The sequence below is a fragment of the Rhamphochromis sp. 'chilingali' genome (assembly GCF_963969265.1).
Source record: "Rhamphochromis sp. 'chilingali' genome assembly, chromosome: 10".
Classification (NCBI taxonomy): Eukaryota; Metazoa; Chordata; class Actinopteri; order Cichliformes; family Cichlidae; genus Rhamphochromis; species Rhamphochromis sp. 'chilingali'.
Window position 1 is genome coordinate 19,723,412 of NC_137937.1, and position 232,457 is coordinate 19,955,868.

Genomic DNA, 232,457 nt, shown 5'->3' on the forward strand with positions numbered 1-232,457 from the left:
AGTGTCTGGAACCATGAACGAGTAAACTTATTTGCACAATGATGTCAAATAAAACAAACTGCTCTGCTTCAGGCTGCACATGCTGTTTTTCCATCTCACTACCACCAACAAACTGAGTGCATTAAACCTGCGTCTGGAGCACAGCGAGTGTGTCTGTGAGGTCAATCCCATAAAAGTGCACCAGCAGGTGCCTGCTACAGTACATCACACAGAATTACACATTCAGTCATACACAAACACGGATGAGTGGATACATCCAGATGTCTGGCTGTAGGGCTCATGGATTGTAAGAGCTACTTGCTCCCTTAAATCATCCTTTAGGGAGAATTGTTATTATTTTTTGCTTCCTTGAGAGTAGGATTATTCAGATCAAATAAGGTGTAAGGCACAATTTACCAGATATATACCATTTAGAAAACCCAGACATATGACAGATGAATCTAATAGCTGCAGCTTCTCCGTTTGATTTAGATGATACACTGTTATGCTGTTTCTGCCAGGGGGAGGTCTGGTGAGGACTTTACTACAAGCTCTGTGACTGGCTGGCCTCTGGGTGACCTGGAGCTGCTGTGAGTCTAGAGATTCTGAGGAGAGCTACACGTGAAATGGCACAATGTTCAATGTTACAGTAACATGTTTGGATTGGTGGGCATTTTTATGCTTAAGGGAGAAAAAAGTGGGGCAAGAGCCTGCACGCCATTGTTGTGGGGAAAGTGTGTGATTGTGAAAATTGGCTGCTTGTGTGACAAATGTATTCAGAGCTGTTCCACAATGCCACAATGCTTCAAGGTGAAAATGCTCATTTGTACTAGAGATGGACCGATCCGATATTACGTATCGGTATCGGTCCGATACTGACCTAAATTACTGGATCGGATATCGGAGAAAAATTAAAAATGTAATCCGATCCATTAAATATCACGAAAGCACCTCACAAAACTTGCAACACGCCGTAACTCACCTCAGAACGTTAGCACGTCGGCGCAGTATGCATCACGTGATAGAGCGGCTGTGGCATGCGGGACCTGTGGGTGGTCTGGATAGCATGTGGAGCTTCGCTAGCAACCCCGCATTTCATCTCCGACAAAGTTATCCCCGAGAGAAGTAAAGCAAGTGTGTAAGTCCATCTCTGAATGTTTGTAAAGCATTCCTACGTTAAGCTTAACAAGCGACTGCCTCTTCTTGCTGCTACTTCAATCATGAAACTGCTTAACGATCAGCTGATCGGCTTTTCTGTGCGAGCCTGTCTCTCTTGTTTGCTTTTGGCCCACTTTGCACCAGAAAGAGGAAACCAGCGGCTGAACAACAGAAGCACGTTTAAGCTTGATCAGCTGTTGTTAGAATTTATTTATTATTACTTTCTACTCGAGGATCTTTTTCTACGTAGCTGACGCTGGTAACTGTGCAGGGGCGGATCTAGCAAAGTTTAGCCAGGGGGGCCGATAGGGCATGAACAGGGAAAAGGGGGCACAAAGACATACTTTTCTTTCTTATTCTCCTAAGAAGTAGAGACTCAAAAACAGCCATGTCCAAGACAAATGCACAGTTTGGGTGAAAATACATCAGGTGACCACTGTGTGTAGGTTTCACAAAAATACTCTCAGACAGGGATCGACATCAAAATTTCCCATCTATTCGATATTAATTGTGTTTCTTCATAAACTGCTACTAGTAAGAGTAAATGATACAATTAGGACCTAATTGAGGAAAATGAAATTGCCCAAAGCTGGCAGCAGTTCTTATGAATCGTGGACAGATGCTTCGCCATCACAGTGAGTCAAACTGAGCCAAACAGCACCTTGACTTGGCATTATTTCATATACCAGGTCATAGACATAAACGTGACATAATTGGGTGTACATTGGGTGTACCTGTTTACTGGTGGTAAACCTGTAAATAACTCTGTGTTTTATTGTTGCATGCAAAAATTTTACGCAGATATGTGTAATATAATGTAGCACTCTAAAGTCAACTCAAGCATAATACAGTTTGCTGGCAGGGTTTTTGAAACAAAGGCACAATGAATGCTCTCGCCAGCAGTGCCATAAATGGATAAACAGACGAAAATCCCAGATGCAAAGAAACTTAGATTTCAGATTTAAAAACAAAAAAACATCAGCACAACACAGTTGAGAGCACATTTTATTGATCTCCAGGAAGAACACTGCAAAAAGCAACTCAGCAAGGATCACTACACAAAACACTGAGGGCCACTTTCAGGCTCATGTATGCCTTTGATAGCCGTGCTACTGATAGCACTACTACAGAGGACAGTGCGGCTAAGTACTGAAACTACATGACTGTAAATAACAGCTATTCTGACAGACCTGAAAAATAACTACCAATGAATACTGTTCATCCATGCATGCATGTGCGTAAACATTCGTAGAATCAGTTCATTCATGCAGGCAGTGAAGGCAGTGAGCTGCTCTCCCCTGGGAGAGGCATAGCTGCTTCCTGCAGCCTTCAGTCATATTTTAATGCCAAGCCTGAAATTTGGGCTCCTCTTGTTCCCCCAACACATAGAGAGAAAGTTTGAAAGCTGTCTGAAATTGAAATAAAACCGTGCAGGATGCAATGGTTTGCAATGTATTTTATTTTGCTGTACATTACTGCAGAAAAATTGCACGCACTGCATATCAGCAGCGGTGACCTCACACATATCTCTGCCTCATTTCTAGTCTCCTCATTTCTCTTCTTCCCCATTTCTTTATTCAGAAAAACATGTTTCTTCCACATAAAAGCTCACATCTCGCCTCCTGTAAAAGCTGGTTATTTTTCCTCTCCGTAGCATCTTTTTTTGTCTCGGCCTTCCTTTTGTCCCTTATCACTCTGCTCAGCCTGTCGCTTTTTCTTCCCCTTTAATATCACCCCTCTACTCTCCACTCTGCACCCCTTTCCTTCGCCTTCACATATTTTCACATTTTCTCATTTTCACTCAGTAATGTCACGCTGTCCTGTAGCAAAAGTCTTTGTGTAAATGTGTGGATGTGTGTGACAGACAGAGGGAGAGGGGGAAAAAGTAAACTGTGATCAGCACAGATGGACGGACACCTGCTCTGTAATGGTGTTTTGCTCCCTCTGTCACTTTCATGCCCACACACACATACAGCTACTTCAGAGAGGCAAAGCTGGGCACAACATGAAGGGACATCCTCCTCCTCCCATGGTGCAAAGAGGCAGAGTGACTGATGGGAAAGGAAGGAATGGGATTCAGATAAAAGAACAATATGGACCCATCGATGCAGGTCCAAAGGGAGAGGGGGAGAAGAGAGAGATGGACAAACGTGGACAGACAGGGAGTATTTGGCAGATTTGGCAAGTGAAACTAGCCGTGATAAATCCACAAGACTGGGCTTATCTGTGTTCACTTGTGTGTTTCCCTGTGGTGCGTGTTGTCCTGTATGGCTAAGGGAGCAGATCTGTCCAGCTACAGGCCAGACAGTGATATATATCACAGCGCTTACATGTCAGCGCCTGAGACTGGACCTGATTCCTGTGATGTTGTTTTTGATTTCGAACATTTATTAGTCCAAGATAAGATTGCAAGTGTCAGACTTCAAATTAAGCTATGAATGAATACTCAAACTATCTAATTTTTAGTATTTCAGGCAGAAAAAAAAATCCAATAGACAGAACTTGCAGTCGGACACACAGCTGACTCCCTCTCTTTCATTCAAACACACATCCAAGTTTGATTACCTGTGCTCTACCAATACAGTAGTCTTCAGTCACAAGTTATTTCTTTATATTTTGCTTAGAGTTTTTAAAATAGAGAATGGAGTCACAATCTACCAAAATATGGCAAATATGAGCTGATCCCACACTGCTTCAATAATGTCGAGGTCTGGGCTCTCTGGAGGCCAATCCATGATTTATGGTGTTCAGTTGTATGTTTTTCTATTCAGCTATGCTCTTATTGCATTTGCATTGTGTTTGTTGAGCTGAAAAAAAGAAACCATTGGCAGTCAGATGCTGGGTTGTAAAAAGTTGATTTCTTAGAAAAGTGTAAACAGAAAACACTTATCCAATGAGCTTATGGTCTCCATTGCTAAGTCTTCTTCAAACAGCACAATCATTTTATATTATAAATTATGGTCCCGTATAATGAAAAAAATGCATGATAAAGCGTGTATGCATTAGGGAATGTCTACCTTTTGATTGACAAGTTGCAACCTTACAAGAACACATTGTCCTTTGTTTCTCAGTCAGGTCTACCCCTCAAATGTTATTGTTGTTGTTATTGTTTAAAAAAAACAAGACAGCAGTGATTAGATTTGCTGTATTCAAGGCTTTACAGCAGTTATCACAGTAGCTATCTCCAATTTTTATACTGTGTATTATTCTCATTTAACAAATAAGATATAATGTATTAATTAGTCAGATTTAGGGGTGTTGATAATCAGATTTTATTACTGATGGGTTGAGTCAGACATCCTGTTTTTATGCTAAGCTGAGCTAACCATCTGTTAGTTTTAAATATGATAATCCTATAAAACTCTACAAGAAAACTATTATACGTTTCCCAAAACATTAAACTATTGCTTGAATGCTTTATGAATGACGCATACAGTTCATCAAGTGCATCTATTCTGCATGTTAATGCAAATGTCTAATCAGCCAATCACATGGCAGCAGCTCAGCGCATTCCGGCATGTACACAATAAAGATGAGCTGCTGAAGTTCAAACGAGCATAAGAAGAAGGCGGATAGGTGATTTAAACTATTTCTAACGTGGCATGGATAGATGCATTTCTTTCTGTACCACACAACCATCTCTACAGTCTGAAAAGGAGAGAATATCTAATGAGAATCACTGCCCTGATTGAAAACGTCTTAAAGTCAGAGGCGAGTAGCCAGACTGTTATGAGCCAATAGGAAGGTAACAGTAAGTCAAATAACCAACAAAGGTATGCAGAAGAGCATCTCTGAATGTGCAACACATTGAACCTTGAAGTAGATGGGCTATAGCAACAGATGACCACACTGACCAAACTGAGGCGACATTTCATGCGGGGCTCACCATAATTAGACAATTGAAGAATGCAAAAACATGACCTGGTCTGAGTCTCAATTTTAGCTGCAAAATTCAGATGGTAGAGTCGGAATTTGTCTTAAACAACATGAAAATATAGATTTGTCCTGTTTTTTTATATACAGTTCAGGCTGCTGCTGGTTATCTAATGGTATGGAAAATATTTTCTTGGTACACTTTGGGCCACTTAGTACTAGTTGAGCATAGTTTAAACACAAAAGTCTGAGTATTCCATCTGTTCATTCATTTATGACCATGGCAGCTTCAGTAGGATAACACACTATATCCCAAAGCTCAGATCAACTCAAACTGATTTATTAAACATGACAATGACTTTACTGTTCTCATATGCCCTCCACAGTCACCAGATCTCAGTCCCATAGAGCTCCTTTAGGATGTGGTGGAACGGAAGATTATCATCATGGAAGTGCAACTGACAAAGCTGCAGCGACTGTGTGATGCTATCATGTCAGCATGGACCAAACTCTATGAGGAACATTTCCAACACCTCACTGAATTAAAGCAGTTCTGAGAGCAAAACTGTGTCTAAGCCAGTACTACAGGGAGTGCAGAATTATTAGGCAAATGAGTATTTTGTCCACATCATCCTCTTCATGCATGTTGTCTTACTCCAAGCTGTATAGGCTCAAAAGCCTACTACCAATTAAGCATATTAGGTGATGTGCATCTCTGTAATGAGAAGGGGTGTGGTCTAATGACACCAACACCCTATATCAGGTGTGCATAATTATTAGGCAACGTCCTTTCCTTTGGCAAAATGGGTCAAAAGAAGGACTTGACAGGCTCAGAAAAGTCAAAAATAGTGAGATATCTTGCAGAGGGATGCAGCAGTCTCAAAATTGCAAAGCTTCTGAAGCGTGATCATCGAACAATCAAGCGTTTCATTCAAAATAGTCAACAGGGTCGCAAGAAGCGTGTGGAAAAACCAAGGCGCAAAATAACTGCCCATGAACTGAGAAAAGTCAAGCGTGCAGCTGCCAAGATGCCACTTGCCACCAGTTTGGCCATATTTCAGAGCTGCAACATCACTGGAGTGCCCAAAAGCACAAGGTGTGCAATACTCAGAGACATGGCCAAGGTAAGAAAGGCTGAAAGACGACCACCACTGAACAAGACACACAAGCTGAAACGTCAAGACTGGGCCAAGAAATATCTCAAGACTGGTTTTTCTAAGGTTTTATGGACTGATGAAATGAGAGTGAGTCTTGATGGGCCAGATGGATGGGCCCGTGGCTGGATTGGTAAAGGGCAGAGAGCTCCAGTCCGACTCAGACGCCAGCAAGGTGGAGGTGGAGTACTGGTTTGGGCTGGTATCATCAAAGATGAGCTTGTGGGGCCTTTTCGGGTTGAGGATGGAGTCAAGCTCAACTCCCAGTCCTACTGCCAGTTTCTGGAAGACACCTTCTTCAAGCAGTGGTACAGGAAGAAGTCTGCATCCTTCAAGAAAAACATGATTTTCATGCAGGACAATGCTCCATCACACGCGTCCAAGTACTCCACAGCGTGGCTGGCAAGAAAGGGTATAAAAGAAGAAAAACTAATGACATGGCCTCCTTGTTCACCTGATCTGAACCCCATTGAGAACCTGTGGTCCATCATCAAATGTGAGATTTACAAGGAGGGAAAACAGTACACCTCTCTGAACAGTGTCTGGGAGGCTGTGGTTGCTGCTGCACGCAATGTTGATGGTGAACAGATCAAAACACTGACAGAATCCATGGATGGCAGGCTTTTGAGTGTCCTTGCAAAGAAAGGTGGCTATATTGGTCGCTGATTTGTTTTTGTTTTGTTTTTGAATGTCAGAAATATATATATTTGTGAATGTGGAGATGTTATATTGGTTTCACTGGTAAAAATAAATGATTGAAATGGGTATATATTTGTTTTTTGTTAAGTTGCCTAATAATTATGCACAGTAATAGTCACCTGCACACACAGATATCCCCCTAAAATAGCTAAAACTAAAAACAAACTAAAAACTACTTCCAAAAACATTCAGCTTTGATATTAATGAGTTTTTTGGGTTCATTGAGAACATGGTTGTTGTTCAATAATAAAATTATTCCTCAAAAATACAACTTGCCTAATAATTCTGCACTCCCTGTAGTAAGTTATAGCTAATTATCTGGCCAGTGAATGTATGACAGACTCCATACCTCAGCTGCTGTACTGTCAGATCTATAAGCAGTTTTTACATGAACATATAGCATGCTATAGCTTAGTGCACTTGAAAGTAGATATTTGAAATAAAACATTAAATAATTACAGTTTGCATTTACTTCAAGTGAAGGAAAAAACATGTTTCGGTGCAAAGTTAAAATTGGATTAGGTGTGGTGAATTTTCAAACAATACTTTAGTTCTCAGTTGTGAGGGGCAGTGCAGCCCAGCAGGCAAATACGCACTAAAACCCATTACCAGTAGTTCAAATGAGGTCCCTGACACCATGCATGTCAATGAAGAGAGGCAGTGTGTGAAAACACAGACATGCACACACACACTGTCCCAGCACACTCAGACAAGGACGCGAACACTCTCACTGACAAAAAATCAGGCAACTCTCAAAAATACCCATAATTACGCATGCACTTCACTATCTCGTTTTATTCACTTTTGAGCAGATTCACTATAACATAGCCCACAGGTGTCATTAACATTTCAAACGTGAAAAATTATGCAAACACCCTGCCACGCTGTGGGGGCAAGCAGCTCTGCTCATTTAACACACTCCTCCAGCCGCTCAGACGGAACCCTTTTCTCATCTGTCAATGTTCCACAAAAACAAACATCTTGTCAACATCGTGCACTCTCGCATTTACATTAACACACAAGCAGACATCAGGGGTGGCAAGACAGACAAAAAAATAGCACAACCACTGCTTCTAGGGAAAGCCAATTTCAGGAAACAACACACACATATCAACATCTCACACATGAAAGATGGTATCAATGAACATTTTCTGCTCCCATCATCTTTTCTGACCCTATTGGATAGACTGTCCAATCTTGTGCCCAGCAAAACCAATCTGCTCTTATTCTTGTGCTTGGATGAACTGACCGTAGAGTGTGTCTCCATGTGTTTGTGTATGTGTTCATGTGTGTTTTTGTGTGTGTGTCCATCAAACCCAGTGGAGGTCTATGTGTAGGCCTTCAGAATATGAGGTAATCAATCACATCATATGGCCTTAGATTAGAGCCACATCGATCTGGTCTCAGCGCTGACAAACAGCCTGACCTAGAATACGTCCACCTGGACAGGGCACACACACACACACACGCACACAGCGTCTCTTTTTTCACAGCATTTCTAGACCTCCACACAGCACCTCCTCCCAGGGGTAGAAGGTACCACATGCACACATACCAAGAATATTTAGTGTGAACCGCAGTCTCGCACAGTACAGTCCCTGTGCAGTAAACATCGAAGGTGGGATGATTTTCCCCGTGGGTGGCTGTTCATTTGTATGCCCCTTTCACTGTCCATCACCTCCACTGCCCCTGTCCAGGAAAGCAAATACTCGCTGTCACATTTTGATGTTCACATCATAATTTTCAGCAGACCTGGAAATGTCAAACATATTTCTACCTGTGTGACTGTGTCTTCTCTCAGGTAAATGTGCTTGTTTTATTTACTAATGCTGTGTATCATCCCAATCAATGGCCAGTGTTTTGATGAAGGTCCTTGCCTGGAGGGATTGACCAACTGGAAAAGGCTTTGAGATGTGCAGTGCTCACAGAATTGCTAAATCTGAGCTCATGTCTGTGTGTTTGTGTGTGAGTGCTGTGTGAATGTTGTGCTTAACAAGTAATCATTAGCACTAGATACCCAGTGAAGGTGTGAGAGCGTTTTTTTAAGCTCTCTAGATGCTTACCCTGTAGTGCAGATTCCAGAAAATCAAAGCGGTGTGTGTGTGTGTGTGTGTGTGTGTGTGTGTGTGTGTGTGTGTGTGTGTGTGTGAGAGAGAGAGAGAGAGAGAGAGAGAGAGAGAGAGAGAGAGAGAGAGAGAGAGAGAGAGAGAGAGGTCTTCCAGCATCCCCCTGCAGGGCACAGACAGAAAAGGGGGCTGAAGGTTGTCCAGCACCTGTTTTACAGTCTAAGGCAGTCAGCAAACAGTACAGTTAATTTTAATATTTGATTCAATCACTGCATTCTAAGTTAGTAACAAACCGCTTTGCGAAGGTTTTAGAGGTTTTCATAACGGGATTTTTCAAATGCATCTGAAATTTAATACAAATTTGATGCAAGAGCTGTTTTAAAATTATAAATGAGTTGTTTTTCTGTTTGTTTTGGGCTTTAACCACCAAGTGAAAGTCAGTTACAATGCATAAAGTAGCCGACTAATATTCACAGTGAACTTGAAACACCAGCACAGAATGTGAGAAGAGTTCATGAAATCAATGGTTTCAGCTTATTTTGTTTCTTTCTCCAGGATAGGTAGAAAATAGACTGAGCGAAAAACACTTTAACAGTTTATATCTTATTTGTTCACAAATCATCTCGGTAATGCCAGTTCAAGTTGTTTTTGCATTTTGGTTTTGTATGGATTAAACAAATAAAACACAGCTGGTCAATTAATCGAATCATGGCAGTCAAGAGGATCTTCTTTTGGGACATATAATATCACTTCTCAGCTTGCGAAGAAGCCCATTAAGAGATAGATACTATAGTTCTGATCACTTCAATACACAGCTCAAGTTTTAATAAACTGGTACTCTATTCCACTCTGGAATTGCCCTCGGTGAGAGGCAAGGACCAGACATGAGTATATCTGAGGGAACCAGTTTACTGTCTGTATGTTAGCATCTTCCTCAGGTGATGGAAGACTTGTTTCTATACACTTATGAATCAGGGAACAAGTCACGACTTTTGTTTCGAATTGCTGAAGATCAGTTGTAGTAATATCAAGTCCCTGGTTTGGGTGCTGGAAGCTGCCCCAGCTGGAGACTCCACTGGAGAACATGAACCTACTGGGAGGAACAGTCTGCCCCAAATGAACCTAAGCAGTGCAGTGTTATTGGACTTATGTGCTAATCAAATTGTCCATAAAGAACACCATGTTCGAGCAAAAGGGTGTTTACTCTAGGCCAAAGGCTGGTAATTGACTTTGTAATCATATAATTAGATTTGCAGGCATATTTTGTGGACAAAGCTGGATCAGGTGTCAGGGGAGGATACATGACAGGCCTGGTGTTTCAAAAAGGATAGCAGGATTTCAAAAAGTCCATGTTCTGCATCTGTATTGCTGTGACAGCTGCACAGAGCTATGACTGTAACATTGCTGTAACCTCTAAACCAAATAATGGACACCAGAAAGGAAGGGAGGCCATATCGCTGAAGAAGGAGTCCTGTCAAGCTTGGCTAATTGCATTTAAAAAGCAAGTGACCTTATGTGTTCACGCTATATGTCAAGCTAACGATCTACTAATTGGTTAGCTACACGAAAGGCTGGCATCACACTTAAGCACTCCTCTCTGTTAGAAAGTGAATACTAATATTTCAGAAAAAGTTTAATCATTCCTTAACGAGTAATCCAAGTGTTATTGTTCCCATGATGCGCCAAGCATTTCTTCTTCACTCACTTATTTTTGGACACCACTTTACATTCAGTCATTAGTTATTATTTATCTCTGGCTCTCTTATGTCCTGTAGATGTCACGCTGCGTGCGGTAGATGGCTGCCCTCCCTGAGCCTGGGTCTGATTGAAGTTTCTTCTTGTTAAAAGGGAGTTTTTCCTTCCCACTGTCACCAGGTGCCTCCTTAAAGGGGGCCGTGTGACTGTCAAGGTTTTCTTTGAATTATTGTACAGTTTACAGTTTACTTACAATATAAAATACCTGAAGGGGACTGTCGTTGTAACTAGGCTCTATATAAATAAAACTGAATTGAATTGTTTCAATTTACCCAAATTGCTCTTTTCACAATTTAATTAGCCAGCTCATATGAAGTTATTTCTATTTTTACTTTCACACAGGAGCCTGGAGGCCGTTATATCACTTATATGCCCTGGTGAGCAACAGCTGATACAAGACCTACAGAGATAAACAAGTGACCAATGCAGTTCTTCTGGAGGCGGAAGGAATGACCAATGAGAGAGCAGGAGTGATTGGAGTTGATTTACGTTCCTGACATCTTTAACCAAATTACCCAGCATCCCTTGCGCTGTGATTACTGTAATGCAGTCAGTGCTTGTGTGTAAAATGTGCATTTCTGTGTGTGTGTGTGTGTGTGTGTGTGTGTGTGTGTGTGTGTGTGTGTGTGTGTGTGTGTGTGTGTGTTAATTCACTACTCACAGGGCAGCAGCTCTTGCAGAACAGGGAGATGGATTTGGACAGAACAAGCAACATTTGAGACTAACAGACAAGAAAAAAATAAGTGTTTTGGGGATGAATTTGTCTGATTTCTACTGTCTCTGGCAGATATCAGACATGCAGAGGAGGCCCAGACAACATGTTTAAGGTTTTATGTGGTAATGTCATTGATTGCATGCCAAGGCTCCGGTTAGGAGTTCCAGCACTTCTTTGAATTTACGACAATGTAAAAATCTAGTGTTTACACTTCTCAGCAGTGAAAGCTAATATCACACAAGATGCATTCTCTTTAACAATCTGAACTTGAGTATATATTGATTTATGCTAGAAAAATACAATGAAACTATGCTGGCTCGTGTGTGAAAACTGAAGCCGTGGCCTCACAATTTTGAAATAAACTGGATGCAGTCTGTTGACAGTCAGAGGTACATCCCATGTTGTCCATAATAACGTAACATGCATGGTTATGACTCTCTTCTCCAGTTTCTTTACAGCTAAAAGGCTCATCTCACAGACGGCCTGCATGATCCATCACTTCAGTTCATCCTTTGCTCTTTGTGCTCCCCTCTTAAAGACAGATAGTGGGAGACCATCTCATTTCACGCTTGATGGAGTTAATGCTATAAAACTTGACACACAGTTACACTCACATGTGCATACATTCAAACAGACAGACACGTGTGCCCAAGAACACACCAATACGATGTAGCTGCAACCTCAGTCGCAGTTGTTCAGATCCTGATGTTCCCTCAGCATGGCAGCTTTCCTGTTCCAGTCACTCACAGCCATTTTTAGCCTCTAGATGATATGTCTGTACATATATTTGTGTGTGTGAGCACAAATTTGCATCTGTGCTGTGACTGATGCAGGACCAATCCCTCACTGATCCCATTACAAGAGTCTGCCACGCAAGGGTTGCAAGTGTGTGAGTGATGGGGAAAATCAGCTCAGAAATGCTGTTAGTTAGCAGCATTCTCGATCACTGTGGCATGTTATTATCTGGCAAAAGCCTATGTGACATCACTCATGCTTACACACAAACACACATGTGTGCCTGTCCGCACATAAAAACATGCACATCTACAGTCAAACAGAAACAGATTTGTCTTGATATTTTTGTATATACTCTCCAGTCACCAAATCCTCTCTTTTCATGTGTTGGGAAAACCACCTTTTAGTTTTATGGTCAAGACTTAGATTAATTGACTGCCACCGCTCACTTACCTCTCTATTATATATGAATAGGTAGATCTCCAAGTTTTAATATAGCTGTCAATTTCAGAAGCTCTCAGAGGGAGCAAAATGCAAACATAAAACTCTTTTTTTAATGACACAATCTCCATTTTTCAATATTAGGAAGGTTTAGTCTGCTTTCACAGCTAAAACAGAAGAGCTGAACGTTTAAAGGAAATTGTGTTTTGCACTGCAAGCATAGTGATAGCTGTAAATGAATGAAACAGAGAATATGACTGCATTTTTTGTGCACCAGAGGGACAAATAATAAGTTATTATGGACCTTGAATCAAGGAGATATAGCCAGGATGGGAAAAGAAAGCTGTCACGGCTCTGTCCAAAAGCTGTACTCATTTGTTTAATCAACATGATCATATGTGTTTATAAAGGGAGTTACAAACTGGGACCGTTTCTTGGCCAGCCCCAGTGGCTTTTTAGCATCTCCACTGTTAGGCTGGTAGTCTTGGCAAAGACATGTGCCAGCATGTAAGTCCCAGTAAAACTGACTGAAGCTTACTTGTTGAAACTCTATAATCAGTGAAATAAAATTTTAATCTCCAAAATGGTCATTATCATTTTGGGAGACTGAACATGTGTCACAGAGGCTCAAAAATGATCTCCTAGTTGTTGGTAATGTAAACAAAGATTCTTCCAGAACTTAGATTATAGAGACTGATCTAATTAGTCAGCAACCAAACAAGGCATTTGTATAAATTTACACAATTATAACATTTAACAACAATAAAACAGGGGCCTAAATGCTGAGTGTGATTCTAAACAACTATATCTAAACTTAAAACTAAAAAGCAGAGGAAGAATCCTGAGTTTTAATAGTTGTTAGTTTGGTATATATATATATATATATATATATATATATATATATATATATATATATATATATATATATATATATATATATATATATATATATATATATATATATATATATACACACATCTTGCCTGATGAGGTATTTATGGACATGTTTATTGAGACTCTAGATGTCTAGAAGTATGTAAGCCAACTGTTTTCCTACAGTTTTTATTGTAAAACCTGAACTGATTCTCCTAAATGTTACTTCTGACATATGCCCTCCATGCACTAATAATTCAAACTAAGACTAAAACGAATAAAACTAAACTAAAGACATTTTCAAACAATAAAAACTAAAGTGAAACAAGAAAATTCACACAGGAAACCAAGTGAAGCTGAACTGACTTGAAAACAAAAAGTCAAAATGAAACCAAAGTAAAAACCATTGGAAAACTGGAAAATACAAAATTATAACAACTGGTGTGGCACTGTGTCTGAACTGTACTCCCAGCTTGTTACTCTGCAAACCTGACCTCCCAGTATCTTATTTTTCTTGTGCAGATTCAAGAGAGATTGGAGCCCTGCTTCACCAGACAGCTCCGACAGAGAGACACTTAAATGAGACGTAGAGACATCCACTCACATAAAGTGCAAACACAGAATCAGAATCAGAAAGGGGTTTATTGCCAAATGTTGAGCAGGTTTACAACATTAGGAAATTGCTGCGGTGCTTCAGTGCAAACATAGTGTCATAAATAGCACTTAAATAGACATGAAAAAATAAAAGTAGGGATAAGAATTAAAAGTGCTACGTAGAAAGATATGTGCATGAGCTATACATGAGATATATACATGAGAATAAGAATTAAGAGTGCTACGTAGAAAGATATATACATGAGTGCAGGTGGTGATCAGTGCCAAACATGGAATGATGCAGTGACACAGCGTAGGGTCATGTGTTAGTGGTGGGAACAGTCATATGGTTATTGTTCATGAGTCCAACAGCAGAGGGGAAGAAACTGTTCTTATGGCGAGAGGTTCTGGTGCGAATGGATCGGAGCCTCCTGCCTGAGGGGAGCAGGTCAAACAGACTGTGTCCAGGGTGAGAAGGGTCAGCTGAGATCCGAGCTGCACGCCGCAATGTCCTGGAGGTGTACAGGTCCTGCAGAGATGGGAGTCTGCAGCCAATCACCTTCTCAGCAGAGCGCACAACACGCTGCAGTCTCTGTTTGTCCCTGATAGTGGCTCCAGCGTACCACACGGTGATGGAGGAGGTGAGGATGGACTCGATGATTGCAGTGTAGAACTGCATCATCGTCCGTGTTGGCAGGTTGAATTTCTTCAGCTGCCTCAGGAAGTACATCCTCTGCTGGGCTTTCTTGATGACGGAGGTGATGGTGGGCTCCCACTTCAGGTCCTGGGTGATGGTGGTACCCAGGAAGCGGAATGAGTCCACAGAGGTGATGGGGGTGTCAGTCAGGATGATGGGGGGGAGTGGGGCTGTGTGCTTCCTGAAGTCCACAATAATCTCCACTGTCTTCTGGGCATTCAGCACCAGGTTGTTGTGGCTGCACCAGGACACCAGACGTTCAACCTCCCTCCTGTAGGCAGACTCATCCCCGTCAGAGATGAGCCCAATAACGGTGGTGTCATCTGCAAACTTGATTAGCTTGACAGACTGGTGGGTGGAGGTGCAGCAGTTGGTGTACAGGGAGAAGAGCAGAGGAGAAAGAACACAGCCCTGAGGGGAGCCGGTGCTGATGGTCCGGGAGTCCGAGACATTCTTTCCCAGCCTCAAATGCTGCTTCCTGTCCGTCAGGAAGTCAGTGATCCACCGGCAGATGGGATCAGGCACATTCATCTGGGAAAGCTTGTCTCGGAGATGGTCTGGAAGGATGGTGTTGAAGGCAGAGCTGAAGTCCACAAACAGGATCCTGGCGTAGGTTCCTGGGGAGTCCAGATGCTGCAGGATGAAGTGTAGGGCCATGTTGATGGCATCGTCTACAGACCTGTTGGCTCTATATGCAAACTGCAGGGGGTCCAGGAGGGGGGCCGTGAGGGTCTTGAGATGGGAGAGAACTAGGCGCTCAAAAGACTTCATGACCACAGATATCAGAGCCACGGGTCTGTAGTCATTTAGTCCAGTGATCCTAGGTTTCTTGGGGACAGGGATTATGGTGGAGGACTTGAAGCAGGCAGGCACATGACATGCCTGCAGTGAGGAGTTGAAAATGCCAGAAAACACTGGGGCCAGCTCGTTTGCACAGTGTCTGAGGGTGGCAGGAGACACGCTGTCTGGGCCGGGAGCTTTCCGAGCATTCAGGTTCTTAAACTGCTTCCTCACATCTGCTTCATGAATATGAAGAGTTGTGGTGGGAGGAGGTGGTGTGAAATCCTCTTTTGTGTGGGGTGAGGAGGGGGGTGTTGTAGGTGAACAGTTTGAAGGTGGTGATGGCTCTATGGAGGGGGGAGAGGTGGAGGAATTAGTGTCTAAAGTGCCTCTATTGTTGGGGCCGTTGGAGGTGTGAAGGCTGCCTGATGGCTCGTCAAAACGGCAGTAGAAGTCGTTAAGGGTGTTGGCCAAGAGCAAGTCGTCAGTGGAGTGGGGGGTTTTAGGCTTGTAGTTTGTGATATTCCTAAAACCTTTCCACACAGAGGCCGAGTCATTCTCTGAGATCTGCTGCTGCATCTTCTCAGAGTGCTGATGTTTAGCAATGTCCACTTCTTTAGTGAACCTGTACTTGGCCTCTCTGTAGCAGTCCCTGTCTCCGCTTCTGAACGCCTTTCTCTTTTCCAGCCACAGCTTTTTGAGTTTAGGAGTAAACCAGGGTTTGTCATTGTTATAACTCACCCTGGTGCGTGATGGCACAATGCTGTCCTCACAGAAGTGATAACAGTGATAACAATGTAATAATTTTATACATATATTACGCAGGAGGTATCTTTATAGTGGATGGCTACATATTATGCTTTATGTGCATTTTAACAGTAGAAGAAAAACACATGCAGTTTGCACAAAAGAAATCATAAAGTTTCAGATATAAAAGCTGTGAGGTGTGAAATTAACTTATCACTTGTTTGACTGTGTATGAGGGTGATAAAGGCTCCCTGCACGTCTAAATTGTAAAGTGTTTATAGAGCTGATGTTTTAGGAAGACATAAAACATATGGAGGTTTTCTGTCAGCCTTTCATGGGTCTATGTGTCTGTGTGTATCTCCAGACTAGATTATGTTTCCCCTCCACATATTTTTCCTCAGGCCCTTCATTTGCTGGATGCTTGTACCAGCACCTGAGAGCAGATTATTGTTTAAGAGACTGGCAGCAAAAAGGCAAAGAAAGTGGATCTGCTCTCCTCTAATCTAATCAAATTTGATGTTTCTAAACACACAGCAGCTGGCTAAAGGCACAGTGATGATAACCCAGGGACAAAGCCCACGCTTGTTGTTGGAGACTTACCTAAGCTTCTCCAATTCCTGCCTCAATTTAGCGTTCCCTCCCTGAAGCTTAGAGCTGGAAAACAATTTATCGGCCTCTGTGTGTGTGTGTGTGTGTGTGTGTGTGTGTGTGTGTGTGTGTGTGTGTGTGTGTGTGTGTGTGTGTGTGTGTGTGTGTGTGTGTGTGTGTGTGTGTGTGTGTGTGTGAGTGTGGTGGTGGTGGTAGGTAGCAGGGATCCTCTGCGGGATGATGGAGATAAGTCTGTCATGATCCCATGTTTACTCTGTAGAAACACAACAAGGAAACGTAAAACTACTACAAACACCACAAAGACATCAACCCTTTAAATATACACCTCTTTAATAGGAACAATGGGGTCTTCATTGCATAACTCCAACAGGGTGCTCTAAACAATGTCCAACAATTCTGGTTCATGTTGACATGATATTTTTCATCAATAAGACGTTTTCTCCCAGATTACCACTTCCTAGATATTTTTCTCTTTTTCAGGTCATTCTCTGTAATCTCTAGAGATGGTCATGTGGGGAAAAGCTCAGAAGATCAGCACTTTCTTACTTAAACATTCAAACCAGCCTGTCTGTTGCCAACAACTTAAATCACCTTTCTTTCGCATTCTGGTGCTCAGTTTGATCTTGAGTATGCATCATGATCACGCCTATATGCCTAAGCACACTGAGTTCCTGCCATGTGATTGGCTAATGTGATGTAATATTTATGTTATCATTTAGCATTCAACAGTTGAACAGATGTACCCAAAAGAGTGGCCAGTGATGCATTTAATTTTGGCCCACGTGGTCAAATATGTACAGAAATGAACTAATAACATTTGCAATAAGGTTTGCAGCTAGTTTAGTTGTCTCTGTAGTCTGTGCTTATCCTTAAATCTATGGTAGGTATGCTCTCACTTTTAAGTTCTCATACATTATTAAAACTCCATCAGTAATTTCTTTCTTTATGTACATGCTAGGGGTGGGGGTTCATAGCTTTGATAGACTACGTGTACTTCATTTCACTTCAGTCAGTACTCCAAAGGTCCTTTCATCATTTTGACCTATCCAACTTTAACTTTCATCTTACGCTAACGAGGGGCTCATTAATTTAATATCAAAGGAAGCTGGTTCACTGCAGATCCACTGACAATAAACCAGCTCTGTATACACGGAAAAAAAGATCAGTTGAACACATTTCAAACAATACATTTGAATTCCACTTTGCACAACAAAACACGTTACCTGGAGGTGATCCAGTATTTAAAACACTTTAATGTATTAAATTCTATACTCCCAACATTGGAAAGAAGGAGAAAAAAGGAGATGGCCAGGGGGGTGGAATGGGGCTAGAATTGAAAAATGAGCTGCTTTGTGTTGAAACATAGTAAAATGTTCCCTCACCACATCTGGAAAGAAGACACTATCTCACTGTTTCCGCGTGTGTGTGTGTGTGTGTGTGTGTGTGTGTGTGTGTGTGTGCGTGCGTGCGTGCGTGCGTGCGTGTGTGTGTGTGTGTGTGCTCAGGTGTGCATGCAAGAATGGCTGTTTCACTACATTCCAGTTAATTCCACATTCAGGCGGGGCCACACTCTCCCGCTGTGCTCCCAGTCTGCATGGACGGACACACTACTGACCACATTGTCTGGACTTGTGTATAACTGTCAAGTCTGTCTGCTATTGGCTGCTTAACCAGCTCTTTTTTCTTTTCTTTTTTACCAAGAACATATGCAACAAGACTTTAGGTTTGCCACAACTGAGAGCCAAACAAGCAATCTGTAAGTTTTATTAATGATACAACACATTCAGCCTCTCCATCAATCAAATTTCTACCTATTGCAGCACCAGAATATGAAGAGAATTCCCTCGCGAAATTGAGTTATAGGATGGTATGATGATCTAATCTAAAACAGAGATGGTCTATGATTATCCAGTGAACTTAGAGAGTTGTCATGTGCTTTAGTTTGATTCCAGAAAGGGAAAAAAAGAGAGCAAAGTACGAAAAGCAGGTAACAAGAATCCAAACATTTTTGGAAAATGTCAGGATTATAAAGGAGCATTCATCATCATTGTTCAAGACAATTAAAATGATATCAGCATTATCTATGAGCTTAACTAAGAAAATTTCACCAAAATAGCAATGTTAAATTACCCGTCGTTTCTCTCCTTAAATGGAAGGTCTGCCTTTTTTTTCCAGACACAGTGTGTTTATAACTCAAGACAGAGTCGATACACAGACACGTTTGAGACAAAGGACAGCAGCTCAGAATCTTCAGAGCGCCCTGTGTCACAGTGCCATCTAGCTGAAACATGAAAAACTGCAATGTATTAATTGATAGCACAGTCTGTTTTTATACAGTGAGATTTAAATATCATTAAACTGAACCTTTAAAATGGACTGTTTGTATAAATTATGGAAGATGCTAAAAAAGCAACATTTTTTGGAATCATTAAGTCAAAATTTCAGGTTATTCAAAATATCAATTTAACAATTTGAAATATCATTTTTTTTTCTCATTGGCCCGCAGAGACGAAATAATAACTTCCCTCAAATGCCTTAAAACAAAAGTAACAAGCCCATTTTGGAACTGTAAGGAGTAAAAGCACAAAGTTGACAGAAAAATGACTAAAGTAAAGTACAGCTACCTGAAAATTCTACTTTAGCACAATAATGAAGTATTTGTACATTGCTTCCAACCTCTGCCTAGTGGTGGCTCAGATTTGCAGTATCAGTTTCCTAATGACAATATCTCCACTCAGATTAAAAAAAAAACCCTCAGCCGGAAATGGCAGTGGTAACCCTGCACACCAAGGATGCTCCTGGCAATTAATTTTTTAGTCGGCTACACAAGGGGGGGAAACAAGTAGACTAATCAACTAGTTTAAAACTAAGAAACACACAAAAAAGAGAGATCCTCCAAGAGAAAGAACAGGAGAACATACAGGGAGTGCAGAATTATTAGGCAAATGAGTATTTTGTCCACATCATCCTCTTCATGCATGTTGTCTTACTCCAAGCTGTATAGGCTCGAAAGCCTACTACCAACTAAGCATATTAGGTGATGTGCATCTCTGTAATGAGAAGGGGTGTGGTCTAATTACATCAACACCCTATATCAGGTGTGCATAATTATTAGGCAACATCCTTGCCTTTGGCAAAATGGGTCAAAAGAAGGACTTGACAGGCTCAGAAAAGTCAAAAATAGTGAGATATCTTGCAGAGGGATGCAGCAGTCTCAAAATTGCAAAGCTTCTGAAGTGTGATCATCGAACAATCAAGCGTTTCATTCAAAATAGTCAACAGGGTTGCAAGAAGCGTGTGGAAAAACCAAGGTGCAAAATAACTGCCCATGAACTGAGAAAAGTCAAGCGTGCAGCTGCCAAGATGCCACTTGCCACCAGTTTGGTCATATTTCAGGGCTGCAACATCACTGGAGTGCCCAAAAGCACAAGGTGTGCAATACTCAGAGACATGGCCAAGGTAAGAAAGGCTGAAAGACGACCACCACTGAACAAGACACACAAGCTGAAACGTCAAGACTGGGCCAAGAAATATCTCAAGACTGGTTTTTCTAAGGTTTTATGGACTGATGAAATGAGAGTGAGTCTTGATGGGCCAGATGGATGGGCCCGTGGCTGGATTGGTAAAGGGCAGAGAGCTCCAGTCCGAATCAGACACCAGCAAGGTTGAGGATGGAGTCAAGCTCAACTCCCAGTCCTACTGCCAGTTTCTGGAAGACACCTTCTTCAAGCAGTGGTACAGGAAGAAGTCTGCATCCTTCAAGAAAAACATGATTTTCATGCAGGACAATGCTCCATCACACGCGTCCAAGTACTCCACAGCGTGGCTGGCAAGAAAGGGTATAAAAGAAGAAAAACTAATGACATGGCCTCCTTGTTCACCTGATCTGAACCCCATTAAGAACCTGTGGTCCATCATCAAATGTGAGATTTACAAGGAGGGAAAACAGTACACCTCTCTGAACAGTGTCTGGGAGGCTGTGGTTGCTGCTGCACGCAATGTTGATGGTGAACAGATCAAAACACTGACAGAATCCATGGATGGCAGGCTTTTGAGTGTCCTTGCAAAGAAAGGTGGCTATATTGGTCGCTGATTTGTTTTGTTTTTGAATGTCAGAAATGTATATTTGTGAATGTGGAGATGTTATATTGGTTTCACTGGTAAAAATAAATAATTGAAATGGGTATATATTTGTTTTTTGTTAAGTTGCCTAATAATTATGCACAGTAATAGTCACCTGCACACACAGATATCCCCCTAAGATAGCTAAAACTAAAAACTACTTCCAAAAACGTTCAGCTTTGATATTAATGAGCTTTTTGGGTTCATTGAGAACATGGTTGTTGTTCAATAATAACATTATTCCTCAAAAATACAACTTGCCTAATAATTCTGCACTGCCTGTAGAACCAAGAGACATGCAGTGCAAACTCCAAGGCATGCAGGAAAAATACAGAGCGCTGCAGATGAAGCACAATAAAACAACAGTTGCTTCAAGAGAAGAAGCAACTGGACATAAAATAGAAAGAAATGAACTGCAAGCTTGAAGACATGGAGGAAAAATTCAGAGTGCTGCAAATGAGGCTCGATAAAACACTGCACAGAAATAAAGAGTTTCTTCATGAGAAAGAACAGCAGGACATAAAAGAGGAAGAAATGGATTGCAAACTTGAAGACATGGAGGAAAAATACAAAATGCTCCAAACAACTCTTAATGAAACACTGCTCCAAAATCAAGAGTTGCTTCAAGAGAAGAAGCAACAGGACATACAACAGAAAGAAGAAACACTTATTCTCCAGAGGAAAAATTAAAAACTCCAAAAATATTATAATGAAATGAAGTACAAAGCAACTGAACTGGAAGGAGAAAAGAAAAAACTGGAAAAACAATGCTCAGAGATGCAGAGTAGCATCAATGAAATGCTGAGAAAAAACACAGAACTTGAGGAACTTTCTAACAACTTGAAGTACAAATACACTGAAATCCAGGCGCAAAAGCAACAATAACAGAAAACACATGAAGACCTGCAGTGTACACTTCAAGAAATCCAGAAGAGAAACCAGCACTTAGAAGACATGCACAAGAAAGTAGAACAGATAAATACAGATATAAACAAGGCAAAGCTAATAGAGGAGGCAACATTTAAAGAACTGAAAGACAAGCTTGAAGAAAAACAAGCACAATTAGAAGACGTGGAGAAAAGTTGCAAGAACCTTGCAACCTCCCCCCAACTTTCAATTTCCTCCATCATCTCCTAATCCTCTGTTCCCTTTTGAGAACACAGGGTTGGGAGATGGGGGGGAACAATAAACACAATGGGCCACATTTTACATGTGTCAGATCAATGTCTTCATTCAACAATAGCTGCATGTGTGTTTGTGTGTGTGCATAATATACATGCTTAACTTGTTGGATCCAAATCCCAGAAGGAATTACATAAAACAAGAAGACAATTTAGAGACAAACTTACCAGCAAGCTGAACTCCAGCCTTCCGGTCTTGGTTAATGTAAGTAATTCAGTGATAATCCAGACTCAGGCTTCCATTTAACAAAAGACAAAAACTATTATGAACTACATAATATTGTTCACAGTTTGTGAACAAACTATCTTTTTGTTTATATAATGATGATGAGTTTCTATAGTGTTTGGATTTACAGGAAAGCTTTAGAACAAATGGTCAAAACATGATATAATTGTAAATGCATAGGTGCTATTATTAAGGAAGCACATTCATGTACCCTTTGCTAAAGTGGTTCTGTGCGTGTTATCATATGTGTTGCCAGAGAGGTTCCTGCACCTTGAAACATCTTTTTCTAGAGCTTTCTGTCAGTCTTACTGTGTAGTTCTATACTCAACTTTCCCAAAGAGGCTCCAGTGTGTGGGAGAGCAGGATGAGTAATGTGTCTGTGTACCTAACCTGCTGTAGGGCATTCAAAAACCTGCCAGTAAATCTCTGTTCAACACTTTCTCCCACACACACACCTGACCTTCAGATTTCACAGGGTTGACACAGTGTTTCCTGCAGTTCAGCTTTTACAGATATTTCTTACTTTTTTCAATAAAATGCGCTATGCTTTATTGTTCCTGAGCAAAACCTGTCTCTTATTCACAGCAGTGAGCTATCATGACAGCAGGACTCCATACCACTCAACATTCAAACCTACTGCCATATTTTTATTCTATACTCTTTTACAAAACATTTATCTGGCCTTTTCATCAGGTGAGAAAAAGGTTTGGGTGATATTGGACCGATCGTTGATAGAGTGAGTTGTCTACCAATTGGAAGGTCAGTGATTTGAGCCCTGAGTCATCTACTTGTCTACCAAGGCATCCTCAGATAAAATACTGAATCCTGATTTACCCCTGAAGCATCAACCACAGCATGACTGTGTGTGTGTTAGAAAGTGCTTAGGCGTAGATAAAAGGGGCGTGTGTGTGTGTGTGTGTGTTTGGGTGAATGTTGAGGAAACCACTTTGCATGCTTAACTGTGTAGAAAGGCTCTATGAAAGTACCAGTCCGTTTACCAGAGTTGAATAATAGGGAAAACACAAGTGTTACTAACAGAGATGGGCAGTAGCGCGTTGCTGTAATCCGATTACTTTTTTCAATTAACGAGCAAAGTAAGGGATTACTATAGCAAAAAAGGTAATTAGATTACTGTTACTTTCCCGTGAGCACGCTGCGTTACTGCGTTACTAAAACCGTGATTTTTTTGCTAGAGTGTCTCATGACAATGACGAGCGAGTGCTACGTTCGTGGCATCAGCTGTGTGCAGATCAACAATGGATAATATATCAAGTGTGGGAGAGAGTATGAGCGTGCAGCATTTAAAGTGTGGAAGTATTGACCTTACTTTGAGTTTGATTCTGGAAAAAGTGACAAAAACATTAGCGTCTGCTGTTCGAAGAAAACTTCTTTTTACAGCGAAAAATAAACCCCTAAACTTCCGCACAAGCACTGAGTACGCTGCCATGGGAATGTGAAATTCACAGAGAAACTCACGGATTCTTCCACTGACATGACGGCTGCGACACACCTGCACCAGGGCAAACCTCCGCCTGCCCCACTCCTACTAAACAGGTGAAAATAGAGCAACAGGACTGCTGATTCTTTGATTTTGTTTATTTTCTGGTGTGTTTTACTTGCATCTATTTGAAAGAGTGAGTGTAAACACAAAAAACTATTTTATTTTATGTGCTGGAATGTGCAGAAAATAGGTTTAAATGTTAAACAAATTTCTTCCAGTCAGAGAATGTTGCATATAATTTAATTTTTGCTTGATGCATAAAGTTAAAAGATTAAAACTAATAAAACAAGTTTTAAAAAAGAGACTTTTTCATTTGATTACATTTTATATGGTGGACTATGCAGAAAAAGGGTGTAAAATGTTTTTAAAAAGTAACTAAGTAACTAATTACTTTCAAAAATAAGTAATCAGTAAAGTTACTGATTACTTTTTTAAAGTAACTTGACCAACACTGGTTACTAATAACATTACCAGTGACCTTATTCTGTCTTCCAGTAAGCCACTGTGAAGGTGAATCACAGCTCATTTGTATTCCCTTGCTTTTTTACTTATTTTTGATTATTATTGTTGATTTGCTTCGATTCACCAAGAAAAAAGGCTGCAGAGGATGGTGAAGTGCAGGGACACCCGTCAGGTGAGTGCCTGGAGGTGGCAGGGGAGCGTTCTGATCAGTGGCGGGTAGAGTTGAGAGTTCTGCTCACCCAGGGTAAGTACTGACCCAACTGACAAATGAGATAAGACTAGTATTTTAAAAAATAAATGACAGTCAATGTTCTTCTTTCTATTAGTAGTTTGGGACTGAAGTAAGGGATTGAAGAGGATGTTTGGGACACTGGCTGTTTTAATATTTTAAACAGACTTTTAGTGTTTTTCAGGATTTGTGCAGATTGTGTCTACTAGAATTTTATTTTTATAGTTATATTTTAATTTCTGTTGCCCCCTGGCCATGACTGTTTTTATTCCTTGTTTTATTATAAATAGACAACATTGTAATATGGAAAACTAGGGTGACACTAGGGGGGACAAGAGATTATTTTAGGGTGGCACATCCCATCATATGCCCCTACAGTAGATGCAGTAGATGCGCCCCTGTTTTGGCTAATAAGAGTTAAAACTTTGTCCCTCCAGCAGATCCATTCTGGCACGTTTCCATCTGCCGGCGGGACACAGTGGACTCTGCTGTGATTGGAGGTCAGGGTACTTGCCGCAGCGTCCAATCCGGCGTCAGTTTTTCTAGAGCCAGAAGTGACGTCTTTTCCGTTCCTAGAACTTCCGCCTTGCACGTGTGTTTACAAGAAATGTGGCACCTTTAGGTTAAAAAAAGTTTGAAGAGCTAGCTCAGTGTAACCGTGTATGTGTCGGCTAAAATATGGGAAAGTTAAATGTTGTGATATTGAGATATTTATCCCGAGATGACTTCCGAGTCCTTACTGCGGTAAGTACAAAGCTAACTGCTAATTCGGTCCCAGTTGGTTAGCCTGTGCTAAGCCAGCGCTTGGTCAGCTGGTTATTGCTCATTAACTTTTACACATGCCACTGTTACAGCAGCATGCGAGATGTTAATGTAGTTGTAATGAAGGCGAGCACACATACACAGGCATTCATAGTTCATGTCAGGTAAACGGAACATCGTTTCACTGTACTCCTGTGGTTTAGTGACTGATGGTGGATTCACAACACGCATATTTAAAACAATTAATTTCAAAATATGAGTGTCAGTGGTAGAAATATTCTGAGTTTGGGATCTGTCATTAGTAACAAACAAACCACTGGCGACATTGGTTGCCAAACATAAGTACTTGTCCTGTGCACACTAGCTCTGAAGAGTCGCTTGATCTGCATATGTATTAATCCTTGCGTTATCTACCTAATATCTGTAATGTGAAATTGCTGCTGCAGCACTTCAGTTGCCCTATAGGGATTTGTCTGCCATTGAGGCTAATATGTTCCTTGTGATATGTGTTAGACCATTAAAGCAGCTTTCTTCTAAAGTTAGTGTTTGTTTTCAGTCTTTTAGGCACAAAATTAGGGTCCTGGGTTTTGCTGCATGCCCTCCTTCATTGATCTATGGATTATCGTGACCTATGATATCTGCAGATGATATTATGAACTCTGTAGTGAAAGTAGGGAGCAGGTGGAAGAGTCTGGAGAGGTAGCAAAAGAGGTAGCAAAATGGTGGGAACAGCTCTCCAGGTTAAGGGAAAGGGGAGGTTTACAGTAGGACCTGCTATAATGTATGATTTGGAGATAGTGGCACTAAAAACAGACAGGAAGCTGAGCTGGAGGTGGCATACCTGAAGAGACTAATATTGTTGTTGGGAGTGACCAGGAAGGACAGGATTAGAAACATCTAATCATTACATCAAAGGGACAGCTCAGGCTGAGCAGTTTGGAGACTAAGGTGGTGAGGCAAACTTGATACATGTGTAGATATATTGAGCGAAGGATGTTGAATATGGAGTGGCCAGCCAGGAGGTAAAGAAGATGACCACAGAGTATGGATCTAGTGAAGGAGGACAAGCAAAGATTGGTGAGTCAATGGAGGATGCTAGGAATAGGGTGAGATGGAGGCATATGATCTGTTGTGGTGACCCCTGAAGGAAGTAACTGGAAGAAGAATTTAGCATGGGAATTTTAAGGACATAGAAGGAATGAGCAAAGGCTGTTTTTCCTGAAATATACATTACAACGCAGATAAGCTTGTAATTTAATCTGTCAGCTCACTGGTGATGATAATTTTGATGACAATGATGATAATTTTTCACGCAGGTTGAGATGGGGATGAAAAACCATGAGATTGTTCCAGTAAGTCTTCTGTCTTCCATTGCAAGCCTCAAGCACGGTGGCTGCAACAAGATCCTCAGAGAGCTTGTGAAACACAAGCTCGTGGTCTATGAGCGCACCAAGAGTAAGAAAACTTACAAAAACGTATTCTATCTATTCTATTCTATCTATTCTAAAAACACTAGCTTTGTCTCACAAGTTATGATGTAAGTGATTAGCTTTCTAACATGATGGCGTGTGTTGATCTCAGCTGTCCAGGGTTACAAGTTGAATTATGGAGGATATGACTACTTGGCCTTAAAGACTTTGTGCGCCAGAGAAATAATCATTTCTGTTGGCAACCAAATGGGTGTTGGCAAAGAGTCGGGTAAGTGTTTTGTTTTGTTTTTTAAATTTATAATCATAATGTGTTTTCTTTCAGGTTTTCAGGCTTTTACCGTCAATCTTTTATGTGCTCATGTTTATATAAATATTTCTTTCTTTCTGTTCACCTTGCATGTAGATATATATATTGTGGCGAGTCCAAGCGGAGAGCAGTATGCTCTGAAGCTGCACAGGTTGGGGCGTACATCTTTCAGGAATCTGAAGAACAAGAGAGATTACCACAAACACAGGAAGAACATGTCCTGGCTCTATCTCTCCCGCCTCTCTGCCATGAAGGAGTTTGCCTACATGAAGGTAATGAACCAAATGAGTGAGAGTCTGTTCTGGACCACTTACAAGTGTGATAGAAAAAACTGTTTTGTTGGAGGATTTTAATGTCTGTCTCCTCTTTAATCCCAGGCATTGTACGATCGAGGCTTTCCAGTTCCCAAACCTGTGGATTATAACAGACATGCTGTAGTGATGGAGCTCATCAATGGATATCCGCTGTATGTTAACAAGCCATTGATTTCCTCTTTTTATTTGTATATTAAAATAGAAATAACGTACTGTTCCTACTGGGGGGGGGGTTTCTTCCATAATTTGTGTGCATTGTCTCACTCTACTAGGTGTCAGGTTCATGAATTACAGGATCCATCAGCCTTGTACAGTGAGTTCATGGACCTCATAGTCAAACTGGCCAATCATGGCCTGATTCATGGAGATTTTAACGAGTTCAACCTCATGTTGGATGACCAGGACCACATAACAATGATTGACTTCCCTCAGATGGTGTCTACATCACACCCCAATGCTGAATGGTGGGTTTATTTGCTCGATTTTTAAAGTTGGCAGTTAAAAGTATCAAAGCATACAACTTATAATTGTCTACTTTTACGACTCCTTTTTGTAGGTACTTTGATCGAGACGTCAAATGTATCCGCGACTTCTTTGCAAAGCGATTCAATTATGAAAGCGAGCTCTTTCCAACTTTCAAAGACATCAGGTAACTGCTTGTACTTTATTTTAGTCAAAACTAGGGATGGGTATCGTTTAGGTTTTATCCGATACTGGTGCCAAACCGGTACTTTTGAAACGGTGCTTAAACGGTGCTCAAACCGGTGCTTAAAGAATGGAGAACACAAAATTGGTCCAAAAACCTCTAATGTTCAGCTGTTTTTTTGTAAAAAGATAACAATGTTAGCCTTTTCTGCAGCTATAGGGGATTTAGGGCATCACTCTTGGCTGGAAGCAGTGCTTAAACAATGGAAAAAACACAAACTTTATCCAAAAACTTCTCATGTTTTCCACTGTTTTCCACTTTTTCTTTGGTCATTTTAGCCTTTTTGGCCAGGGTGAAGGGAGTATCTGCCATCAAACAAGAAGACAGCCGCATGTAGCTATGATGGTGTTTGCTAGTTCACCTTACATGCATTAATGTAATAACGTGGTTAGCCTACTCAACATAAATTACACACGAACAACATTAAGCTACTCACGCAGAGAAGAACGGCTGCTGCTGCGATCATCATCCGTCATCATTTCTGCTGCACTGGCAGGGCTAGGGGCCAGGACTCTCCTCTTCGTGTTTTTGGGGGATGTTGCTAACTCCGGGTCCGATAACAGGCACCACACCCGCAGTAGATGTGCTCGGTGTGAGGTCTCGCAGCAAGCTATCAAATATGGCGCATTTTTCGGCTTTTAAAAAAAACCACTCGGCGTCGCCAGGTGTTTCATCGGATTTGAGGTGTTACCTCCTTTGACAGTATCACAGTATCAGCTTAAAGCACTTGTTGCAGGCTGCTGAGTTTGCATATTTTGCTGTGAAGTACAGACAGGCTTTTGACCGCTTCGCCTTGGGCATTTTTAATCTGTAGCTCTGCTCTAAAAGAACGTACGTACCTGGACCCGCCTACTATCCTCGGAAACGTAAAATTATTGGCTAGAATCTAAAGTGTATCACATCTCAGGAAAATTAAAGCACCGAAATGTGTGCTGCTTTTCGGTCTGGTTACTACCATTTATGTCAGAACCGGTGCCATCATGGCACCGGATACCGGTACCCATCCCTAGTTAAAACATAACAAACATGTATGAATACAGGGAACTGAATTACATTTTAAATGGTAAATGTGGAGGCCAGACTCTGAACTGAAAAGCAGTTCTAACATGATCTCCTGTTTCTTTCCAAAGGCGGTCATATTCTCTAGATGTTGAAGTCTCAGCCAGTGGCTTTACGAAAGACATGGAGCGAGATGGTGCATTGCTACACCCAGCTGGACCTGAGGACGATGAGGAGGAGGAGGACGACGACGACGACGACGACGACGGTGACAATGATGACGAGGATGCCAAAGAGGCAACAGATGAGGAAAGAGAGGAGGCTGTGGACATGGAGGAATATAAACATGCAATGCTGGAACTGGAGGGATTACGAATCAGCGAAACACCTGCAGAGACACAAGATCAGGACGGTGAAAAGAGTAAGAACAAGGTTCAAGAGGATCAAGAGACTGAGACTGCATCTTCGCCTCCAGGTGATGAAGAAACAGAGAAGCAGTTAGATGAAGAGTTGGAGGAAGCAGAGGATGAGTTCCCAGAGCTGGCAGACCTTTCTGCCTCCAACAAGGAGTTTAAACCTTTCAGGTAAAAGCAGTGAATAGCCAACACAATAAAACCCCCAAAATGAAGATTATTCTTTGATGATTATGTGCCACTATTAGATAAATGGTACTGCAGGAAAACGGCATATGGGAAATATAAGACAACTGCTGATGAACTGCTTAGCTCATCTGTGTGGTATGTCCTTTTATGTGACCATTTGTGTTTTGTAATGTTCAAATAAGTCTGCAGCTGGCTAATAAAGCCCCAATCATAGCAGTCTAAAGACCAGTCACAGACCTTCTGGCAACCACTGGTTAGTAAATTTTGTTGTACCTGACAGGTTGACAAGTAGTTGTGGGGGTTGCTGGTAATCTAAAATCAGTTGCTAAACCTTATTGACTCAGGGCTAGAGACTTGTCTGTGATCCTCTGGCAGCTGCCACTTGCAAGGGAAAAGGGTGTTTTCTGCAATCGGTCGGCAAATGTTTGCTGGCACTCACTAGTGTGAAATCGGTTGTAAAGAGGTATAGTACTGCACTGAAACCTTCTTGTTATTGCTTTGGTCACTGCTACATTTACAAGTACTTTAGACAAAAGATGCCAACTACGGTAGTGAAACTATGTAAGACTAATGGAATATTTTCCTTTTGAAACGTGTTGGTGGTAACAGTAATCTGCATCGTAAACCTTGAAGCTGTGCATTCGTTTTGTCCCATGCTTTTTCAAGTTTCAGTACAGCTCAGAGTAAATGGTGAGTGTTTGAGGACAAGTCTGTGTCTTCCATGCAAACTACAGGCAACTGCAGCAACCTGCTAGCGATCAGAGCTAAAAGAGTTAAAAGGTTTCTTTCTGGTGCAGCAAAGCAGCCTAACGACAGGCAACAACCACTCTGCAACCTGTCAGAGAATATACGTTTTTCCCTAGTAACCAAAGCAGTCTCTTATCACGTGGATCTGAGGCTTTAATAGGATTGTTTGGCAAAGTATTATTGAGACAAGCCAGAAATATTTTTTTCTGAATTGTTAGTGAATTATAGAGACAATGAATCAAAATCTATGCTAATTTGTGTCAAATTAAGATGGTTTAATGAAGTATGTACATTACAGTACATTTATGTGCTTTGCTATGATGTAATTTTTATCTCCCTGCAGAGATGCAGATAGTCTTCTACAAATTGTAGAGCACAGGAGGAAAAGGACAGACAGTGAGGCCACGATGGGAAGCACAGGGAGCTGCTCTACCATACCACCAGTAAGTATAACATAGATTTACACTGTTGATATATCTGGTTGACAGGGACACTCTGCTAATCTACCCAGTAACCAGAAACATGGTGACAGATTTGATGTCTTCATTATTTGGAAGTTTCAGCCAGTGCTGCAGCAGACACATTATACAGTTTTGGGGAAAATCTTAAAATGTCCCGTAGGTGTTGCTAAAGAGCTTCAGTTTGTAAGAAGGTGAATTAACACAGAAACAACATGCCAGCACAGTGTTGTGTCTGGCTTTCAGAGACAGGAGGTGAGTATATTCATCTGTTATGACCTGTTGTTGTTATCGTGTGTCCTGCAGGAGGTAATCCGTCAGAAGGTGCGGAGGCAGCTCACCAAACAGCAGAAGGCGGCGCAGAGGAGACGTCTACAGAAGGGTGAGGCCAACTTGGAAACCAAATCCAGGAGGGAAAACCAAAATAACATCAAGTCTAGCATGGAGACCAGCGAATTCTGGGGATAAAGAGAACAGCATTGATGAAATTCATGTTTACACCCTTTTTTCTTTTCTTTTTTTGGCTTTTTGAATTTTTTTTGTCTGAAGTTGTAAACACAATTAATAAATACTGTGTATTTATTCAAAAACTCAGCTTATTTGAATCATCACAGAGAAATCAAAGTGGAGGTCACATAAAGTGAAAACTGTTTTGGATGCTGTTCTCATAAAATCTCTTGGTTTTCTTTTTAAACTTAAGTAAAATTTTGTTGCTTGCATACACAAATATGGACTGCTTAATATAGCAAAACAGTATGATTAAACTATGGAAGTGTTTTTCTTATTAAATAAAGGCACTTGTTTTCACAAAACACTTATTTATCACTGTGTTAGTGCTTCATTTTTGTGTGTGTGCTGATACCTACATGAGCTCTACAACAGATTGAACAATGTTAATTAGCTTCCTGTTACAGAGTCAAAGGTTCATGCTCAGTCTGGATGTGCTGCTTACAAAGTGACTAACGTGGACAGGGATTTAAAATTCAAATGGTGCACATTCACAGAGAGCACACACCAACGCATTAATCATGAAAGAGTGACGGAAATGGATGGGCTACATATTGAGGCAGTCCGAAGGAAGAAAACGAAACATGTTTTTCTTCAAATTCAGTTAATTTATGCGTAGGAGGCTTTCAGAGAGCGTCTGAATTCACACATGAACAATGGCCTTTCATAGTGAACAGAGTGAGTGAAGCTCAGTGGGCCCAAATTTGCGTGTGAAGTCAAAAATATCCCACCCCCCACATATCCAAAAAAGGCCTGGGTAAAATTTTTCGCTGTAATCCTGAGAACGGGCATTTTTTTTTTTTTAAGCTGGACCTCTTCACATAATTTCCTCTTATGTTTTTTTCATTATAAAAAATTGTGGTTTCAACTTGGCTGCTAGGTCGAGTTTAAACCGTCCGACTGTGCTCAAGGATTAGGCAGCTGCACAGCCCCAGAGGAGGGGCTCAGCATTCCAGCTCTGCACCTCTGTGTGTGTGCATGTACAAGAGGACCGAGGGGCCCTCTGAGCTAATTGGCAGAGAGGGTGACAAAGGTGGTCTGCTTCAAAAGAGAAGCCCTGGCGAGATGGTCAAACAGACGAGGAGGAGGGGGATTTGGGGAGGTGGAGAAAGGGGAGTGGAGGTTCCTTCTAATTTTGAGCCATGGTGACGGTGGTGGCTACTCAGTTATTACTCTACTTAGCTACTCAGAGTCAGACGTGCTGTTTTGGTGGATCATTTTAATAAGAGAATGGTCTGAACGTGTTTGAGGCAGCAGGAACTAAATGCTGAGAGAAGATGAGTGACGTGAAAGTGGAGGAGAGCATCATGTCGTACTTATCACAAACTGAGACTGGCGCCGGCCCCAAAGACTGTGAGTAGGCAAGAAACTTTGTGACAAACTTACAGGTTAGTTTTTACAGCAAAGAAGATATGAGAGCACAGCTACAAGTCTTACTGCTTAACAGTGGTTTTTACCACTAGCAAGGCAATAATGCATCACATTAAAAGAAAGTCAGGGGAGTGTTTCATTGTTTTACTTTGTAACATTTCCTCCATAGCTCAAATAAATGCGAGTTAAGTTCTCCCTGTTGCCATAAATGGCCCTAAAGTGACTTTCCTGCCACGAAGTAAAGGACTCTGGGAACTTTTAAACCCATTTCTGGGTCAGAGTGAGCACAAAAGTATTCGGAAATACTAATATTGTCAAGTGGTGAGGTGCTTCCCTTCAGTTCCAGAGTCTACTTCAATATAAGCTGTCTGGGTATGCAGATAAACACAGATGTCTGATTTCTATTTTTAAGTCAAAATTTCTGCTCAGCAAGTGTGATGACACAGGAGAGTTAGCAGAATGATATAAGGGAACCCCAGACAGATGAATAACATCTCCTTAATACAAATGCAAGAATTCCTAACAGTGGCCTTTCACAAACATTTTCAATCTTCGTGCTGACATGCATGTATGTGCAGTAAACGTGGTGGCCATTCTTCATAACTTCTGGGAGCAGAAGCAGCTGAATGGTTCCTCCAGTGACTCGGATGGTTTTGGTGGGAAGGGAGCTGGCCAGACAGAGAGCCTGCTGTTGTACGAATCTGCACCTTCTCCTGGACCTCCGTATGTCTGCTATGTCACGCTTCCTGGAGGAAGCTGTTTTGGTAACTATAAGGTGTGTTTGACATCAACAGTGCTCTAACGACACTTTCATCTAATGTGCTTATATGAATAAACAGCTGTTATCCTTAAAGCCCTACAGGAAATATACCACTATATGCTAAAGGTTGAGTACATAAATAACAGAATTAGAGCAAGTAATAGTAATAACAGTATTAACTTATGCTACATTATCACTTGTTTCACCTTTTAATAGTATTACAAAATTGCTTTGCACCAGCACAATTCAACAAAATTACCAGCAAATAAAAGCCATAGCAAGCTTTTAAACAAAATGTTATTCTTTTGGTTTTATAGAAGTGTTATAGAATCAAATTTCACATTTTCACACTGACTTTAAAAGTCGTTTTAAAATGATGTTGTTCAGTTTAAATCTCATGATGCTTCTCAATGGGCTCATTGTGATCCAGACAGCAGCCCCCAGCTCAGAGGCAGCATATGATTGGGTATCTGTGAATTCCTAATCTCAATAGTGATGTGAGTTCAGATCCCATGATTAGCTGCAGTCAAGTGCAAAATTATCAAAAAAATACAAGACTGGGTGCCCATTTATGGACATGTGGACGCAGCCTGAGGCCCACACACTCCTTTTGACGCACTCTGCTGGTTTTCTGCTCATACTCAGGTGTGTGAAACTCAAGCAGAAGCTCGGAGGGACGCGGCTCGTGTGGCTCTGATGAACTCACTTGTGAATGAGTTGCCATGTCGACGCATTGACCCTGAGTTCATCGCTCATAGTTTGCGTCAGGCGGCCAGAGACAGTGCTGTATGTGTAAGCTAGTTCAAACACACATTATTACAACTTGTATGTCTCAGTATTAACAGGCTTTGTGATGCGTTTAAAGGTTTCTGTAGAAGATGCATGTGATTCGGGTACCAGTATAGGAACCTACAGTTTGCTGCTTCACTCCTACATTGGAAGGAGCATGCTGGAGTTCCAGGTAAAGGACAAAGAAACACTCATTTCTTTTGCTTTACATAAATATGGCTTCATGACTAGATAGACTGAAAGATTCCAAGCATTACACTTACAATGTAAAGTGCCACTTTGCACTATAAATAGAGTGTTTATAATAACACCCACAATTTAAGTATCAACAGTTTATTATAAGGCAAACATCAAAAAAAAAAAAAGAAAAGGCCACCCACAGGGTGGCAATTCTGCCCTTCCTTGGAATCGTTTACCCCTCTGTTCTGCTCTTACATATCTCTCAGACCCTGGCAGAGACATGTGTTATTAAACACCTAATATTTCTACCTTTTGTATAAATAAGCACATGCCTGCAGACAGAGGGGTTATTAGTAGAAGGAAATGGGGTCATTATCATTCCTGCTAAAACTCAACTCATAGAGATGGATTGTGTCCAAGTAATACACACACTATCCACATGCACATGGGCTGAAATGTAGTCACACTTGTGCACCGGTCTGCACGCAGCATTGAGTATAAGCTTTGCAGCTGTCACTAGAATGTATAATTTATAATTGCAGTTAATGCAGGAGGTGTCAAATGGTTTCATAGTGCAGCAGAATTGTAAACAGAGCAGCAGGTACAACACGGATGTCAACCTGAAACAACTTTCCATCTGCGTCTAATTATGTTGGTTTAAGTTAATGTATGGACTCTCTGTTTAACAGTAATGTCACTAGTTTCCCAACACATGGCAGCTGTTCACCCAGTTGGTGTTTTATAAATCGAGGTGAAACATACCTTGTGCTTGAGGATTTGTGATAGTTTTGTCAAACCAACCACTTACATGTAATAAATATTCATATTTTTGTCTTTGTCAAACTTACAACGCTAATCTGGTTTGTTAGGTTTAACTCAGTACTCGTGGAGGTGCATTAAACTTTCCTTTCTGACTGTGTTTCTTTCTCAACCTCATCTTTCTGTAGGAGATGATGACAATTTTTCAGTTGTTGCACTGGAACGGGACTCTAAAAGCTCTGAGGGAAAGACAGTGCTCTCGACAGGTATGGGTCCTGCTTGATTAAGTGTCAGCATCTCCGTATCTATGAAGTGATGATGGCCTATTTTCTCTCCTCCATCTCAGAGTGTGATTAGATATTACTCTCAGCGAGGACTTGATGAGTACGTGCGCAGCAATATGGCTCTGGATTGGCTCGCACGGGAGCAGAGATCACCGGGTCTCATCGGAGCTGAGTTGCAGGTGGTACAGAGGGAGCTAGTGTTGGCCCGGCGTCGAGGCGTAGAGCTGCGCTTCTACAAGGAAAAAACAGAGATCCTTAGCTTGGCTCTCAGCCAAGCATACATTCACCACACACCTGAGGTCTTCAGCCATTCGCTGAGTCGCAAATACAAGCAAGAGCATCTGCCTTTAGACACATTTTACAGCCAGGAAACAGAAGCCCAGCGAGCCCCACCCTTAAGCCATTTGCCACCGGTCCATAAAAACACACAGCAAACAGTCTGTGAAGCCTCTGGACTCTCTGATAGTCCTTCACCATGCTCAGAGCAAACATTTGAGCCTTTAGATGACTTTGAATAAACTGAATCACAAAGTAGAGGATGGGCAAAACATATTGCCATTTAACTCTATACCTCCTAAAGGCCCACTAGGATTAACCATGAAGCTCTTTTCTGAAGTGTTTTCTGTCATATTTTACATATGAGAAGTTAGTGAGGGTATTCTTTGCCTATGCAGCTAAAAAATCTTCTACATCTACATTTGCTACACAGAAGGCAACTAGAATGTTTTTTGTCAGCATGACTGAGAGTTTAAAAAGAGGTTTTACAAAATTGGGTTGAGGTGTTATTATGATGCCCGACCATTATTAATTAACATACAATTTAGTTTGTGACTATAAAAGTATGGCTCACTGTAATGTATAAGCAGCTTTAACAACAATAAATGTAGCATTCAAGTGATTTAGATTAAATAGTAGAAAACTTAATTACATTTTTAACGTGGACCTCAATTTTTTGTTTGTTTTTGGGGGGTTTTATGAAGAGCACTCTGTCACTGTCCTACATTTTATTTATGCACATTCTTGTAGCAATGTAGCATGCACAGTCACAAAAGAGCATTTTCATAGCACTCTATGCAGTCCTACCTAAAGCACCTCTAGTAGCAGTAACTTGACTTTATCAGTCTTTTTTTTTACAACTTTGCTTTGGTTCATTTAAGTTTGTTAACATTTGTTATCTACAGCTCTCTTGAAGTCCACCTGCAGTATTTCAATCAGGTTTAGGTCTGGACTTTGACTTGGCCACTAAACACATTGATTCTTTCCTTTTTCAGCTATTCTGTTGTAGATTTGCTGTTGTGCTTGGAATCATTGTCCTGGCACGTGACACAATTTGATAAAAGTTTTAGAGTTCATTGTGGACTCAGGGACTGCAAGGTGCCTAGGTCCTGTGACTGCAAAACAAGCTTAAACTATCACCCTTCCCCCATGTGGTGACAGTTGTGTTTGTGCTGATATGCTGTGTTTGGGCTTTGCCAAATGTAGTGCTGCACATTATGAACAAATAGCTCCACCTTGGACTCATCTCTCAAGAAGATTTGTCATTTGTTCTGATGCAACTTGTGCTGTCATGTTCTTTTTAGACAGAATAGGCTTTCCCCTGGCAAACTTTCCAAACAACTTATACTCTTTCTGTCTTTCTTTAATTGTAACACTGAACATACTGAGGCCAGTGGAGTCTTTCTGTTTGTCAGTTAATCAAATGCATTTGATTAACAGCACCTGGCTGCCGCTCACCCTTTTAGTTCCTATGGAAGCAGTCAAGCTGTCCTTAGTTTTCCACGGGAAATCATAGAAGGCTTAGACACTCTTTTTCACATGACTGTATGTAAACTTGTTCTCCCTGCTTCACTCCTCCCTGCATGTCTAGGCTGCCATGTAATGTGTCAGTTTTTTTAAGAACAGTGAAAGATCCTGACCTATTACATGTTATTTGATTGTTTTACATTGATAAAGGACACATAGCAAATGCATAGTTCAGGGGAAACGTTAATTTCGTCATTTTAAAAGTACATTTCAAAATGAATGTTTTTTTCTGCCCTCATAACCTGTGACTTTTTTTGTTTGTTTGGGGTTGTTTTTTTTTTAAATATCCTATGTGTCATTTCAGACTGTGATAATTTGATTATGTCATAATGCATTAGTCAAATTTTAGATTTTAAGTATGTTGATGGAGGAAATTATGCAGTGATTCCACTAACTTGCAGATAAAGACATTTATGACTTTGTAGTGAGTGAAAATAATTATCTAAGGCAGGAGTGTCACACGTACAGCCAGCGGACCACATCCGGCCTGCCAGAGAATTTCATATGTCAATTATCAATGGCCCGTCAGTATGTAGGAGCAGGCAGGGGTGAGACTTTACATTGATAGGCACACCATGCAAAGACAGACTGTCATCATACCATTATGCGAAACAAGGAATAGGGACTGATGTTCAGTCTTATAGGCCAGGTACACAAGGCGACCGAAGTTGGATTTAAATGCAAGGGTGTCGGAAAAAGGTGAAAAAACGAGCGAAGACCAGTGGTGTGCGATACTGTAAATTTAGGTATTGAAGATACCAAATAAATAGAGGGCCAGTATTGCCAATACCAATACTGATACCGACACTTTTAACTTATAAAGGCAGTTTATGTAGGGAAGAGTGCTGTGTAATGATTTATGAGATAAATCATGATGAATTTGCAAATTCTGATTTTAACTACAACTAAATCACTGTGAACAATTAGTTAACACAACAAAACACACCCCTCAGCTTTTCATATATTTTGAAACTGGGTTTATTGAGACTTGGAATGTAAATGTTTATGATTTATGATTAGGCTGATGATCAATAATGGGTCAATGACCCTCCTAGGGACACTCCCAATAAGGCTTAAAAATCTGGGACTCTTCACCAACTGCTCTTAGGATTAAAGAATCTTCTTGGACGAGAGATGAAATATCTTCAAGAAACTTAAAGAAGTCCAGTCGCTTTTCTTTCCAAGTTCCTTAGATTGCTTCTAAAGCACTTTGGGTCCTCTTCTGTAGTTTAAATGTGTTATAGGACATAAATAAAATAGACATGACTCACTTTCAGATATTTTTCATAGTGCATGTTTGAGGTATATTTATTTATTTCCTAAAAAATGATCTATTTAACACAATTAAGTGGGCTACATGCCGAACTTAAAGGATTGAAACAAAGTATCGATTCTATTGCAATAATATAGATCTGATACCAATACCAGCATTGGTATCTTTTATCGATATCTGCCTATCTCTAGCAAAAACGTAAAATAATCAGCAACTGGCTGTATTTCAATGATATCGTAGACTGCAAAGCTGAGTGCAGAATTTAAAAAATTCAGAGCTGGATACAATGATACCCGTTTTTATTTTTAGCCATTTTCCATTGTGGAGAGCTAAAGGTTTTACACTTGTCCATACCTTAAACCTCACGTGTTGTCCCTAGTAGTAAATGCATAAAAATAAGGCTTTTAGGAAAACACTTAATAAACATTTGCTGCCTTGAAAAAGACTCAATTTACATTGCAGTTGTATGAATATTACATAAAATAAACTATATACAAGGTATCTTTGAACACGAGCGATTCATAAATGTCTGCATGTAGCTTAGAGCCATTTGACGCAGTGTCTTACAGTTTCTTACAGTTGAAGTCCAAAGAGCCGTGCTGACACGATTCTTTGTTTGTCACAGCAGATTTTTCTTTATCGTGTAGAAAAACAGTTAAATATGTAACTTCTTTACACTGACAGAAAGGGGAGTTTCACTGGTCGGGCCGCGATGTAAAATGAGTTTGACACCCGTCACTAAAGTATGAACATTTGACAGAAAATCGTCTTTGCCTATTAGGTTTGGCCTATCTGCTACTCCGTAGAGAGGTGGAGCAGTCACGTGATCAGAGATTTTGATCGAGGAGTTCCTGGAACAAACAAAACAAACTGCAGCCTGGCAGCGGACGTGGCTGTCACTGCGTCTCACTCTCTGGGACGAGTGGAAATTTGATTTCTTATTATGTGAGCAGCAGCACGGAAAACCGAGAGCCGCTGGTAAATAAACAACTCAATAGAAACACCGCCTAACGGGCGAGTGGCTCGGCGTTAGCGTAGCTTAGCCTTCGTACAGTGTCACCAACTGTACCTCCGTGGGGCTTCATGGTTTCGTTTTCCCCAAAATGTGCTGTCTGAATATTTTGTTCACGCTAGGTGGCCTGCTAATCTTGATATTCTCCGCAGATGAATCCTGTCAACGGAATATAAAAGTGTGTTTTGTTTACAGTCAGTGACTGTGTTTATCTTGTCAGCACAACCAGCCACGGGGTGCTTATCACAGGAAATACCTCGCTGTTTGTTCCAGCTAATGGTCGCCTGTTGTTTTTGGTATATTTAGATCACCTATAATGACTGCTCAGATGATCAGCGGTTTTCAGGTGATCGGCATCATTTCCACCAGGAAACTCCTCAGTCAGCTGTTTGTGAGAGTGATCTGAGCTGTAAAAACAGCTGATGCGGACACGAACAGACACTAAAAATGGAGGCTGTGAGACCAAAGAAGAACAAAGCAAAGGCCAGCGGAAAATCTCAGGTGATTAAATCAAGTACCTTACAGGTATTCTTTACCTTCTTCTCTTTTCACGAGGGAATGAAGGGCCTTCAAAGTATAAACGTCCCAAACAGAGTGAACACCCCAGTAAAATACATTTCTCTTCACATGTAGGGACAGTTGCAGGTATCCACTTCGATACAGACAGGTGACAAGAATGAAAGTATTGAACCTGTGAACCATCTAGAGAGGGGATCTGCTGCTTTCCCTTGACAGTTTATAATCACTCATCATGGGCATGATTGTCATTGTAGTTTTGAGCTTTTAATGTTTGTTTTTTGTTTTTTTGAACTGTTCTTTTTCAGGTTTGATGATTGTACAGAATACATCTTAAATGAGTTTAGAAAAAATCAAGAATTAGGTACACACACTTGAATTTATTTTAGATTTTCACTAATCCACAGAATGTCGAAATTTTACATACAGGCTCTTACATATCCAAATAATATTAGCAAATTACACCTCAACCAGACACTTGTTGTGCCTATCAACAAAGATTCGGGGATAATTCTGGCTGAATATTTGACGACTCTTCTTGGCAGAATTGGTAGAGTTCATTTAAGTTACCTAGTTTCCTGTTCTTTTAAGCTTAGTCCACAAATTTTCAGTAAGGTCAAGTTTGGGGCTTTCGGGAGCCAATTCCAGAAGCTTAATATTAACCTGCTTTATCCATTCTAAAACAAATTTGGATGTGTATTTGGGATCATTGTCCATTTGGAACACCCAGCATTGTCAAGTTTCAGCCATCTAGCTGTCGATTTGAGATGAAGTTGAAGTATTTTGAAGTGGTCCTCCTTCATTATTCCATCCACTTTGTGCAATGTACCAGTACCACTGGCAGCAAAACAGCCCCAGAGCATGATGCTACCTCCACAAGACTTGACAGTTGATACAGTGTTCTTCAGCTTCACCTTGACTTCTCCAAACATACCAGAACAGGAGCTTCTTTCTTGGTCGGCACCCTCGCAATGACAATGTAAAACTCACTTCACTGTGGACAGTGACACTAGTGTTCTAACACTTTCCCATTCATGGCAGAGCCATGTGAGTTTTGGTGGTTCCTGGGTTGTTGCTGAACATGCAATTTCCTGCCATCTGAGGGTAAAACAAATCACAAAGCAAAGAGGAACTATCAGTTATAGTCAGTAAGTATAGTAACCCCATCCATGGAACCAGAGAGGTTCAGTAAATTGGTTTGATTATTTTGTAGATGATGTGAGTCATATGCTGTGGTTTTTTGCAGTGGCCAGGTCTCATCCCTGTTAAACCTTTTTGGGAGATTTTAAACTGAAAACTGAAATATTAGACACTCTGCCCCAGTCACCAAAACACCACACGAGTAGCTATCCTATGAAAAAACAGCTTGATCCCTGCTTGATCCTCCCAGAGACTTGGAGCATGTACCAATGCAAGTTGAAGCTGTTGTGAAGGCACTTTGTTTTTCCTTTTTCTTTTTTTTTCTTTCAGTCTGTACTTTTATTCTTTAGAGATTGATAATAAATCAAATGACTTGCAAAACACATAAATTTAACATACCACCATGATCCAAACAACAAAAATATCCACGATTACAAATGCAGATTCTTTTTGGCACATTCATAGCAGTGTTTGTTCTGTACTCACATGACTATGGTCACATGTAAAAAGCTGTTACACAAGCTTGGTTTTCCTCCAAAGAGAAATTGATGTGTCATTGTTGATTTTTTTTTTTTTTTTTTTTTTTGCACACAGCTGGTCAGGAAGCAGAAGCAGGCAGAGGAAGACAAAAGAGCCCCAGCTCCCTCAGCTGTACCTGAGGCCTCCACTTCTGACTTCACTGAGATCCCCCTGAGTCTGCCCTATCAGGAAAAGGAGGAGGAGGAGAATAAGCTAGACACTGTTCAGAATCCTGAAGCCACAGCACAGTCATCAGACCTGCCTTCTGAGAAGCAACAGGCAGAAAACACAGCATCATTGCTGAGTAAGACTCTACAGCCAAGTCTGAACTCCTCAACAGTGACATCACAGGTCACAGCGCAAGAGACCAAAAAGGAGGAAGAGGAGGCTGATGTGCAGGAAGCTCAGGGGGCTGGGCTTAAAATTGTGCCACAAACCACTGAGCTTGAAAAGGATGAACAGTCATGGAATCAGCTGTGTGTTTTAACTCAGTTTGAAGCTTCAAATGTCCCAAGTGCCCCAGCACTGTATCCGTCTCTTCCTACACTAGAAGAAGGTTCAGTGATACAGTTCTGTGGGGAAGCTGTGGAAACATGTGGAAAGGAACCTGCAGTTTTGGCACTTCCTGATCAGGAATCTTCTCCTCCAAGTTTGCGGCCTTTGGAGTCCGTGGCCGACCTTTCTCGGAGCAAACTCTACCCAGAATTACCCAAAACAGCTTTAGAGGTTCAGGTGATCTAATGTACCATGAGATCAAATTTATTGCTAATGCTAAGTTTTATTTACAATAAAATGGTCTGTATTACTGTATTATTTAATCTTTTTGCTCTGTAGCCGTTCTCACTGGAGCAGCTGAGTGTTTGGGAGCCAGGCGGAGGGTTGCGAGCATGGCTGGAGGGGGTTGAGGTTTGTGCAGCACAGTTTTGTGCTCTGGCGCGGCAGGAGAAACACGAACTGACTGAACTGTTGCAAAACTACTGGCGTTGCCGCAGACAGCTGACCCAGTCGCACACACAGCTTCACACACAGTCATCTGAGTGCAAAAGCACACAGAATCGTCTGTGGAGCTTCAGAGATGAACAGCTCACACTTCAGGTGTGTTTTACAAAACATCTATAGTACAGAAAGATCAAATGTCCCACTATTGCTTTCACACTTATAATTTCTATCTTACAGGGTGTGTGTGCAGATCAGACAAAGGTATGTGGGTATCACCGCTTCCAGCAGGCAGAGTTTAGTGAGAGTGTGCAGGCTGAGCTGAGAAGACTGTTTGAAGCTTGCAGTGAGCTGCTCCATCAAAAGGTCGTGCTGCATGCGTACACCGCTCTGCTGTCACGCCTGCAGGTGGAATCATACCTGTACAGTCTTATAAAAGGTGGGAAGAATTATTTTACCTGTACTTCTGATATTACTAGTGTAAAATGTATGTGTTACATCAGTTTTGTCTGTTGCTGTCTCAGATTTTCAGTTAGATGGCCAAACACAGCCGTGTTCTCTCCAACCTCTGAAAGAGGCCATCAGCGTCCTGTTTAGTTTCACACGAAGAGTCCTTGATGACACACAGTTCCAGTCAGACATCCATCACTGGCTTGAGAGATTGGTATACACACAAACCCCAAACCATTTTTCAAACGTACTGCCCCAGTGGTCAAGGCAATTTGTTGTTGCAATCCTTGTGTGTTCCTGGTCTATTCTCCAGGTCGCCGTCCTGCTGCATGTTGGAGGGTCAGGGGAGCACCTGTACCTCCTGTGCCACCTTCTCTGCTGTCCTGCTGGGGTGGGAAAGTGGGCTGCACACTTCCTTCAGGTTAGTTAGGAATACACGCCTGTCATTTATCATTTTATCACGTCAATTGCTATACATACAGAGGAGTAGAGTTCTTCTTTATTATCTTACCCAGATCCAAGTTTGGGGGAACACCTCTGGAGTTCAGCAATTTATGCAAGCTCTGGCCATTCTAATGTCACCTGCCAGGTAAAAATGCAAGTCTCTACATGAGTTTCTTCTTTTCACCCACTGACTGTGAGCTATACACTGCAAATTATGCTTTTGGCTTTTATGAGAATCCAGGTCATCTTTTTAAGGGCCAACAGTCTAAGATCTCAGAATGTGGAACTTTTTTTTTGCTTGTTTTGACTCAGACATCGTGCAGAGTTCCTGGGCCACATGAAGCCGTGTGAGAGCCAGAGCTCAGGTGCTTCTGGACAAGAATCTGGCAACTGGACCTTAGTGGATGAAGGTGGAGAGGAGGTAAGTTTATTAATGTAACAATTTCATTTTGAAGAAAGAGGCACAGTTCACTTCTTTTTGCAATAAACAACAACAGTGAATCATTTAAAGTACGAGGTGCAAGTTCACCATTTCAGATATACATTTGTACCATAGAAATTGTAAACATGACATGGCAATAAAAAGAAAATAGTTTTTATATCAAAAATGTGATCCAAATGAGTGACTATAACAGGGAATGCTAGTGCTTTGTAAGCTAAATTGGTTTCCCTGTAAGAAAAACAAAAGTAAATTTATATTTTTTTAATTTAACTTCTCATGCAGTATTGTTAGCTTATTTGTGAAAATAAAATGTAAAATTATTATATAAAATTCAGAAGCAGCTGTAAATAAATGTAGGTACATTAACTCCTCACTGACTATTGTCTGCCCCGTAGATAGTTCCTTGGTGCCCTCTAGGTGAAATGTGGCCAGTTTTGGTGCATACATGCTTACAAAATAAGAGAAAGAAACTTCACCCTCTTTTATTTTTAAGGTTTTATGTATCAGAACACATAAAAAAAATTACAGGAAGTCAGCAGGTCTTAAAATTAGCACTCTACAAACCTCAGCCATCCTGCTCTTTTTTTAGAGAGGAAACGCTTTCCTCCGTAAACACTCCATGCCTGTTCAGTCGTCTTGTTGTACTGTCATGAACTTTCTTACTGAATAATGGATTTCTTTTCCCAGGTTAATTAGTAGAAACAAGTCCTTTTTTCTTTCCTTTTCTTTTTTTTTTTAATCAATGCTGACGTCTTACCTCCTTGACATTGTGTTAACACACCTGAACGCTCCAGACCAGCTAACTGCCAGAACTTCTGTTTTTATAAAGGTGCTCATACTTGCCGATGATCAGTTAATCAAGTGCATTTGATTAGCTGGACCTGACTGCTACTTACCCTTTCAATTCCTGTGGAAGCAGTGAGGGTCTACTTGATATTTTTAGACACTGCTTCTCCATTTTAGCTTTGGTTTTGTTAAATAAACAATGACATGGTGTAGTGGGTCATCTGAGGTTGTATTTATCTTATTTTAGGACCTGCTAAGCAACAGGTCTTAAAATCAGATACATTTTCTATTATGTCTTGATATATAAAATGTTAGATGTTAAAGAGGGTGTGCTTTATTTGTAAATAACCACATTTATTGGAAATAACCAATATGTTTTTAAGAAGCATCAAAATGTTATAGTCTCTGAAAATAGGGTCTCTTTTTTCTTGTTTTCTTTCACCAGTTATGATGCAGGCGATAATAAATATTCAGTCTGCTTGTTTGTAAAGAAGAGCTGTCACAGATTGTAAATTTGTAGAGAGTGCTTTTTAAAACAAAATGTTCTTGTCTGTCTTCTGATCTTGAGTCACATCAATGATCTGTGGAGAAATTGTGCTAAATGAACACCTATGACCATTTAAATATCAGTCTGCTGGCTTAAAACCACAACTGCTGCCAGTACTAATGTGTTGCCTAGTGTTACGGATTCAAATATTGGGGATGGATACAAGAGGAAAAACCACAATAACAACACTGGTCCGGCCGGGTTGATTCAAACGATGATTTTAATGATCACACGCGTGGGAGATGGACACCGTACGCAGACAGCATCAGATCTCAAAATGGTGGAGCATTGATCAAACTCTTATAGCCTCTAGTGGCCCCCACCTTATCATAAAAGCCTGAACATTCACATGCTTTCTCTCACACGGCGCCTAAGCTACGACCTTGGCTCCCTGTTTATCTGCTCCTGCTGAGATGGGGCAGAAAACTCCAGTATGTTCTGTTCTCTTCTAATCAGACAAATAAGGCGATGACTTTCTGCGAACAGTATTTCTTATAACTCAGCAGTATAATGCATCATAAAACAATATCATTCATTCACAATAAATCAGCAGTCTAATGTAATGCAAATCAGTTTAACAAAGGCAATAGTTATCACCTTCTAATTCAGGAGAATAATGCAAACTAAAACTACATAATAATTCACAATCTTTAATTAGGGGTCTAACATGGCATAAAATAATATTATAATCCAACACTAGGAACTGTGGTGTTTTCAAAGCTTTTAAAAGTCACATTATTTTAAAAAACACATTTGTGATTTTTTTTTTCAACATGTTATTACTGTTGTACTGTTAAAAAAAAAAAAGCAAGTAGCTTCTGCTTTATATTTTGCCAAAAAAACAAAAATTAAAAAATGCCAGTCGTAGCATATTGCAAATACACGCAACATGTAGTAAGTCGGCCCCTAACGACATTGTTGTCTTCTGTGTTTAGGATGAGGACCCAGAAACCAGCTGGTTGCTACTATGTGAGGAAGATCTGATTTTATTGATTACCCAGTTCCCCTTCCAGCAGCTCTACTCATACATGCTTGGGATGAGCAAGCAGGGTAAGAGAGTCAGTCTGACCCATCTGTGTGTTAGTTTGTTTGACTCACGGTGTGAACTAACAGGTGCGTCTGTCCCCAGGTGTGTATGAGCCCCAGGCCTGCTCCAGTCAGAAGATGATGCGGGTGTTTGCTTTCGCTTCCTCGCTCATTGAAATTCTCGCTCTCGGTCTACAAACCTATAACAGATCCCGATACAGACAGCTAGTCAAACGAATAGGGCACATCATACGGTCAGTTCGCCAAGCACATAAGCAGCTTCTATGTCCTGACACTTCTCAGGCCATATCACAAAGTCAGAGGATGCATTAATAAAATGTTATGTTTGGCTTTTCTTTTCTGCTCTCCCCCAGAATGACAGTTTGCTATGTGAGTGATCACTGGGCCCAGTACGTGAGTGTGACTGATGCCGCTGGATCTAGCTCTCAAGTACACTCTCTGTCTTTGGAAAAACTGCAGATAGAATATGATCATCTTTTCCTCCGAGCTGTTTTACATGTACTCAGAAACAAAAGGTGAGGAGTTAGCCTCAAGTTTCCATTTTAACTGGGAGCAATTTACTTTACAGACTTTGATATTTGTTATTAATTTTGTGTGTTCATCCTCTACAGGTTGGGCATTTGGTTGTTTATGTCTGAGATGCCATATGGGACTTTGTCCAGCTCCATGCTCTGGAAGATTCTTTATGTTATGCAGAGCGCAGAGACTGCAGGGCTAGAAACACTCAGCACAGCTGGTGACACATACTCCTGCATTCAGGCTCTCAGAGGTACAATTAAACACACATAAGATACACAAAGCTTTCACATCCTTAAAACTTGCCTGTTGAATATATTAATGCTCAGAAGTGTCCACTCAGTTTCATCATCATATTAAAAAGGAACTTTTTAAAATATCCCAAAAACATTCAATTTGAGCTTTGAACAAACTCATTTTCTATTGTACTTCTTTCCTGGATCTAAAGTTGCATCATGTCGGTCTTCTTAGTCTGGAATTGTCATTGTGATTTTATTTTTTCTCTCGGATACAGACCCACAGCATCAGGCGAGTTTTGAACAGTGGCTGTGTGAGGTGAACAGCTCTGACGGCATCTCGCTCCTCACTGCATTAGCACAAATGGCGACACCCACTCAGCGCTCTGACTCACAATTCATCACCACTATAACTCTCCTGATTTACCAGGTAGGGGGGGCTAATTTTTCTGAAACTAGTATCAACTTTGTAACACAACACAATTCATCATCCCTGATTAGGATCTGTACTGTCTCCGTCTGACATCCATTTCCTCATTTTTGCTTCAGGTCTCTTATGTGAGTGTGTCCACCAGAGAAACCTACTCCAAGGTGGGGAGGGAGTTACTGGCTGCTATAGCAGCAGCCCACCCATATGTTATCTCGGTGCTCCTTGAGAGACTGAGGGACACCATACAGACTGTGGGAATGGTTGGTATTGTGATTCCATAATAAAGGTTTTAGCTGTACATGATTTTTAGTCATCAAATGTTTAATTTGATCCATGATCCATCCACTCGTGTGTTTTTATTTGCATGTTTCGTTTGTGTGTAGGTGGCTTTGTACTTGTGTAAAGAGCTGCCTCTGAGTCTTTGGCAGCCGCAGCAAGAAGAAATATGCGTGATTGGAGCGTGGCTCCTTCAGCATCCTCTGTCAGCTGTAGAGAACCGGCTGGCCTGTGTCATCCTTGAGGGTCTGAACTGGGGGTTCAACACTCAGGTAGAGAGGATGTCTTAGACTCCTGACAGTGCATTCGTGAGTTTGTCACAACCAACCTTCACTAACCTTGTTTCCTTATGTAGGATGGCTCTTTGTTCCTGCCTTCAATTCTCCACAATGAGGTGGCACTGCTGGTGGCTGAAGCCTATCAGAAGTACCTTACAGACAAACCATACAGTGGGCTCATATCAGAGGGAATCAAACAGGTGGCACATTTACACTTGCCTCACATCTGCTGAATTCTTTAATGCTTATTTCTGCATTACACATCATTCTCTCTCTTTCTATCTCCTTTCAGGTCTCTTACCTTGCAAGTGTCCTTCGTTTGGGCGTATCTCCTGAAGCATCCTTTAGTCAGTGGGCATGGCAGCTGCTGCTGAGGCTGAAGCTTCATGGCAATTCTCAGAACCCTAAAGGAGCCTGGGTGGTCCCTGCTTTGGCATCCAACCCACCTCCAGAGCTTACGCACTCTCCTAGCATGCACTCTGTTCTGAGGGCTGTAAAAGCAGGCATACCGATTGGATGCTACCTGTCCATTGCAATGACAACCGTGGGACATAGGTTTGTATTCACACACTAGGAGAACATTTACAGCTGACTTACACATTGTGAAGGATTGAACTGGTTAGAGATGGGTGTAGTTTTTGGAAAACTCAGCCTTGTTTTACCCAAGAAAGGCAAAAACAATTTGAAAATAATACAAAATATGATAAAATAATTTAACACAATTTGATATACAAATATTAATCAATTAATGTTGCAAATAGAACTCTTGCTTTTCAGCAAATGTGTATCAGGGGCTAATATAGCTACAGTATATTATGTAAGGTGTAGATGCGCGAGGTTTCTAACTTTAGTTGTATGGCAATCACATATATAAGTTGAATAATCTTGTGTGGATTTTGTCTTTATTTTTTCAGCCTGGAACATTTCTGTACTGATGGTGTTGGCTTGTTGAAAAGTCTGATTCAGTCTCGCCATCTGAGAGCTGCTGTGCATCTGTTAGATAACATCCTACCCCCAACCTATCCTCTTAGCTACTACCTGCTCAACAACGCTCAGTAAGAAACAGGCATCCTTCGTAACACATGTAAAATCTGCAGCTAACTCGAGCACTGACTTTATTCCGACACCTCTTGTCTTGCTCTTTGTTAATGGCAGGTTTGTAAGCTGTATTCAGTTGTTCTTGCAGTACGACAGCGTGTGTCCTCAGGGCATGACGCAGCAGGTCACGCATCGAGTGGCGCCACTTCTCACTGGAACCAGTTATGGAGACAACGTCCGTCTGCTGAACAGTGTCATTCAGGTGCATGGTGAAACTTTTGTGCATGTTGTGTGCAAGATTCCTGAATTTATATGAGAAACAATGAAAAAAAAAAAAATATGGAAAAGAAGCAGATTTTAATTATTGTGTGTCCAGGAAAAAATGCAATAATGTGCATTTATTTTTTGGTTGTTTAAATTACTATGAAACAGTAATTAAATTACCAAGTATTTTCCTCACCCTCAACATTGCTGCCCCTCTCTAAGCCTTTTCTGGAGGTTTCTTCCTGTTAAAAGGGAATTTTTCCTTCCCACTGTCACCAAATATTGCTCATAGGGGGTCATCTGGTTGTTAGGGTTTTCTCTCTATTATTATAGGGTCAACACCTTATAATATAAAGCACCTTGAGCTGACTGTGGTAGTGAATTGGCACTATATAAATAAAGTTTTATTTAATTTAATTATTCGGGGTAGTTGAACAAATTTTGAGCCAGCCAAACCATGTTAGAAGGGGTTTTGTTTTATCTTACTTTTTTTTTGTTTTTACATGTAAACACACTCAATAATTCAGTCCTCATTACTTTGGGACTCATTACTCATTTTTTAACTCATCTTTCAGAGTCATGTGGTAGAAAGTTCGAAACCAGGCCTTGTTGGAGCTGCAGCAGTTCTGGAGTTTTGGGTGGGAATTCTGACTCAACAGAACTTGTGGTACCGAGACAAAACAGTCCTGTTCCTCATGGATCAGATCTGCTGCGCTGCCTTCACTTACCACCAGGAGGAATGTGTCCAAAAACTCCTGTACCAGCAACATAAGGTATTTACAAAGTGGTGTTTGATTTGCATGATTAAGCAACCTCTGAACTTCACATTAATATTTAATGAGACACAAACCAAACAGACTGGGAATAAGTTGAGGAAAGCTAATTAGCAGCAATGTTTGGGGGGGGGGGTTCTGTTTTTTTTTTACTGTTTTTCATACCCTCTGCAGACTGCTTTGGGTTATCATGGAGACCGGGGTCTGCTCTCTTCTCTGGTTGGTTGGATTTCTGGAAATGCCACACCCTCCTTCATCGAGGGCCAATCCTTGAGTGCTGAGGTGAGAGACAACAAAGCAACAACCACATGTGTAAATACAATTGATCACATTAGTAGAATTCTCCATCCTCACTGGCCTGTTAACATTTATGTTTTCTTTAGATCTGGTTTGCCTGGGTGGTGCTGAATATGGAGGGTGTGTTTGAGGAAGATTCTCAGCTGAGGCGCTGTGTTGAGCATGAACTCCTGTCAGAGCTTAATATCTCCCCCGAACAAGCCTTAAAGGTAGACAGTTTATCAGTAAAAGGTTCATTATCTCATTACATAATGTGACATTTTACATCCTTGTTCAGAGAAGATGTATTCTATGACCTTTGAATAAAAGTGAACAGACTATTTGCAAAACTAAAGAGCAGAAATATCATAGAAAGTACTTAGGATCCTGGTCTACTGCTGTTCAATGATTTGGAGTGTTGTGTTTAGATGATGTTAACAATATTTCTGTTTCTGAGCCAGAAGGCTCAACAGAGGCTTAAGTTGCCGGTAGCCCCGTCTCTGCAGAGGCTTCAGGTATATCGTTGGGCATATCAGGCCGCAGCTACACCACCTGATCACCCCCTCCTACCCCTCATCTGGCAGAAATTCCTGCAGCTCTACCTTAGACGGCCTGGACCTGAGTACGGGTATGATAAACATGCTCATGTGTTATGATCCCCAGTCAAAGAAAGCAGAGAATAGGCAGAATCTGTATCTATCTGTCCATGTGTCTCTAACAGGCTGGCTGCAGGAGGATGTATCGGCAAGAGGTTCTTCCAGGCCTCTTCCCAGGCTGCTTTCCTCCGAGATCTGAGGCAGAGAATACAGGAAGTGTCTGACTTCCACCACGCTGCCAGTCAGGCCCTCCGGGTACTCCCACCGAACACACCCTCATCAGACCAGGGTGACGAAACCCCCAATAATCCCGGACCACCTTACCTCACTTCTCCTCAGCTACATACAGAACTGGTCAGGTATGGTGCTGATCCTGAGACAGAGCTTTTATAAAATCTTTCTTATTTTTTGTTTAAAGATCATTTCCTATATTCCAGGCTATGGCAGGCTCTAAATTCTCAGCTGCTTGTTTGTTTGTCTGCAGGTTGTTTGGAGTATTTTCTGTGTGGCTGGATGACGAGACTCTGCAGAAGCAAGAAGTGTATCTTCCCTCTCTTCCTCCAGAGTATGAACCACACAGACTGGCACAGGTCATGCAGTGGCATCAGGTGAGTATAATTTTTTTTAATATATATATATTATAATATATGATTCATTTATTAATTGTTTTTGTTTTGTGTTGTTTTTTGGGGGGTTTTTTGTAGGAACTTTGGCTGGAATATGTGGACCAGGAGCGTCTACAATATGATCAGAGGGAAGTTTTGTCTCTTTGGAAGAAGGTGCAGAGTGAGCCAACATTCCTCCAGACTCAAACCTCTGGTTTCACTGACTACACCAGCCTCAGCAATGGTACGGAGCCAAGCTTTATAGCCAAACGATTAAGCAGGGGTTAATTAAAAAGAAAATATACAGATACCAAAAATGCAATTCTGTAAGAAGTTTATATACTGTGTGTCAGCTTCAGAACAATAAATAATATATTCTCTGTTCGAGATATTTTTCACAGGAGACATTTTCACTTTTTATTTGTTAGTGTTTTTCCTGCTATTACATGTCAGAAACTCCTGTAATAAAGAATTGTTCTCTTGTTGATTTAATTCCCTTTTCTCCTTTTGTCTTTGAGACCAAAATTATGTAGACCAACTATACACAAGTGTATTTGTTTCACTTTTCATATGTGCCACAATCTACTTCTACTTCCAAATCTAAAAATGCTTGCATTTGATATTGTCTTAATTCAGCAAGGGAGCGTATCCTGTCCAATCTGCAGAAACATCCAGTTCCCCGTTTAGCTCCTGAACTGCATAAGCTGAAGGCACCAGTACCTGAAGTGCCTTCCGCCTGTCTCACTGACTGTAAAGCTGCCTGTAAACTGTTAGAGCAGGACCTCAGCATTTTGCAAGATCAAGCCAGGTATGTGTAAATCATAAAATAAAAGCTTTTATTTTGAATTATCTATAAACATAAACAAGTCGCATGCAGATTCCCAAGTAATTTATCTTGGCACCAGGATTGCTGTAGCACGTGAAGCCCAGCAGGTGGCAATAGAGCAGGAGCTGCTGGAGAGCCTTCCTGTACTGTTTAAGAACCGACCAGAGCAAGTCACCATGGCCCTGGAGTGTAAAGGGAAGGGTGGACAGCCATGCCAAGGAGCTGCAAACATCACTGTCACGGTAAGACCTCTCACACTGCAGGCTAGCCACGTTTTAAGTTACAGCTTTGGTATGTTTTATTAATCTGTGTGTGCGTGTGTGTGTGTGCGTGTGCGCGTGTGTGCGCGTGTGTGTGTGTGCGCGCGCGTGTGTGTGTGCGTGTGTGCGCGTGTGTGTGTGTGTGTGTGTGTGTGTGTGTGTGTGTGTGTAAATTTGTAGTGTGAGCTTGTGCAGAAGCAGGAGGCAGTGCAGACTCAGATAACATCACTGCGCAGGGACATCAAAAAGCTTCAAACCGATGCTATGGCTCCGCCACCTGAAATCCTGGCCCAGGCTGCCGTTCACACTGAAAACTTCATCACGTCAGTGCAATCAGATTTTATATCATTCATATCAAGATGCATTATATTGACATATATGAAGGTAGATGGGGAATGTCTTGACTCAAGTGCACCTTGTTTCATGGTCTTAGGGCTTTGGTGAATATGCACAAAGCACAAAAATCTCCTGCAGTCCAGAAAGTTGGTGTGTCTGCTTTTTACAAGGTGGTCTCCTTTGTATGTGAGGACACGCTCCGTCATCCACCAACTCGTCAGTACCTGTCTTCATGTGTGGAGGTACTGGGACAGGTGTGTATATGCTCTAACAAATACATGCACATATTGCAGAGTAGCAGTGTTTTTATTTATTGTTGTGTGGAATATATAAGTACAAAAAATGGGTATTTGAGCCAGCTGGAATACTAGAGAATAACCATAACCACCTTGAATAGAGGGCATAAAGCATTATTGTGTACATAAAGAACACACATCATAGATATGTTGGATGGATTAGCTGCGATTAACTACTCAAATTAAAGTGTATTTAATTTTGTGTGTAGGTATTTATCCAGGGAAATGCAGAGGAGTGTGGCCGTGTCCTGAAGACTATCCTGGAGCAGCGGCGGCTTTGCCCTCTCATTTCCCCCTTCTTCACTCCCAACGCAGCGCCCAGTCAGCTGGTGTTTCTCTACCAAGACGTCGTGACATCGCTGTCCCTCGACAGCGCCGATGTCGTTTTCATGCTGCTCACTAAGGTTAGTCCACGTGCAAGTGGAATGAAGAAATGGGATGTATACGCCGCAAACCACGTGCCAGTTACAATGTCCACTTCTGACTCTTTTCCCCTGCAGTTTGATTTGTCTCAGTGGCTGAATGAAGCCCATCCCGTGTTTTCGGAGAGGACACGTTTGCTGGAATTGGTCCATGGAGCTCTCTGCGTCTGCGGCCGAGACCCCGAGCCTGAGTTTCTCACGCCTTTTCACCTTTTCACCAAACACTGGACCTGGCTTTTACGGCATCATTTCCCCGACCATTACAGCGATTGCCTTCGCCTCCTCATGACCAGTGAGTTGATCTGTTCTGAAGTGATAAATTGCGATTACCCTCGATTTATTTATTTATTTTTTTGTCATTTCTTTCCCTTCAGTGTAGTAAAGAATGAAAATTTCCTTAAGAGACATCTTTCTTGGACTCTTATATTAAGCAGCCATTTTTCCCTTCTTGCACATCACGTTAGACCCTGACTGCTATTTATTCTAGAAAATGAATCTAAGAAAATGCATTAATCTTCCTGAAAGGATGCAAGTTACGATTAAACTGATTAATGAAAAATGAAGTCAGTTCATTTTGAACAACAGATGCAAATTTAGTGTCAGTGAGTGGTTCATCATTGTTTGGCTTTTGTTTTTCTGGTTTTTGTTAAGAGATTATTCCAAATGGAGCCGCTGATGTCAGCTGTGATTACAGAACTAATCAAGAATAATCAGTTTGGGTGTTTTGTTGGGAACTTCTTCAACAGAAGGATTTTTTTTTTAACCTCCTCAGGCTCATCCAACCAGCTGCTCAGTCCGGAGTGCTGGAAAGTGACTCTGCGAGTGCTCGGCTGTTTACCTCCATCCCGCAGCACCAAGGGCAAAGCTGAAGCAGCTGTGTGCAGCACTGAAGTCTCCACCCGTGGTGTCGCACCCCCAGCCTCCCCCTACAGGTCCCCCATCACCCTCTCTCCTCAGCAGGTAGTCTTAAAAGTGTAAAGTGTGCATGTTAGTCCCCGTAGGGAAATAGTTCCTCTGCATTTAACCCATTCACCCAGTGAAGCAGTGGGCAGCCACCAATGCAGCGCCCGGGGAGCAGTGTGTAGGGACGGTACCTTGCTCAGGGGTACCTCAGGGTAGCCGTTCAGTGGAGTCGAACCACCGACCTTCCGATCATGGGGCCACCACTCTACCTACTGAGCTATCCCTGCCTAGCTTGTAGGCAGGGATGTCTTGGCATTGTAAATATGTGATTCACATCTCTATTAAGAGTCAGCATGCTGCGCGTTAAGCCGAAGTTTCTTGCAAAATGCAAGTTTGTTTTTGTTCAGTTTTATGACGTTTAAATCTTCGTTTTTGTATTTTATTTGTTGCTAACAGGTGGATGAGACAGTCGATTGGCTGAGTGACTACTTTTTACGAAGTCGTCTCAGTAAGACGGACCTCCGCAGCTTCGGCCTCTATGCTTCCTGGACTCCCTACATCGAGGACGTCGTTTCCTTCTGGGACCATTTGATCAGTTGCCTCATCAATGTGCAGCTCAACAGCTGCGCCCGAGAGTCAGTGGGCAGCAGCAAAATAATGAAAGGTAGCTGCAGATTATTAACTTACATTTATGTCAAACCTCTGAGTTTAACTTCTAGTTTTGTGCATATCGGTTGTAATGCATCATTGTGAAAAAGAAATATGGCACTCTCACAGCTCTGCAGGACCTGCACAGTAAGACTGTGAAGTTATTTAAGCCATGGATCTTTCCTGTGGACGCTGGCGAGGGTGGGTAAGTGTCTCACATCTCAGACAGGAACAAAGATCTGCTATCAGTTAGCAAGAGTTAAAACAGATGTGAGCATAGAGCAAATTTTAGACGGGGCAGTTATATAAGCTGATCTTTCTTAGTTTTCTTAGTTTCTTTTCACAGGGCAGTCATTAAAGGTTACAGTCATTACTTAACTGAATTGAATCTTTCAAACCTCTGAATCACACTATACATTACCCAGAATAAAGCACTGCTGTAGCATTGTTCAGAAAAAAAAAAGAATGCATTAATTATTTATTGAATGGCACACAAGAATGTCAATAAAGTATGTCCTTTTACATCTCATTGTCATTAATAGAAGGGACCTGATAGATGAATTTGCAGTTTGATTCTAATTTTAGAGGACAAACCAGAGGAACAGCAAATTATGGACAAATAATCTCAATAACTGCATCTTTATCTCAGTAACATCAAGTGTTACCCCTGGCTGGAGACGGATGCGAGTGCAGCAGGATGTATGGTTGGCCTCTACATTCAGATCACTGACCTGCTTCATCACAAGTTCAGAGGCAAGTAACAGTTTAATCTACAGTGATCTTTGTCGTCTGTGCTGTAATAACACGGAGAAGCTAGAACCATAAAGGATGTGTTTACTCTCACGTTGTGTGCGTGTTTATGTTGCAGATCGTCTGCTGCCTGGTCAGAGGGGTGCTCTGTGGCTGTGTATGATGCAGTACTGTGAGAGCTGTACCTCACCACGCACACCGGAGTACCTGCTCTACTTGTATCACACACACCTACGCAGCCTGCCCTGGAGACACCTGCACCCTGACACTAAGCTCATGGAGCAACTCTTCAGTGTGAGATACTTTGCCCCTAGACCCCTAACACCTCACACTGATTTAGACATGTATGTCACAGGGAAGCTTGTTAACCTGAGACCATGATCCTTGGCCCCAGTTTCTATTAGTAGCCTGCACTTACAGAAATACAGTCACAGCTCCTTGTTCTTGGAAAAAAGCTGTGTCTCAAAGCCCCTATCAATCATTCTTTGAAGGCTATCCTGTGGAATCTATTGGCATAGATAGGATACTTGAATTCATAATAATAAAGGTCTGATTGAAAGATTGATAAGAATGCATGCTTATCTGTGAACACTGAAGAGCAGCAGAAATTGATATTGGAAGCATGAAGAAGGTTACCAAGCAACCTCTTACATTATTCAAGCTAATATATTAAACTTTAAACACTTTTGATATGTGTGCATCATTATGGGGTTTAATACTCCTACTACGGAGATGTTTAATGATTTATCATAAATAAATTCATCAGTGTATTGATATTTACACTGTTATAGCTACTTTCACAGTAACAGGAGCCTAAAATGTGCATTTTACATTTACCTTGCATTAAGTAGATGTTGTAACTGATACTTTGAATACAGTCCAAAGCAAAAGGGTTTGATGTGTTTGGTGCTTTTTCGATTACTTGTGCTTCTTGTGCCTACAGGTGGAGAGAGGAAGTCCCAAGAGCTGCTTCCTGTTTATGGGAGAAGTGTTATGTGAAGTTAACTGGGTCAGCATCCTGAGTGACCACTTACAAACACCTCCCGGCTCCACAACATATCCAACTGTGTCAGAAATGGCCACACAGAAAGAGTCGCACACTATGTTGGTATACCTGCTCTACATGCTCGTTTTTCTGGCAAAGGAGGAACAACTCCTGAGTCAGCAGGTGAGTTCAGGCTAGTGTGGTATCATATCAGAATCAAGAATCAGACCTGTTTCCTTTTTTCAGTCATTTTTCTTTCTTTTTTTCCTGTTTAACCTCCAGGACTCACCTCTGTTCAGTCTGCTGGTTCAGTCCACATCTCTACCCTGGCACAAACTGGACCTGTCCTCGTACCAGAGCATTCTGGGATACGTTAGCACCCACTACCCTCCCTCTTTGCTTCTCAGTGCTGATTCTGCACCTCAGCTGCTGCTGAAATCACTCCGTAGTGCCGCTGGGCTCCACCCCTGCCCCGGTGAAGCTCCACACCAGGTGAGACGTTACAATCCTGTTTGTTTTCTGCATCAGATTTGTTAAGGTGGCATAAATCTCTTAAGGCAGGTTAAACCAGCAAATGGATTACTCTGAGAACGTTTCAACTCTTGCTTTTGACTTGATCAAACCAATGACAGAAAATTATAAAATATAATTATTAGAATAGTATTATGCTGTATAAAATATATGGCTTGTGTTGAAGAATATAGGAATTTTTGAACAACTTCTATTTCTGTCAGCATCTTGAGTTCACTAAACTGGCATGCCTGCTATAAAAGTGCAAGGTTTGGAACATACACATGAAACTTAAACGTAAGCAGTTGCAGCGTTCGGGGAACTCAGGATGTAAGTCAGAGCCTTGGTCTGGGGCAGATTGACAGGAAAACTCGCGTGTTTCATGGCAGAGCTCCTTGACCCAGAATCCTACCACAGAGCCACTGTGCTGTCAATAACACTCAATCTGTGTAGCTGCTTTAGATGTATGTTTGCAGTACGACATTTTATACATCATGTGATATTTTTCCCAAAATATCCAATGTCCAAAAAAATATATTGGCAAGCTCTGTACAATCCTTCTAACTTTACATACGACTGTTTCAGGATCTAACAGAAATACGTGGCAAAAGCTGTGGAAAAGAAGAATACATTTAACATAAAGCATGAAACTCACTGTAAATTTAAAACAGACATATTTTACTTATTATCTACAAGGTTTTCCTCTCACAGTAAGGAGCAATAAACAGTTCCTCACTAGTCTAAAAAATAGTCTAATTTTTGACAAAATGCGGTCGTTTACTTCCATTTATTGTGGGCTTGGTAATTTGGGGCTTTTAACAATTTTCTTTAAACAGTAATTTTCCAAGGGTGGAATGATTGTACAGCATCTTTAATAACTTAAAAAAAAAACAAGAATAGGAGTTAATGATGTAAAATAATCACGTCCATTTTCGGCCTGAATTCATTTAAAGTGTTTCATCTGTTTTAGCAGTCAGGAACCTTTAGTTTACAGAGAACTGATATATATTTTATAGTCAATAGTATAACAACAAATAAAAAAATATGAAAAAACCCTACAATTTCTTTCGTTTTTTTTTTGTTTGTTTTTCATATCAGGAAGAGACGCTAAAGGCTGGAGCCTACATTTGCTGGTGTGTGCAATCTCTGGTGACTCTGGAGCAAGGAGGCAGCATCACCCTCACCAGCCTGGAGGCTCAACTGGAAACACTTTTGGAGAGTATCATAACCTTCAACCCACCAGGTGAATTGTCCTCACCATCTTGCTAATCAAAAGCTTCAACCATCAGTAAAAACAGTCTTCTATAACAGAGATGTCAAACTCATTTTACGTGGTGGGCCACATATACAGCCCACTTTGATGCTAAGTGGGCCAGACCAGTGAAACTCTCCTTTCTGTCAGCGTAAGAAAGTTTAACTGAGCATTTAATCTCTCAAATATCTAAATATAAGAAAAAGAAGTGCAGTGAATGTAGTAAATGTAATTGGAAGAAATAAATGTGTAAAATTTCAGTAAAAGAAAGAAAGAGTCTGTTAGCTCGCAGAAAATATCCCTTTGCTTTTTACTCTGAAGCTTTTTTATTAAAACAGAACTTTCTATTGTAAAGAATTGTTAAAAACAAACAAACAAACAAAACAAAACAGGAACCTTTCTGTGATTTTAATTGGGGTTTTTTTAATTGTATTGCTTAATTACTTTGGTGTAGTATGATTGGTCACGGGGGAGGTCTTTATCAGTAGGAGAAGCTGCTAAACTTATAAAAATACAGTTAAAAGTCCAAACTGTATGCCCTCCTTCTTTTTTTCAATGCTGGGCCGAATTGGAGTCCTTGCCAGGCCAATTCTGGCCCTGGGCCTTATGTTTGACACTCCATTTCTACAGCCTTATTTCTACTCCTTCCTGTTCCCTTTCAGAGGTGGATTTGGAGCAGAGGCACATGGCGTTCTGCAGTCTCTTCAGTGATGCTTTGGCTTTGCTCAACGGCGTGGGCGTCTCAACAGGCGAGGCACTCGCTGCCCATGTCATTACCTGGCTGGACAGGAAAGGGAGGGGCTTTCCAACTCTTCCCCTTCTCACAGCCTGCTCCCGTTGCCTTGCATCAGTGCGACACATGACACGCATCATGGAGGCATGCATTACAGGGTACTTCAACCATGGTAAGTAGCAGTTTAGGGTATGCTACTTCAGTGCTACCATTTCCCCTGAAAGTTGGTTTAGTCCTTTTCTTTTCAAAACATTTGAAGGATGTCTGAAAATTGGCTAATTTTTTTTTTCCACATCCGTGATTTCAATTCAGCCGAGGAAGAGTCTGTAAGGTGGGGACCTGTGCTGGCATCGCTGCAGGTGCCCGAGCTCACAGTAGATGACTTCCTTTCTGAGAGCCAATCAGGAGGCAGTTTCCTGACGCTCTACGCCTTTATTCTGCAGCGTCTCAACAGTGAATACACAGCAGCCAATGAGAGGAGGACTCTGGCTCTAATTAACACTTGGACCAATCAGGTCTTTCCCAGGTTTGTCCCTTTCACTCGCTCTTGTGTAGCATGTAGCGTTTGTCCTCTGTGAGCTGTAAAGATATGAACATGTTTCATTTGTCTCTAGCAGTCCGGCTGATGAAGCCAAGCTGTTTCTGTGGTGGCACAAATCCCTGAATCTTTCAGCGGAGCAGCTACAGCCACAGGCAGGCTTGACTGAAGTATCAGGTGTGGTCTTGGGCCTGATGAGGTTTCAAACTAGGCTGCTTCAACTGGGAGAAGAAAGACTGAACTCCGGCCTGCTCGGAGCTATAGGCCTTGGAAAAAGGTCTCCTGTCTCTAATAGGTGAGCTGGCTTGCACATTATTAGTAAATCAAAACACCTGTAGTCCATAAAGAGTAAAAAATGTGTAAAAACAAATTCACAAATGTTCATAACCTAACTGTTTATGTATACAATGCTTTAGGTTCAGGGTGGTGGTACGCAGTCTGGCAGCTTTTCTGTCCATTCAAGTGCCATCAGAGAGCGAGCTTCGACTTCAACCCACCACTGACTTGCAGCTCTCTGCAAAAGCACAGCAAGTATGCAAAAACTTGAAGTGTTTCATTTTCTAGTTTGTAATTATCACCTAAAAATAACTTCTTTTTTTCCTTTCCGATGGTTTCAGATGTTGGGGACGCTGGAAGCCATGCCCAGTAATAAGCAGTACGCCGAGTTAGAGGACTCTGTGAATAAAGCCGTCCAGTTCATTCGCTACCCAGGACATTGTCTCAAAGATGGACCCCGGCTGCTGGCCCTCCTAGCTAACCTCCTATACCCCGACCTCAGATACCTGCACATTATCCGCTGACTGTGAACTCACCTTCTACCTGAGAGTAAACAATTGTTCAATAGAGTCAAAAATCCTGAAGGAGCACAAAAGTTTTAAGTGATGAAGACACTTGTTCTGAATTGCCTTTTTATTGTGTCAGCGGGGGACTTGTGTGACAGAAACTTACTCATTAAAGCTGACTGAACATTTGTGAGGAACAAACCTCTTGACTGCTAGAGTACAGTGAAGGAACACAGACCGTCAGAAGTTTAAGCAATCATGTGTGCTAATCTTTGACATTTAGGCACTTTATTTTCTTCTGATGTTCATGCCTTGTTGCTTTTTGCATAAGTTGCCTGTTGATTTTCAGCTCCATCGGTTCTGTTCTTGATTTGAGAGGATGTTGCATGTATTTATTGAAGTAGAACTCATGAATCAGAATTCAGCAGCAGGCTCTGTGGGTGTGAGTTTCACACCTGTACATGGAATCTAACAGGAAAAAAAGATGAAGGGTCCACAGATTATTTAGAGGATGTTAAAGGACTCATTTAATAGACCTATAGGTTTGGTAGTACCTTCTTAAAATAGGGTGTGGGACATACCAAGAATGCTGGTAGTTGGGGTTCATTGCTTAACACAAGTCTTGTTTTTTGCTGCTGATGCTTGCATATCCATGATCCGCAGTCTGAAATATTTCAATCCAAGGTGCTGTATACAGTAGGAGGTGATCATGTCTAGTAACAGCACATTTGCCAGTATTATGTTCATTTCCAGCCAAAAGTGCTTTCCTTGTTCTGCCAAAGAGATGTTATTTTCATCTGCTTAGCTACTTAAACCTCCTTAACCGTGATCTCTGGTTGTGTCATCAGTGTCCGTTAAGTCCAAAACTACAGTCTGGAAAAGCGAAGTACAACTTGTCTTCCTTGTAGAATTGTATGTGCAGTGTTATTCAAATTGCTAATGGTATAAGGAGGTTTTAATGCTGTTGAAGCTAGAACAGAACTGGACAGCTTTCTTACTTTAATTACTCCTGTCAACTCACCACTTCTGTTGCTCTGTGCCATCTCAGTAATCATCGAGCTGCACTTCAGCAGCCTGCAGCTCGCCTTATCGCTGGTATTATGTGGTGACTGTTAATGTCAAAAGCGTTTCTTTTTTATGAGTCAGTGATCAGGAATGGGTCTGTAAGGACTGCTGCAGGAGGTGTACTCCGTAGCCAAGCAGAACAAAAGAGACATGACTGCTCAATAAAGGGAACTGAACACCTCACAGCTGGTATTTATCAATATAACGCAGCAATCTGGGACCAGATGTTGCACATGGAGCCGCTGAAAGCACAAACAGGACCGGTCCAGACAGCAATTAGAGGTACAATGCATTGTTCAGCCTCTACAACAAAACAAAGTTGTCTTTATCTTCACATTCTGCTCATAATGCTCCCGACGGATAGACTTAAACTGCATCTTCCTCGTCAAAGAAGGCAGTTATGACAGAACCTATTGTGGACTGATTTTCATGGACAGCCACATCCTCCTATTCTCTTCATATGCACAAAGTAACAGTACATGCCCACCACTAAAAAAATGTTTTGAAAAAAGTACTCTTCCCCTATAAATAGAGCCTTTAAAAAGCAGGGGGTGTTGAAAATGAGCTTTTGTGTGCATGCATACATCCAGCATTTGACACCACCACTTCTGTCTCAGAGAAAAACCTCTCTTCGGGCAACTGTGGTCTCTATGGTTACTGGAAGGGTGGAAGTGAGAGAGGAGGTGGAGACGACGGGAGAAAAGAAGGGGAGGTGGGAGATGCTTGCAGACACTCACCGTCTCCTCTTGGCTCTCAAAAACGGCCTTCGGTGCGTTCTGTGAAGCCGTGTGTGTTTGTCTCTCACCGTCTAATTCGACCTTCTGTTCTCCCGTCTCTCAGCTCAGGTGGTGAAGTGCTGTGGAGTGGTCGGTACTAATGTGAGAGAGTTTGCTCTGGAAACATTAGCCTCATAAAATTTCTCCTCCCAAACCCATTCACCGTGTCCTCCATCCCATCCGACCCGCATACACATGCACATGCTCGGCGGGACCCGTTGCTGATATTCTTAGCAGACACATCACTGTCTGGCAGATCCCTGTGTCACCATGGAAACCCAGCATCACCCCGTTTCGGTGCACACTCAGCATCAGAGGAGCACGTGGATGAGCTCCCAGGCAGTCATCAATGGCTATTAGTTTGCAAACAAACACACACATGGTGCACGGCAGCAGAAATGTGACTCTGTTCTCTGAAAGCTCACCAGTTATGCAAGACCTCCTGCCTGTAATGAATAAGAATAGTCGATTGTGTAACCAGTTCAGTGATTTGATACAGACAGATGCAGATCTTCACCTAACCGGATGTTGCATTGCAGTCAGCTTCAACATGTTTCAGTGGCAGTCACATTCCCAAGCACGAATAGCACTCCACCACTAACCAGTTGTTCTTGTGGGACAGCTGCAATGGCTCAAAGTCCCTCCCCACTGCCAAAACACACACATCTATCGAGACGCACAGGAATGTCTCCCCAGTGCCCTGCACAGCTATACGCCAGTTCTCTTCGTGCTTGCTTTATTTTGAATGTTAAGCGTGTGTCAGACAGACTCCTCCATTGAGACGCCCACTTTTCTCGCACCTCCTCGCCAGTCCAGTGGGGAGTGATGACTCAAACCTAAATGAGCCTTTATTTCTCTCTCATTATCTCTCCCCGTCTCAATTCGACAAGAAGCATTTCACCCTGCTGGGTGTACTTTCCTGTGCACTTAATGCTAAAAGTCATCAATAATGACTCAGACCTCCACATTACATGCAATTTTCTTCTACTTTTTTTTTTTTTAAAGCTAGGTAGGCTGCTCCTTGATCTGATCTGCACAAAGGAATATTTCTCCTTTGAGATGTGATGTGTGGAATGAAATCTCCCTGCAGTGAAAGACGGAAAAAAAAACTCCAAATAAGGTAAATTTTATTGAACAAGATCTATTTAATGTATCTCTGGGGATTTTAAGCACGTGGCCACCACTCTTCTCTACTGTTACCCACACTTTGTCTTTAGGTCCTACATCTGGTATCTGAGTTCATATTAATGTGAAGATTAATAGATTTCACATATTACAAGATGTGAAATCTTGTAATATCAGGTTCACTTGTACACAAGGACAGTCTAGGGGTCACTCTGAGCTTTAAGACCATTTGTCAACAGGTTTGGGTAAGTTTAACTATTTGTTTGGGAATCCTCACTAGTAAAGCACGTAACCTGATGAAGGCCTAAATGTGGATGCTTATTGCTTACTGATTTGTTCAAATTAAGACTTATTATACTTATTATATATACTTATATACTTATTCTAATAAGACATTATTTAGAAGCTGTGTATGTGTTGAATCTCTACCAAACATCAACCTTGATGGAGCCATTTTCACTCTCCAACAATCTCCAAGCAGCTCTGGGTCAAGGTTTGGGGTCAGATGGATTATTTTGGAAATGGCTAAACTTGGATTTATAATAATAGGTGAAAGGCTTAAAGGTTGGGAGGGAAAAAGGTAATCTGTGTTGGGGGTGAGGTTAAGTGTAAAAGTGAAAATATTAAAAATAAGATTTGGGTTGAGGATGTAATGGGTTTTTGAGGGATGGGAAAGCGTGAAAGTTGAGGTTTGGTGTTGAGAAAGTAGGATGTGACTGTGAATAGATGTTAACTTTTCACAAAGATAGAAGATGAAAATGCGTGTGTGGGGAAGAGGGGAGTCATCACATGACTCAGCAGTCAGTGTTTATACCGATTAAATCCAGGCACGACTGCAGGATCACACGCATTAACACACACCGCTTTCTTTTTCCTTTAAAAAGAAAAAAAATTAAAGAAAGGTATCAGGACGACGCCTGTCCAAATATGTCCACCCAAGTCCCAGACCTGCCAGCTTCGACTGCCCATAAATCAAAAAGTTAAACCAATGCCACTAATTTAACTTAATCCTAAATAGAAATCAGCCTGTGCTGTTTGTGTGTATGTGAGCAGACCCTGAACAAAGAGCGCTGCTGGCTGACAGAGGGTTGGGTCTGCTCTCCCGGCTGCAATTTTCAGACACAGGACCAGAATCGGAAACAAGGCAGCAGCAGCAGGAGGAGCAGGCTCGGTAAGGAAATGTTTTGACGCTTTTTAAGGAAAAGCTTTCTATATTTGCGCAAATTTCAAAGTCGGGTGGACCAGAAAAGAACACGACTGCGGACGAGAAGCGGGGTTAGGTTTATCAACCATCACCAGAGTGAAAGGAGTTATTAAAAACCGAACACAGCCCCGTATCAAAGAAGTTACAATCACTTAGTAACTTTTTCATAGATTCCTTGCGCACCCATGCTTTAATCCATTTTTTAGAGAACGGTACCCTGCTTTTAAAAAATATATATTAGTATTATTATTATTACCCATGGTGGATGTGGACTCGAAGGTTCACGGACATTTGTCCGAGATTTTTCAGAGAAACGTCAGGGGGATCTCGGTGTTTGGTCACCGGTTATTTCAGAGCCAGTGATCCTCCCGGCGTCCTGACGTCAATTTATAAGGACCCAGCAGCATCAGAGCAGCAGGCAGGCAGACAGCAGGGGCTGAAGGGAAGAAAGACAGAGAGACAGGGAGAAGCCGGGCCATGCTGTTCTGATTCTTCATTAATTGCAAAGCTTCCTGGTAGGATTTTGCTTGTATTTCTTCTCACTGTCCATTTATTCGTTTTTTATTTTTTAGGCTTTTCCTTTCTGTCGGAATGTGAATCAGATTAAACCCGCTGTTGGTTTTTACAGTGGCACAAATAAAGCTGAAATTGTCACGCTAAAGGGTTTTTTTTCCCCGTGGGAGTGGGCTTTACTGTAATAGCGAACGGTTTCTGTAGCAGCAGATAGTCAGGGTGTTTTAGTGTTACAGATGAAACCAGGCTTTCCCCCTGCCGTGTGCGCTCCCGCTGTGTCCACCGCAGTGCTTCGGCGAAGCGCTTCTGCCTGTCCATTTGGGTTTTTATGCCCGGATGGTTAAACAAAACTGGGATGGAGGCAGATAATCATCACCATTATTATTAAAGTATTATCTATACCCTGCCTAACAGGCTGAGCTGGTCGCCAGAAGCCCTGTGATGAATTAGATGAAGGGGGATTCCTCGGCACTCTTGATTTTTCAGCAGTGAAAGCAGCACCTTCTATTTCCAGCTACAGCATCATTAAATAGTGTTCACAGTAAAACCCTAATGGATGCAGTCCACTCTGCACCTTTGCCAACTCAAATATAACCTCTCCTTCAGCGTAGTATCCATCTTAAGACTCTAAAGTAGTCTTGTATCTCACCAGTGACTGACAACAGCCTGAGCTGAAGAGGGGGTCCCATTCCTGAGAGTGCCAACATGGGGAAGGACTACTACAAGACCTTGGGCATCCCCAAGGGCTCCAACGAGGAGGAAATCAAGAAGGCCTACCGGCGCATGGCGCTCCGCTTTCACCCAGACAAGAACAAGGATCCTAGCGCAGAGGAGAAGTTCAAGGAGATCGCAGAAGCCTATGAGGTGCTGAGTGACCCCAAGAAGAGGGTGGTCTATGATCAGCTGGGAGAGGAAGGTAAGGAGAGGGTGTTCTGGGTCATTTGAGTGCAAGGGGTCAGAGAGTGCAGGCTTTGTTAGTGAAGCCTTATTAAGCCGGGGTTATGATGGATTAAGTTGTTATTGAAATAGCTCAGGAACCATCTCATATCGCAGCTTGGTGGGTTTCAGTCACTGAAGTAATAATGCCGTCTCTTCCATGTTTTCATGTTTATGTGCTGGCACATGTTTAATTTTCTGTTGTTGTCTTCGGTGTCAACAACACTTACCAGCTCTAATACCTTATAGTCTACCTCAGCTGCCCGTAGAGTGTGTATGTAACTCTGTGTGCGTGTCTGTGTGGTGTGCTAGATGACAGACAGATGGCATAAGACTATTACGTGGTTCAGATATGAATAGCAGCGACTGCTGTAGTTTGCATTTGTGGGTGTTCTGTGCATGTGTCTCTGCTGAAAACGTGTGCGTGTAAGTGTGTGTTTCTGTGCGAGTGTGTTGGATGGAGTGACCTGAGTTTCTCCAACAGCAGTGCTTTTGGAAGACCGGTGATGCTGTGGGATTTTTCCCACCTACGCGGGCACCACTCTTCTCTCTACTGTTACCCACACTTTGTGTTTAGGTCCTACGTCTGGTATCTGAATTCATATTATTGTGTGTATTTTGGCTGGTGGGTGTTTGAGTGTGTGCATGTGAGGTCTCACGTTCTTGTTCTCTTTCTCTCACTCTCTTTTTTTAAATCTCTCAGGCTTAAAAACAGGAGGCAGCAGCTCTTCGGGTCCTCCCGGAAGTTCATCGTACCACTACACTTTTCATGGAGATCCCCATGCCACCTTTGCCTCCTTCTTCGGTGGCTCCAACCCCTTTGATATGTTTTTCGGCTCCAACCGCAGTCACAGTCGCTCCAACGGCTTTTCCTTCCACAACGACCACAGCAATGACACGGAGCAGGACGCGGAAATGGACGAGGATGATCCCTTTACCCATTTTGGGAGGCAGTTTGGCTTTCCGGGGGGGATGAACAATGGCTTCCCAGGGGAAGGCCGCAGGAGGAGAGGCGTACCATCAGAGCGCCTCGGGACCAACCGAAAGCAGCAGGATCCTCCGGTCGTCCACGAGCTGAAGGTCTCGCTGGAAGAGATCTTCCACGGCTGCACCAAGCGCATGAAGATCACGCGCCGCAGGTTGAACCCAGACGGACGGAGCATGAGGACGGAGGACAAGATCCTCAACATTGTCATCAAGAAAGGCTGGAAGGAGGGGACCAAGATTACTTTCCCAAAGGAAGGGGACGAGACCCCTGAGAACATTCCCGCCGACATAGCGTTTGTGCTTAAAGACAAAGGGCACGCCCACTTCAAAAGAGACGGTTCCAACATAATCTATAACTGCAAGATCAGCCTAAAAGAGGTGCGCCTGTCTCCTTCGATTTAACCTCCCTCTCTCATCTGTCTTGTCTTCTGATTTTCCCTCTGTCACCAGTTGAACTCTCTTTGTTGCTGTTCTACATGTAGTTGTAGATAATGCTGCCAAGCTTCTGATGTTGATTCCCAGTGGAGCAGTCCCAGGTTAATTTTTAATGAAGATGTGCAAAGTTTGAACTAAAAATACAAATTATTCATGTCATTCAGCCCAGAGAGGTGTGTCTGTAATTTAACAGTGCTGGGTGGGTGGTCATATCAAACATACCAAGGTGGGAGAGTGTGTGCATCAGTCTCTGCCACTGCAATGTGATAGAGGAAGCCAGAATGTGGTGTATTTGTGCGACTGGCACAAAGCCATTATCCTCACTTGTTCTGCACACTGTATGAAAACATATGCATCAATACATAAATAGACACACAAGCACAAAGCTGCACACAAGCAAGTGTGTGTGCACACACTCTCCATCTTCAAGCATATTTGCCAACACACTCCGTTAAAGACGGATTGCAGTGTGACATTGGTGATGATCCAGGCTGTTATTACTGTGACTGGCAGGACATTTAATTAGAGGGCAGAGAGTCCAGCACCAGCTCTGCTCTGGCTCTATATTAGACAAACTTTAATGTTTCTAATAGCGTTGCCACTCACTGGCCTGCTCTCAGCGTGATCTGCTTAATGGCAGGTGTTCTCAAATAGCTGGAGATGTCAGGGGAGATGTTGTTTTTACTCAACTCGGGCCTGTGTTTTTTGTTTTTTTTTGTTTTGTTTTTTTAGCAGGTTTCCTCTAAAAGCAGCACTGACTCTCGCACCGTGCAGTTAATGCGCTGGAAAATAAGTGCGTCTGCACACGGAAAGACAATGAAGCCTAAGTTGACGAGAGCACATTAGAGTTTGTTGAGTCACATTAAGCAGGGGATGGTACTTGATCAAACCAGCACAGTGATTAGGTTTGCACTGCAGAACTCCCACAGCTAAAACCCTCTGCTCCCACAGCAGCCAGATAAGAGACTTAATTTCTGACGCAGCTAAAGTTGATATGAGGAAGCGAAGGGGAACTGTGGCTGGGATGTGTGTGTCGGGGGGGTATCTAGGGAATATTAGGGAAGTGGGTCAGATGATTCAGTATCCAAAGCAAATAAGAGCTCATATTCCACTGCTCTCTTGAAGATGTGATGCTAAATACTGCAGTAAAATCACAGCACCAGATGCATGCCGCATGCTAGAAAACCTACCACGCATAATGTGGCAAATGTTATCCAGTTCTTCAGTAGAGAATATAGCTTCACGAATCAGATGATTGATTATATTAGCAAAAATCTCTGCAAGTGCTCATTACAAAGTAAAAACCAAAAGGGGTGAGACTGAGGCATGCTGATATTTGCAATCGCCTTTCTGAAGCAGGCATCTCTATTTAGTCATATTTTTGGCTGCTGTATGAGTCTCCAGATATTTGGCTGTTCAGTTTTGCTTTCTGCCTGAAGCATGCCCTGATCAGCGGCTCAGTTTAGTGTCTCCAAGTTTGTTTGGCTATGCTATAAACTCCTGGGAGACATTAGCAGAGGTAACATTCAGCCCCGCTGTCTTTTCACAGTTACAGTCAGAAGCAATTTGAGAGTTTACCTCAAATATGACACACTGGCTTCCCTGAAACCAGTCTATATTGGGATCTGTAGGTAGGCTCTATGGCAATAATGAAGCCTCTGAGTTGTCTAGCTCCTGTCATTGCTGTAAAATCCACATCCAGGACAACTGTAGCTGCTGGGCTCTGAAGGCAGCGCGGACAGCTTTTTTGCAGCTCTCTGGCAAATAACTGCTGAATCTATGGGAGTAAGACAGCATTTGCATTTTGCAGCATCTGTTGTGTGTAGCATTAGCAACCAGTATTTCAGGACAGGCTCTGTGACAGGCGGCCCACACTTGTAAGGACACTTCGGACTATGAGCACGCCTTAAGCTGGCTCTGACAGCTAAATGTAACAAAACTGTTGGGTTTTAACAGTGAAAGTTAACATTAGCATATGGCCCTCAGTAATACAAGTCTAGAAAATGTTCTTTCAAATATAGCAAAAAGTGACTGTGTGTCTGTGTCAGTTTCTAAAGCCTTGTCTGTGCTGAGGCTTACGCAATCAGTGGGCCCTCGGATCAGCTGGCAATGTGTGTTGAGCGTCATGGCAACCTGTCTGTGTGCGAGACGTGTGTTAGTCAATGGAGCTGTCCATAACTGAAGGATGAGCCACTGCTCTCCACTGCAGTCAAAGAAATCACCCTCTAATGTATGTGATGGGTTAAAGGATGATGATGATGTCATGGCTGGAAAACTTGGTCCTGTGAAGCAGCTGCTCTCCAGGCCACATTTACACCCCAGTTTCTTTTCAAAGAAACAGGCACAGCCTGAAAATCTTCCAATTAGTACAATAGTGTCTAAGCGCATGGATTGGATCTTGGAGCTATTATTCTGGGCAAAAATCACAATTACACCAGAAGGGGATAGAATTTATACATCTCTAGCTATTGAGTATCTTAATCCTTCAGGGATTTGATCTTTTATGATACCCAGGTGATATAAGTGATCTCCCTTTTTATATCTAGCACCACTATAGTTACCTGTACTAGATGCACACTCACTGCTTTATTAGGTAGGTATGTAGTACTGGATTGGACACGCTTTTGGTTTGCTATAAGTCTGCTGGAAACAGAGGTGCTGGAGATTTTAGTCCATATTGACATGACAGCATCAGACAGATACTGCAGATTTGTCAGCTGCACATCCATGATATGAAATCCAGTTCCACAACATCCCAGAGCCACTATGTTGGATTGAGAAAGCCATTTGAGTACAGTGTTTAAGAATCCTGTATTAGATTATTTGAGCTTTGTGACATGGTGTGTTATCCTGCTGGAAGCAGCCATCAGAAGACGGGCATACTGTGGTCATAAAGGGATGGCTGTGGTTTAAGTGATGCTCAGTGGGTACAAGCCCAAAGTGTGCCAGGAAAATATCTCCCACACCAGCAGCGTGAACGGTTAATAAAAGGAAGGATGAATCCATGCTTTCATGTTGTTCATGCCAAATTTGGACCCTACCATGTGAATATCGTGCCATAAATAGAGATTTATCAGACTGAATGTTTTTCCATTCTTCTATTGTTCAATTTTGGTGAGCCCTTGTAAATTGTAGCTTTAGTTTTTTGTTCTTAGCTGACATGAGTGTGGTGTTCCTGCTGCTGTAGCCCATCTGCTTCAAGGTACAACGCGTTGTGCATTCAGAGATGCTCTCTTGCATACCTTATTTGTAATGCGTGGTTATTTGAGTTGTTTTTTCCTTCTTATTAGATCAAAGCACTTCTCTGCTGATCTCTGGCTTCGACAAGACATTTTCACTCAGAAAACTGACACTCACTGGATATTTTCTCTTTTTTGGAACACGGCCTGTAAACACTAGGGATGGTTGTGTTGGAAAATCCCAGTAGATCAGCAGTTTCTGAAATATTCAGACCAGCCTGTCTGACAGCAACAACCACGTGTCACGTTCAGAGTCATTTAAATCACATTTCTTCCTCATTCTGATGCTCTGTTTGAACTGCAAATGCATTGAGTTGCTGCCATATCTAATAAAGTGGCTGGTGAGTGTATTTCATCAGCCTTAGCTGTAAATGCATTTAAAAGTAGCACAGTAACAATAGCAACATGCTGTTAAAATTGGTCTATACCTGATGAACAGTAACATTTTTTTATCTCCTCGGCTAAAGGTTAATGGAGCCAGTAACAAATGGCATAAGAGAGCCGACCCTTTAACAACTTTAAAATGTTTAATTTTAATTTCTATATCTTTCTTTGTCTTAGAGTAGTTTGAGGAATCTCCAAATTAAGCTTCTGTCTCCCCGTCTTCATTATTTAACCTAACCCTTTAGCTCACAGTGAATTCTACTGCTGGTCATTCTCACTGGTTTTCTCTCTCTTTTCCACACCTTTTTATAGTATTTATTTACTGTTTTATTTGTAGTGATGTATTTTTCAAGTGTTATATTTAAAGAAAAAAGAAAAGGGAAGTCCATTCACACTGTTGTGGATTTAAATAGTTCTTTCCATTAAGTGCAAATCTGGTGAATGATGCTCACTGGAAAGCCTGTGAAGTCGTGATAACCGGAAAGTCTCTGTGTTTAGTTTAGCGCTCTCTACACGGACTGGATGCATCAGGCACTGTGATAAGGAGGTGAGGCATGTGAGTGAGTGTGCGTCTGTGCATGTGTGTGTTTGTGTGCATGTGGGGATCTGACAGGCCCTCCAACTATTTACGAGCTCAGCCGATTCCTGCCTCACTTCATTAGTCCCAGCTATGAGACCGTTGCTAAAATTAGTCCCCTGTGCAATGTGAGGCCCTGCAATGCTGACACACTTACACACACTCCCTAACACACATGCACACACACACACACACACTTGCAAACAAAGACTAGAAAACTTTCCCACTGCCAAGTCATGTTTTCCTAAATGTTCCTGTTCCAAATACTGCTCTTTCGACCCCCGCAGTGCTGTCAGTACAATTTCTTTTCTTCACATACTTTTACACACACCACACCGAAAGCACAACAAATACTGCCTCCCGATAGCGTACTGGGGGAAGATATGAACACTGCAGACTTTAACGAAACATTACATCACCGAGATATTCATGGATTTGGCATTTTATTCCTATTAATGATATTAACCCTTTCAATCTCCTCTCTTCTCCAGGCGTTGTGTGGCTGCACAGTTAGCATTCCCACGCTGGAAAACCGCGTTATCTCCCTCCCTTGTCACGACATCATCAAGCCAGGGACGGTGAAACGACTCAGAGGCGAAGGCCTGCCTTTTCCAAAGAACCCTTCACAGCGTGGTGACCTCATCGTGGAGTTTTCGGTCCGTTTTCCCGACAGGATCCCCCCTCAGTCCAGAGAAATTATCAGACAACACCTCCCCCAGTCCTAGAAAGACACATCTCTAACTCCTCCACCACAAACTCCAGACTAAACCTGAGGAAAAAAACTACACTCCTTCATCTACTCCTTCTTTGTTTGTAGTTACCCTCATGTCCCTGTGAATGAATACAGCTTTGAACATGTGCTGTGATAATTTAGGGACTTCACAAAAGGAAGAATGGCAGTATCAGGATGTAAAGTACTCATATTTATTTTGTCTTTCAGCCCAAACGCGCGCGCACACAGACACACACAGACCCACAAATACACACACACAAGCACCCTGAGCAGCAGAGCGGTGCTGAGGATGGGCTCAGCACGATTCTGGTTTTTAAGGGAACCTCTTTTCTTAACTGTTTTATACGGATTTATCAGTGGTTTTATATGCCGTCCGACTCTGATCCTCGTCTTTTTGTGATAGGATAAAGCGTGAAATATTTTATAACAAGAACAGGATTTTGTTTTCCAAACATGTCAAAAAAGGATTGCTTAATGTTTACATTAAGTGTACCAGCAGCTTCAGTGGTTTTTAGCATAGCCTTTCCTTTGGCACATGCCAGAGTTTTTCTTCTTTTTTCTCCCCCATGCTTTCAATCTAATAAAGAATTATGCTTGAAAATCTGTAGGCCATTAGTATGATCTGTCTCCCCTAAAATATCCCTAGACGTGCAGTGCCACAGAGCTCTAAAAACTCTTGCATTACTCCAATAATATTAGCATAGTTTAGCTGCAATGGAAGAATCTGGGAATGACAATCACGTAACTGTAACAGCAGTGTAAGTTTAGATATCTGCACATAATATCGGTGCTTTCCCTTCTGAGCTGTGAACTGAATAGCCTGGCTCAATATCTGAGGGACATTTAGGTGCCTTAGCCCGGTGTCACACCACATATGTGAACACACATACAGGTCACACTATAATAAAGACAAATAGCCATGAACACAACACATGATGCCCTATGCTGTGTTAGGCGTTACCACCAGGACCTGGTAATTTTAAAAAAAACGGTAAGCAAGCTATGTAAAGTAATTCACCTTACTGTACTGTATGTAAGAAGGATCATTTATAGGAAGTGATTTGATACAAGACTGATGATTTTTGCCAATTCGTCTTTGTAAAGTGCCATACAAGTAATTGCTGGATTTCCCAGAGGAATGCAAGCGTGACGTTAGACCGATTCCTGTGGGAAAGCCAGCTTTGTTGTGGGATATTCTGCTTTCTCTTGTGGCATTTGAAGGCCATGTCTCGGTGCTACTGTGAGCAATGCCAAAAAGTAGACCGCATTGTTGTCTACTTTTTTGGTTACATGGAGTCCTCAGTTTCCGATGTGATAAATGCCTCTGTTCCCTAACAGCTGTACATCAAACGTTACAAACTGTACGTAGTGCAAATAGAAAAACTGTTCTCTGTCTCAGCTGCAGGGGACGCCCTTGAGCTCTTCCTCGCTGTAATTTGCAGCAGTGGTGAGAATATGTGTGGGTTATGCTGACAGTCCTAGTAGGTCGAATAAATGAGGTGTACAGGAAAATATTTGAATGCTTCGTGTTTGATAAATTCTCTTTTATATTGTGAAAGACAAAACTATAAGATATGTTGTTGTTTTTTTCTCTTTGGGGAGAGACTTGAATGACTTGTGTGATGGTCCTGTGGCAACAACCAGGCTTAACAAGTGCTGCTGCTGCTAATCAAAGACTCACTTACACTGCTTATTGTGCATATGCCAATATCTATGAATTTTTCAAAATGAAAACAAATAAACCAAATGTGTGAAGTTTGCTTCATTTTCATTTATTGCTGCTTGAGAACAAGTACCAGTTCCTAATAACATTCACCTCAAAGTGCTTTACAGTCTAAGAAAAACTGATAATCTCAGAACTCCTATGAGCAAGCACTTGGCAACAGTGGGAAAGAAGAAAACCTCAAGGAGGGGGGAGGAGAAAAGACCAACATGCAACATTATATAAGATTAAAACCTTTCTCAGCGCACAACAGCAACAACAAACATACCTTAACCTGTTAATTTTGCCTCTTTTACACCACCACAGTGGAGTTTAAACCAGGCATAAAGATGTTTGAAGTGCAGATTCTCTGATTTCATTAAAGGGGTTTTACAAAACACCTCCATTCACTGCTTAACAATTATGACCATTGGCTGACAACCAGTTTCATGTCCAACTGAGGCCTGTTTTCTCATTATTCCAGGATAAACCGTAATATGAGATCCAAGGATATATTGATGGAAATGAAGGAGGATGCCATAAGACTGAAAAACCAAATACGAGTAGTTTTCACTGTGTTGTAGACCTTCTGTATTTATTTTCATAATCAAATGTAGACGTTTGAAGAATAGGCCTACCAGAGAGTGTTCTTGACTTTGTTAGATGTTGTTTCTCTTAACCATGCACACAATTCTGTCTTTGAGCACCATATTTGTCTCCTGTGGTACCTCAAGCAAGTTCATCACTTGGAGTCCATTCCAACTCCATATCTTCTATCTGCACCATTTATCATTAAATAACAAAGGAACAGATCTCACCTGGCCATGAAACTGCGTGTCAGACGATAATTTTTAAGTATTGGAAAATGGGAGACTATAAATGGCTGTAATTTCTTAAAAGTTAATGCAATACTTTTGTAAAATGCTTTGAGTTAAAGCTAAAAATTTGCACTTCAGTCACACTGTTCGAGTTCTGTTTGATCTGAAATCTTCTGTGGTTGCGTACAGAGGCAAGAGTGGACAGCATAGAAAGACATTCACGGGTATGACCAATTTAGAATCGTTACTTAAGTTTGACGAATGTTATTCGGACCCTCAGGAGTACCATGCAGGCACAGGGAAAACATGCAAGCTCCACACAGAAAGGCCCCAGCCATCCAACATGAACCAGTAACTGTCTTGTTAACCACTTTACCACCGTGACACCTGCCTGTCCTTACCTTGCTTGCAAAGTTAAAATTGTTGGGTTTTGTGTATTTGTATTTTTGCTTTGCGCATGAAGGCCACTGTAATACATTTATCTGACAGTTTTTATTACAGTTGTAAGGTTAACAAGATCCATCAAGATTTGTTCGTGTAATCTTCAGTCATGGTTTTGTTTAACTTCATGTTTGAAGACTAAATTATCCGACATTTCTTTAGAGAAAATAGTCAAAAGAATGTAAACAAATCTCTGTATCAAAACTATTTTTTCATCTTCCCTGCTGCATTCATCTTCTCAGACGTAGATAGATGGATAGATTATTGATTTGATTGGGCATTTAAGGTTAGCAAGATCAAAACTGGAATAAGACTCCAAATTCTGAAAGTAATATGGAAGTAAAAATTGAGCAGCCACCAGCACCTCTAAACAAATAAATCTGCCTTGTGACCCTGGTCATGAATGTTTAACAGTGTGCATGGTGGAATTTGGACATTTTCCATCAGCCGTAGTTACAGATAAACATATGAAGACAGACTGACCTCAGCGTGCTAAAATTCTGATGGACTCAACCTTCAACTGATCACTGGTTCATCTTCTGAAGCAATTCCAGGTACGAGAAGAAAGACTTTTTATTCAAATGCTGGTTGTGTTTGATGGTTACTGGTTTAAATGTTTTCTCCTGCACCCTGGGCAGAGCAAAGGGAAGGTGATCTGTGCTGGGAGATCACGTGAAACAACTGCAGTGCCTGATGAGCAAAGTCTGTGTGTGCGCCCCACATGTTGAGGATAAAACAGGCAATTAGTGAACCATGGAAAGGCTGCCTGAGATGTGCTCCAGTAACTCTGCACTCTGCACATCTAGCCGCATCAGCCATTTCTTGCGACGGGGCTGAGTTCACAAAGAGTTTATATTTTCACCGAAACACAGTTTTAAGCTCAAATGGCAAAAGAACAGCTAATAACAGAAAAGTGGGTCAGCAAGCAAGACGATTGCTTGTTAAAGGAATTTGCATATGTAGAGTATATGATTCATACACATGACCCCAGCTGTAGTGCAGATCATGAACTCATATGTGTTTTAATCAGTAACTCAGTGTTAGGACTTGGTCATGATGACCAGACAACTAAGCCTCATATAAGCTCGCGAGTGAAGACCTCACACACTCCTCTTTGTCTTTTCTCCGCCAGGTTCTCAGAGTTGGAGCATGAACACCTTTGTGGCTCTCTCGACACGGCAGAGGATGCCCGTGATTGGACTCGGCACATGGAAAAGTACCTCGGGACAGGCAGGGACATAAACACTCACACAGAGTTAGCAGGTCCAACAAATGTTTTTGGACATGGTGGAATTTTAAAGCTTACGTCTGTCTCTGTGTGTTCTCAGGTGAAGCAGGCGGTGCATACAGCTTTAGAGTGTGGATACAGGCACTTTGATTGTGCTGCTGCTTATGAGAATGAAAAGGAGGTTGGAGAGGCTCTGGCTCTCTGGGTGGGTCCAGGAAAGGTGAGCTTTGGTGGTCTTTTAATCAGCTCCAAGTGCCTTTATTCTCTTCACGTCAGCCACATCAGTAGGCTGGTGTGGACATGTGCCATAAAAATACATACAAAAGTAAAAACTACAAATATTTAGCCGAACTTTTCAAAGCAATCCACATGCTTTCTTGACTCAGAGCTTTAAAAGTGAGCTTTAGAATGATATTAAGAATTGTAGGAGCTATCTGCTGGACCATGTAATAGGGTAGCCTATCAGACACATGCAGTGCTACTGTGAGCAAATTTATTATTATTATTATTATTATTATTTATTTATTTATTTACAATTAAATAGAATTTCCTGGCAGTTATTTCATGTTTCAGGCTTTACAGTGTTAACTGATAAATCTACTGACATTCAGATAAAAAACGGATAAATATTTTCAGTTTAGTCACATAAACAAACAAGATATCTGCTCCTTATCTTACCTGTGAAGTGTTTTTCTGTTGATTGTTGCTGTTGTTTATTAAACCTGAGGGCCACTGCAGGGTTAGAGATGTATGACAGTTTTAGTTATATTTCTGAGGTTAGGAAGCTCTGCCAAGATGTTTTTTCATCTATACTTCTCTCGTGGGTTTTTTGTTGCTTTTTGTTTGTTTTTTTCAAATAAATTTCAGAAACCCAAATAACATAATGTTTCTTTAAAGAAGAGTCCAAAGAGTGTATACAAATCACTGTGTCAGCAAATGGTTTTGAAGAAGTGGTTAATATTTGGTCTGTAAGCCAAAACATGTAGATGAAGATTGGTTTTAACATAGGTTCAAGTCTGCAGTTCACTACCATCAGGCTCAAACTTGTCACTGTCTGTAATGTGCCCTGTTCAAGTGTTTCCCTGTATTCAGAGCAGTCATTGGTTTGTATCCGTGTCATACTTTCCGCTCCAGGCTCTGCAGCGTGAAGAAGTGTTTGTGACTTCCAAACTGTGGAACACCAAACATGACCCCCAGGATGTTGAAGAGGCATGCAGGACCAGTTTAGCAGATCTGGGTCTCTCCTACCTGGACCTTTACCTCATGCACTGGCCCATTGCATTTCAGTGAGTGACTACACACACTCAGTAATGTTAATACGTCTCCATCTGGCTGTAACTGAGCAGAGATTGAATTGTCACTTTACCTGAAGCAGCTATTCAGGTGTGGGCGTTTCAGGAGGGGGAAGGAACTGATGCCTCGAAAGGAAGATGGAAGCATTTGTTACTCTGACACACACTACAGGGATACTTGGACTGCCATGGAGAGCCTCGTAGATAGAGGGCTAGTCAAGGCTATAGGTCTGTCCAACTTCAATGCCAGGCAGACTGATGACATCATAAGCATGGCCAGACACAAACCTGTAGTAAACCACGTGCAGCTACATTTTTTCAGCTCTGTTCAAACAAGTCAGTAAACTGTACCTAATAATTGTGTGTCTGTGTTACAGGTTGAATGCCATCCATATTTGTCTCAAGCAGATCTCCTCTCACACTGTCGGTCAGTTTAATGATTGTTTAACATTCAAACTGGCAGTCATCCTTTCTGAGATTAATATGTCAAAGTAACAGGTTTCACACCTCCATCTCAGCTCAGTGGGAGTTTGTGTGACAGCTTACAGTCCTCTGGGCAGTGGAGACAGACCCTGGGCCTCCGCTAATGAACCAAGTCTGCTAGCAGATCCTTGACTGGGAGCCATAGCCCAAAGATACAAGAAGACACCGGCCCAGGTTATACTCCGGTAAGGCAGGAAAACTCAAAGTAATACAATCACCACTAATCCCTTTAACGGTGTCCTCCATTTATTTGACTAATCACATGACTCAATGACTCATTTGCAGGTGGCACATTCAGAGGGGTGTTGTGTGTATTCCCAAAAGCGTGACGCCTTCCAGAATCCAGCAGAACTTGAACGTGTTTGACTTTTCCTTGTCAGAAGAGGACACGAAGAGCATTGAATCCTTCAATCACAACAAGCGTTTCATCGCTCCAACAGTCGAGGTAAGTCACCAAGTCTCCTTGGCACCTAAAAACAATTCTGAACTGCTTCTTCCCCCAGAGCCTAAATATTTAGATGTTTATATACCAAAGCATGAACTATTGTAGTCTCCCTCTGGAGAAGGCTCACAGCTGGTGATTTCAGTAGGTCTTGGATTTTAAACAGTTTCTCAGAAGTGTTTGGAGTTAGTTGGGTATAGTAGTACATTAATAGGCAAATTATTAAAATAAACCATTAACTACAATTTGCATTTGTTTCTACAGAGAGAGAGTGTGGAGAGATGCTGAACATCCTCATTTCCCCTTCCATGATGCTTACTGAGTCTCTAGCAAAGTCGATGTATACTTTTTAAGAAGAGTTGTCACTATGATTAATTTCATAGCAATTTTAGTTCAGTAATTTTGATCAATTTTCACCCCCGTTACATTTTCAGTATGGGGGAAGTAAAAAAAGAAAGAAAAAAAAAAAAAAAATCCAAGCAGCAGTGTTTCTCTCACAGTTACAGTAACACTGTGTGGACAGAAACTGAACAGTATCTTAGCCCAGTGACAGCACTACTGATCACGTCTTTATACTTTCACTCTGCTGGCAGCAGAGAACAGACAGATCTCATCAACTACAAACTGCCCTGTAAAGAGTTTTAGTGTCTGGTAGAAGAAGTAGGAGGGGGGGGAGGGGGGTGAACCAAACAAAAACTTTGTTACATGCCGTCTTTCTGCAAGATTTACATCTCTGTCAAACAGGCAGATAAATGGCAAATAATACCAGGTACCATAAATGCAGATGATTTAACCTCACTCTGATGAATCAAGTATCTGTTTAACTTAATTTTGTAATGCCTAATATACAAGCAATAAAAAAGCTTAATAGAAACTGACAACAGTTCTGTTTCGTGAGATTTTATTTTCCAACAACATAACCTTGACAAATTTGTAATACATTATATGCTACTGTTTATTTAAAAAAACAAAACAAAAAAAGGAAGTCATTAGCAATATGTTTGTGTTTTTTTTCACTTTTCTTTCTAGCATAGAATTCCATCACTATAGTCATTCATGTTGGTTGTGATATACTGAGAATGAGGCCACTCAAACATCACCCCCCACCCCAGGAAAAAGAAATCCACAGTCAGTTTTTCCACCTTCCAATTCCAACATCCCCTTACCCCACCCACATCAAAGCCAGGGCAAACCAAGCAGCTACATGCTTTCTCCAAGGGGGGAAAAAAAAGAAAAAAGAAAAAAAGAGGGGAAAAAAAAACAAACCATACAAAAGAAAAAAAAGGAACACATGAAAGAAGCACAAAGTCCTAAAAATGTGGAATCTGGTGAGATTTGTACAGGTGTGATCCCAGTACTGACCACTGTGGGGCAGTGTATGTTTATCCATACAGGTCATCATCATTATCTTCATTGAACACTGGACCGGTGCCAGTTCCACCAGAACCATGGCTTGGACCACTGCCGCCTGCAGCACTGGAGGGAAACCTGAAAGGAAACATTTTTATTTATTCTTTATTCTTACATTCAGAGGAAACTTCTCCAGATATCCTTTAAATACACAGCTGGTTTCAGCTTTTGAGTGTATTAAAGAATCTACTCTATTCAAAATAGTCATATTACAGTTAGAGCTGGGCGATATAAGATTTTTTTCATATCATGATATGAGCCACTAAAGCATTTAAGTTTCAAAATAGAACAAACAAAACAGACTACTAAATTGTCACTTAGAAACAAAATATTAATTCTAAAAATTAATCTTAGTTTATTTTACAGAAGAAGAGACAAAATTGACTAACTTATATAATATTGCTTTGGAAGTGCTGTCTGAGATAAATGTTTATGTCAACGGAGTTGGTAACAAGGATCCATTACCTTAATTAGCTGCTTGAATCCTTCATTTTCGACCGTGTTTATTGGTAGCATGTCTTTAGCAAGACAGTAAGCTGTGGCATTCGTTATGTTGCTATGTCTCTCAGCTTTTTTGTCATATGGTAAGACGCTGGAGAAAGCAGACTTAATTGACTGTTGCTGCTTCGCAGGGATTCCCCTGGTTGTTTTCGATGACGAATTAGCGCTTTCAGTCAGAGATTGAGCGTGCTCTAGTGGGTGACACTGCTTCAGTTGATAAAAAAGGTTTGTTGTATTTCCAGACTTTGTGGGAACATGCTTTTGGCGCAATTTACAGTGCGTGTTACTCTGTTTTTTGGTCAGACTTCAAATAGCCGAAATACCTCCACACTACGGAATTTCTCTGGCCTTTCCTTTCGACAATCTCTAGTTTCATTTTTCTATCGAGAAAAAGTTATTTCGCAATACATATTGTTCTATCGCCCAGCTCTAATTACAGTACAATCAATGAGAACTTAGAAGGAATAGCATCCACATTAATGGTTCTTTTCTGCAAAACTTAAAACTACATGACTTTCAAAATTTAGTATGAAATGAAAGTACCTGAAGCTGCCAAAGCCACGGCTCTGCTGCAGTGTCTGAGCGAACATCTCGTATTTGCGAATGTCATTGTCACTGACGGAGCGGCGAGCAAATCGCATTGCCTCTTCAAAGTGGTCCTTCCTGATCTCCGGTACAGGATCATCCTCTTCTACCTCCTATGAAATCAACATTTTATACATGAGAGATCAGAGGCAGCAGCATTGCAATAGTTTGAAGATGCTCATCCTGATATGAAAAAGTGAACACGGAGATAAAACAAGTGCTGACCATAGCTGATGGGTTGGTCTGCCTCTCCCTCTCTCTGCGGATCTCGTTTTCAATGCTCTCCCTGATGGCCAGTTTACACGCCCGCTGGCAGATCTCTGTGAGATCAGCTCCAGAGAAGCCGTTGGTCATCTTAGCCAGGAAGTCCAAGTCCACATCCTATCAAACGGAGACAATGTCAAATTTTAACTTCTATTCAGTTACAATTAGTAAGTCACATTTTTTGTTAGCTACTTTTGGCTGCTCCCCTTGTCACAAGAGGGCCATCATATTGGGCATCTCTGCTGAGGTTTCATTTGGCAGTTTTTACACCAGATGCCACTCCTGATGAAACCTCAAAGGGGACATTTCTATTAATGTTCTAAATTGCTTGTAAGACCATTTCTTAACATCTATCATTGTTCTAATAAACAATCCTGAAGTAATTAGAAGCAAATTTTAAATTTTTAACAAAATGACAACATTTTACAGGAATTCAGCATCAACTGTTTGTATGCTACTTTATGCTACAGTAACTACACCAAGAAAAAAACAAACAAAAAAACAACACAAGAGTTAAGTGGGTATGTCAGTTGTGTGAGTAAGTAGCAGCTTTGTCACCTTGCTGATGGGACTCTTGCGGAGGTTGGCCTTCAGGATGCTGACCCTGCTCTTCTCGTCAGGCAGGGGGATGTAGATGAGCTGATCCAGACGGCCAGGTCTCAGGATGGCAGGGTCGATGATGTCTGGTCTGTTTGTGGCTCCAATGATAAAGACGTTTTTCTTGCTTGACATTCCATCCATCTCAGTCAGGATCTGGTTGATGACGCGGTCTGCGGCTCCACCGCCATCTCCCACGTTGCCACCACGGGCCTTGGCTATGGAGTCCAGCTCATCAAAGAAGAGAACGCATGGGGCTGCTTGACGAGCCTACATGTAGAAGATGAGCACACACATCAAATATACAAAGAAATCTGTCCTATCCAGCACCAAACTGTTAAATGTGACAACTCTGATTTAACAACATTCAAATTCTCTGACATCCAAATGCAACGACAGATATCCTACAAAGTCTCACCTTGTCGAAGATCTCTCTGACATTAGCCTCAGACTCTCCAAACCACATAGTGAGCAGCTCAGGTCCTTTGATAGATATGAAGTTTGCCTGGCACTCGTTGGCAATGGCTTTGGCCAACAGAGTCTTACCACATCCAGGGGGACCATAGAATAGCACACCCTTGGATGGGGTCATGCCAAACTTGAGGAACTTGTCTGGGTGCTCCACTGGGTACTAAATTAAGTACAAGTAAGGGGGGAAACAGTTAGAGACAACACTAAGCCTTCAGTTTACAATGTATCAGTTGTTTCAGACATTTCTAAATGAGGCTCATACCTGCACCAACTCTTGCAGCTCCCTCTTGACATCATCCAGACCACCAATATCCTCCCAGGTAATGTTGGGAACCTCAACAACAGTCTCTCTCAGGGCTGATGGGTTGCTCTGGCTCAGAGCCCACTGGATAACAGAGTTGATCGTGTTAGTATTGACGCCAAAAGGCAACTACTGGCTATGTGAATACCATCTTAGGCCGGAACTGCTGAAGACATCAGACATGCACTTTCTTGAACACAGAACCTGGCATAGCCCCTAATGAAATTTGCATCAATCCAACTCCAGACTCAGATACATAGTACTGTCCCTACCATGACAGCAACCCTGTATGTAACAGTAACCCCAGTTAACGAAGGAGTATCAGATTGCTTACCTTGAAGTCATCCATGGTGACAGCAAGAGAGTTCATGACTTCAGCATCAATGGTCTCATCCTCCAGGTCAATCAGGTCCATCTTCTTCCTAATGGCCTGCAGAGCAGCCTCAGAGCACAGAGCTGCCAGATCTGCACCCACATGCCCGTGAGTCTCATTGGCTACCTAAAATTGGAAACAGAGAGCTCAACACTTAGGAATTCTTCCCTAGGTTTCCAAGCAATGTGCCTTACGTGTGACAAAGACCTACATCTGTAGCTTTATGCAACTCAGCTACTTGATAATGGATGACTGTGTCACAAGGAACAATTATAATACACTGAATGCCAGGCCAAGTACAGTCACTAAGGTTAGCTTGGGAACTGAGTAATGTGAAAGTAGCTCTTCATTAGATAGTATAACAGCAGATTAACAATAGTTACATATAATTACTTAAAACATGTAGTACAATTTTACTTCTTAGTCTCAGGCAATAATAACCATATGGCTATACCCATCGTTCAAGGAATCCGTGTGTTGTATCTTTAAACCACACCAATTACAAGAAAGGAGTTATGTGTACAAACCTGTTCCAAGTCAACATCATCAGCCAGCTTCATGTTCTTGGTGTGAATCTGGAGAATCTCCAACCTTCCAGTAGCATCAGGGATACCAATGTCAACTTCCCTGTCAAAACGCCCTGAAAGTGACAAAGATTAAACCCAAGTATTAGTTTTAATGAGAAACCGTTACATGAATAAGATTATTAAAGTCCAAGAGTAAACTCAAAAGTAAAACTAGCTGTTTATTTAAATACAAACAAGAAAAATTGTTTTTTGCATTGGTGCATACACCATGTTTCAGGAATGTGGAAACATGGTGTGGGAATTCATGACTGATGTGTTTGCACAGTAACAACCCATCTTAACTTCCTGTTGAGCACATATTGCAGCTGATGCATCCCCCCATCATAGTTCACTGAACATTGTTAAAATAAATAAATAAATAAAACATTTACACCCCATGTTTAGCGCCTCGCTAACAGAGAAGTACAACACTATCTGCTGATGTTACAGAAGTATTTTAGTATGAAGACCAGCATAAATCATTCCATTTAACAGCATTCATATTTGAATGTTCAGAAAACATCCATGTCTAACTCTTTGAAAAGCCTTTGTTAGGATGTTTCTGACAGCTTTGACAAACTGAAGTGCAGAGTTGTGAGAAAGTGACCCACAATTAAACTGCAGACCCCACAAAATCAACACACCAGCAGTTTTAAAACTGCAACGACAAGGTTTTAGGAGGCATTCAAACAGTACTCTTCATGTTATCTAAAAATCTAACAACTTCATGTGCACGAATCTGTTCAAGTAATGATTTAACTTGAAAAATTATATTTTAATTTGCCTGAAGAGAAGCTGTAACGAACATATTCTGACACTGCTGAATATTATGCAAAAATAAATACATAAATAAATGATTAAAGTCTTAAATTTAAGCCTAAATATTGTTTAAAATTACTCTTCACACAAATTTGTAGTGAAATGGTGAGATGTTATAAATTAAATTGCTGGTGTGTTGCTGACTTAACATTTTATGACAAACAGACACACACAAAGTGGATGTTTCTTTAGGTTTTGGCCCATAAAGTAAATTAAAGACATGCTTTAAATACAGTTTACCAAATCTCCTGAGAGCCGGATCAATGCTGTTGGGTCTGTTGGTGGCAGCCATGACAATGACATGAGCTCTCTGTTTCAGGCCATCCATAAGAGTCAGAAGCTGAGAAACAATGCGCCTCTCCACCTCTCCATGAGTCTATTTAAAAAAAAAAAAAAAAACAGGACATTTTAAATCCCATGTAGAAATTAGAGTGCTGACTGAATTAGAGTACTTAATCAGGTAGTCATCAATACGACAGAGTTTTGGTTCAGGTCGCAGCTGCTAGATTTTTAACACAGTAAAAAATAAACTTCAATAAATACATAAATAATTGCTAAACATTTTGTTTTCATTTCCAAGGTCTATAAACTTTTGCATTTATTTCACAAGAGTCACATAATAAAACTGACTGTGTGTGTGTGTGTGTGTGTGTGTGTGTGTGTGTGTGTGTGTGTGTGTGTGTGTGTGTGTGTGTGTGTGTGTGTGTGTGTGTGTATTTAGCCACCTATTCAGTTCCATGATCTTGCTTACCTTTTCTCTCTTTGGAGCAATTGCATCAAGCTCATCGATAAAGATGATGGCAGGAGCATTCTTTTCAGCTTCCTCAAAGGCCTTTCTCAGGTTACTCTCACTTTCTCCAGCCAGCTTACTCATGATCTCAGGGCCTAAGACACGGGCAAACAGTTTGAAAAGCAACCCCACCCATAGTATCAGCTACTGATAGGACTCTCATAAATACTCATTTAAATCAATCACAGACATTAAAAAACAAAAACAGCAAACCCTATCTAAATCCACTCCAGCATCAAACAGTCCTAACTAGGATTACGTAGGTATAGAAGAAATAAATTAACGTTCACACCATTAATCAGAAAGAAGAAAGCTCCCGTTTCATTGGCCACAGCTCTGGCAATCAAAGTTTTTCCAGTTCCAGGGGGTCCGTAAAGCAGAATTCCACGCGGTGGCTGTAAATAAGGGGGGTGAGGAATGAAATCAAATTTAAGACAAGATTTTTTTTCTCTTAAATTGAAAGTATTTTATGACTGATATAAAGGCGGCAGACTGAATCTCTTTGAACTTTGAACCTCTCGTCAACCATTACATGAAACAAACTGAAACTCAAACAAAATATAGAAAGCACTCTTACTATACTTTGATGAAATACTAGAAATGCATACTAGATATGATAAGCATAGCACAGCAGCCCAAAAAAAAGAACAAAAAATAAAACAAACAAACAGAAAAAAACAACAACACACATACACACAGATGAAGAATACTCTAAAAGTCCGTGTCATTACCAGTAGGTATTTTCCACAGGTCATTCCTGCACAGGTATACTTTTACTGGAACAGATTAGGATCTCTAGGCTGTATAAATTGTTTAGCTGAGTGGGAAAATTGGCCTCATTTTTTTCCAAAAATACAGTTAAAATTCTTACTTTACAATTCTAGAAGAAAGCTAAACCGGATTTTCAATTTACATTTTTTTAAGTTAACTTAAAAAAAAGAAAGAAAGAAATAGCCCCAGCAGTCTCACCTTGACTCCTATGGCCTTAAACAGGGCTGGGTGCCTGAGTGGCAGTTCCACCATCTCTTTGATCTGAGCCAACTGCTTCCTTACTCCTCCAATGTCATCGTAGCCCACTTCATTCAGGGACTCTTCCTCATCCTGCATGTTCAAACACAAGCTGTTCACATTTTTGTGCAGTTGATTTTTTCCATTTCTTTTCGGTACAAGTTAAACCACACACAGTTGCTGCTACCTACCTCTCTCCGAATTGGCTCTCCCTCACAGTGAATGACAGTATCAGGAGCAACGATGCAGTAAGGGGATGGGTCAGTCTCTACCACCTTGAACTCCACAGCACGCATTCCTCCTCTGACCAGGAAAATGTCACCTTGACAAGGTAAAAGTTGAAAACATACAGTTTCAATAGAGTGGTAAGCTGGTGTACCCTGAAAGAGATAAAATATGCAAATAAAACCTCTGGTCTGACAAAAGAAACTGGTACTCACCTTTGCGGATTGGCCTGTAAGCCTCCAAGAAATATGGCTTCAGGTAGACCTCAAACAGGTTGCCAGTAATTCCTTCTACTGTGTCATCTATTGGAAGAACATGAATCCTCTTTCCATACTTCACATCAGGACATGGCTGAATGCTGAGGGAGATAATAGCCTTAAAAACACAAATTTTTCAAAAGTTGTTAAATTTTTTTTTATAAAGTTGTGTGCTTTTACATACCTGATGACGTCACCCAGGCGGACCCTCAGATTGTTGCGGACCACCCTGTTCATGCGAACTTTTTCGTCAGAACAGGTGTCATCAGACAGCACAATACACACAGTCTCGCGCCTCTTCTTTCCTTTCATCAGCACTGTGTCTCCACGGAAGAGCTGCAGCTCATCCATTTTGGTCTTTAAACACATTAAACCATTATTTTGTGAATATCAGTGTTACTACCTTTCATGACAAATCAAAGTCTTGAACTTGTTAATAAAGCGATAAACCATTCCAACTATTTACCTGAGAGAGGGAGACCACGCTGTTGTCTTCATTGATGGATTCATCAACAATCAGTCTGTTGGGTCTGTTCTTCTGTTTCAGAATTGCAGTTGCAAGATCATCATTTTTGGATCTATGAGGAACGCAAAATAAAAAGGTCAAACACAATATTTCAGTACCTTTAAGGTCTCATGTGTAGTTTCCACCACTGAAGGAAAAAAAAAGTGCTGACCAAGTCAAAATTTGAGGTTACCATCTCAAAATCTTGATTTTTTTCTGAGATAATCAATTGAAATGTTAACGACGCTCTGCCTGGCAATTTTTTTTCAAGCCCACGCATATTATATACATTACAATAAATAGAAAAGGAAAACTAGTAAATAAAAACAGTCAAATGTTATCATTACCATGTCATAGAACAAGTCAATTTTAAGTGTAGTAACATCATTAATAAAGTTGATGAAACTGGCTCAAAAATTACTGTGCACACTGTGAAACTTGTAACAGTTTCTGGCTTTGTCTTTGGGGAAATGCAAAGCACTTTTTTCTACCCTGTTTTGAAAGAAACTTTAATAATGGAGTCAATAATGTGAACTCCTTCAAAAGTTGCTTGTGCAACACTGTAAAAACCACACTGGCATGTCTAGTACTCAAATGGGAGTTCTTGTACAATAAAATTTTGGTACCTTGTGTTGTTACTGCAAATGCTTAAGTTGTGTACGTCAGTGTATTGTTTGTAGACTTTTATAATGACCCACAGAAATAAGTATTATAAATGTAATTTACAGGATGTGGCAGAAACCCCCATTTTATATTCCATGCCCATGTTTCTACATTAACTCTTGTAATTAAGCACTTATGACCAACTTTGAGGTATTCAGTGCAAACAGGTCGTTTACACAACTCGCCGATTGTGATTCAGTGCTACATACGGATAATTCACGCCATCATTCGTACATTCAAAATATTAAAATAAAATATATGGGTATAATATCACCAATATGATTCTGTAAAAGTCCGGGACAGTTTATATGGTTTCTCTTTCATGTTGTTAGCACGCTAACCGTAGCTTTTGCGCTAACACACTGGCGAGTAAGCGAGCCCAGATGACACAGCAAAAGAATTAGAAAAACTTTGTTAGCTAGGTCCTCCCTAAGCACTCATGCTACAAATGTAGCGTGAGTTTTCAGACGTTAGCTACCAACGTAATCGTGGGGTACATATTGCTTACATGTATTATTTCATTACTGTTCAGCTAACGGCAAATAGAATCCAACTAAACTGAGAGGCATTTGAAATGAGTGTCCAACACTGTTAGCCTGCTAGCTTGTTTGTACTGTGCAGCTATAGCTTTAAAGATAGCCATTTAGCTGCCTAGCGTTTTCTTTACTAAAGCCTTTAACAGGTAACATGGGTTTATGCCATTTACTGAGCTCATTTATATTCGCTGTAATGAAAATCTGATAACCAATCTAAAAACGGGCCATTCACCGGTGGGTAGGCCACTGTGTCGGTATGATGTGTGATGGTGGATGGCTGTGGCCTTGCCAGTGCTGCTAAGCTAATGTTAGCATTCAAACACGACAGCGATGACTGCGCTTTGTCACACAGCTGGCTAACGCTCAGCACCGTTAACCGGTCAACGACAACGGCCTGAATGACAACAGTTAGACAAATGTCAACAATCATAGGGAATTGTACAATTGTGAGAACTACACTGTTACGTTAACCAACGGACAAAAGTGCGGAGGATGAAGTGACTGACCCCATTAGCTACCCTGTTAGCAATGTATTAGCATTCCAGCTAACTTTAATAAACTAACGTATTTTAACTTACATTAGGTAATTAAAAGGGATTTGTTGGTTGGTCTTTTTTTCGAAATAAACATTGTCTGAATACACTATGATAATTATACTCACTCCCCTCCCGAAGCCATGGTCGTCCAACCTGGATTACAATTAATAAATAAATTCTAGCTAAATGTTTAAGAAGCTTAACCGGTTCTCTGCTCAACCTTCTCTGTGATTTCACGCGAAAGAGCAGCGGTTTCCGTGCTTTCTTTACACTTATACCATGAACTGGATGCATCCTTCATTCTGATTGGCTAGCGGTTGTCTGTCAAACCCATCAACCAATCAAAAAATTGGAGTTTGTTGTTACCGAGTCTTTTGGACGAAGGTTTTTCTTCTTATTGGTCCTTCGACTGAATTCAGCCACCCAATTAACTTTCACCGCGTTGATATAGAATAATCACCAAAATATGAAATTGACTCTTTCTGTTGGTAACAGCAAATGTGTAAGATTAAATTTATGGAAGACAGATAACACATGTATACACACACTTTCAAGGTAAATAATTCATTTTTTCCAAGAAAAACAACAGGATATACTTCATTTATTCAATTTAAAAAAAAAAAATGAGACAAGATGTTAGATAGCAATACATTTTTGTAGCTTGAAATTTGATCAAAGACATCCTAAGTAAATTATGTTCCCTTAATGGATTGTCGGCTAACCCATCCACAACACCTCATTCCAAACTTTTTTAACACCAGCCATCACACAGTCTGATATATGGTATACATCATTTATCAAGGCAGTCCATCATGTAATGATCAATGTCCAGTTTATCTTAATGGAGATGCTGATGGAACCGTTGTCAGCTAGAGTGTGGTATGGTAACTAAGCTGAGTATTATACTGGAGGAACTGGCATGACAGATACTTTTCCCTGTATGGTGTGTGGAGGGGGGACTGCAGTGTAGCTCGTAGTTTTTTTTGCTTAACCGTTTTTGAAAATTCAGCTGACAGTGCATGTACAGCATATTAAAGGTTTGCTGATGTAGAGAGAACTTTATTGGCTAGATCACCTCACCAGACTTTTCTTTCTTAAAGGCAGTTCAGCAACTCCAAACAATGCATGCCCTAATCTTCCATCATTTCATGCATACAATACACATACACTGTGCCCATCCTTAGTTTCAAATGCTTACAGTAAGCTTTATTTTATTGTCCCTGTAGGTCCATGTTTGTATGGCGTGTGAAATGAAACCCATAGCAAAATCGATCCAGCTCATTAAGTCACAAGTAATTCTTCTTTTGTCTCCAGTCTGATTAGGTAAGGCCAAGTTCCTGTATTCTAAAGCGCAACTCCACAGAGTCCAACAAAGGGCCAGACTGAGGATCCTGTAGGTACAAAGGCAGTTTTCTGCAACACAGACAAAGATTAGAGTCATCATTGCATAGCTAATGTATCTGCATATAGAGAAGTGATTAAACTATCAATCCTAGGGAAAGAGGCAGGGAAGACCCTGGTGAGGTCAGACAACCTTCCACGTAGTTTCATCACAAATTAACATAACATGTGTGTCTGTGGGAGGAAGCCAGAATACCCAGAGAGAGAGCCTGCAAACTGTCAGCTTGTATTTTGTGAGGTGACAGTGCTGACCTCTGATAACCACTGGAATAACATCCTGGTCGGGCCAAGTATGTTAAACTCCTGCTTGGCAATCCAGCTAAATCAAACTCCACTTTGTGTGTGTAATTAGAAATTATCTCAAATCCCTTTTGAGTGCTTGTTCTTATTTACATGCAATTTCCAACAAAAAACAACAAGAGCGAGAACAAACAAATTGTCACCTTGTGACTGACTGTCAACCAACAACAATGAAGTTGCTGTTTCATTCATGCTCTATTAAGCCATAAGATGTAATCACTTAATTTTAATTCATCTTTAAGCTTTCTAAGCCACTTTATTTGTCTCCAACTTTTTTTAGCAATAAGCTACAGACCAACACCTGAAGGAGTGTCAATCCCTGTGCAATTTATTGAGAAACTGCACCGTGTAGCTACAGCACAAATTCCTGATTTATTTAGCTCGTCCTTGACCCTAACTAAACGTTTGTGTCTAAGTTGAAGAAATCTCCTCAAGGCATTTGAGAGAAATTGCTTTCATGAGAGTGGAAGGAATATACAAACAGCCGGAAAACATTTGCACATAGCGAGAGAAATTGACTGAACCACAGAGGACTAGCGATGGCAATGTTAAGGCTAACTCTTTAATACACATTTGACCTTATATTACCTGGTAACATTTTTTTGTGTATACTAGCAACAAAAAAATGGCACAGCAGTATTTTGGACACATCTGAAACTGTGCTGTAGAGAAGGTTATTGAACAAACTGTGATCCACCACGGATAATCCTGACCACCCCTGCAGAATTTACAGGACATGCAGCTGAAAACCTTATCCAAACAGGCTAATGTAGGTCCTCGCCATAAACACAGATAAAGGAAATCTTTAAAGCTCACCCAGTATCTCCAGATCACAATACATCTGACTAGCTGATCTAACCGTCCACCATATTTTACACTGTCTGACATTTGATGTACTTACTACATTTACACCATTACTGGTTCATTTTATTTTATTGATTTTGAGCCATTTTATTATTGTGTGGTGCAATTGTGTGATGTTGTATTGTTATTATTGTTATAATAAGCATTTTACATTTGTACTATTTAAATTTCTTTCGAGTTATATTTTTACCTACCGAGTTTCTTTTTTTCTCTTTATCTTTATTTAACTTTCTATCATTTCTACCTTAATGCATTATTCAGATTTTCTTGAAATACTGAAGGCTGTTGTAACTCAGGAATTTCCCAACTTATGGGATATATAAAGCACATCTAATGCTTTATAAATATTGCTGTGAATAGGAGTTAAAAGATGTCCACATCTATTGAAATTAATGTTGAAATGATTCTGCTATCGAGTTGTGCCCTAGCCTGGAAATCTATGTGGTTACAGCAATCTGACAGCATTATGAAAATTCACTGAATGCAAATTGAGGAAAAGCTTTGAATGTGACTTTATCAAAAGACTGAAACAGTGGCACTGGTATAGCTACATATTATACTGTGATATTGAGAAACCTGCAAAATAAAAATAAAAATGCATGAATTGTATAAAACTTGCCAAATTCCAAGGTGTGAGTGCCTGTCAGTAGATGAAGCTAAGATATCAGTATGAGAGGCCAGTATGACATCCTTCCTGGATAAAAACATCAATGACCCAGTTTTAAGAAAAAAAACCAAAAAAACCTAGGTGACATCCTTTTCGAGCTGTTGTGTTCACAAGATATTCAGAAAACTTGACCTCTAACCTTGACCTTATCATGCTCCCCAACTGTGTCCCGGAGTTCCAGTCACCATAGGATCAAATATCTTCTACAGTATGACGTACAGCAGTTAACATTATAAACTTCAAATGTAGCGACGGCATTTAACAATACAAGAATGAAAGCCTTACTCCACTGAGGTCTGAGTCGTGAGGCTCCAGGTCTTTTCCCAGCAAGCTGCTGCCTCGTGCTTCCTGCCAAGCCTCCATAGCACCTCACCGCACCACAGCCCAGCTCCTGTATAATCTGAGACAACACATACAGCACAACAACGTGTTATAGCACAATACCATGTAAATCAAATCCACACTCAATACAATCCTGTGGTCTACAGTGTTATGGCCCCTCCCCTTTTTGTCTCTGCAGGGTTTCCTCCTGCAGAGGACAGTAGTGGAGAGGGTCATTGGGATAACTGGTTTACACATGTGTAGCATATTCCACATGGTTTAAGCAGGCCTGAGCTCCTAGGAATGACACCTCCAGATTTTGTTTTTGTTTCCTCTTTCACACCGATGCCAACATCAGCACATACATGTAATGCTCATCCGTGCATCCATGTAATGACTGATACTTCTGACTCCTCATACCTCATGTTTATTAGTTTTCTTTATGGTAAATAAAACAATGATGAGCAATACAACTTGTCTTGTGTCCCCTATTTGTCACTGAGTGTGGGCCAATAGTGAAGAACAATGTGATAAATGTTACATATAAGAAAAAAAGTATTAAATACACTGATGTATAAGATTAGGAGTCTATGACTTATATTATTTTCTCTTTGTATGACCAGCTAGCTACAATGACAGAGTACTGCTGATATATCAAATGTCAGAAATAGCTTCAACTTCTGCTATTCACAGGATTAAGTTACAGCTGTGGCGTGTATACCTGGGAAGGCCTGCAGGCTGAGCTGGAGGTCCCTCAGCGCCTCTCTCAGCTGGTCCATCTGGGTGAAGCTGATACCCCTCCATGCTAGTGAAAGCCCCTTCATTCTTTGCAGGGTGCAGAGATCTTTCCCATGCTTAACATTCACATCTGCAGCAGGGATCTGTGGTTGGAAATCTGTAATCGACCATAAAATACAGAAAATAACAGAAAGACAGAAAAAAAGGCAAAAGTCTCCCAAGTATTTATAAACTCATTAAGGTATTCACCTCTGTTTTTTAAGTGCACCTTCACCAGCAGGTTGATGCACCTGTAATACAGAATGCAGTGTTTTGTTTTGTTTTAATAACTGAATTACGCTGAAACAAGTAAAATTACTTTCATCTCTCACACCTCGTGTAATGAGTCACAGCTTGTTTCCAGTCCTTCAAGTGAGCGTGGCAGTGACCCTGGACGAGGTAGGCAGCTGCAGCCCAGAGGAGCATCGCCACTTTATCTTCACCCTCCACACTCAGACCCCTCGCGTCTCCTCCAATTCCTTCCTCTGGCTCTTCCAACACCACTTTCTCTGGTACCAGCTCCAGTGTCGTGCTGATGACTTCATTGCAGAACGCCATACAATCTGCAGGACGCCGGGTAAAGAGCAAGGCAGTGCCAGCCTCCAGGTAAAGCTCCGGCATCCTGGGTAGGACAGAAACCTCAGCATCAACCTGAGGCAAACAAATACATGTCATTGAACCCATTAAGGAGAATTGAATTGTGATTTTGTTTGTTATTATTTTCACTCTTACTGCATGTTGATCCTCTGAGTGAAGAGCAGCCAGCAGATCCAGATAATGTTCAACACCCTCAGTAACCCTGCAGAAACATCAGCAACACTCCACTGTTAATACAAGTATACTTTTGTCCTCCTCTCTATTGGCATTTTCTGTTTTGGAGTAGAGGTCAGCAAGCATCCCTGCTGCTCTTCTTACCTGCCACTGAGCACACATTTGAGGGCAAGGCTGTAAAGGACACTTAGGGCAGACGGGACTGAAAGCAGCCTGCTTAGTGATTGGCTACTGAGGAGTAAGGACGGAGAGAGGGGTTGGATACCTCCCAGAACGGGCTCTGTAGCAGGGGGCAACATCAAAGTCTGTGGGAAAAGATAGGTCTGATGTTTGATGCAGGCCTGAATTTAACTGAAAATATGTCAGTGATCAAAATAAACTTCTTTATCTTCATCTGTGAGGCTTCTAACTTAAAAATATATGTACATGCAGGGATTACCGGCATCCTTTCTCTCGTCTGCATGTATGGCCTTTATGTGGAGAGTGTATGTGCATCACTCACTGAGTGCAGTAGGCGAAGAGCCTGTATCTCAGCCTGTGTGTTTCCCAGCTGTCTATAGATGAGCATGCTTCGGTACAGAGCACACACACAACGGGAGTCTGTCTCGAGTGCCCTCTTGTAACACTGCAGTGCCATCTGTGGGCGGTTCTAGAGACAATCGGAAAGACAAACATTAACTTAAGACAACTGCTTAAAGGCTGCTCTTTTGTTTATATGATTACAGTGCATGTGTATACCATATGAGCGAGGCAGGAGCCTGAAAGAAGGTGTGTATATGCCACTAGAGCCCTGGTAGCTGGCAGGGCAGAAGCCGCCTGTAGATCAGACAACGCTTCTGAACTCCGACCCTCATTCAGCTTTTCTGCACCTTTTTTAAACATGTGGAGTCACACAGAGGAAGTCTATGAATACATCACAGTCATATTTCACCATCATCAGTGTTCATAGCTGTCGCTAGTGTAAAAAGACACATTAGCAACCAGTGTTGGTCAAGTTACTTGAAAAAAGTAATCAGTAACTAATTACTGATTACTTCCCCAAAAAAGTAATCCCATTACTTTACTGATTACTTATTTTCAAAAGTAATTAATTACTTAGTTACTTTTTAAAAACACGATTTACAACCTGAATAGGTGATAAAGCGATAGATCTTTCAGCCCAATTCTACTTTTTCTACATAATCCATCATACAAAATGTAATCAAAAGGAAAAGTCCCTTTTTAAAACTTGTTTTATTAGTTTTAATCTTTTAACTTTATGCATCAAGCAAAAATTTAATTATATGCAACATTCTCTGACTGGAAGAAATTTGTTTAATATTTAAACCTATTTTGTGCACATTCCAGCACATAAAATAATTTTTTTTGTGTGTGTTTACACTCACTCTTTCAAATAGATGCAAGTAAAACACAGCAGAAAATAAATAAAGTCAAAGACTAGCGGTCCTGTTGCTCTATTTTCACCTGTAAAGCAGGAGTTGGGTAGGCGGAGGTTTACCCTGGTGCAGGTGTGCCGCAGCGGTCAGTGGAAGAATCCGCGAGTTTCTCTGTGAGTTTCACATTACGTCATAGCGCACTCGGTGCTTGCTTGGAAGTTTAGGGGTTTTTTCGCTGTAAAAAGAAGTTTTCTTCCCACGCACAACGGACATTAATGTTTTTGTCACTTTTTATGGAATCAAACTCAAAGTAAGGTCAGTGCTTCCACGCTTTAAGATAAGATAAGATAAGATAACCTTTATTAGTCCCACACGTGGGAAATTTGTTTTGTCACAGCAGGAAGTGGACAGTGCAAAAGTTATGACGCAAAAATTAGAATACAATAAGAATAAATACAGTACACAGCTGTACAGAATAGAATAGAATAAAATAATATACTATATACAGTAGAATAAAATAGAATAAAAATATACAATAAGATAAAAATAGAATATGAATGCTATATACAACTGAGTAAAAATACAACGATGCCAGAAAAGATTATTGCACTTAGTGTTATTTCACATGTGTGGATGTGTGTGTTTGTTCAGTTAAAGTCTTTATTATGGAGTCTGACAGCAGTGGGGAGGAAAGACCTGCGAAATCTCTCCGTCCCACACCGTGGGTGCCGCAGTCTCCCACTGAAGGAGCTGCTCAGTGCTGTCACAGTCTGCTGCATGGGGTGGGAGACGTTGTCCAACAGGGATGACAGCTTAGCCGCCATTCTCCTGTCACTCACCACCTCCACTGGGTCCAGAGGGCATCCTAGAACAGAGCTGGCCCTTCGGATCACCCTGTTCAGTCTCTTCCTGTCCCCAGCAGAGATGCTGCCGCCCCAGCAGACCACACCATAAAAGATAGCAGAAGCCACCACAGAGTCATAGAAGGTCTTCAGGAGTGGGCCCTCCACCCCAAACGACCTGAGTCTCCGCAGCAGGTACAGCCTGCTCTGCCCTTTCCTGTAGAGGGCGTCTGAGTTATGAGTCCAGTCCAGTCTGTTGTTCAGATGAACACCAAGGTACCTGTAGCTGTCCACAGCCTCAATGTCCATACCCTGGATGTTCAGTGGTTGCAGTGGAGAATGCTTGTGCCTGCGGAAGTCTACCACCAGCTCCTTGGTTTTACTGGCGTTGATCTGGAGGTAGTTCAGCTGGCACCAGTCCACAAAGTCTTGAGTCAGTCCTCTGTACTCCTTGTCGTCCCCATCAGTGATGAGGCCGACTATTGCAGAGTCATCAGAGAACTTCTGCAGGAAGCACTGGGTGGAGTTGTGGGAGAAGTCTGCAGTGTAGATGGTGAAGAGGAACGGAGCCAGAACCGTTCCCTGTGGGGCCCCCGTACTGCAGACGACCCTGTCCGACACACAGCCCTGAGTCCTCACATACTGTGGTCGGTCGGTGAGGTAGTCCAAAATCCAGGTAGTGAGGTGATGGTCCACTCCAGAGTTCTCCAGCTTGTCCTTCAGAACCGAGGGAAGAATAGTGTTGAAGGCACTGGAGAAATCAAAGAACATGATTCTCACAGTGCTTCCAGCGGTCTCCAGGTGAGCGAGGGAACGATGTAGGAGGTGAATGACGGCATCATCCGCGCCAATGCCAGGCTGGTAGGCAAACTGAAGTGGGTCCAGTGATGAGCTTGTTAGGCGCCGAAGCTGAGCCAGGACCAACCGCTCCAGGGTCTTCATCAGGTGGGATGTCAGAGCCACCGGCCTGTAGCTGTTGAGGTCCTTGGGGCGTGAAGTCTTTGGCACTGGTACAACACAGGAGGTTTTCCAGAGCTGTGGGACTCTTCCCAACCTCAGGCTCAGGTTGAAGAGGTGCTCCATCACCCCACACAGTTGGTCCGCGCAGGACCTGACGACCCTCGAGCTGATGCCATCTGGGCCCGCTGCCTTCTTGCCATTAATCCTCCTCAGTTCCCTCCTAACCTGGGTGGTTGAGAGAGACAGGCTGGAGCCTTGTGTTGAGTGTGTATTGGATGCTGTTGTTGGGGGTGGGGGGGAGTGAGCAGGGTGAATAGAGGAGGTGTGAAGTGTCTGAGGTGTCAGAGGTGGAACAGCAGCAGTGGGGGTGGGTGAGTCTGCAGCCGATGTTGTAGACTGTCTCATGGTTGAATCAAATCTGTTGAAGAAATGATTCAGTTCATTTGCCCACCTCACATCCCTCCCAGGCAGAGAGTTCTGCTGTTTGTGGCCTGAGATGGTTCTGAGGCCTCTCCAGACTTCACCAACGTTGTTTTGCTGAAGCTGGTTCTCCATCTTCTGCCTGTAGCTGTCCTTCCCATTCCTTATCAGTCCCCTCAACTCTCTCTGCACCCTTTTCAACTCCTCTTTGTCTTTGGATTTGAAGGCCCTCCTCTTCTGCTTGAGGACAGCTTTAATTTCTGGGGTAATCCAAGGTTTGTTGTTGGAGAAACACCGTACAGTCCTGGTAGGTACGGTGTTATCCACACAGAAATTAATATAGTCAGTAATGCATGTAGTAAGGCTGTCGATGTCCTCTCCATGGTCGTCACAGATCACCTCCCACACAGTCGACTCAAAACAGTCCTTAAGAGCCTCCTCGCTCTCCTCTGACCATCTCTGCACTGTGCGGGTGGCTGGTGGCACCCTGCGCACTAAGGGCTCATACACAGGGACAAGGTGCACCAGGTTGTGGTCAGATTTGCCCAGTGGAGGGAGAGGTGATGAACTGTATGCCTCTTCAGCATTGGCATACAGTAAGTCCAGTGTTTTATTGTCTCTGGTTGAGCAGGTCACATACTGGGTGAAGGTGGGCAGTGTGGAGTCCAAAGAGGCATGATTGAAGTCCCCTGATATTATGAGAAGGGCTCTCATACTCTCTCCCGTACTCGATATATGATCCATTGTTGATCTGCACACAGCTGCTGCCACGAACGTCGCACTCGCTTATGTCACTGTCATGAGACACTCTCGCAAAAAAAAATCACGGTTTTAGTAACGCAGTAACGCAGCGTTCCTACGGGAAAGTAACGGTAATCTAGTTACCGTTTTTGCAATAGTAATCCCATACTTTACTCGTTACTTGAAAAAAGTAATCGGATTACAGTAACGCGTTACTGCCCGTCTCTGTTAGCAACACACAAACCTTTAAACATGTCACAAATACTGATTTTGGAAGCATGTAATAATAGTTTGCTGACAAGGGATCACCGAGGTGAAATGTTAATTTGCAAAGCAGAGAGGAGAAATCTACACTATGACTTATGCCTTATTAATTATGGTAGCATGAGCAGAAACAACTATAACTGAGCCTCAAAAATACATTGCTAAAAAGCATGAATGTAGCCAACCTTGAGCAATGGAAGTGCAGATCTGTAATAATTCGGTAAGCCTTTTCGGTTCCATCACCAACAGAGGACTCTTTGACAACCTTCCTTTTGCCTCGCTTGGACTGCAATCCCCAACTCCATCACATACTATCTCACAAAGAGAAGACATCTGCTCCTGCATGACATGAAAAAATACAATAACTGAATCATTTTAAACAAGAACAAAAACAAATCCAAGATCAAACTTCCATCTCCACTCGACAGATGGGGACTGCACACAGGTCTTTAAATGCTTATACACTGTGGAGTATCATCAATGTAGTTTGTATTACATGCAGTGACAGAAAACACTGGGATAGCATGAATCCAACAAATAACTGTGGGAAAATAGTTTCTACCAACTCTGTGTCAGGTGACAAAGAACAAGTCAAAATCAGCACAGTGATTTTTCCCATATAAAGCAGTTAAACAGGCATCTCATGTGGCTAATCAATGCATAGATCCTATAGTTTGTTTAAAACTAAAAAGAAAGTAGAAAGGCGTGGACATAACCTAAAAATCATCTTACCTGTAATTCCCCTATATTTTCTAGCTGGCATTTGGCCAGCCATAGTGCCCACTGCAGACAGAGGAGGTACAAAACATGAGGATGCAAAGCTGTGTTTCCCGCTGATTTAAGCCCTGCTCTCCACAGCACAAGCGGATCAGAAGTATCAGCGTTATTTCCTGTCACCTGTAACACTGTAAAGAAGAATGGCAGGCTGTAAAATTCACACTTGAGAATCTCTGAACTTACAAAAACTTGGATTTGTGGCATTAGTTCCTGAATCGTATCATATATGGCCATTTTTTCACATAGAGGCCTACCTCGCTCAGTGGCTTCTTTGAGGAGCAGCTCAGCTTCTGAAAATTGAGACTGAGCAGTAAAGCATACACACGTATTATACACCACTGCCAACTCCAGCTGCGAGTGATCTACATGAGGAGGAATACCTGCAGAAGAGAGACGCGTAGAAAGAAGCTGCATTGAGGTAAATTATACGGTGTCATGACTTCCTTTTTTAAATATATATTTGTCACACTTGCATGTTTCAGATCATTAAACTAATTTCAATATTAGACAAAGATAAACTGAGTAAATCAGAATTTTTTTTTATTAAACCTTCAAAAAGTTCAACCTTTCATTTCATCAGCCTACAAAATATTCTCCTGTCTTGGGGATCGAGAAGTCTTTGTGTTTGAGCAGTGGTTTTCTCCTTGAACTCTCCTATGGATGCCATTGTTGCCCAGTCTCTTTCTTATTATTGAATCATCAACTCTGACCTTAACTGACGTATGAAGTCTGCAGTTCTTTAATGTTGTTCTGGGGTATTTTCTGACCTCCTGGATGAGTCGTCGCTGCACTCTTGGAGTAATTTTGGCCTCCTGGTCACTCCTGAGAAGTTTCCCCACTGTTCCAAGTTTTTCTCCATTTGTGTATGATGGCTCTTACTGTGGTTCACTGGAATCCTAAAGCCGTAGGAAATTTCTTTGTAGCCCTTTCCGGACTGAAGGATGTCAGTGAATTTGTTTCTCGGGTGGTTCTTTGGGTCGTGGCATGATGTGTTGCTTTTTGAGAACTTTTCACTTTGTCAGACTGTTTTAATTTAAGAGATTTCTTGATTCAGCTGGTCTGGCAGTAATCAGACCTGGGTGTGGCTAGTGAACCTATTCTCAGCTTTCCGAGGTGGGTAGGTTTGGATAGCTTTTTTTATTGAATAGCTCTTAATAAATGAACTAATCATTTACATTTAAAAAATGCTTTTTGTATTTACTCAAATTATCTGTGTCTAATATTAACATTTGTGATGATTTGAAAAATAAAATGTGACAAATATATCACATAGTACCTTGGATTTTCCTCAAAAGTTTGTGAAATTCAGAGGAACACCACCTCAGGCTGGACTGCCTGTGGTCTCGGCTCACAGCACCTCCAGCTGCCTCCTGCTGCTGAAACAATCAAGTGAAAGCAAAATGACACCATGATCAGGATGTACCACAGTGTTGGATAAATTTATGTCAGATACCTTCATGAGAGTATTTTTGAGAGCACTTCACATTGCAAACTACCATCATGAGGGATACCCCCTACTCCTTTCTTATGTTTGGTATAAGTGGCTTTGTGTAACTTAACGCTGTTCTACATCTCCAATAATAATCCAAAACAATATCATAAAGAAGACTTCATGACTTGTTCTCCAGGTAGAGTATTTTACATAATTGTATAACACCTTAATACATACGCAAACCTCTTCTATTTCTGTATTATGTTACGGTAGGGAGGCTAATATACAATCATTGAAGAAAAAGACAGCACAGAAGGACTTCAGTCTGTCAGGAGAAAAACTGGCTCTGTTTTACATTTTAGCACATTAATTAAACTATGAGATTTTTGGTCATCTAATCTATTCGCAGTTACAGTTTTATTTGATGTTAGTATTGCTAATTAATCGCAGAGCTGTGATTAAATGTATACCTGCTAGCCGGCCTTACCCACCTTACACTTATTTACCAACTCGTTGTTCTCCTGACTCCACTTCTCGAGTAAAGAGGGCGGCTGATACATTTTAACCACACATCACATCGGTGTTTGGTGAAAAAGCTGGAGTGGTTTCGTTTGAACTTTCCCTCGTTTGTGAAAGAGAAGCGAGCAACACAGGAAATAAAACGTTACAGGCTGAGTGGCAGCGGGGCTCTGCTGCCCCCTGTGGACACATGTGGGGATGACACCGGCATTCTGCTGACTGACCAGCAGGTGGTGCTGTAACGGAGTCAAGTTTAGATGCTTTCTAGAAAGTTCAATCTCTGGGTCTGGCAGAGCCATGATCAAGCTGTGAGCTACTTCTCTATGGTCAGTAAATTTCCACAGTTACAAAGCTATTTTTTATTATCTGCATGACTGCTGTGTAGTTCTGAAAAAAAAAAGCATCAGCCTCAGTTACATGTATAAACATGCATGCACACATACTCAAACACACAGAAGTCTAATGTAAGGAAACACTATCTAAACCTTAATTGAATTACAGCTGATTCATCCGTTAGACTTCGGACTACCATTTTTCTGGATGTCATTCCCAAGGTGACTCCCTGTTTTGTCCCCCAGTTCCAGTCACACCCTGTCATCCCTCCTTCAGTGCATCCACTTGTTCCCTGACGACTGTGTTCTTCGTTGTCTGCCTTCCAACACAGCCTTGCAGCTCTTCTGTTCTCTGATAGTCTCAAATCACTGAAATGTCTAAATATACCCCTCTGAAACAAGGGAAACTCCACAGCCTAAACTCAGTGCACCTGCAAATGCAAGATATCATTCCTCTGGGACACGTTTCACTTTTTTCTGACGTTTTCCTCTGCATCGATTCTGCTATTTTCCATCTCTGTATCTGTCTCACTCTGCTGCTGTCTGTCCATCCATCGCTTCAAGGACAAGGCCGCTACATGGCAACATCCTTTGTGCTCTTCTATCAAAAGCCTTTGCAGTGGCAGTCATCAAGCTTTCAGCTATATTGAAAAATGTGACTGATTAATTCACCTATGACAGCACAGGAGAGAGGATTATGTTAATTCTGAGAAGCAAAAGCAGGAGACAGACTGCAGGTGACCTGTTATTTGGAGGTCATATTCCAAGCAATATATCTTAGTTTGGCTGTTACAAGATTTTTGGTTTCAAGTAACAGATACTCGTGCTTTCAGGCCAGCCTGTTTTGAGTTACTGCAATAACTGCTGATAAACCTCAGATCTGGCCTGCTGCTTATATTTCATGTGCACTTACATTTTGACATGCGCTACAGAAAGTGCCTTTCACAGCAGAATCCTGTCATCTCTGTTGCATTATCCTCATCTATAAAACATGCAGCCAGTGGATGGAGGGGCTGTGACGCATGTAATTCCTATGCTGGAGAACCCCCACCACCCCACCCCAAACGTGTGAGACGTGATGCAAAGCACACAGAGACTTTTGCGTGTTTCATTACAAATGTAGCGCATCTGCTATAGAGCACTTAAGTGTCACACATCTATGGGTGTCACTGAGCTGATGACATTAATGTTACAATAACAAAGAATGGCTGAAAATGAGAAATCGCTGCTGTCTGCTAAATGGTGGATTCTTCCAAATATTTGCTCATATTAAAGGCGAGGCCTACAGTTTCCCTTTAAGGTAGAATAAACTCACTCACCCTGAGTGATCAATAGGTGCTGTATGTGCTCTTCAGAACTGCTCCTCTTCTCAGAGCAGACATCTCTTTAGATCAGCAGAGACAGCTGTTTGGGGTTTCTGTGAATGCTGTATCAGTGTAACTCATGCTGCTGTTTTTGGTTTCTGTGTCATTTGTGTGCATCACACACTCAACCTGCAATCAGATTCTGCACATGTTAAAATTGCTCTCTCAAAAAGAAGCAGAAACTAAGTGATGGGAAGCTGCTTTCTGAAAAGGGGAAAGAAGGAAATACTCTTTGTGTGTGTGCCTGTACTAAAAGAAGGAGTCTGTCAATGGCCCAGCAGTTGAGTTGAGTCCCAGGGGGTATGGCTGTGGATCTGCAAACTCACACTGCAGCAGTGAAGCTACAGAGAGCATCAGCAGTACACAGTGGACACCCACACAATCAGTCACAGATGGAAATGAGCAAATTTGCTAAAATCATTTACAGTTTGTTACATTTTAAAGTGGTATTTATTATTAAGATGAGTTGTCCCTATTAAAGAAACATATTAGAAAGAAGGTCCACCAGGACTTTAGCCACATCTATGCCCACAGTATTCCCATGTGTTTTTAAATATATATATTTTAAACTGCGTAAAGAAACCCAGAAGCAGGCATTTGTGAATATGATTAAAATTATTTATATTACAATCTTGTTTTGAAACATCGCCTAGATATTTCCAGGTGCAGTTTTGGATGCTTAAAAAACATATCGCATGTTATAGTCCCAATATTTAGGATTGTTCCGTCAGTAAAGTATCCCCTCATCAACACCTCTAATACCTTCAAAATACATACTTATCATCAGGATCCTACACTAACGGGAGCGAGTATCGTCTTGCCATTCCTGCGCAGCCGGTAGTTTTCTGAGGAAAAGGTATCTCTTTAAAAACGAGCGTGTCTTGGTGCTGACTACTGTCTTTTCCCTCCCTCCTATAAAAGCTGATCGCTCTCCCTCCTACTGCAGTCAGTTCTCACCGGCCCAGCCAACATGAGTTTCACGGTAGAGCATCACTTCATGGGCCCGAGCTCGTACCGCAAGGCTCGGCCCGCCTCCGTGTCCTCCAGCGGCTTTCACTCCCAGCGCCGTCGCCTCACCTACAGCCAGCCATCCTCAATCGACAGCTTGGAGACCTTTAACGGCGACATGACTCGGAAGAGCGAGAAAGAGATCCTGCAAGCTCTGAACGACCGGTTTGCCGGCTACATCGACAAGGTGCGCAACCTGGAGATGCACAACCGCAACCTGGAGGCGGAAGCGGCGGCGCTGCGGCAGAACCAAGCCGGGCGCGCCTCGGTCGGGGAGCACTACGAGAGGGAACTGGGTGACCTCAGGGGTCTCCTGCAGCAGCTGACCGGAGAGAAGGCCCGCGCGGCTGTGGAGCACGAGCACTTGGAAGAGGACATCCAGCACCTGCGGGTCAGGCTGGAGGATGAAGCGCGGAACCGGGAAGAGTTGGAGGCTGCCGCTCGCGCTATGAAAAAGTATGTCGAGGAGTGCCGGCTGGTACGCCTGGAGCTAGACAAGAAGCTCCGTGCGCTGGAAGAGGAGGCCGCTTTTCTTAAGAAGAACCACGAGGAAGAAGTGGCGGAGCTCTTGGAGCAGATTCAGAGCGCGCAGGTGAGCTTCGACATGCGGGACACCCTGAAGGCGGATGTCACCACCGCACTGCGCGAGATCCGCTCGCAGCTGGACAGTCACGCATCCAAGACCTCAGTGCACGCCGAGGAGTGGTTCAAAGGTGAGTCCGATCAAAAAAGAGGAGGAAAGTTTATTGAAACGATCAAAAGTCTCCGTGCGTAAAGTCACGTTTGTCCGCTGTCCGTGGTGCTGAAGTGTGCCTCATGGATCCAGATCGGGATTTATTTGAGGCGTCTCCGACTGTTACGTTGGAATGTTGGTTGATAACATTTATTAATCTATCACATCGAAAACTTTAGAGGTTAAATTACAAGTGACGAATTACGCGAAAGAAGCAAGGTAACCAGTTTGGAAATGCGCAAATAAATACATAAAATAATAATAATCACTTAAATAATATCAATAATTTGCCTTTTATCTTAGTTGGTGCCCTTTTCTATGACTGCGCAGTTGCGGCATAGTGACCTTTTAAAAGAATATTTAAAAAAAATTAAAGGCCAGCCCTGCAGAGGTGAGGTGGCACACAGCGAAGAGACTACGATTAATTTGCACTCTTGCCGACTAGCAGTGGGTGTTCACTACCTGTTTCTCTTTTTGCTGTGCTGATGGATCTGACCCTGGACTTCCACGAGTAGAAAAGTACCTTTCAAGGTCGCGGCGGGCTGATAATGTTTCATCAGTCGGTCGTGCTTTTTACAGCCATCTTCTCCTGGCTGATGTGTTTAATAAAAGCACCTGGACGTAGATCTGATGCATAGAATTACTAGCAAAGCAATAAGTGAGACATGATCTTACAGCCACTGTGAGCAGCACTTAGACACAGCACTGCTGACTTTTATGGTGCTACATAAACACACTGCTGACAACTTTGAAGGCCCAGAAGGGTTTCCTGCGCATTGTAGTTTTGGGTATGTCAAAGGACATATTGGTCTATACCCAATCCCTCTCAGTAGGTGTACATTTTGACCTGGTACAGCTAGTAAAAGGTACAAACAAATTGACCTTCTTTGAGTCCAGCTGACTGCAGCAGTGGTTTATTCATGCTTGGATGCAGGAGGGAGCTGAGTCAGACTATTGACTGGCAGCTGGACAGTGTCAAGGTTACAGAGGATCTTTGTAGTAACTGTCTGTTCTCTAAAGCAGGACTGGTTAAATATTTTCAGTTAAAAAAAAGGCCTACGTCTTTAGACTCAAAATGTTCCCCTTTCTTTTAAAAGTATGCATATGTGTCATATTTCAGGCGATTATCTTAATTAAAAGTGATTTCTAAACATGTCATGTACTTTTTAAAATTCGTTTTTTTCCACAGTGCGCATGGAGCATCTGTCCGAGGCTGCTCGGTCTAACCAGGATGCAATCCGTGGAACCCAGGAAGAGATTGCAGAATACCGCCGCAAGCTCCAGAGCCGCACCATTGAGCTGGAGACTCTTCGAGGAACCAAGGAGTCACTGGAGAGGCAGCGTATAGAGAGTGAAGACAGACACCAAGACGACCTCAACTCACTACAGGCAAGGCATCAGCACAGACATGCAGAAAAAGCAGAAATGCACCAATACTGCAAATCTCTTTTCAGACACTTGATGAATGATATGTGACCAGAGAGGATGTTTACGTTTGTTTTGCAGGAAACCATCAATCAGCTCGACAACGAGTTAAAAACTACAAAATGGGAGATGGCTAGCCAGCTAAAAGATTACCAGGAGCTTCTGAATGTGAAGATGGCTCTGGATATCGAAATTGCTGCTTACAGGTTAGTTGGGATCTAAAAAATGTAACTTTAAATTGGTTTCTTTATGCTAAAAGTGATTAACACTTTCATTCTCTGTGTTCTTGTCTTCCAAACAGGAAACTACTGGAGGGAGAGGAGAATCGCTTTGTGTCAGGTGGAGGCCCATACTCCTACCTGGAAAGCAGAATCTCTGCCCACTTGAAAGTAAAAGGAGAAGAGATCTCTGATACAGTCATTGTAGAGGAACAGACAGATGAAACACAGGTGACGGAGGTGACAGAGGAAGCAGATGAAGATGAGGAGGAAAAGAAAGAAGAAGATGAAGAAGAAGCAGAGGAAGGAGAGGGTGAAGAAACCAAAGAAGAAGAGGGTGAAGAAGAAGGTGAGGAAAAAGGAGATGAGAAGCAGGAAGGAGAGGGAGAGGAAGAAAAAGAGGAGGAAAAGGAAGAAGAGGGAGAGGAAGAGGAGAAAGGAGAGGAAGAAAAGGCAGGTGAAGAAGAAGAAAAGTCCAAATCTCCAGAAAAAGCTGCTTCCCCTCCTTCAAAATCTCCTCAATCTAAATCTCCTACTGTCAAATCACCAGAATCTAAATCGCCACAAAAATCACCAGAAGCCAAATCACCAGCAGCCAAATCCCCTGCAGCCAAGTCTCCTGCAGGAGATGAGTCAAAGTCACCCGTGTCCAAATCCCCACCCAGCAAGTCTCCTGAGTCCAAATCTCCTCCTCCCAAGAGCCCTGAACCAAAGTCTCCAGAGAAGGAGAAGGCCAAACCATTTTCTGCCAAAGACACCCCTAAAAAGGAGGAAAAAGAGGAGAAAAAAGAGAAGCCTCAGCCTGTCAAAGAGGAAAAGAAGGAGAAAGAGCAGCCTGTGAAGGAGGAGAAGAAGCAGGAACCCAAAGAGAAAGAACCAGAGAAGGTGGACAAACCTGAAACAAAGAAAGAAAGCAAAGAAGAGGAAACACCAAAAAAGGAAGAGGCTTCAAAACCTGTAACTCCCAGCAAGCCTGCTGAGGACAAGCCAGCCCCCAAGTCTGAGGCTAAAGAGAGTACTCCCCCTGCCAAGGAGGAGGAGAAGCCCTCTGCTCCTAAATCAGAGAAGGCCGAACCTGAGGCAAAGCCAGCTGCTAAAGCAGAGCCTGAGAAAACAGAGAGCAAGAAGGAGGAGAAGAAGCCAGAGGAGAAGAAACCAGAGGAGAAAAAAACAGAGGAGAAGAAGCCAGAAGAGAAGCCTAAAGCAGAGCCTGAGAAAAAAGATAGCAAGAAAGAGGAGAAGAAGCCAGAGGAGAAAAAGGAGGCTAGTAAAGAGGTGAAGGAAGGAGCAAAGATGGAGAAGGCTGAGAAATCTTCTGGCACTGAGTCAAAGGAAAGCAAGGAGGAGAAACCCAAGAAGTAAGACAAAAATGCTGCGTTTCAGGGCTAGAGGAGGAGATGCCAAAGATCTGTGATGGAGGGAGGTGAGGTGAGGAAAGGGCAAAAAGTGACTGAAGAGAAAGAGAAGCTGGATGTACCCAGCAGTTCAGATGGGCAATAAAATGCCCAAAGCCAAGCAGGTAACAGTATGTAAGCAATAGTGATTTCTGTAGCAAATACCCCCCCGCTCCCTACGTATGGCCATTATATGCCCCTGATGCTTCTGATGTATGACTGTAGTGAATACAGAATGCTCTTAAACTCTTTATCAGAATGTGACAACTGCCCTTAATCAATATCAAGTGCATTTAAACAGGATTCCCGCTGATGGGGGCAGGAGGACCCTGCTGCACCTACGCAAGCCTTCAAGGGTAGAGATGTCAAACCAATGTCTAGCTAAAGATTGTCACAGATATTGAATATGAAAACTTATATTTAGGGAAACACAAATGTTATATTTACAAATGAATAAATAAGGAAGACTTGAATTTTGCTTGTTGTGCACCTTAATGCAGCTTCTCCTTACGGGTGAACTGGAGTGTCTCACTCTTCTAGTCTGCAGTGTTAGGACAATGATGACTGTGCTCTGTATAAACTGCTGAGAATATGCAATATGAAACACAAAAATAAAGAATGAAAAATGAAGCACACAAGGCTTGGCGGCTTTTCTTCATGTATGCAGAAATCTGCAGCTCATTAAAGTGAAGATTAATAAAGTGTCAAGAGAAATTCTACGAGGTGCGATGCCAAAAGGTAAACGCTGCGAGTTATTGCACTGCATTGCGGCTGTGGAGAGGGGGGGCTGTACCCACTCTCCTCATGTCCCACAGACCGCGTTCATGTATAAATCAAGAGCAGTGTCGCCGGCTCGCACAGACTCTCTCTCTCATTTCCAAGGCCTGTCTCATTACAAACAGGAGCAGAGGACACACATTTATCTTAGGATTGTTAATTAAAAATCACCAGAATGATCAAATTGTCCTACAGGCACAGCCATAAAATTAAACAGAGCAGGCTTTTGCTTTGAAACGTATAACTAAGAAATGCAAATCCTCCTCTGTCACTTGTGGTTTGGTAATATTTTGAAATATTAAGATTTTTTTTGTTTGACAGAAATAAAATGTGTGGTTACTTTTAATAGGATTTTCTAATGAGTGCTGATGAAAAAGACATTCATTACCATCCTACTGAAAAGCAGGTAACTGTTAGATTTGTGCCATCACCAAAAGCTTCTCTTTCTTGGTGAAACACTGACATTGGACACACTTTGGCTGACATTGTGAGGCTCTCTCTCCTGGCACGACTGCACCCCCCTGTAATCCAATTTCACTGCATCTAATAGATGGCTGTGTATTAATGAGATCAGCGACTGTGTCATTAAAAAACCAGAGTCGGAAGACGGAGATTGCTTTGACTGCTGTCACTGCCATCTGTTGTTAAACAGAAATTGACTGTTTTATTGATGATTGTGTACTCTGTAAAGTTTATTTTTTTCCAAAACATTTACATCATTGCTAAATGTGACTGCTCTCGGTGCAAACTGAACAAAAGTGAACCAATATAAGATCCATCAATTTTAACTGCTCGTCCTCTTTGGGGTCGCAGAGCCTATCCCAGCTGTCACAAGGCGGGAGAGGTACATCCTGGATAGATTGCCAGTCTCTCACAGGGCGAACAGAGATACACATTCACACCTATGGCCCATTTAGAATCACAAGTTAACCTAACGTGCATGTCTTTGGCCTGTTGGATGAAACTGGAGTACAGGGGGAACATGCACACTCTACACCAGGGGTCCCCAATCCCAGTCCACAAGGGCCGGTGTCCCTGCAGGTTTTAGATCTCACCCTGGTTTAACACACCTGAATCACATGATTAGTTCATTACCAGGCCTCTGGAGAACTTCAAGACATGTTGAGAAGGTAATTATCCATTTAAATCAGCTGTGATGGATCAAGGACACATCTAAAACCTGCAGGGACACCAGCCCTCGTGGACTGGGATTGGGGAGCCCTGCTCTACACAGTGGCTGGGTGGTGCATTCATACCCAGTGAGGTCGCAGTGCAAACCAATCCACCATGACACACTGGAAAACACTTCAGTATTCACATTTCATCATGGACGATCACTCACAACTTCGTACTGGTTAGCGGTGACTCTTAACTCCAAATGGGGATAGGCTGGCTCAACAATATGCTTGTAAGATGCTCCCCTAGCTTTGCACAGCCAATAGACACTCATCTGTTGGGCTTTATGTTTGTGCCACTGGTAAGCTTTACAGTATTCTCAATCTATTGAATCATTTTGTACCATTTACCAGTCTCATCTCAACCATTAGCATTTACTGCCCATTTTCCAATAAGTAATGCTTCCTTTCTCTTGCAATTACAGACATTATTTCCATGCATCAGTGCAGCATTGAATTCCTAGATTCGATTACCTGCTGCTGGATCTTTGCTGCAACACACAAGAGCAAAGGAGAGATTTTTCTATAAAGCTAAAGCTAGCTAATCATTAAATGACCGTTTTCCTTGACTTTAGCATCAAGTCAGAAATTGAGGATCAGTATCCTACATGAAAACCTGTTGCTCTTTACTGAAACTATGATGATAAATGAGAAGTCAAAGGCTAACAGCAGACAATAGCCCAAATATTTTATTCAATGCGAGAGATCCTCTGTGGAAATGACTCAGCTATATCCAGCACTGAACCACAATGGCATAATAATCAGCAAGCTCAGACGACACCTATAAATAGAGCAGCACTCAGAGAGGTGAGGGTGGAGAGGAAGGAAAGGGGATAAAACAGAAACATTTTGTGTGCACAACAAAGTCTGTACGCAGCGAAGGAAGACAAAAAAAGACAAACTCATTCCAGAAAATAGGATGTTCTTTTATTTTCAAACTGGTATGAAGTGTTTAAAAAGGATACTTGTGTGTCAAAGAGTCACAAAGGTAATCTTGAGGGAGTTAAGAGTGATAAACTACAGAAGGAGAATTATATACATACGCGCGCGCACACACACAATTATGTGCACACAAATTTTAGCGATGACTGAAGAAACCCTGAGGATGGTTATACTTGAACGGCTTCAGACGATTAGGACCCCTGAATTGAACGAGACAAACCGGTGGTCAGAGATAAAATCTTTCACCAAATGTATCAAAAAGTTTCCCACTTCTTTCTCTAACTGTACCTGACAGTGCGTAGGCACATCTTCTCACGGGGGAACTCTCGCGGTCCTTCCACGCTGTCGTCTTGTCCTTCTGTCTCCAAATAAACATCCAGGCAGACGCACAGTCGTGCAAACTGATTGGTCAGGAGCTGGTGCCCAGGACGTGGTCCTTGTAGTTCGTTTTTGAACACGTTAACTTCGCTCTCCATGGCCTTAAAAGTGAAAAAGGGAGTCAAAAAGTGAAAAATGACTTGTATTTATAAACAATCATATTGAGAGGTTTTGAAATGTTCATACTCGGAGGTTGTCGTCGGTGCGTCCGCTGCGCTCTCCCTTCCAGCTCAGAGAGAGGGAGAAGACAGGAGATATCTCTGGGTATCTGGGACTCAGCACCACTGCAGCATTAAGACGAGCTGAAAGGGACACAGATGAGTTTGCGTATAGAATCACATTCAAAGCAAACAAAAAAAAACATCAGCAATATTCAGTTATGCTGTCAGCGACAGGATTTACCTGTGCCTCTTTCAACCACTCCCATAAAGTACAGATCAGTCTCCTTTGCCAGCCCAGCTTCAGTCACATGACGTGTATATGGAAATTCCTGCAAAAGAAAGGAAATATCAAAATCAGTCACACTTCTAACTAATGCTTTCTTTACATTTGAGTACAATCGTTTGACAATTTGCTTTCACTTACCAAGTACTCCTGGTAAGTGATTGTGGTCCAACGTGCCAAACGGGAAAGGATCTTGGCAGGAAAAAGGTGCTGACACTCGCTGGAGATGGGGATGATGCTGTGTTCTGATGACGGGAACACAAACAAACTTAACAATCTCTTCATTAGGATGATTCAGTGTGCAAGGTTGTAATCAAATAACATACCTAAAGAGGCAAACTGTCTGTGCAAAGCCAAGCGGGACTGGACTCGTCCCCTCAGCAGCTTCATGGTGTTCTCCATGTGGCTCGCACTCAGTGAACTACCCACGCGCACACCCTAAAAAATAAAAAATAAAAAAAATAAAAAATTAGCAAAAGTTAACATTATACAGTTGTAACACATGCTGTATACTTGAGGTTAGCACACACGCACCTCCGAAGCGTCACTAGGAAAATGAAGTCCTCCGAGATTCTGAACCCACATGTAGGGATGGCCCAGCTCCTCCACATAATCGCCAAAGGAAATGATCCTAAAAATAACTTATAGGTTAATTCAGCCAGCTGTAATCCAGTACACACCACATCAACCATGAACATTACTTCCTTACCCGACTTTATCAAACTGGTAGCGATTAGCTGGATTGGGTGTTTCTCGTCCCTGGTCGCTGGTGTAGAGACAGCTGAGGAGAGTGTCTGACTTCAGGAGCTCCCTGGGGGAAAAAAAGTCATTGTTAGGTTTTTTTATAAGGCTGTCATGGTCAGAGAGAGAGAGCCAAATCCTTACGTTTACACACATACCCTGCGCTGATGGCCGTGTTGAGATCGGTGGAGGTGGACACTTTGGTCTTGACAGTCATAATGTTCAGATTCATCAGGTAGTAGAAGTAAAGATGGAGTACACTGCCATCTGTAGACACAAGGAAGACAACACATGGTGTTACACTAATGGATTGCTATCTTAATCTTATATTCTCTCTACTCAATATTTTCATTAATCCTGCCAGCGATAGCTCCTCTGGGTTTATATTACACTGCAGCGCATTACAGAGCAATAACAGGCCTTGGTCATAGCAGCAGCTAATGGCACCTATGGGATACCCACTACACCGATGGTCATCATTCTCGCTGCACTCCCTGCAGTCACGGTGAACTCAGTGACACACTGTCACTCACTCACACCTACACCGCTCACTTTTTGCTTTTACTGCACTAGACCGAATGCTGCAGCTGGCAGCAGTGAGGATAACTGAGGAAAGGAGGGGCTCCAGAAATAAAAGCAGAAGTCAGACAAAGAGCAGTGATGAGAAAAACTGCTTACAAGATGTTGTAGGTGCTGCAGAACTACAAGGCTGCAAGCATCTTTCTCACCTCCATCCCTCGGCCTCCCCCTCACTTCCTCACTCCACCCCCCCTTAGGTAGAGTTACGCCTGCAATGCAGATCTCGCTATAATCTGTCACTGTATTCCATATATCGCCAGCAGAGGGAACACAAGGGTCAAGTGGTGTCATGTCACAGCCACAGTTGCTTTGTTTCACATGCCATCTGATAGGTGTACAGTTGCACAGCACCATATATATATGGTCACGTTACAAGGGTTGGAGCACAAAGGGGCTGCAAATATTTGGGTTGAAGGATGCTGTGTGAATACAGAGAATGATTTTGCCAACAAGGACATGAAGCACAGAGAAAGAGTTACCTTTACACTTCAAGTCTATGCCTAGGGACAGAGGGTGCCTCTTCAGCATCTCTCGTCTTTTATCATCCAGCTGGCCACCTGCAGTTGGCCTTCTTCTCTTCTGTCAAATGGACAATAAAAAGCAATTGAATAAAAAGACAAAAAAAAAGAAAAACATAATAAATAAAATCAGAATCAGAATCAGAATACTTTATTGATCCCTGGGGGAAATTATTTTTTGTTACAGTGCTCCATTTTAAACCAACATTAAGACAAGACAGACAATACGCTAACTAAGAATAGTACAATATATACATATATATACATACATACATACATAAGTCACTTATAAATAAATATTTGGAAAAGAAACATGTGTAGTTGTAGCAGCAAACAGTGTGTTAAGTGGATGCGTTGTACAGGGAGATGGCCACAGGCAGGAATGATTTCCTGTGTCGTTCAGTGGTGCTTTTCGGTAATCTCAGTCTCTCACTGAACGTGCTCCTGTGACTGACCAACATGTCATGGAGTGGGTGGGAGGTGTTATCCAACATTGTCTTTATCTTGGACAGCATCCGCCTCTCCGACACCACCTTGAGGGAGTCCAGCTCCATCCCCACAACATTGCTGGCCTTACGGATCAGTTTATTAAGTCTGTTGGCATCTGCGACCCTCAGCCTGCTCCCCCAGCATGCAACAGCATAGAGGATCGCACTGGCCACCACAGACTCATAGAAAATCCTCAGCATTTTCTGGCAGATGTTGAAGGACCTCAGTCGCCTCAAAAAATAGAGACGACTCTGGCCCTTCCTGTAAAGTGCTGTGGTGTTTTTAGCCCAGTCCAGTTTATTGTCAATGTGTACTCCAAGGTATTTATAGTCCTCCACAATGTCAACACTGACCCCCTGGATTGAAACAGGGGTCAAGTGTTTCCTGGTCTTCCTGAAGTCCACAATCAGTTCCTTGGTCTTTGCCACGTTGAGCTGCAGATGATTCTGCTCACACCACGTGACAAAGGAGTCGACCACAGCCCGGTACTCTGTCTCATCATCCCTGCTGATGCATCCAACCACCGCAGAGTCATCAGAAAACTTCTGAAGATGGCAGGTCTCTGTGCAGTGGCTGAAGTCTGTGGTGTAGAGGGTGAAGAGGAAGGGGGAGAGGACAGTCCCCTGTGGTGCCCCTGTGTTGCTAATCACCTTGTCAGACACACACTGTGGGAGACGTACATATTGTGGTCTTCCTGTCAGGTAATCAACAATCCAGGACACCAGAGAAGCATCCACCTGCATCGCTGCTAACTTATCACCCAGGAGGGTCGGCCTGATGGTGTTGAAAGCACTGGAAAAGTCAAAAAACATGACCCTCACAGTGCTCGCCGGCTGGTCCAGATGGGTGTAGACACGATTGAGCAGGTAGATGATGGCGTCCTCTGTTCCGAGACGAGGCTGATAAGTGAACTGAAGGGGATCCAGATGTGGTCTTACTATGGGTCGCAGCTGGTCCAGGATGAGCCTTTCCAGGGTCTTCATGATGTGGGAGGTCAGTGCCACGGGCCTGTAATCCTGGGGGCCACTGGGACGAGGCATCTTTGGTACAGGGATGAGGCATGATGTCTTCCACATCACCGGGACCCTCTGCAGACTCAGACTCAGCATAAACAGTTTATGAAAGACTCCACACAGCTGGGGGGCACAGGTCTTGAGGACAAGGGGACTCACTCCGTCTGGTCCAGCAGACTTGCCTGAGTGAAGTCTCCTCATTTGCATCTCAACCTGGTATTGAGTGAAGGTGATGGGTGGGGGAGGGGTGTCAGGAATCTCACAGGAGGCAACATGTGAAGAGAGAGGCTGGCACAGTGGTGTGGCTCTGGATTCCAGGCTGACTGCAGGTGAGGTTGTGGGGGTGGGAGCAGACACTGTGGTGTCGAATCTATTGAAAAACAGATTCAACTCGTCGGCTCTATTCTCACCTCCCTCAGCTCCCCTGCTGTTGGTTGGCCTGAATCCAGTGATGGTCTTCATGCCCCTCCACACCTCTCTCATGCTGTTCTGCTGGAGTTTCCACTCCAGCTTCCTCCTGTAATTGTCCTTAGCCTCTCTGATCTTGTCCTTTAGTAACACCTGGACCTTCCTCACCTCCTCTTTGTTGCCCCCTCTGAAAGCCCTCTTCTTGTTGTTGAGGAGGGCTTTGATGTCCTTAGTCACCCACGGCTTGTTATTTGGGTAACAATGAAAAGACGTAATTCCAGTGACAAAGCATCTCTAAAATCTTAGCCCCCTGCAAGCACATTTAAAAAGAATACCGAAAGGAAGCCTGAAAAGCAAACAGTGCTCCAGATGAGCTCAAATATGGAGATAGAACAAAAGAAATACACACTGTATTTGCAATCAAATACAAACCTAAGATCCGGTTACAGTCACAGAGCCATTCTCGGTAAATATTTCCCAGAACACCCCCACTGCCACTCCGATCAATAGCTGCCACTCAATGCATGACAGCTATGGCTTCAGAGACAGTTCATGTGTCCAGAGCAGTGATTTGTATACTAACTAACAATAGACCTCAGTGTCCTGAGTGTGTGTGTTCGTTCATGAGTAAAGCAGTGCCAGATACTCACAGTTTTCTCTTGCTCCTCCTCTGCATCAGAATCACTCTCATCATCTGAATAAAACCAGAATACACAGTTTTAAGTTTGTTGATGAATCCCAAAATGAGTCGTCTGTGTGTTATACATAGATTAAATGTGTGCCTTTGTACCCTGGGAATCTTCTGGAGGTTTGGACAGGGCTTTGGCCTCATCTACATCACCACTAATTGAGACAATCAGGTTCTTGTCTGCAATAAAATCAAAGCGATCCAAACTTCAATCCTTTAAAGAAAAACTAATATTTTGTCTTGGAAAACATCATTGTCTCTCATTCTTACTCACCACACGCCTGGCCATAAGCATTTGCTTGAACAAACAGGACATAGAGAGGTGGAGGCAGATGGCGGGCAATCTCCGTCTGCTTCTGAGTCTGTTCAAAAGGCATAGACAGGAACTCCTGGACTGGGAGGGAGGCCTGTGAGCATACATAGGAGGCATATGTGGTGTAACTGTTGGCACGGCAGTTAAAAATTCACCTCAACAAGTACAAAACACCGCTGAGCTTTTCTTTAGATTACAAACTATGAATTAACACAGCAATGATACCTGCATGATGGCATTAAGACCTGGCTGCAAGCTTCTCAGATGCTCCTTCTTCACCTCAATGCTCTTCTGAATTGTCTCCTTCGACGCTAGTGATTCCTTGTATTTCTCTGCCAACCTGCATCCAACAATAGACTGTTAACTAGGGATGGGTACCGGTATCCGGTGCCATGATGGCACCGGTTCTGACATAAATGGTAGTAACCAGACCGAAAAGCAGCGCACATTTCGGTGCTTTATTTCGGTGCTTTTTTTCCCTGAGATGTCATACACTTCGAATTCTAGCCAATCATTTTACGTTTCCGAGGATAGTAGGTGGGTCCAGGTACGTACGTTCTTTTAGAGCAGAGCTACATATTAAAAATGTCCAAGGCGAAGCGGTCAAAAGTCTGGCTGTACTTCACAGCAAAATATGCAAACTCAGCAGCCTGCAACAAGTGCTTTAAGCTGATACTGTGATACTGTCAAAGGAGGTAACACCTCAAATCCAATGAAACACCTGGCGACGCATAGCGTTTTTTTTTAAAAGCCGAGAAATGCGCCGTATTTGATAGCTTGCTGCGAGACCTCACACCGAGCACATCTACTGCGGGTGTGGTGCCTGTTATCGGACCCGGAGTTAGCAACATCCCCCAAAAACACGAAGAGGAGAGTCCTGGCCCCTAGCCCTGCCAGTGCAGCAGAAATGATGACGGATGATGATGCAGCAGCAGCCGTTCTTCTCTGCGTGAGTAGCTTAATGTTGTCCGTGTGTAATTTACGTTGAGTAGGCTAACCACGTTATTACATTAATGCATGCAAGGTGAACTAGCAAACACCATCATAGCTACATGCGGCTGTCTTTTTGTTTGATGGCAGATACTCCCTTCACCCTGGCCAAAAAGGCCAAAGAAAAAGTGGAAAACAGTTAAACATGAGAGGTTTTTGGACAAAGTTTGTGTTTTTTCCATTGTCTAAGCACTGCTTCCAGCCAAGAGTGATACCATATATGCCCCATAGCTGCAGAAAAGGCTAACATTGTTATCTTTTTACAAAAAAAACAGCTGAACATGAGAGCTTTTTGGACCAATTTTGTGTTCTCCATTCTTTAAGCACGGTTTGAGCACCGTTTAAGCACCGTTTCAAAAGTACCGGTTTGGCACCGGTATTGGATAAAACCTAAACAATACACATCCCTACTCTTAACAAGTGTTCAGTGTCCCTATTATCCATTAGCAAATTAGTTTTTAAACACAACATGCTGCAAACGCTTTGTGCAGGCACAAATCCTTCACTGCGCCTTGTGGTTTGTTTGTTGTTGTTTTTTTTTTTTTTTAAATACCTCTTCCGTTGTTCAAGCTCCCAGTCCAGTCGCGCCAGTGTGAGTTGGTGGGGGTCATTTTTTGTGAGTTGAGGCCTGGAAATTTCCGGCGGTGCCTCCTGGTAAAACTCTTCTTCACTCACCAAGTCAATTTCTTCATGCTTAGACCTGGAATATGGAAACGAGTACTCATTACTACTGTGACACATTTCTGAAAATCTAAGTATAAACTAAAAACAAGGGAACTAATAAGCAACTAACGCTATTCTAATTATTCTCTGTAAGTTCAAGTTAGGAAAACCAATGAGCAATTTTAAATGAAATCTTTTTTTTTTACTAACTTGAACTCCAGACACTTGCTGATCTCCTTCTGAAGATGCATGACTTCATACAGCAGATTTTGCAGCTGAAGGTGCAGCACATCGACTTTCTGTTTTGCCTGAGGAGAGACAGAGAGATTGTTAAAGTTGACTCGCAAACTCTAAGTAAATATTTTTAGATGCATAATACAATACTGAAGTTTAAGGCTTGAGGCAGCACTTTTTTTAGTAAGCGAATGAAAGAGTGATAGTAACCTAAGCTGTTACTTGGTTTTACTTGAGAGTGCTTGAGACTTGCGTGGGAGTTACCTCGTGTGTCTGGTCTCTGCCTTTCTTTAGACGCATATGAGCAAGTCGATTGAGCTTTTTCAGATTCATGAAGTGGATGCAGCTCTGCATACGTTTCTTCTCAACCTCTGCACACTGAGGAGACATACAACCAGTTGCCCTTCATTATTATTGACACAAATGTTATGGTGCTTTAGATATACTTATACTACAAACTCTATGTGTAAGGTGTCTGCTTACACATGAATCGTTTGCCATTAAATCAGCATATAATGACACATTCTTACCCCGTCCTTAGCTCCGTTGGCCTTAAGCTCTTGGATCTCACTCATGAGATTAGCCAGACTCTGACATGTTTCTTTGTATTGGATGTAGTCCTGCTGAGGGTCCCTGCCATCAAGCTCCACCTCCTCATGATACACACGCACATCCTGGCCAAAAAAAGTATATAAATTAGTAAGTAAATATATGACATAAATGTATATTAAGTACAAGGTTCACACGGGGGTGGGGGCTGATAACACTAATCAGAAGAGGATGGATGTATAACTATAAGATATTAGTCATGGTTAAACTTGATATCATTTATTTAACTGCTCTGAGAGGTCTAAGTGTGACTAAGTTAAATATGACTTAAAGGTGATATATTTTGCATTTCATACTTTGGTCTATAATATGTTGTGAGATGAGATGAGCTGCAGTATAAAGGATGGATATAAAACACCTTTTTAAAACTGCTAATCATTCAAAGGTATTTCAGTATAGATCCAGAACAAAGACAACATTATAAATTGCTGAAAGCTGTTGAGTGAACTCTAAATTTCTAAGGATAAAATGTAGGATCCACATTATAAAACACACAGGCAGAATATACCCCTTCAGCTGGAACTGACCTCCTGGATCATTTTAACTGCAGTTTAAAAACTCTCTGTTTCCATTAAGGTTGAGGCAAAAACACATCATGGAGCACAACCAGTCTACAAAGGTATGTGAGGAGGAGATGCTAGCAGCTGGTGAGGTGCGGCCCAAAGATAAACGAGTGACTCACACAAACAATGCTACCTACACTTGTTAGTTGTGTTCTGTTTAACAGTAAGAGCAAACTGTGGAAGAAAATTACTAATTCGGGTACATGCTGGTAAAAAGAGCTTTTAGCAAGTGATTAAAAAGTTTGAACACCCCATGTAGAAAATATTTTTCAATTTCACTTTTATTATGCAACAACACTGTGCAGCTCCTGAAGAGTTACAAGGTTAAGATACTTTTGTTACTGTTAGACTAAAGTGTGAAGCAGGTATTGTATCAGTATAAAGAAGTTTAAGATTACAGAAAAAAAATCTGGTAGCTCTTCACCCAGATGCTCCAGTTTTGTGTTGTTAACAAGTTAAGAATTATAAATGGCTTGAAGTGTACAATCAGGCCTGTGAGACTCCTTTAGACACTCAGACATATCATTGATATGTCAGCCAGATGCTGCTCATTTTACGTTTTCGCTCGTTTCTTCACATTTTCCCAACATGCTTCCATGTAAATCCAGCGTCCCCATCTCTCTGTTGGTCTGCACCACTACACTAAGTAGTGTAAATACTTCAAAAGTATATGAGCTTTTCTTCCTCCTGTACTGAAAGAGTATTAAATCAGAATTTTGCGACAAAAGTGGAAACAACCTCATTAAAGTTAGAAGTTGGAAATCGTGGGTTTGGGGGAAAATGACCCAGGTTTATTATAAACAAGAGTCTCGCTGTTTGATTCAACAGTCTCTATGCTTTCCATTTGAAAATCTAATTCAGATAGAAGATGTATTTGTGTAAAAGGACCACTTTAACTGTATCAACTTTAAAGGGCAGACACTGCTTAGCACATTAGGGTCTAAATACTTTAATTTTAAAATGTATACTAACGTCTGTGCATTACTGCCCAAAGCCACTTTGATAATGACACAGGTGATCGAGGAGTCGTGTATCTTCTCCTCAACTTTACCTGTTGGTCCGCATCTGCCCGACCCCGCTTCATCTCCGGGGTTCCTCCTTCGTTGCGGAGAACCTTGGACTTTCGTTTTTTCAGGGCGTCCGACGACATGAGTAGCTGGATAACAATGGAAAATATGACCTTAAAAGCCGTGAATACCTTTCTGTTAGCAAGCTGGCTAATGTTAGCACTGTGCTACGGTAGTTCATTGGATAGCAATCGTTAGTTTTGCGGCTCATTAAACCACATTAAACATGTTAGATGTTAAATAAACCACAGGCTATGTTCAACTATATATGTATATATAAATATTCACATACCTTCTTGGTGCAAAACCGTTAATCACGAACAAATGAACTAACTCGCAGCTCACACCGCAAAGCGCCCACTTCCAACGGAAGCCCTGATGTGCCAAAACACCTCAAACAGGAGGAAGCAGCAGCAACTGCCACCTTCCTGTTATCGTTTGTATCGCATTGTTAATGTTCACAAATAGGGTTTCAATCTGTTGAATAATGCTTAAAGCTACTCTAAAAACGTAACCTTAAAACTGCAAGTTAAGGGTTTGCTAACAATCATATCATGGACGAATATGCTGCAAGTTTGTTTGTTCTTATGCACATAAATAAAAGCTAAAGCTATTTTTGTGCAAGTCTTATTTTTCAAGTCATTCCTTTTTTCTATTAAAACGATTAAATGTTGAAAACTATGATCAGCTCAGCTGCTTTTCAGTCCGTTAAGGTTCAGCAGGGATTTCTTTTAGGAGACACTTTTCTTGTGAGACTTGTAGGTCTTTTGCCTCTCGTAAAGCCAATTAACCTGTGGGTATAAATGGTCACCTCCACACAGACCAATACGCTGTCACAGACAAAAAGAAAAATGAACAACACCAAAAATGTACTCCAATTACTTAACTGTTGATGTTACAATAGAAACATTGAAGATAAGTACTGTTTTTGTATGTGTATCAAGAGAACATTATAAACACTGTGACCGTTAACCAGCTTTTGTATAAAAATGTGCAATATGTGAAAACATATGTGCTTTTCACTGTACAAGTACAGTATTTAAAATTCATTTTTGAGCAATAAAGAGAGTCAGCATGCATTCAAAAGTTATTTATTCACAATTCTGACCTCTTAGAGAAAGAGACATATGCTAGAGAAGTTACTTAAAAACAAAAGATATTTCCTGTTTTCCTTATAGTTGTCAGACCTAAATATGTCAGTCCACGCTCATTTTGCCATATCGATCAGACTCTGCAGAGATGTGGGTACCCAAGTCTTCTCTCCTTGCACAAACACCACCCCTCGATCTATGTAGATAACAATACGCCCAAATGTGTACAGCTGTTTTCCCTCATGTCGTTTAGCCACTAAGGGCATGAAAACGATGTTGTTCTCCTCTGCCTTGGCCTGGATGAGATCCTTAAAGTTAGTCGGCACACCGGCGCTGATCCCTCTGTGGGCCACGCTCTCGGCGTCCCTGCGCTCCTGCATGGCTTCATACTGGAAGTCCTTGCGTCTCTCTGTCTGTGTGAGATATGCAATGTTCTCCCTCGCTCCAGGTTGCATATAACCGCCTGAAATGACACGAAAAAAAGAAAGTTATACTTTGAGTAATACTCATTTTTGTGTGTTTATTATACATCTTCAGACTGTGGAGTACGAACCTATGCCTGAGGAGACCGCACGGTTCATGATGTCCAAAGCCTCATTGAATTTCTCTTTAATGAGGGGCTGGGCCAACAAGACGTCACTAAACATGCTTTTCCAGCCGAGGTACCACTTTGTGATTTCCTCATAGTTGGGACTGTTGCTCAGCCATGAACACAGGACCTATAATCCACAAAAAGCAAAAAAAAAACCAAACCCAAAAGGTATAAAATCCAAAAAGCAATTATATGAAACACCAAAATGCTCAGTTCTGAGTACATTTTAATTCACTGACCTGTAACCATTTCGTGAAAAAGTTTTTGTCAAGCAGTGACACGAGGCTAGAGGGGGACAGCATGCCCTCCCAGTCCAAGACCCAGTGAAATGGCTCCATCTGCTGCTGGTGAGGGTTGATAACCAGCTCTTCCAGACACAAAGCTGCAGAGAGAAAGATCAGCAGTTGCATGAAGAGATATCAGTGGGGCTACTTGAGAATGGAAACGTGGAGGGGTTCATTTTCATTCATGTCTTTGGCACACTGGTGCAGTTTCCTGTCGATTTATAGCTTCTGTTCAGTTGTTTATCGTATTTACCAGGTCTAAACTGAGTGTATATGTTATAAATCCCCATCTTTTGAATGTCACAATTAAAACATCCACTCTAGTCAAATAAATAGGTAACTGTACTTCTGACTTCTTACACCTGTGCCTAAACCTAATTAATGAGGCAAGGCTTGACTTTAATAAGAGGTTGGCTCATCTCCTTCGATTTTCCTCCCAGCACACACATGACGTCATCACAGATGAAGACATACCTAGTTTAGGGATGATGTTTTTCACCATGAAGGCCTCCCATGCACCTGGTGTGAATACATCTTTCCACGGCTGTAGGATGAGGCGAGCTGAGGCGTCGCTGGGATGCCAGCGCTGCAAGGCGTTGGACAGTTTGCTCCTAATTGGCGGATAAAGAGGCTCTAGACGTGACTGGAGCAGAGGCAGCCAAGGGTGGATCCAGGAGTGGATAGGCACCGTGTCAGTTAAAGGGTTCCAGTTATCTACCTGTTAAACAGGGAACAAAGAGAGAGGTTTACATGTGACAAAACTGCCTTTGATACTGATGGAGGCATAAGGTCAGTATAGCATATAGTAAACAGTTTTTCACTCATAAATAATGGGAGCAAATCAAAAATATTTCTCTTTATCAGCGTGTGTGACTTGCCTCTCGCTGTAATCTGGGTAAGATCAGCTGCTCCAACAGGTGATCCAGTATCCACAGGGGCAAAAGAGGAGCCCACACTTCCACACAGTCCACCATCGGCCCGACCATACGAGGCTGCCAGCCTGACACGCAAGTCCGCATCACTGGGATCCACACTTCCCATAAGAGTCTGAAACACAAAGACCACACGCATTTTACAGACACATGTAGTTAAAAAAAAAGGGCTAGATCACATATAACCAACATTTATTCACATAAATACACAAAGCACAACCTAATATATGTTTGTGTGTTCAAATTTACCTGTGATAAGGATCCATATTTGAATCTGGGCCACTGGAGTGCATATCCCGAGATTCAAGGATTGCTCTCCACTGACCAATATCTTCCAGACAGTAAGAGCTGTCCTGAAATAATAATTAAAATGTGGTAGAGAATTATTAACATGTAAAAAGGATGCAGTTATCTTAAAAGATATACTCGCAAAAATGTACCTTCAGGGGGTCCCAGAAATGAAGTTTTTCTTTAAGTAACGGATGAACAACAGCTACAGCAAGGTCTGCTAAACCCATCATCTTGTATTCTTCATAATAATCTGTTTGCAAGGTCTCAAAGATGCGAGCACACTCCTGAACAAAGAGAAGAACCAAAAATTACTAAAATGATTACATGAAAACTGAGCAAGCACTCAGTTTCCATCCTGTTCTCACTTTGTCTCTGTTTCACAATTTTGTTTTTATGTTGTTTTATTCTCCGGTTTTTAAATGATTTTCTGACAGAAGACTGCTTTGAAACTTTACACCTAATACAAAATTCTAAAAAGGTGTAGGTGCTCAGTCCATTCTCTTTTTATATGCACCTGCAGAGTAGGACCCTCCCCTGGTGGTGTCTCCCCAGATGGAAAACGCTCCACTAATGCCAGCACAGCTTCCATTCTCTGGATGGCATCTTGCTCCGTATCCAGTCTGTTCTGCAAGGCTCTTGACTCGTGGCTCAGAGAAACAACAACATCTTTTTCATGCTGCAGACGTCTGGCAGACTATACCGGGGTTATATGAAAAAAGAAAGAGATTAAAAAAAATAAATAGTAAAAATCTGCTAAATTATAAAGGAAGCCCCAGTTTGCTGATCTAATAAGGAGGCATTATCTTAGTTATAGCCAAATATATTTGGAAAAACAATTTTGGTATCCTCATACCTGTAATATGTCCTGTTCTGTAAGGTCTATCAACAGCTGAAGGTTATGTTCAAGCTCAGGGAGCGCAAAGCATGATCCCTTCTGATCCCGAGTAGACATGCTTGGTGGACCTTCATCAGGAACACTGTGCTTGTTGGATATCTGACTGTAACTGTAGTACACCTTCTGCTCTCTTCCAGTCATGTCTATCACCTAGGCACCAGGGGCAGGTATGGGGTAAAAAAGGTTAAAAACAAACAATAATAGCAGAGCGCATGTGCTTATATAGATACACCAAACAACTTCACCCATAGAGTCTAATACTGACTACAATTAACTTTAGCTGCTAAAGTTTGTTGTAAAAATACAGCCAAGCCACAGTGCCCTTATAACACACCTCTGAGAAAGGACAAAAAAGCACTAATACCTTGACCTGTGCCAGCTCCCCAGCAGATGCCGCTGTAGCCCGCCCCGCCACTTTGCCTTTAGCTCTGAGCTCATCTGCAGTTCTGTAGGAGTACTTCGGTTTCTTCTTTCCTGCCGACCCTGCAGGATCCTTACGCCACTGGCCCAGCTCCTTCTGGAACTCCTACATCAGCACGAATTTAGATTAATGTAAAAAAATGACTCTACAATTCAACATCTGCTTACACATAGAAAAAGGAAAAGCACATTTATGTGCACACTGTACCTTTTCCTCCTCTTCATCAGAGTCCACCACAGGAAAATCTTGGAGAGACTGCTGGGTTCGCTCATTTCCATAGGCTCCGACTGCCCCCTTTCCCTTACGAACCTTTGCTTCAATAGGGTTTACAATACCTGCAGCAAATGAGAGTGTGGAAAAACAAAGTAGATCAGCTCTGAAATACACACAATACTCTTAAATACTTCATTAATGTGGCCTTCTCAGCCTTTCCCACCCTACCTTGAGCATTCTTTCCCAGGCCTTTTCCTGGTTGGTAGCCCATTTTCTGCAGTAGTTTCTGCCCAATTCCCCTAGTGTGTTTCTCCCAGCTGCCAATGCCATGTCCAGACTGTATGCCACCTGCAAACCTCTGTGACTGATTCCCACGGAAATTACCCTAACAAAACAATTCAGCATATAATTGTTCCTATAAACTTCTTTGAGATATTTATCTGCAATGTACACACAAACAAATCACACATAACCAAATTTACCATTTGGAGTTTTTTGGGTGCACGAGAAGGTGGAGGAGCTGCAGGACCATCATCATCAGAGTCATCAGACCCTCCTTCCCCTTTCAGCTGTTTCTCCTCTGCTGCCGTCTTTCGCAGACCAGCACTCACAAAGTTCACTGGGACAGTGTAGTCTTTAGATCTAGCAATGAAAACACAGACAGCAAACTCAATCTCCTACTAATGGCAGACTTTAAAGCTGTGGGCAGCAGCAAAAACAAACCCACGCCTCACCTCTTGCCACCAAAGCTGGGCCTCTCATCTTCGTCTGAATCCCTGTCAGCCCAGATGCCGTAAGTGGCCTGTTCCTTGGTCTGCCTGTGTCTGTGGCGGTCTGGGTTGAACTCGTTGGCCAGGTCCCAGTCTGTCACCTCAAAGCTCTCAACCTCAACACCCTCCTCCTCCTCATCTCTCCGCCCATATAGGTGTGACATGGACATCTCTGGAGATCATAATGAACAAAATCACAATTTAAAGAAATGTAAAAACTCCGCATAAGTAATTTCAAATAAATTTGCTCTACTTGTGAAAAGGTTTAGGTAAAGCCCTTGGACATGGGATCAGAATAATAAAATACATCCCTCTCCATAGCAACGGATCAAACTCAATCTACTGTTTAAAGCAATGAGTTGTAGCTCAGAGCACAGGGAAAAACAAAATCAAACACATTATAATAAAACATAACATTTTTCTTATTCCAGCTGTTCTCTTTAGAGGTCGCCACAGCAGATCCTCTAACACTGTCCCTAACATCCTCCTCTAGCACAGCAACATGTCCTCCTTCACTTCCTCTATGAATCTCTTCTGTGGTCTACCTCTTTTCCTCCTGCCTAGCAGCTCAATATCTTGGATTCCATATCAAACCACTCTCCGTCCTCGTCGTTACTTTTACACCCATTTCTCTCTCATCCTCTCACATGTCCTCTGTTCTCCAGAGCATACCTCCAGCAGTCCAGGCTCTTTCACCTGCTCCCTACTCTAACTACAGACCGCAACGTTATCTGAGAACATCCTACCCGACCTCATCTGTCAGCCTGTCCACACTTTGAGGCTCTATTGCTGCAGATTCCAGATCAGCAACAGTGTCGCAAAAATTAGATCAGTGTAAATGTAAAGTAAATTTTTATTTTATAGAGAAGCGTCTTAAACATACACATCACTATCTCAAATATTTGGTTGCTAGTTGACACTAACGACACGGAACAAATTCATCTCTGTGGAGAAAACGTAATGTAAGCTAACGATAACGAGCTATAGCTAAGGTTAGTTACCCTCTACAGCATGAATGTCTTGCTATACGTAATAATCTCGAGTGTTGAGAGCAGTGCAAACACCATGTTCTCTAACGCACCTGAACAGTTATATAAAGGTCGGCGTGGAGATCAATTGGACATGCTTTCTTTCAAAAACGATGAGAAGAAATCCACACTAACGCTCCTTCGTTTAGTGCACGAAAACACAAGTACTTCCGGTATAATGGTGTTACACCAAATTCTGTACCCCTCTAAAATATTTCGTTGGTTCTTAGTAATGACTGTTGGCGTAGAAAGGGCAAAGATGCGTTTATCTCATTGACTTTGCGAAGTAATGTTCGTTTCAGTTGTAAATAATAATAATAATAATAATAATAATAATAATAATAATAATAATAATAATAACACGGTATATAAAACTCAGTTTTGTTTTTTCCCCAGGTTAATAGAAATTCATATTACATCATACTATTAGTTTAAAAAAAGCTTCATATGTTAAATATATTAAATGCATTTCAAAATGTATTTATTTGTTTATTTAGTTAGAAAAAAATGTGCCTACCCACTTTCAGAATTTTATTTTATTTCGTAGTAATTTGAGGCAATGTTTGAACATGAATACCTAAAAATTATTAAAGATAAAAGTCGCAGTGACTTCACTATAAAAGTGAATCATGATCTGTAATTTGGGACACACTGGTTAAATAAAGTATTAAATAAGTACATACAAAAATACATAAAACCACACTGCAAAGTCCTATATGAGAATGAATTAATAAACAAAATTAGCTAAAAACAACGGGGCAATTTCTAGTTTGCTTTACAATAATATACATAATTATATATAGTAATAGTATATTTAAAAATAAAAATAAATATCGCAGTTTCTTTAAATCAACCGAGCTGTGCATTATTTCTATAGTGATTTAATGACCGTACACCACCACCAGGTGGATGTTATTTGATGGACTACAAATTTGGCGTAACGCCGGAAGAGGAAACGCGTGTTACACCCTAAATATTCCCATATGTTAGTCACTTGTCTACTGAAGGGAAAAATGCGTTTTGTCCTTTGATAATTGGACGATTTTTAAAAAAAATGATATGCAGGGATATTGGTGCTAAGTTAGCATAAATGTCGGACACCGGAGGGGAGTGGCAGGTGGCTCGGCGACGAAAAGGTGCGTCGAGGAGCTCAAAGTCTCTTCAGGTGTCTGCAGCATGCGGCCAGGAGTCGCTGGACGTCGGGAAAACCGTTAAACGCATCAGAGATACCATGTATGAAATTCAAGAATAGCTCAGCAGCAACACCTCGGACGTCTCATCTTCACCACAGTCCCATAACTCTGCCTTTATTTTACCTCTGCAGGTCTGAACTAAGATGCGAAGAGTTTTGGCACGATTGGAAGGGTAGGTTTTGCTTTGAAAGTTGGGGTTACCACCAAGCATCTGGCTTGCAGCTGTGTGTGTTATTGCGTTTCTGCCTTTAGAGCAGCTCTTGGTGGCGGCATCAGCATCTCTTTCCAAATCTCCAGCGGACAAGGACGCTGAGGACCAGCCGGAGCGGATCCCCAGGACATGCCAGCAGCTGGAGTGTGTGTGTTATGGCCTCGGTCCGTTTGCCTCCTGTGTCTCAGCCCGCTACCAGCTTGCCATGTTGCTTCTTCTACTGGAAGCAGGACAGGTCAGGGGAGGCTTCATCATCAGTTAGATGACAAACACTCACACTAGACCCTGCTTGTTATACATATTCTGTCTCTCCCTGTTAATGTCTTCAGATTCCTCTAAAGGACTGCTCAGTCTATGATCCAGTCTTCTCTTCTGGAGAGAGAGATGTTTTGAGAGACCTGGGTCTGACTGTACTCTCAGAAAATGAGGTCAGTTGTTGCTCCCTCGTGTCCTGGTAATTAAGTGAAACACTGTTAATAGGCATATACTAAAGAGAACTGTGTCATATAGTACATAAAACTTTACAGTTCTTCCAAATGTCAACTATATTATTATTTATTATCCATTTTATATTGAAAATGGGGACTACAAAATTGTTTAGGGGAGTAGACTGTGCAAACAGTGTGTGATCCTCTGTGTCTGTATTGCTCAGGAGGGGAAACGTTTGGTAGAAAAACCCACATTTTTTTACCTGATGCATTGTGGGAAAGCCCTCTACAACAACCTTCTGTGGAAGAACTGGAGTGCACGGGGTCTCCCTCTGATGATAATCATCGGAAACAGCTTCAGTGGGATGAGGGATAGGTTTGTACGAGACGACACGTAGACGATGGATGGAGTAAACGTTTAAGCAAGAGCAGTGGAGATGAAGTTGACATCTGTCTGTTTCCCCAACAGAACGATCGAGAAAGAGTTTACGCGAGACTACAGCTACATCAGTAAGGCTGTGGATTTTAGTGTGGAGAGAAAGCTTGCATGCCCATCTCATCTGATAGACGTCTTCAATGACACAGCAGTCATCACATTTCCTTCCAACAGCCTTAATGGACTCCCACAGTCTACCTGGGCAGAGTCACCTGAACCACAGTACCCACACAGCCCTGATTTGGAGATTATACTGAAGGAAACTCAGAGCTGAGGCAGGAGATGGATATAGGACATTTGTTATTGACTGTTGTCATTCATATGACTAGTTGTTTTTTTTGTTTTTTTTAATGGACCTGTTGTACTTTTACTTAATTATATATGGTGACAATGATGGGTTTTCATATTAAACATCAACCAAGTTTCAGAGTTTTCCAGTGAGCTAGAACCTCAGGCATCAGACTGCCCTAAACTAAGACCATCAGAGAACCTTAATTTGGTCAGTTCCAGATGTATGGGACAGAAGCCCCACCCACTTACTGTTCAAACCCTCTGTTTGTCAGCAGAAGCCAATCAAAAGAAAGCTGGCATAAAATGGAGAGCTAAAACAGCTTCTTTACAAACAGTGACAAATTGAGGGGCTGGGCATGAAGGCCCACTATAAAACAAGGATTATTTTGAGCTGTGGACCATGCAATCTATTCAAGAAGAGCACAAGAATTAAAAATTGTTGGAACAAATCCTGCTCATGTCTGACTTTATTCAGCCGTAACAAATTCTTTAATAGAACTGTAACATTTGTGTCTGGTCCTTATTAGATTATTCTGTTATTATATGTTACCTTATATATGTAATCAAAGTAGTTGAATTAGAATACTGCTGTAGATCACATTATACCCTTTAATATAGAGTGTGTGAGCTGTATGTAGTTTAGTTCTCATTATACTTTTGAGTTAACAGAACATATTCACATATTAGTTCATTAGATAAATGTGCATCACTCTGTATCCTTGATCTGCTGGGAATGTGTTACACTGTTTTCTTGACATGCTTAATTGTTGAATCATGAAGAGAAGGTTGTAAGCAGGAGACTCTGTGTCTAAAGACAGGGGAGATAGATAGACCACATTCCACACCCCCACCTTACAGAAAGCAGAGAAACAACTGCCGAGGTCATAACTTAGGCGCTGTAACAGAGAAAAAATGTGATGTTTTGGCTTTTACGACTAGCTGGGGGCCACTAGAGACTATAAAAAGCTGAGCAACCCGTCACCATTTAGAGACATGTGCCTGACCCTCTGGTAGCATCTCTCCCGTCCGGACGTTGTAATGCTCTGACTGTTGAATTGTATGGAAATAAATGATTGTTGATTGAGCATTGATACACCGAGTATTGTCCCTCCTTCAGCCCAAAGATTCAAAGAATTGGGAGATTTCAACAACTTGGTGCCGTGTGACCCGGATCTTTGGTGTGCTGAGGAGGTGCAGATTTGACCTTTGGTGAGATTGTGAGGCGAGGTGAACAGAGGACCGGTCCAAAAATAAAAAGGTAAGCACAGCCTGTTGTATTATAAATACCAAATGTGCATATTGGGCTTTCCAAATTAATCTGTTCACTGAGTTACACGTATTTTCACAGTAAATTTGTCGGTGTCTGGTTTTTGGCGCAAGATACTAACAACATAAGTTGAGGCTGAATTCCAGTGTGTTAAATAAACTGCTTCTACCGAGATACTAATAACATACTACGTTGGACTAGTTGCAGTAAACTGCTTCTACCGAGATACTAATAACATACTACGTTGGACTAGTTGCAGCCACTTTACCTTCCACATTTAATTTTGTCTAATAATGGCTTCTGTAGCAATAATACGTTAGAATTTCTTCTGAAGACGCGGCCATTAGTTCAGTACATTGAAGTCGAGGTTTGTTTATTTTGTTTATGGTGTCAGTGACGTCCTGGCTTTTGCCGGCTATGAAATAGAAGTTGATTTAAGGAAAAGCAGATGCTGGCTTCACGGTGCAGTTGAACGCTGGCAACGCGAGAGCGAAACACGTCCGTAGGTTTGGTTTATGATACGGCGTGTTCCGGTGGTGCGGCCGTGAAGTGCAGTAGTGGTTGGTGCTAGTTTTAGTACATTGCATAGAGGTTTTGACGGTGGTTTGTGGCGTCAGTCGAGTTTAAAGGGCTGCGGTCATAATACAAAGTAAAATTTAAGTACATAGCAACACCTGGTTTATGATGTCAGGTATAACTTCGGGGATGCAAGCATCACTTTTATGATGCGACTTTGCCCCGTGGTGGCGGTCATAAGCGTAGAGAAAGGGGTATTTTGGTCTATGGTGCAGTGTGCTTTAAGAAGATCTAATAGTTGAGCTCAGAGGTTTCTGTGTAAAATTCCCGCTGAGGAAAAGTGTTGTGTGTGAGTGTGAAGGCGCGCTCTGGGTGAGAGTGTGTGTGTGAAGCTGCGAAGCGCGCTCTGGGTGCTGTCTTGTGGGTAAAGCGCGCACTGAGTGAGAGTGTGAGTGAGGCGCGCTCTGAGTGTGTTTTTTGTGTGGAGTGTGAAGCGTGAACACAGTGACAGTGACGGTTGATGTGTTTGATTAGGAGGACATTAGAGCAAATACACATTTTAGGATCAAAGGTTGATGCCTAGTGTACCTGTGGAACATTTGCCCTAGGAGTGGCGACCCTCCTGTCCGTGGACGCGTGGCCAGGACCGGCGTCGTCCGGGTGCCGAGGTGGTGACTTGGGGAGGTGAGGGCCCCCGCATAGCTACGGAAATAACACTGGAACGGCCGTGTAATCACGGGTTCACATTTATTCCGGACTAGAACAAGACACATTTTGCGAACAAACGTTGAGTCTAGATTAGTAAAGAAATATAAAAAGGTTGAATTCCTCGTTTCAGTGGTTGAAATTGTTGTGTGCCTGTCCCCTGACGAGTGTGAAATTAAAATAAAGAGGGAATTTGGAGCCACATAGAGATAGACGGGCATAATTGGGTGTATTACTCTGTGGTGTAATAAAAATAAAAAGGAGAGATAGTAAGAGGTGTGCAGTGGAGAATTATGGAGGAGTACAGAGAGGAATGTGTTGGGAGACTGGCGTACAGTTTACGCTGTCAAGGTAGGCGGGTTGCCTGCTTATCGGTTTAAAAGCGATGAAAATGAAATTAAATAAATCTCTTAGTGTGTTAATACAGGAAGCTGCGGACCTGGACCAACTGCCCCCACAAGCACAGCGGCCGAAGCAAAATTATAGGTAATGGGAACCACACCCAGCACGAATCAGCAGCTGTGAAACAGACAGCAGCGAGGAGAGAATTAGAGGAGAAATTAAGAGAAGTTTTAACACATAAAATTGGGGCCAACGGACTTGTGGAGGTTGGGAAGGCGTCCGGAGCATCACAACAAAAAGGTGAAACAAAAACACACACAAGCAGAGAAATCTGAGAGAAAGGCTCCTTTTAAGGTAACGCCTAGTTTGAGAAAAGATAAAATTAACCTGCTTTTATACAAATGCACATACACGCAATGAAGAAACAGCTTACACTCATGAACACGTGAAGATTTTCCAGCAAGGTTAAAGAAAAATTAACATACTTAAATGATGAAGTCTATACATTACTGACAAAGAAACCCTCTGGGTTGCAGGACAACAATTTAACTAAAAAAAAAAAAAAAGGAACACTGGTCTAACCAACCAGGCAAGACACAACAAATTTAGTGGTTAAAAGATTCAAATTGTGACATGTTTTCTGTTGATTGATTAATAAAAGTGATTACTGAATGAAAGAAAGTTCCTTTTTTGGGCTTTTAAACATGATCTTAAGAATTTTAACATATACCGGTGTTGTCCTGTCAACTTGGTGGGTTAGGAGTTGATTATATCGGGAGACAAAAAACAAAAAAAGGGGGAGAGAAGGCTGACACAGGGCCTGGCCCCGTTGTCTCCCCTCTGAATAACACAGCCAACACAACAACATTTTCCTGTTCGTTTGTTTTTGTTTTTTGTTTGTTTTTGTTTTGTTTTGTTTTTGTTTTTTCTATACATATTTAATTACAGGCTGCTTTGCCGGCCCTGAAAGCCGAGGCTGACTGGACTCCTGCTCTCCCCCATACGTGACACTGACCAAATGCTGCAACAGCTGGACCCACAACAACGACCTGAGAATGTCAACAGACCTGCAGGAATGTGATCTCATGCAGCCGAGACGGAGAGCACTAAACCTAAGGCCCGTTTCACTACACGGGGGAAAAATTCCCAGACTGCGTCAGCTGACAGAGCTGTGACGAGACGCCCGCCAAGCCCGAATGAAAAGTAAGGCCGAGCGAAAGAATGCTGACCTTGATAACTTTGCATTCACACTGTGCAGGACAGTGATGGACCAACACGGATGATCGGGTGGCGAAAAAGGGCGTGACCGAGACAAGAGGAGTAACTGAGGACAGAAGGCACCTCAGAATGGACAAAAACACAGAAGAAGATGCAGGTTTCACCTGCGGTGAACATCGACACTGGAGAAAGGACTGCCCCAATTGGGGTCAGAACCAGGACGGACTGAATTTTGAGCAGCAGCAGCAGCAGCAATGGTCGCAAACAAACTGAAAAGGAGGGGGGCAGGACCCCAGGGCATGCTTCAGGCCGTGGTTTACCCAGAACACCAGAACAGGAAAGTGATGAACACACACACACACACACACACACACACACACACACACACACACACACACACACACACACACACACACACACACACACACGTCTCCAAACACACAGATTCAGAATGAAGTGAAATACACACATGAACACGTGCACTCGTTGAGTGAGTGAGAAATGACACACACACACATATACACACACACACATACACACACACACACATATACACACACACATACACACACACACACATTGGAATGCTGATTCACTGAGAAGTGATGCACACACATACACATGCACACGCTTGTGCAATGAAGAGTGATCCACACGCACACACACATACACGCTGATGCAATGAAGAATGCTTTGCTTATGCTGATATGCAAAATGCTGCACACAAACATCCCAATGCATAATTTTTATGAGGAGCCATTGATTACCATTAAATACTTAGAATGTGTTATATGTCACCCAGAGGGCATTTATGTAGATTTTAGGAATAAGCTCTAAAACGGTTTGGTTATGAAAACAATGTCTGTGCGTGATGTCTGTTTATGGCTCAAGGCCTTGACTGAATTCTTTGCTGTGCTTCACACAGCCCTGATGAGGAACAGTGACACAGAGTGAAATTGATGAATTAATAGTGTAAGTTTTAGGTCGGAGTACGGCATTTTCTGTGATTGAGTTTTAATTCAAGGAGGAACAAAAGGTGTTACGGCACCTGAGGTTCTCATTCCCACACAATATTGTCCCGGCAGGAAGCAAAATGTTCCTGTGAATTTCTGGTTGATTGTTTGGTTTTGTTTAGCGCTAGCTTGATTTTATCAGTGAGCTTTGGCTTGTGTTCTTTCTCGTAAGCGAGAGAGGGATAGTTTTATGCTTGGACATGTCTGCAACGGGCCCTAGTTTGTGTTATTTTAGTAGTATTTTGTTGGTTATGTCTGTTTTCGTTTTTGTTACAGTGCACTGGAGAAAAAACATCTGAGAGGTGTGATCCACCGGTGGTGATATGTTGATATTTTGTGAGTTCATGATTTAACAATCAGCTCTTTAAACAAGGCCTGAAAGATTGAAATTTAAAGCGCTATAAAATATTATTACTGTAAACAGTTGCAAAGTGTGCTTCTCCATGATTGTAATTGGCTTGGGAGAAATTCACTTATAGGGAACACTGATCTAAAAGGATTGCACCGAGTCAATCCGGCCCAAAAAACAACAAGGAATTGTTTTCCTTTAAAATGATGACGTCATCTTGCTGGTGATGGATGCTCGAATAGGTTGCGCGTGAGACTCCATTATCAGCAACATCTGGTATGAATGTGTATGGAGGTATGCATGTGAATGGACTGTGATGGACTGACGACTAAAAGCTTTGACTGACTTGATACTGAGACAATGACTGCACCCACTTTAGGATTAGTAAATGCCAATAAACAATTCATAAACAATTCACCCAGCCGACAAGAGAAGGGTGGATGCTTCGCTTTGTTTTGTTTTTTCAGGAGCAGGAGGATAAGAGAGACTGGAGGAGGAGACTCTAGCTTCACATAAGTATGAACTGCAGACTTAACACTGTGGTTGCTGATTTTGAGTTACTGATGTTTGCATTAAGAAAACTGTGCTATATTAGCTGTGTTTTGATTAAGGTATCATGTTATATTATTGGGAATGCCAAATGCTACAGTGGAGATAACTATTGATATCACTCATGACTGGAATATGTTACTATTAACCACAGCAGGCCACTGTAAAAAAGTCAATTAAATTTTATAGAGGAAAATCGCAAAAATTTAACAATACCTATGAATGACTGGCCACATTCAGAATAGAGATATGCAATAATAAACATTGGTCCACGTGATTTAGGTTCTCACTTGAAATAGTAAGTTATTAAATGTAGAATATAATCGACAGGGACATTTGATAGGATGTGGTACTGAAAAAGAACAAGAGCAAAGTAAATAAAGAAAATATTGTGTTTAGTTTGGATAAATTCAAATTAAAATGTACCATTACACTCAGAGGATCAATATGGAATAAAACATATGCAAAATTTGTAGGAAGTACATGACTGATAACTGTTCTGTCCTGAGCGTTTGTTTCCAGAGCACCCACTTGACCACACCAACAGTTTCTCGCCACCGAGGAGGGGTACTTGTAAAAAGAATAAAATAAAAATCTGAGTTTAACAAAACATTTCAAATGTAAATATCAAGCTTACCTTTCTTTTTCCATGAAATGTGCTTGTGGGCACGCCAGCCATTTTGAAAAGGTGGGCAAAGCAATTGGCAAGGTCACACCCCCACACATGTGATATAATTTTAAAGGTACTGTTGCCCTCTCTAAGAAACATCAGGAATTAGAGGAGTGGCAAGTAGAGTATGCGAGCTACAAGCAAAAACTAAAATGTGTACTACAGTGTGCAAAAATGAAATACTGGGTCATCAGGGGGTCATGAGGGACATTTATAAAACTAAAAGTCCCACTAACCTTAAAGTGCACTTGAAAAGCCCACACAAGAAGGTTAACCTAGCTTACCTAGAAGACCTCATCAGGGGGAGCACACTCCCCCTCCTTGAAGAGCTCACCCACTCAACCCGCATCCCCAGAAAACAGCTAACCCCAGATAAGGCAGCGTGATGTATCCCGAGACAACAGGACTGGGACATCTAAATAAAGGTGTGAAACAATCGCCTTCAAAAGGTTATCAATTCACTTGAACCAAAATTAGGACCACTCGGTGCGGCAAGAGTTAATAGTTATTAGTCTCAACACCCAAGGATAACCAGAAGAGCATGACTGATATGATGGAACTGGGATTTTGTTACACTTAATTCTTGCAAAACACAAATAAAACTAAATTGAAACTAAGGATTTTCAGAAAATAAAAACTACACTAAACTAGCAAAGAATTGGTAAAAACTAATTACAACTGGTAAAAATTGAAAATCTGGAGTCGAAACTAAATAAAAATAACAACTAATGGAAATGGCGAAAAGTTTAAAACCCTGGTGCAGAGATTGGCAAATCTGACCAGGAAACGTTATAAAATGGATTGTCAGGATAGTCAGCGTTAAAGCCACTTTTGACAGTCCATACTAGGATGGCAATGGACATCTTCGGGGCAGAAAAGGGTTGGTGTGACCAAGGTGTGGTTTGGCTTGTTGTATGTACATTTCAAAATGTTACAGCTCTGGATGGACCAGTTACCAGGGCATGGAAGGATGACAGACTTTATTACATGAGGAGAAGGGACATTTTCGGGATCGAAGATCCTCAGGGATGACAAGGCTGGAGCAACGGTACTCGAGAGAAGAATTTCTGATACTTTCTGAGATATGATGTCACCAACCTTGTCTTTTAATTGTCTAGCTCCAATGAATTGACACATGGGAGTGTGTCAAAAAGGGGGAAGTTGAGTCCGAACATCAAACAATGGTTTTATGAACATCTTATGACGTTATTTCTGTGTTTAATAATTTAGCTATGGTAAAACTTAAGCTTATAATGTGTTAGACTTAGAAAGGGTTCACTAATTTTTGATTTCTTTTACACACACATAGATTATGATTAGAATAGGTCCTGAACATAATATTTTAAACCAAATTTGAATCATTAGAACAACAATGGATAACAATATTAGATTATCAAGGCTAGGGAGAGAGGTGTTTTGGTTTTCTGTCTCTTGCAGAGAAAGGAAGAGACACCAGACGGGGACCCGGAGATGTGAGGACCCTTCACAGCAGGGACAGATGTAGGGACTGCCGAGACAGCAACTGGGGTCAAGTGTCATGACGTTTGGGCTCCTGGAGAAGATGGATCCCACAAACACAGCAATAACCATGAAGGGGTTGGCGAAAACCAGGAACACCAGACCAACGAGGTTCAAGAGGCTCTTGGCAAAAAGGGGGACACGCCGGTGACCCCAAAATACACAGATCTTTGTTTGAAATCGGGGCAGAATAATCCCCAGAACTGTGCAATGACTAAAGGGTGGTCTAACCCCGGAGGTCGAAGAAAGAAGCTGAGAATCACCCAACTGGAAGACACTGGTAGCTGCAGCAATAAAAATAAAGGTTAAAAGCTCCTTAGACAGAGGTTCTAGTCTAAGTACATTTGAAAGGTATAAGGGGGCATTAAAATGGGAGTGGAAAACTGGAGCACCAAAATAAAGCTGTGGGAGAATTGGGGAGTGATGGGAGAGTCATCTGTAACTGCTGTTATGGTTGTAAATCTAACTTTGCTTGCATCTGAACTGCGTGAACACAGAGGTCATCCCACATATGGTCCACCCGTTAAAGGGGGACAGAGGGCCTCAGGATCAAGGAAACTTGGACCTTGCGACCCTGGAGTGCATGTTGTAAGTGATCTCTTTCAGAGATCAAAAGGGGGAATTATTAGATTATTCTGTTATTATATGTTACCTTATATATGTAATCAAAGTAGTTGAATTAGAATACTGCTGTAGATCACATTATACCCTTTAATATAGAGTGTGTGAGCTGTATGTAGTTTAGTTCTCATTATACTTTTGAGTTAACAGAACATATTCACATATTAGTTAATTAGATAAATGTGCATCACTCTGTATCCTTGATCTGCTGGGAATGTGTTACACTGTTTTCTTGACATGCTTAATTGTTGAATCATGAAGAGAAGGTTGTAAGCAGGAGACTCTGTGTCTAAAGACAGGGGAGATAGACCACATTCCACACCCCCACCTTACAGAAAGCAGAGAAACAACTGCCGAGGTCATAACTTAGGCGCTGTAACAGAGAAAAAATGTGATGTTTTGGCTTTTACGACTAGCTGGGGGCCACTAGAGACTATAAAAAGCTGAGCAACCCGTCACCATTTAGAGACATGTGCCTGACCCTCTGGTAGCATCTCTCCCGTCCGGACGTTGTAATGCTCTGACTGTTGAATTGTATGGAAATAAATGATTGTTGATTGAGCATTGATACACCGAGTATTGTCCCTCCTTCAGCCCAAAGATTCAAAGAATTGGGAGATTTCAACATCCTGAATTAGCCATGATACAACCAAAGTATGCAAAAGAGCATATCTGAACACACAATGTTGAAGCAGGTGAGATTCAGCAGCAGAAGACCACACCGGCTGTCACTCTTGTCAGCTAAGAACAGGAAACTGAGGCAATGATTTGCATGGATCCGTTCTGCCTTATATCTATAATTCAGGCTCGTAGTGTTGTTTGGGAGATTTTCTTGACACTTTGGCTCTTTAGTGCAAACTAGGCATTATTTAAACACCACAGTGCCCATCTTCTGATGGCTGCTTCGAGCAAAATAACATGTCATAAAGCGCAAATCATAAACTGATTTCCACACCCCACCAAGCAAACACACATTAGCATGTTACAAAAATTCAACTTTTATCAACTCCACAGATTTTATTTATAATCACATTAATAGAAATTCTCATAGGGTTGAACAGTCACATTGGTAATTTAAGTATATAAAGACAATAAGTTGAATTTCTTATGTTTGGACCAATCAGATTCAGTTTTATATAGAGTAGTAAGATTTTATAAAAGCTAACCCTTTTTATTTTACAGTCTAACTTCCAGTGCTTCAGCTCACATGTGTACAAATAGAACTTTAAATTTGGTTGGTTCGTTGGAACAGATGCATCCTGAGTTACAGATGAGTTTAGAGTTTTAACATTCACATGATATAAAGTCATGTCATGTAAGTGCATTAAGAAACAAACCTGAAGGCACACTTTTTAAATACACCAAGGTAAAAATTTTATTATTGAAAAAACAAAAAACAAACAAGGTTAAACCCTCTCCGAGTCAGTACTAAGGTAAAATCTTCAGGATAAAGTAATAGTCATTCTGTCCTTCTTGTTCATTGGATCAAATTTCATCAGGAAATACTGGAAGAGGTTTTTTTTAATCTTACAGCAGTGACTTTGGAAAACTATTACAACTGTTTGTGGGCTTCGTGATCATTCTTCAGCTGGTCCATTGGCAGTGCTGCCATCTCCTTCTCTATTTACGGCTGTAGCTTTGCCTCTGGACTTTGAAACAACATCTGCCCAGCTCACGTCACTTCTCAGGGCCGATGGGCTTGCAGGGACGTCCATCCTTCCATTCATTTCGCCTGAGCTCGACTCCATCTCATCATTTACCGTTTTGACCTCATCAGAGGCCGCTTTGTCACCTTCTGCACTGGTTTTCTCCTTTTGCTCAGTCACATGACAATTAGCTGAAACTTTCCCAGTGCTCTCCAGAGATCCTTCTACTTGTTGGTCCTGCTGGCACTTGCTTGTGTCCTCTGCTGGGTTTCCCCCACCCTCTGGTTCCTTCCCACATCCCTTTTCTCGGTCTGAACATTTCTCTCCTCCAGTCACAGCCACTGAGGCGACATTAGGTAGTTTTAGTCCCAGCTCTTTCACCACTGCAGCCTTTAGCTCAAGATGTTTCTGCTTATACTCCTGGAACCTATTACTGTGAAAACAGTCGTGTCATAAGTGGGTTTATACATAAGAAATGCTAATACTGAAATAAGCCACATACAATCCAACTAGAATTTAAAAACACCATTTCTAAAGTCCATTTTTGGGTCCAGGCTTGAGACGTGCATTGTCATATTGCTGTAACACTGGGTATGCCATCCCACTATGAATATTTACCTCTGTGTAATATTCCTGATCCCCGTAACTAGAACCATCTGCTCCAGAATAATGTCGGGTGTTGGACTGAGACACTGCGGGAAATGGAGAACAATGGGGTTTAGCATGCTTTACTTTTTCCTTTGAAAGAGAGTTGCATATGCTTTCAGGCACCTACCTCCACAGTTGCTTCTGTGCACTCAGCTCCTGCCTGTCTGAGAGTGCGTTCAACTTTTACCGCTTGCTTGGTTATGGTGGACAGGAAGTCTTTGCTGCAGCGTGTTTGTGGGTGATCTTCTCCAAACTAAAGAGGGGGGCAGGGAAAAATAAAAAAATTTAAGTCTATGCAAATACAGTCAGTCACCCACTTTACTTCCTCTCTCAAACTTTTACTGACCAGAGAGGTAAAGGCAGTCAAGGCCTCTTTCTCATGTGTCATAGCATTTCTGTAGTCACCCTTAGTGCACATCCACTGGGCCAACAAGTGCTGACTGCACAGACAAGAATCAGGGAGAAAAGTGGTCATGTTTTGGGGAGAGACAATAGACATCTCACTGACTTTTTATTCAAAATATTATCTTACTTTAGAGCAGTCTGTAGACATGTGGGGCCAAAGAAGGAAGTGTTAAGTCTCACAGCATTCTTTAGGAACTGGCCTGTCTGATCTTCTGCTAGCACCAGCCCAAGGCAGTTCTACAAGAAGAAAATGTTAGCACTTTCATATAGTCATGTCACTTTTCATTATATTGTCAAAAGCTTTTCTTCTGAGCATTCCAGACTCAAGTCGATCAAACCTACATCCAGTGTTGCGGTGTATGGATGGTCTTCTCCGTGCACTGTAAGCATTAACAGACGAGCTCTGAGGAAACACTTCTGTGCCAGGGTGGTCTCCCCTCCAGCATACACATACACACCTAAGAGGGCCTACATACAAAAACAATGGCAACTGTGACTTTGCGATGACTGGATAAAGTACATTCTCCAATATACAAATGTGTAGCTGTACTCACGTATTGCTGAATCGTGTTTGGATGATCAAAGCCGAGCACCCTCTCACTGATGACAACTGCCTTCAGCTGGACACTGCGGGCCTTAAGGAGAAAGAAAGTCAGATGAGAAATAGTTTCATCTATATTAAAAGGAACAGTTTAGGGAGGGAGCAGTGCATACATGTCTGCATCAATCAACCAAGAGAGTAATGCAATGCAGATGAGACAAACAAAAATACAGGATCACCTTCACCTTACACATACAGCAGCTGCTCAGTCATAGAAACCCGTGTCATGAAACTCCTGATGCAGTTTGTGCAGATGTTAATGTTTTATAGAGGCCGATTGGCGAGTCAGAGCCTTTGTGACCCTGCTCTAACTTTGTGGTCTGACACACTGTGGCCGAGTTGCTGTGGTTCCTAAATGCTTCCACTTTGCAATAATGCCACTTACAGTTTATGGTGGAATATTTAGGAGGGAAGAAATTCCACAGACTGACTTGTGCAGCAGTGGCTTCCCACTACAGAACCATGCTCAAATTCAGGAAGCTCTTTAGAATGAGCCAATCTTTCACTGACGTTTGTTAAGGCAGACAGCATGAGTAGGCATTTGGTTTACACACCTGAATTCAAAGATTTAAAATGTGTGGCCCAATAATTTGTACATCTGCTCTAACTAATGCTGCAGTGTTCTCTCAAACGTGGCATAAATTGTTTTTCAAAGATCCAGTAAAGCCGTCCTATTATTTTCACCTCTATTATGTGTTAATGTTTGTGGCTAACAGAAACCGTTGATCAGTCAGCATACCTCAGCAGTTTTCCCCTGGAGGTACGCCACCTTGGCCAGCAAGGTGTGGCAATAACCAGCCTCAGGGTGCAGATCGTCACACGCTCTACCATACAGGTAAACCGCTTCTTTTAACTGCTCATGGGCCTGATCCAGCAGACCTGCAATCATAACACACAGCTTATTTTTCAGTAAATTCACACTGCGGGGAAGAAAATAGAGACAATAGTCTGCAGCTGTTGGACTTACCCTTCTGAATGGAGAGCTGTGCAGCTTGATATACTTTAGAGGCATCCACAGTTGGCATGTGAATGTGCTTGACAACAGGGATCATGTTGATGATGTCCTCTGGACCAATAGGAGCTTTGTTTTGGTTGTCAAAGGAGTAGTCTCTCAGTCTCAACTAGTGTGGATACAGGATTAAAAAAGTGCCTTTCCCTTTTAATATACAGAATTTGATTTTTAAAAGCTAATTTTGCAACTTAAATGTACATATTAATATCCATATCCTCTCCTTGGACTGACAAATTTAAAACTGCATTCATATTTCCAGATGTCTGTTACCTGTACACCAGTCTTTAAACAGAACTCTCTCAGCAAGGAGAGCTTCTGCAGGCCATAGTGCTCCACCAGGTAGTTTGGCCCAGAGCTGTTCCACAAAAAACACAGGTTGTTCTCAAATTGATTCTCTACTATTAGATAATAAATGCATGTGGAGAACAAAGGCCATGCCCTCACCCCAGGCTATCAAAGACATAGGTTTCAGCAGCATCCTGGCAGACCAGGTTCCACAGCTCGGCTCCCGTGAGTGTGCTCCAGGGTGTGCTTTCAGAGGCCCCGGCCCCTCGGCCACGCCGTCTTGACTTCTTCTTAGTATCCTCTCCTACAGAGGTGGGCGGGAAGTGGGGAACCAACAGGCAGCTAAGGAAGTGACTGACGGCTGCGGAGAGACTCGACACATCCACGCCCTACAGAGACATGAATGGAGGCTTTAGTTCATTCCTTGGAAACCACACCTGCTGCCTTTTTAAAACCCAAGGTGTGAAAACATGGGTGATTAATTGGAGTTCTCATCAAGGAACATTTAAAAAAAAAAAAAAGTACCTGGAGGAAGCTGTTGAACACCCTTCTTGTTGAACGAATAAAAATTTCAGCTACGGCCGTTCTCTGGTGAAAACAGGAAGGAGCATGTAAGAAAGCAGCATCACCATAAAGACCAAATTAGGCTTTGTTTTTAAAGTTAAACGAACCATTATATGCCTCAGGTGCTCCTTGTGTTCTGACTGGGCAATAACCTTGACCACATGGCCCAGGTACCGGAGGTTGATGCCTCTCTGATGTAGAGCATTTTTTAGAGTAGCTCCGTCCATTGGAGCCTCACTGTTGTGCAAACAACCCTCCAACTGCAGACACAAACAGGCATCTAGTGAACAGGTTTGTTTTCAAAAGACACCATTTGGAGCACATTAACTCTGGTTGGACTTACAAAAGCTGGTATCTGGTGTGTGATGATGAAAGCTGCCGCTTCCCTCAGTAACCGTTCCTGCAGCTTTGTTGATGTGCTTTCCCCCGGAGGAAATGCTACCCCTAAAATTTGTACAAGCAGTGTGTCATGATGAGTTCTAATAAGAGCTCTGCTATAGCATACTTGTGTAGTTAGTCTGCATACCTGGAGAAAATACATTTGGATTAAAGCGCATCTCAAAGAGGATGTCACTAACTGAGCCCACGTCTTTACACGCAGCTCGGACGGCAGCAGTGGCTCGAGAGTCACCTGCGAAAAAGAAATAAATGACAACTTGACTTAAAATGTGCTGAAGTACAGCCATGATTTCAGTGTCCATTCAGTAAGAACTACTAACACTTCTTACCAGATGTGGCACATTCTTCAAATCCTCCATTTTCATCCAACAACTCTCTGACACGCTGAGTGAACTGGCAATGTCTTAAAAACAAAAGAGAAACTTAAACTTCGTGAAAACTTAAAAGTTTAAAATAAATCTTCTGATTTACTACTCACTTGTGTTGACTGAAAGCCTGCATCAGTTCTGGTCTCAGTCTGCAGAGGCCATGAGGAAAACTCCTTGGAAGGTCAGTATTTGCATGATAATCCTCTGGCCAACCTTCTTTTATACAGTCATTCTTATTCTCATTACTCTCTTCTTCTCCAGTCACCGTGCAGCTTTCAGTCTGTGCCTCTGGACAGAAGTTGGCATCAGCTGGGAAACTTCTAAAAACATCTAATAAGTAGAACCTCCCATCAGCTCCCAACAGTCCCTGCGCATCCACCGAGGTGAACAGGGGCACCTGGTGACCATTGGGTGCCAGGACAACGTGTCTCTGCAGCGAAAGGGACTTGGCTGCATGAGCCAACAGTTCTAGTAGCCGTCTACGATGGGGAGACTCTTGTGGTCCTGCATTTACACCATACAGCAAACCTCTGAAGGTCGAGTGAGACAGGTAGCATTAAAATCTGTGAAAATTTAATACCACTAAACATTCTTAAACAGCTTCAGGGAGTGTACCTTGAAGCAGGAGCAGTTCCCTGGTCCTGCTCAGAGCCCTCCAAGCCAGGGGCCAGACCCTGGGCAGACAGGCGAACCCCTCTGTAGTCAACAATGGCTGTGGGTATAGTGTGCAGCCCCTGCAGACCCTCCAAGTCACTGTAAGCCTGCACACCGTTAAGCTCCAGCCTCTGAGCAGCCCTGCAAATACAAGGAGGAGGATAAAAATAATCAGTGCCAATATAAAAGCACAACTACAATGCAAGAGTCATTTTATCATACACAACATGGGATGGATCATATACGTACATCCCATAAGCAGCAAAGGGCATCAGGTCGTCTTGTCATTTTTAGGGAGTTTGCACTTACCTGCGACCCCTTTCGCCACCAAACACTGCACTTGCTGTCCCCTGGCTCATGAAAAGGCCACCCCACAGGAAAGCTGGGTCCCCTGGGTTTCCATTAACTGGCTCAACAAAACCGTCTACCACAGTCTCGGCCCCTTGCATAACAGTACTCACAAATGCACTGTTCACCTGAGCAAAAAGGAACGAATGAATGAAGAGTATATGAAACCCCCCCCCCCCAAAAAAAAAAACAAAAAAAAAACAAAAAAAAACCGACAAATACAATCCATTACATCAAGCTAAATGAGAGCTTCTATATTTACCTGAAGTACTGCTTTGTCTCTCTGCAGCCTCTCCTCCAGACTTCCTTGAGGAAGATCTCTGGCTGCTTGTAGCTCCTCGTTCCAGTCTGGAGGCTGCGTATAAACAAAGGCATGCGTAATTAGGATCACTGCCAACAGCAAACTGCTGCCAGCAACCATCAGAAAACAACTGTCTTCTGCTATAAACAACCTGTGTTTCTGCCTGATCATCTACTCCCAGTCTGGTGAAGGTGTTTTTGTGAGTGCGTGTAGCACATGGAGGACCAAGCCAACTGAGCGTATGGTAGGGTGTAGTGATCACCTCTACTGGTGGTTGCAGGGGCCTAAAAAGAGGAAAAAGCTGCTTTACTCCAAATACGATTCAGTTGGTTATTTTCAAAGCATTACTGAACATTTCTTTTGCCAATCGAAAGGCTGGAAGGGATGCATATTCAGTGCTGCAGTACTCACTTTATAAAGAACAATGTCGTTACCTGTTTTTGAGTGTGGTAAAAGTTTGTTTGACAGCAGGACTAATATGACAAAGCAAGTCGGTTAAACCGTGACAAACTGGAGAAGACTGTGCAGGACGAGGATCAAACACATCCTCTGTGGACCTGCAAAAGATGTCAGAGAGAGAATATGATTAAACCAACTTGGATGCAGTCCTTTCATTTTCTTTCTTTGTGTGCATTGGCCCAGAAAGTATGCAAGTAGGTACATATCCAATTCTGAAAGAGTCGGGACCAAAGAAGAAAAACAAAACAAAAACCCAAAACAAAGTGATGCTAGAATGAAATAGCTGGAGGAACATTTTGTAGCCAGTTAGGTTAGCTACAGGTCAGCAACATGATTGGGTATAAAGAGAGTGTAAATAAAGTTGGCTCGAGTTTCACTAGTGTGGGGAAAAACAAAAAAACCTGCATCTACAAACTGGAAAGTTTCAGAATAATGTTCCTCAACATAAAAATTGTGAAGACTTTGAATATCTCAAGATCTACTCATCAAAAGAGACTTATAGCATCGGCTACAACAACATGCCTTCATAGTTACAGAGTTCAGGTGCTGACGTGCAGCAGTCGAGCTCTTTCACCAACTGAAAACTTGAAAGATTTGGAGCATCATGAAATTAAAATATACAAAGGTGACCCAGGACTGTTGAGCAGCTAGAATGGGACAACACTCCTCTCACAAATGTCCAGCAGCTGGCCTCCTCAGTTTCCAGAGTTTAGAGGATGCTACAGAGTGGGAAACATGGCGCTGACACACATTTTGAGTCCTGTTGCTGCCACCCAACTCTCTAAAAACAAAAGAGGTACATTTTCTCAGATTCTTCCTAAATGCAGGCCAAGGTACCATATTCCAGTCCTCTTCTTATAATGTGTCCACACAATTTTGCTTGCCTGTCATTCTTACATAGTGAGCTTTTGTCTTCTCTTAAAACTTCATTCTGTGTGCGATATTCTCGTCATCTGCATACCTCAGGTTATTAATAAAGGTACCCACTAACCACATTGCCTGTCATTCCATCAATCTTATGATAATGCACTCACAGTACAGAGAAAATTAGGTCAGGTGACAGCAGACCCTTGCTGTAAACCTTCAGATTTTGATAAATTCTCCAATGTCATTGAACTTTGTTCCCAGTAGAGGTTCTTTATAACTATCAAGTCTTTCCTGTCAGTGTTCAGAACTAATAATAACCAATGAAATATTCATCACTGCTTGTGTCAAAGGCCACAATAAACCAAAGTACAACACGAGTATAAGGATTGTGGGTTGTGTATTATTAGCCTGCTGTTGCTTTTCCTCACCGCCACAGAAAGCAGTTTAATTAAATAAAATGAATTTCTTTACCTATTTAGAAAAAAACCTTTTGGACAGGATGTGATGTCACAGCGCCGCCCCTCCATTGTAACTGCAGTGATGTACAGGAAGTCCCCCTGCAACTTCCTGTGTCCTGGAGGAGGGTTCCAGCAGCTGAGAGACAGGTCTTTCAGGTAACTGGGGGCCTGATGAGGATAAAGTGATGCAGAGTTAGTGAGTGTGTTTAGGTGAAACAAATAAAAAGATTCCATTTATTTGTGCACCTCTGGTTGGGAGCTATGTGGGAGAAGGGCCATGAGCGGTCTTTCCGAGGAACCGGGGAGGAGGTAGTCAGGCGGCGCTCCATCCTGGCTGGTTGATTCAGTTTTTGTGTGGCTTAGAGAGCGCTTAAGGCTCTTTCCATTTTGTAAGCTAGCTTCTACATTTGGGGGGAGATTCGACTGAGTTAGAGTCCATTTTTGGTGTACGTGTTACAATTTGTCTAAATGCACAGGGTGTGTGTTTACCTGGTATTTGTGTATGTGTCAGTGCCTCCAGTATGCTAGGTGAGCGTCCTTCTCTCAGTGCATCCTGAGGTCCAGATGCTCTCAGCAGCTCAAGCACACGAGCCAGATGCACTCTGGCTGAGCGGAAAGTGTAAGGCTCTGAAAAGACGTGCGCTGGTTAACAGAAAATTTAGATCGACCAATTAAAAAACTGAGCAATACGACAAAGATCTGATAACCACCTGAAAGTGGTCAGCCCTGTTTTCAAAGAACAAGCCGTACAGAGTTCGACAAAGAAGATGCATAAGGAATGTGCTCGAGGGTACATTGTTTCAGCAGCTAGAGGGTGAGAGTGAAATACTTGAGTTTGCACTTATGGTTGCAAAGACTACAACTAAATCTCTGCATCTATAAACCTTTGTGTGATGACTCAGAAAAAGTGAGTCAGGTGTTTACACTGAGCCAAGATAAACTTAGGTGTCTGTGGATGAGAAAGGGTGAGAGTGTGGTGAAAATATGGATAGGATTATTGTTAAAATTAACAAGCTATGAACATAATTATGCTCTGGAATGCTCTCCCTCCAACCTCGAGGTCTGCTAAGAACTCAAAAAAAAAAAAAAAAAAGTGCTGTAGAATTAAAATGTTACTAATGTGTAAATGGGTTGAATTACCAAAAGAATAAAACAGGCAGTAATTTACTTAACGATTCTTACATATTGGTGAATTTCTTATTGAGTGGTAGCCAAAGACAGCTTATTAAAAACAGAAACATGATACCTTCCACAAGGCGAAGGATGGCACCTGCTTTAAGACCCTTGACGTTTTGCAGTTGAGCAAGGGGATCCAGAGTTGCCCCGGCCAGTGTGAGTGAGAGGTTGGAGCGCGGGAACACCTCATTCCTCGAAAGCAGAGTCATTACTGCATCTTGAACAAGCCAAAAACCATGGACCTACAGAGATGAATTTTTTTTTTTTTTTTTTAAACACACACCAGTTAAATCCAATCTGCGAACACTCAAATATCTACTTGTGAGGAGAATTTCAGACATACAGAATTATCCACAGTGGCAAATATAACAAAGGATAAAAATGATAAACCATAAATACATAGTTCCAGCTAAATTTTAATTTCAATATTATTTCTATATATAGTGCCAAATCACAGCAATTATTACCTCAAGGTGCTTTATATTGTAAGGCAAAGACCCTACAAGAATAGCCATCACCGCTTTTAAAAAGACAAACAAAACAAGGAAAATAGGAACAGACAGTGAGTCAGTACCTGCAGCTCAAAGGGCTCTACTCCTGCTCCCTGGATCTTTACAGAAAACGATGTGACGTCATCTAGGCGAATACCGACAGCATCGCTTCCAACAGTCACGCTGTTTGCATCTGTTTGAAGGAGAAATCAGAGGAACAGATTCAACAGGATAAACAAAGAGTTCTGCAAAAGGAGCAGAACATGTCAGTTTCCAGAACAGCTGAGATTCTGTTGACATGCCCATAAAACAGAGTGAAACACCTGCTAATCATCATATCTGATTGCAAACATTTTGAAGGACAGCAAAAAGTAGCATCAAGTTTGGGTGATTTACACATCTGTGAAGGCACCATTTATGTTGAAGTATTTTATTCCCTTTTTCAGGGAAGGCCTTGCTTCCTTCAGCGAGACAAACAATATTTCTGCACCCATTTGAGCAGCATGTCAGAAAAAGCCTGCAGTCTGAACCTGCCACCCACTGAAACATCTGGCACATGATTAAAAGAAAAATATGACAAAGGCGGCCCTGAACTGTTGAGCAGCAAGAATGAAAAAAACAAAAACAAAAAAAACCTTTCAGCAGCAGATGGTCCCCTCAGTTCCCAAACACTTGCAGGGCTGTTAAGAAGAAGCGGACACATGCAGCACGGTGGGAAAGGAGCCCGACTTTTATGAAATTGTTTGCTCGAAGTATATACTAAAAAGGAAAAGATTACAGCTTCTCAGCTGTAACATTTGACACGTTCTTGCTGTACTACTTGCAAATCATTGCCTTCCTTTTGCATTTTACCTACCGTGATGAGGCAGGGACTCCATCTGGGCAACATTCGCAATACTCTTGCTTAGTTGCCACTTTTAAAACAGAGTCAAACAACAAAGGAATAGTAATAATTATTTATCACGTTCTTCCCACTAATTTCCTCTAAAATGAGTATGAGCTAGGATGGAAAGTTTGGTATGTAACAGAGTGCCTGAAGGAGAGTGTGAATTTATACAAGTAAGAGGGGAAGGGGGGGGGAGAGAGAGAAAGAAACATGGGGAGTGTCTAGCTTTTTTACACACACACACACTTGCAGGGAGAACAGGACTTGGCGTGTTCCACTAATGGAAGTATGGCTAAACCTGTTGCATTTGCATACTGGCCTACATGCCATCTCAGAGTGAAAGGACAGCCAACACCCAATGCTGCTATGTAGATAAAAGCAGCAAACTGTGACACAAAAAACCTAGGTGATGGATCAGGCTTGCTTGCAATGATGCATTCACACAATGGCTACTAAAACATAACATGCACATTGCAGAGGCCAATAATAACTTTGAGCTTATCTCTGGCTACTGTCATTCATTCACTCTGCAGCACAGCCACAACTCTTGCTGTCAATCTGGGACTACTTTGCAACTGGAAAGCACCCAAAACAATAGCAGTTTGTGATTGGTCGTCAGAATGTCCCTCCTCTCCTCCGCTTCTCTTTTGGAGCTCGTACAGAGTCTATGTTGGCATTGATTCCTGAAGTTAGCTTGCACTATAATCGAGCTAGGAAGCAAATAAATGTATATGCTACAGCGCGTTCATGTAACCATGCAAAACGGTAATTGTCAGAGCATTCCTCTGTACTTTGAAATTACCTAAACTGTCAATCACAGTTCAAAGATTAATGACATTTTTTGAAAGAAAAACGCCCTCGGGGCAATTTAATTGGTGACAGGCTAGCGCATATTCTACCTTAACTCAATCAGCATGTTATGTATGAGGGGAGTGGCAACACGTTAGGAGGTCCTCACAAGAGTGTGGCAACTGTTTTGGACAAAAATCAAGAAAGTGTGTAGAGTTTCACTTCTTAAAAAGGTTGTAAGGGGATATTGTAAGGCCCCTTACACATCTGTGCACATATTCCTATTGATTTTAGCTGCATCACAGCACGTGTGTATGCGTGTGTGGCACTCAAATGCGCAAAATACACAGCAGGAGATGCTTCAAGTGGTCAGGAAGTTGGTAAAAGCACCGGCCATGTTCAGAGGAGCAGTACAGTGCTGGAATGTCTCACCCTCCACACATTCTCCTGCTACAGGAGACACCCCTCGCACAAGCACAAAAAGGAAGAAAGTGCCAAAGAGAGAGGAGCGCACACGTAAAACATATCCCACAGACTAGTTCTTACCAGCCTTGGCTTGATTTCTTCCTCCTCCTCTCCTCACTTTGTCCTTCATGGCTGCCTACTGAAGTTTTTCCTGGAGCTGTCTTCTTGTGTTTTACTTCTTCTGTGGTGGAAGCTGCTACCACGCAGTCTTGTTTAAAAACTCACGGAAAAAAGACCGAGCGAAGACAAGTGGAAACGCACAGTCCTACTGACTGAAGGTAAAATGCCTGCTCAGGACTGCAACTCCTGCCCTGTCTACAAAGCAAACTTAGCTTATCTGCTCTCCCTGTGTAAAAAGCCACACCCTCCTCTTATTGCTCCACACAGGCTCATTACTCCGGCTGTCTCACACGCTTGTTGGACTGGGTGTGTCTTTGTTCACTCCTCCCTCCAGAAGCCCTGGAGTAGAAGTGTGAATTAAAGACTGCTTTGACACCAGTCCAACAAAAACGGCTTTTGAATCTAAGTGTTTTATATTGCATTATGTGGAAGCTCGCTCAGCGCATTGGTCCACACATGTCCAGATGTTAACAAAAGGGAATGATGAGGCAGTGTTCTGTAATCTAACGCCAAGTGAGTGCTGCTGGGTGCAGCTTCTGGGCTTCTTCATTTGTGACAAGTTTACTCAGAGTCTGCAGAAAATACAACCGTGAGAAAGCTACGCTTCCACAAATGGGTGCGCCCGTGTGTGACTTGGTTACTCATCTCTTTTGAAAAGTGTACACCTACTACAGTCACATTTTACGCATACCTGTGCAGATTTCAGTCCAAACACGCATTAAGACTTCTGGGTTCGGCTGCTACAATCTCATAAAACTATGTTTTAGTCATCTACAGTGTGCTCGGTGGTGGAGTTATAAAACATCTCTCAGCTGAAAGTCAGGGAAGTTAAGCATGCATCTGGACAAAAGTCAGCTGCTTGTCACTTCTGCCATATTATAAGATATCCCCACAGGATCGAAATATCCCAGGTTATGGTGGATGATGGCTTTTTGACACTCGTCACGTTTACGTTTTTGTATATAACTGGATGAATGCACAAGTGTCAGAGTAGGGTACACCTCGTTTTCAGCACAGTGAAACACCCCGTACCACGTTAGGGACGTAAATGTAACGTTACCTTCAGGAGCCCCTTGTAGATTTCATTTTGATTACAAAAATGCAGCTCTTTAGTTCATGTTTTGTGATACTATTCCTTGGGTTTTAATGTAACTGCTCTTATAATAACCTATAAGAAATATATGAAAATAATTTAATGATAACGATGCGTTTGTTTTATTTTATGAAGACTAATACTAACACTAGACGCTATGGTTAAGCACTTCGCCTTCTAATGATCACACTTTGTAGTACAGGCATCGGAGAAACATCCAAATTGATGTAGTTATCCCGAGTCTGTGGTTTTGACCTACATTGTAGTCAGTCGTGAATGCTCACTCAGTAATGTTCATATTTCCGAGGTCACTGCAATCTAGCATCGTTTCAGGAGGCTGTCCTCGGCTAACCGAGCTAGCCACGACAAGATAGAATAAACAAACAATTTAAATCCTCTGCATTAGGTCTTTGTGAAGTTGTCGGTGAGTTTAACTTAACAGCTGTCTGTTACTAATGCTGTGATGTCTAATAACACTGTTTGGAAACAAAAAGAACTGTAATAATAGCGTCCCGTCCAGCCATTGTAACTCAGTTAGCATAAACCTCAACCAGCGCTACAACTCTTGGCCTCGGCGATTGTGTTTTTGCATCCTTTAAAATACAAGGCTTACAACGTGGCAGTTAACCATGAACATTGTTTTAGTCAAGATAATGTACAGCGTTTCCCTGCCACGTACGTCATCACAACTTATCATACAGCCGTTGTGTGAGTGAACTTTTAGCTTTTTGTATTTCCATTCTGTTCACCGTTGCTGACCAGCAGCTAAGGAGACAGCTGTCAGTTTATCCTTGGAGCTTAGCTGGCTCTTCTTTTCTCACCACCTGTGATTCTCCCTGTGCCACAATCTGCTGCAACACTTTCACTCGTTTTGTATTTTTTGTTTTTACACGTTGTAACAGGTTATGTATGGGATGCCACTGACTGTCTGTGTCATCCATGCAGAACTCTGTTGTTACATGTCCTGTGACTGTGTGGCCTTCTGCCCGCTTCATGTAAGAGTTGATCATCGAGCTCATGTCAGTCAGTGAAGGTGAAGAGGGGGGTCTCTTTCGGGCTGCCCCAAGCGATAACTCCCAAGACCTGCTCGACAACCCCACTAAGACAGTGGCCACGGGGAGCACACCTGAGGATCAGGTGAGGGTACATGCATAACCATGGGGGGGATAAATGTTGCTGGATGCAGCAACACTAACCCTAATATGAATTTAGTCCTAACCTGTTTCACCAGACATAAAAAAGTGACAGAAGGGACTATAAATGAAATGAAATGTAGCATAAATGACATCTTGATGCATGCTCAATCATCCAGGTAAGTAAATCTCCAAAAGTTGATTCTGTTCATCTGGACGTAGCGTTTTGTGGGAGAAACGTTTCGTCACTCATCCAAGTGAGGAAACGTTTCTCCCACAAAACACTACGTCCAGATGAACGGAATCAACTTTTGGAGACATAAATGACATATTAGCAAAAAACAAAAACCCAAAGGCATGAAGGATAGGCTTGAGCAGTCAGATTTGGAGATTTTTATGCTTGATCTTCTTTCTGATGCAACCCCCAATGGATATCTGTCTCCCCCCAGAAAGGAACCAGGGATCTTTCCCTTGTTAGCCAATTGTGTAAACCACTACTCCGTAGAGCCACTTAATAAAGGACAGCAGGATAATGGGAGTAATTTTTAAACTTCATATCCCAGAAGGTGATTATGTTTATCTGGATGCAGTGTTTTCAGTGGGGGTGACTTCTTTGCCTTTCTGGGACTTCCTTATTAAGCATGCATCACAATATAAAAGCCATATTAATCTAAATTAAGATTTTGGGTTCCCAGCCAGTCACCGGCCAGTCTCTAGGCCTGTCTGACTGAGGCTTTAACTTCACCAATCTGCAGTTTGAGAGCCACTCTGGTAGTGTGTAGTAGTAATAGATGGACATTAAATAGTGTTTGTTTTTTGTGGTTTGACTCATTGTAAAGTTTTAAGTAAAGCAGGTAATGCAAAAGTGACAACAATCCTGGTGTGATCATCTGGGCTACTGTCAGAATATCTCTGCCTGTGACTTTGGAGTTTTATCATTTACATTCCTGATGGTTTGTTGCTTTTTCCCCCTGCATGACATGTCATTAAATATGTGGTACAGTTAGCTGTGTGCCTAACAAAGTCTCAGGGAGAAATTTTACTTGCAAGATAACAGCAAGATTTAATTCCTAGGGAAGGTTCTTCGGTCACATTCCACTTTATTCTCAGTCATTATAAATCTGTCCAGATGCTTAATGCAGACTGATTTGGCTGCTGTCAGTAATGTGGGCGGGTGTTGTGTCAGGCACTGTTTGACACAATGAATTGCCAAAATTATTACTGGCAGCATTGTGTGTTAACACTAGATTTTCAGTGGAAGTAGATTGTTTACAAGCTATAGTTTTATCAGTTGTGGAAAGAAGAACAGACAAGAGGCAGCTTGTAAAGAAAAGCATAAAGTAGGGCTTTGTGCTCTTTACAAAGACAAGGCCTAATCCTGTCTTTCCTGACACCCCTTGTTCTGTCTCATGGTTTGGGCTTGCTTCATAGGATTTTACAGAAAGGCACAGCCTGGTTCGGACTTTTGAATTTACTGGTTCTAATAATTGCTGAGTTGAACAGTGCACTGTTCCAAAGACAGTAAGCACAGGAAGAAATACTGATGTCAGATTTTGATCATGTCGCCATAATTTTTCTTCAGGCTTCACCTGTGGTGGACGAAGCTTCTCCTTCTTCAGCGTCCTCTTTCGAGATGCTTGACATGGAGTCAGCTCATGCTCCTTACCAAGAAGTGCAGCCTCACTGGTTCTTCTGTCGACGTGCTGATGACAACACCTCCTGGCTTCCTTTCAGCAGAGAAGACTCTGACAAACTAGAGAATGCCTTCACCAACAGTAAGAATGTATTTTACTTGTACGTTATAAAAGATACTGTGTACTTAAATTATTACAAATGGATAGTCTGGGGTTATATCAGCAAGCATTTTTCTGGGCCTTTGTTGACAGTAGGGTGTGGTTGGAGGGTACGAACATGTGTTTGTCAGTTTGCTTAACAAAGGTCATAAAAATGGATTCTATACTGGGAACAAACAAACAAAATCCCATTTGAAAAGCTGGTTAAAAAAATTTTTTTTTATTAAAACTTGTGATTTTCCTTTAAGGAAAATGCCAGGAAGTAAGACCTGATTTTATTGTATCCAGGAAAAACTGCATAATCCCTGTGTCATTATTACAAAAGTTGGAGTTTTCCTGGAACAACTGATGGAAAGATAAACTTTCAAAACAGTGTTGCTATCACTGGCTAAATGCCCAGTAGGCCATTTGACTGTTCTGTTAGGACATGCTCCCTGCTATTAACAATTTAACCAACCGAAGTTCAGTTTCAGGGTTGGTTTGGGTGTGTCTTAGTGTTCTTAACTCCCACTGACACACTAACGTTTTGAACATCCCCATCCAAAGGAAAACGAACGCAATAATAAAACAGCGGTATAAGAATGTCATTTTAAAAGTATGACTCTTTGAACAAATAACATACTCCTCAAGGGTTCAGAAAGATGTACTTATCAGTAGATAATTTTACAATATTTAAACACCAAAGAAAGAGTCTAAATCTACGTTTAGGGGGAAGCATGTAGTTTTATTATTATTATTAATATTGATCTTGTGTGTGACAACCGCAATGAAAATATGAATGGTGTTGTACAAAATGTTGTCAATAAAGGTTAAGTTGACAAATAAAAGAGTATGAGTGTCCATTAAACTAAAGACGGACGGTGTTTCTAACAGCAGGTACATGATTAAATTATTTCAGAAGAATAAACTTATTGTTCACTTGGTGATGCTGATGAAGTCACTGATGAGTGACCAGTAATTGCTGCAAAGTAAAACGTGTGATCAAATTTAACTTGTAAAGTAACTTCTTTAGTCCTGTAAAAATAGCATACGCTGTAATTAAATCAAAGCACCAGAGTGCTTTCTTTATTTATATCTGCGTTTGTATGTTTTTACCTCGCAGTCAGCGACGAGGGCGAGGAGGATAAGGTGGTAGCTGTGGAAGGGCAACGGTATGATGTACATGTCAAGGAAAGGAAGCGTTACGCTGTGTATTGGGAGCAAGCTCCCTCTGAGGTCCGCAGGTGCACCTGGTTTTACAAAGGAGATAAAGACACCAGATTCATGCCTTATCCTGAGGATTTCAGCAAGGATCTGGAGGTAGTCAGACACAAATAATGACCTTTCACCAGCACTCCTTCCTTCTCTATAGCTGACTACTTTCTAACTTTATAGTCTTCTCAACTTTGGTCTTAAGTAACACTTTTAATATATAAATATTTTGCAGGAAGCCTATAGGAAATCAGTGACTTCAGATGAATGGAAGAAGAAATTGGATTTTCCCACTGGAGAGACTGTCATCTTACACAATCCGAAGGTAAAGCCTGCTGTTAAAATATCAAAGAGTGATTCTGTTCATGAGACTGGCACCCAAAGAACTATTTGCATACTTAAAATGTTTTTTATTTCACTGAATTAGAAACAAAATGAAAGCAAATTACATTTATTATATTAAAAAAACAACCAGGAAACAGACCTTATTTAGATAATAAAATATTAGAGATTTTCTCTACTGTGAACCTGCTGGGTAAAATTTTAAAAAAGCCACCCATTGCCAAAAACAATCTTCTTATGACTAATGTGATGTGAGCTTGGAGAGCACTCACAAAATTATTTAATAGCACTCTCCCTCTTTTATCTTATAACAACACTGGCTGATAACCCAGAGCTGTTATCACAGGAAACTTATCAAATTTTACATTTTGGCAAAGAGCAGGTGCTGTTAATCTTTTTGAGAATGGAAGACTTAAAACATTTGATTCACTGACAGTTCAGTTTAATACATCAAATCTTATACAGATATTTAGAGATCAAAAACTTTGAGTCTAAGCTCAGATGACTCAGAACTGTTAGATAGATTTTTATTTTTTTTTAGATATCCAGATGCTGTTCTGAGGAGTTAACTTTGAGCCTGGGTAAACTTTCATGGCAGTTTGCAGCAGGCATAAAAAGTTACAGTATAATATTTTACCACACATCTGCACATGTCCGTTCATCTGTTGTAAGTACACAACAGGAACCACTCCAGACTGTCCCAGTTTCAAATGTAAGCCTCGTTAACACCAGGTTGCATTGCAATCAAATGTGCCGGGCACCACTATGTTCAAGTGTTAATGCAGCAAAAGGTCAACAAGTTTCAGCAGATCTGTCTGGTTTGGAAGGTTTGGAAACAAAAGAAAGATGCAATCCAGCCTTTTTTCATGTTAGCAAGGAAAGCTATAATGGTGATGTGGGTCAGAGATGAGATCCTTGATTCACACACTGCTCCCTTTTCCATGTGGAAATCACAGGTCTCAGAGATGTGAATAAAAGAAAAACTTGGACACTTTATTTATGGAAGGACTTTACTTTTACAGCAGGAATGGGAGAGGCCACTGGAACTTGTTGGGGTTGATTCTAATTTGTTTAAAAGTAGATGACACGGACAATTGCCACATTTTTGTAACTGGAATCAAATGACATGGATGACATTTGTTCATATATTACTCATTGTTGTACTTCACCAAACTATTGTGCAAGCGTATTGTTTTGGGTCACTATTATTAATGTCACAACTTCTCTTACTTTATGTATTATTGTATCAGCATTGTTTTTTGTTTATCTTTAAAAAAAAAAAGATATAATTAAACTTATTTGTCACCCATATAAGTCTCTACCCACTGTTTTTCTTCTCAGTTGATAATGCAGTATCAGCCAATAGGATTGCAGGATGACTGGGTGTCCTCCCCCTCAGAACATACCCGGCCAAGAACTGTCAAAAGGGGAGTAGACAACATCTCTGTAGAAATACCTGATGGTATGTATGATAATGTGGTGAAAGCTACTCGTCACCAGTTTCAGAAAGTATCCCACACAGTCAGCGCGTTAGGCTCATCATATTTGTACGTGTGTTTGCAGGTGAACCAGAAAAGGTGGACCATGTTGTCTTCATGGTGCACGGCATTGGCCCTGCGTGCGACTTACGTTTCCGATCCATCATACAGTGTGGTAAGTTTCTTTGTTTATATGTATATATAAATGTTCCCATGTGTGTTTATGACCTCTTTTAATATCTTTCCAGTGAATGACTTCAGGAGTGTTTCCCTATCCCTCCTGGCCTCTCATTATAAGCGTGCTCAGCAGGAAGGTCAGGTGGGCCGAGTAGAGTTCCTCCCAGTCAACTGGCACAGTGCTCTACATGGAGATGCCACTGGTGTTGATGAGTAAGTATGAACAGAAATTGGACATCAACAAAACAGGATTTCTCTGTTGCAGTCCAGCTCATGACCCTGTTAGACGCTTTTCTTGTTTTCTGATTTCTCTTGTCTTCCCCACTTCCCAGGGACATCCAGAGGATCACTCTCCCCAGCATCAGCAGGCTGAGACATTTCACCAATGACACTCTGCTGGACTTGTTTTTCTATAACAGCCCCACTTACTGCCAGACCATAGTGGACACAGTGGCCTCGGAGTTCAACAGGCTACATGTACTCTTTAAGCAGAGACACCCAGAGTTCAGCGGGACAGTTTCAGTAGTAGGCCATAGCCTGGGTTAGAGATGTGCAAACGCAGAAACTCTCGCAATCACAAAGAAGTGGGACCTAAAATGCAGAGTTTTAACTTTTCTGCTTTGCCTCTACTTCTGCAGGTTCACTGATCCTGTTTGATCTGCTAACCAATCAGAGGGATGAATCACAAGCTAGACAAGGGGTACAACATGACATTCCCAGCAAAGAATAATGAAACTTTACTGATTAGGAAAGATTGTATATTTCTTCATGGCTTTTTCAGTTCTATTTCCTCTTCTACGTAAGATCTCTGGTGAGCCCTGTCATCTGAACTGCAACACACTGGAGCAGACTCTGAACAGACTGGGCCTACAGCAATATCTGGATGTGTTGCAGAACGAAAACCTGGATCTCGAATCTCTGGTAACACATAATGAATATACACACTGAGAGAACTGAAGGTTCTATCTATGGATTACATGTTGTATACTGTTCACATAATAACACCCACTGAGTCATTTGATCCTACTTAGAAAACCAATTAATCTTCTTTTTTAGGCTCTTTGCCGTGACAGTGATCTTAAAGATTTGGGAATTCCTCTTGGACCTAGAAAGAAGATCCTGAATTATGTCAGAAGGAAATGGCTTCCAGAGGTCTGGCTCATTTCAATTATGTGGATTTTCTTCCTCCTTTTTTTTTATTTTTTATTTAAGAATTTGTACTTGAATGAAATGCAATTGGAGAATATTGGTGAATTTTAGTGATTTACATGAATTTGCTAATTTACTTTCCTTTTTTTGGTTTAACATAGTTTAAGCCATGTTTGGAAAACCTGCTGATAATGTTTTATATTTCTTATTCATAACAGGACTGCAGGATGGGAGCAGTGTGTCAGGCACAAGGGCCACAACTTCAGCCTGAAGTGACAAGTACTCAGGATGGCAATGAGTCTTCAGGATTACCACCTCAGCAGTTCCACTTGCACAGGCCGCAGTCTGTCACTAGTGCTGTGGACTATGAGTACTTCGATGTGGGCATTGGACAGGTACAACACATGCAGACAAATACACCATTGTTATTTTTGCTCGGGGGGTGAAGCTTTGATGCATCACCTTCCTGCTTCTCTCCTCCCCTCCGCCCGCTTACCTGGACAGACCAATGGAGGCATAGCCAAGGGACAGGTGTGTCTCACATGGTGTCCACATACTCTTCGGCTTTGTCCTTTGCTGTCTTTGACCTAACTGTGTCTGGAGTTTCTGTTCATATATACTTCAGTCAGAACAGGGGGCTCTCAAGGGAGCTAAACTACAGCAGATCAATGATAAGAGAACTTTTGTCATATTGTGCCATTATTAGGGTACCGTGTTTGTCCCATTGAAAGGTACATCCCAGTGCCATTGTCTGTCTGTCCTCACACTCATGAGTCAGTCCTGCATGAGTGGCCATCTCCCTGGTGTCCTCCTCACCTGCTGGTGTACTTCCTGGATGTTGTAATATTTTCAGATGGCACAGCTAACCAAGGGAGAAATTTCTATCGTGTGTGTGTGTGTGTGTGTGTGTGTGTGTGTGTGTGTGTGTGTGTGTGTGTGTGTGTGTGTGTGTGTGTGTCCTACAACAGAATCTGTTTAAATTATAACTCACTGTAACAAGCTAACCCCACCATTTTTCCACAGGTATCCATTGATTACCCGCAGCTTGAATTCCACCCTCAGACGTTTTTTGCATTCGGTTCTCCAATTGGTATGTTTCTGACTGTACGTGGGCTTAAACGCATCGATCCAAACTACACCTTCCCCACCTGCAAGAGCTTTTACAACATCTACCACCCAGTGAGTAACTCCTTACTTAACTCAAATGCCCACTCTGATTCTGCACTCATCTCTTAAAGAAACCTCACCTGCCAGTATGAGTTGGGGAAAAAAAGAGGAAATGAAAAATGTTAACAGCATTAGATTAAGGTAATTGGATTAAAGTAGACAGCTTCTTTGCTCTTTACTACTTCTTTATTTAGTTGTTGAATTCAAGATTAAAAGATTTGCCAAAGAAATAGTTGGTATATAGACAAGCACCTGCTGGACTCTTTCTCTACTCACATGATGAAAGAGGTCATCTTTTATGTCTTTTATCTGTGTTTAGTATGATCCTGTTGCCTATCGGATAGAGCCCATGATTGTTTCCGAGGTGGACCTGGAGCCCATGCTAATCCCTCACCATAAAGGCCGCAAGAGGATGCACCTGGGTATGATTATTTCTCTGTACTGAAATAAGCTGTACTATTGTAGGAACTCATTTCCGTTTCTCTTTGTTTTGTAGAACTAAAGGACAGCTTGACCCGAATGAGCATGGATTTGAAGAACAATGTTCTGGGATCATTACGGACTGCGTGGCAGTCCTTTGCCAGACTGCCGGTTGCTGCACTGCCTCCGGGGGAAGGAGGAGAAACTACAACAGAGAAAACCCTTGAGGAGACGCAGGGTAAATAACGCATGTTCATTTGCTTTATTTGTGTGTGTTGTGTGTGTTTGCATGTGGGAGCGAATGTGCACACGTGTGTCTAACTCAGTCTCCTCGTACTCCTCTCACCCCTCTCTGCATGTTGCCCTCCTCTGTTCTGCTCTATCTGGTGTTTTCTTCTGCTTCCCTCACCCTTTACTACTTTACTATGAACCTCAGCCTCAGCGGCAGTCACTGCTTCTACTAAGAGGGAAGACAAAGGGGCTAATTTTTGGACTAAAATACTGGCGTGGTCTAGTGCCATTCATAGGCATTACTTTCGAGGTAAGCTAGCATAGTCATTTGCGTGGGGTTGATTAATAAAACAAGTAATTAACTCATTGTAATTTATAGCTGCTGTAACATTGGTTTAATGACCTTTTAGTCCTCTCTTAGAAAGCTCTAAGCCTATGAATACATCATTACTCATCTTGACCTAGAAAACTAACATGTTTCCAGTATTCATACAAAAGAGGCAGAATTAATTATTTCTACTTTGCTGCTCAGTTGCAGAGGTTTACATCGGCATTTACATTTGCTCATATACAAAGAGGGAATATGATGTATTTTTTCCTGTAGCTCATTACTGACTCAGGCTCCGTTAGGCTTCTGCCTCCCGCTTTTCCTTTTAGTTCTGGCTGGTGGATCCTCAGTATCATAAGCCGGTGTAACTAAAGCAGTGGACTGAACGAGCAGCACTAGCAGTTTTAAAGCAGTCAAGTTTTCTTTTCTTTCTTTTTTTAATTACATGAGAAATTAGCTGGAATATGATATTCATCTGTAGACCTCGTGCAGTAGCTACATGTGGGTGCACGTCCTGCAATTAAGTGACAGGATACCGTTTTTTTGTTTTTTATCTCAGGGCTCACAGGTATTCATTTACAACCTTATTCTAATGGAATGTTATTTGAGAGTTTTTATGTTTTAATGTCAGGATTACAAGCCAGTACATGCAAAGATAGATTGAGACGCTAACAGCCAACAGCAGCAGGTTCATCAGAAGTGCACTGGGGTTTTTAGGGGAGCCTCGAGGGATTCATTGCAAGCTAACAAGCACATCAGTCAAAACTACCCCAACTTACTGACATTTACTCATGATTTGCCTATAACTATACACGTACCTGATACTACATAAAATGAACTAAAATGTCATAGTAGACAAGTATTGACAAACCTCCTTCACTAATATAAACCCGTAAAAACACGTTTTGTTTGTTTTGCTTTTTTAAGCCTAAAATGTATATTAACTAATGCCATGGGGTAGCGTCCCAACCCCATCTGACAGGATCTATGATGGTAGTATATACTGATTGATGTTTGGAGTAGACTTCTCAGAGTATTGTTAATAGTGTTTGCAGAAGTGGATTTAGCTGCACAGTTTGCATTTAACTTTTATTACTCTGTAAATTTAGTTTTGTGTTGCTCACTGCAAACAGCACATGCTTCCCTCTTTGCTCTCACTTAGTTATCTGTTAATTATTTTACCACAGAGGGTAAGTAAAAGCAAAGAGCCTCCGTTGGGTGTTGTCATGGTTTCGGTGCGTGCAGCCTTGTTTGAAATGATTTCTGTCCCTTCAGGAGGGTTTGATGAGGCAGAGTCCTCAGAGTCAGTGGAAGAAAGAGAGCATCATGAGATTAAAATGGGGATGTTAAATGGAGGTCGACGCATCGACTATGTGCTTCAGGAGAAACCCATTGAGAGCTTCAACGAGTACCTGTTTGCCATCCAGTCTCATCTGTGTTACTGGTGAGTTTTTCGTATCTGTGCAGGGTTGATGGAAATGATTTAAATATTTTTACTTCAAATAAAAGGTTTGTCTTTCTGCTTGTTAGGGAATCGGAGGATACAGCTCTACTGCTGCTGAAGGAGATTTACGACAACCTAGGTGTGGCTATCGAACAGCCACAACAGTAGGAAAGTTGTATAAATGAAGAAATGTTTGCCTGATTTTAGGAAAATGAAGGACAAATGATAGAGCCAGAGTTTGTACATTATTTTTCCAGAATGCCTTACTGTCGGGATGATACATGCCTGCCAGAATCTATCCAAACCCTTCAGTAGTGACAGTTTGACTCCAGTCAGGTGATCTAGGTTCTTCTTTTTTGTTTAACCTTAATTTAGGATGGCAGCTGCTTCTTGCCACTACAGGAAGCACCGTCGTGCTTCTGGTTGCACTATTTTTAATCATTCTTTACTTTACTCTTCTTTTACTTCAAGTTGCTTAGTTACTGAAATATTGTGCTTACAACTACCAGAAAACCCACACAATACCTTTGTACTTGTTTGTCGTCGCATGTCGAACTAGAACTCATTTTCAGGTGGCACTTTCAACAAAAACATATTTACGATTTCATTCATAAACTCAAAATGGCACATATTCTTTTATATTTATCTATAGTCTGTAAAAAAATTTATAGATTTCCCAACTCTGTGCACAGTCTGCAATCACACATGTAGAGTTGTTTTGTTTGACTTAATAGGATTTTTGCTTTATAAACAGGAAAATGAAAGTTTATGTTTTGTCTGTTACGTTTTTCTGGCAGCTCTATTCTCTCTGCCCACATCAGAGACACTTGAAACCCAAAGCTGCTTTCCCATACATTTGTGCAGCGTTTTGGTAATGTTGGTGTCACTCCTGTTACTTCACAAACATACTGCTGTTAATGTAAGTAATGTTTGTGTCTAACACATGTATCTGTATGAAGGAACCATGATGATGTTTGGAAATGCAGGTGTCTTTTTGTATGCACTCTAAGTGTGGGTTGGTATTCTATGTTTTAAGATTGTGTAAACTAATGGAAAGGTCACATTCACCCACTCTCCCTCAGTTTTGTACCATTTCCTCTTTACCATGTTGTTGCTTCTTTGCATTTGGCCCAGCAATGCATCGTCTGTCCTAAAATATAGTTGCTTCGGATTCAGACTACAGTCTTCGGGCAGTTGTAACTTTGGCGTTATCCACGAGTCAGATTTTTCTTATCTCCTTCTTTGTACTGAAGTTTTGTAAGTCACCCTTTCTGTTTGCACTGCATGCACTTCTTTTTAAAAATAGCACAGAGTTTTGCAACATATTGTGATAGTGTTTCAATTCTTACGCTCTAAAATGTTAATGAATATTATGCACACGGCAAAAGAATTTTGTTGTAAAATTCATAAGAATTTCATTTCAAGTACAAGATGTATTAAAAGATGTTTCAAATGTATTTATTTTATATAAAAATATATATTTGTTGGGAAATATCAGTATTATAAGTAAGATAAATTTGCATATCAACCAACATAATGTCAAGACTATTGAGTTAGAAACTGTGTGTGTTAGAGTAATTTACCTTTTGTAAGACTCTTTTATTATCACTATCAGGGTAGCACAGCCCTCTGCACGTGACATTTGCATAAATAATAAATTAACCTGCTCAGCTGGTTCTTTTTCTTCTTTTAAAAATGCACTAAATGCGCCGTAACCATGACGATGTTCTGTAGAACCTAATGATTGTCTGTAAATTTCACTTTATAAACCACAGCCATGATAAACAGTAGAAAACAGGACTTAATAGTCCATGAGTCTTCTTCAAAACCATAACCATTGTTTTGGGCACTTTATACTGATATACTGTTATATACCAAATACAAAAAAAATCCTTTCTGATACCCTGTAAATGTGGTTACATGTTTTGTGTGCCATAATAAAATATTCCAAATGCGTTGTGCTTTTTCAGGTTTATTGAAACATGATTGTTTTGAATTTGAAATAAATAAATAGCTTTTGTAGGTTTACTTCTACAGTCCATGGACTTCATCACATGTTGTTTCATTCCTTAAGACACTCCACTAGACCTTCACTGCAGCCACTGCTGCTTATTTGTGGGTCTCTCTGCTTTCAGTTTTGCCTTCAGTAACTGTAAAGCTTCTCTGTTCCATTTGCGCTGTGAAGTGGTATCTGATCAGCATATGTCCCTGTACACTCACATCATCAACAAATGCTAGTGGCCCAGTTCCACTGGTATCCGCGTATGTCCGTGCCATGACACTGTTGACTGATAAAATTCTAAAAATGCAGCCAAGATGGGTTTTTTTTAAATATCAATTTCCAACTATTTACAGAACAATCAGGCTTTCTGCATCAAATAAGATGCCACACAAATTATTTGTGCCTCTCCAAAAATGAATTTCTGTCATCTATAAGATGAAGGAGAACATCACAAGCCTGATAGCTGCAGGCCTGAAAGCAGGAGGTGAATCACTCCTGTTGTCTACCTGGAGACAGTGTTTAAATTGCAGTCTGCCTTTAGTGGCTTTTTGGCAGCAACTGCGACATTCAGCAGTCGCCTTGTAACCTGCCTGATGAGGCTGTGCTCCATGTTTTCTGCAGTCATAGATAAAAAAATATGTACCACAGCCTCATCAGGCAGGTTTCCATGACAAACTTTCTGTACATGTATATTAAATATCATTTTCGTGATTTTATGAGCTTTTTCAAAAGTGTATATATATATTTTTTAAGTTCATAGATTTAAAAAAAAAATCTTTTACTTTATTTAGTTTTTAACGTTTGATTAGAAGCAACACAAAAAAAACTTTCTCAGTCAATTCAGATTTGCAAAGTAATAAATCCTTCAAACAAAGACGAGGGGATGTTTTAAAGTAAGTAAGAGCAGCCAAAAAAAAGTAAACCACACACGAAGGACGCAGCTCATAATTCTCAGATGTAACGATCTCATTGTCGTTACTATAGCAAATCACTCGGGCATGCGCAGTTAAGCGATAAACACACTATCAGTCGCAGCGGTTGAGTTGGCCTGCAGATTTTGGCAAAAGCAATGAGGTAAGTCAAAGTCTTGAACTTGTTTTTACGGTTAGTCTTAAAGCTTTTTGTCAGAGGTGTTTGTCTTCGTTTTAATGCTCGTGGGTTTTTTTAATGCATGTTGCAGGTCAAACGATAAAAAACGATAAAACAGTAGCTCCCAAACTGAGAGACCACAAAAGAGTCCATGCTTGTAGTAATAGCTGGTAAATTGTACTTTTATATTTTCAGCGCATTTCCGTAGTTGTCCCTGTTGGGTAAAAATATGTGTCATTCAAAAGCTGGGACCTCCATACTGAGCCTCGTGTGATTCACTTCAGTGGGAGGAAATTATGTGCTATAGCTTTTGGGTGACTCCAATTACTGACCCTGCAACACTCTGGGGTTTTAAACCATTCTTCCTTTAATCATTAGAGACAGACGTGGTCAGACTGACTTGTATCAAGAGCTGTGGTTTCTTTATTTATTAATTAATCGTCTCTGCTGCACTGTGACTCAGCATGAGGATTGGACCAACCCTATAAGCGCTTTCCTTGAAATTAATGGTTAAACAATAGCTTTTTTTATTTTCACAACAGTGTTTAGTCTTTATCAGCCTCGATTAAGCCTCTTGTCATGTTAATCACACTGTATGACCTGATTCTGAAGTAAACTTAGAGGCTGATTAAGGGTTAAGAGGTCAAAATCTAACCAATCAACATGAGAAATGAAAGTGTACAAACAATACTTCCTTACAGTGAAAGGGCATGTTTGTTGTCATGTTAAATCTCTTTTTTGGGGGAGGGGGCTTTGGGTGACAGCAGGTAGCAGGAATGTGATATAACAAGTGGAGCTGTGTTTTATGCCACCAACTCTTTCCCTCCCCCTGGATGTCAGATCTGTTATTCAGCCCACGAACAATAGAAGAGGCTCTCTCTGTCTTAAAAAATTCTGTCAAGTCTGCCAGATCCCCCCCCCCCCCCCCCCCCGTGACACACTGGTACACACACTGTATCTGCCTCCTGTCCAACTCTTTATGCTTGATCCTAATTTTCCCCCGTCACACACACATTTAACCTCTCTGTCTTTCTCCAAAGGGCAGTGCTATTGGTCTGGGGTGTGTGTGTGTGTGTGTGTGTGTGTGTGTGTGTGTGTGTGTGTGTGTGTGTTTTGAAGGAGAGAGAGAGAGGGAGATGATGAAGCTTGGGAAGTAGAGCAAGGAGGCGGGACTTGTCACCATTCACGTGTAGTGCTGATGATGCTCCGTAGAGCATCAACAGAGTCTGTGAAAGAGGAAAGAGGAGAGGCCGCTTGGTTAAATAATAACTAGTCAGCCATGAGGAGCAGTGTGTCGCGCTGCTCTGAAGCTGAGCCAGACTGTCGGGAGGAGACACAGAGGTGAAACTCGGAAGTGGAAGAAGACATCTGAGACGTACCTGTACCAAGCACAGACGCTGCTGTTGCCATGGGGGGCTCTCTCAGCCAGCACAGGAAGGGATCTGTCAGCTCTCCTCGCAAGAAGAACAGCATGTAAGGCTAGATTCTTCATTTGTATGTTTGTCTGTGAGCGTGGGGAGATGCTCCAGCTCTTTGGTGTTTTGTCTAACGTGGATGCTTCTGTCAGTGAGGAGGAAGAGAAGTGGGAGATAAGGAATCAAAGTGCAGTTTTGGGGCACTGAGGCAAACAGGACTTTCTGTGCTAGGCAAATTTGCCCATCGTGGGAGTTTGAATACTAGTTAGGTATTCAAATCAGACTAAAGGCAGAAAGCAAGCGAGCTTGACTGAGGAGTGGCGCAGCTGATAACATGAGCTGAAGGTCCAAAGCAGTTCAGTTTTGACAGCTGCTGTAGTTACCACAGTATAAAACACAATGCTGCTGGCAGGTTTTGATTATGCCGCTGTGACCCTAATTCTAACCCTAATCTGCATTGCGTTAATCGTACAAATTGTGCAGTCCATTTCTTTCAGGTACTGCAGATTCCTGTTTCGTTCATGCATCATGTTTGACATCCTTAAAGACCCGTGAGATGTGAAAACCGCAGCTGTCTGGAACACTTATATTGAAAAAAAGGACATTTAAATGTTTGAGCTGAGGCTAGAAAGCACCCAGTCACCACTCATCCTCTTCTTTTTCTTAATCCTTTGTCACAAAGAGCGAGTCCTTTCACTTCGTCCTACTTAAAAGCTTTTCTAAGCTCCTTGTAGCGAAACAACAGTTTCGCATTGTGTGTTATTTTTGTGGTTCTTGTCAGTGGCTGTTAATATGAGAAGCACTGCCGCCATGTACTGAAACTGATATTATTTTGGAGATGGCAGCAGAACACAGAGAGCAACTGTAAGAAAAAGCTGCAGAGAACTCAAAGGGACAAACACTGAGACAAAGCCGTGTTTAAGAAATGCTCAGCTGGTTTAAAAAAAATCTCACCGCTCAAGCATACTCCAGTCTTCTGTATCCATCTGTGTTTTTGTAAGGTCAGATGGGGGTTGGGGTCCTCTTTGAGAGAACACTGGGAAACCAAACACTGCTGTGGGATAGGAGCTTTCAGCTTAGGATCTAAATTTAGTTGGCTTCATCATCCATTTTATATCCTAACTGGAGCAGTCTTAGATGTACACTGTTTTTTTTTCTTTTTTTTTTCTTTGCTCTCCAAAACCCCTGAACACGCAGAGAGAGTCTCACTTGGGAAAAAGCTGCCCTGCATTTGGAGCTCATTTCCTTCTCCATGGTACAAATCAATCTAACGTGGAGTGAAATGTCACTGTCTTCATGTATTGTGAATACATGAAGATGTGACAAATCTAAGGATAAGCATTGATTTTAAGCATAAGGCTTCGCTGTGGGGTATTACCAGCATAAAGATGAAAATCACGGCTAAATAATTGTGAAGTTAACAGGTAAAAACTTTGATTTGCACCATACATTGGATGTTGAAATGCAGTTAAGAATAAGTATAGCTATATTGGCTTTCTAATGGCAGTTAAAATTGTTTTGATTTGATTTGACTCCCTCCCACACTATGGACATGAACTGTAGTGTGGGAATTGTGTGCTCTTTTGTTCCTGTTGTAGTCCAAAACAGTAGCTCAGCTGGTGCCTGTGCATCAGTCCTCTCTTATTATCTCATCGCCTCATTCTTTCTCTCTTTGTTTTATCATGTCGCTGTCAGTCGGGTTATTTTAGTGCATTGCAGCACTGCAAGGGCTTCGGCTCTGATGATTGTAACTGTGTTCACTCCGAGCTAGTTTTCCACTCTGACGCAAATAATTGAATGTTCTCTATAAAATATTCAGGTACTCTTTCGCGATGTGCTTCCCAAAAGCATACCAAAGAATTTGGAGCACCAGTCTCTCTTTGTGTAAATTTATCTCTGTGTGTCTTTTATAACAGCCCTTCCCAAACTGAAGAATGCCACCGCCCAGACTGAAATCTGAAAATCTTCTGCTGTCCCACCAAAATTTTAATCACAGCTCTGATCAGCACATCAGATTAAGATAAAATAGTTTACTGCTTTGCAATTCTGAACTGCTAAAATTTCATAGACAAAAATGTTTTATTCACAACAGAACATAGAAAAGCTGTTGAATGTTTAAACATAGACATTTTACAGTTTCATGAAAGATATTTGGTCATTTTAAATTTGATGGCAGCAAAAAAAAAGTTGGGACGAGGCAACAAAAGACTGGAAAAGTAACGATAGACAGATTCACAAATCTGCAGGAAAACTGCATTTACAAACCTCACTGCATTGGCTCAGGAACTTTTCTGGAAAACCATTCACTCTGCCATCCACAAATGCAGATTAAAACTTTCATGCCATATTGATTGTCTGTTTTAGTTCAGACGATTAATATGTGAATGGGATCCATAAATGCTGCTCACTTCTCTGGACCAAAGCTCATTTAAAATGGACAGACGCAAAGTGGAAAACTGTTCTGTGGTCAGATGAATCTGGAATTCCTTTGGGAAAACATGGATGCAGCATCCTTTTATAGTAGGTGAGGTGAGCAACCATCCAGGCTTTTTTAGGGAAGGTCTTGCATATTTCAGCAAGAAAATGCTAAACTACATGCCTCATCAATGACAAGAGCATGTCTTCATAGTACAAGATTCCACGTGGTGAACTGACCTGCCTGCAGTCCAGACATTTCACCAACTGAAAACACTCAGAGCATCATGACATGGAAAATACAACAAAGGAGACCCAGGGCTGTTGAGCAGCTAGAATCCGATATTCCAGCGAGAATTAGAGAACATTCCTCTCCCCAGAGTCCAACAGCTGGTCTCTCAGTTCCCAGATGTTTACAGACTGTTGTTAAAAGAGAGATCTGTTACTGCCAAATTCAAAATGACCTCGTATTTTTCTTAACATGGTACATTTGAATTCTGTTTTTATTCACATTTCACACAGAATACCAACTTTTTTGGAAATGGGGTAGTAATTATTAACAACAGCATCAGGTTTCCACCTACCGACAGATGAAAAATTAAAATACCATAAATTCTTTTAGTAAGTTGATGTGGCAACAAGTGCAGCAAGAACAACCTGATTCTAATTCTCTGCTAATTCTAAAAGTCTGTGTAACCTCACTGGAGGGGTGAGGGCTATTATTTCTTCATCTTGGGGTTTGATGATGGTTTTGGAGAGAGAGCTGTTCAAAATCTCCCACGGGTGTTCAACTGGGTTAGTATTTGGTGATTTTGAAGGCCCTTGTGAATAACTGGCACCATTTTCATATAAATCTAATCATGCAGTGACCCCTTGTGTTCTATGGAGAACATTTAACATTTTTAAAGAGGACACTCCCATCCCATCAGGAGTGAAATATTTAGGCTGCCAAAGATGACACATGATTTTTTTTTTTACATTTATTTTTTGTGTCATGTTCACTCCTTTTGCATCCATGTTTTGTATTATTGAATCGCTGACTGAAGCTAGTGTTGGCCTTTGTGTCATTTCGTTTTTCTTACGTGAGGAATAGTTCCAAAAAATGACCACTAGATGGAGCCATATCTTTTAAGAAGCCAACATAGTGTTCCGTTTGGATTAGATAATATTACAACAGACTGTCTTTTGTGAGACATTAAACATGCTCTTATGTAAAAGTTATGGGAAAAGTGACTTATTTCAGGAATTCATGGCAACTGTCTTTAAAAGGGAATCCAGGCTCTGTTATGTTTGTATTCCACCAAGTGGAAGTTGAATCTGTTAAAAAAAATAAAAATAAAAAAATAAAATGTTACTTTTTAATTTTAGCCATTTGAGGTTGGACGCAGTAGCACTGGTGTGTACGTCACATGACATGTTTGCCGTTTAGCATTTGTGCTGTGTGATTGTTGATCAAAGAAGAACCATTCAAGGATGACATTTTGCGCATTCACTCGAATGCAGCTTCTAATTGAAACACAGCCGGAGCTGAAATCTAACATTAAAAGAATGTAAGCTGCAATTACACTGGACACAAAACATGCTGATGACTCTGTTATTCTTAGCTGTACTGGGGATAGAAACATAAAGTCAGGTTGGGATGACTGTTATAATCAAAGGCTTTGTAACCTTTTGGGGCTGACCAAAGTCATTTCAGCTACAGCTTAACTTTATTTTTTTTCTGGTAAAATGTGTCTTGCGGCCAGGAGAAAGACAAAAAAGCCAAATAATACCATAAAATACACAGAACAGACTAAAAGATGTAAAATAAAAATGTAAGACGTGAATAAGAGACAATAAGTGACCATAGTGTAGTATTCCTTGGGTATAAAGGCAACATTTCCAACAGTTTATCATAGCAATCTGCTCGTCTCGTGAGACACAGGGCCACTTTTTGTGAAAAGGTGAGCTTTTGTCCAGCTGATGAAGAGGGAAACGCAAGAATGTCCAAATTAAAAAAAATACTTGATAAATTTCAAAGTGAAATCATAGTATTCATCTAAGGACAAAGAGTATTTACAGGCAGTGTGTAAACTTTTATACTGGCGCTAAAGTGAGCGTCGGGCGGCTAACTTTATATCATCATGCAATGGATTAGGCATAGAAATAAACAGTTTGTGATAGCTGGGATGCCCCACTAATTCCTTCTTAGTCTACACACAAACACACACTTATCTCATCCAGTATCACATCACCTCTGCTGCGTCTCACAGACATGTTTATCACGGCCGATTTATTCTTAGCTCGTAACCACACATGCTGCTTTCAGTCAACATTTATTCCGTGATTAACGATGTGCATTCTTGCTACATTAACTGACAGCACACCCATATAATAGACGTGGTCCAGTGTGTAGGAGTGTGCCTTTTTAATGTGCCATAGTCGTTTCTTTTTGTGTGTGTGTGTGTGTGTGTGTGTGTGTGTGTGTGTGTGTGTGTGTGTGTGTGTGTGTGTGTGTGTGTGTGTTACTACGAGAGCCGATGACCACTTATAGGAGAACGTGTATGTGTGGGCTTTGCCACTGTTACTTGTGTGTGCTATTTGTGGTTTCAAGGTATTACATAAGAGTTGATTTTTTTTCCCCTTGTATTTTCCTCCTGCTTCTGTCCGCGGTCTGTGCCTCTGCCAGGGAGAGAGTGAGGGATATTTCCACTCACAGACGGTGTACTGTTTTACTTACTGTTTTCCTCGTATGGCCAGTTCACATCTCCAGGTGTTGCAGGGTGAAAAGTTTGTGCAGCACATAGTGTATATCACATATGGCTACTTTATTATGATTATTTAATGATCGTGATTATTTGAACTTTGAATAAACTTGTATTTCTCATTCTACACTGGACTAAAATGTTTCCAAACAGCTGGCTTGGTTTTAAGATCTAAAGCCATTGTTGTAACTGAAATTGAATAAATAATCTTGCATGGCCTTTTCACTTCACCTTTGTGTGCTGCTTGAAGGGCTTTGTTAGCTGCAGGCAGACCGTCCTCTCTAGGACAGACAGGTTTGTCTTCTCATCTGTCCTGATAAGGGAACAAAGGCGACTAAAAGCAAGCACAAACAAATGTTTGAGATTCTTCTCCCGCCCCAAACGTTCTTTTTCTTTTCTCTTTCATATCCCAGATCTTTTCATTTCTATTATCTCCCTCTTTCTGCCTCTCGCCTTTCTAACACTTCCCCCGTCTCTGTGCGCTTAATTAAATCAGTCTTTTCCGGTTGCCATGGCTCTCATTTGCTCTGTTTTCGCTGTCGACTCATCATAGGCTGAACAGAGCCTCTTTTTATGTGTTCGCCAGTGTGTAAAAAAATATGTGTGAGTGCACTGGTTAATCTTTCCCTCTCTTGCTGCCTGCGTGTATCTGTGGATCTGCTCAGTGTGATAATAGCGCTCCTGTCTTTCCTTCCACGTGTTTTGTGGGAGCAGTAAATGGCAGGACGGGCACCTTCAAATAAAAAGCATAAGCAATAAAATGCTTTCGTTCTCATTCCCAGGTCACTTTTTTCACAGTAGTTGGAGCTTCTTCCTGTTATTAGATTATTCATGGTTCATGTTTTTTTTGTTGTCAGAGAATACATCTCATCTCATCTGGCCTAGATACCGTGTGTGTGTGTGTGTGTGTGTGTGTGTGTGTGTGTGTGTGTGTGTGTGTGTGTGTGTGTGTGTGTGTGTGTGAGAGAGAGAAAGGGAGAGAGGTATAAATGTGAAAGCCTGGACTTACATAAGCCACCCATGAGCAACCTCAGAGGCATTTGTGTGAGCAACGATGAAGCTTTCAGCGAAATGCTTTATTCTGCCGGTGTCGTGCTGAGCTGCATCGTTACTGCTGAATTTAGGTTTGCTGTATTGATTTGTCCTCAGGCTGGCTTGGATCGTTTAAGTGAATAGTAGCTCTGTTAGTTGATGACATATTACTAGATCAGCAACTTTATTCTCAGCTCAGATTTTACTTGCCTGCATTATTATAAAGGTAAAGAGACTATTGTTAGTCCTCGTTAGAAATATTTAATCTCGAATCCTCTTTTTCATGCGGGCCTCTGTGTTGCCAAGTCAAACTGTTACAGCAAATTACAGCTAAAGTACCTTTCAGTCTCACTAAGCAAATTGACTGAGCAACATCTCAGTCATTTAATTTGTAAGAAACATCCTTCAATCCATGATAATAAAAAGCCAGGACGTCTGTTTTTAAAGCAGCCAAAGTTGTAAAGATTTTATCGCATCTGGAAAGCTCTCAGAGTACATACACCACCCACTTTGTGAGATGTGCCTTGGCCTTGACCTCTTTTTGCCTTCAGAATTGCCTTAATTTTTTGTGGCACAGATTCAACTGGAAATATTTCTCAGAAATGTTGGTCCATGTTGACATGATAGAATCACACAATTGCTGCAGATTTGTCAAATGTACATCCAAGATGTGAGTCTCCCGTTCCACCACATTCCAGATGTGCTCTGTTGGATTGAGTTTTGGTGGCTGCGGAGGCCATTTGTTTACTGTGAACTCAGTGTCATGTTCAAAAGTTGACTTTTATCCTGATAGTCTGTTATCCATGGTCCTGGATACACTGTGGTCATAAAGAGATGGATGTGGTCAGCAACAATACTCAGGTTTGGCTATGAGGTTTAAACGATGCTCATATGCCAAGAAAATATTCCCCACACCGTTACGCCAACATCACCAGCCTGAACCGTTGATACAAGGCAGGATGGATTGATGCTTTCATGATTTCTGATCAGCCAAGTTTTTGCCCATGTGAGCTGAGCCTGTTTCCTGTTCTGAGCTGACAAGAGTAGGACTGCGTGGTCCTCTGCTGTTATAGCCTCTCAGCTTCAAGGTTCGATTCAGAGATGTTCTTCTGCTTATCTTGACTGTTGCCTTTCTATCAGCTCAAAGCAGTCTGGTCATTCTCTGGCTCGTTGAATTAAAAAGGTATTTTTCTTGAGAGAGCTGTGGCTGACTGGATAGTTTTACAACTCTAGAGGTTTTGTGTGACAAGCATAGTAGCTAGCAGTTTGTGAAATGCTCAGAAATGCTTGTGTCATGATGTATAAATGAGTGCTTTAAGGTTTATAGTTGTGGGGGGAGGGGGTGATGTTGAGTAAATGGGCTTTACAGCAGGGTATAATTTCCAGATAGCATTTGCACCAGTCTTTTCAGAATACTTCATATACTTACAGCTTTTAAAATGTATATATGCCCTATTAATTCTTCTCCCTTAGCCTGATCACCTCATCCACTTTCTCTGTAGTAGTCTGTCTGCCCCAGAGAAAACCCTTCTTGCCTCTTTAAACAGGAAGCTTTGGCTCTCCTTTCCCCCCCTCTCCTCGCTTGACCCTGAAAGGATCGGCGCGGGGAAAGGCAAACTCCTGAGGATAAACAAGAGAGTTAGCAAACATGTGGGAGCAGGGCGAGCTGATGTCTGTTAACCAGCTGATCGTCCGCCCAGACAGAGCGGAGAGTGAAAAAAGGAGGGGAGCAGAGGGAGGAGTGAATACTGATGCTCCAGTAATCTGTGCCGTGTGAGTCAGTGCTGTTTAGAGCAGAGCGGCAACAGAAGCAGCTGCAGCAGTGTGAGGCACGTTTCTCTCTCACGAACGTCAACAAAGCAGAAGAGCAGGATGGGAAATCTGAGCGGCTAAGCAAGAGGAGGAAGTGAGACAGCAAACAGACAAGGCAAAAGAAGAGGAAGAGAATCAAAAACACAGATCGTGCACTCGTGTTCGCCGTTCTTTTCTTTTCTTTTCTTTTCTTGCGGCACTCCAAGATAAACTGCCAGTTTCGTTGACAGCAGTAGTAATCGAAACAGAGGAAGAGGAAGGTCACTATTAATTCTTAGAAGTGTCGTCACACTCGGAACTGAACGTGTCGCAAGGATGTCCTGGTTGTCGCCGGTCCAGTGGGCGAAATGGACGTGGTCAGCAGTGACTGGAGGTTCAGCTGATGATGGGCAGCCCGCAGCGAAGAATAACGGAGAAGACATGTAAGAGTGCATGAAGTGAATAGAGAAACATAGCTGCTGCAGTATAATAAATACACTCTGATAGAGAAGATTTGATGCCACGGACTCTCACAGGTTGATTGTGAATGTGGGTGTTTGTGTGATGACTTCCCTGAGTCATGCTGACAGGTGGTGGTTGTATACAAAGAGACAGAGCATCACTTACAGCAGACAAACTGCTCAGAGCTGTGATAATCTCTGATGCTTTCCTGTGCTGAGGATTGATGATGCTATCATTTGCTAAAAACAGATTCTTGTTTAAAACACAGGCGCTCAGGTTGCTGTTTCACGAGTGTCTGTTTTATGTGTTTTATGTTTCTTTGAGAAACCAACGGTAGGACTGCCTAGGCCTGTTTTTATGTGTGTTTGGGTGTTTGTGAGGGCTCTGTGGTAGTTGGAGAACAGTTGCTGAAAACTGTGGGCAGGAGAAAAAAAACCCCACAGTTTCCAAAGCTTTAGATTTTCTTTCTTGTCCATTTCTAGTCTCCAAGTAACCTTCCAAGATTGCAGCCGTTGGGGCCGTCACTGGGATGTGACTCAGTGTGTGTGTGTGTGTGTGTGTACACAGTGAGGGGGTGAGTGGCTATGTGTATTAGGATTAGCTGCTGATGGTGGGGTTGTATGGAGCCCCAGAGTGTCAGTGTGTTTGTGTGAGCTGGTTATCAGAGGTGAAGTGTGGCTGGGACTGTGAGCTTTGTTGCTTGTTGTGCTGTCTTTCATTAGAGTGCAGACATTTTGATGTGCTTTGAAGTGACTGACACACACACACACACGCACACACACACACAAACAAACCCTTGCTGTTGATGTCCCTCCTTTTTTTTTTTAAGTCTCTCCACAGTTTGGAAATAAATTTTGGCTGGTTGCCGTGGCAGCTGACACAGCAGACCCAAAGACTGCGTGTGTGTCTGTGTTTGTGTGTTGCGGGACACAGTGTGTCGTTACTAAAGAGCAAAGGATGCAGGTGGCCTTGTAGTGCTTCACTTCCTCTCCTCTCCCTTCCTCTAACTTCCTTTAAAATAAAAGCACTTTATGTTTGGTCACTTTGAACTTTCAGCTCTATTGTGCTTGGGTCACTTAAAAAAACGTGAATTCCATACTGAAAACCTGTTCTGTGTTTGTTAGAAGGAACAAGACGATCCAACGCCCCAAAACAGCATTCAAAGTTTTATAAACATAATTTAGTAGCTGTTTGTAGGACATATGTGCAGCTTATGAAGCTTTTAAGTGCCTCTCTGTTCTCACAGACAGCACACCGTTGTCTGAAACGCTTTCTTTAAACCAGACAATGTGATGTTTATTTTTATCCCATCTTCTAAAGATTTTTGCAAATACAATGTTGTATATTGTGTTTTCACACTTTCAGCACATTTTATTTTCAAAAGGCAACATTTGACTTTTAATTCCAGATAATACCATGAATAGTTGAGCTCAGTTGTAGCTCAGGTTCATGAATCTATTCATTCCTCTGTCTCACAGTTCGGACTCCGAGGGGACCTTTGAGACTCCAGAGGCCGAGTCTCCGAGTGTTGTGAAGCTGCTGGGCCAACTGGACAACTCCAACCACTCAGGTGAGATTGCTCAGCTGCCTAGCTAGCCCAGTGTTCGTACACTTGTCATAATCCACCCTACCTGCAGGATGAGCGTGATTGGTGGTACAGAAAAGGCAATGACTCTGTGTCCTCTTATTTAACAGACATGAATTGGTTTCTAGTCATTTCATAAACAAAATAAGCTTTTTGCTTGAGAAAATGAAAACCTGATTAACAAAATTGGTAAACCACATTTATTCTATTAGCTACACATATTCAGTTATTTAATCAGCCAATGACATGGCAGCATTTAGGCACACAGACATGGTTAATATGAGCAAACTGAGATTAAGGAAGGGTAAGAAAGATGATCTAAGTGAGTTAAACAGCATGAAAACATGTATACATTCTGCTGTATGATGTAAGGGTGTGTAACTGTTGACCATGTCCATCCCTTTATGACCACACTGTGCCTGTGTGTCTTCTGATAGACATGCACACAATTAATCTCGCACTGAGAAAATTAAGTTATCACGACAAGGCTCAGGAAGATAAAGTTAATTAAAGATGTGGTAAAAATAAATAAATAAATAACCCTATCACCCCGATTTGTATGGACAAATGGTTACCAAATGCAGTAAATTACACAGATTTTTTTTATATATGTACTTACAGTGCAGTGGGAATGATAATGTTTACAGATGGGTTTTTTAGCTGGTATTTATCCTGCGTGGTTATTGTGCAGTCTGAGTGCTGTTGGGATGAAGCACCTACGCCCTGTCCTACACTGTGGCTGCAACAGTCGACTCCTGAATGTCTGCTTACATCAGGATAATGGACCATGCCACATATTTCCAATCATTTGTGATTTTGTTTTAGCTCTGAGAGGGGTGTTAAAAGCACCTCTGCGCATGAAGCCTAATCGGACTGACTGCTGACACTCACAGGTGGGGCTGGGTAACAAGCCGGTTTTTCTTGTGTCACACAATGCTGAAAATTAGTCTTCCATACTTTCTATAACATGTATTTGTATTGGTACGGAAGCACAGATAATCCATAAGCGTTTCAAACAATACCTGGCCTAATTCTCAGGTAGCTGCTAAGATGTCTGATCTAAATCTGCACTGAGAGTCAGTTTAGACAGGCGGACATAAAGAAATATGTCACAGTTATTGTTATTACTTAAGAATAATAGCTTGTTGAAGACTAATACTTTCATAATTATGCCTTCTCTTTTGGGTTGGATTTGTTTTTGCTTTCTTTTGTAATTTGGAGAAAAGTGATACTTTTGTTGTAACAGTAGTATTTACGCTAGTGTGCGTTTAAAATGTTCAGACAATGCAAAGTTGCTTTGTGTAACTTCATACTGGGAATATTATGTTGCTCATTATGCAGTTTTAGCGTGCCAGAATCTGGTCTCGGATCGGCGTACTGTGATCTGCTCAAAGTGTGCTTATGAAAGGTAATCAGACATGTAAATGAGCTCACTTCAGTGGGGCACAGACTTGCAAATGACGCGGGCTGAATCCTCTCTTTTTGAACCTGCCAGCAAGGCCTACTGGGGTGCTTCTCACCCCCTCTTCCTCAGCTGTCCTGCTTTCAGACACGCACAGACACAAGTACCAGGCATTACCATGGCGATGGCGTTTCTGTGTGGAAGCAAATGCGATTGTCACGTGTTTCTCCATGTCCTTTAATGATGATTAAAAAGTTATTGATTTCGTCTGTGTGTGTGGATATGTTGTGTCCATTTTGCACGGATGTGTTTTGTAACCACAGTATATGTGAAGCTATGCCACACAGTAATAGAGATTACCGTATTTGTTATTGAAAGTAGTTTTTGGGCTGAAACAGTCACGTTAAGTTAAAAAAATCTGGGTTAGTTTCATGAATAAAAGATCAACTGTGGAGAAACTGATACTCGGGTTCCCTATAATTAGAAGACTTGTGGTTCTGGGAAACTACTGCCTTTTCTTGGGAACATCCACACACCACAATCTAACTAGATGTATTATTTAAACAATAATGAAGATGAAACCTTAGGCAGTTGTGTGTATGCTTGTATTTGTTTCTCTGTTCAGTCTTCTGTTGCTTTCTTTTTCAGTGAGCTGTGAATCTGTAATTCAGCTTGATGTTGTTTTTGTTGCTAAGCCACGTGGTGGTGGTGCATACGTCCTTTGCATGACTGGGTGTGGTTCCTCTACATCTGTTCCTTGTCTCCAAAGGGCGTTTCTGTTGTGTGCCCGAAAGTATCCTGATTTCAGCTGAAGCTTAGTTGAACTTATTCTGTGATTCAGTTAGCCTCACGTTAGCATTCGATCAGAGCAAACTGTGTGAGAAAGAGCTGAAACCACAAAGCCTCGATTCATGTTAGCGTACGGAGAGGTCCCTGTTGCGTTATTAACGGGCGTAGTATTGTAAGTTTAACAGTATGTGGATGGGTGAGGGGGTCTGACTTGTTATAGAGATTCCTGTGTTTCAGCAGCAGTGTGATTCAGCTGCTGCTGTGGTGGTTAGCTAGCTCTTAAAGACATGTATAAGGACACAGGAAATGAAGTGTTCTTTGAGGAAGCCAGCAGCCATTTTAAGTGCTCTAACAGGAGAAGGAAAAGTTTCATGAATCACTACAAGGTTAAATCCTCCAGAGACAGATGCAGTTTTAACATAGACACAGGACGGGGATGTGAGGTTTCGTGGTTTACAATCAGAGAGTCTGGAGGAACTGGAGGAGTGGATTTATAGATAGCAATGCTTTGCACAAGTTATTACATTTAACATGTTGGTTAACACCCCTATTGTATTCTTTCATTAGCAGCAAATTATGATGCAAAATGTTAGTGTCAAAGTTACAGTATATTATGTGCCTTCTAATCCATCCACCTATGGTGGATGCATCAGGGGCAACTCAGGGTTCAGTATCTTGCCCAGTGGAACTGTGACAAGCAGCCATGGGGAGCAGAGTTATTATAGTTTTTGTATTTTCTGAGTAGTTTTTTATTTTAATTTCATTTTGAAATTTTGTTTAATTTAGTTTCAGTTAGTTAGTTTCCACAGTGGATTTTCTTGCGTCAGTTTAGCTTTTATTGTTTGAAAGTGTTTAGTTTAAGTTTAGTCCTTGTTATTACTGAATGGAGTACATATGTCAGAGGCCAAATGCAAGGAAACCAGTACAGTGTCACAGTCTTGTATACATCCAAAGTCTTTACAAACACATCCATCGAAGGCTCATCAGGCAAGTTGTAATGAAATTATTACTAAACTGAAACTCAGAACGTCTGCTGAGTTTCCAAGCTCACTAAATAGTTTCAGGTAATTTCTTTGTCGAAAATCTAGTTTTTATCTTTATTAGAGTTAACCCTTTTTTGTAGTTTAAGTCAGGTCAAGTCAGCTTTATTTGTATAGCACATTTAAAAGACATCAAGCGCCGGCCAAAGTGCTGAACAGAGGGACAATGTAATCAAACAAAAGAAAGAATTCAGATAAATGAGGTAAAAAAAAAAATTGTAATAACCTTGATGGGGAGCTGGGTAGTAAACCTTCCGATGGCCAGCTGTCCCGCTCCACCTCACGATATACTATATGGACAAAAGTATTGGGCCACACCTCTCAACCTTTGAATCCAGGTGTTTTCCGTCTTAGCTCGCCCTTTTCCCTCATTTAATTTCTTTTTTTTTTTCACAGTACAAAGGTTAACTAGTTAACTTATATGACAAACTAGCTAAGTAGTGACATTTAAATAGAGGATTCTTTTTGTTTCTAGATTGTCAGTTCTGTAGTCTGTACGGAGCAGTTCGTTGACTCTTTGTCAGCATGTTAAGTGTTTGAACTATATAATTTTTCCAGCTGCAAATCTCAGATGAGATTGGCTCCCTCTTCACCTGCCTCACCAAAACATAACTGGATCCTTTGCAAGTGATCCTGTACAGAAGCTTGTTTGACACAGATCCTGATTTTATTACAGCTGTTTTCTCTCGATCACTTTCGATACAGCTCTTCAGGATCACAGTCACATTAAAAATATCTTTGCAGCCCTGTGGCACAAGTAGATCGATAAAGGCTGTCAGCAACATATGAGTCTGTTTTTAGGGTTTTGCATCCTAAATGTTGAAACTCTCACTGTAGAGAGTTGAAAACAGCTTCCGTAAACCTACATTAGTGCGCATTTTAGTCTCCACATGTGTTTAAATCAGCATACCCAAATTGTAAATAAACTGACTTCTATTTTTCGTTTTTTTTCCACAGTTTTTCCTGATGTTACAAACCACATTTTGAATACAGTCTCCAGTCAGGATCTTGGTACCGCTCCATCCCAAGAGGTCGATTCTCTGAACAACCTTACCAGCTCCTCGCCTGACAACAGCAGGTTCAGTTTGGATCAGAACCTTAATCTCACCCTCAGTAACAAACCCGAAGTGGTCATTTCCCCATCAAAGACTCTTCCACAGGCTGCCCGGCCTCCGACGCTGTCTGTCGTCTCTCCGCTGAACAAACCCGATCCCTCCGAGGTGGATGACGAGGCTCCGGTGACGTCCGACTCAAGCCCGGATTCAAACTTGACTCTCAGTCATGACATTAGTGTGGATTCGGATTTGCTCAATGGCAACATGGACTCTGACATTTCGCTACCAAGCACAAAACTGACCTGCGAGCCCAAAGGGTCAATTATCACGTGAGTACGTTACAGACTTGTATACGAAGCCCTGTCCTTTCCAGTCATCAGCCATAATCATCCCTGTTCCAGTCGGTGACTGCAGTTACACAAATGCTGAATCTGAGCCAGGGTGACTCACACATTTTCAAGCTGAACAAGTGCTTTTCTCTTTTAGTGGCTGTAGGGAACAGTACTGAATGCTCACTATTGTCCTCAATGAACCTAGGAGATCAAAGTGTTCCCATTTTAATCAGCCGTGGTCGCCTGTTGTGTGTCTTGAAAAAGTCCTGTGAGCTGTTTTTTCTTCTTCTCTTCTTTCTAATGTAATATTCAGCATTATCGTGTTTAATAATGCTTTTTTTTTTTTTTTTTTTTTTGCAGTAGTGTTGGTTTTATTTTAAGAAGTTTTAGAATTCAGTCAGAAAAGATTTTATTTGAAATGCCTGCTTTTAACCCGTGGATGCTGATGAAAGGCTGGATGTTGAAGTCCTGTCTTCATACCTGGATTAAGTATTTTTAAGAAAAGCTTTGTTTTTGCAAAAAGATTTTTCTCTTCAAAGGTATTAACCTCCTTAACGTTTCTGTAACCCCTCGTCGTACGATGTTAAGATGTCAAGCATCGCCCTCTGGTGGTTTTTAACCAGAACTCCATATTTAACACTAATTCGAGCTTTTAAAAAAGATTCGGCACAGGCATGGTTATTTTTTTTTTCCTGTTTTTTAACTAATGGATGGTTAAAAAAGCAACTTAACTGTTGTTTTATTAACATATCCCAAAAATGATCCTGATGTGAAATGGCATTCGGAATTTTATTGATATTTCTTTATGCATAAACTCAATGTGCTTAACACAGAAGATTAAAACAAAGAAACAAATTTTTATCAAATTAAAGTCAAAAACACATTATAGTTAGTTATAGTTAGTTTTGTGAGTTCACAATATCATTTCAGTTATTTTTAGTGTTATTTATTTTATTTAAGAAAAGTGTTTTTGTTTTGTTTTTTACCTAGATTTTATTTTTTATTTTAGTTTTAGTTATTCAGGGTATCTGAGTGGACGATAACATATGAGGGTAAAAATAGCACCGGCAGGTAGATGTTTAGGACATGTTTGGATGATCGCTTTATCTGCCGTCTAGTTTTTGCCTCAGTTTTCAGTTTACTAAAGAACAATAATCCTGCACTCACCTTGTGTTTACCCTGACTCCTATCCCGTCCTCTCCTGTGTCTTTCCTTCCTTTTCCTTCAAACCCTGTCATGCTGTGTCCCTTTTCTCTGTGTGGCCTCAGGACTGCTGAGCAAGTCCATTTCCTCTGTGTTCTGTTGTAAGTACTTTGTAACTGTAGGTGCAGAAATGTTTGTGTGGTGTAACTACAGCTCTTTTTTTTTTTTTTTTCTTTTTTTTTGTCTTGCATACATTCATTAATTCTCCTTTGATCACAAAGTGAAGGTGGAAGAAATTGTGGAATTCATCTTATTAAGTAGATGAGAGAAATGGTTTAGTGGTAACCCTATACATCCCTCCAATGCTCTGTGCAAATGTTATTTAAATTTGGCAAACAGCTTCTTCATTAATCTGCTTTTTTTTTGCTGTGTGTAATTCAGCACTTTTAGCAGAGCATGCGAGCTCAGCACACACAAAGCAAAGCTATGCGGCCCAGCTGTAAGGCTTCCTCTGTCTCCTAATTTCTCTTCTCATCATCACACTTGTCCACATGTATGCACACACGGACGTGATCTGTTTGTGTTAGTGCTGATGTTGTCGTTTGCCTTCATATTTAGGAACTCCTGCAAAGTAAAGCAGAACCAGCCGATCCAGAACGACTTTAACGGACAGGTAAGCACTAATAGGTTTTCTGCTGTTGAGCAACTTCAGACTCGTTCATTAGCACTGCAAACTACATGCAATGGCTATGGATGATTGAGTTTGCTGCTGTTGAAGGATGACCATCATGGAGACCACGCCACAGATGAGGAGAAACTGGCGAGCAGCGTTGGGGTCAAACCAGAAAAGGACCAGAACAGTGAGTCAAATGATTAATTTAGGTTTATTTATACTTTTATACTGTATTTACTTTTCTCATGGCCACTTCACCATAATACACACAGTACACAGGGCACACACTATCCCAATATCAGATAACTGTTAATAATTGTCAGCCTGCATCAGCTTTCCACTTGGATCAAACAATCAGCCAGGGTTAATCAATACTGCACATCAACTAGGTCATCTTTGCTGTACCGTCACATACACAGTAATCATTAACTTCACATGTAATTTTGCATCACATTGAACCCTGTTACTTTGTGAGTTATGAGCATGAGAAAGTGAAAGAAAATCATTATGAAAATGTGCTAGGGGGCCTAGAAGCATTGAAATACAGCTCACATTCACAATAATTCAAATATATGTAGTGAGTGAAATACTTACATCATAATTTAAAAAAAAATAAATGCAATTAGATTTTACGCAACAAAATGTTGTTTAGAAGAATACATTTATATTTTGTGTACTGTAACCTAGTCTGTTACATTATATGGCACTAAATGACCCAGTGACTGCTGTTTCCTTCTAGTCCAAGATTGCCAGGTGACATCCAAACCTGAGGCATCAGACTGCTGCTCTGTGGTGAGATACCGTCACATTTTCCCACCCAGTCATTTCCCTACATCTGCTGCATGTACAATCCATTTAAAGACAGCAAAAGTCTTACTATATAGAGCAATTTCACTGTTAGACCAATGATTTTTGGCTTGAGGCTTTCATGTTGGTCAATGTGCTGTTGGAGCTTTGACCTTTTTAGTCTTTTTCCCTCCTCCATGCATCTCCATGGAAGTAGGTGAAGTTGTGCCAGAAACCTGGTCTATTTATACATCATCAAACTAGAAGCTGTCGTGCATATTCTTTGTTTGTTTGCACCCTCCATGATAATACCATCTAGTGAACACTAGGTGGGGCTAAAGCAATATTTTATGTCTCAGGCAAAGCTTTTAACATTCATGAGTCAAGTCTTTGACTGACAGTCTGTTTCTCATTTGTTCTAGTTTGCGTAGCGTCTGTGTTAAAAATAAAAACGTTATAAGAAAAAATAAAGAATAATGGTAATGAGCACTTAATTGTAAGCTTCCCATGTAACATATATAACTCCAATAATTATGACACTTTATGTGAAATAGTAAATGCCATTTGTGGACTACATTTTGGCTATAAATATGACTTTGGAGAAATACCAATGCACCGATGCCTATCGTACTTCCTTAAATTCACAACTGGACAAATTATTTTGAGATTTGTGGGACTTTGATGTTGCGACCAAATTTTAGCTGGATGAAAAGAGGGCAAAATGCAGCCTTGATGTTCAGACCGAATTTTAGGCAGTTTTCAAGTAGAAATGGTAACATCTCTACTTATATTGTTAAATAGACTGTAATTAACAGGATTTATGGTTATATATAAAATAAAGAAATTACCTGTTTTGCAAGTATCTTTATGACTCTGCATTATTGTACCTACATTATAAGGAATCCATTTCTTTTTGGCCACTTAAAACATCTTTGTGGAACTGTTATATTATATCTGTTGCAATTTCTGCTGCCATCTTGGCCAGCTCTGTCTTGAAAAACTTTTTTTTTTTTTACATCAGTGACACTTTTTAGCAGGATAAACAGAGGATATATAAAAGTCACTTTGCCAAAAAAAATGATTGGAACTTCTGCCTTGTGACAGGAATGTTGTTTGTGGCTCTAAATGTAGTCTAGTATAAATGCAGTCTGCAGACAAAACACTCACTTTAAAAACAATGGCTTTGACGTGTCCTGGCATGTTCCAGCACTATGTGTAAAAGTAACAGTGGTACTTTGCTGCTTCATAATAAATTAATTGATACTTCTGCACAGTAAAAATAGAAAGATTGTCTGGCTGAATGCTCAGTGTGCAGTTTAGAGCTCAAAACTAGTACAGTACTGATACGATGACTTCACTGTGCTGCAGGAGGTATTTAGTGTCTGCCACTGTGCTCAGGTGACAGATGGATTATAATTATCATTCAGCAGATTAGAATATGACAGCCGTAATCCAGGGAAGGACAAAACAACAGAGGAGAGAGAGACGGAGAGAAGGAGGAGGATTGAGGTCTGTAAGAACGCTGATCGAAAGCCAACGGCTGGTGTGAGGTGAAAGATGAGCAGTTTGAGAGAAAAATAAAAGGGAAAACAAAGAGAAGGAAAGGAGTTGGTGTGTGGAATATCTTCATATAACAGAAAAGTTACACAAAAACAAGAAAACAGCACAGTTTACATGGAATATATGGTGTAAATATAAAACGGCATTGAACGCTAAACCAGTACAGAGAAAAGCTTTGTTAAAGTGTGCAGTTTGTTCAGTTTTATGGGAGTTTTGTTGAATGCTGTTTCCCAAAATAGTGAAAACTGTTTGTGGCCTAGATAACTTTAAATTCTCGACGGTTTAGTGGGTAAACCGCTTATTAGCCCCGTACAAAAGAAAAAGACACAGGAGAGCATGACTGATTTCCTTCTGCTCTCAGCAGTATGAAGACACGTGCAAATTGAAGAACAAGTCGGGGGGAAGTGAGATGCAGAAAACGGGAAGTCAGGTCCTGGATTCCATCTGCATCAGTGAGGCAGAAAAACAGGCTGTTCTCACCCTTATCAGAGAGGAGGTACACTCTTCTATCACACTCATTCATCAGTGTTGCATGTCATCAGTGTACTTATGTATTTATTTTTATTTTTTTACTTTGACAAGGTTTCATTCATGCACACAGTTCATGCTCACAGGAAACGTCTTCTTTCAGATCATCACTAAGGAGGCTGAAGTCAGTGACTGGAAGAAAAAGTATGAAGACTGCAGGAAAGAAGTGGATGAGATGAGGTTAGAAATATGAGAAGCCACTACCATGAGAGTGGTCGCGTAAGGTTTTGATAAACTACGATAGGTTAACTTATCTCACCTCTATCACCTTTAAAAGCAGAATGAATGAATATGTAGCCCTTAGAAACCATTCTGTGTCTTATTACAGAAAGATTGTTGCAGAATATGAGAAGACAATTGCTCAGATGATTGGTGAGTGGAAATACTGAGAGATATATTTGAACAATTTTTTTTTTCCATCAAATCAAAATTTTCCATTAAATCAAACATTCCAAAGAATTTGTGTTATCTCTTATCGAGCCTGCAGTTATGATTTCTTATGTCGCATCAGTGAAAAACCAAATTCCTTCCTGCTTGTGAATAAAAATGCAATATTTCAAGCAGTTGAGTCTGAGAAAAAGTTGTGTACCACGCCTTAACAATAGCTGCTGCTTCTTCTGTCAGAGGACGAGCAGCGCAACACTGTGAGTGCCCAGAAGGCTTTGCACACAGTGACGATGGAGAAAGACGCTGCCCTGGCAGACCTGAACTCAGTGGAGCGCTCGCTTTCTGACGTCTTTCGCCGTTACGAAAATATGAAGAGCACCCTGGAGGGCTTTAAGAAAGTAAGGGGTATATGCCTGTCAAGTCCAAGTGCTTTGATGATGAGCTGATAGTAGCACAAATTGGAGGATTGTAAGAGGATTTAGGTCAGAATAAGGTTGGATGGTATCCTGTGATTAAGGGCAGTGGTCTTAAGAGCAACAACACAGGTTTAGATCAATATTTCATGGTTCCCATCTTCGTCAGATGCCACATAAAAACTAATTGTATGCTGAAATCTTTACCTCAGTTTGGTCCAGGACTTAAATAGACTCCTCACTTTATGTGGTTCTATTGGAAAGACTTCTAGGTGTAAACGTGTTAAATCACAGTGTAGGGCATTACTCTAGTTAAAGACTCGAGTTAAAGGAAGAATTAGAATAACAAAAGCATTCACTGTAAAGATGACTTCTAAGGTGCACTGTGTTTGTTTCCTCGTGGAGAATGAAGAGGTGTTGAAGAAGTGTGCACAAGAGTATCTGGCCAGAGTCAAGCAGGAGGAGCAGAGATACCAAACACTAAAGCTGCATGCAGAGGAGAAACTGGACAAGTATGTAGAGAGCAAATATAAAACTACAATAAGAAACGAAACACTCGACAGATTCAGTTTCTGTTAATTATCTCATTTCATGCATCTCTTAGAGCTAATGAGGAGATCGCTCAGGTGCGTGCAAAGGCGAGCGCAGAAAACATGGCGATGACCGCCAGCCTGAGGAAGGAACAGATGAAGAACGAGTCTCTGGAACAAGCCCTGCAGCAGAAGGTGAATTGCATCATGGATACAAAATCTGCTCTGAGCCCCATTTTGTGTGTAGTAGTGATGGACGGGCTGACAGAGGAAGTCAGGCAGAAGGCTCTTTGGACTATTATGTTTAGAGAAGACATTGTCATTTATAGCGAGAGTAGGGAGCAAGTGCAAGAGAGTCTGGAGAGGTGGAGGTATGCGCTTGAGATAAGAGCAAGCAAGACAAGTGTGAAGCTGCAAGGAGCAGAGATGGCGAAGGTGGATGAGGTTAACCTGGGGTCAGCGATCCAAACAATAGACAATGCATTTCAATTCACTTTTATATACAACGCCAAATCACAACAACAGTCGCCTCGAGGTGCTTTATATTGTAGGGTACACCCTACAATAATACATGACCCCACAATAATACAGTAATAAGACAGTGAAGAAGAGAGTGCAGGCAGGGTGGACATGCAGAAGGGTGGTGTGACAAAGGTCCATAGTAGGGATGAGGTGAGAAGGATGCAGATGATCCGCTGTGGCGACCCCCAAAGGGAAAAGCCAAAAAAGTAGTTGAATACAATAAATAGTCTGGACTTGGACTGGATCATTTCCAAATAAGCGTACTTAAAGAAACAATCCGATTAATATTTACATATGATTTGCACTTGTATTTGTTAAACTAAAGGGATCATGCAGCTGGCTTGCGCTGCCACACAGCTGAGGTGCACACCATGAAAGTTTAGTTACAGCTTGTCACACTTGAACGATCACGAGCCACTTCCTTCTACAGTGAAGTTCGCTAAATAGAAATTTGTTCCTACATGAAACTGCTTACAAGAAAACTTTTGTTGTGTTTTTTCTTCTTCTGGGTATCTAGGTCATGATTTCTGTCAAATGACAGCGCTGCTGAGTTTTTAAAAAAGCATTTTTGGTGGTTAGACGGTATTTACTTACTTTCCTCTATTCTGTTTTTTTACAGAATCAAGAGATCGAAGAACTGACAAAAATCTGTGACGAGCTGATTGCCAAAATGGGAAAAACAGACTGAGGATTTCTTTATGGGAATCAACCATGATTGTCCGTTCCTCTGGCCCCGTGCATGCATTCATCCCTGAAGCAGTTCTTATACCCTGTGCCTGCCCTGCATCTCAGAGCCTGCTTATGTACAGACGTCTAAAGTAACTTCTTGTATACTACGATTGCACTACATGTGACAGGAACCAAGAACGCTCTATACATGTTAATTACGTGTGATTATCTTAGTTTGTTTTGACTTCGTGCCCATTTTGAGGCCATCTGGGGGCCTTGTGCTTTTGTCGATCATTCCAGCGAACAACAGCTCACTTGTGACTCAACTTAATTTTCCCAGCAGCTTAACCGCTAAATTCCCAGCAACTCCTCATGTAGGGTGACATCAGATTTAATCTAGGTCGAGATTTGTTTTAAAGTTACATTTCAGCTCAGTTTTGTAGAAGGAATATTTTCTATAAAAGAAGCAGTCTATAAAGTGTATTTTTCTACGACGCAAACGTGGGTTTTATGCTCACCGAGGAAGGCTCAGGGGTATTTCGTCAGGGTTGAATGAGGTCAAGGTTAAAGTCAAGCTGCACAAAACGGGAAGAAAGGGGTTTAGGATCATTTGAGGAAGTACAGCAGCCCACAGAGGCTTTTGTTTGTTTGTTCAGTTATGATATTGAAAGCAAGCTGCACATAATTAATATCATTTGTTTAAACTGGTTCAGACGGCGGCACGTTTGGGATGCTCGACAATTCAAAAAGCCACAGAATATTAATCAGTCACTTTATATGTAAAAAAATAAATAAATTAACCTGACAATCACATAAAAATTCACGGCTTCATCCTGTGTGCATAAACACAAATTTGACTAACTGGTGTTAATGATCGCGAACAGCTGGAAAGGAGAAAAAGAGTCACTCTGTATGTCAGCTAAAGGCTATTATATTATTTTAAGTGCTGCTGTTCTGTGTGTCAACAGTTTTTGTTTAACTTTCAGTATGTCACCGATTGCTCACTAAATCACATTTATCTCTCAGACTTTGACACCTTTGTATTTTTTTCCATTGCTTATGTGCGATGATGAACATGTGAGCCTTATTGCTTGTGTTTACAGCAGTACACTACTAATGCAAGAGAAAAATATCAATTTATTGCATGTTTACTTTCACATCTCTGCATTTTTCAGAATGCACACAGTTTTTTCTTAGCACACCAATAAAAACTAGATCGGCACAGCGCCGCAACAACAGTAAAATTAGAGCTGGTTCCTATATTATACAGAAAAAAGTTTTCTCTTTTAGAAAAACAAAAGAAATGTGTGAAAAGATCAAAGCTCATTCAGGTTTTATCATAAACTAAAAATATAGGCCTTTCATTTTGGTGTTGGTACTTTTTGGTCAGTCACTACTGTAACTTTCTTAATGTCGGATAACTTAATTGGCTTTGTAACTTTAGCCCCTGTAATTATTTAAATATATATTTGTGAATTAGAAATGACGATCTCACTCCTGTGTGGAAGCGACTTGAGCGTTTGTACATCCTTCCTGAATAAACCTAAATAGAATTTGTTCTGCTATGTTTGATTTTTGTTTTCCTGTCTGAGTTCTCTGTATGTGTCAGTGTGCATGTGATGGCCGCAGCTTTGGACTCGCTGCTGATTACGATGCATACCGCTTACATTTTGCACATGCATTACATTTTATATGCACACTGTAAAAAGCTTTAGTAGTTAGAAAAACAAACAAATTACCTCATAATTCTGTTAATAACACCAAACTAACCGTGTGTCTCTCCCTGGGAAAGCTTGCTTTAAGTCAATTACAGCAGTGTGCTGGCTGTGCATCATAGATGGAGATTACAGCGATAAGACTTTAATGCCCTCAGACACCTTCCCCTCCAGCTCCACCTCAACCTCCCGTGTCTCCTCCATCAGACGCTCATCTTGGCTCATCCACTCTTTCTCTGGACTCTTGAAAAGACACAGTGACCCATCGCCCTGCTGCCATGAAGACTGCTCTGGCTGTGCTGCTGCTCATCTCTCTGGCCTGCCACAGTAAGTTTTTAGGAGAAGGGATCAACTTTGCTGATTACATACTAATTGGAGACTTTGTGGTGGAGAGAATCCATTTTTGGGGGAGAATTAGTCACTATATTTCAAATTAAGCCTGTCTGTTGGACATACTTAAATACCTTTGAGTGTGTGCAGATGTTCCCCAGTCTCAAATTGTAGGAGGCGACAGAAGCTGGATACTCTGCTCAGTGTGTGTGTGTGTGTGGGTGAATGGACTAATAAGAAGGTGGTTGCATACCTGCATGCTTGCAGCCACTTTTTGAATATGCATGCTTAGTCTCAAGCCAGGCACTCTCTCCTGTTCTGTCTGTGAAGGCCATGCTCTCAAATGTCACACATGCGTGGCGTCCAATGAGGAAGACTGCAACCGTCAGGGCTCCACCACCTGTCCTCAGTACGCTGATGCCTGCTCCACCATCACAGGGCCCAGTGAGTAAACACTCACACACATACATGTATAAACACACACAGAAAAACAAGCAGAACCAGTATGATGTGACTGGATACAGTAGTGCCTCACTAGAGGTCAGCACAACACTGACAACCCACTGCTTGATTGTGTCACAGATTCAGGAAACCAGTGCTCCTTAAAATAGTGCTTAAACAGTTTCCATTTCCATAAAAAGAGTTTTTTTTTAGTCAATATTAAAATCCATAAACCACAAACTAATAAAACTCACTTAGCTGCTTCTCTTTTCTCATGCATTTAGCTGAAGGGGCTGTGGCAAGACCTTTTTCTGTTGGTAACAAAAATCTGAGATTATTTCACAGAGTGAATTCGTAACAGATCAGATGCATCTGATGATATTCTAAGCACTAAAATGACCTAAAGTTTTTTTTCCACATAATGGTCACATGACATCTTTTATGTGTGTGTCCATTTGCGTGCTTGGAAAGTCTTCAGTTACTTCAACGCAGCTTACCCGTCACCCCCTCTGACCCGATCTCTTTCAGACACAGTTATGAAGTCGTGCACATACAAGGCCTTCTGTGACAAGGCTAACAGCGGCACTTCCGGAGCCAAGATGCATTGCTGCTTTGGCGATGACTGTAACGGGCCCCACAAGAGTCACAGCCACGGTGGTCATCACAACAGCACAGGGGCAATCTCTTCCAGCCCAGTCCTGCTGATCGCAGCCCTGCTGCTGCGTATGGCCTTGAGTCAGCTGTAAATTCCTCCATCTCTTCCTCCCTTTTTTTGTTTTATTTTCCTTCCAGTGATTCATCACCTCCTCTTTATCTGTTTTATTTTTAAGTTCAAAAAAGGGATTTGAGTTGCAGAGAGTTTCATGTGGTTTGTGACAAATATCGTGTTTCAACAAGGGTTTTTGACGGCTGTGGTGGAAGGGAGTGTGGTCTGTTCTGCAGGTACAAGCTGCTTTAAAGCTGCTTCCTTTGTCTAAGTTATCATCCTCTCAAACAGTACCCTTGTTCTCTGTAGCAGCTTGTTGAATTTAAGAGGATTTGAACCTGGGGAGTGTTTGTGGTGAATAAATGTGTACAAAGTTAAGAACAGCTCACAGCTCTGATGCACCCGGGGGGGGGGGACTCGGGTGTGGTTTTGGTAACTAAGTGCTGGGGTGCCTCACTAGTTTAGTGCACAGCTAGCTTGCTTCACACCATAGAACCACAAAACAAATCTCTTTCGGACGGTAATCTGAAACTGATTTAAAAGGTTTAAAATTGTCTGTGATGATGCTTTATTTTATCTGTATGCAAGCTTGTCTGAATAAAGACCTAATCACACCCTTGTTTCGTGTGTGGGTGCAGTGCATGTTAAACTGTGGCTCAGGTACCCTTGGTGTGGCATTTGACACACTGCTCCTCACTAAATTTGTGTTTATGTTAATGTCTCTGATGTAAAAGCACACCTCGGGCGTCTTCTGTACAGTAAAGGAAACATTCAGTCTGTGATTTTCAGCAGCAGCAGAAGGGTCTGCTGAAACTTCAAAGCTTCCTTTTGCAACAGTGTAAGTTAATTTCAGTGCAGTCGCCACAGGATATGAAATCAGTGAGGTAGGTCTCCGTCCTGAGGCAGGTCATATGACGTGCAACCACTTCCTCTTAACAGGAGGACACAATTTTGCCGAAAGCAACAAAAGTGAACACAGAATCCCTCCTGTGAATGTAGATATTTGTTATTTCAGCACTTACAAAGGTGTCGTGCTCAGATCCAGGAGAGACTTTACATGTGTGAAAACTTTAAAACCAGAATCTTGACTAAACTTGGAGTGAGATGTTGAAACTGAGAGGTCAGGTCAGTTCACCTTTTAAGCCCTCTTTTTTTTTTTTTAAATCAAGTGTTTCATCACAGACCTCAATTGTGGTCACTTTTGTGTAAAGGTGGAATAAAGCAGGCTTTAAGCATTTTATTAGAATACGCTGAGTTTCTTTACATCCTGTGGCAATGTCAGATGGATGACTCATTATTTTACACAACATTTAACACTGAAGTTGCTGTTTTGCAAGTTAGACAAATTTAAGATACTTACTAAAGTTTTATCTATGAGCTCTTCAACTTAAGTACCCATAGAAACTGCCAATAAGGTAATGTGTTAAAAAGGATCCTTTCTGTATAAGTTTAAAGCCTGAATTTCCATGAACACCTTTGACTGACAGCCTTAAATTCCTCCACACTTGCATATATTTGCTTTTGATGTGTCTTCTTTAACTTTGGATGTTTGTCTCTGATAGCACTGGGCTACACTAGTGCTTTGTCGCTGTGCTTCAACGGTCGTGCTTCGGGATATAAGGTTAGTAAATATAAGTCTGATAACCACAAATGCTTTTTCATGGAATATGTTTTGCATATTTTTGTTGCACGGGATCACATGCAGCTACAACACTCAACTCTTCCAATAGCACGCACTAATCGGCATAACCGACCGTTTTCTCTTTATCTAAATAATGCAGAACTTTCATGCAGGCGTGCGGCTGCTATTGATGACACTGGTCATGTGACACGAGAATTTATGGGGTTAAAGGTCTGCAGAGGAGATCTATCAACAAATACACTTACAACTACACGACGAAGTTGATTTTTTTTTTCTCCTTTTTAATGTGTGAAAGCGTTTGAAACAGCATTTTAAAGGGTTCCCGTGAGGCAGTTAATATCTTTAAATTTGAACAACAGCCTCGCTTTTGGTGGAGAACCTTTAACTTTAGGCTTGCTTCATATATATATTTTAAAGCACCAACTGTTTTTGGCATAACATCTCGCACCTGTCAGCATCACCTACCAGCGGTAATGACACTGTGAGTCTTGTATTCCTGTTTATCCAGGTTTACACTCCCTTCCCTTTCAGCTGTTCTATGTGAACTACCGGGTTCATCTGAGTGTGTGCGTCTCGTGTTTGTCTTTTTTTTTTTTTTAAACTTAAAACTGAAGATAAAAGTAGAGTGTGTATGTGTGTGACAGAGAAAAAAGACCTGTTCAGATTAAAGCAACAGCAGACAGGAGGAGGAGGAGGAGGAGAGCCCTGCTTGTGCTCATGGGACGCATAGATCACATCCGGGGCTGGTTTATTCTAATAACGAAACGTCCAACCCGGAAAAAAGGACAAGTCTTCTGAAATCGGATCACACAAACAAATTGAAGAGGGTGTCGGAGTTTCACGCACGCCGGTCTTGCGAATATCCACGGCTTATTTTAGGTTTTAAAAACTTTATTTAGCATGCTTCTGTTCACCAAACTCGCGTCTCTCTCCGCTGCTTCGTAGCCCTGCGGGGCGCTGGCTTTGGCGCACGCCGACTCTCCATAGCGGGTAAGTTAAGTCGACAAGGGGACTTTGTGTGTGTGTGTGTGTGTGTGTGTGTGTGTGTGTGTGTGTGTGTGCGTGCGCGCGCGCGCGCGCGCGGTACAGTAGGTGTGGCTGGCCGTTGAGTCGTTGGATCTGGTGAGTCAGTGCAGGTCATCTGAGCTGAACAAATGTAATGTCTGTCAGGTGTTGCTGAGTAATTGCGCCTGATCACATTTTGACACTTTTCATTGCATGCTCATAATCACGTTGGACATGCACGCGCATGGCAGTCAAGCTTGGTATCCAGGGGCGTGCTGCACGCCGCAGCTCTTACTGTCAGTTAAACGATTTGCTCGATTAACTGGTCCACAAAATGCCAAACATCTTAAAATAGCGCTCCATACTAGACGAAAACCCCCCAATTGTGTTCCGGATTTCAAGATCCGGATTTCTGCTTTTGTATAATCCTTTAAGATCATTTTATTTATTTATTTATTAAATTTTACATAAAAGTGATTGTAGGGAGTGTTGAAACTACTTGGGTGAAGATTGTTTGATGACACAACAAACTGTATTTTTATTTTATTAAGGAGCTATTCACCGTTTTCACACCTCAAAGTTAACTCAAATACCAGAGGAAGAACTACCGAGCCTGTCTTTAGCAGCTCTGGGGTGAACTTTGATAAATCTGAGAACAAAGTAAAGCATTTACCAGGCAGAACAAAAGATGCTGCACTGCTGTAATATGTCTGTAACAAGTTTCCCCCAACGATTAAGAAGAACATGACTAAATCTCTCAGACATGCCACACGTTGGTCTAAGAGATTTACTATCAGTTTCTGTCAAACTGTGTTGTTTGCACACAGATGAAGCAGATATGTAAAGGTGTTGTAGGTGGTTTTCATTTCATTACCTTGGATGTGGTATAAGTCAATTAATATCGCTGCTGTGATCTGTACATTCTGTTTTCCTGCACACAAACTGATGATTGCTCTGTTTATATTATCCTGCCACGTTTCAAAGCTAAGGTACTTGATAGAAATGTAAAGACAGTTGAAATGACATTTGTCAGTTTTACCAAAGATGCCACAGTTTCGCCGCTGCTTGTCTTTATAATGGCTAAGCCAGATGCTTTCTGATGCCGAAAATGGTTTATTGTGCACATGGGTGCATGTGTGGGGAGTGTGCTACTGTCAGAGCTGACCTCTGTGGCATCGTTTTCATTTTTCCATTACACCAAGGCTTTCTGTAGAGCGCCTCTGTATCTTTGACCTATTTAAATAGCAGCAGACTAACACATCAGAAGCACAACCCACAAATTTTTTCAAAGCAGTTTCAAAATGAAACATTTTCTTACCCACGAACTCAAAAATAGATTCACTGGAGATTCATCGGCACGGTGAAGACATAGTCTGTGTTTGTCTTCTGTTCCTCTGAGCGGGTTGTCTGAATATTTTCATGGAAATGTTGATAATTTCCATCTCCTGAAGGCTTCTGAGCCAGGACGAGCCCGTAAAAAAGTACTGGCAGGGCGCACGGCCATTCAGTCTTGATTATGTATTTTATATGACTGTCACGTTATAATTTTTGGTCTTTTATAAAAAGATCAGTCACAGATGTGGCCTAGTTTGCCATCATATTACCTTTGTGGCCTCATTACATTCAAGTTTTTCCATAGATTCAAATCTAGTAAGGATCTTCCAAATGGATCTATTAATTTATTTGATTATTTATTTTACTGGGTGCATCCAACTTTGGAGTTTGTCTTTGTGATTACTTCACATTTAGTTGACAGAGATGCAAAAGAGGCTCCGTCAACAGTGAAAGTTCCTTTGGCAACTTAAGGAGGACAAGAATATAAATGAAGCCATAAGCCTTGTGGTTCCCCATAAGAAAAATAAATACTATGAAATGTTTGCCAATTGATAAAATGTAATTAAAAGTCTATAGAGCTGAGGCTCTCTGGGCCAAATGAGCCTCGACTGTGTTGAGGAATCAGTCAGCAGCTTGGTGATTCACACGCATGGCATTGTTTCAATGAACACATCTCACCAGCTTTCTTCCCCTCCTCTCATCTTCTTTCTTCCCTCCCTCGCTCCCTGCCTTTCCTCCCTCTCCTCTCTCCTTGCTCTTCTCTCTTCTCTGGCCAATGGAAATGTGCGTGTGTGCAGATCATGAGTGCAGTCTGTAATTTTTGGCTGTGGTGGAGGGCCTCAGCTCAGCCTCGGGCTTCAGGGTTTGCTGCACAGCCTCAATCACGTCACATGAAAAACTGCTGAGTGCGAGCGGTCTATTTCTTCCTGCGTGTGTGCGCGCATGCATGCCTGTGTGCGCTTGAACACTAAATGAAAGATGATTTATCCTCCACATCTGCCTGTCTTTGCCTCCTGTTGCTCCTTTCACATGTTGTCTCTCTTTGTCCATCCCACTCGAATCTTTCTCTTCCTAACTGTCCGTCTGTCCCCAGTGATATGTGATATCGACAGCATGCCGTACGTGGACCGGTTGAACCGTGTGTGCGGCTTCCTGGACATCGAAGAGAAGGAGAACAGCTGCCGCTTCCAGAGACGATACTTCATCCTTGACACGCAGGGAAATGCACTGCTGTGGTATATGGACAACCCTCAGGTGCTCCACACGCGCATGCACGACCCACACTTTCACAAATAGCAAGAGGAAATGAAATTGACCAATAGTGGTCATATAACCTTGGACTCTGAGCCAACGACGAGTCTGTGTATTTGTGTTTGTATGCAGAACCTGCCCAGTGGAGCCAGCTCTGTTGGCAGCCTGAAATTAACCTACATCTCTAAGGTAAACCACTTTCATGACTGACTCCGCAGTGTGGTTGCATACAGTAAAGTCCAGCGCACCAACTTAGATATCTAAAATGCGAGCACACAAGAATTCACAGAATACACACAAATAGCATGCAAATTCGTGCAGGAGTTCATAGATACACAAAGAGGTCAGAGTTATCTCTAGTTAACGGTCACATGCAGCGCAGAGCTGAGGCAGACGCTGTGAAGTTTTCCAGATGTCAGAGCGCTCATTGAGGTAACCACAGATAATGACATCTGGCTCCTCTGCACTGCAGCACTGACGGCTTCTCCCTGGACACTCAGTCAGATCTATGTCAAAAATGTGAATCTTCTATTCCTCTGTTTTTTTTCACTCCTTTCAGTTTATATTCACATTTCTTTTCTCTTCTTCTATCCTCAGGTGAGTGAAGCTACAACGAAGCAAAAGCCCAAGACAGAGTTCTGCTTTGGTGAGTTTTTTAGGGAGGAACAGAGTGACACTGATGAAATGGTTCACAATCACATAATCTCCCATATGTGATAGTATTGTCCATTGCATTTAATGTGGATATTTACGGAACTGATTTCTTCTCCGGCAGTCATCAATGCACTTTCGCGACGGTACTTCCTGCAAGCCAATGATGTGACCGACATGAGAGACTGGGTGGCTGCTCTCAACAAGGCCAGCAAGATAACAGTAAGTGCCGTTACATGAGAAAATGCTTGATCTAGCAGTTATTGGTGGTGTTAGGGTGGGGGAGTGGGGGTTGTTTCCACCTGAGTGCAGGAAGCTGCAATTTTGCTGCGGTGGGACTGAAACCAGTTTGACCCAGGCGGCTGCAAATGCCAGCCCGTTGCCCACAGATACCCCTTCGCACACAGACACACACACACACATACACACATTGCTGAATGAGGAAACTGTGAATGTGCAAGAAGACGAGTGATAACGCAAACGTCACTGCGGTGAAGGTGTCGAAACTTGTTCATATGTATTTGCATAATATTTGTGTGAGCTCAATGAAATGTCCGGGAGCCTCGTTGATCAGTGATATTCAGATGTCTCCTGATGGAAGGTAACAGAGAAGAGTGTCTCTCTGCCTCTCTCACCTGCTCACTGACACAGGAAGCGGCACTGTTCACTCTTTTTCACTTCCCCATCGAGGGCAGGGCTGCTCTGCCGCCTTTTTTTTTTTTTCTTTCATCTTTTCTTTTTCTTTTTCTGAGCGAGTGTAAAAAAGGAAATCATGATGTAATTGCAGGAATAAAAGTGGCACGGGGGGAGTAAAGTTATTAAAATGCATCTCTTAATATTTGTCTGTTTGAGCTAGATGTGTTGCAGTTTATTAGGAAATGATACATTTAGCTGAATGATTCAGCTGAATGACCAGTTTTGGGAAACTGTAGGCTAGATAACGGCTCTAAAAGCAGAAAATGCAGCACAGCATCACACAGTCGTACTATTGTTTTTACTTTATGACCAGCATGCACCTGCAAATCTGTTGTTTTTCTTCTTTTCCTGCTCCCTACTTGATATACACCCCACGCTAACATTTGTGTGTCTAGTGGGTTTTATTTGCTTGGATACACTTGGTTGCGCTTTTGTGCATCAGTGGACTTTGAGAAAGCTTGCATCTCTCATAGCAGATCACATTTGATGTGTTTTCAGTTATCTCTGCAGTAAAACAGTCACGGTGTTGTGGCGAGCGTATGACTAAGAAAGTATTCCCAGAGTGAGGAAGAGCGGCTGTGGAAATTAAACAATTAAGTCCTTTTATTTGCTCTCAGAGGTGTCCCGTCTCTTCACAGGTGCCTAAGTCTTGCCCTGCACCTGTGAGGCCTGATGTGACCACAGTGATCAGTGACGCTCAAGGAGGGAAGAGACAACAGGCCTACAAGGCTGAGATTATTGGCGGCGTGGTGGTGCACACTCCTATTCAGGTAAAATGAATAGGACACACACACTTTTTTTTTTTTTTTTTTTTAAGCATTATAAGAATGAAAACTGTGGCAAAAGCACACAAAAATGCGGTGTGCTAAGCTAGTCTGAGTTATCGACAGTGGTGGTTTCCGTGACCGTGATATCTAAAGTGATAATAAAGATGGTTTTCATGAAATGTTTCAGAACGACAATGAAGAGACGGAAGGGAGAGAGAGGAAGAGCAACAGGCCGGGTTTGCTGAGATGTGGTTACTGTGTTAAACAGGGAAATGTGGTGAGTCTCATAACAGGTTTAGACTGAGACTGAGTCTGAGTAAAAAACAGCATGTGTGGAAATGGTAATGTGGTATGTGTTTCAGAGGAAGAGCTGGAAGAGGCGGTTTTTCACCCTGGATGACAACGCAGTCAATTACTACAAGACTGAGTCGGTGAGAAAACAGGGTTTTCATGTTTTTGCCCATGTTTCTACATGCTTAAGAGTGACTATTATCTTTGTCGGAATATTTTTGTCCCAAATTTTTGAAAACTACAGTGTTATAGCAGCCAAAACATTAAAAAATAACCCACAATAATACAAAAACAAAAAATCTGTCTTAGGAGAAAGATTTTATCCGATCTATTCCACTGAGGGACATTCAGAAGGTGCATGAATGCCTTGTCAAGTCGGGGTGAGTAAAACATGAAAGTTGTCTGAGTCTGCCAGCATTTTTGCTTTCCCTCTGTCTGGTTATCGCTATACTATGTAAACAATTGTGAATACTTGCATGTGAGCAGATGATACACTCTTAACCGGTTTTAAAGTGTTGCATTGCATGTATGGACAAGTTTATCCTTATCATTTTTAGATGAGTTTCACAGGTTTTAAAAGGGGCCCTTAAATATAAGTTATAAATGGTGTGAACAAAGGTAGTGAAAGTTTGAAATAATGAGGTCAACATGTGATCGTTATGAGCCAAACGTGTAGGCTTCAGTCTGATCTAAACCCAGATTATTTTTTTTCTACTCATAACTCTGTGAGCCTTCTCAGAGAAGCTCCTCTCACCTGCTGCCCAAACCTTCTGTTTGCGAGAAGCAGCTAATCAGAAGAGAGCTGGATCAAAGTGAGCAAAAACAAATAGCTTTAGACAGATGATAAACTGAGGAACTGCACCATGGCTCAGTATTAGGAAATTAGGTTACACTTTATAATACGCCGCGTGACTAAAACTGTAATTTCTCTGTAATTAAATTGAACTTTTTTTATTTGAAATTACAATCTAATTATATTTCCCTACAAATGCTTAACGGTAGGTAGACTACCAAAAGGTGTTAACAAGTCAGGATTTTACAGGAAACACTGAAATAATTGCACTGTGTAAGTAATTTTATGCGGTACAGTAATTTTAAGTATTGCATAACTGAAACGCACTCCATAATATGGCCCGTGCCCCAAAAAGTACAGCATACTTACAGTTTAAGATGGGGAAATATTGTATTTTTATCCATAAAATGACCAAGAAATTACAAAATATCTAAAATTACTTACAGTATCATTTCTGTCTTTTTCCCTGTAAAATACATCAAGTTATGCACTACTTAGATTTATTTACAATATAATATTTTTTTGTTTCCTCTAGAAACCTGTCTTGTTACCCCCTTTTTATTCTAGTGTACCGTATTTTTCGGACCATAAGGTGCATTAAGCGAAACAAGCATTGGCATTCATCTTCCAGCTTCACTGTTTATGTTATGCTAGCGATCACGTAGCACATCATTATATACCAGCTAGTCCAACTTCAGTAACCCTACAAACTTCACTGCTGTTTCGTTTTCTGTCTTCATTTATGTTGGAAGTTATAGCAGAGCTGTAAGTTTTAATTTTTCAGAAATCTCTCAGTCAGAACATCATGTTTCGGTGGAAACTAGCGCGCTAACTTCCTGCTAAGGCTCCTGACTACGGTAGCCGCAATGCTCCGACAATCCATCAAGCGGTGCGGCTTCGTTGCTTACCAAAGTCGTACTAAGACATTTTTTTGACAGATGTTTGAGTGCCGTGAACCACATAAAATCGGTTCGAGGTCAGTAAGCACAACCAGAATTCATACATAAGGCGCACTTTCGGTATACATGTCTTTAAGTATTTGTAGGTAGGTAAATATAATTAGATTACACTTTAAAATAAAATACATAGAAATTCCATTTAATTACAGGGGGATTACGTCCTTAGTCACTGGCCATATTATGAACTATTGCAGAAAATTAAGAATTATTTAGTATTGTAAATTCACAGCTACTGTAATCAAGAGTCCAAGAAAAACTGGAACTGCAAATGATCATCATAGGTCCCCTTTTAAATATCAGTGCAAGATAAAGTTTTATATAGTTTATAGTTTATATAGTTTTAGCTCATGATCCAGTATTGAAGTTGGCCACTGAATACAACTTGACAGCTGGAGAAGTTGTGGATGGTCTTAAAAAATACATGGAAAATATTTTTGTTCAGATCTTTAGTATGAGTTTTTGCCGTTTTTATAAGTGGACATTACAAACAAACTTTATTTTCATGTCTACCGTCTTATTGTATGCGCTGTTACAGTGTTTTCCCCCCTCTGTTGAAACCTCTCTTTCTCCCTTAATAATTAGTCACTTTAGGCTTGAAGTTGAGCTTCAGTTGCGAACCTATTAGATTCATTTGTATATACTTGCTGAACTTGAATGTATAAGTATTGTAAATGACACTGTAGAACACACTCTAGCTTTTGTCCCTTTCTTTAGCTGCTTTAAGTTTTAACTTTTTGCATCCATCAGGGAGCTCCTGCTTAGAGACAACCTCTTTGAGATCATCACCAGTAACCGAACGTTCTACATTCAGGTAAAACCTTGTTCTCCTTTTGTATACAGCACTCATTAAAAAAAGGCCTGCATTCATGAAATGAAGGGAATGTCCCTGTTGTATTTTTAGACATTTGAATAAGAACAGAGAAGCTCTGTATTCCCTGGTGACACCGTCCTGATCTGTCGACATGTTTTCTCTAAATGCTCTGCTGCTGAAGTGTGGCGCAGTCGCTTTTTTAAGGAACATGCGAAGTTTGTTTTTGTGAAAGGGGCACAGCCATCTGTTATCATAACAACAATAATATCCGTTCCCCCTCCTCTCCCCCGGGAGAACAGCTGACGGAGGCGTTGGGGGCTGGATCAGATAGGAAGTGCGGGGATAGAGACAGACTGCAGGCAAGAGCGCTTTTGTTTGTTTGTGCAAGGGGAAAAAAAGGAAGTGTGAAAAACAAATAATAAAATGAAGTAAATAAAAACAGGATAACCACAACTTCTCATTCCGTGTGTGGACACTGTAATAAAAAGTGATCTAAGCTAAAATAAAGATGAATATTGGAGTCCTTACACACCTTTAATAGCTTGAGAGCGGATAGTGATCTCCTGTCGTGCATTCTTTCCAAACATAAACACATGACAATAAGTACAGTTACCACCGAGGATAATTTTCGAGTACTGTTCTAGCTTTTTTTTCTGATAACATCAGGCAATTCCCATGTAGTGCCAAACCACAATAATAGTTCCCTTAAGGCGCTTTATATTATAAGATGAAGACACTACAATAATAGAAAACCCAAACAATCAGACGACCCCCTATAAGCACGCAGATGACGACAGTGGGAAGGGAAAACTCGCTTTTAATAGGAAGACACCTCTGGCAAAATCAGGCTAAGGGGTGGCGATCTGCCAAGACTAGTTATGGTTGGGAAAGGGGGACAGGAGGAAAGACGGCCAGAGATTATTAATAACTAATGATTAAGTGCAAAGTGGTGTATAAACACATAGAGAGTGAAGAAGAAATGCTCAGTCCACACCAGCAGCCTAGACGTATTGTAGTGTAACTCAGGAAGGGTACGGGGTCATGTGAGCCAATCCTAAGTTTAAGCTTTATCAAAAAGGGAAAAGAGTGTCCAGGGTTGCCAGTTTGGATTTGTCTGTGGAGCTTGCTCCAAAGACGAGGGAAGCTGAAAGCTCCGTCTCCCATTCTATTTTTATGATTAATATTTGTGTTGCTGTCGAACACCAGCAACATCTTTGCTGATGCCTCACTACCTGCCGAAGCGAGTTCTGGTGCTCTGCCTTTGGCAGATGGGTAATTTGAGCCTGGTTCTGTTGGAGGCTTCTTCCTGTTAAAAATGAGTTTTTCCTTCCCGCCATTGCCAGGTGGTTGCTCATAGGGCATTGTTTGATTTTTGGGTCTTTACCTTACAGTATACAGCGCCGTGTGACGACTGCTGTTGTTGCGTTTTGGCCTTATTAAAGGGCAGGTAACAGGCACAAAAGCTACCATGAAACATAACATGGGCCCTTTCTCTCTACAGACAGACTCGCCAGAGGAAATGCATGGTTGGATCAGGGACATTCAGATGAAGATCCAGGATTTCAGGGGTCCCTCTAAGGTAACTCTATCTTCAGAAATGGATAATTCTTTACTTCTAGCTGTAAGTTATTGGGAGAAAAGTGTAAATCCTTGCTTACGATTGACAGCGGGGATGCTTTTGTCTCTTTAATTGCAGGGTTTTTCTTTTAAACGTGCTTCTTCGTGCTATCGGAGTTACAATCCTTCCTCTACATCTCGTGGTTCGCAGAGTGAAGCAGATAGGAGACCTCAGCTGGTGAAGTCCTGCTCTGTGGCGCCAGGATGGCAGCCCTGGACACCCGTTCCATCGTGTGAACCGTCTATCATGGATAACGAGGATGAGGACAGCGCCTTCAGCTCTGTGCCGCTCTCCTCTTCGTCCACCTCCTCATCTGCTTCCTCCTCCTCAAACTCCCTCTCTACCCAAAATCCTTGCCCCGTCACACATCCGGCACCTTCGGCCAGTGGACTGGGGATGCTCACAGCATCCGCAGATGCGGCGAGTGGGCGTCGAAGGCACCGCTCGCAGCCTCAGCCTCAAACCGGCTGCAGCTTTCCCTTCAGCCTGGATGACGACAGCATCCGCACCACAGATGTGTAATCCAGAGATGTTTGAGGAGACTCCTGCGTGGGCTGTGCTGACACCTGTTTTTAAATGAATGTGACTCCTATTGAAGGGCCACTGTGACCATCTGCCTCAATGCCAGGCCATGAGCTTGGTGCCCCCTACTGGTGAAGTAGCACTTATACAGATGAAGGATGCACCCGGCTGCAGGAAGGCTAAGAGGCATAGTGTTTGTTGTACACAGGACTGTGAACAGATAAAACGGAGTGTTTTCTTTTTCCTTTTTTTGTAAGTGTAACTTCCTCTGAAAACTTGAATGATTTTGTTGATTATTGCCGACAGTAAAATGATGGCACACGCTTTTCACTCTGTTTCTTTGCTCCTATCAGCAGGACCCCATTATCACCCCAGTTACAAGTGTTCACATTCACAATATATTTTTATGTCCAAGCTTGTTTTTGTGTTTAAATGTATCAGACGGTTGTGTTTCTGTTTTTTGTTTTTTTTTGTTTTGTATTTTTTTTCCCCGGGCCAACAGTGTTTTCCTTTGCTCTTGAGGGGCATCATGTGTGGGAAAAACTTCACATAATAATTAACAAGCATTTTATACCTGTTGTCTTTCATGTGTTTTGCCATGAAAACCCTCAGAGGCAAGTAAAGGGGGGAAAAAATCTGGTGATCCATTTCTAAACCTGCTCTATGTTGTTTCTTCTCTTGTTTGTATGAATTAAGAATGGCTAACATTTTTTTACATTTCATTCACTTTTTGCTAAATGTCATCTATTTGCTCTCTTTCTGAAAGGCTTTGCTCTTGCAATAGTCATTTTAGCCACATTAAGCCAACACTCCATTTTTAAAACAGACAAAGCCGGACATGTTTCCCTTTAGTTGGATTATTGTGTCTTAAAGGGAGCACACAAGTTCACCCATGGCTTGACACGCCTTCCACAACAGCAACTCTAAGGTACTAGGAAGATTGTACAGTTGATGCGAAGAAGAGTAACACTAATGACTGTGTGCACGATAACATCTGTATCAACAGATACTTCAGCTTGTGTCCGCTGGCATGTTTTTTCGCAGCATGCTGGGAAAACCCAACCCACCTACGTACGTCAAAAGAAAAGCAAGATGGGACCTTTAGATAAGTTCTTAAGACATAATATATGTGCTTTGTTTTTAAGAGTGGATGAAGAAATTAACATAAATGCTTTTACCTTAGAACATGGCACAGTGGGACCTGTCACCCTCTCGTGGCCAATATAAGTATTACAGAAATGGCAAAGGGCAGGAAATTATTATTATTTTTCCCCTTGTTTTCAGTGAAAAACCCCCATAGAAAAGCATGTTTTTCTGACAAAAGGTTTTTCTTCCAGCTGTTTTCCAACATGAGAAGAAAGTGAGTTGGAAAAAATGGTTCTGACACTGGCAGCCTTTGCCTCTTTTTTTTTTTTTTTTTTTTTTTTTTTTTTTAAATGTGCCAGAGCATTTTAGGGGGAAAATTTAATTTAGAAAATTAACCTTGCCAAACCAGCCCTTGTTTTTCATAAACCCGGGATGGAGAACAAGTTAGTGTTTGCAAATGGATCTCCGCAATTTTTTGTTCTTGCTTGCCTCTCAGGGCTTTTGTATCCACCACTATTAATATTAATACTTGGCTTAAAGATCAATTTTCAGTAAGCTGTGACTCTTCCGTTTGGTTTGAACACAGTACCATACTAATGCTGCAGTGTTTTCATGGTACTAATTTAGCTCAGTTGTTGGTAAAGCAGTTTTCTTTTTGCAGAATTATGTGGGAAGATTTGCGACTGCCTTGGGTAATGTTATCTGCACTTTGTGTTTCTTATTTTTACTTTTTTTTTCTTGTTTTGTCACAGCTTTCACACCATGTACTACAGTTTCCTCTTAGATTATGCCTTTTGTTTTTTTACACCCTTGTTAGGTTCACCTTGAGATTTCATTGATGTGGTACCAGGTTTATTCCTGTTTCCGTTTTCTGACGCTATATGCACTCATCTGCCTGCAATTAAGCTTAATTTTCTTTCTTGTGAATAAAACAAGGCTTTTTATTTGTCTAGTTTAGGCTGTTTTTGATTTTTAAGGTTTACGACTTTCCCACCTCCTGTCATGTAATGCCTTGTATGCCCATACAGAGTTTAAACCTAAACACATTGTAACATTAAGGTTATCTTTTGATCGAAGTGATGCTGGTGAGTCTTAAAAACTTTTTATGTGTTTTCTCTGTAAAGGGCGAAAATCCCCAACTTCCAAACATTCAAAGGGTCAGTGCCAGCACACTTGCCCTTTAACACTGTCACCTTAAAACACATGCATGACATATAGACACAAACACGAGCGTGCATGCACACGCCAATTGAGTGGCCAGAGGCTGAGTTAAGTGAAGTGTTTCACACATCCAGTGCAAAGTCCATTAGATAAATTGCCCTAAAACTCTGTCCTGACCTCTGTCCACTTCCCTCTGTGCCTCCTAGGGCAGCTGTGCGACTGGTGAGGGTGAAATGTCTCCAACTGAACAGCTTAAATTGTGTCAGTATAGGTAAAAAGGCCCTCAGTGCTCGTGAAATGTCAGCTGTGTTGAAATGAGTTTTCAGTCTGTTAAAGACAAAGCTCCTGGAGGTAATGAGAGAAATCCAAGCAGAAACACAGGAAAAGTGGAGATGAAGCCAGTGACTAATTTTTTACGAGGTTTAGGAAAGAAAAAAAAGAAATGAAGTGGATAGGGGGTGACATTCTGGGGAACGTGTACCTGTGCATGACCTCCAGGTTTAAAAACTTCCTTAACTGTGGGGCTTGGCATGGATCTGAATCTTGAAAGCAACATAGAAAGCTCAGAAGTAATCTGAGGAGTTTCTTGCCTCTCTGAGTTTGTTCATAGTTTGAGAAACAAAGAGATAAACGTCTGGAAATACAGCGTCACGGTAGAAGCCTTCGAGGTTGAACTTCTTTTTCCTGTCTGCACAAACATAACTTAAAGGTCACAAAGCACTTCGGTCTGATGCCTGTGAGTGACGGGCAGCTATGAGGGCAGGCAAACACACTGCTCCCCTAAATGTTAATGTTCCCACATGAATGACTCTGCAGCACACTGCACTCTCTCTTTCTCTCTGCCTCCTGCTCACATTGGTTACACTCTGGTTATTTTAAATGTTACAAAATAAAATTATTTCTCTCAGCAGAAATGATTTTAAGATTAAAGCTTGTTGTTGCTTGTACACCGATTTGAGGATTTATTTGTTTCTTATGACATCTTATGATAATCATCTCTTATGCTACCAGTTATTAGTTCCCCGTTTGCAGAAGATTACCACTAGAGGGAGCTGTGATACACCGCACTTCATTCAACATACTATGAGGCTGTCAAAACACTCAATGAGCAGCATGCTTGTAGTTCAGTGAGATTACATTGACTTGCTGTAAACTCCCTAAAAAGTCTGACAAGAAGCTGTAAAGCCTTTCAGCATTAAAGCACTGAAATAGTATTTTAAATCTGAACAGTTGCAGCATTTTCTCATTGATTTTCACACTAATCCCCTCCAAGATATAAGCACAATAATAAAACCAAGGAGGGCAAATAATAACAAAGACTTGTTTAGAAAAGAAGTGTATTATCAGTAATCACAGACTGGCTGTATTATATAAAAATAAACACATTAAAACTAGACAGACTCGGTCAAGTTTTGTTCTAGCGAAAAAATCTTTTGCATATAAATTTGATTCTCCAGAGGTTTAAGGGTTACTTTGTGTTTTGTAAAGCTTATAGGCCCTGAATACAATCCAGTGCAAAAATGTAGACACTGTGGCATGAATATCCAAGTGGGACTTGAAGTTTATGTGTCAAGCTCTATTTCATACCCTTAAAATCTCAGAGAAGCTGAGCATCAAGACCTTTGATGGTGAGTTACCCGCATAGAGTTTTGCCCACAGGTCAATAAACTGAGAGTGTTCATTCATTCATGGGTAACAGTGTTGTAAAGCTCTGGAAGAGTGTGTCTGTGACACTACTTCTAATTGCAAGACTTTCTCGGGTTCCTGTAGTTCAGATTAATAATAGCTAATAATTCAGATTAAACTAGTTAATGTGTGTGTGTGTGTGTGTGTGTGTGTGTGTGTGTGTGTGTGTGTGTGGAGTCCTTTAGATAATGGTTTAGGTAAACCATTTTGGTTTAGTGTGATGTCATATTGCTCTGTTATTAGTCCGTTAATTCTCTGATATTACAGATGAGCAAAGCATTAAATTAGTGCCCAGCAGAAAGCAGAGGCTTTCCAACATGTGTAATATGAAGTCATATTAATGTGGAACAGGTTTTCCTTCATCTGGACTCAGAGGCCCCCTCTGGACCACTGCCAAACCTCCACCCTCCGCTGTTCCCACATCAGACCACCTTACAAACTGGAGGCAGGGGGGGTTTGGAATGTATTCTGCCCTGTGTGATGTGATTGTTTGCAGAGAAATGGGTTGACCTTGCCCCCCAATGCCACACACACATACACACACTCGTTCTAGCCGAGCTGGAGGTGTGTGAGACAGACCTGCTGAGTGCAGGAGGTCTGGGACCCCTTCACCACTTCCTCCAGACAGAGAACAGAGGATCCAGTCAGCTGAAGCCAGGATGGGACAATAATGAGCCTTCCAGCAACCACCACCACCTCATTTATTCAAACTGTTGCCTCTAGCTTTTCTTCTTCTGGACCAAGCAGCTACAGGATCATACCAAATGAAGAGTTATACCCCAAGAAGCCGATTTAATAATGAGATTAAGCACTTAAAACTAAAGATTAAAATATTAGACGTGGGACTGTTTTAAATAGCAAGTACACAAAAGTATTCAGTCAAACATGAACTTGACTGAATACTGAGGTGTGTGCCCTGTAAAAATGTGGTTTCCAATAGTAAATGTTTCATTTTCAAAGAAATGTGCCTACATTTTGAGAGCAATCGGATAGTTAGACAAAAAAACCATTTGTTCTTAAAGACAAGTTTCAAACTCATAATTTAAATGATAAATTAACGCTCTTTGTTAAGTAAGATTCTTTTAAAGAATTAGTAGTTTTGTCACTATTTGGTTATTAATCCGAAATATTTCTCCAAGGTTTGTATTTTATTATCACAAATATTTATAGGCCGTCTATAGAAAAATGGTTAAAATAAAATTTTCATGTTTTAACGCTTATAAAGAAGCGCCAAACTGCGTGTATTTTAAGCGGCAATTCGGCAGGTTTCGATTTAGCTTGCAGGCCCATATTAATAATTAATTGACTTTTAGCAAATATTTCTGGGAAACTATATTTAAACTTAAAAAAAACTTGTGTTTCGAGGAATAGAGAAAATACTTGTAATTTTCTAAATAAATAAACGGATTGCAACAACCTTCCAATAGCCTGAAAACCAAAATACATTAATAACATGTTTCTTTTATGTAGGAAGCCCTCTGAAATATATATATATATATTTAAATCTTGTATGTTTGTATGTGGGTTTGCTGTTTCAGATAGATTAAAAAGCAAATGAGGTGAGTAATTAAACCAAAGTTAATTGCGAAAAAGTTTATTGTGGGAATTGTCCAGCCTATTTCTTTCTGCAGAACTGTTGTTTCAGCGGTGTCATCACACAAATACAGTTTTAAAGAAATGCAAAAGAGTCTTTGTTGTGTAACAATATTTAAGTTGACGTTTTGACTTATCACTGAAAAGCAAAATCTTTGAGCAGTGGACTATAAAAAAACCTTCTGTAAACAAACATAATAAATGTGACGAACATTATTCAGGCCAATCTTTCTGGCAGGGAAACGCTAATCTGCCCAGACTGTATAGGCTCGGCTACATCAACAAAATAATCTACTGCAGTTTCTCTTGAATTTTCATTTTCCACCTCCCAAAAATGATTGTTTAGAGACGACTTTAGAAACTATGCTGGTACTAAAAATATATAACATGTGGCCTATGGAAGCTTTTCATTCTAAACTTCACATCAGCGTGGCAATCAGTGGGAAAACAGTGAATAACTTATCAGATCAAAATCCACGCTGCGTGTAACCTAATCGTCAGCGCCAGCTTAAAACGCACAGATGTAGCTTGCGTCTGAGCGTATATACTGTTAGGCTTATTGGCGTGGTGTCCGAGCAGCTCGGAAACTTGATGGATCTGCATTTACACACATGAACGCACACTAGCACACACACAATTACACACAGAGGGTACGGACCCTGTCCCTCCCAGTGGCAGCGCGCTCGCTGCAGTACCCGCTTGTCGCGTTATGCAGGAGAGGCTGTGGACCAAACTGCAGAGGTCTACACCTGGGATTTGGATAATTTAAAACGGTAAGAGCTGCAATTATGACTGCGTATTTGAACCAAAACATAGTCACGTGCAGGTCGATTAAACCTGAGACTTTCTCGTGCGTAAAAGAGCGCTATTTATGCGCAAGAATTGCCTGCAGGAGATAACATTTATACATTAATTTGATGTAGTAATCTTAGCGTATCGAATAACTGCTGTGTTATGTCCTAAGCCAGTATGTCAGTACATGTAAGCTCTAGTATTTTCTGGTAAGCTATTTTAGACCTTGTCCACCTATCATATCTAAGATGGTTATGTCGTGAATATCTCGGATATTTTGCTTAAATTATTAATCTGAAAATCTGGTTGATGCTTAAATTAATACAAAAAAGATGAATGGAGAGACTGCAGTTAAGATGAATGGTGGAAATGTGTAATGCTGACCTCCCGGTGACCTCTTCAACTTTCAACTCTGGATGCCTCAGGTTATCAAGATCTACAGTAATCCAGTCAAAGTGATGCGCGCTCGCGTCAACTCGATGCTGTTGCTACTATAGGCCCCTCCGTGCCCGAATAATCTCCTATAAAAAAGATCTCTGTATCTAGCCTCGTGTGAGATTATATTTGGGGGTTTATCTTGAAACAACCCAAATCCACGTCACATTTTCTTGGTATGTAGTAACCTAACATATATGTAGATATATATATATATATATATATATATATATATATATATATATATATATATATATATATATATATATATATATATATATATATATATATATATATATATATATATAATTGTACTTTAATCACCAATACGGCAGAGACACGAATCAATAACTTATTAGTACATAAATAAATCTGCCAGCAGTTATCAGCTAATATGTCTTCTTTTTGCGTGAGGGGAATGCTCACACACGAATGAAAATTTGTCTAAAAATCAGACCACGTCTCTCTTATTTTCATTTTACTCTAGCTTTACTCTAGTCTCCTTCCACTCACCCATCACGAGTCTAATGTTTATTTAATTCGAGCGTAAAATATCTCCCCTCTGTCCTGAAACAGGAAGTAACAATTTTTTCTGATCAAGCAGGACATTTTCATGAATAATACAGATTTTTTTTTTCAGGTAGGAAATGAATCAGCGATCATTTTGTCAACTTGAAGTCTGTGTGACATAACACCAAGTGAGAAGGCTGTAAAATACATGATTGATGCGGTGGGGAAAATAGACGCTGTGAGAAAAAATATGTATAAATATATATTTTCATGTAAATGTATATAAATAAATAATTCCCCATCGAGGGGTGCGTGCGTGCGTCTGGGTCTCTGTGTGTGTGTTTCTGCGCGCGTGATTGGCCAGTGTCACAGCCATGATTTGGGCTGCAGATACCGATGCACCATGCAGACCTATGAGAACGCGGGGATGGCAAAAGGGGGAGGGCAGAGTACGTGAGGCGGACTTGACTCCATTTGTTGTGAAGGATCTGATGAGCTGGGTTCAGATCAAGGCTACCGCTGGGTCCGCGAGGACAATGGGGAGTGAGCGAGACAAATGAGGAAGGAATTACAGGCGCTGTGAGCAGATCTCAGACTTCACCACAGCTGTGGACGGGAAGCAGCGAGGCGGACGCGCCTCTCCGTGTGCGCACAGGGAGACGGACAGCGAAACGAAGAAGAAAAAAAATAGACCAAAACAAAAAACTACAATATGACAAAGCTGCAGAGGAGACGTGGATTTTTTAAGAACCACCTTGGAAATATTTAAAAATTTATATATATTTTTTTAATTAAAAAAATATATACGTATACTCGCTCTACAGCCTGCAGAGAGCGCAGGAAGAGGATGAGAGTGTTTTCTGCAGGGGGAGCAGGGCAGTGCATTTGAGGTAAAGGCCCTCAGAGAGAGCACACAAAATAAACATGCCAGACATACACTGTGGTTATATTTGATGTGCACTTTCAAAACTGCAGGCTGTGATTGTGGTAGCTGTACAGTTCTGTGCACTGTTAACACTGGAATGTAAAGCTTCAGATATCATGTACTGTAAACCATGAACTTAGTGCTTTTATTACGGCATCTGTAAGTGCAGTCCAGTTTGGTAGCTGTGATGTTTAGATCTCATAAAACTGGTAGTGAATCTGAGCCTTCTTCGAAAACAATGCTCAAGATCAAGCTGCACATTTAATCTCATTTCAAGTGTAAATCTGTAATTAGATGATTGGATGAGTTAGTCTATTGTAACTCTATGTGAGCTATTGTAATCTATTATGAGTGATTGGTCTTTTTAGGGCAACAAAGCCAGGAGTTCTTTGTGGGGGGTTTTCACCACAAACTCAAATTGTGGCCTCTTTGCGCTCCCTCTAACAAAAGACCGTTTTGCCCCCATATATAATTTATTATTATTTAGAAATATTATTCGTATAGGTGCTGACTTTGAGGTTACCCAATTGGCATCCAGAGTGTCAAACAGCGCATAGAATTTGATCAAATAAACCAGTAAAATGGGTAAATGTCTGGTGTGTGTGTGTGTGTGTGTGTGTGTGTGTGTGTGTGTGTGTGTGTGTGTGTGTGTGTGTGTGTGTGTGTGTGTGTGTGTGTGTGTGTGCATCAGTGGGACATGGCAAACGGAGGGGACCAGTACGGCCTTGCAGAGCCCCCTGACTCGGACTGTATGGATTCCCCAAAAGAGACCAAACAGGAAAATCCCAGCTTCACCCTGAACTCACCAGCTTCACCGCAGAGCGCGTCCAGTCAGCAGGTACCAACCTGTAGCTTACTCTGGGTTTTAATTTAAATTTACTTAAAAAAATTAATTCAGTGTTGTTGTTTTTTTTTACCAAACAAATAATAGCTGCTCGTCCAGTCATATTTTTTTCATAGAAATAAAAGAAAAAAGTAAACAAAACTTTGTCATTGCTGTTGGTTTAATTTGCCACGGATTTGGCTTATAATGCCTATTAATTACTAAATAACTATTTAAATATAACTAGAGTTTAAACTTTAACTCGTGCACTCATTATATTTTTGTACAGGGGATGGAGGGAATCAAAGTTTTCCTTCATGATAGGGAACTTTGGACCAAGTTTGATGAAGTAGGAACGGAAATGATCATCACCAAGGCTGGAAGGTAAAACTGTCGAATGACTTTAACACAAAGTAATTTTTATTGGTGGTTCGTGTTGTACCGCTTGAAAACAATGCAAATTATTTTTAATGTCACACTTTTGATCAAAACATAAACCTAAAGGGAAAAAATACAGTACGCGGGTGCCACCGGGCCTCAGCAGGGAAATTTTCTAAAGGAAACCAAATCCCTAAAGGAATCATTTTATTTTTTATTTTATTCATTTAAAAAAATAAATCAATATTTAATCATATATGTCGCTGTTTTTATTTGTTTTTTCTGGATGTGCTCCCTGAAGGAGGATGTTCCCCAGTTATAAAGTGAAGGTCACAGGACTCAACCCGAAAACCAAGTACATTCTCCTGATGGACATCATTCCCGGAGATGACCATCGCTACAAATTCGCAGACAACAAATGGTTCGTAGGAACATGTCTAAAACACGGTATACACACTTACAGGACATTCAAAGTCATGTTCGGGTAGTGAAAGTAGTATGGCAGTGTGTTCGGGGTATAGGTCAGCTTCCCCACCAAAAACATATCTGAATATATAAATGTTTTAAGTGTATGGTAAAACAGAAAGAGGATGATAACAAATATGCAGCTATTTAAAATAAATGAATAAATATAATAATAGCTTTCCGAAAATAAATAAATAAATAAATCAAAATTTCCATTTCCAGATCTCAGATTCCGCCATCTCCTTCCCCCTCTTTGCTTATGAACCTTATATCAAGAAACCTCTGAACTTAACTCTGGGTAAACCTTGTTGTTGTGGGTTTATACCCTCCACTCCACCCACGCTTGTGCACTCTGTAAAGGTCGGGTCCTTCTTGCAGACTGGGATGGCCTAGTTCCCCGTGTTTCCCCCCGTTTCTGCCCGCCGGTTAAATCAGAATATGACGGGTTCACGGGGCGGACAGACGGCGCAGACCGGTTTAAAATATCCAATTCAGCTGTTTGTGTGTGTGTGTGTGTGTGTGTGTGTGTGTGTGTGTGTGTGTGTGTGTGTGTGTGTGTGTGTGTGTGTGTGTGTGTGTGTGTGCTGCTGAAGGGAAATCCGACGAACAACTGACTCTGCAGCGAGATATCTGCCCCTTCAAAGCATCATTTGGTTATTACAAAGACACAAGGGGTCTGTGCCTTACCTGACACAAATTCCCAGCTCAGAGAGTAAAGTTACTGGAAGAGCTCGGTGTTTACACGGTAGCCTGTAAGTCGGTGCTGGTCCGTAGGGCTTTGTTTCACCTTGTCCTGGGAGTTTGTAGTAATATTTTTGCCTTCCGGTGTAGGAGAATGGACAATACTTTCCACAAATGATGAAAAGTTCACACATCACAGACTCCCAGGCTAAACAGAAGCCTAAATCACTTCTGACACCGCGGAATCAATTCTTAATACTTTAGGAGCTGAATGTCCATGGCACTATTGCTAGTTTCCACGCACATGCGCAATAGTTGTTTGGGAAAATACATATCGACTCGTTTATGCTGTGCAAAGTATCCAAAGTATGTGGGGGAAAAACTCACCTGTACAAGTGTAACACATTATAAAATGTGCAGATGTTTTCTCTGTCTGTTTCTCGGTGACTATAAGGAAATTAGGAAAATAATGAATAATAAAGATGGTAGACCTTTATTGTTATTTTTCTTAATTATTAAAAAATACAGGTTATGTTAACGATTTCAGACTTTTGCCTGGAAATAGACAAAAACGGGATACGCGCTAGGGCAGTTTAGGAGGAAACGGTTCATTTGGGTTAACCGAGTTAAGGTCCAGATGTGGGTGTCTGCGTAAGCTCCAGCAAAACATAGTTTGTCTAATTAAAGAACCAACCAGGCCTTCTGCAGCCGGCGGCAGCGCTGGCCTGCTACACCACGAAAACCACTGTGATCGTGTGTGTGTGTGTGTGTCAGTGTCAGAGCATTTTCCGATCCACCGCGTTTCTTTGGTCATAAAGGTCGATGACGGGGAAGGCAGAGCCCGCGATGCCCGGTAGGCTCTACGTCCATCCGGACTCTCCCGCCACAGGGGCGCACTGGAGCCGCCAGCTTGTCTCTTTCCAGAAACTCAAACTCACCAACAACCACCTGGACCCCTTTGGACACGTGAGTCTGTCTGCTTAACAGTATTTTTTGCTTGTTTGCTTTGTTTCTATGTCTGTCACAGACAGAACAAGAACACACGCTCTGTTTGATACAATAAAAAAAGTTTGCCCTTTGAATTTAGTTCCATTATTTTTACTCATAATAAGCATACAAACCATCAGCTGTCCTAATGAAGGTGGCCTGCGGGCCAAACTAAATAGCTTTTATACGCATTTTAAATAATTAGACCTGAGAGGTGTTTTCAGTGTAAGAAAAATGACTATACAAAGTACAGCACAGGTCCGGTCAGCCAACACGGTCTCGGTCAGCAGGCAGGCAAAACCCGAGGAGCCCGTGAAGCTCACTCCTCGGGGTATAACTCACGCGACATCACAACACAACACAAATCACCGCGAGAGCCGCACAGCTCACACTGCACACTTGAGATGAGACACATACGGTTACAGGCGCGTGAGAGCAGATGATAGGCTATCGTTCTGCGCGCGCCTCTTGGTGCCAGTGCATGCGCACGCAGAAAAAATGGAAAAAGATGAAAGAAAGGACACAACTGTAATATTTTTATACTTGTTAATTTAGAGATAATCTGCAACTTTGCAGTTAAACCGAGAGCCCCCTGCGTAAACAAACGTGGTCTCGCCCAAACGCGCGCAGAGAGGGCCGCCATCCGGCCTAGATCCACTTGTGGAGTTGTCAGTGTCGTGGGAAATAGTTTAGACCGTGCGCAATAGTTTAGTTTTTAATAGTTTAAAGTTAGCAGTATGTCCAAACTAAAGCTTAAAGTCTTTAACAATATCAAACGGGAATGAATCAGAAAGTCTAATTAGACATATGCGGAAATAGTTTGTTGATGATCAGTGAGTGCTGAACACATTTTTTAAATTCTGCATTATACCAGATGGTTGCTCGGGTGCGTACAATTTATTCAAAAGGCTTTAAATGTCATACAAGATTAATAAACAAAGATGAATAGGTTGATTTAAAATGGAGTTTCTTTTATGTATATTTATTTCCTTTTTTCTTTACTTTATAGGACAACATGACCTTCATGAATAATTTTTGAGATTTTTCTAACCAATGCAGATGAAAAAAACCCCAAAACACTTGCAGGGTTCACATTACTGTGAGAAAATTAGTCTCGGGTTGTAACTGTATAAACAAAGATCCTTTATTGTTTTTACTGCTGACATTCACTTTGATCCTACTCACAGGTAATCTCTGTTTTAAACATTTATGTCAGCCAAGGATTCTGGAAATCAAAGTACCTTTACATGGGATTAATCGCCACCTGGATTCTAAAGTCTAGATCCAAGCATCTGCTAGTGATTTTTTGGAATCATGACAGGCCTGTCAGTCTCACCTACATAATATCTCCCCCATGTAGATAATACTCAACTCTATGCACAAATACCAGCCTCGTCTCCATATTGTCAAGGCAGATGAGAACAATGGCTTTGGTTCCAAAAACACAGCTTTCTGCACTCACATCTTCCCCGAGACTGCCTTCATCGCTGTGACATCCTATCAGAACCACAAGGTAAGCCTAATGCAGAGCACACTACGAAGCACTGTTAAACATAGGGAGCCAACTGCAAATGCTGTAGCAAGTACTGGAAGTTTCACAATGTATATGAATACAGTAGGGGTACTCTAAGTAACACAGATGCATTAGAAGTCCTTATAATGGTATAAGGACCCTTTAATGATGCTTATACAGTTTAACAATTGTTGATGTGAATATAAAGTGTAGAGTGATTTCACTGGCTGAGCTACAGTATGTTACAGTTATTCAAACAATAATGGAAATGGATTTCATAGTCTAATATTTGCACGTAAGAGCTGCTCTACTGTCACATCAATGACAGATGCATGCATATTGTTTGGCCTTTTGGTCAGTAGTTATAGTCAAATTTCTTTCTCACACATACAACGGCTCTCACACACACAGGCACGCGTGCACACACACACACACACACACACACACACACACACACACACACACACACACACACACACACACACACACACACACACACACACACACACTGTTTGTATTACTGTCTTTATTTTGTATCCAAAAAGCCAATTAGCATGCTCTTTGTTTATGCGTCATAGCTTAGTATTTGTAAACATGTAAACATTAAGTTTCTCCCTTTCTGTGTGTGTGTGTGTGTGCGTTTGTATATGTGCTCGAGCTCGTGTGAGTGTCAGCCTCTAATGACCTGTTTCTTTCCTTTAATCTGAGCTGAGCTAGTTTCCTCGGCATCTATTAGAAACACAGATTGCTGTAGCTTTGAGCCTCGTTGCTGAATACGTTCACATGCGATGGCTTCATTTTCATCACGTCTAATTTTCATAACAAATAACTGTAACTTAAATAGTTACAACTAAGAAAGTTTTCTATCACAATTTATATTTCTATAGTTTGTCTTTTGATTTTCTTTTAGAAATTATAAATTGTAAGCAAAATGTTTTGGTAGACAAAATAGAAGCAAAAATCTTTGTAGCTTTAATGTGGCATTCTTCATTTTATTTATTATAGAATTAAAGTTGAGGTTAAAAAACCCCCAATAATACTGATTTAATCCATCAGAAGGCATTTTGAGCTTATAACCAATTTGCATTGCATTGTTTTCTGTACATAGATATACTGCAATGTATTTCAACTTTAGCTATAATTATTATCATTATAGTGTCAAGTTTGCATAAAATACTATAGGTAATACATGTACTTCATAATAATAAAATGGTAATAATTGTTAAATTATTATATTTAATACAAGTATGTAATTATAAGTACAATATACTTCTTGCTTACAATACATTTTATCACAAAGTCTATGTATAAGTTCATATATAAATAAATATATTTCTCAAATATATATATATATAGTAAGAGTAAGACTGTATTTGTATGACTTTTACACTTACACTTTTACACTTACAGTGCTACAATAATAATAATAATATGATATATTACAGTGATAAAAATGTCCAGAAGAATTATTACAGCTCTTCTTCTTCTTCTTCTTCTTCTTCTTCCTTATTATTATTATTATTATTATTATTATTATTGTTATTAGAGATTGTATTAATTTTTTCAATTCTTTTGGTGAAACATATTATTACTAAAAAGCTTTATAGTTACATGGTAGCTATAGTTAACACAAGCAGTATAAATAAGTAATATGTAAGACACTAATGTGGTGCTAAATAGAAATCAGAGCTCTTTAGCCAGCAGTTTGGAGTGGGTTATCAGTATTTTCAGCACTTCAAAGTTTGTTTGGACCTGAGCTCGTGTCAGATCTTCAGCCGGCTCGCCTCTTGTGTGATGGTCTTGGACTTTGACCAAATGAAATCCCTCAAAAACCGCAAAGATTTACCTCCATGACATCACTGGGAGAAGTTTGAAGCTTTAACATCAAAGCTCGAAGCTTTGGACCTCTAAAAGCTTTGGCCTGAAATCCTTAAACCTGGCGACTGTTTGGGTAAACAGTTTATTCTGTGTCAGCTGGCGAGAACACTGTTCGCTCCGTTAGAAACGTAAGCAGCTGAGGAATGTTGGCCATGCAGAGCTCCAGCAGTCCTCCTTTTAATACTTGCAGGTCCTCCGAATAATAGTAAACCATTGATTTAGTCAATGGGAAAATAAAAAATAAAAAACAGAGCATGCCTTTGGGCCTGCAGACCTGTGCAAGTAAAATATTGCTCTGCTTTGTCCTCAGATTACACAGCTGAAGATAGAGAATAATCCTTTTGCTAAGGGATTCAGAGGCAGCGACGACAATGAGCTGCATCGCATGGCAAAGTTACAAGGGTGAGTACAGCTTCGTTGATGTGTGTGTGCTTGTGAGCTTTTATAAGACACAATTGCTATTCTTCTTTCTCGACCTCCGTCAGCTGGGAGGGGGAGGTTGTTATGATGGGGTACATATGGTCTAAGACACAAGTGTGTCTGTGAGTGGAGCCAAGTGGTATAAAGAGATGTCAGCCATTGTCACCTGAAGGTTGATCTTAGCCTGAAAACCCGCCCTGAACATGCAGCACAAACACAAATGCACACCCAGCATCATTTCCTTTGCTGCATTGATAAGTCCATGATATCATGTTGCTGCTGGTCTATTTAGGCTGTCACCACTGATCAGCTGACAGGCCTATATTGTGTCGGGTTGCGTGCTGAACTAATCTCCATTTGAGTGGTGTTGTGGCAGGCAGTTTAGAGGTTTTTGCAAGCCAATGGGATTGGCTGTCACTGAAGGGAGGTTGAGGAAAGACAAGGGGGGAGACAGAGGGTGGGAGAGCAGCATTAAATGCAGAACCACTGCTTTATTGGAGAGGAGAGGAGATTCTATGTGAAGTGACAGGGATGAATGTTTATTTTTAGAACGTTGAATTATCTCACAACAGCACTGTGTGTGTGTGTGTGTTACTGTCTCAGTGGGAGTCAGGGCGATGTGGCCCGCTGTCTCCTGCACATCACTGAGTTCACCAAGAGGGCAGTGTGCACAGAAAGAAATCAGAGCTGAAAGGATGGAGAATATCTAAATAGACTTGAAGGAAAAGGGGGAAAAAAACAAGAATTCAAGAATTCAACCAAGCAGAATTTAATAATAAGAATATAATAATACATGCACAGATTTGCACATTCTAGAACAGAAGGCTTGTGCTGCTTTCCTGTGCTTGTTACAACATCTGAGATAAACTGTTACCCCATGCTGTAATCTTGTTTTCCTCTCTGTTACAGCAAGGATTACCCAGTGGTCCCTCGTAGTACTGTCCGTCAGAGAGCCTGTTCTTCTGGGAGTCCCTTCAGTGGGGAGGGTCGCGGTTTGCGGGGCTCCCCCGAGGCTGTTGGGTCTCCTTATAGCTGTGAGAACGGCTTGAATGGTAGCAGCCCTCAGGAGCTACTGAGTGCTCCACCCACGCACTACACCCTGCCTCATCCACACCTGCAGTCTGGCCAACAGCAGCAGGTGTACCACTGCACCAAGAGAAAAGGTAAGAGGAAATCGTGTGTTCACACCAGGTTTAAGTAAATCATATAACGATAAAGACAAAGGGAATACAGAGTTTTATTTAATATAAAGTTTTGTCTTTTTGAATGAGCATTCAAGGATGCACCATCATCCTTCCAGTTTCCAGCTTGTTTTCAAAAGAATTCATGAGAATATATCTATGTATATATATACATATTTATATAGATAAATAGATAGATAATTACTAACTAATTAGTAATTAGTTAGTAAATTAGTACATTTAACTAACCAACAACAAAGACGTTCATCTACCAGTGGGTGATGTAGTGAAGTTTATATTTAACTATTATTCTACACTCTGCTTGACAAGGACTGTTATATTATTATTATTATTATTATTATTATTATTATTGTTGTTGTTGTTGTTGTTGTTGTTATTATATTATTATTATTATTATTATTATATAATATATTTAATTGAAAAATGTTGAAACTGCAAAACCTCGAGGGATTTTGAAAAAACATGTGCTCATTGGCAAGTGATGGCAACCACTTGTTTCAGAAAAGACATGTTTATTATGTTATACTGCCCTGCATTGTTGTATTTTCTATTCCATAATGCACCAAAGTCTTGGAGTAGGTGATAGGTCTGGTCTGGACGCAGGCCAGTTTACCAGCTGACTGGCACTTGGCAACATTTGACATTGTTTGCTATTGTACTGCTGAAATAAGCCAGTACTTCCCTGAATGGCAGCATATGTTGCTCAATAACTTGTATTTATTGTTCGGCATTAATGGAGTCTTTACAGATGTTACACATGTCACATCATGGAGGGCCTGCGTATAAATGTCTATGAACTGTAAGTGTTCTTCTTTTTTTCATGGGAAAGTTTAAAATTGCGACATTAGTGGTGAAATGTGTTCACTGGTGATGGCTTCCTGAGCCCACAGAGTCCTTTCTACAGCAGAATGTTGTCTATTTTAGGGCACCAAAGCTCAGTATTGGTCTTTGGCTTTGTTTTTTATTTACAGAGATTTCTCTGAACCTTTTATTACCTTTATTTGTACAGTGTATGATGAATTAGCTAAATTGTTTGCAGTTTTTCTTAAATTAAGAAACAGAAGTCTTATTTTGTAATTAAAGTCTTATTCATAACGGGGAACCCCTCTTCATATTTACTTCTAAAAACTTCAAGTCTTACAGCCTTAAAATGGGATCAAATCCAAAAACATGCATTAAAAAATGAATGAAATAAAATTTCTTAGTTTCAGCATTTGACATGTTGGCATTGTGTTATTTGTAATTAAATATAATGATTAAACGATTCACAAATGATGGCATTCTGTTATCTTTAACATTTTACATAGATCCCCCATTGATCTGGGTGCAGTTCTGGTGCTTTGATGTTTATTTCAAGGGTTGTTTTTTTTCTACAAACAGCATTGCCAAAATTTGAAAGTATTGAAAAGAGTTATAGACAGGCCTACTTTGAAATTTGAAACTTCATGTGTACATTTTTTTGTGTCTCAGCTACTTAAACTGCAGTAAATGGGAAGTTATAAATTGAAAGCTGGAACTCTCGCAGCTCTCATTTATCTTCAACTTCAAATGGAAAACCAGCATTTTTTTTCTCTGTCTTTCTGTAGTGGAAGAAAACTGCTCCTCAGAAAACCACCAGCTTTCATACAAGAAACCCTTCATTGGTAGTTCACCAAGTGAAGGGGAATCGTACTATCACCCCTCCTCCTATCCCCCTCCTCCACCCGGTCTATCCAACAACCCAGCCCTGGGGCTCACTGACTCTCCTTACAGCTCTGACATGGGACAGCGTCAGGCCTGCATGTTTGCTGGATCGGAGTCCAGAATGGATGAACTCAGCTGTGCATCCTGGTCATACCCCTGCCCCATCCCGACCGCCATGACCCCAATGGAGCCCTACCCGCCTTACACCCCTCATCCACCCTACAGCTCCAGTCCTCAGGGCTCTCGACTCAGCGCTATAGCCCACCAGACCTCTCCGCCACTCGGAGAACACATCACCAACGATCCCTACCAGAGACAGAACTCCGCACCTCCATCTCAGAGCTCCCAAAACATTCACAGCAGGCAGCTCGGCTCTCCTCTCAGAGAATATCCCCGATACACGCCCAATCTGTCTCCTCCTCTCTACCACACACTAGAGACGCACACACACATCCGGTGTGGGGTGCCAGAATGGAGTGCAGCCTCCTAACTAAACCAGAGGATATATCTAAAGACTGATGAGTGGACAGAGATTCCTAGTGCCAAATTTAAAGAGTCTTCTTTTCGCTCTTCTGAAAGAAGCTGCACTACATATGGACTAAATATGATATTAATTTTGTAATATAATTGTGAAAAGTGTGATCTTGTGCTGTGTGAAGCGGTCTCATCTGTTAGTCATGTTTCTCCCCTCTGCTGGAAGGAGTAGTAGATTGTTGAGGACAGGACCTGGACAACAATGATGCTCCAGATGTTCACAAAAGAAAAGCTCCTTCTAACTGCAAAGTGAAAATCAAAGTTTGTGTTTTGTTGTCTTTGTGTAACTCAAAGACTGGTGTGATTCAAATGTTTGTGCTGTGAGCACTAGGCTTGTTCTCCTCTCAGTGACTCCCACTTTTTTTTTGGTATTGTGAAGGATTTAAATTGTGACCCACTGTCAGACAGGCAGTGACATTTACTGACCAAAATAATCTGAGTTCTCACAGCAGAGCCTAAGGGAGATATTTTTCCTCTTTAGTGTTCAAAGCGCAACTCTATGCTCAGTCTCGGTGAAGGAGAAAAGGCATGAGTTGTCCGAGTGAGTGTGTGCACGCGTGAGCCTGTGTATATGTAAAGCCTATGTCAGCTCAGCTCAAGAATGCTATGAGTTCATTTCCAACGAGACAGGCAGTGGTAGCTGCAGGCACTGCACCATCGAGATAAACAGTTTGTTTAGACCGCGCTACAGGCCCAAAGACCTGTAAACACTGTTTCCACTGCATTCTGGGTAAATGCACAACTCAGCGTCACACAGCTGTCACCGCTGTCCTCTCAGTCACCCTAGCCTGACCAATCAGCTTGCTCTGCTCACTCGGAACACGCCAATGAGCGCGTGGCTTTCTTTTATCCTTAGCTGACCAGTCAGATCAGGAGTGCAGCGCGTGTTATGCGTGCGTGCGTTGGGCCCATTTTTGTTTGTTTGTGAATTATTCATGAGTCCAGTGGTGATCCTTGACACGTGGGGATTGCTCAGCAATCACAAAGAAACACAGAGCTGTAAATGTTGATACACCAACTCCTGTTGTCTTTTCATTTTAAATCTGAATTAGTTCCTGTGATACATACAGCCTTACTTCATTGCTTGCTAGATTTGGTTAGGTACGCACATTTCCCTGCAGTCCTTGGGACACTTTCATCCTTGTAGCTAAATGTGAAAAACAAGCAAACAAAAGAAACAAACAAGAAGTGTGGCTCTTTTTGTGAAGAATAGATACAGGCCTCTGGTTTATGTGTTAACAGTCTGTTTTTTTATATCTCTGCCCAGGTGTTTTAACATGCAGTAACTTGTGATATGGTGCTCTAACATTACAAATTATTCATCCAGAGAGAAGATCCTCATCATTCCTTGATATCTATTCGATTTGTGTGTGTGTGAGAAGGTGTGTGCGTGACGTTGAAATAAGAATTGATTGTTCTTTTTAGTTTGTTTTTTTTAGCCCTGTTCCTGCCAATAGTATTTATTACTCTAGATTTGTAAAGAATAATTTGTTGTTTGTGAAATAAGATGGTATTGTTCGGAGATCATTGTTTCTCTTTGAGGGTTTGTTTCCAGTTTTGCCCTCCATCTTCAAGTGGTGATAAATATTTGTGATAAACAAACTTTTCTCTTCTATGAAATTACAAAAACAGGGATTTATAAACAGAAATTGAATAAATTTTAGAGAGAAAGTCCTTTGGTTGTAGCATTCTTCTTTGTGACTAGGCAGCAAACACAGCAAGGACAAACGATTAACATTCCCGGCGGGTTATTTAAAGTATGTTCGGCACCTCTGGAGTGGAAACTCTTTTAAGTGGAGGGCAGTTTATCTATTTTGAGGCATGTATGAATTTGAAAGATCTGATAACAAGTGTAAGCTCATTCAACAGTGTTGGAGAGAGTTGTTTAAAGTGTAAGAGTGTTTACTATGCTGTCTTATCAAGCATAATGGACCCCAGTGTCTGTTACTCTTCTTCTCAGCAGCCAAACCTCCAGAGCAGTCTGGGAGCTGCACATACCTTGTCCACCTCTTCTTATCTCTGACAGGTTGTTTGGCATCTCTAGTCTCCACCAGCTGGACCGCCTCACTGACAACCTGCTGCCCAGAAAAGGGAGGGGTCTGTTGGGATCGAGGACAAAGGAAGGTGGGGGTGTGTTGGTGGTCCCCACACTTCTCTTAGACTCCTTTCCAAATTGCCGTTTGCCATCCTGCCGTCTCATGTTCCTGTGTCTCCACAAGAAAAACCTTGTATATTGCTACACCTGACAATTCAGAACTGATTTTTTTCTTTTATTGCAAAAGTGTTTAAATAGCCTTTAACCATTGTATTTTAATTGTACTTTATGTTTGTTAGAAGTTTTCAAACTTTCCTTTCCCTTTTGTTCCTTTTGTTCCTTCCTCTGTCTCTCATACACCATGAGGTCAAAGGCTAAGCAGGCAGCTCTTTAGAGGGTCTGTTCCTCGTTAACCCTTTCGTCTCCAGAGACAAAGGATCTCTGGGGCCTCCAATGCTACAAGGAGAATCAGAGAGTTTCATGCCTGCTTATAGTGTGAGGGGGCTCTGTGATGTCTCTTTATGGCTGGGAAGTTAAGAGTAAAGTGCTGGGTTAAGTGTTGAGGTAATATTAAACACAGCAAGCGCAGGTTGTGTGTGTGGTGTGTGTAAAGGACCTTAATTAATCAGTGGAGGACTTTCTCAGACCAGCTGGTTAGACAGTAGATTGCTGAACCTTTGTGATCAAAGAGCCTAAGTGGTGCTTATCATTATCTCCCCATCACCCCCCTCCAGCACGCACGCACACACACACACACACACACACACACACACACACACACACACACACACACACACACACACACACACACACGCACGCAGGCACTCAGAGCTATAACCCTCTCCTCTACATGTACTAATTTTCTTCTGCTTATCCAAATCTGCTCATCCAACAGTCTTTTCTAACAGCCATAGAGTGTAAACAACACACACACAGACACATCAAGATACCACATGTTAAAAGACTGACATTTTCAAATGTCACCTATTTGGCTACATTTTTGTATAGCAACTAAACCATGAGAGTTACTGACTGCTGGGTCGCATGTTAAAGCTGCTGCCCAGCTGTGCACAGCGATTTCTGTTGCAATGCTTTTTTAAAAGACATCAAAGACTTATTTGAAGCTTTTTTCATTACAGTCTGCACTATTTGTTTGAAAATATAAATGTGCACTGGAGTCGCTCGCGGAGCTCCGAGAGGCATTTGCGTGATGTCCAGCATTCGTGATGTCATTTTGTGTGGAATAAGTGGTCTGAGATGGAGCATAATTGGTAAAGCTGATTATGGCTCGTCTCTGTGAGCCTGACGGTGCTCCGTCTCTGTGGCAGTAAAGGGCGACAAGGCATAGTCCGTCCTGACTAGCGTGGCACTAGTCAAAACAACTGCTACTCTGGAATCCCAAGCTCAGATCAGCCCATTTCCCACGTTTTGAAAGTTTGGGCGTATCTAAGCCTGTAGGATTTTTCCTAAGTGGCTTTCAAGAAACTCCAACATCATTAGCAAACCCTGTTCAGCTTCCTCTGGTATTCACAAATTGAAAAGACATCACTGTAAAATAGGTTGACAGACGCATTAAACCATTTTTTCCACATATGTTAGTGTCACTAATTAGAGTCAGTAAGCTCTGTGTGGCACTAAGAGGACAGCACAATGGCAATACAATAATGTAAAACAATGAATGCCTGGCCATTACATGTAGTGTAACAAAGTAGGATGGCGGAGGTTTATTTGAATGGTCCTATCCATCCTTGTTGTTATTTAAAAGCCACAAGAATGGCGTAATGCTGTTAAGGACGGTATAGTAACAAGACTCAAAGCCAAGCTAATTTCCCCCTAAATGAGAGTTTATGGCTGAAACAGCCCTGAAATCACTGAAGTAGATCTTAATATGAGCATAAGGGCTGTCAAGGATAAGAGGCCAAGTCGGAGTGTGTGTGTGTGTGTGTGCGCGCGGGTAAGTGAGTGTGCTTGAGGTTGTCCTGCATGTTGAGTCTGAAAGACAAAGGGAGAGGTTATGGGTCAAACTAACAGCAGACAGGCCCGTTCAGGGTCAGAGGGCTCAGACTAACCTGGTCAGCGATGGCTGTTTATCTATAGACTTCAGAACCATCACCCTGATGGAGCCTGATGGAGCTTTCCCCTTCAGTGCCGGACTCTCACTTTTAGACCACTTCAGCGCCACTTTTGAAGAATAGCTGATTCCTCTGAAAAAAACATACAGACGCAGCATGGTATGTAGGGTCAGGTCCAACAGCTGAGGCCAACGTCTCTAATTCTCCGTCACTCTCACTGGTGGAAGGTAAATTTGTTTAAATAAAAGGACTCTCTGACGTGAGCAGAATTCATTGTTTTAAATCCTAATATGCAACCAAAGTCTTGAGACCAGTAGCCAAACACATATGACAGACTGAAAAGGGATAGAGGTACTCTCCCAGTGGGCGACGGGCCGTCGTGGAGCCAGTGTCCCGTCTCATTACAGCCAAAGGACTGGAGAGGCACGCTAATCCTCCACATCCACCCACCTATCCACCCACCTATCCACACACACACACACACACACACACACACACACACACACACACACACACACACACACACACACACACACACACACACACACACACAAATGGAGATGTACACATACACTGTCCTGAACACAAAGACACCCAAACAAGCGTGACAGACAGACAGACACACACCAACCTATTCAAGAAATTACACCCTACACTCCCCTGACCTCACTCCAAGCTCTTCATCCAGACAGGATAGGAAGCACAATGATATCACTTTCAGCAGGACTTCACTTTATGTTGCCACTCTGTTTGCACACTAGTGCAGACTAGCTGTGGCCTCACATCTTCCCAGTTCTTAATAAGGAAATATTGTGTTTGTTCACAGCGAAGGTTCACGCTGTGTCAGTTGTTCAATTTGGTTTGATTCTGGAGCGGAAACAGTGATTCCTCTTCTCTTTATTTATTTTTTAATGATTGTAGAGCTTAAAATCATTAAGCTCAAACAACAACGTGGAAATAATGCGATTTTCTCCCCCCAAATCTGGCAGGTTCAATAAACTTGTAAAATCAGAAACGACTTAGCACCATGTGACAGAAATTTCTGGCTGATTGCTTCTTATTTGATCATATTAATTAGATCAAATAATACATAAGCTACAGGGAGGTTGTGGTTCAACTCTTCAAAACAAGTAAAAAAAAGCCACATACCATTGTACTGAGAGATCATCAGGAGCACTCTTAAACTTTGCTCTAGTCTACAGGTACCATTTGCCTCAGCATCGCTTGGCAGGCTTCCCCCTTTCGCTGCATTTCTATTACCCACTCATTCCTGCAGGCTTGTTGCTGCTCGTGTACAAACATGTTTGCAAACAGGCCAGACAAGACCACTGCTGTGAGACAAACACAAAACACAAACATCAATAAACAAATAAATCCACTCACACACATCACTTCCTCCGAAGAAGAATGCATGCACACTGAGGCCGATTCCAAAGCACTCACTCAAGCCTGCTGGCAGCTCGCAGGAGCAGCATTGTTTGGTTCATACGCAGTGCATTTCTGCAGTCTTGTCTCATTATTAATAGATGGTGTCAGAGAGTCGCCAGCCTCTCTGTCTGACAAGGCATTAGCATAAACACAAACTCCCTCTCAATATCTATTTGTAACGCACTGTTGACCTTCAATTATGGATGTATAAATGTTTGTTACCCGTCCACTTAAGTGTGTGTGTGTGCATGTGTGGGCCACAGAAAAAGTAACATTTTTCACTGGTTATGAGACAGATGATTCTTTTTTTTTTTTTTTTTTTAAGTTTTGCACTAATCTAAGTCAGACACTCGAGAACAATCGCAGAATTAAACTTAATGTCTGACATCACATTTTTAAAAGAGCTTTAACCTCAAGATCTGCAAAACAAGAGCTAAACTGGGGAAAACTGCACTTCCTTGGATGGCCTTTTCTAGGGTGACTCCAGGAAGAAAGTCCATGCCCACAGACTTCAAGGCTACAAGTTTGTAGCCTATGGATTTTAGTTATTTAGTTAGTTATTTATAACTCACCTGTTTAAATCTTGTTAGTACTTAAAGTTATTCACAACTGAGGATACGACTACTGCACAGGTATCGACTCCTGGAGGAATTATGGTCCAGTGGCGGTAGCACATGGGCAGTCTCTCTGCAGTGTCTGTATTCAGATGTGGGGCAGTGCCAAAAACAACGGGTCTGTGGGGCACTCTTGTGCTGTCGCTGGTCCTTCAGCCAGCCATGGTGAAGAGCCAAGTCATAACATACAAAGAGCTGAAGTGAAGCTGAGTGTTAAAAACAGTGAAAGTTTCCATCGCAGTCACCATTGATGCTTTTCATGCTGAATTTTTTTATTTTTTCATCTTTGATGTCTTTTGTAGTTCTCCCATTCTTGGTGAACACTGGTCTACTTGTCAACCAGCCACCATTCAAGCATCATGCAGTAGTGATTTTTGAGGATTGCATGGGAGCCTGTCTGCAATGGCTGAAAACCCCTTTCCAAAGTTAAATGCCTGTGCAAACAGAAACAGTATAAATTAAACATTAGGTGGCCCTAGCCAGCAGCTATCTTCTAGGCTTTATCTCCACTAATTCAATCCACTCAACTGGACCTCTCCACCATGTTTCTGGTGATGGTGCCTTTTGATAAATAATATAGCTTTCTGCGTGGCTTAATTACATTAACGGTTTGTAGACGATGTCTGTGCTCCAGCTATAGCGAGTGACCCTACTGTCTGAATGTTACAGCAGAAAAGAAACTTGTCTGACCAGGCAACTTTTTCCAGTCTTCTATTGTCAAATTTTTGGTGAACCCATGTGAATTGTATAGCCACAATTTCCTGTTCTTGGCTAATAGGAGAGGCACTTACTGTGCTCTTCCTCTGCTGTAGCCCATCTGCTCCAAGGTTTGATATGTTGTGCCTTAACTCGAAGCAGTCTGGGCATTCTCTGATGACCTTTGTTGTCAACAAGGCATTTTCTTGCAGAGAACTCCCTCACTGAATATTCCACAGTTTGGGCACAAAACAACCTCAAAAGTATGATTACCTCTGGTTTTAAAATCAGAACAAAGGACTTTATGGAGTGCCTGGTTTAGATGATCGGAGAGGCCAGCTGCAGTGATAAGGTCTCAGAAGATCTGCTATATAAGCTGGTTCATGTGTATGTAGAGCCTTATATGTTAATAAAAGGTTTTAAAAGTGTATTTGGAATTTCTCTGCAAGCCAGTGAAGAAATGCAGGAATAGTGTAATTATTACCCGAGCTTTTACCTGCTGGTTGTAACCAGTAGTTATTTGAGTTACTATTGCCTTCCTATCAGCTCAGAATAGCTTGGCTACTCTCCTCTGACCTCTGGCATGTGACATCAACAAGGCATTTTCACTGAGAGAAATGCTGTTCACTTAATATTTTCTGTTTGGCACCAGTTAACACGCCACTTTCAGTCACTTAAATCATCTTTCTTCCACATTCTAAAGCTCAACATCGGACATAACAGATTTCTTTTTTATGACAGTAATCTACTTTTAAACGTTGTGTCATACATAGCAGTAGTGACTTACACTAAAGAGTTACAAATCTTTATTTGTACATACAGTGCTTAACAAATGCATTAGACCATAAAATATAGATCATAAAAACTAGAAAAACACAAATATTTTAAACATTCCTCAAAAACTTGTTTAAAACAGACTTATGTTATTATTT

General features: G+C 41.5%; 16 protein-coding genes across 28 annotated transcripts; 11 read left to right on the top strand and 5 right to left on the bottom strand.

Annotated features, from left to right (window-relative positions):
- Nucleotides 1-25,163: 25,163 nt before the first annotated feature.
- riok2 (RIO kinase 2 (yeast)) lies at nt 25,164-31,735 on the top strand. Of its 2 annotated transcripts, XM_080893667.1 has the most exons (10): nt 25,164-25,340; nt 26,675-26,813; nt 26,940-27,056; nt 27,192-27,367; nt 27,473-27,561; nt 27,682-27,873; nt 27,966-28,058; nt 29,246-29,698; nt 30,807-30,906; nt 31,228-31,735. In XM_080893667.1, the coding sequence occupies exons 1-10, from the start codon at nt 25,275-25,277 to the stop codon at nt 31,387-31,389; spliced, it is 1,587 nt and encodes a 528-aa protein (XP_080749793.1). In that variant the 5' UTR covers nt 25,164-25,274; the 3' UTR covers nt 31,390-31,735. The 2 variants fall into 2 exon arrangements, with proteins under 2 accessions (XP_080749793.1, XP_080749792.1); XM_080893666.1 differs by having other exon boundaries at nt 27,473-27,873.
- A 4,351-nt stretch (nt 31,736-36,086) lies between these two features.
- On the top strand, nt 36,087-62,599 carry epg5 (ectopic P-granules autophagy protein 5 homolog (C. elegans)). The gene is made up of 46 exons (XM_080893954.1): nt 36,087-39,625; nt 39,966-40,160; nt 41,910-42,566; nt 42,669-42,929; nt 43,011-43,209; nt 43,295-43,434; nt 43,534-43,641; nt 43,736-43,809; nt 43,977-44,085; nt 46,375-46,489; nt 46,569-46,719; nt 46,840-47,001; nt 47,098-47,255; nt 47,517-47,668; nt 47,788-47,928; nt 48,052-48,216; nt 48,300-48,422; nt 48,515-48,777; nt 49,137-49,277; nt 49,378-49,522; nt 50,100-50,297; nt 50,472-50,579; nt 50,681-50,803; nt 51,035-51,201; nt 51,295-51,528; nt 51,654-51,777; nt 51,874-52,018; nt 52,411-52,582; nt 52,680-52,842; nt 53,041-53,183; nt 53,294-53,450; nt 53,702-53,896; nt 53,993-54,206; nt 54,687-54,874; nt 55,274-55,481; nt 55,595-55,670; nt 56,115-56,218; nt 56,334-56,509; nt 57,159-57,383; nt 57,483-57,692; nt 58,809-58,953; nt 59,625-59,867; nt 60,008-60,221; nt 60,310-60,528; nt 60,650-60,764; nt 60,851-62,599. Exons 2-46 carry the CDS (start codon nt 40,107-40,109, stop codon nt 61,031-61,033), a joined length of 7,767 nt encoding a protein of 2,588 aa, XP_080750080.1. The 5' UTR covers nt 36,087-39,625; nt 39,966-40,106; the 3' UTR covers nt 61,034-62,599.
- Nucleotides 62,600-63,567: 968 nt separating this feature from the next.
- dnajb5 (DnaJ heat shock protein family (Hsp40) member B5) lies at nt 63,568-74,738 on the top strand. Of its 3 annotated transcripts, XM_080894087.1 has the most exons (6): nt 63,568-63,976; nt 65,035-65,152; nt 66,351-66,614; nt 67,338-67,999; nt 72,178-72,226; nt 72,748-72,867. In XM_080894087.1, exons 3-5 carry the CDS (start codon nt 66,404-66,406, stop codon nt 72,217-72,219), a joined length of 915 nt encoding a protein of 304 aa, XP_080750213.1. In that variant the 5' UTR covers nt 63,568-63,976; nt 65,035-65,152; nt 66,351-66,403; the 3' UTR covers nt 72,220-72,226; nt 72,748-72,867. The 3 variants fall into 3 exon arrangements, with proteins under 3 accessions (XP_080750213.1, XP_080750211.1, XP_080750212.1); XM_080894085.1 differs by lacking the exon at nt 72,178-72,226 and having other exon boundaries at nt 72,748-74,738; XM_080894086.1 differs by lacking the exons at nt 63,568-63,976; nt 65,035-65,152; nt 72,178-72,226 and adding an exon at nt 65,568-65,700 and having other exon boundaries at nt 72,748-74,738.
- A 2,361-nt stretch (nt 74,739-77,099) lies between these two features.
- Nucleotides 77,100-80,537, top strand: akr1a1a (aldo-keto reductase family 1, member A1a (aldehyde reductase); the record flags this gene model as incomplete). Its single annotated transcript, XM_080894659.1, is given in 9 exon segments — nt 77,100-77,180; nt 77,279-77,398; nt 78,313-78,464; nt 78,577-78,772; nt 78,848-78,897; nt 78,989-79,082; nt 79,086-79,138; nt 79,239-79,398; nt 79,664-80,537. Coding segments are annotated over 9 exon segments (960 nt in total). The 3' UTR covers nt 79,718-80,537.
- On the bottom strand, nt 80,280-90,086 carry vcp (valosin containing protein). Its single transcript, XM_080894654.1, has 17 exons — nt 89,928-90,086; nt 88,029-88,140; nt 87,747-87,919; nt 87,521-87,663; nt 87,272-87,402; nt 87,042-87,173; nt 86,365-86,467; nt 86,034-86,167; nt 85,523-85,658; nt 84,425-84,537; nt 83,859-84,023; nt 83,486-83,608; nt 83,171-83,383; nt 82,714-83,022; nt 82,117-82,272; nt 81,850-82,004; nt 80,280-80,883 (listed from the first exon to the last, which is right to left on the bottom strand). The coding sequence occupies exons 1-17, from the start codon at nt 89,942-89,944 to the stop codon at nt 80,778-80,780; spliced, it is 2,421 nt and encodes an 806-aa protein (XP_080750780.1). The 5' UTR covers nt 89,945-90,086; the 3' UTR covers nt 80,280-80,777.
- Nucleotides 90,087-90,386: 300 nt separating this feature from the next.
- fancg (FA complementation group G) lies at nt 90,387-102,381 on the bottom strand. Of its 2 annotated transcripts, none has more exons than XM_080894658.1 (14): nt 102,207-102,381; nt 101,560-101,656; nt 100,538-100,663; nt 100,239-100,411; nt 99,692-99,845; nt 95,642-95,772; nt 95,406-95,552; nt 95,048-95,208; nt 94,865-94,931; nt 94,467-94,783; nt 94,343-94,383; nt 94,077-94,250; nt 93,320-93,434; nt 90,387-91,215 (listed from the first exon to the last, which is right to left on the bottom strand). In XM_080894658.1, exons 1-14 carry the CDS (start codon nt 102,273-102,275, stop codon nt 91,122-91,124), a joined length of 1,866 nt encoding a protein of 621 aa, XP_080750784.1. In that variant the 5' UTR covers nt 102,276-102,381; the 3' UTR covers nt 90,387-91,121. The 2 variants fall into 2 exon arrangements, with proteins under 2 accessions (XP_080750784.1, XP_080750783.1); XM_080894657.1 differs by having other exon boundaries at nt 101,560-101,659.
- A 2,519-nt stretch (nt 102,382-104,900) lies between these two features.
- LOC308404619 (neurofilament medium polypeptide-like) lies at nt 104,901-109,127 on the top strand (the record flags this gene model as incomplete). Its single annotated transcript, XM_080894760.1, has 4 exons — nt 104,901-105,651; nt 106,861-107,060; nt 107,178-107,302; nt 107,398-109,127. The coding sequence occupies 4 exons, from the start codon at nt 104,901-104,903 to the stop codon at nt 108,674-108,676; spliced, it is 2,355 nt and encodes a 784-aa protein (XP_080750886.1). The 3' UTR covers nt 108,677-109,127.
- A 2,438-nt stretch (nt 109,128-111,565) lies between these two features.
- Nucleotides 111,566-121,710, bottom strand: thoc5 (THO complex 5). Its single transcript, XM_080893557.1, has 20 exons — nt 121,592-121,710; nt 121,284-121,388; nt 119,591-119,734; nt 119,325-119,438; nt 119,037-119,134; nt 118,717-118,863; nt 117,399-117,513; nt 117,135-117,267; nt 116,963-117,040; nt 116,823-116,866; nt 114,224-114,323; nt 113,324-113,432; nt 113,134-113,235; nt 112,959-113,055; nt 112,751-112,862; nt 112,566-112,669; nt 112,383-112,470; nt 112,167-112,282; nt 111,891-112,081; nt 111,566-111,802 (listed from the first exon to the last, which is right to left on the bottom strand). Exons 2-20 carry the CDS (start codon nt 121,380-121,382, stop codon nt 111,739-111,741), a joined length of 2,055 nt encoding a protein of 684 aa, XP_080749683.1. The 5' UTR covers nt 121,383-121,388; nt 121,592-121,710; the 3' UTR covers nt 111,566-111,738.
- A 664-nt stretch (nt 121,711-122,374) lies between these two features.
- On the bottom strand, nt 122,375-128,002 carry tfip11 (tuftelin interacting protein 11). Of its 2 annotated transcripts, none has more exons than XM_080894891.1 (15): nt 127,870-128,002; nt 126,753-126,960; nt 126,501-126,660; nt 126,247-126,403; nt 126,013-126,140; nt 125,749-125,910; nt 125,343-125,534; nt 125,004-125,183; nt 124,639-124,773; nt 124,448-124,551; nt 124,145-124,313; nt 123,741-123,984; nt 123,222-123,364; nt 122,944-123,109; nt 122,375-122,853 (listed from the first exon to the last, which is right to left on the bottom strand). In XM_080894891.1, exons 2-15 carry the CDS (start codon nt 126,956-126,958, stop codon nt 122,507-122,509), a joined length of 2,493 nt encoding a protein of 830 aa, XP_080751017.1. In that variant the 5' UTR covers nt 126,959-126,960; nt 127,870-128,002; the 3' UTR covers nt 122,375-122,506. The 2 variants fall into 2 exon arrangements, with proteins under 2 accessions (XP_080751017.1, XP_080751018.1); XM_080894892.1 differs by having other exon boundaries at nt 123,741-123,980; nt 124,141-124,313.
- A 769-nt stretch (nt 128,003-128,771) lies between these two features.
- On the top strand, nt 128,772-139,713 carry srrd (SRR1 domain containing). Of its 3 annotated transcripts, XR_013973175.1 has the most exons (7): nt 128,772-129,049; nt 129,141-129,181; nt 129,262-129,455; nt 129,550-129,648; nt 129,873-130,024; nt 130,118-131,633; nt 136,253-139,713. XR_013973175.1 is itself a non-coding variant. In XM_080894849.1 (6 exons), exons 1-6 carry the CDS (start codon nt 128,907-128,909, stop codon nt 130,356-130,358), a joined length of 870 nt encoding a protein of 289 aa, XP_080750975.1. In that variant the 5' UTR covers nt 128,772-128,906; the 3' UTR covers nt 130,359-135,969. The 3 variants fall into 3 exon arrangements, 2 of the variants coding, with proteins under 2 accessions (XP_080750975.1, XP_080750976.1); XM_080894849.1 differs by lacking the exon at nt 136,253-139,713 and having other exon boundaries at nt 130,118-135,969; XM_080894850.1 differs by lacking the exon at nt 136,253-139,713 and having other exon boundaries at nt 129,307-129,455; nt 130,118-135,969.
- A 446-nt stretch (nt 139,714-140,159) lies between these two features.
- On the bottom strand, nt 140,160-152,328 carry LOC308404118 (clustered mitochondria protein homolog). The gene is made up of 28 exons (XM_080893992.1): nt 152,047-152,328; nt 149,909-150,018; nt 149,405-149,576; nt 148,648-148,785; nt 148,405-148,559; nt 148,172-148,326; nt 146,809-146,931; nt 146,526-146,658; nt 146,336-146,428; nt 146,035-146,201; nt 145,687-145,866; nt 145,182-145,601; nt 145,033-145,106; nt 144,831-144,935; nt 144,648-144,748; nt 144,412-144,564; nt 144,266-144,328; nt 143,900-144,129; nt 143,726-143,810; nt 143,411-143,564; nt 143,183-143,322; nt 142,397-142,477; nt 142,185-142,310; nt 141,970-142,079; nt 141,784-141,877; nt 141,565-141,690; nt 141,408-141,481; nt 140,160-141,222 (listed from the first exon to the last, which is right to left on the bottom strand). The coding sequence occupies exons 1-28, from the start codon at nt 152,093-152,095 to the stop codon at nt 140,721-140,723; spliced, it is 4,113 nt and encodes a 1,370-aa protein (XP_080750118.1). The 5' UTR covers nt 152,096-152,328; the 3' UTR covers nt 140,160-140,720.
- Nucleotides 152,329-153,484: 1,156 nt separating this feature from the next.
- On the top strand, nt 153,485-165,986 carry ddhd2 (DDHD domain containing 2). 2 transcript variants are annotated; one of them, XM_080893115.1, is made up of 18 exons: nt 153,485-153,602; nt 154,124-154,315; nt 155,894-156,086; nt 157,207-157,403; nt 157,531-157,620; nt 158,979-159,099; nt 159,201-159,290; nt 159,364-159,505; nt 159,625-159,833; nt 159,931-159,992; nt 160,097-160,213; nt 160,349-160,444; nt 160,660-160,836; nt 161,465-161,620; nt 161,928-162,030; nt 162,105-162,266; nt 163,863-164,031; nt 164,118-165,986. In XM_080893115.1, the coding sequence occupies exons 2-18, from the start codon at nt 154,196-154,198 to the stop codon at nt 164,197-164,199; spliced, it is 2,286 nt and encodes a 761-aa protein (XP_080749241.1). In that variant the 5' UTR covers nt 153,485-153,602; nt 154,124-154,195; the 3' UTR covers nt 164,200-165,986. The 2 variants fall into 2 exon arrangements, with proteins under 2 accessions (XP_080749241.1, XP_080749242.1); XM_080893116.1 differs by having other exon boundaries at nt 153,514-153,602; nt 154,081-154,315.
- A 1,048-nt stretch (nt 165,987-167,034) lies between these two features.
- LOC308403871 (transforming acidic coiled-coil-containing protein 1-like) lies at nt 167,035-191,960 on the top strand. Of its 4 annotated transcripts, none has more exons than XM_080893665.1 (13): nt 167,035-167,107; nt 178,460-178,551; nt 182,755-183,181; nt 184,946-185,000; nt 185,106-185,187; nt 185,740-185,792; nt 187,708-187,842; nt 187,978-188,054; nt 188,203-188,246; nt 188,499-188,659; nt 189,080-189,186; nt 189,279-189,399; nt 190,346-191,960. In XM_080893665.1, the coding sequence occupies exons 1-13, from the start codon at nt 167,103-167,105 to the stop codon at nt 190,412-190,414; spliced, it is 1,428 nt and encodes a 475-aa protein (XP_080749791.1). In that variant the 5' UTR covers nt 167,035-167,102; the 3' UTR covers nt 190,415-191,960. The 4 variants fall into 4 exon arrangements, with proteins under 4 accessions (XP_080749791.1, XP_080749790.1, XP_080749788.1 ...); XM_080893664.1 differs by lacking the exon at nt 167,035-167,107 and adding an exon at nt 168,225-168,595; XM_080893662.1 differs by lacking the exon at nt 167,035-167,107 and adding an exon at nt 176,504-176,962.
- Nucleotides 191,961-192,308: 348 nt separating this feature from the next.
- On the top strand, nt 192,309-193,879 carry LOC308404970 (uncharacterized protein). The gene is made up of 3 exons (XM_080895301.1): nt 192,309-192,437; nt 192,771-192,884; nt 193,410-193,879. Exons 1-3 carry the CDS (start codon nt 192,389-192,391, stop codon nt 193,625-193,627), a joined length of 381 nt encoding a protein of 126 aa, XP_080751427.1. The 5' UTR covers nt 192,309-192,388; the 3' UTR covers nt 193,628-193,879.
- A 2,089-nt stretch (nt 193,880-195,968) lies between these two features.
- plekha2 (pleckstrin homology domain containing A2) lies at nt 195,969-207,958 on the top strand. 2 transcript variants are annotated; one of them, XM_080893117.1, is made up of 12 exons: nt 195,969-196,219; nt 198,663-198,823; nt 198,953-199,009; nt 199,418-199,466; nt 199,596-199,693; nt 200,806-200,937; nt 201,122-201,211; nt 201,297-201,365; nt 201,535-201,605; nt 203,725-203,788; nt 205,290-205,367; nt 205,485-207,958. In XM_080893117.1, the coding sequence occupies exons 2-12, from the start codon at nt 198,683-198,685 to the stop codon at nt 205,926-205,928; spliced, it is 1,293 nt and encodes a 430-aa protein (XP_080749243.1). In that variant the 5' UTR covers nt 195,969-196,219; nt 198,663-198,682; the 3' UTR covers nt 205,929-207,958. The 2 variants fall into 2 exon arrangements, with proteins under 2 accessions (XP_080749243.1, XP_080749244.1); XM_080893118.1 differs by having other exon boundaries at nt 205,557-207,958.
- A 5,739-nt stretch (nt 207,959-213,697) lies between these two features.
- On the top strand, nt 213,698-226,680 carry LOC308404138 (T-box transcription factor TBX5-like). Its single transcript, XM_080894032.1, has 9 exons — nt 213,698-214,081; nt 214,808-214,954; nt 215,229-215,323; nt 215,619-215,738; nt 217,282-217,429; nt 218,811-218,963; nt 221,152-221,243; nt 222,171-222,424; nt 224,050-226,680. The coding sequence occupies exons 2-9, from the start codon at nt 214,814-214,816 to the stop codon at nt 224,634-224,636; spliced, it is 1,590 nt and encodes a 529-aa protein (XP_080750158.1). The 5' UTR covers nt 213,698-214,081; nt 214,808-214,813; the 3' UTR covers nt 224,637-226,680.
- Nucleotides 226,681-232,457: the final 5,777 nt, after the last annotated feature.

Coding starts and splice junctions, on each gene's coding strand:
- thoc5 (XM_080893557.1), bottom strand. CDS start 121,382: ATGTCGTCGGACGCCCTGAAAAAACGAAAGTCCAAGGTTCTCCGCAAC. Junction 117,268..117,398: donor GTCTTAATGCCATCATGCAG/GTATCATTGCTG, acceptor GTATGCTCACAG/GCCTCCCTCCCAGTCCAGGA. Junction 113,236..113,323: donor AACACGGCCATCAGCGCAGG/GTATGTGTGTAA, acceptor TTTTTCCCCCAG/GGAGCTCCTGAAGTCAGACA.
- fancg (XM_080894657.1), bottom strand. CDS start 102,275: ATGTATCAGCCGCCCTCTTTACTCGAGAAGTGGAGTCAGGAGAACAAC. Junction 100,412..100,537: donor CAAAGAAGCCACTGAGCGAG/GTAGGCCTCTAT, acceptor TCTTCTTTACAG/TGTTACAGGTGACAGGAAAT. Junction 95,553..95,641: donor GCTCCTGCCTCGCTCATATG/GTATACACATGC, acceptor GATTGTCTCTAG/AACCGCCCACAGATGGCACT.
- plekha2 (XM_080893117.1), top strand. CDS start 198,683: ATGCCGTACGTGGACCGGTTGAACCGTGTGTGCGGCTTCCTGGACATC. Junction 198,824..198,952: donor GGTATATGGACAACCCTCAG/GTGCTCCACACG, acceptor GTTTGTATGCAG/AACCTGCCCAGTGGAGCCAG. Junction 201,212..201,296: donor GTGTTAAACAGGGAAATGTG/GTGAGTCTCATA, acceptor TATGTGTTTCAG/AGGAAGAGCTGGAAGAGGCG.
- LOC308404970 (XM_080895301.1), top strand. CDS start 192,389: ATGAAGACTGCTCTGGCTGTGCTGCTGCTCATCTCTCTGGCCTGCCAC. Junction 192,438..192,770: donor CATCTCTCTGGCCTGCCACA/GTAAGTTTTTAG, acceptor CTGTCTGTGAAG/GCCATGCTCTCAAATGTCAC. Junction 192,885..193,409: donor CTCCACCATCACAGGGCCCA/GTGAGTAAACAC, acceptor GATCTCTTTCAG/ACACAGTTATGAAGTCGTGC.
- riok2 (XM_080893666.1), top strand. CDS start 25,275: ATGGGAAAGTTAAATGTTGTGATATTGAGATATTTATCCCGAGATGAC. Junction 27,874..27,965: donor TCACACCCCAATGCTGAATG/GTGGGTTTATTT, acceptor TCCTTTTTGTAG/GTACTTTGATCGAGACGTCA. Junction 28,059..29,245: donor CCAACTTTCAAAGACATCAG/GTAACTGCTTGT, acceptor TTCTTTCCAAAG/GCGGTCATATTCTCTAGATG.
- vcp (XM_080894654.1), bottom strand. Junction 86,168..86,364: donor TTTCTTCTTTCTGATTAATG/GTGTGAACGTTA, acceptor CCCGTGTCTTAG/GCCCTGAGATCATGAGTAAG. Junction 83,023..83,170: donor TCAGAGAGATCTTCGACAAG/GTGAGACTTTGT, acceptor TTCTACATGTAG/GCTCGTCAAGCAGCCCCATG.
- LOC308403871 (XM_080893662.1), top strand. CDS start 176,856: ATGTCCTGGTTGTCGCCGGTCCAGTGGGCGAAATGGACGTGGTCAGCA. Junction 188,247..188,498: donor GACAATTGCTCAGATGATTG/GTGAGTGGAAAT, acceptor TTCTTCTGTCAG/AGGACGAGCAGCGCAACACT. Junction 188,660..189,079: donor CCCTGGAGGGCTTTAAGAAA/GTAAGGGGTATA, acceptor TTCCTCGTGGAG/AATGAAGAGGTGTTGAAGAA.
- LOC308404138 (XM_080894032.1), top strand. CDS start 214,814: ATGGCAAACGGAGGGGACCAGTACGGCCTTGCAGAGCCCCCTGACTCG. Junction 215,324..215,618: donor ATCATCACCAAGGCTGGAAG/GTAAAACTGTCG, acceptor TGCTCCCTGAAG/GAGGATGTTCCCCAGTTATA. Junction 222,425..224,049: donor CCACTGCACCAAGAGAAAAG/GTAAGAGGAAAT, acceptor GTCTTTCTGTAG/TGGAAGAAAACTGCTCCTCA.
- srrd (XM_080894849.1), top strand. CDS start 128,907: ATGTCGGACACCGGAGGGGAGTGGCAGGTGGCTCGGCGACGAAAAGGT. Junction 129,456..129,549: donor TTCTACTGGAAGCAGGACAG/GTCAGGGGAGGC, acceptor TAATGTCTTCAG/ATTCCTCTAAAGGACTGCTC. Junction 130,025..130,117: donor TTCAGTGGGATGAGGGATAG/GTTTGTACGAGA, acceptor TTTCCCCAACAG/AACGATCGAGAAAGAGTTTA.
- LOC308404118 (XM_080893992.1), bottom strand. CDS start 152,095: ATGAAGGACAAAGTGAGGAGAGGAGGAGGAAGAAATCAAGCCAAGGCT. Junction 149,577..149,908: donor TAGAGCCCTTTGAGCTGCAG/GTACTGACTCAC, acceptor TCATCTCTGTAG/GTCCATGGTTTTTGGCTTGT. Junction 143,565..143,725: donor GTTTAAAGACTGGTGTACAG/GTAACAGACATC, acceptor TATCCACACTAG/TTGAGACTGAGAGACTACTC.
- ddhd2 (XM_080893115.1), top strand. CDS start 154,196: ATGTCAGTCAGTGAAGGTGAAGAGGGGGGTCTCTTTCGGGCTGCCCCA. Junction 157,621..158,978: donor TCATCTTACACAATCCGAAG/GTAAAGCCTGCT, acceptor TTTTCTTCTCAG/TTGATAATGCAGTATCAGCC. Junction 159,506..159,624: donor GATGCCACTGGTGTTGATGA/GTAAGTATGAAC, acceptor CCCACTTCCCAG/GGACATCCAGAGGATCACTC.
- epg5 (XM_080893954.1), top strand. CDS start 40,107: ATGGAGGCTGTGAGACCAAAGAAGAACAAAGCAAAGGCCAGCGGAAAA. Junction 47,929..48,051: donor CCATACAGACTGTGGGAATG/GTTGGTATTGTG, acceptor GTTTGTGTGTAG/GTGGCTTTGTACTTGTGTAA. Junction 60,765..60,850: donor TCTCTGCAAAAGCACAGCAA/GTATGCAAAAAC, acceptor CGATGGTTTCAG/ATGTTGGGGACGCTGGAAGC.
- tfip11 (XM_080894891.1), bottom strand. CDS start 126,958: ATGTCCATGTCACACCTATATGGGCGGAGAGATGAGGAGGAGGAGGGT. Junction 126,661..126,752: donor CCCAGCTTTGGTGGCAAGAG/GTGAGGCGTGGG, acceptor TTTCATTGCTAG/ATCTAAAGACTACACTGTCC. Junction 124,552..124,638: donor ATTTCTGGGACCCCCTGAAG/GTACATTTTTGC, acceptor TTATTATTTCAG/GACAGCTCTTACTGTCTGGA.
- dnajb5 (XM_080894085.1), top strand. CDS start 66,404: ATGGGGAAGGACTACTACAAGACCTTGGGCATCCCCAAGGGCTCCAAC. Junction 66,615..67,337: donor TGATCAGCTGGGAGAGGAAG/GTAAGGAGAGGG, acceptor TAAATCTCTCAG/GCTTAAAAACAGGAGGCAGC. Junction 68,000..72,747: donor GCAAGATCAGCCTAAAAGAG/GTGCGCCTGTCT, acceptor TCTCTTCTCCAG/GCGTTGTGTGGCTGCACAGT.